Here is a 209,652-nt window from a genome sequence, read left to right as displayed (position 1 = left end):
ATTCTAAATCATTTTCCATAGGTCTGTATTTATAACAAGTGTGACTGTTTCTGAAGTTGCTATTATTTATGAAATTCACTTTAGGTTTGTAGTTTAACTCAGAACTATTACACAGTCTGCAAATAAATGGAGAAGGTAAGTGACAGGTAACCAAGTAATACCACATGACAAAATAGTATTAACTACATCTCATACTTAAAGACCTCTATGTAATGAAATAAACAAAATAAAGTAATCCAAAAAGCTCTATCTCCAAGTGACCTAAACCAGGTATGTCAGACAAACAAGCCTGGAAGACAAGAAACTACAGTATTTAATAATAAAATATTCTCAAAAAAATAAGTAACTTTAAAGTGTCATTGTAGGAATGCAATACAGAAAGATGGGCAACTGAAAGAGAGCCACACTGCAAATTTCAGTCAAACACTGTAGCTTCTAGGTATTTTGGGGTATTAATAGTCCCCATCTGAACTACGTTGAGTTGTACTTCTGCAGTTCAGAACAACCATCCGCATTCCACCCTTTCTTGGTTTGTTTTTTAAAAAACAGATGGGACTGTCTCATTCACAGGACAGAAGACACTACATTTCACTTTATTATACTCCCAGCCCATATGCCATAAAGATTGTGTTTCCTCCACTAAAAATACAATTAACCACACTGATTTTTAGCTGGTATTATACTAACAGACCATATGAAGGGGGGAAAAAAAAAAAACAAACCACACCACCACACCTCATCTTTGGCTTCCGAGTGTCACTGCTGTCCTGTCCTTTCCTATCTTAATTACCCTTCAGATTGTCTCACGGAATATTTCCAAATACTCACCTCCCCAATGCCTCTTTCCTACAACCTTTTCATTTACTGAACTGAAAAGCAAGGAAATAAAACTCTAACTGATGTGTCATAATTTTAATTTATGTAGTCACAGTAGAGGATAGAGGTATCATCTCCAAAACCAGTTTCAGGCCTTCCACATGTTCAAAATGGTACATTTGTCCCAGTTTAATCATCTTCTCTGCTGGAAAAAACCACCCTTTAAAAATGTGTATTTTTTTTAACCACTGTAATTATAAGGTAAATTGACACTTTGCACAATTTTGTCATACTACATGGCCCATAATCATATCGTACAAAGCCAATCTTAAACTAAAGGTTATATATTTGACCCTTGCCTCACAAATCAGTTGTTCCCCTTCCCCATATTAACACAGGGCAACAAGGGGGAGGATTGGGGAAGAAGTGTTTCTAACAAAGGAAAAGTGAAACCTGAAGCTTGGGGGTGGGGGGTGGGGTGTGTGGAGGGATTTGGATAGTGCTATTTGAAAGAAATTATGCATAGCATAGAAGCCTATGGAGTTGGCAGAGTAGCCTCAGGTAAACAAAAGCAAACCAATTCCTCTATAAGCAACAGGTTTAAAGCCTAGTTTCCTAAGGATTAGTCTCACATAACCCACAGGCACCTAGACAGGCCCTAACAACTTCCCCACCACCACCACATTTCCTAATGCACTATCTCAAGCCTTACCCTTGATCCTTTAACATAATCAGCTCCAGTTTGCTGCCTGTTTCCCAAGCTATTATGAGTTTTGTTTGCATCTGCCCACCCATTCCGAATGCCAGACAGACAGGCACTTATTCCTGTGCTGACTGAATGCAGCACATGCTCATTGACCTCACAGCAGGCTAAATGGGATCAGTGAGCCAGGCAACTATGTGATAGACTTTCCACCTTAGAGGACTGTACCTGGAGGGTACAGTGGTGGTGCACGCTGATGCGGGTTTTCCTTTTCTACCCGCTTCCTGACCATGATGAGAACTGTCAGAACTCTGTCCCTTAGTCAAGTATGGTTGAAATTGGCCACCATGCTGAGAAGAGACTTTTACATGGAACATAAAAGGTGGATTTTTTTATTTTAAATAAGTAGAAAATCACTTAGAAAAACCCTGCATGCAAAGGAAACCAAGATTACAAAATACAATATCTGCCAGTCAGGCTGCATCATAACAAAGCTGTCCACACAATGTTAATTTTGTAACCATTGCTGCATTACAATAGTATGTTTGAATACGTTTATACTTTTTCCCACTTTGTGGAGATACAGTAAGGGGCGGAATTAGTACCGAACTGCTATAAACTAGCATTTATCAACTGCAAAGTTCCAGAATTTGCAACATTTAAAATGTACTTTTGAAAACTGCATTCGACATGAGAACATCACCACTCCCATAACAATGAAAAGTTACAGCAACAGTTTTGGCCAGTTTATCATTTAAGACAAATATTGGAAAAATCCTAACATTAGAGTAACTAAATAATTTGCTTGCTATACTACCCTTCTGCTCAACATCAAAATAAGTAGTGAGCAGCAATATCAGAAAGTGATCAACAGCAGAGCTTTTCACAGCACCATAGCTGGATATGTGAAATGGCTGTCACCACACTGCAACAGTGAGTCACAGTTTTCACTGCATACCCTGTATATCCAATTACAAAAACTGAATTACATTAACTTGAACTTCCAGTCTGTTTCTCCTCTTCAATTTAATAAATGCCTCTGTGCTCAGAAATGCATTAAATGTGGAATTGAAAGTGTTTTATAAGACGCATAAAATACTGAAGCATGCATTTATGCCAACCTGAAGCCTGGACACACTCTTCCTACCTCTTCATGCCACGCATACTGTAAAATAAAAAGCAAACTAAAGATACTGATAAGAAGATTCATCATACCCAAAGAATGAAAAGGTCTAGACTAAACAGGATCTGCTGTCTTCAATGAGTCTGAGTTTTTCTGCAAATTCACCCAAGCCTGTATTTGATGATCATTCCATTACAGTGACTGACCTATAAACCCTCAAAATGGAAGGCAGCTCGATGAAGATGAGCAAGGGCAACATGCCCATGAAGCTCAGGATAATGCAGGGTGTGACTGACCACAGCTGTTGCAAAGAAGCTGACTTTATCTCAGCACAAAAGGGACCAGAGGGTGGCCTTTGTTTTAGATAAACAGCTATGTCAGTTGAGCAGGTCATCTGACTATATTACAGTTGAGTGAATCAACTAGTGGTGTAAATGTTTCTCCCAGAGTTCATTAAAAACAGTGAGTGTCTCCGAGTTAGCTAGACCAGCATGGGGGGGGGGGGGGGGAGGGGAGCGAGTACGCAGCTCAGCTCAAAGTACAAAAATTAAACAACTAAAAAAGGAATTTCAAAGAGAGCAGGAGGTTTGAGCCAGCTTCAACCCGCATATTCCGTCCTGGTGGCTGGGGACACCCAACATCGTGACAGTGAACATATTCTAGAGACCAGCAATGGGGATCACATCGGTATTGTGTTTGAACTGAATACTGCAACTGCTATATTTTGCTAAGTTTAACTTGCATTTGTATTGTGATTTCAGTATATTATGCATCACTCTGCTTAATCAGAAATCTTCCGTAACATCAACTACCTTCAAATAGTATATCTAATATTAAACATTACACCCTCCATGTGTGGAATATCTAACAGAACCTGGTCAGAGAGTACTGGACTTTGACAAGTGCCTAATAGGATACCTAAACCGGACTCCCTTCCACAGCAGAACCCAGGGATCATATATTCTTGTCTCAGCTTGGGTCAAACACTATCCCAAAAATATATTGTACAAACAGCATTTTAAAAGACAACCTTAATATTACATAAAAAACTTCCCATCCAGAACAGTACAAAAGCCTTGAGGAAGCATAGCCACACTACAATTTTATGAATGGCTCAAGAGTAATGATGACCAAGATCCTCTTTGTTCATACTCATGTCAGTACAAAATGTCATTTGTTTTGACCACAGATCCCCACAAAGAAGACAGAAGTGCCTTGCATAGATTAATCATCAACTATGAATGCAAAGCCACTACCAAAGACTTTGGGGACCAAAGCACTGTAAGAACCAAAAGACCACAACAATATGGCCAAAATAAATCCAACAATACTAAAAATACGGCAATGTTCAGATGTTGCCACTTTAATACATTCTCCAGGTACTTTTCCCGTGATCTTTATAAGGCATACAGTTATAAAATACCTTTTAGTCTGATTCTTGGTGGTTTTTTTTTTAGATGAATAGAATATGGATTATACTTCCCATAAGATCATAGAATCACAGAATGCTTTGGGTTGGAAGGGACCTTTAGAGGTCATCTAGCCCAACCCCCCTGCAGGGAGCAGGGACAGCTTTAACTAGACCAGGTTGCTCAGAGCCCCAGCCAACCTGACCTTGAATGTTGCCAGGGATGGGGCCTCCACTGCCTCTCTGGGCAACCTGTTCCAGTGCTTCACCACCCTCATTGTAAAAAAATTCTTCCTTACATCCAGTCTAAATCTACCCTCCTTTAGTTTAAAACCATTACCCCTTGTCCTGTCACAACAGGTCTTGCTAAAAAGATTGCCCCCATCCTTCCTATAGGCACCCTTTAAGAACTGAAAGGCCACAATAAGGTCTCCCCGCAGCCTTCTCTTCTCCAGGCTGAACAACCCCAACTCCCTCAGCCTGTCCTCATAGGAGAGGTGCTCCAGCCCTCGGATCATTTTTGTGGCCCTTCTCTGGACCCGCTCCAACAGGTCCATGTCCTCCTTGTGCTGGGGGCTCCAGAGCTGGCTGCAGTACTCCAGGTGAGGTCTCACCAGAGCAGAGGGGCAGAATCACTTCTTTAACCTTTCCTTTTCCTTTTCTAACCTTTCTTTAGCTTTCTTTAACCTTCCTTTTCTGGTTGACATACCTGTAGAAGCCCTTCTTGTTATTCTTTATATCCCTTGCCAAATTCAGTTCCAGACGCGCCTTGGCCTTCCTGACGCCATCCCTACGCAACGGGGCAGCTTCCCTACGCTCTTCCCAGGACACCTGTCCCTGCTTCCACTGCCTGTGCAGTTCCCTCTTACTCTTTAGTTTGACCAGCATGTCTCGACTCAGCCATGCTGGTCTCTTCCCTTCCTTGCCTGATTTCTTACACTTGGGGACTGAGAGCTCTTGCACTCTATGGAAGGTGTCCTTAAAGAGCTGCCAGCTCTGTTCCATTCCCCTGTCCCTGAGGGACTGTTTCCCAGGGGGTCCTTCTGACTAACTCCTTGAAGAGCTGGAAGTTTGCTTTTCTAAAATTTAGGGTCCTGACTACACTCCTCGCTTTTCCCATGTCCCTCAGGAGTGTGAACTCCACCAATGCGTGATCACTGCAGCCCAGGCTGCCTCCAGTCTTGACATCACCGATGAGCTCACTTGCATTGGTGACCATCAGGTCCAGTATTGCATCCCCTTGGGTAGGGGTGTCTATTACCTGGCTTAGGAAGTTATCCCCTATGCATTCCAGGAATCTCCTGGATTGCCTACAGCTCACTGTGTTGCTTTTCCAGCAAATGTCGGGGTAGTTGAAGACCCCCAGTAGGACGAGAGTCTGCAAGCGCGAAGCCTCCCAGAGCTGGAGGAAGAAGGCTTCGTCAGCAGATTCCCCTTGATCAGGCAGCCTGTAGTAGACACCAGCCACAAGGTTCCCTTTGTTGCCTCTGTCTCTGATTCTTACCCATAAGCTTTTGACCTGCTTGTGGCTTTTCTTCAGGGACAGCTCTTCACAGTGTATTGATTTCTTTACATAGAGGGCAACGCCTCCACCCCTCCTTCCTCGCCTGTCCCTTCTGAACAGCCTGTAGCCATCGATAGCCACATTCCAGTTGTGGGATTCATCCCACCAAGTTTCAGTTATGGCAATCAGGTTGTAGCTTTCTAGCAGCACAGCACCTTCCAACTCCTCCTATTTGTTCCCCATGCTGTGTGCATTTGTGTAGAGGCATTTCATCTGGGCTGTTGGCCGTCTCACCTTCTTAGTGGAACATCCCAAGTTTCCCTTGAGGTGATCACTACATAGATGTTGTGAGACTCACTTCGGTAATGTGTTGCACCTTGAGCAAGTGGGGATACAGGAAATTCAGCTGACCCAACCCCCAGCACAGATGCCTCGCACACCAAGTGTGCCTCTCACTGGTCTGTATCAAGTTGGCAGGTGGAAGTTCTGGACGTTCTGCTGTACAGCGGTGCTGCATGACCCTAGCTGCATACAAGCTGCCACACACCCAAGTTAACTGTTTGGAAGTGGTTCAAGGTGCCCCAGGGGCACACAGGCACCAAGGAAGGTTAAGTAAATGTTGTGTTTTAACCCCAGTCAGCAACTAAGTACCACACAGTGGCTTACTCACTCCCTGCTAGTGGGATGGGGGAGAGAATTGGAAGAATAAAATTGAGAGAACTCGTGGGTTGAGATAAAGACAGTTTAATAGGTAAAGCAAAAGCCGTGCACGCAAGCAAAGCAAAACAAGGAATTAATTCACTACTTCCCAGCAGCAGGCAGGTGTTCAGCTGTCTCCAGGAAAGCATGGCTCCATCACGTGTAACGGTTACTTGGGAAGACAAAGCACCATCACTCTGAATGTTCCCCCACTTCCTTCTCCTTCCCTTGGCTTTACATGCCGAGTATGACATCATATGGTATGCAATATCCCTTTGGTCGGTTTGGGTCAGCTGTCCCAGCTGTGTCCCCTCCCAACTTCTTGTGCACCCCCAGCCTACTCACTGGTGGGGTAGGGTGAGAAGCAGAAAAGGCCTTGACTCTGTGTAAGCACTACTCAGCAGTAACAAAAACATCTCTGCATTATCAACACTGTTTTCAGCACAAATCCAAAACGTAGCCCCATACTAGCTGCTATGAAGAAAATTAACTCTATCCCAGCCAAAATCAGCACAGTGAGGAAGACAAAGTGCCCTGGCACATAGGCACTCCAGCCTCCACCTCATGCCACCTGCCATCAGGGTAAGAGCTGATCACACAGTTCTTTCCTGCAGTTTGGTGCACATGCACCTCAATATGCCTAGAAGACCTATGTACATAAGGACTGTGTTAGCAAAGGAACATATTACCCAATACTAAAGAAAAAAAATCACTTTTTTGCCAGGCTGCATGTTGTCTGTTCTACAACAGGAAAGATTCAGGAAGCAGCACAAAGCTGCACTGTGATAACAAGAGTCATTACAGGCAATGGAGTGGGAAAAAAATTCAAGGTAGTCTGAGCAGACCACCATTTCTTAAAGAGAAATGCATGGCCTCCTTCTCTTGCCCCAGAAGCCACTGTTCTTTATTAATTACTTCCCATTAGAACCTCTCAAAGTCCATAGGAACTATGTACAGATAGGTAAAGCTAGAAACATGTTTAAAGATGGGAAAAAAGCTTATTGTCTAAAAGGCAAAAGCAGAGATAACTGCTAAAAAACCAAACCAAAACACCTACAAAACACATTAAAAAAAAATACAAAACGCACACCTCACACCAACAAAAAACACAACACAAGAACCCCACAATTAAGCAGAAAGTCAGCAAGGACTAGGCGACAGGACAAAGAATATTGACCCAACTTGAAAGAAGATTTTCTGAAGTCAAACCAAATTGCACCTTCCAAACTATATTCTTCAGTTTTACACTTAACCCACCAAAACAGAAAAAACCCAACTAGCTTACTGCACTGTAAGAATAAAGACAGTACGTATACAGCATTTTAAAAAAAAAAAAAATTAAAGCCACCTAAAAATATGCTTTAATTCAGTTTTCAGTAAGCATGATATATTAAGAGGTAATACAAAATAGCAAAACCAGTAAAAATAGAAAATTCCACAATAGAGATGAAATAAAAGCTCAAGCAACTTAATATAACCCCATCCTCCTGCAGGAAATTTATCATTGAAGATAATCAAATCCCAGACCTAAATTTTCACACGCTATGGAATCTTCAGGCAGATGCATAAATCTTGGCAAAGGATTTCATAAGCTGCCACTAATGAAGACTGAGATAAGAGACACTAGTAGAAGATATGCATGGGGTAGAGAGGTGACAAAAACAGGGGCAGAGGAGCATAATATTAGAGTAGGAAGAGATTACTAACAGTTGTTAAATATGCAACACCACTATAAATGTTAGAATGACAAAACATTCGGAAGTACAGGAAATCAACATAATACAGGACAAATAAAACTATCTGATGGACAGAAGAATGAAAAATGGAAGTCAATCATTAAAGGATCATCTGGGTTGATCCCTGTAAAATTCGTGCTATGAATTTCAGCATATCAGTTGGAAATGACTGCCACCAATGTTGCAAGCATGAAGTAGCCACAAGAGATCAAAAAGTTTGCGTTATGGACAAATACCACCTCTAAAACATTCAACAAGAGACCTTGATCCTGTACTTTATGTAGTTCTGGTCACCTGGCTTCCAAAAGATTTTTGAATGAAATATATGCAGAGAAGGGCTTCCAGGTTCACTAAAGACTCCATTGCAAAACTGGAAACCAGGAGACCTCAGCTTGCTTATGCTAACAAACTGAAGTCTGCATGAGGATACACTTGCCATGTTTAAATATTAGGAGGACAAACCAGGAGTATGAATAAAATGTAAATTTATGCTCAAAATCAGAATACAGCAATTGGGTTCTTGAACAGTTCCCAGAAACCAGTATTAAAAGCATAAAACCATAGCTGCTTAAGTTGGTACTAGACTCCTTCCTGAAAGAAATCGTGTCATATGGCACCTACATTAGCAGTATAGCTAACCCAGTAACACAGCCTCCTTTTTTCATTGATTAGTCCTGCTGCAAACTCAAAGCACTTCTATATTCATGCAACTCAACCACTCAAAGTTATGTCACACATCTACTCTTCCCCTAAGCATCTGTTGCACAACAATCACAGTAGTATCAGCTGTTTAAGCTCCAAGACAGATGAAATTAGAATCCACAGAATAGCAACACATAGAACAAAAAACCATTTTATTAGGTTTGGCAATTAAGTTTTAAATACCAAAAAAAGCTTCACTTAAATCTGGTCCTTAATTTAGATTCTCTTCTCTTACCCTAGAAAAGGCTTTACCTGGACAAACAACTAAGTGAAATTATTATTCTTAAGACAACACTACCCACAGAGCACTTTCACTATCACGTGTGCACTCACATTGTGGACAACAAAATCACCTTATTACTGCTTTTACGCACCTCATTCTCTGACTTTGGGTGCACGGAGGGAGAGAGAAAAGAGACAGAGGTAACATTAAGGTAATACATGGTAAGGCTCTGTCTCATTCCCGTCTTACTCAGTTTCCAGCTACCAAGATCCCTTCTTCATGGTGGTCCAGTACCCTGCGCTCCCCTCTTTAATCTCAAGAACTGGCACAACTCGTAGTTTCCATTTCCTCAGATGAGATAAAGAAAAAAACCCTCAAAAATCCAGAATATCCTTCTCCAGGGCACAAGCTACTTGTTTACCAAATCCCATTAGAGAAATCAAACTATTAGCTCAGTTTGTAATCAACTTGCAACAACAATAAAGAAGTTCAGCTTAAAATGGAATTTTTTCAAATTAGTTACACACAAATAGGAAGATCCTTACCGCTCCGACTTCCACCATTCAAAAGTCAGCCATACTCAGTGGACTGACTCATAGCCAAGAGTAACTGGTAGATACGGTAGCACAAGGCAACGAATTAGCACGAGCACTGGTACACAGCTGCAAGCAGTAGCAGATTCTGGCCTTCACACAATGCAAGCATGAATCAAGCAGAAGGAAAGAATCATTGCAGGCAACAAATGCAGAAAGCAAAAAATGTGAACATGTGTACATGCTATTTAAGTTTAGCCTGGGGTTGTAAGAGGTTTGCCGCCTTCTAACAAAAGGTCTCTCCAGCAGGGTTTGAGCATTAAAAGACAAAATGTAGGTTCGCTAAGTAAATAACTGCACAAGAACTGAAGAAGTTTCTGCTCACAAACTGCTTACAAATTATCAGGTTCCCAGAGCTGCTTTCTTCAGCGATCACCTACAAGCCTCTATTCTGTTTTGTAGTTCTTTAGAAAGGACATTGCACAGAAGAATGTTTTATTATCTGGCTATTATTTTACAATTGCTGTCAGAACAGACTGAACATCTGAAGTTATGATGTATGGTTTGTTTTTCCCTCCATACACCAAAAGTGTAAGCATTAGGGAATCAAATTATTTTAGCACAGAAAGTACATCGGGTATAATAAGGTTTTGCCCTCCTTAGTCTCCCTCTCCAGAATTCAAGCCTACCAACAGTTTAGCCTGTTTGAGCAACATTTCTTCAAATATCTGAAGAAGAAATACAGGCTTGCTCAGTCAGGAACGAGAAGAGGATCCCTCCTCACGTCAAATACACAAAACAGGAGAAATCATAACCTAGAGACATTTCTGAAAGACAGGAACTACTGATATTTATTTCTATGAATAAGAAGTAAAAAGAGGGCAAAGAAAATAGATAGGCATGATTTAAACTAGAAACAGATACTTTTAATTAATTAGGCAGTTATGTAAGATGATAACCTTTCCACAGTTGGCTTTTCCAAGACCCTCACCACATGGCCATGTAGCTATTAGTTTTGTCTGCAAACAAGAGAAGTATTAAATTATTAATGTCATGTTGATTAACTGATGCTCAGCTTGCAAAATATTTTTGTTATGGGTTAGATGTGCAGGCACAGCATCAGTAGAGCTAACAAAGGAAGAATACATCTGTGGACAACATTCTGAACAGAGAAGTCATACTTAAGAGCATGCAACATTGGAGCACTGAATGCTGCTAGCATGAACTTCAGGATCCAAATATTCTTTTCAGAGGTACTAAGATCCACAGTTTTGCTTTGTTTCTGGATAATGCAAACAACATGTGAATAGAGAAGAATTACTATTACAGACTGCACATCAGCAAAAATATCACAACACGCTCACTGTGAAAAGTCTCTAGAAGCTGCCTTTTATATTCTTAGTTTTAAATGATTTAATTTTTTTTATTTTAAATAAGGCAACACTAAAAATTCCAGCAGAAGACAAACTTGAAGAAAATAATAACAATCTACAAACAGACCTATGCGGGTGGCATACCTTCTCAGAACAGAAAAAGTACTTCACAGGAAAGAGATTTGGGAAAAATATTTAAATAAAATTTTATGTGCAACTGCACACTTGCAAGTTCTGAAACAGAGATGACAACTGACAGCATGAGCTTTATTACTGTCAATAGGCTACAGGAACTCTGTCACCAACAATCACCGCAACTCATGCTCCTAAAGCATATATAAGAAAAAACAGTGATGAAAACTGACACTGAGGATCTAGACCAAATATTCTGTGTAAACCTACACATTACATGGGGATGTAAAGAAAACTCATGAAATATCCAAGTAGCTCATTGAATAATCTTCTGTAAGCATTAAGTGCTTGAGTCAAAATTGTGAACAGCCAAATCAAAACCAAGATGATCAAAACATCCTACGATAGATTTTTAGCAAGCAAGAGATGACAAAGTACCAACTGTTGCTGAGTAACAGACTCCAAATCCACAGAAGTAAAGACCCAGTATATACACCTGCCTTAACTGCACACTTTCTTTGTACAGTAAGACAAAGAAAGATTTACATTTAGGGAAAAGAAGGCAAAACTCCTCTCACATTGAATGCCTGACTTTCTCATTCAGGAAGAAGAAAATACTGTTGAGAGAACATTTTACCATATTTTTTGTAAAGCCATTAATAGACAATGAGGATCTATCTTGTTCAAGACACACAATGCGTTAGTCTTTTAAGATTCAGCTTTCAGAGATGAGTACGGTCTTTGTCAATAACACCTGTGATCACAACATTTCAATGATGTTCTCTATAATTATTCTTTTTTTAACATCATGCATCAATATGGAAGTTTGCACCGTTGCTATAGAAATGGTGCTAACGGGAGAAAAAAATTAACAGCATATGAATTGCCTATATTTGGTATGATGACTATTATGTAGAATTACAATAGACATTTAGGAAAGAGAGATGAATTTTCTGCCTTTGCCACTATCCCCTGCATTCGTTTATGAAAGTGAGTCAAGCTCAAGAGTACCCAACTTCTACAAGCAAACAATACACAAACCAGTTATTTATCCATCCAAGCATCCACAACTTTCCCACATTCTAACTCCCTTTGGAAGAACCTCAGGAAATCAGGCAACTAATGAGAGAGCAGGTAAAGACCCAAATACCAATAGTTTAATATTAAATATTTTTCTCCACCCAAGATCAGTCAGTAACTGCTGACCACCAAAGCATCTGCCTAATAAAAGGCGCTACAGAAACTGAGCAAATCCAAGTTAATTCACACAAATCCAGGACTTCAAACAAACCAAATGCATGTTGGAACCTTCTTTTAAATGTTCAAGAACAACCAGATAAATCCACGGAGGATTTTTCAGCTGGCCCAACCAGATATCAATGACCTACTCAAAGTGTCTGGGGACCAAACATATGTTCGCTTCAGCTGAAATAATTTAGAGTGAACATTTTCATGAAGGAGAATGATATATTTTTAAGATGGTATGACTTTTTTACTGTTATCAAAACAAAAACTTACAGTAGATTGCAGGGAAATCTTGTCTCTTTAGATACTCAAGGCAGACAGGAATTTATTTTAAGGCCTGAAATTCTGGTATACCCACCTTACATCTTGTGCACAAACAACAACAGTTGAATCACCAGAAAAACCTAAAAGCAATTTCAGGTAAATGTACAGTATAAATGAGAGCCCTGCTGGAGCTCTTTCTAAGCCATCTATCTACATTATTGATGAGAGGATCTGCTCTAAAGAAGGAATGACATAATAAATATCTACAGAGTTTGTAGAACTTGTATAACTAGTGTAGAATACAACATTTCCAGAAGACATCAAAAAGACACTAAGATGTAGCACAAGCATTAATTTGAAGAGCGTAGCTGGCAAAGCACGAGAAACAACTGTGCAAAAACATTTGTATACCTCTAATGGTAGTAAAGGCAAGCCTCAAATTCTTGCTACAAAACAGGGAAAAAGATAAACTGCAGGGGAAAGATTAATCATAAAGTTCTTTACAGAATACTGACAACTTTAAACTAACCAGAGACCAAGGAAATAAAATAATTTCTCAAATTACTTCCTAAAGAGGTAGAAGCATGCTATTTTGTTTGTGAGCCATGCTTCAAATGAGGAATGCAAAAATCATTAACCACTAAAGAGGTGCATACATCCTTTTGCTCTACACTAGATTTAGTGGCAATATGATCAACAAGCCAGGAAAAGAGAACACAAACCTGGACACAGTTGACTGGCATTGAAGTAAATGCACAAGATGCACATACACACAATGCTGATTGGCCTGCATGGTTTGACAGGCACAGAAAGGCGGTAGACACTTAAGCCAAGCGAGAACAGTTAAACCTGTTAAGCATTTTCTTCCAGATCTCACAGAAAGCGTGGGGAATCCTGCAATTTTTATATGCCTCTAAGAGCACGGCAGCTGCTGAAAGAATAACAGCATTTGCTGGTCTTTTCAAAATTTAGGAGTCAACTCCAGCTCATTTAGCACCCCACCCCCACCCCCAATACAGTCTGTCAAGCAGGATTTTTAAGATTATTCCAGCACTATAAACTCAGCACAGAAGTTCACAAGTGATACCCTATCCCAATTCTACTTGGATATTTGGGATAGTCAGTGGATGACTGGACAATTATTACTCAAACATATCCTTATCTTATGGAATGCAGCTGTGTCCATTTCTGCCAAATCAACAGATGCATGCATTAAAAATTGATTCAAGTGCAGAGATGTGCAAGCTGAAAACTTGGGTCCAAGAGCAATGACAGAGAGATAGCCTGTGCACAATATAGTTTCAGTAAAGATTTGGAGGAGAATGGTGTTTTGAATGTAAATCTACTGTTTTACAGCAGATAATGCTATTTCTTCTTAAGGAAATCATGCTGTTTCACAGTTCATTTAACTAAAAAGAAAATTACATTCATCTTTGTGTTAATCTTGTAACTGATAAAAAGTAAATCTAGAATGCTATAATGCAAGAAAGTCCACACCATGAGTTGGCAGGGTATCACAATTAGGAATACAAAAACCATTATTATGTGACCATTCAGTGATCTTAACTGTATCTTTAAAAAGCTCACAGACTGGCACCTTCCAAGAAAATCCACTATAAACTGCTACTTCAGATAGTACTAACAGCTGAAATCTCTAATCTTAGCACACTGATGAGAAAATGCTTTGCTGTCCTTTCTAGGATCACCAAAGCCATCACAGTGCTAGAACAAAGGAGTACTGCAAATCTTGGGGAAATGACAATTGGAACAAAAGCAAAGATCCTCAGATCCTAAAACACCTACCAGGTAAGCTTTTCTGTTCCCTGGCAACTTCTGGCAGAAAACCTTGCAGGAGTTCTGTCCTAAATTTTCCACAAGAGTCTTTTTTTCCCCTGCCTTCTACAGAGAGGGGATCTTCTGGCCCAGACTGATCAATAGCACTGGCTTACTCTTAAGCAACAGAGAGTAGCCATTCTGGACAAACCAACGAAAGCCAATTCTTCACCCCATCTAAATGAAAATACAACACTTCTTTGAGACCCTGCCATGCCCTCTATTGCTGCCTTAAGAGTTTTAGTTAAAAAAAAAAAAAAAAATTCAGCCACCCAAATAAATACACAGCTTGGCCAAGACAAGCATTTTTGCGGTCACACAAGATTCACCTTGAACAGGAGATAAAACATGAAAAAAAGGCCATGACTAATACAGAGAACGGAAAGGGTCTGAGGAACAGTTTTTAAATATACCGAACCAGTAGCCTAAGTTACAATTTGGACAAGGATTTGATACTGCTTCATCATTATTGACATTAAACCATCCTTGTCCTGGAGGTACAAGGACATCTGTCAAAATAAGAAATCTAAGTGGACGCTGCACACCAAACAGGGAGTAGCCTTGCTTGAAGCAACAAAAAAGCCTCAGTGAAGAGAAAGATGTGCTGGGAAACAAACTGAGCTGGGAGGGCTGGACAGGGAACCCAGTTTTCAGCAGGATATTTTGTTGCCCTGCAGAGGGATATCACAGCCCATAGGCTGCCAGTTGGAGAACCCTGTTGTGCAGAACCACGTGCTTTTAAATTCTGCACCATTTAAGCATTTTTAACACCCAATTATTGTGAGTTTAAGACAAATTACCTTATCACTGCAATATTGCTGCAAGGAGCGAATTTGATTCCTGGTTCAGAAATTATGTAAATTTGCAATTCCAGAAGGTATTCTTTGATGACACACAAGATAGATTAAAATACTTTACATTGCAGTATTTTCAAACAGTTCTACTAATAAACTGTCCTTGCCATGCCCTGAGCAACAGCATGGACTAGGTGACCCCCAGGCGTCCCCCCTAAAGTATTCTGATTCTACAGTGTAAAGAAAACACAAAGGGCATTAACAATCTAATTAAAACAGTATTTTAAGTTCAGAGAGAAAGAAGTATATCCAAATATACTGATCAAGCAGAATCAAATCACACAATCTACTTAATTTCTTGCTCTCTTGATGATGTGAATGTTATGTAAATTTTTTGATTGCAAAAAGAGTAGATAAACATTATAAAAAAGCTTGAGATCTGTTTGAGCACATTTGAATCTCCCCTAATTTCGTTCTAGGAAGATCTGGTAAAATTTGGCTTCAAGCCTCCAACAAAAACATTCTACTTCATAATAAATACAAAGAAGATCCTGCAGAATAGTCACAGAAAGCTATTTTTAAGTACATCACTTCAAGCAATCAACTTGTGGCATGGGTCTAGGAAAAGCAACATTGTGATGGATACTCAGCCCAGACGAAGATGTTATTCATGTGGCCTCTCTCCTCCAACATTAATGAGCACCAAAAGCAGATCACAGTCCATTTTGTCCTTCCTGAAAAAACCATCAGAGAAAGGCAAGACTGCCAAACATGCACATACAGGTTCAGAGGTGAGAAAGCCCGTGGACCCCAGAATGAGAAATGAAGTGTACTGGTGATGGAAGGCCATAATCCAGGAACAGGAAAGAAGAGCTGCCACCTCTCATGTTGCAAGATAGAGTCCAATGAGCAAGTAACAGCAAATCAGCTGGGTATCAAGGAGGGGCAGAAGCAAAGAGAGAGAATGCACAGGCCCCATCCACACCCACTCGTCCTAGTCCTGCTATATCTTTGACAAAAGGTTTCATTGTGTTTTGATACTTGGTGATACTGCAACGCTTCTTGGTGTCACCACCATGAGAGATTTAACTGATACCACCCATGAGAATTTGGGAAATCTGAACTACAAGTAAAGTGGTGAAAGAAAGAAATAAATGGATAAAATTTTCTACAGTTAAAAAAATACATTTTAACTACATAAATTCAGATGTTCCAGTGTTGTCTCAAAGCCAAGATCATCCATATTAGTGAATAATTAAAAAAAAAAAACCAAAAAATACCAAACAAAAAAAACCCAAAAAACCCACACACAGCACACAAAACCCACAAATTAGTAATTCATTTCCCCACTGTATACTATCAGGGACTTGCCTTTTACCCACTAAAAGAATGGCCGAAAAAGCCAATCCCTTGGCTGCACTTTGAAAGTACTTTAATTTTTTAGCTAGTTTCATTTTCAGCTTGTGGAGTTGGGGAGGTCCATTTTGGTCATGAATGTTATTTAAACATAAAGGAGAGAGTCAGCCACATCATAAATATGAGTATTGGTAGCTTACTGTTGAAATATCACTGAAGTCACTAGCCACAACGTGGTTAGTGTGGTTTTGGCAGGTGGTATACTTTTGAAACAGTTCTATCACTTAAAAGCTAAGGGATTTTAATAAGCTACACAAACTTATCTTCCACTACCTCCAAGACAACAGAGACAAACAACCTCAACAAAACCAAACGTAGCTATCAATTTAAATGTAATATTCATATAGTGATCTACAGGATCTTTCCAATCTAAGAATCTAGTTTTTTCACAAACAACAGAGTAGGGTTTTCCAGCTGAGTTGCATGTGGCTAATAAACACCATAAATCTAACAAAGCTATCAAACAGCAGGCAGTGGGGCTGCTCTACCACAAAGACTGTGGCATAAGCCAGCTCCCTCCCTGAGGAATGAAGGAAACTCAACATCAATTCCCTCTGGGACCCAACTGCATGCTCAACCTAGCCCCATCCCCAAAAGAGAACACAGTTTACAAATGGCATCTCCAGCCTAGGTAAGACAACTTTTTTCCTCTTCCAAGATGTGTTTTCTTATTTTGAGGATTGTTATGTTAAAAAAAGTCAGCCTCCTCTGCTTTAGAGAGGATGCCAATTATGAATTCCAAAAGATTGCAATTTTCTTCCTGTAAGCAAAGCACTTTAACCAACGTTAGGAGAATCATCAATACATAAAAAGACACAAAGAAATACTGATCAGCTAGTCTAATGATAAGATCACAGAAACACACCCTACTGCCCTAGGGAAAAGAAGATGCCCAATTCCACTAATGACCTGGAATGTAATAGGGAAAGATGACACCAGAGAAAGAGACCAGCAACAAAAACTTCAGTTGCTAAAGCCCATCACTTCTCCTCATCTTCCCTCCCTCACTCTGACAAGTAAAATCAAGAAGATATCCATGACATCCAGTGCCAGTCCACAGAGAAATCCGATTCCTAAAAGCAACACAAACTCCAGCACATCCCAAGACAGCAAGGAAAGTCTGTCTTTTTTCCTGTTTCCTGGACAGATCTCATTTCTGTCCATGTCCTTTAGCTCCATTACTGCCTGATTCTGTTTTACACTTAAGAATATCACTTCATAGAGAGAGGGGAAGAAAAAGTATGTAAAACCATGGATTTTTTCTAATTCATGAAAATAAGAGCTAGCTTTTTTAAAAAATAGGTACAGCAGTAATAATTACTTAAACCCCTCAACTTTTCTACATTATACCTTTGTTCACAAATAAACGAGGGATTTAACAAAAGTTTTGTGGGCGCAATAGCTTAGCAAGACATCTTTCATGTTAGCTACTTGCATTATTTATCAAACAAGCTTCCCTTTTTAGCAGTATCAACATAGGCTAACTAGATTTCCATGTCCATCTAACTTAGCACAACATAAAAACACCACACATCTGAATTATCATATTACTATACAGATCTGCACAACAGATTTCACATTTTCTTAGCTATCCTTTATCAAAAGCTTTTTGGCCTCAGCAATACCCTTTCAATTAATGTCTTTATTGTCTTACAAAATTCAGATCAAGAATTATTCCTCAACAAAACAATGCCAGCCTCAAATCATTAGCATATATACCTTTGTTACTGTAAGTCTAAATTTGTTTAAGAATTCATACCCATTTTGCATATGTTCACTTTGGACTTACACAAGCACATGCTCTAAGTGTACGACTCTGCTTCCACACCCGTGGACATTTCAGTTTTCTCCCATAAGCTAATCAAATTGAATGGGGAAGGCACACAATTTCACAGGACAAAACAACCAAAGATCTTTTGGTAAGTCGACACCCTGGCATAACATCACCTTAAATACTTTAAAACTTTCACTGCACATACAAAAAATAACTTGGGATCATGTAACAACAAATATGCAGATACTTCTTTCCCCTCTCCTAGTCATATGGCATTCATTACCAAAAAGAGAAGAAACTAAAGCAGTTCTGATTGCTGGTCTCTAACAGAATATTCAGACATATCTCTTTAATAAACTGAAGTCCCTGAATTCTAGCTTATACACAGATTTGTATGAATACTTCTTTTAAGAGAAGTTAAACTACCTTATGTGAAACATGAACTAGGTCCTAATGAAGAAGCCTTTCCACCACTGAGAGAGCTTCAGAAGAGTCAAGACTGACTTTTCAGAAGTATTAAACACAAGTCACAGCATGAAATAGTTTGAGTTCAGTCATCACACAGACCCTATCCACATTAAAAAAAACTGTCAGCAAGTTACTTAAGTACAAGGGCAAGCCATTACATGCAGACACTGAGGAAGCACTATCTGCAAGCAGGTCCTAAAGCACACTATCTGCTTACGAAAAGCTGCCATTCTTCAAAGGTAAAAAAGTACTGTACCTCAAAAGCAGTTTTTCCACTTCTTTAATATCACTTTAATAGGCCTTCAACTTTATAAAACATTGTACATCTGGCACCCACCTCAAGTGAAAACAGTATCAATCTTGCCTTTTTGTTTGATCTCTTGACTACAATTAGGTTAACATCATTTTCCTCTCCAAATTCCTTTAAAAGTATTCTGGGTGGACACTTTGAACACTTGAATAGGTATTGCCAGTATAGCTAAACAACTTCCACCAATAAAATAACTTTCTGCCAGCATAGCTACACAAGGGCTTTTATGCAGTATAAAAAAAAACCCCAAAGAATCACTGTTCCATACTGCAACTAGATTTGGTACTACTACATTTGGTACATTTGTAATGAAGACCTTGTCCAACGTAATACAATACATACTTGTTTAAAGTACCATTAAAAATTATCTATTACCATGACTGGAAATGCCATACACTAGAGAAAGTTATTGTCCACTAGTAAGGAGAAAAGCACTTCTAGCAAGGCATATCACTAAGAATGCCAAAATCTATTATCAAAGAGTTATCTGGCAAAATCTGTTCAAAATAAATCCAAAATAGGCCCAGACTGGGAGGGGGAAAAAGGAAGAAAAAAAAAAAGAAAAAGATTAGAAGAAATTATGTATCATTGACAGGGCAATCAACCAGCATAGGGTGGCTAGCCAAGCACTTTTCAAACAGGAAGTAGCAAAAACATTTCTACTACAGATGGACATTTGTTATTATCATATAAATAAAGCGGAAAACAGTTTCGTTAGAAACTGCACACCTGACACCCTCCATGCATGACATATTAAAAAGTAATAATAATAAAGCCTTATACCCAAGTAATGTTTATCCTCATCCTACCTTAAGGCAGACCTGCAAGGCCCAGGTTTTATCTGCCCTAACAAATATCTCAAGTTTCAGGCTGCTCATTGTCCACCACATTCATGGTTCCCAGAAGCACAGAGTTATCGTGTAGCTAAGAAGAAATCTTTCTAAGCCTTCAGTAATTCCGCACTCTGAGCTCCACAAGATACCTGAAGATCACATCAACTGCATGGAAGGACTGAACTCAATAGATTCCACTCTTCTTAATTATTCCTTTCCAAAATGCCTGTTGGTATATTTCCATAAAAGTTTGATCAATAAGAATATCACAATTATTTAAAGGTACTTACCAGACAAGCCTGACAACTAATGCCCAAACAAATTAGTCAGTCTAAGAATACGTGACTATTATTCTAAAAATAAATGCTGCTGGCAGAGTGGTCCGGACTTGCTAGCAACAGCAGCACAGTTCAGGTGCCCTTTAACAACACAAAGTTAATTATGTGACAGAGTAGGAGAGGAAATACAAAGATTATGAGTCATCCACTTAACCATATACTTTATCAATACACCTCATGATATTAGAGTTACTAATTAGTGACAGCACAAAACAGTGATGCAGTAAGAGGAGAGAGAGAGTAGTCCAAATCTTTGGGCCATTTTTTCTTTTATTGATTCAGCACGTCAAACAATTTTTGTGCATTTTGCAATTCCAGATGTACACCTAAGAAACTGTGCAATGCTACCAGCATTCTAACACATCCCACAAGTAAGTTGATTGCAGATGCTTTTGGAATCCCCAAATACAGGCTTCTAGATTAGTGTTTGCTGGCTGTACTACCAAGTTTCCAGTAACGCCATCATCATTCCCAACTCACTCCACCAGTCTACTGTAAAAGATACGATGACTGTTAGGTTTCGCTCTGTGCAAAAGGAATTTTCAGAAATGTCACAAGGATCCTACAACGCCTCAAATATTTCTGCGTGAAATCCGAAACTATGAAGTTTTTCCAAGTTCCCAGACTTGCGAACACAGCTAGGGATTCAAGATAGAGTTGAGCTTGTGCTCTAATACCAGAAATCAGCACTCCACAAGCTCAGCTATAACCAAAGGAACAACTGATCCACTTAATTGATTTCAGTTGGTTTATGGGAACTCCAATTTTGTACTTGCCACACATCACCACCACTAATTGCTTTCTTCCATTCCTTTCTCTGCAATGACATCAGCGCAAGATTTTGTATGGCTGAGAAATAAACAGTTTGGGGGAAACTATCAAAATGAAAAAATAAGGCAAGGGGAGGGAAAAAGAAAGCTTAATTTCTTAACTGCCTAAGTTCCCTGATGCAGTTCACTCTACTACTATTTCTGCCAAAACAGTGCGAGAAGTGAGCAGTCAATAAATAAGCTGCCCCACTGCCTGTGAGGTCACAACCTAATTCAATTACAAACCAATTCAAATTAGTTACAACTGTGGAGGACCCCAATATTATCAAGCAAGTAACAGAACAGCAATGAGAAGATCAAACTAACAACTCGGCAGTAAAACAAGTGGACTAGAAACACAAGCTTTTAAAGAGTTTATAAGTTTGAGTTTTACATGCAACTAACAAGTCACAAGTCCACCTGTGCTTACATGCCTCTTCAGGTACAAATTCAGACATGAAGCTTACAAAGAAAAACTTTGTAAATTGACACTTTCAGCTTTTCATTGAAGGGTTCTGCCTGCTTATATATTAATCTGAAACGGTCGTATCACAGCCGAAAAGGTGCTTTGTACTAGTCCTGTTTATTCACTTATTGGTCCAACTCCAGTCACTCTCGTGACATTATATCACTTACTCTAAATCCAAATGAAAATATAATACCATAATTTAGACAATTATCCCAAACCCTGGGCACCTTAATAACGTGATAAAAGCAATTGAATTTACAAACTGCATTAAGATCACTTTTTCAGGATCTCTGCCAGTTTTATCTAGCCACCATTACCTAAAATATACACCTTCAACTTTTTTTAAAAGATCAATATTCTTCCCCAGCACGATCAATCTGAGCCTATCTCAATGAGGAGAGCAAATTCCATCATCTCAGAGCTGTCCTTTAATGAATAATGAGGGAGGCACAAATCAAACAGCTTTTAATGCCACACTACAACAATGGTCAGAGTTCATAGGCAGTCCTAGGTCACTTCAGACTTAATTGATTGCTGCCAATACCACAGCTCCATTAGCAGAAAAAGAAGTAACACATACATATCCCAAAGCATCAGTGCTACTGACTCCCATTGAGACAGCTCTAAAGCCAGCAAAACCTTCTGCACCACGTTTTGCCTCCAAATCACTTTAAAATGGAGTTACAGCATGAGAGCCAGCATATCTCAAACTTCTCCTCTGCAAGCCCCATTCTGCATTTCTTCTCTGCCTGTCTGAGCACTTCAGCCCTCAGACAGCCTACGGACATACAGTACAAGCAGTATGAGCGAAAAGATTCACAAGCTCCAAGAAATTACTAAATCAGGCCGTCCACTTTTTGGCAGAGGACCCCATAGCAAGCTTAACGATCAGCCTCCCTCTCTGCGATTTCTGCTTGTCCCCAGGCATGCTGTTATTTCTTCTTTAACTGACCCAGGCTCTCCCCAAAATTATATTTCATTACTTACACTAGGAACTGCTATAACAATCTAAAACCAGTGGGAAGAGGGGCAGAGGCAACTTCCAGCCAAGCTCTAGTCAGCTCTGATCAGGTTAGGAGGTCTCAATCTTCTAGTCAAAGATGTAGAAAACTGATTTTACTGCTTCAGTATGATGGCTAACAACAACTAATAAACTAGAGTCACCAGAGGGCACTAACACTTCTACCTAATGGCAAATGCACTCCTTCAATTAGGAAGGCTGATAATTACATCCACATCATCATGTATATTTTATCTGGACTGAACTTCAGCCAGGTTGTTCTAACCCATGTTCAAATCTCAGCTACATGCTGATGAGGCATTGAGCTACATTAACTGTTGCAGTCACACTTGCAATACATAGTAAGTCTCCCCAGATAGACCAGACAAAATAGGGCAGGCACATGCTTTTCCCATTTCACTTACAATCTATAGCTTATATTGCCTTTGAAACATATTCGCATGTACACATATAAATGAAATTCTGAAGCAGGCAGGGACAATAGGTCACAAGTCCGACACCTCAAAGAAACAGAATAACTAACTATTCTTGAGAGTTTCTGCCAAGATGAATCCTACTGTAGGGGACTGCAAGCAATATATGCCTCCAAGAGAAAAAAAGGGGGTGGGGGCTTCAATTTAACCATCAAGCAGCAACAGATGCATTGCTCTCTCACACTTGGCATCAAATCAACTGCCACGTTACATGCTTAATCTTTAACAAAGGAGGTTGCTCTTTACCACTGAAAAATAAGCAGGTTTTAAAACCACAAATATGATGCACACGATGGACTGACAAGAGCATTTCTTGATATTCTGACCAAGCAGTTCTTGAGCCTCTTGGCACCACGCAGAGAGGTGCACTGCAGCACACCCAGAGATCTTCTTGGGCAGGAAAACTTGACTTGTTGATGCACCCAATACAGTCACAAATAAGGGCAAAGCTTCTGGGACCTGCAAGGTACACTGCTTCTTTTTTTCCCCAGTATTACTGCCCTGCAGTTCTACCTAAACTGTCATTCTTGTAGTTGGGACTATAAGACAACACAGGCAGGGGAAGGAAAAAGGAATCCTATCCTTACTTACAGAAAGACACACAGTAAGCATGGAGGTTGTCACTTCTCTGCACTGAAGTTACACCCATGAAAAAAGTTACACTGACAATAAAGCTGAGATAGCAAGAATTCCAAGGGCGTTCTCAAGGCATCTCCATGGGTTCAAGGAAGACACCACTTATGCCATATGACAGTCTACAACCCATCTGGAAGCCCATAGTGAGTTTTGAAAAGACCAGCTGTGAGTGTACTCAAGAGTGGCACACCTCAGAGCAGTGAGCCCAAGAAAGTAAACATTAACCTTTTATGCATGTCAGGAATGTTGTATTTTAAAATAATTAGTACTGGCCCACTAGATTTCACAGTATTTTGTCTTTTTTATACTATAAGATTCAGTGAACCGGTCAGTTTTTCTAGACAAACTCTCCCATAAACTGAAACAGACAGGAAACAGGCTCCCTCTTCCTCAGCCAGCAAGCAGGTTCAATGACCATCATTTACACCATGATAACTTTTGAAAGTCACAGCAGGAAGCTCCAATGTTCAGAACATACCTTGCTGCTGAATACGTCCTCCCCTTCTGTGACTTGGGGCCACTCACTCCTTTTTCCCCCCCTACCTTCTCTGCTTTACACAGCTCCTCCTGACTGCACAGAGCTGCTGCCACCAGCTTAGCCCAGTGACTGGACTGCCACTGCAGCAGCAAGAGTTGCAAGAGCTCTGTCTGACACCCCACAACTGCCTTGCTCCAGCTCTGATTTCAGATGTCCCCTTTTTGCTCGACAGAATACTGGGTGATACCAGCTTGCCCACAAGAAGGATTCCAACGCCATTTTCCCTGGGGTCCTAAAGCCTTTAAGGATCTTTGTAAAGGAAAAAGAGTTGCAGTCACACATCTGCATGTTCTAACGGACTAAGCATACAGAGCCTCTACTCAAAAACACCCAACTAAGACTCTCTTGCTTCAGCAGTCTTTTAAGGTGATTAGTTCATAAATAGACAAAACATGAAGCCCACAAAGCTTCTGTTCATGCAATAAATACTATGCACGAATATTAAAAGATGATTTCTACTGCAGCAGTTCCAGGTATTTAAGTGTAAAGGTTATTAACAGAAATGTTTTCTCATTATTTTGAAAATGCACTTTTAAGTATCTTTTCTAACAAGGGCTGTAAAACAACACTCAAATCAGAAATATACCATGCCTTTACAGCACTTAAATCAGAAATATACCATGTCTTCGATGTCTTATACTTCAACAAAATGCAATCAATTACACTCCCCACCCTAAAGGAAGTTTTCAGCTCAGCTTTATTGAATGAAAGGAGGAGCCCAAATGACTCAGCTCCAAGCAAATACAAAGGAAAAGATTAAACTCTAATCTCAATTAAAAAAAAAAAAATAGGGAAGAAGCTGTTTAAGATGGAGGTGTGTCCTTACCAATTCAAATCTTTTAATATTCAAAGACACGTCAAGCAGAACATTAGCACACTAAGACTTCATTAGCTTTCTGAAGCCTTAAATACATTTATTACAAACTCAGCCAATTTTAAAATCAAAGTTCACACAAGTAACTAGAGAGCCCTATATTTTCATTCTTGTCCACTGGTACTGAGCAGCATCAAGATCAATAAAATATCTAAACATTGGGATTTTCAATCTACACAGTCATGAACAAGTCACAAGTGTGGAAGGGAAAAGATCTCTCCAAAAATTCTGCACAAAGGCAGGTTTCAGAGGAAAAAAACCCAAACCAACCTGACAGTAAACAGGACACCTTATGAAGAGGGTTCTTTTCCCCTACATTAGTCTGAGGAATCAAATATTTCTCATCAAAAACCACCCAAAATAAATTACAAGGTAGAATATTTCACAAGCGGGCTAACAGACTCCAAGTGACTGCTGTACATCTTCCACATATATTTGCAAATGACTGCTCGCCCCCCATCTCAGCCAGGCCACACTAGCATTTCAGTGCAGAACACATCTCCAGCCTTGTTAGGAAGAATATTTAATTTCAGACTAGCAGGAGTGCTTCTTTACATGCAGTCCAAACTCTAAATAAGAGCTGTCACCAGAGGGCACTCTTTCAATTCAAGTGACCTAGCTTAGCAAACTTCTGAGCAACACTGCAGACAAGCCACATGCAGGGATGTGCAGAGGCTGTACAAAGCAGTAATAGTTCTGCTTCTGCAAGAGATTTCCCTTAAAAAAAACCCAAACAACAAAACAAAAGCACCAAACATAAATGAAATTTAATTACTTATTCCAGAAATGTGAAATATTTTTTAGAGTAACCAGAGGCACTGCTAGTAAAGATCACAAGCAATTATCAACTTCCATACTATGCTATACTGTGGTACTTGACAGTACCAATTCACTCAAGTAGTTCCGGCACCTGTGTGAATCGTCTCAATTCACAGAAGCAGTGCCCACGCCAGTACAGCTCATGTAGAGGTACCTATGGAAGTCCTCTGGCTACAGGTACTAAACCTTAAAATAATACATGAAAAAAATGCATCTATGTTGTCAAGAGAAAGCTCTGGGAAACAGTATTTTCTGCTCCTCACTGTTCTGTATTTGATGTTGTTTTAAGAGGGTCAAAAAATAAACCATTTGCATGAAGATAATACAAAAGTATCAGACGTGGCAGTATTCAACCTTTGGTCCATGTATTATTTCTAATGGCCTGCTGAGACCTAATAAAGATTAAAAAACACCTGGTGAGTTGAAGTTCATTAAACAAAAATGTGCACAACCACTAAAAAACACAATAGGTCTATATATCAAAAAAGGTCAAACACCACTGTCTGATGTGAATAGAAAGTTAAGCTCATTTTGCTTAGAAACAAAACACCACCACAATACTGCTAGAATCAAGTCAGCTCCAGAGGCAAGCAGTGATAAGAAAAAAAAGAAAATAATCATTGCACATCCTATGACATTTTCCAGTCTTGAGAGAAACTCAAAAACCGTAGGCCTACAAAACATCTGATTGCCTGCTTATCCACCTATCCCATTGGAAAAGAAATAAGCTTCCATCTCTTCTAGCTCTCTGTGATAGCAAAACCCCTTAGTTTAGCATAGGAGTGGAAGCAGGTGGGGGAAGAATAAGACCTGTGCAAAGGCACCTTTTGTCAGCATAGGGATCTCTCAAATAGATAAACATATCCATAGAATTTCACCAGGCCAGTAACTACTACTTAAACACACAGGGACAAGTTACTTCAAACTATTACCTATCACCACCACCACTCATCTTGGTTTAAAATATATCTATATAATTGCTTTTCCAGCATCTGCTGCCAGGGAAGAAATATGCCAAACACTCCTGATGTCAAATAAACAGCATCTATTTGTCTGCCCTCTAAAGCAGATCCCTGTCTACTGCAAGGCAACGCACTCTTGGTGAACGTACCCTGTTTTAGGTAAAAGAAACCCTCTGTCGGCTTGGTACCTTGAATGCAACCCCCCCCCCCCCCCCCCCCCCCCGCCTGTGTGCCTTGACCCTGCCCGGGGTCGTGCTGCCCTACACCTCATGTCACTGTGGCCTGGCCCCACTCAAGGTGACGGTGCCCCAGCCGCCCCGGGGGAGGGCTGACCGGAGAGCGGTATCTCACAGCTACAGCCACCGCGCCTCCCCCCTCCGCCCCGGCCTCCCTCGGGCCCCACCGCGGCGCCGAGCCCGGTGACCCACGCGGGAAGACGGCTCTGCCCATCCCCACACACACACAAACCACTCCCTCGCCCGCTCTGCGGCTACTCCGCCCCCGGGGCCTCTCTAGACAGCAAAGCGGGGGGGACAGCTTCCCCCCCACCCAGGCCACTACCTGCTCTCCGGCCCCTCACGCAGGTAGCGGGGTGGTGGTGGGGAATGAATGCCTGGAGGCGCGCTCCGGCCTCGCTCCACAGCCACGCATCCCTCCATCTTGCAGCAGGGCCCGGGGGCCCGCCGGGCAGCGCCGTCGCCCTACGAACACACACACACACACACGCAGACAGACAGACAGGCAGGCAGGCACGCACCCCGCGCACACTGGCGGGGGAGAGGGCGCTGCCGAGCCGCCGGCCCGGCCCCGCTGCCGGCCCGCGGGGAAGAGCGCCCCGCTTGCCGCCGCCGCCGCCGCCCCCCGCGGCGCCCGTGCGAGGATGCGGGCGACAGGTGGGCGGCGGAGCGCGCGGCTCCATGAGGAGCTGGCCCGCCGTGGGGTGACGGCTGGGGGCTGGGACCCTCCCCGGATCTGGGAGGGGACGGCGCAAGCCTCCAATCCCCGGCCGGCAGCCCTTCAGGGCCCGGCGTGCGAGCCAGGGTCAAGCCTCCTTTCTCTCCTCCTCCGAGGAGCCGGACAATAAGCCCCACCGCGGCTCCCCGCGGAGGCGGGCGCCGGCCGCGCCGCTCCCTCCTCCTCTTCCTCCTTCTCCTCCCCCGCGACAGCCCTGCTCACCTGCGACAGGGGGGGATGGCTGGGCGGGGGCGGGCGAGGACGGGGAAGCCGCTCCGGCTGCTGGAGGGGCTGGCGGGCGCCCCTCCGCCCGCGGTGGCTCGGCGCCGCTCACCGCCTCCGGGCTGCGCTGGTGCGGGGGAGCCGGCGGCAGCGCCGCCGCCGCCACAGGCGCGCACGCTCGCTGGCTCACACGCGTACATACAGGCACACACACACGCGTGGGGGGGCCCGGGGGGGGGGGCGGGAGGGGGGGGGGGGGCGCCCGCCACCACCCGCGCATGCGCCCCGAGCCGCCTCGGCCGCCGCCTCCCGCGCAGCGCGCGCCGGGGCTGGGCGCAGCCTGCGCACGCGCCGCCTGACGGGGTGTGCTGGGCCGGGCGCGCGCCTCCCCCCTTCACCCGCCGCCGCGCAACGGCGCCCCGCGGGCCAACGGCCGCCGAGGCGCGCGCGCGCGCCCGCGCGGGTTGCTGTAGCGACGAGGGGGCGCGCGGGGGGCGGCCTCGCTCTGGGGAGCGCCGCGCCCCTCCCCTCCGCCCGGCGCCGGGGGGCGGCCGCGGGCTCTGCCCCCTGAGGGGGCCGCGGGGGCGGGCCTGGCCGCGCCGCCTCACCGGGCCCCGCCGCCGCTTTCCCCTGCCGCCGGCTGTCCCGAGCGCTGGCTGCGGGCGGCACCCACGCAGCCCCGCCGCCGGTGGAGACCACGGGGGACGGGAGGCGCGGAAAGACCGACAGCTCTCCGGGAGGCGCCGCTCCCCTTCTTAGGAAAGACGGCGGGGGCAAGGAAAGGCACCGGCTCGAAAGCCGAGCGTTACATTGCTAAGAAATCCATTCATTTCGAAGGAACGCAGTGCAAGGACTTTCTAGATTTTTCTCTGCTCCCAACAGTCGTTGGGAGATGATTAGTTTAGAAAAGGAAAGCAGGGCCTTCAAGGTGTTTGCATCATTTCAGGAGTGAAAGCTCTCGGAAAACCACCAGATTTTGCAAGAATTGCCCTAAAGTCGTAAGAGTTGGCAATGCTGCTGTCATGGAGACAGGACTTGGCATCGCCCGCTTTTCCATTTTACACCCCCGCCAGGGAGGCTCCAGCCCGAGTGAGTTATTACAATAATTAATAGCTAGCATTTATACATGTTCGGAATGCTTCACAAACAATACCTAATCTCATTAACTTGTGAATTGACTTCTTGTCATCCTGTCATGGAATTTAGTTACTGCTTCCTTCACATCCTTGGGAGATGGAGTCAGTAATTTGTTCGTATATTGGATAACCCATTGCTGTCATCCAATATGCATAATGCCTGATTTTTAATAGCGTTGCAGACTGATGAGAATATAAGTACCAGGATCCAGAGCATGCTTGAGAGGCCCAGATTAAACAAGTACAGCAGGCTGGAAAGATCGTACCAGCTTTTAAAACCGTGGCAGGAAAATAAGGCAGGAAGGTTTCAGAAATTAGGCACAAGTTCAACAGTAAAGCAGAAAGGCATTACCTTTAGGTACAGTGCCATTTTCCCAATTTTAATAAAGCTTTGTGCCTAGAAAGAGAACATTCTTTCCTCTTGTTTTTTAGCACGGTAATCCAGCACGGTGTCAAAGTAATTCTGAACCAGGATAAATGAAAGGAAAGTAAAGTGCCAAATGCTGTCCTTCTGCAAGGTTTTCAGCAGGTGGGTCAGTGAATAGAAAAAATGTTTCACCAGTTTTGGGACCACAATAACTTTTAACACAGAAATAAGAAAAAATTATAGGAAGAAAAGAAAATTTAAAAAAACAAAGGAAGTAAAGACACCTCAGAAAGGGGAAGCAAAGGTAAATTTTTTGTAAGCTAGTCTCCTTCACTAAAGCAGGACACAAACTACTGTGTCTCATAAAACAAGCTTCTCCACATTAGTTACGTGGTGGATATGGGAGTTAGGTGACAAATTTTGAAAGACATTTTACTATTCTCTCATTAAATGCTTCCAGAAAAACCACATAGTGTGTTGTGCAGAAGAAGCAGTGTCATGGACCAAAAACTAAGAGAGATGAAACGGGAGAATGCATGGTCATTCATAATCATGGTGAAAAGGCAAGAGTCAGGTGTTTTTAAGATTTTGTGATAGGACACGTGTGGTAAACACCCTTAAAAATAATCTAGAAAAAGGGCTGTACAGAAGGAGATGACATTTGTAGAAGACACAAAATTACTCACAATTGCAGGGCAGATGTTGAAGATAGTCAGAGTGACCCAACTATGTAGGAAGACAATATAGTGACAAATTCAGTATTGATAAATAGTCATCAATACAACGCAGTACATACGGGAGGAAAGAAAGCCTATTATACATTGCAGAGAGGTCTAAAACAAAGGTTTAAGGAATATGCAGGCATCCTAGGCAATAGTTCAGTAGAAATCTATCCTCAGTATATGAACACAGTCATGCATGCATGCAACATGTCAAGATATGAAATGGAGAAAACCAGAGATGTTGGATGTCTTGCTATGATTTCATCTCAAAACCAGTTTTAAAGAATGAGTGGGAAGGAGAATGTACGTTAGACAGTGAAATTGAAATGCCCAATTCCACTTCAGTGCTGAAATGCCACAGTTTTACACTAGAGCACCATGTTTAGTTGCTTTTCCCCTGTGATTCCAAAATATTTTCCGAGATGCCACCTTCCAATATTCAGCTACCCGCTCTATACACATAGCTGATGTTCCTTATTATTTTATAGGTACAGATTTTCTCCATTATACTAAGTATTGCATTTAAAATTCATTATTAGTTGAATATTGCAGCTGTGCTGTTAAATATTCAAATCACAGGAAGCATCAAAAAGAGAGGAAATGACTAGATGAAAATACGTGGCAAAATAGTTGGTTATAATGAAGAAAGCTGCTGTCAAAAGTAACAGGAAACCGCTGTCAGTTGTGACTGGCAGACTGCGAGGGAATGGGTGCAGAGGGCCAAACCTGAACAAACTTGATTACATGAATCATTCCAAATGAACGTGGCTGAAAATTTTACAGCCCACAGGACATCATCACACTTGCCATCATCACTTTCACCTGAGAGAATAAATTTAGAAATGGTATGTGTCTATCCATCCTGCAGATAAGCATTCTTCTGCATAAGTAATTACTATGGATCTCTGAAGTTGTTTTTCAGATGTACTAGTCCCAAATTTTATTAGCAAGGATTATTTATATAATTCACTGCCCAACAAAGAAGCTACACTTCTCTGCAAGAGCGTAACCAGCTTCACCGTACATCGAAACCACTCAGACTACGTAGGATATAACATTTCCTTTTGAAAGCAACAGCTTGCGTCTTCAGCGTTACCTACCGAGAGGATGGAAATTTATCCATATTCCTAGTTTCACAGATCAAAAACATTTTTCCATTAGGCAACATAAAATGTGTATGCTTCCATACACAAATGCAATATGTTTGCAGGAACAGCTGTAATCTGAAGCACTTGCTATTGTAAAATCTAAGTATATAAAAATGCCAGCAGAGTACAGTCACTGTTTATTATACTTTCATTAACAGAAGATAGCTTAAGCATTGTAGATTAAAAAAATTTTAATGCAAGTTACTTTAATGTCATCAGCTTTGCTTGTGTAGATTACAATACAAATTACTCAAAAAAATTTAAGGGAAAAAAAGAGAAACGGTGTTTGATCATGACTGATCATATCATGCTGCATACAAAGCTCTGGGATTAAAACTATACATTAATGTAAAATCAAATTAATTTTGTTGCCTTTCAGCCAAGCTTCCTGAATACTGCAGAAAAGACACTTCTTAATCTTGTTTTGGTAACTAATGATTTGAAAGAGTATAGCTTACATTTTGGCACCTAGTTAGCACTTCATTAATTACAAATTACTTGGCACTATGCAAAGTTCTTCTAACATTGCCTGAATCTAGAAACAGTTATTATCATAAAAAGTCATTAGTTAAAATCAGTTTGATATGAGATGTCCCAACCAGATAACTGCTAAAGTGTATAATTCCCTAAGGAATGAGAATATAATAGACAATATTTTATTTATATAACCTACAAGTGCTATTCTCTATTCTTACTCTTTGACTAAGTCATTCCATGAATCTTGCTGCACTTAATTCACACAGTACATCAGGGTGAAGACACTAAAGAAATGTAAAATATTGCTAAATTTACTTGTCAATTTATGAGAATAAAATTCTATAATTCTTTGTTGAAACTGTATAATCATATCTCAAGACTGCATCACAATGCCAAAACACAGTTGCAGTACCTGCCACCTTAATTTTGTTATTTCCTGATATATTCCTGTTATTTCCTATTTACATTGTGCAATTAATATCCAAGTTCTAGTAAGGTAAGTAGTTTGTGACATTTACACCCACATATTCCTACTTTTTTGATCTGTGATTCTCTCTGGTATCCTTGCCTCTATTATAGGTAAAATAGGAGTCAGAACCAGATGAATATAACATTGCTGTAACTATCACCGTCTTCCTCTTTCCTTTTGGAGGAGGTTTATGCTTAATATGTGATACACACATATTTATCTTTTACCCTTTAATAAGGAGGACAAGCTTTCTGCTGCAGTCATAACAAAATGGAATTTTCAGTTGGTTCAGTTAAACTTGAAACTAAGCATAAAAAATAGTCTAATGGATAAAAATGTCTGTATCAGAAAAATCTGGTTCAAGGAGACACAAGACACCCTACATGTTTAGAGTTTACAGTTGAAGGAAGAAAACATTTCCAAGAATGCTGTACCGAAGAGTGGATGTGTGCTTCACAGCTGCTCTAATTCAATACATTCAACTGATGTGCTAATATTTGCTCCTAAAGGTATTGTGATTAATGCTAGAACACCTCCTTAGGTATACACGTCTACTTTGTTTCTCAGTTCCAACAATAATGAAGTGAGGAGTTGGAATTACAACAACATAATAGCAGTCTGAACTGGTTTTGGGTTTTTCTTGATATTTTTAAGATTGCAACTGTTTAAAGAGTGCATTCAAGCCATCCATGTAAATATATATATAGAGAGAGATGTAAATAAAGTGTCTGTATACATACAGACACACACTTTAAGAGGACTTCCTCTTTACATCTGCAAAGCGTTGTTTTCCCAAGGTCAGCAAAGGTTCTTCCATATGTCTTGGCAGCGAGGAAGCTGCACACAAGTAACATGTAATTTCCTCACTGTCTCTCATGCAACATACGGATTTTTCCACAGGAGGAGAATACTGTTCTTTGCCGTGTTGCCTTCCTACGCTCCGGATGTACGAAAGGCAGAAACATGCTTTATGTTTGAGCCCTAAGAGGAGCCGTTTGCGACAGGGACAGTGCTGATAGTACCGGGGAGGGACCTAGAGGCAAAGAACAGAATGGCATCACAGAGGCTCCACACAGATGTCCTCCTTTTTCTGCTTTCCTAGTAGCCCTGTACATCACAGGAGACAGTACGTCATCAGAGACAGTACTTGTAAACTGCTTAATAGAAAGCAAACACCATTTTTTATGTTGTATAAATATCTATCTACACATTTTCCATAAAGAATGGAGATGCTGGGATGCCTACATGATTTATGCACAGTATGGAAGTAGCACAAACGCGATGATTTACAACAGGTTTTAATGACCATCTGAAGGGGAAGGATCCCAAATATGGACAACAGCAACTGTTAATTGAAACTAGTAATATTTCCTCTATGTAAACAAAGTAATGATCACGTCTGCCACAAGACTTCGAGAGATTTATCTTCCAGGCTCCCTAATATGGTTACATCTGTCCCCTCTTTAAATCCTATGTTCTTGCCATCTGCTCCAACACACTTTTTTCAACCGCAAGCAGTGATTAAACAGCGATTTGGAGAAGAAAAAAAGTCTTTTTTAATTTTTGAGCAAAATGTTTAACAACTGGAGAAAAGTTAAAAACCAAAACCACACCCCCGCTTGGCTCTCCATTGTTTCTGTGATATGAAATGTTACTAGTGAGATGCTCAACTTAAGTTTCCAGGAATCCTTACATTTGACCATACAACAAGGCACATTGCACCCACAGATGCAATGTAGCTTCATTATAGAGTGTAATAAATTGGGAGCAGATTAAGTTAATATCATTCAGTTAATCAGTCAAATTGTCATTAAAGAGGTAATGTTATATGGGCAAATCAGGAAGCCTTCTGCTTTCAAAAGAAGGAATCTTCCTAGAATTCTTGAGCTGCGCCATGGGAAGCTTAGCCAGTTACGCTCCTTTGAGATGTGCTGTGTACTTACTCTCCATGTCCGGACATGGAGGAGGGGAAGGACAGAGCCGTAGCTCGCTCTCTTCTCTGTATGAGGCGAACCAAAGAAGAGCAATTTGGCAGGTCCTGTGCTCCTGCCTTCTGGGCAAGACTACAGCCTGCCTGGTCCTCATGTGGGTCACATAAATTAGGGAAGCTCTTTACTCTGCATCCATCATCCACTGTGGTCACAGAATGGTCAGTCACAATCCATCCCTTAGTGCTTATAAGGAGCCTTGAAATCCTTGGAAGGTATTAGAGATGTACTGAGCATTTTGTTACTTATTAGGGTAGAGGTACAATGCAGTGATAATACTGTCATAAACGTACTAAACATTTACCTCATCCCTTCTCTAGGAGTTTCCTCAAAGTCTTTTTTTTTCTTTTTTTTTCTTTTTTTTTCTTTTTTTTCTTTTTTTTCCTTTTTTCTTTTTTCTTTTTTTTCCTTTTTTTTCCTTTTTTAAGACTGTATCTTCGTCCTATATAGAAGAAATTACGGATTTCACCTCATCATTCCCCTGAGCTTCATAGGAAGTAACTGGACTCGGTACCTATGCTTTTTAGCCTTTGCTCTTTCAGCTGGTTTACTATGCTTTTGCTATCCCCTGCCATTATAATTGCTACTGCTTGCAAAGATGGGAAAACAGAAAATCTTTTGCACTATTTGTAAAACACCGTGAAATATTTTCAGAAATAATGCACAACAAAGCAAATCTATGATGTCCTTTTTTATATACAACTAATAATCCTTGTCTAAAAATATGAATATAATGTCTACTATTATAAATAGGTGCAGCTCTATTGAAGGCCTTGCCAGCTGTTACTGAAGAGCTTTGCTATGAAGGATGTGGACAGCCAGCCAGTTCAGCTTTAGATTTAATAAATACCATTGCTTAAATTACTAAAATAGATAGTATTATAGCCACTGTTTTCAGAATCATTTCCATAAATGTCTTGGGAATACTTTTGGGATAAGCAGAGCTGCAAGCCATCATCTGTTCTGTAAGTCTTATCTGCTGGTAATCTCTTTGGTATCATGCTACTGCATGTAAAGTGGCTTGTCGGGAGCTGGAGTTAGATGGAATAAGTACTCTGATGTTAGGCTCCATACCTGCTTAAACAAAAATTAGGAAGCCAAGTTAGAACATAGTTTTAGTTACTCATTTTCAAGTGAACGAAAAAGGTAGAGCTAATGTCTGAGGTACTCCATGTTTTCCAGGTACTGCATTTTTTTCTGTGTATCTCAAGCATTATCAGGATGATTGAGTTCAGTTGTAGAGACAGGACAGCTAGAAAATGCTGAATGTTAGGACTTGGCAGACACCATTCAAGATCATTTACATTAAAAGAAAAAGACAAAACAACATTTAGAAAAACATCTACATAAGGTTTCAATATTCTCTACTAGAACTGAGAAACCCATGTATGACATTAATGCAGGTTTCTAGATCCAAATTGTCTCTTAACCTGTGAAACAGTTTTCATACCAATATAAATATTATGGGGAATGTAGAGACTTTTCAAAATTTCATTTTAAACAGAAAAGATATCACGACATTTTCACAGCCCTATAATATCCATGCTGAAAAATCACTTTAGTTTACATCAGAATGCTGCTAAATGAAAACAGGGAAAAAAAAAACCACCGCAAAAATATTTTTACAGTAAATAAGAAGTCAGTCTGTATGGAGGCAAAGCCTGTTTCTTGAGAAAAATCATCTGACATGGAGCACTTGGACTGGAAGGTCTAGTGTTTATAACTCTGTCTCAGCTGGAGACGTCTGTTGAGCTTCTGAAATTTTGAAGAGATTTTTCCTGTATACTCTGGAAAGGCTTCAAAGTACACTCAGGAAGCAAATTCAGAAAACACAATGAGTGTATTTTAGCCAGCGTTCACCTAAACTTTTACTGCAGTCTGATTCATTCTGTGGCCAAAACTGACATCTATTAGCTAATTTTCATTTGCATATCATCCTTTCCCACTGATATGCTTGGGCAGTTCTCATTTAAAGACTGAAATCTGAGTCTTACAAATCTAAACCAGATAAATACCTAAGAGGATGAAATCTCTTTCCAGAGTTTTCTTTTTCAAAAGAGGAGCCATGTATCACGAGGACAAGGAAACCTATCCATGATACTATTCTATAAAAAGAGCTTCTGACTGTTAGGATGAATTTTGTGGTTAATACTTGCTATAAACATGTAGTGGTAAATTCTAAAAAGGTAAAAACATTAGAAGTAAACATTCAACATTGCTAAAATCTAAAAGTTTGTCGCTTTACCATGTCCTCTCCAGCTATTGCTATATGCCACATAATAGCAGAAAACCCACATACCTGAGACTTAGAGGAGTATTACACCTTGAAAAATTACACATTCATTATAAATTATCCTTTGAGAGTTGCATGAGAGAATACTTTGCCACTGATTATTCTGACATAATGTAGAATTGCAGTATTTTATCCCATGCTACAGTTTATGGCATTGCTTTTGTCAACACACTATCTGAACACTTCTCAGCACATTATGAACAGCAACTAAAATTGGACAGATTTATTGTCTTGTTCTCTCCCTGGAGGAGAATTCTAAATAAGCTACATTGTTTTGCTATACTGTGCTTTAGATATATCTACAGATACTTTTAGTTTTCACCAGAGAAGATAAAACTGAAGAGGTACATGTTGAACTTGAGTCAGAAATTAGAGAATTTCCCAAGGGTCTTTAATTCTTTCAGGGATCCTTTCTAAGGTCTCACCCTGGCTGCCTCTGTCCCCTGCATAGATGAAATGTACCTATATAGCAGAAAGGTCCTTTGTGTCTATGAGTGTGGTAAATTTTGCTTCCAGGACTGAGGTTCTCATATAGAACTACTGAGCTTAGATCACTGAGTAACCTCAGCTAAGGACTAACACTTTGAATGTGATGTAATACTCTGCAGAAAGGCAATGCAGAGAAAGTTTGATGTGTTCCTCATTGCTTACTTTGCCCATGTCACATCTTTTTTTTTGTTTTTTTTAAATGGTTGGCATTTAAGAGCCACTATTCATTACAATGTTGCTTGTCATAAGTAACAGTCCCCATTATCTCAGCCTGATAATTTATAAGATAAGGTTCAAATCTCCCTTTCAGGAAGAAGGCTGCCAGAATTGAATGCATGTTATACTTGGGATTCCCAAATAGTTAAACATGTATGATAATTTGTGAACCCTGGATAGCATGTAGATACCAATTAGCCAATGGGGATAGAAATAGCTAGGTAAAGAGATGAGGTTTGGGACTGTCCATGCAAGTCAAGGCGTGATGTTAAGGACAAAAAGAGATACCAGAAAACAGCGCAAGAGCCAATACAGGGATACTACTTTGGTGCGTGTTTTGTGTAACAATAGGGGAGTAAAGACAAAGGAACAGGAGATGCCTTCGCCTGCATGGAAACTACTACAGTTGCTCACACCAGGACAATCATGACTTCTGCATACTATTCAAGCAAACTGAATTTGGGAACCTCTGTCTAAGTCAACAGCAGCTCAGGTGGGTTTTATGGAGATAAGAGAAATGTGGCGAAATGCAGAATTGGTGGCAGGAGCGGAGTTTAGAAGATGGACTTAAAAATCAAGCAATTTGCTCAATTATGGGCATATTCCAATGAAAGTGGCACTATATAACTAAACAAAGCATATGGGAAACACAGAAAATATGATAGTATTTTCAGCTTTAGATCCTTAGCTTAAACACTATTTTGCATTTTGGCTTCTGGCTTAAAAAATATATATATAAAAAAAGAAAAGAGGATTAGGAGGAACCTAAAAGAACCACAAGAGAAGACTGTAAAAGAAGAGAAACTAAAAATAGCATGTTTAAGTGCTTTGATCTACAGACGACAATTAGAGACAAATTTCTTACCTGCATTGTCATCATCATCATCCAGTGAAACCAGTAGTCCAATGCACTCGTAGGTACATAAATTTATAGACAGTGTCAGTTTCTACTCCAAAGATCAAAAAGCGCAGAATGTTTTCAACAGCATACAATATTACAGATCTCCTGTAGCAGCGTAGTGGGCTTGCTGAGGGAAGAGGGGGCACCAAGGCCTTCAGGCAGCATTTACTCCCCAGCCTGGCACACCATTGCAGTTCCCTCAGCCAGATCCGTGTTCTCCAGGCTCCAGCTTTGCTCTGCTCTCTGCGGGTAAGCACGGGAGCACAGCTCCTGGCACAACCTCTGCTTCGGTGGCAGCTTCCCAGCTTGACGGAGGCTGAGACCGGCAGCTGGGTGAAGGCTTCTGTCCCGCGTCTTGGGAAGAGAGGGGCCAGGCAGTGCAAGTCCTAAGGAAACCTCTCTACATCATTACACGGCAGGGAAGCTTAGCAGAAGCTGGGAAGCAAATGAAACACATCTTACACCCTGTCACATACTATAAGAAAGAGAAAACACCTCGTCAAATGAAGAGACAATAGAAGTTTGCATTAACTCTCTTTAGATGCATATTAATGCAATATACCACTTGGCTCTGGAACTCTGTGCTAGAGAACAAACAGTTCAGCAAATGAAACAAAAAGCTTAGAAGATTTTTTTAAGGATTAGACATGTACATGTGTAATAAGAACACGCTGACAGGGAGAAGAACTGCAAGCATTAGTGTCAGCGATGCTTCACAGCATAAACTGATCAGTGACTAGAGAAATTTCTCTCCTTTATATATTTTGCATAAAGTTCAGGTACATTATGCCTTCTGCTGTAGCATTTAATATAGGCTACTGTTGGAGGTAAAGAAGATCCTGAAGACCAACCGTCCTTGGTTCTATTTTTTGGGGTTTTTTTATTATCAGTTATTTATAACATATTATTAAAAAGCCAGACTGTACCAATTTTGTTTTGAGGCAGAGGGAACAAGCATGTGCATATGTGAAATTTATGTCATTGTGTACTTGGAGAAAGAACATTAAGAAAGGATCTTAAGCAAAAGGTCTTCTGTTTCTCCCTTGTATCCTCTAATCCCATTTGAGTTAAGTGCTTATGGTTTGGATTCATACAGGTAGGAAACATCTTTCAAGGCTTCTCCATTTCAATTTAATCAATTTCTTCTGTTGGTTTCTTTCTATTAAGTAACTGGAGACAGGTATTTAAACCAATTACTGCACAATGAGCCATGAGAAAAGGCAGCAGGTTGGATGGATGCTTATAAGGCAGGAGGTTTGAAGTATACTGACAAGATATTACCCAGTTTACAGCTCTTATCTGTCAAAAGCAGCAGAAGAGAATGAGGGCAATTAGACTTACTAGCTGGTCTACTGACCTGTAAGAATAAAGGGAATAAAAATGCCAGTGTGCAATATAGCAGGCAACACTTGCAAAACAATAACAGACTATGCATAATAGCTCAAGAAACATCCTTAGGGGAAAAAAAAAAAATTAACTTTATATTTCTGGTTTTATTAGGAAAAATCTAAAGGGAGACAACCACCAGCAGCTGTGTGGAATAGAGCTAGCTTTTCAGGAAAATACAGAGGGCCAGATCTTGCCTCCTACTTCTTCACATGTTTTCTGCTCTTCAGGCCCATGGAAATACGCCAGGAAAAATAAATCGGCCGAGGACCGTGTTATCTCTTCTGCATAGTTCCCATGTAGTGTCTCAGAGAAAGACCATACAGCTAGGGAGCTGGCTGGAAAAGCCGCCTGCCTGGGGAAAACTGTCCTTGACTCCCACAGATCCCAGAGGATATGCCAGATTTCAGTGGGACATCTCTTTCTTGTTGATCTGAGACAATCTGAAGAATTCTGTCGCTGAGATTTCCTTCTATAGATGAAAAGCAGAGGCTGATTTGGGTGTCAGGGTTTTTACACACTGTGGAAGTTCTGGGCAGAAAGATGAATGCTGATATGATGACAGCTTTCTTAAACTGAGAAGTACTGATGGATCACTGATTGAATGCTAGGTCATTAAGTCTGCAGCTGCCTCAGAAATACTGTAGAAGAGGATTTGATCTTGGAAAAAGGAAATGGGCACAGTATAAAGTCCTGGATTGCTCCCACACAACTCCCTCCCCTACCACTTACCTCTCTTCTGCCTTTCATTTTAGGAGTTTCCAGGCTCTTGGTACCCAGGGAGGAGGACCGATGTCTTTAAAAGTAGCTGATCCCCCACTTTAATATATTATGAACATAAAGCTATGATCCAGCCTGCTGATTTACAGAAGAAACATCAAACAAACAACCTTCTTTTCAGTTTCCCATTAAGCAATGCACATCCTTCTCCTTCTTGTCCAGTGGAGAATTCCACAAATTAGGAAAAAAACATTCTGGAGTTTGCATTGATAAATTACTTAAAGTGCCTCTCCAGTTGGGGTCTGCGAGGCATGTGGAAGGGTCATAGCCTTTGTGTCCTCAGCCCCTTGGGTCCTTGGGGGAATTCTGCGTCACTTCCATTAAGTGTCATTGGAGTCCTCTCCCCTCCTCCATCATTTCCTGCTCCCTTTGCTGTCTCTTTTCCGCTCCTGGAGCACGGCTCACTAAGAAACTGTTCTGCCGTTAGCTCCCTCCCATATGGCTATGCACTAATCCCCCCCCACACACACACACATTCATGCAAAGAGAGGAGAAACTATAGATGTGGAAGAAATGCTCCACTGAGCAGCAGTGTCTGCTATCCAGATTATGTCTGGCAATTAAAAGGTGCAAAAGAATCGTGGTAAACAGCATTACCACTTTCCTCCCCATTCCTTGCAACATCTGCAGAGCACCCAAGTATCCTGAATTTGCAAAGAAAGATTTTTTTTGCAGAGTCTTAGAATTGGGAGACAGCTTGCCCACTTACAATCTCAAGGTATTTTCCACAGGTTTTTTTAATTATTATTTTTGCTCCCTTGTCTATTCCATTTGGTCAAAAGAAAAATCAACCCTGGAATTTACTGAAGAGTGAGGGAAGTTAGGAAAAAATTCGTCAAAATTGAGTCAGATTTGGGATAAGGATATCCTGGCATTACAGACACTGTCACGTCTCATTGCTAATACGTGTCTTGATGCTATCTCACTTGCTAATAGTGTGTTACGTCAGGTTCCTCACTTGGGAAATACCGAGCTGCCCTTCTGTGTCATCTGGCCCAATGAGCTCACCTAATGATGCCAATATGAAAAGCAATATAATGGTTTATCTAGGTAGCAGATTTACTATTCTATGGAAGTCACAACGTATTTACACAAGATTTTATGTTAAGTAGAAACTCAGCATCAGTGTAGCATGAGCATCAGGCTCCTTGAAATGTAGCATTTTAAAACTTATTTCCCAAAACTGGTTAGTGATTCCTTGTGAAAGAAAGCCATATTATTTCAACTAGGAAAAAACCCCAAGCATATAAATAAAAACCTTTTGCTTTACCCACAGAGCAGCAGCTTGGTAGTGTGATTTAGTGATTAAATGAGGTTAAGTAACATTTAGAGTCAGGAGCTCCTGGGTAGGAAATCTGAGGTGCCAGACTCATCAGTGACAGACAGTAAGTCACACAGGGGATTTTGGGCCTCCAATGAGTGTCAGATGCTATTGATTATCATCTTGCAGGTCATGGCTTCCCCCTCCCAGGGCATTCAGTTCTGCAGAACTTCTGTTGTAATATGGTAGAATAGGAGGAACAAAACTGAGGATCAGAATCCTGTAGTATTAAAAACCTTTAAGAACACGTAAGAAAACCTTGACTTGAACTCAGTAAATAACAGCCAGATCTCAGAGGTCACAAGAATGCCAATTTTGCAGGTGAAGGTCTTTGAAAAACCCACTGTGCGGTTTTCAACACAGCTGTGTTAGGGCCTTTTATTGCCAGAATACAAGCATCTCGGTGAGATTCGTAACTGTGACAAACAGCTAATGCTTTTTTACTTTCAAGAGTTTTGAACCACAGACTTTAATGTATTACATTACAGAGGTGACTTTAGTAAAAAGTGTACTAAGTGAAATAGAGGTCTTCTCTCAACTGCCTCTTTCACTAAACATGAAAACCAGAAATATACTCTAAGCTTGTGGATGTTATGTATGTATACAAGTTGGAATTGTCTCAGTGCATGCACGTTTTTAATTGACTACACATTTCTATACAACTGTATGGTAAACAGACAAAAATACAGAACCTTTTGAAAATGCAAGTCTTAATGCAGACCATACCTAGGGGTAGTATTGCATACAAAAAATGGGAAACAAAATCTCCAGTTAAATGGGTCTGATGGGGGAAAAAAAAGCATCACAGAGAGTTAAAAATGATAAATGATTAGGGAGGTAGAGTAGTCCTGACAGGCAGGAGGTGAGTCTGTTAAGAGTGTAAGAGCCTAGGGATCCCTGAAACCTCTCTGCTGTTCACCTCAGTCACAAACACAGTGGTTTTGCTGTTATGGCACAACTGGCTCCACATACATACTAGACAATTGAATAAGGAGGCAAACTGATTTACTTAATGCCCGCAAAGTTCTATACAGGACCCTCAGGTGTGATCAATAAGTTTTCATCAATAAAAAATTAAAACTCCTCCCAAAGAACACATGAAATCATTCTCAGTGAATTTTCTGCTAGTTTGTGCATTAAAAACAGTATCAGTAGTGATCGGGACATAAAGTATCTCTGACCAAGAGAAAAATCTTGTGCATCAGAGCAGCAGACTGTCTGAAATATGTTCCTCCACTGTAGCTAACATCCTGTATACTGCAATGAGACATGGAAAGCTAGATAGATTTTTAGGAAGCTAAAATCTAAAGAATCTCAATTAGAAGGAATCTTCCTCCGCATTTATTCATTTGGAATTACTCAAATAAGTGCATAAATTCTTATTTATTTTCTCAATAAGCTGTCTTTAATGCAATTGTTCTGATGAATGCCATGTGCACAAATAGATTTTCCATGGGAAAATTATGTTATTGATAATTGTAACTTTTGTATTAGTCAGTACAGTAAAAGAAGTTAGTCAGTGAAGGTGGTTTAATCTAACCCATTTCATTTCAGTTTGTAACAAGGCAAGAACGTGCACTTGGCTAGTTATCACATCTCAGCCAAGGTAACATTTTAAAAAAATACAGTAACAGTTTAAAAAAATACTAACAGGAGGACCCTTGTGAATATAACTCTGGAAATCAATACCCTAATTCTGTTAGAAAATGTACAAAAATACCTTCTGATCAAAAAATAAAGCCAAATTATATAAGAATTTTCATTTTTAAACAAAGAAGAAACTTGCTATGATGCTATTTTTATCAGTATGACCCTTCATTTGCCTCAGAAATGTTTCTGTAAGAACCAAAACACTGACAGAAGTGCACACCTTACAGCGTTTGATGTACTCGGCACCTTAGCACCTCTGTAAACTATCTTCTGCATCACTTTCCTGAAGCCTCCTTATCCTAGATTACGTTAAAAGCATTTGAAGGGATGTAGGAAACTCTTACAATAAGCGTGACTGTTATGCTTAACTACATACTAAATATAGTAGTACATGTTTTTTAGTCTTTGGAGTGTGCTGCATTTAATACTTCAGTTACCTGTTTTTTTATTGCGATACTTCTCGTTCTAGACAGAAACTAATGTTAATCGTTGCATCTTTCTCTCAGTACATTTTAAAAACATTCCTATAAATGGCAGTTGTACGGTACGTGTTGTGGCACTTCTAGAAGACACATGTGGACATACACATCACCATTTGCAGTTCACTCTGTAAACCATCACCAACATGTTATTTTTTATCAGCTTTATTTTCAGCTAGGGTTTTGGTGGTACAAATAAGGGAGGCAGACATTCTTGAACCACTGAAATAAAGGCTGAAGAATTATCCATAAAAATGTATAATCATTTGCCAAAAAATAAATTCAGACGGTACTTGGACTCTAAACAACAAAACTGGCTCACAGATCATTCATCATTGTGCTGACCTAATTAATTTTCCGATTCCATAAAAGTTGATAGTTTCCGAGCTTGTTAGTTAAAGAGGCCATCAGAGCTGGTACGTCTCAGATCTGACCCAGCAGCTGCATTTCGGCGGGCAGCCCATCGCGCTGCCCCTCCAGCCTCCCTCTCCTCTCTGCTCAGAGGAGCGGGCTGGGCACCGAGGAAGAATTTTCCGCCTCAGAACTCTCTGGCATGGCAGTGCCTTGCTGCTGAGCAAAAATCAGAGCACAGCAAAGCCCAGCGGCAGCTCAGCGTGCTGGTCTGGACACCCCGGGCTCATCACCCAGGACCTGCCATGCCGCCCAGTCTGTCCCCGCAGAGGGTGGATAGGCCTCTCGGCGATTATTTGGTTGACACAAAGAGTGTCCCAGACAGCAGATGGGACCCAAGGAGCAAATTACAGTTGTTGTAGCTGCAGTGGCCCCAGGGGACCTGCAGAATGCAACAGCGCTCCAGGCACGGCCTTTTCGCTGCCTGCCCTCCTCCGTGTCGGAGGAGAAACGAGGGTAATTCCCAGCTGTCTACGCAGCTGTACCCTTTCCAGGGCTCTCCTGACACCTGGGAATCCTTCTACAGCCTTCAGAGCCGCGTGGCTTCGTCCTGTAACGCTAAGAGGGTCTCAGGGCAGGGCTACCCCTGCTGAGCTCTACTTCCCACATCTCGTCTTTGCACGCCACTAGCTAGGCCTGGCGGAAGTGGAAATGGAAAACACCTACGCACGCTGGCAAAGAATCAAGGCTGGGGCGCCTGCGGTGGTCTGGACAGCAGCGGGGCCCTGCTTAGGCCTGGCACGGGAGCCACAGCCCAGGCCTGCGCTAAAGCGCTGTGGTAGCGTGTAAGAGATCCGAGAAAGCTCTGTTCCTGCGCACAAGCTAGTGCGTAAACGCCGAGCTTTGGAGGCGAGGCTGGGCTTAAATGCAGGCCCAGGCCTGTGCTTGGCAGAGCGTAAACCCAGCTGCGTGACTTCGGCGGGGCCAGGATGTGGCCATTACGACTACAAAGAAACAAACTGTAAAAATACCTGTCAATCTCTGGCTTCGTATTTTCGTGTTACCAAAAAGAAAGAGGCAGTACACGTCTCTGACAGCTTTTGTTTTGTGCAGCTGTAAAATTTTCCAAGATTTCCACAAAATGGTATCAGGAAAGTGGAATATGAATATCCTTAAGTCAGGCAACAGTAAGGACCCATACGCCTTGCAGTTTTACCAAGTAAGCTTGCATTTGAAGTCTAGTGCCCTTGCCTACTCCGATTGCTAACACCGCGAACAGTTCAAACTGGGAAGGAATTTCCTACTGGTTTTATCTTCCAATCTCTGAGTCGTCATCCAGGTTACTAGGCTTCGTCTAGCTCAGGTTTCAGAGACAGTTGACTAGTTGATAGTTTCAGCTGATAGTTGAAAGATTTCCCAGGATCCATTCAGTTCTTGAAGAATCCACAGAACTCGGACTACACCACGTTTAACTTAGAGGGAAGGATACAGAGTGGATTTTACACTATGTGGGTCACTCCTGTGACTTTTCCAGTTTGGCTTAACCCAGATTTCTCTATAATAAGCAAGAAATCATTGAAAAGTAAGTGCAATCACAAATAATAGTAACAAAAAGTTCCTTTATCTAATTACTCCTGTATTTTTAAATCAAAATAAAAGCTTGACAAAGTTCAGATTCAAATACCTGGAATATATAAAAACCAGAAAAATGTCAAAGCACCTCTAAACCTGATCCAGAAGTGGTCTTGCCTGGAGTTTTGTCCATGACCGCTTGGCTCAAAGTCATGACAGGTGGTGGATCTGATGGCTTCTGACAGGGGATAATCTCTAACTCTTAGAAGCACAAGGATTTGTTAATTGCATAAATCTTTTTTGAAAAATAAACTATAAATGTTTTAAACAAAAGTTAGATGAAACAAAGCAACGAAGCAGGAAATACAGAATTGTAGCACGGCAACATTAGGCCTTCAGATGATGTTTAATCTGTATAGTAATACAAGGGCTTTAACCCAGCTGTATCGTAGTAGTCCCTTTTTAACTCTGCTATGTAATCGCAATTACAAATAGCCATAGAAGATATACTGATGTTCAAGGAACAAACTGGATTTTTGATTCGCAAAAAAGGATGTCTGTTTGCCTATGTCTGTATTTGCTAGTTCTGCATCTGAGGCCATTTCTTCCAGGAGAGAAAAATAATTCCAGATAAAAGCTGCGTAACCCAAAAAAGTCTGTGTTTGTATGGAGGAATTATCAATTCACTAATGTGAAGTGAAATTAACAATTTGTCATTAATTATTTGCTGGATTTTTTACATTTTAAAGCGCATGAACAGAGCATGCTTGTTTATCCAACCTGAGGTAACTCCAGCAGTCACCTCCTCAATATAAGAGGTCTGAACTGCTGGCTGCATGCCCTTTATGTGACAGAGGGACGTCTGACACCAGAAAAATATCACAGGAGAGATGAAAGAGGAATTTGATAAGACAGATTATCTGGAAGTAATGAGACTTTAAGATGCATAATACCGCAGTACAATTTTCTCGTGTGTAGAAGCTATTGTGCAATTTTAAAAGCATACGTTTATGTTCCACATACAGTCATATCTTATAACTACTCACTTTTTCACCTTTCTTAATAAAAAGGTTGAAGTTGCCAGGGATGTTTAAAGTACCACGTACAATGCCACATTTCCTGTTGACTCAGATCCTGCCACACACAGGCATAAGGACAAACTGTTACTGCGACTGCAAGCTGGACACAGCAAAGAACAGAGCACATTTGGTGGCTGCAGGAATTCCATACAGAAGTATTTAATGAGAACTAAGAGAACTACAGCATTTCTGGTTAAAAACACACACCAGTGTATGAAGGCAGAATGTAACGGTAGCTAAACAGAGGGAAAAAGGTTTATTTGCAATAGAAGTACAAAAAATCCTAACACATGGAAAGGGATCAGCGCAAGGGTTCAGTGTCACGCCTGCCAAAAGCAAGCAATTTGCAGTAATGCATTGCACTCACTACAAATTGGAAAGGAATTTAAGACCAAAACAAATGCATAAACATACAGTCAGAAAATACTCTACTTACGGTAAACAGCATTTTTTCTTGCATATCCTAAAATGTTTACAAAGTAGAAGAGTAAAAAAATGCTTTATAACCATGTAAATAAATGAACAGGAATGAACTGAAATATAGCTATTGTAACTGTATGCAGAGTAATTATATCAAGGGTATAAAAACATTACCGGGGGGCCTACTTTAAAACAAAAGAAGCCCTAATACTCTTTCAAATGTGAGCATGTGGCAAGCCGCACTCCTAAGAGCAGATGTACCTCCACAGGATTTGTAACAGCAGAACAAGAAGTCCCATATGTGCTCAGGTTAAAAAGCACTCCCCAGATAAAAATGTTCAAACTGGTATGCAAACCTGCCTACAGAATAGGATGCAGAAGATAATCCTAAGGAATTTGATTAAGTGCTTAAGAGCCTATAATGCATTCAGGAAGTAATACACGACATTATTACAGGTTCCAGTGTATTTATGTATTATGTAAACCCTGTTGGCACAGAATTTTAACCTAAGGACTGAGGTTGACCAAATGCTAAAATGAGACTTTATTGAGACAATATTGATATTGGCTGGATGAATTAAGAGTTTGGTTCCTGTAATAAAATGTATACACAATGTTCATAGTTCCACTACAATAAAACCAGCCAGTACTGAATGCTCCTTCATGGGGCCAATTGAGAATACTGATATTTCAAGATATTTCAAGAGTCATTCTGGTACATCCTTCTTGACAGAGAAACTACAAAAGATGCACTCACAACTCCCTTTCTAGAAACTTAAAAAAGGCTTCTCAGAAACATAAATTGCATACAATAGTAATGAAATAACAGTATGTTAAAAAATAAATCAACCCTAAGATCTCTATCAATGTAAACACACATGTGTTGGGAACCATCTGTCAGGATTCCTGCCCACCAGCATCTACATAAAACTGAGGTTTCCATAATGCAGAAGAACACTTCCTACTGTTCATAAGAACTGAGGCTGTAAAGGCACGTATCAGCTGTAAAGAAATACAGGAGCTTCTAATGCCTTATACTTCCCTATAGTAAAATCCAAAAGCTGCAGGAAAAGATGGGTTTTTTTAGAAATATGGCTCAATACTATTATATCTTTCCGGAACACAAAGCGATGTGACAAACTCAAACATGAACTATAAAATTACTCAAGCTTATCAGAGCCTGGGAAAAGAACTCCTGATGCACTTACGGATTGTACTGTTTTAAGTGATGGGGTAGAGGGAAAACCCTCCATGATGTGCTTTTTTACCCCAGGAAAAATGTCCCCTCCCATATAAGGGAAAGATGATAGGAGCTGGCCTACCTTCTTAACTTGGTCTGTCTCCACACTCCGTTTGCATTTGAGATCTCTAGTTACAGTCATTGTGCCATCCTCTTCTTATTTAAAGAATAAAAACTTACTACACTGGTACCACTCCCAATACCAGCCTTTGTTTGGCTAAATATTCACCCTGCATGCACTTAAACACATACAAAATTCCATTGCTGGGATGCTTTGGGATGAAAAAACGTGACTTGTCAATCCCTGATGTCTGTAAAAACTAATGCAGCTGATCAGAGATGAGTCTACTATGTCCTGTAAGGTCCTCCCAACTACTTTTCCAAAGGGAGACATACTGCTCTTGTTGTATAGATGAACGCAGAGTGGGGAAGGCATGCGGCTTCTATTTTGGTAGTAAATGTTTGATAATGTGTGGTTTGACGGCTTATTTTTCAGACCACAACAGCTCTGCTCTCCACAAAGCTCAAAAGGAACAGTTGCAAAGGTCCTCGAGCTATCCAGGGAAAAAAAAAAAAAAAAAAAACACATAAGGCAGAGCAATTAATTGGCTGCTATATACATATTGTACTGCTATGTACTGGAAAGTAATCGAACAGTTTGATTGAAGAACACAGGGGTTTAATTTTCAAAGCCATCTTTCCTTGGCCTGAATTGTAATGATACATTTTTACAAATGGAAGTTTTGCTTTTTAACATTATTACTGTTGAGAGATGCAAAACATACACACCCTATGTCACCTTTTCAACTTGGCTTCAGATTTTAAATAGTATTCTTAAATATAAACAGTAAGACTGCTCCATTGAAAGCCATTCTGAAGACCCATGATCTACACTGTCAGCCTGAAGGGAGATGGGGGAATTAAAAACTGAGAGAAATATTCCACTAATAAAAGCTACAGCAGAATAGAGAGCACACAGAGTGCAGCTCTCCAACTCTTTTTAGAGCTGTATTTGTCATAGCCTATTCACTCATATATCAGCACTAACTTTCTGTAGTGCTAACACGCCCTTTGTGTCTCACAGAGCAGGAGCACGTGAGCATCTCTCACACACGTTTTCTTTTTCTTCAGTACTGAAAGCACAGAAAAATAAATTTTGAAAAACAGTGTTTTAGGATGCTGGCTCTGGAAAATTACTACCAGAAACTAAATAAATCCATGCCAGAACACAGCCCTGTGGAATTACAATACCTCTCAGCCAAGAGGAGAAAATAAAGATGACCCTTCAAATTGCTGCAGATAGACTGCCAGCACAGGTACTCGCAGACCAATTGACACTCCTGTGGAGTGTTTGTGGAAAGCATCAGTGATCTGTCAGGCCTAGAGCAATCATGTGTAATAAAGCTCGTCTATTATGGGTACCTACTCGTGTTGCACAGCTAGGCAGAGAAAGCATTTTCATCTTGCTAAAAATACTTCTTTCCCCCTCTAAAATGACGAAAGTATAACTTCACCTGACCTATTTTTTGTCCTTATTCATTCTGTGGAAATCTTGCAAAACTGACACCTAATTTCCAGGTGCTGTTGCTTAGCTTCCTAAATTTTTAACGAGTGTAATAATTATCCCTTTTCATCATCACATGGGACAGGGAATAGATGCAAAGATTACAATCATGTCACCACCCTCATATCCGAGCATGTTTACGATGTCAGAAGATCCCTCAATCAGTTTCAATCAATAAGCTGTATCACAACATGCGGTTTATGTCACGGTCTAATGATACATTATGCTCGTCTACTCTAATTATATCAGCAGAGACTGAGGGTAGAGCAGAAGAAGTACAGGGGAAATATGGACCAAAATCAGGGTTGTCTGACTTGTTTAGTGTATTCAAGAGTGGTGCCAAGTGGAGCCAGAAGCCGTCAGCGGTTGGGGTGCACTGGCATGGGTTTACAAAGAAGAGAAGAAATGAGAGGAGCACAGAGGAGGTGAGGCTAGTGATGGGGTGTGTCAGGGAACTAGTGAATAACAGGAAAACTTCAGGTGTCTTGAAAACATTCAGAATTATTTCAAGAGTGAAAACAAGGGATATTTGCATGCCACGGTAGCTTCACAGCTGTACCTGTACCAGCAAAGCTGTGTCAGCGGGGCTTCCTATTAGCAATGCGGCCAACAGGAAGAGCTTTTCTGCCAAATTAGGTGTCCCATCTCCTAAGGCCAATGACAGACATCCTTCTGGCTGAACTGACTGAAGATGTTCTGCTTCACAGTTGTCCATCAGCATCTGCCAGCTGGGAGTTACCGCCCCACAGCTGGGCCCACAAAAGAAATGCTGTGAGCATTCCCTCACGCTTCTGGCAAAGCTGGATGAGTTAGCACTAACCACTTTCATCAGCACTTTAAAACACTCCATGGACCTTGCCTGAAGCAGGCTAGGGCACAATCTCTTCTGCCCACACATAAAGGAGGGCTGCAGCTTCCAGGAGAAGAGCAATAACAAGCCGCAAGAGGAGAGCAGGGCCTTCCATGGTCACAGCTGTTTGCAATGTGAATGCCTCTTTGTGGCCTGAACAACATAAATCAAGGTAACAACAGCACGTGCTGGTCAACAGTGGTACATCTACACCTATAACTTTTTTTCTGGCACAGGTATGTCCGCAGACCTTCGTAGTACTAGAGCTTGAAGCCACAGCCCCTGCAGGATTCAGCTGTACCTGCTGAAAATGTTTCTGCTCTCAGAGCTGTGAGGCATGGAGACATTCAGCCACCGTAACTAAATCCAACAGAGATCATTAAAAGGAGCTCCAGACCACCGGGATTCACACCTCGGGAAGCTCAGCTCACTAGCGTTATAAGCTGCTTGTCTAGGTGGTGATCTGTGGCGTGCACAGAACAGAGACACAGCCCAACCGTGCCACCCGTGCTGTGCACCCTTCCAGGAGAGGGGCAGTGAAGATGGGTGGGGGCAGAAAGCTCTTAAATGACCATCGCAGCCAGTAGCCAGCCTTCAAGAGACTCGGCTCTGGTCTGAGCCAGCTGTGGGAAAACAGGCAGTTAGCAAAACACTGAGAAGAGAAATCAGAATGAGATTAAGGGGAGTCTGGTTGCAGGTGGAAAACAGGGAACTGGAGCCCAACTAAGCGGGACAGGACAAAGACCAAGTACGAGCACCAAGTGATATGGACAACTGCTTTCGCCCTCCTGCTGCCCTGCCCATCTGCTTGGAATTTGCTTTCAAAACAAGTCCCATCTTCCTTATGTCTGTCCCGACCCACGCTCCCACCTTGTCCTTTATGGATCCCGGGCTGTCACTTGAAGTCATTCAGAGCAGAAAAGCCGAACTGAGAAACAAAGAAAATGTTTAATACACACACATTCTTCACCCTGATAAGTTTCTTTCAGCTGTATTTTCCCTTCACTTATTCAGGTCAAAGTCTTCTAGCTGTTTTTTTACAGGCATTTAAAGACAACAATGATTTTATATGACTTGTCTGACTGCGTTACAGATTCATCGCAAGTCCTGGCTGTGTCTGACATTCAGGTCCAAACAACTGCATACTGTTGGAGAACCCCCACCCCCATGAAATACATTCACTGACCTCCCCTTCCAGAAGAATGAGGTCATCAGTATAATGAGCTCTCCGAATCGATCTGTAAACAGCCTGATCCACAATTTTTCTCTACGAAAGAGAAGTTAGGAAAGGAGCGGTTTGAACAAAAAGGGTTTCAGCTCCACCCAGTGGTAATGAAAAGATTTCCAAACCATTCCTCTGCCCCTGCTCTGGGTACCTAGAACCACGCAGGTACGCACCACTGTTTTGTTAAGCGGAGGCACTAGAGACTGGGCTGTTACAGGTCTGCACACTGTTGTTTCCTTGGTAGCCCGTGCCTTCAAAAGCTGGGGATTAATCGTTGCTCTGAGGTTATACGCATCAGCCATCACTATCCTTTTTGGTATTTGCAAGTTTTGAACATTTCTCTTCACTAACCATCTTCCAAATCACCAGCTGGCTGGGCATAGCACCGTGACCTCTTCTCTCTCTGCAGTGACTTTGGGAGCGATTAAGGCATAACACTTTTCCATCTCCTGTGCCTGCCTTCTAACCAATTTTCTTATTTCTCTGATGAGGCACCCCTTTCTAACATAACTCTTGAAGCTCCTTTTACAATTGGGGATGCTTTTAAGGAAGCTTTTTCTTGTCCAAGTTTTCCAGAACAGAACGGCTCGCTAAATGAATTTTACAGTTTGAATGACAGGGACCTGGCAAAACTCAAAGCCAGCTCCAGCTCTGTTGGTTGGCCAATAATTAAATAGTTCACATCTGACCTAATTAATGCTCAAATACACATCAGCAACTCTCAGGCTCTAAAGCATAAAGCTGTGACAAGTGAGGGTCAGGCAGATACCATCACTTCACCCACCTCCAAAAAAGCCCCTTAGTATCACCATCAGCTAGATGCATTATGCTTTTTGGGTAGCACTGAAACACCCCTTTGTGACCCTCTGGGGAGCTGCTTCTGGATTAGATGGACTCAAGTCTTGTGTATAACTGTAAAATGTTAGAAACCTTTATATTCTATTTCTCATCACTGTTCCTGGCCTTCCTACCTGCCCCAGGTGCTCTTTCTTAACTTTCTGGAAGGCGTGTCTCATTTTTACCTCTTTATTACCCCCATGTCAGTATTGTTATTGTGGTTACATTTACATTTCAAAGTGCTGAGCCTGTAGCATTTGTCTATGGGTTTTGAGATTATAATTACATGCAGTGCCTCATTTTCAGCTAAATAGTCCAAAACGTAAGCAAAGTCTGAAATATATTTTAAACCAATGTGTGCTGCATGTAAGCAACACCGTTCTTTTTTCCTGACTGAATAGCTTCCAAACCTATTCACTTCAAGCCTCCCTTGCACGCTTTCTCTCACCTACGTACAGAGGCCCGTATATATTTTCATTTTAATAACATTTTCCACCACAAAACCTGTATGATATCAAACTATATCACATTCATCAGCTAAGGTTTGAAAATGATACACGAACAACATGAAAAAAATTCAGCCAGCCTTTCTTCTCCCACACAAAATCTAACTTGTGAAACCAGTTTTTCACAACATTTTATAGCAACTCTTTAATTTTTCAGCTCATCTGTTACAAAATCAGATAAAGCCAGTTGTATATGCAATAACAATTTGTACAATGCACTATTATGGTTTTACTTCCAGGAGAAAGGGAAGTAGCCAATTCAGGCAGGCTCTAGTATACACTTACTAATGTCAGTCTGTGCAGTGGCAGGAAGGTGGAGAAAAGGTGGAGTGGGCAGGACAGGCGAACTGAGGCTTCCTGAGGGAACCTAAAAGAGAAGGTTGTGCTCCGGCTGCAGCCATGCCCCTGCATCATCACATTGCTTCTGCTACCAGGAACACCACAGGGAAGAGGGAGAACTACCTTGATTGGAATTCAGCAGTCATTTTAGCCTGAAAAGAACTCACAATTTGACCCCTTGCTAGCACAAATCTGTAATGCTAAGGGAGTTTGGGAACGTGGCACTTTGAAATAACACTCGATTGTCAAAGAAATCCATTTTCTTTGCCCAAGCAGCCCAACTTCTTCAGCTTTTACGCTTGCACTCCGAGGCCCTGCTATGCGACACCATGCTGTCCCCAGTGCCTTCCACCCTCGTGTAGCAGGGACACGTTGCTAGACAAGCTGCTTTCATTTCTAACAACTACATTCACGTGTGCGATAAAGCCAAGAGCGTTAGCTTAGGTGTACCTTTCCTAGGCAATTTGGTACATCTTCTTTTGACCCTCTGCCCCGGCTAAATCCAATAACCAGCTGCTTGGCAGTGACTCGCAACACCTGACCAAACTTGGGTAGCCGGGCAAGCAGTTGCTAGAATATTGCTTGGGGGAATCAACTGTGTGCCCTCTCACTGATCTCTCCCTTCTTCTGCATAATTGAGAGAGGCAGCATCCTTAACCCTAACCTTTCTCTGCAGATACAATGAGTTGCCCATCAATTTGGGGATAAAGAAAAACCAAGATCACTTTCTGCATGTTAATCAGATGCCTTGAGTGTACTGTGAGCAAAGCCAGCAGCATCTTTGATGAAATGTAACCCCGTTCTCCCTCAATCTGTGCCCATCTCCCTACCTTTTGAGTAGTGCTGTTGGTGGTTTAGGAGGTTCTTATCAATTTAGAGTATTTTTATAATGCAGGAATTTTATTTTTATGGAAGGATTTTTTTCTCCCATGTTGTGTAGGGAAAACAGAACCTGTAAGAGGTATGACAGGCAAATTTCTAAGAAAAAGGATCCTCTTTACAGCCAGAAGTTACTATTCCAGTCTTCCCTTTTCTATGTCATATAGCAAAGCCCTTAGATAAGTATTTCGGGTTTTGCCCTTCTGTTACTAGCACAAGCACCTTGTTTCTGGCCTTTGATTAAATCTTTGGCCAAATACAGCCTGACGACACAGCTCCAAATATTCTTTTAACACTCAGGAGAATTTTCATGAAGAAAAAGCCATTCAGAACCCCTCGCCTTCCAAAGATGACCAAAACCACAGTTCATATTTCACTTAAGTTCCATCAGATAGATTAAACCCTGGATAGAAACAAGCATCAAGCTGCCAAGCAGATTACTGCTAGACCACAACAAACAAACAAGAAAAAACAAAAACCTCCGGCTTTTACCAAAGTCGGCAGTAAAGCTGAGGGGCAGAAATGCTTTGATATTTTCATGAAACATTAACCTTCAAACGTAATTACTACAGGCACCCAGATTGCACCTGAAGGCTGCACTGTTGGGGAGAATTGCTGTAAAACTGGCCTGCAGGGCAAGAACGTGGCAGGTAAACAAAAGTAATGTCTGTGCAGAGATAATGGGATACAGGTCAGCCATAAAAAGCGTAGCTTTAGGGGATGGAAGTGCTGTTACTGACAGGAGAATTTTGCCACTTTCCACATACCAGCAAAGGTGACGGTGACTTGTTTGACATTTGCGTGAATGGTGATCTTTGAAAACAGCCACTACTGAAGCATAATAAGCTGGACAGGGGACCATGAAACCAATGCTGTCCCTGCCAAAGTCTTGTTGTAATGTTGAAACCATTTGAATATCTGAAAAACATAATTAAGCTAGATTTACTCTGAACAGTTAAACATCTACGTTCTAACCTTGAGATCTGAGATAAAAGGAGCAGATGTCTCAGTCTTTGCAAGATTTCCAGCCCTATTTTGTAGATCCACAAGTTAAGGAAGAGACAAGGGATAAGCATCCAAAATCTTATGTGGTTATATGCTCGCTATCTTCTGCCTGTATTATCTGGTGTCTGTAAAATACAGTGACTGAGATTGTGTGCTGTTTCTTCTGAAAATACAACATGAGGAGGACAAGACAGGACAATGGAGGCTAAAAATCAGCTTTGGGTGGCTCCGATTCCTGGACCACTGCATTACTCAGTGTGATACCCTTCATGATGCTGGTATACTTGTATATGTATCAGGTCGATATCCAGCCCAAAGTGATTTCTCCTTCAAGTGTCTGGTGTACAGAGTTCCATTTAAAGTCCCTGCATTTCACTACTCAACTTGACCTTTAAAATTACTCTATCAGCTCAAAAGTGTCCAGAAGGTGTATGCAAATATAAAAGATAGAACTGTTAAAGCTCACATTTCAGGGAATGCAAATATGAGAAAGGTGGAAGGGGGCCAGGTCTGTTTGGGGTGTGATTTGCAGAAGCTGATCTGGAAGATCCCAGTGTTGGCAGGCATAGGAGACGCGGTACAGAACAAGTTTTGAACTGCAGCAATTTCCACCAGAGCTGTTATTTGCCTTCCAACATTTCTCTACTTGGGATAAATTCTGGGATGTGCGTCAAAGATTAAGGGCCCTGGCCCATGCTACTTAAGAGCACGATCTATTTAAAAATCGGGTTCCTAACACTTAGCGAAAAATCACAACTTATGGTGCATCATCTCTTCCCCAGCTTCTCTTACTGCTTGATTGTTTTTAAATACAGGAAGGGAAGAAGCATTCATTTCACCAGTGCTGATGATTTCTAATCTGCTACAAGGAAAGACACAGCATGGTCCGAGCCGTCCCTCCCAACAGGCAGCAGTCCCACTATCCCATTTGGAATTTGCTGCTGTCTGCACAGTCATAGAATCGTTTAGGTTGGAAAAGACCTTTAAGATCATCCAGTCCAACCATTAACCTACGCTACCAAGTCCACACTAAACCAATCAAGGGTAGACTAGACTAAACCATGTCCCGAAGTGCCACATCTACCCGTTTTTTGAACACTTCCAGGGATGGTGACTCCACCACCTCTCTGGGCAGTCTGTTCCAATGCTTGACCACCCTTTCCGTAAAGAAATTTTTCCTAATATCCAACCTAAACCTCCCCTGGCGCAGCTTGAGCCCATTTCCTCTCGTCCTATCGCTAACTACGTGGGAGAAGAGACCAACACCCACCTCACTACAACCTCCTTTCAGGTAGTTCTTTACTGCCCCAAAGTGGAAACACGCCTGGAAGGCCAGGCCGTAACGCCGCTGCACTTCATATAGAGCAAGGAAAGCTGGGAGACACGAGAGCACCACCTCTGAAAATAAGCCTTGGGCCAGGCCACAGGGTCTGACACAGAGGGACTTTGGCTTGTAGCTAGGATGTCGGATGACACAAATGCAGCACTGGACAAATAAAAGTGTCAGGGAAATACTGACTTGCTGTGCAATCTTGAGCGGGTCACGTTGCCTCCTTGACTCAGTTTCTCCCACTGTAAAACAGAAGCAATGAGGCTAGCTAAAGCTCCTTCCCCAATTACCTGGTGAACACTTTGCTCTGGAAACAGGAAGACAATATGAGCACACAGAACTGCTTTTAGTGTTTGAGACATAACGCAACAAAAACAACTTTCTCCAATACTCCGTTGAACTAAACATAAAGGATTTCTGCTCACGACAGCCGAAGCTGTGTGTTCAAGGCTGCAAGGACAGTGTAGTAGCACTTTGGATTTGCCCACAGCATCTCAGGAATCTGCATGCTCTGATGACTATGACAAATTTGTGCTTTAAAACCACTAATGCTTCAGTCAGAGCTGAGCTCAGGGGATTTTATAGCATTATTCTTGTCTGCCTTCAACTCTGCAGGGAGCTCTTCTGGCTCCAGAGATCTGTGCTCGACCAGAGAGGCACCAGCAGGCAAGACTGCGACTCGGTAAGGTGCACGTCTTACCTCATTTCTTGCCTCCACAGTTTGCAGCATCCAATCATGAACAAAAGTTTTGCTTCTGTGTTGATTTTCTGTTCCTGGCAAACTGGGTGCCCCAGGAGGGAAGGAGCGAATATACCAAGTTCCCAAGTGGATGTCATTGCGCCGTAGCTTAGCATAAAGTAAAAGTAAGCCCCACGTAACCTCTGCTGGGAACATACTATTAAAATCCTCAGACACAGATAAACTTCCTTCATTCGGGATTGGATTTGACTGGCTTGCCTGGCACACATTTTGGACTGAGCTGCAAAGGCTAATCTTCACAGGATGCTGCCCTCTTTGAATAACACGCTGAAATGTGCAGATGACATTCCCAGGGCAATTAGCACCCTCCAGAATGTTGCCTGAGGTAGCACAAAAGCCAAGTCTCTTTTCAGCCCTGTTTCCAGTGAGCAAATAATCCAGCCCATGTGACTGCATAGGTCATTCTCCTCAGGATTTCTGTTGATTTGGAGCACATGGGAGAAATTAAAATACCTGATACAGGTAACACATGATTTCTGTCCCTGCAAAGGAGGTGCAAATTGCATAGCATTCCCATGGCTCCAGTATGGTTTGCATGGTTGCATGCAGAACAGCCTTGCTGTGCCTACTGTTTGGCTGGCTGATAGGCCAGGTAGGATTCCATCATGCATTTCTTCACAGTGAATCATTAGTTATAACACCCAAACCGTAACATTACAGTTGTCTTACTATATCTGCTTTCAATAGTTTCCTTCCTTTTCCCCCCACCTGAACCCCTGTTTTTATGCCAGCCCGTAAGGTCAGTTAGTTAATTTTGCAAGATATTCTAGTCCTCCCATGTTGGAAGATGGCTCCCAAATTTGCATCCTAAGCAGTTTTGTTAGCACAGTTGTCCTGTTCATCCTGAGGTCAAAAGAAACGCTAAACAAGATCTCGAAACTGCAGTTCATGTTTTAGCACAATTTTCTACCCTCCTTTTCAGACAGATTCTTACTCGCCTTCTGGTCTGGTAGTAATCTTCTGATCTCCATTTTAAGCAACAACTTCCCATGTGTTATCCAATATTTGTCCAAAGCTCAGGTAGCTAGACCTACTGCATATCCTTTGTGGTGAAAGCCCCCAACTTCCAAAGAAGAAATATTCCTGCCCCTCATTCACAGAAACAAGATTCCTTACTCATAGTCTCAATGTTTGATCTTAACCTGGTTGTTGGGTTGAAAATTTGTCATAGAAAAGTAGGTTACATGGTGAAGAACCTTCAGAAATATGGTGTGTGGAGGCTACAGACACAAACATTATCACCTCTTCTACCTCTCAATTCTTGAAAATTTTTCCTGAGTTCCAGAGCAATGGCCCTAAGGGCCCAGTAGACGAGGCAGGCTTTCTCAAAGAAAGAGGAAGAATTTGGATTTATCACTAGTCTATTAATGTGGATCCTTCACATTATTATCTCGGTTGCTCAGATCTGCACTGAACAGCAAACCCTAATGTTTTTTATTACAGCTGTGTGAGGGCGGGAGGGATGAAGTGGAGAAGGTCAGGCAAAGCAGTTGCCTGCACTGCAGTACACCAACACGTTTCTGCGTGGAAGGCGGCACCAGCCCCCTACCAAACCCGTAGGGACCAGCCGGGTTAGCTCAGTTGGTTAGAACATGGTGCTAATAACGCCAAGTTCACAGGTTCAATCCCTGCTTACTGCAGGGGGGTTGGGCTCGACGATCTCTCAAGGTCCCTTCCAACCAAAAGCATTCTATGATTCTATGATTACAGCGGGATCTAGGCATACGCCCTGGGAGGGCAGTGCAACTTCTGCAATATCAGCAAGAAAGGAGCGTACAAAGCAGCCAGGGTAAATGTGAGGCGTCCCTGGGACAAATTGTGTTACACTCGTGGGTCAGCTCTCCAGCCCAGCGAGTGTGCCTGGGAGGCGCTGGATCATCCAGGAGACCGTCTAAACAGAAATCTTCAAGCCCGCTCAAAATTCCTCCCTAGTGACATGAAGCAGAGATTAAAGATTCCTGCTGCTTTCCCTGCAGTGGTATGGCATTTTATTGCACTTGGATTCTGGGCTTTGTGATGGGGAAGATCTTCTGCAAGAATCACTTTCCCTCATCTCCCAACAGCAAGAAAATCTTTCTTCCTAATGTACCCGCTGTCTGCGCAGTTTTCCTTGGAGATCTGGTAACAAGTTTGTTTTTGCGCAGATGCACTGCTGGGAAGATCTTCCTCTTTAGATCTTTTCCCCTAACAGTTTCATACAGGTCCTGTTTGCATTTTTCCATTTGTCCTTATTCCTAGGTTATCATCTCCTCAAACATCACTAAGGAGCTGGGGAGTGGAAGTCAAGTGGGAAGAAAGGTGTGGGAAAAGGGAGGTCAACTCGAACATTGGGTATCTATTGACTCCTAAACAGCCCAAGTTCAGAGAGACTGGACGCCACAGCATTATGTGGTCATTGTTTGACAGCCCAAGAGCAATCCTTCAGCATGGTTCCTACTAGATGGATTTCCCCTACACAAAGGCCTGCTGCTGCTATGGGCTATTTTGCTCTCTGTAAGAACAAGGATTGAAACGTCCTTCAATTCTCAGCATGGTTTGTTCAACGCAGCCATGCTGATATGAGGAAAGCCTATTATTATTGCTGTGCGTGCACCCCTCATTTTAAGCTACTTATTTACAACATCAGTGCATTATTGCACAGCTATTAATCATTAGCTAATCTTTCCTAATAAATAGCACTTCTGTAAGAGAGAAATATTTCAGACCAGTCTGTGGGCGGGAAGGAGAGATGTGTTATTTAGCTAGCCAGCATCTGCTTTGTCCTCCTTTTAATGTTCCTAGTGCTTCAGTAGGACAGAAATTAGAGGGCAGCGCATGGGGGAAGTCTACGTGGACTTTGTCACAGCGACAGATCTCGATGTGGTCTCAGGATGGGAGTGAGTTAGCAGGGATGGCCTAAGGCTTTCAGGAAAGATGAGCATTTTACTGACAGCAATTTTAAGCATAGTGAATTGCAAATGCCATCCCTGAAGCAGTCTGCTGATAAGGCTTGCAGCCGTAGTAGCATCTGCACAAGTGTATTTGCCCAAGATATTCAACATACTTGTTTTTCATGCTGATAAGGGAGCAGTGCTTAAAGAAGCACTTGTGGCAACGAGTGTGTTCGTGTCATGCGTGCGCAGGATTCATTTATCAAATTCATGCCAAACTCACTCTAGTAGAGGCCCTTCCGATAGCTGTGGCCCTTATAAGTCAAAAAATGCAGCGGAACCTGGAGAAATGAGAAAAGAATGGCCGTACAGCCTGGTACCAGTGTGGTATGTACTCAGCCACTTACACATGTATTAAAGAGACTAAAACGAAATTAAGAACTTGCAAGTTACCTGCAGAGTCTTGACAATGAAAATGCCAATCCTCACATGGAGGAACTAGTTAGGTTGAAATAACAGCTCCAAGACTCCTGACTCACCAATTTTCTCCCTCCAACTGCTGGGGTGACCTTTCCCATGGGGAAGGCAGCCAGCTTGCCACAAACTGGGCTGGGGCCAGTTGAAAGTTAAGGAGATTCCACATTGCTGGACTCCTCCATGTTCATAATCAGCTGATGCAAGACCTTTAGGCTGCCATTCTGACGAGTCCACCAGAATGGGCTCTTTATGACGAAGTGCATCACATCTTTGAGCAAAGTCAACTGCAAATGTTGTACTGGAAGGTATAAAAACTTCATTGTCAGCATAAATTTTCCAACTAATTGCATCCTGATCCACACCACAATTGTGTTTGTGGTGTCAGCACCCAAAGTACTGATTTGCTGATGCCCCGAAGGCTACGGGACAATAAGCCCTCTTACCTTTATACCAAACAGTGTAACGAACACATCTGGAGCAAAAGCTGCTTTTATTGTTCAGGATCAGGGAGAGGCTAGGTTAGCATTTATTTCCCCAACCTGGAATAGCACGGATTGTTGGGGAGCATGAGCATGACATATACACCACAGGCCGGTCTGAGTTAGAATAAATCTGTATCAGCGTAGTCCAGCATCTTGGTGAACTGCAGGGGAAAGTGTGAATAGAGGGAAGCTGCACAGAGCAAAATCACCAAGGAAACGTCCAGACAAGTCTTAGTCTCCAGAACAGTGAGATTTAAAACAGCCAAATACTCAGATCCTCAGGATACTTAAATCCATCTGAAATCGGATGCCTGAGTGTTTTTGAACCAAGGACTACCCAAGCTCCTTGGTAGCAGAGATCTCAGTGGTCCTATGGGCACAGTCTCATTTCTGACCTTTCAAATTTTTGTCTTTGAAAACACGAGCTGCTACCTGGGGCAGGCAGACACCCTCAGTGCGAGGGGCCTGCCCGTAGCTGCTGGTGCAGGCAGCGTGAGGGTCCCCAGGCGATGGGGCACGCGTGTTCCCGCCAGCTCGTTTCTATTCTAGGCAGCCACAAACTGCTCTCGCGTCTTCACCCAGCCTCTTCACTCCTCCTCTCAGCATCCCTGTGACTGACTGCGGCTTCTTGCTGCAGCCGTGAGCAGCTGAAGAGCATGGCATCTGGGAGGGAGGTGCTGACTTCCACCCCTCTCTGCCAGTGCCGCTCATTCCCGACCCACAGCATTGCAGCCACTCCTCTCCGGGGCCGAGCAGGCAGAGATCAGCAGCTGTGCTAGCCACTGAGGCTGGGCAACTTGACACAAACATCTATGGAAGACAGGGCTGGGACTGGCAGCCGGCTTCTTTTAGGAATGGCTGTAATCTGCATTCAGGGTCCCAGCAGTTAGTGGCTAATGAGATAATTTTAGTAGTTTTGAATGACACTTGAAAAGCCACTATCAGCACTATAACTATAAATGGTTCTTTTTACCCAGGATTTCTGATCTGTGAGATAACTGACGCTTGCTCGTCATAGACTCCTCGGGTGCCGATACATTTTAGCACCTAACACAGGCATTCCAGCTAACGCTCGGCTTCCGTCCCTACCCAGAACAGGAAATGCTTTGCATACAGGTGGGAGCATTAATGCCTGTGATACTATGCTGACTCTCTAGAGGACAGTCATTATGGCAAAAAACCCAGTCTAGCCCTTCAGGAAAATTTCCTAGCAGCTGTTAGACCACCAACGCGTTGGCAGACGTCTCATAAAAACACGTCAGCTGTGATGGAACAGAGCATTCCTGTGCACGCAATAGTGAACTGCGAGAGGGACCCAGTATGCTGCCTCGTAGGTCCTTCCATCTTTCCCTTTTAGGCACACAGCTTATTCCAGCATCACAGTTTTCAAGTCAGCAGTTGGGGCAGACTAACGTGCTGTTTTAAGCTCCCTATTTTGCCAAAGCCACAATCTGGAATCTGCCCATAGGGGATGTATTTCTTTCAAGAAAAAAACAAAAAAGCCCATGACAAAAAAAAAAAAATGTTACTGAGGGAGTAGCAATCTCTCTGCCCTTCAGTCAACCCCAGAGGAGATGCGATGTATTTTATCAGCTTTTTTTAGTCTTATTGGTTGCTGTAGCAATGACTTTCTAAATGCACCCCTGAGGAGCACAGATCCTGGCACAGCAGGGAGCTACCGTTCACAGTTCCCCAATGATGGAGAAAAATCTGAAAGGCGGTGCTCCACTTAATCCCAATTATGAGAGTCTTGATGAGGTCTAAGTTCTTCAGCGATTCCTGATCCTAAAAAACATCCAACAATATAAAATAAAATTTTGCAGCGGCTTCTGGTACTAACAGGCAAAGGGAAGTCAGTCCTCCTCTTTCATTGCCTTCCCACCAGGGAAGTCCCGAGTCCTGAAAGAGTCCTTTGAAAGTGCTGAAGGAACTAGTGCACAGGGAGGTATCACTGGAGAGCAAAGCTTTGAACAGTGAAACACAGACTCTGTAACCGCACCTGAGGTAAAGGGAAAAAGGGACGCACATTCTAGGTACGAGCTGAAGGGCAAAGCCCTGTGCCCACAGGGGATGCACGCTCCCATGCATTTCAGCTACTTTGTGGAGGCCGAAGTAAATTCTCTGGCTGTGATGAGGACTGAAATCCACCCAGCACCTTTTCAAGGCCTTTAGAAAGTAGGTTTCTACTGGACATTCCTAGTTAGTGTCCCCGGTAAGGACAGTTCCTCCTTACAGAGACAATGCTGGCTCTGCAGAACAATTTTCTGCACAAAGTCAGGTGCTGAATGCGCACAGGGTGTCACAGTCGGGCTACCTGCCAGAGCGGGGGAGCGGTGCCTGCGGCTCTGTCAGGGAAGGCTTGCCCTCTAAGGAAGGGGAGAACAGCAGCCAGCAAATTTCTCTTCCCTCCTTGCAAATGCCAGGTCCCAGCTCAGGAGAGGCTGACCCAAATGCCCAGCCACGCTGCTCCTACACAGACCTTTTCATGGAGGCAAAACCAGCTTCTCCGGCTGGAAACTGCTTCTGCGGATGCTGCTCCCTGGGCGGGGAATAGTCAGTTGTTCTCCCCTGTCTTGCCCAGGGCTCATGGAAGCGTCGTAACCTTTAATGAGCTCCTGCCACCCCATTATCCACGCTGTGCTCTTGTAATGGGGTCTTGTTCAACCTCCTCTTTTGCCTATCTCCCGAACAGACGAACCTTTCCTTCTCCCTCAGCTGGGACAAAGAAGGGGTGTAAGACCAGAAGCAGCACTGCTGCTGAGCCTCCAGCCAGGGGTGCGCACAGGTGGTAGGCTGCAAGGCAACCATCTCCCAGGCAGGCATCTACCACAGCTTTACTGTGTTCAGCTTCCTTCCCCAACCAGTTTAGTTTGCACCTCTACAAATGCAAAGCCAACGCTTTTGCACAGACGGCCACCCCTGTGAGCCTTCTAGTGATTAACAGGTTACACACTGGCACCGCACGCACTCCCAGGAGGGACTGTCCCTGCAAGATACCACATGCTGTGTGGTACTCTGCATTTGTTTGATCATGCTCATTAGTATTATTTGCTTGTACATATACTGGGCCTGTGATTCTGAAAACGGGTTTTCTCTCATGTGACTCTGAAGACCAGGAGAATACAAAACAGTAGTTAACTTTGGGAGGCGAGATGTAGCTCCCATCAGTAGAACAGCCACTCCTACAGTAATAATTCAAAAATTGATAGTTGTAGGGTCCAGCATGGCACCTGCGTGTTGTCTGTCTGACTACGTGACTAAGTGAAGGGAGAGAAGTGACAAAGGATGGGGGTGAATAAATGCAGCCTCCAACTTAGCTGTAGCTCTTCCTCCTTCACTGCATGCCGGACTTCCTCCTGGCCAAGCACAGTAGGAACTGCTCTCAACATCTGTATCCTGCTGCAGATAGAAGCCTGGACAGCAGAAAAAAAGGGAGCGAGATGTCATCACCTCTGTGCAGACCACATTTCATTCCGCATTAGTTTCTGTCATCACTGTATCATCCTTCACTCCTGGTGTCAACTCTAGGTATTTGTGCCTCACAATCCCCCTCTCCCCAGCCGCAGCACGACTGCCCTCAGCGTCATGTTATCGTGTGAAAGCTGCAAGAACCTGGAGGGTGCGGGGAGCATCTATCCTGAGCACCCTGCTCCTGGCAGCTGCCCTGAAGTCTGCAGCATTGACAATAATTTCTCTGTTTCCAACAAGGCTGCTCAGCTACTGAGCTGGGCTAAGCGGGTCTACTGAAACGGGGGTTCAGGTCCACAGAACTCACATTTCCCATTCCATCAGCAGGATTACACGTTCCCACAGAGCTGAGTAAGGACAAGGTATTCGGAGAACCGACAGGTAGCCAGGTTTCATGCCTACAACCAAGATATTTGATCTACCTCTCACAGCAAAAAGCAGGAATTTAATACGTCTTCTGGAGACATGAGGATATTTAATCTGTGGGACCAGGAGAAAGGTGAAGGACAGCAACACGAGATGGGTACTAGTAAGAGCAAGGACTCTCTTCTCATGAGACCCGTATCTCAGCGTAAGCAAATTGGTATTCCACCTGCTAATGGATTTACGCAGCAGCTGCTGCTTACTTAAAGCAGCAGCACACATTCTCGCGCATAGGAAATCATTAAAGGTTTTACACTTGCATCCTCTGGGCAGGAGGAGCCTTGGAGGGGAGCTTTTCCAAAGGAATCTCCCAGCTGGAGTGGGTGAGCTGCAAGAGTGTTGAGGACAGGCTCCAGAGCCCTGTGTGTTTTGTCCAGAATGGCTAGAAATGGGAGAAGAATTTGCATGTTCACATACAGGGGTTTTACACACTGGAAGTAAGGAGCACATCCCAGGTAAAAAGTGGAATTTAACATCCTCAGCAGGATAGAGCACTGGAGTATCAGTTGCTTTGGGACAGTCACAGAAATGCCCAGGCTTTCCAAGGTTTTAATTGTATTATCCCAGCGCCACCCTGACTGGCATTTGTGCAATGCTCCTGCTCTGCCTCACTTTCCTCCCTCTGCTTCACTCAGCACACCCTCCGGCTGTCTCCTCCTTCCCCCCCGCCCTGCTTTCCCCTGCCCATCCCTCTCCTGTTTAGATTCCCCCCCGCCCCGCTTCCCAAAACCACGACAGCAAACACGATAATTGCTTTGCCTGCGCGGTCTACGCCCCATCCTACCCCTCTTCTCACCTGCCTCTGCCTGTTCACATCTGGGCGGCTGGGCCTGCCCCCTCCCTGGGCAGCGCTGAGCGTTGCTGCAGAGGAGCGGGTGACTGCTGGGCGAGCGCTGAGAACGGACGGGACACGGGTGTGGGAATTTACAGATCCACCTCCTTCAGAGACGCTGTTTGCGCTGCCCTCGTGCCCAGAAGCATCGGGCACCCGCTGTTTTGGGTTCTGTATGAACACGCAGGAAGACAACTCTTGGCATGAAAACCTAAGAGCCTAAGCAAGAACAAGGCAGAACACGCAGGGGACTTGAACAGAACAAAGTGTAGGGTCGGGGTGGAGGCACACGGTAGCAACTAAAAGCTTGCTGTGTGTATTTTGCAGGCTTCAAAGCTATGGAAAAAAAAACACCATGTGAAATGAAAATAAAAGGACTTTTAGCGAAACATCCCCTTGAGTACAGATCTCACATTCAGTAAGTTCGATATGAAAGGTTTTCCCACTCATTATATACAAGATCTCATACACATATGAAACATAAATACAAACTGCTTGGAATCCAGCGTTTTATGTGAACCTGTAAATAAATACTCCTCTGTACCTCCATGCCTCGAACGCAGCAGCTTTGGGCTGGTGCATGAGAACCTGTAAACTAGGAATTGACTGAACAAGAAAATTGGGCAGACCTCATTCACTGGTCGGGCATGAGAGGAATAAACACATTCATTAATACAAAGTAACTCTCTTCTCACCACTTAAGATGTTACTATTATCCAAAAAATCCCATGCCAAAAAGCAGCTCAGAGCAATTCTCCATGTCTCCACTGCTTGTCGCTCTCTCACTCCACAACACCAGATATTTCCGAGCAAGCGGACAGATTCAGAAAGCAGGAGAGGCTAGGGGCACGGGGAAGCAGAGCTCCGGGATGCAGCCCTGGGACCCGTGCTGGACACTCCAGCAAAACACCCGGCCACAGAAACAGGAGAAAGGAATTAATTCTGCTGCTGTGCTCCGCCACGGACCCCTTGGTGTACCCAGGTAGCTCCAGGTGTCAAATGGGAGCTACTCGGTCCCAAACATTAAGTTACACTGCCTGAGTCTCCCTCCACCCGCTGAAGTCACACAAAACACAAGTACAACCTGAGAGCAGAAAGAGCAGAATTTTACATCAGCATAGGTTTACTGAGTCCAAACTGTTTAAAGTTAAAGTTTATTTGTATTCTTTGTAGGAATATCAATAAAAGACCTCAAATGTATCTATATCTGTACATATTACAAGAACCTTCAAAAATTATTCACAGAACAAAAATAAATCTTCTTTAGAACAAACCCAGGCAATGAAATGCAGAAATGGATCTCGAAGACCAAACAGTCCAGTGCTACTAGCATAAAAATACGGCTTGAAAAACAAGTTTATTACTTTTTAAGGTGTACTTTGTCGAAATAAAAAATAAATTATTTAGAGCTATCATTGTAAAACAGTTCCGTGTAGTAACACTCTTATTAAGGCCCTTGAGACAGAAAATCTATTTTTACAGGTAGGATTCCTGGCAGGCATGATCTGTAATGACATGCTTGCTCTCATTGGAGTTAACTTACTGTGGAGAAGGACATACCTAAAGGCATCAGCCTAAATTTAACCCTTTTTACTCTGTCACACTCAGCTGGATACCTGTGGCTGACGAGCTAATTACTGATGTAAATACATTTAATGGTGCAACTCAGACAGGAATTGTTCTCCAGGAATGACACAGATATTTTTGCAGAACACAAACAGAATTCATACATACAGGGTGACCTTAGCAGATAAATATTGCTGACACATTCCATGGGCACAGCTGTAAAATTGACAGACTTCAATCACTGAGTTTACAGATGAAATTAAAAGCTGGTGGGTTTAAGCAAGCATTAAAACATGAAATTAATATATCATGTTAAAAAAAAAAAAAAAGCCTAAGCCAACCCAAAGCAATTGCAAGAACATAAAATAAAACCCATTTCTTGGACGACTTATTAGATGGGTACAGAATTTATTACTGGATACACCTCATATTCTCTAACTAGAAAATATAGACATCCCTTTCCACGCTCCTCTGGGCCCCCTGCTTACAGTTATCCCACTGGAGAGGAATGTTGTAAAATGTGTAGCTGTATGAACCTGTGCTTTTACGCATAGCTGCCCACTTCTAATACAACAGGGAAATAACAGTTGGTAATTCCTGGATGTGAAATCTGCCTATTTCCCTTAGAAAAAAGGTCTGAATCCTAGAGTTGCAAAGAATGGGCATTTACAGGATGCCACTCCTAGGCTGCGCTCCCTCTCTTCTCCGTTAGTGCCTACCCCATGTCATTTGGTCAGCTCTGTCCTTCACACACTCTGCAGACAGCACGCACAACGTGGCACAAGGCCACAGCGCTACACAACGCTGCTCCATTTCCCTGCCCCGCCATGCTGGCCGTGAGCTTCTACTGAGAACTCGGAAGCCCTGGTGGCTTTGTGGTTTGGGAAGAACCATCCTAAAACAGTATTGAGGAACGTGGCCAGTAAGGACTGAGATGCCAGGATGGGGCAACTTTTCTGTTTCAGTCTTAGGAACACGAGTACTACTCCTACAGCCTATTAAATTTTTCCTGTACTACTTCAGCTGTTTCCAAATGAGAACAGCAGTTGCTTGCAACAGCATTAGACACAGCCTGATGCATTTGCCGAAACAAAACCTATTGTCTATAATGCTGATTGTCAGACTTCGCGCTATTTACTACTTCTCTCATTGCTGCAGAAACCCGCTGGCTACTAGTCTTAAACCAAATGTGATCTGGCCCAGTTAGGGCTCTTGCTCCAAAATAGACAGACCTTTTGGCTGCCACGTGGTTTAGTGCCACTTGAATTTTATCAGACTGGACAAAATAGAAGCTGGCATTTTCACGTATTGTCGGCTTGAAGCAGCTTAAAATTTCTCTCGAAAGCTGCTTGGTAACAAACTAGGAGAGACAGCTGCCTGTAGAACTCGGGAGCATAACGTTTTGTTCTGCAGCTAATCAATTTTAGTCTTGCAGCACTGTGAGTCTGCAACCTTCACCCCTTTTTGGGTCAACAGGCAGCTTCTCTATAGCAGGAGTTGGAGGAGTACACTTTGCACTTTAGGGTAGAAATTGAAATAGAAGAGCAACAACCAGCCTAGCAACAACCTGTGAGGATGATACTGATGGGTCAGACACTTTCAGAATAGCAACTTTTCCTAGTCTGCAAGCTTAAGAAATACACAGGAGAAGGTACATTATCAGGATGATACATCACTAAAGACCTCACCAAAATGTATCAATCTTGGGGCAGGTATTACTTCCCCTCTCGAAATGCAGGCTGAAATGTTGCTCCTACTGCATTTCTTTGCTGAAACCAAAGGGGATGCCTTGGAGTCTTCAGCATTAGACCATACAGCTCAGCCAGTGATGTTTGATAGATTACCAGAAAGCTGGGGAGCTCTGGTGAGATGCATTTCCACATTAATGCTAGACTAAATGCTACCAGGATGACGTATCTGCTTCTGCCTTGTTCTAGTCAGTGTAGTCCTACGACCACTTGCTCTCCCATCTCAGTCACAGAACAGCCAGACTATTTGCACTCTGTAATAAGTGAGCAATGCACACGCCCATCTGAAAAGACTACTTTTGGGAACAAATCTCCCACGATGCAGCTGTGTAATTATAGTACATAGCAAAGGGGAGATGCAAATCACACAAAAATACTCAACAAAAAGGGGTTTGCAAAGGTTTCTTGTAAGAGAGAGCTACTCACAAGACAGATTAATACAAACTCGATAGACTGCCTACGGCTGTGATGCATGAAGGAGGAAGGAAAGAAGGAACTTAAAGGCACAGTTTGAGGAAGAAAGTATCAGAGGTCAGCAGTGACCCAGAGCTGGAAGACGGTTTGGAAAGTATCGAAAAGAAATCATTACTGAGTAAATGCAGAGCACAACCCCAGGTCTGTCAGACAGTCCTGACTTGGCTATGATACACCAAGAACAAGACAGGATGCTCCTCGGCCTGTAGTACACCAAGTCACATTTGAGCAGCCAGAGCAGCTTTGATTGAAAGAACTAAGCATTAAATATAAATCCCAACTTGCTGCAGACAAATCTCCTCTAGATGTAAATGAATGGCCAAGGCCTTGCTAAGAGATTCATACACATTTTTGCTATACGTCCTACAATGCAGGAGATGTGGTCTCTGTATTTATGCACAGTTAGTAATGTAACATACTTGTGTGATGGCGCTTAACTGAAGTATCATAATACAATAATCAAGCAGAACAGTCAACACACTGTGCTGCATTTGCCCATAGAGGTGGGAGCAATTAATTTCCAAAGAACAAACTTGACAACAGACACTGAATTTGGGTCCTCAGTATTGCCAATCCTTCATGTTCAAGGCAACATGGATCACTTTCAGCCAGTCAAGAAGTTGGCTTAGAAATGCCTGAAGTTTTAATGTAGTACAACTTTAGAGATTTAGAAACTAAGGCCAGAAAGGATAATCAGATCATCAGCTCTGACCTTCTCCATACCACGGGCTATACAATCTCAGCCAGGTACCCCCACAGCCACATCATTAACTTGTTCCTAGTTGCAGCCTGACCTGCTTGCTAAACACATCCCACACCGAGGCACCCTCTCAAGGCTGTCTTGTTTTGAATCAACTTTTCCAATTTCTAATTTCCGTAACTAGTTTGAATGGTTGATTGCACTCACTTTTATTAGTACACTTCTGTAATTCAAGATTTCAATTGCTGTTGCAATAGTTTTATTTACTTTGAGAGTTTGGGGGCTAGAAATGTATACCGAAAAGTGAGAGTGAAGCTTCCACACTATTACTTGACTCTAGAATCTGGGGCTTAAAAAAACCCCTCTCAGACTAAATATTGTGGCATTTGACGAAATGCGAATGGATAATACTGTGTCATTTACTGTTAATCTTTTACAGTTTGTGAATGTCATTATCTTCTACAAGAAGGTCACTTTGTAATTATATATGCATTCACATAGAGCCTGTAAGTATGCTTCTATGAAATGCAGCTGAAAGTAACTGGAGATGAAAGCTTAGCCAAAACTCCTTAAGAAAAAACTGGTGTGTACAGAACTTAAAAGAAAAAAAAAACCCAAAACCGTTAAGTATCCAGAGAAAAGCAAATTGCAGTGGAAATGGAAGATGTTTTAACACAAACATGCAGAAAGCATCTTTCATTGGAACTAGACTGGCTAAGCCAGTGGCTGAAATAGTGAAATTTAACAAGAGTTAAAACATAGAAATCCTCTAGGAAAAGGAAATTTTGCATACTGAAGTCTGCTTTGCTGGGCATGGGCACCCTTCAGTTAGCCCTTTCCTCAGAGCATTAACCTGACTGTTCCTGATAGAGTGCAGGAAATGAATTCAGGGTGCCACTGCATGGTGCGTAAAGTGGGGATAGAAATTAAAAAAAAAAAAGTATTTACAGGTCTTTAAATTCTCAAAACAGAAAATATAAAAAACAGCATCAGAACTGGGGTAAAGAAGAAAGAATCCTACCTTGAAAAACTGCAGATTCCCTCTGTCTGTTTGATGGGAAGCCTGACTGTGCGCAAATGCAAGGAAACAAGCCTGCTGCTCCAAGTTTTTACCTTGTTCAAAGAGACTGAAAATTTTTTGCCAGAGTCCTACCGAAAGTAGGTACAGGATCCAGCAAGAGCCAATTTTCCTGCTAAAATGTTTGCTATCGAGCTTGCATTCAGTTAAAGAACAGCTAGAGAAGAGGGGAATAAAACCAGCAGATGAGTTTTCTTACAGAATTAATTTCACTACTATTTCACTCCACTCATGTACTTGTATCAGTCAGCCTGATATATACAGCTGCTGTCTAATGCAACCCACTGCTCATCTCTCTCTCTCTCTCTCACCCACAACACACATGCACTCACTCTCCCCTCTTCCTCCTCCAAGGACTGCAGTGCTTTCAACAAGAGAAAAAAAATAATAATAAAAATAGCAATAATTAAAAAAAATCTACAGTATTCACTTCCTTTTGGTATATTACATCGGCATTTTCTGTACATGACCCAAGAGGTCCCTCTATTTACACAGTGATATGGAAGGACTTGTTCTTGGGAGCCGGGTTCTCCTGGCCTTGAGTGGGGAATTAAAGCCCACTTTTCAGAGTTCTTCTTTCTCTTTTCCACTTTATTAGCAGCATTATGTAAACCTGTAAGGGGAAGGGGGGGCTATTTTGAAGGTTTCATGAGTCTGCTCCCTCTCGCCCTTCTCCTGGGGAGATGGCCGGCAGCACCTGCCCCGTTAGCAGCTGCTGTTTTTGAATTCACCATTCTCCGTGATGGAAAGCTTGGTGGGATTGGTGGGGGAGATGCCATTGCGGACTTGCATGCTGTAGCGCTCCTTCACCTGCGTCAGGGCACTCATCAGCCGCGTGTTGGCAGAGTCCAGGGACACGATCCGCTTCTCCTGCAACAAACACCCCACAAAGTCAGAGCTCCTTCACAAATGAAAAGCCTTTGCCCCACAAGCCTGCTTTATGGGGAACTTCCAGGACCCGGGGCTGTGGCAGTGTCTTCAGATGATTTCTAGGCAGAGGCAGCTTGGCTAACATTCTCCGGTAAGATGGGATGTCTGCCTCTTTCTGTTTTCTTGGGGTAACATGGCCCCTGCGTGCCACGGGCTTTTCACAGACCGGTCTGGCCCTCCTGGCCTTTTTGCGTGATGGAAGGTGACAGTGAGTCAACGTTACATTGGTGCATCGATCCAGTCACAGTGGCTTTATCCAGACAGCCTCCAACTGAGGCAGATGGAAATGCAGTATTTTGCCATGGCGGGGGGGAGGAGGGGAAGGGTGTTGATGTTAGTAACAACAATAGCCAATTTAATTTTTTTTTTTTAAATATGTTAGAAAAACAGAAACAGGCAGCAGAAAACAAAAGTGGTGGAGGTTTCATCTGGCAGAGAAAAGTGCAAGTGGTACCTAACAGCCATTGTCTCTGTATCTTGGATGGAGTGTGCTCAGAATAAACTCATGGTATGCTTGAAATAAATAAAAAAAAGCAGATAATGGCAGCCTGCAGTCACCAGCAGGAGTGAGGGTGCAATAGCAACATAGAGAAGCAGCCAGAAGCTAAAACTAAGGGGTTATTTGAGGTGAAGGGGAAGAGGGCAGTGTGGGTGGAGGGGGGGAGATGCCATCGACAGAACACAAAGAACAAACACTGAACACACTGCTCCTAGACCCATTCCAGCTCAGAGGGGCTCCCGGGCTCCACCGAATCCAGGGTTCCCACATCCCAGTTTTGATTCTTCTGGCACAGAAAGTGCTAGCCTCCACTTTTAGCAGAAAGCTAAAGGATGTGCACTAAATTTATAAAAAATAAAAAACCCATCAACAAAACCCAGCCTACTAACAGCTAGATTATCTGCAGTGGGATAAAGCACTGGAGGGTCAAGCCAAAGAGTTGGTGGCACAATTAGAAATTACAATTTTGATCTTCCCTCAAAAAAAAAATAACAGTGCAGCCACACAAAGCAGCAACACAGATGGCAAAAGGTAAATATGCTCTCCACGCTACCAGCTGATTGGCTTTTTTTCTTTGAGAAGGAAAAATGCCTAATTTACTTGAATGAAAAAAGCTGCATGCAGGAACTCTTCCCAGTCCAGCCCATTGAGAAACAAAATGGAAGGAAAAATGATGCACAGAAGGCACAAACATTAAGGGATAGTTCAGACATACTACTCAGGAGACCTAAGTGCTACAATAGCCCCTTGAGATTTCGATCCCAGCACATCAGCTGTGTGGTACATCAGTAATCAAGTAATGTTTGCTTTTCTCAGTGGGCTTCCCCACAGGGGTAAGTGTTAGGGTGCAAAAACAAAGCAGAATTTAAGTACTGCTTGTATTACAGCCCTGAAGAGACTGAGCTCTGTATAGTAGAGCACATGGAGGAGGAGGCATGACAAATCAACAAACAGCAAGGCAGGCTATAGCCTGCCCTAGCACTTGCCCTGATCCAGTCAACCTAAGCAAGGAGAACAGACAACGGAGGCGTTAAAGGCCTTAGCCTTCCCTCCCATGCTGAAATAAATCCTGCAAAACACAACTGCCGTAGCAGAAATGTGTTCTTCAGCAAGTTAAAGCTCCTCCTCCTCGGACTAAATTTCACCTGGAATATATAATTTAAAATTAAAATTTCTTTCCAAAGAAAATAGCTTTCCAAAGAGTTAAAAATGAAAGGCTGGTTGTTTTCTGGCACTGATGAGGGCTCACTATGCCAGTTTGCAAAACAGCTGGAAATCTACACTTGGACAATCAATCTTAAAAGCATGAGTTCGGTGAGTAGAGGCATCTTCTCACTCAAAGGAAAATTCAATGTAACAAACATGTCTCTAACACACATGAATTGGGCACAGGGAGCGGGAGGAGCTGGAATGGGTAGGAGGTCAGTGCACTGGGCCAGGACTGGGTACTGCTCAGCTAGAGAACTGATTGGGTTTACTTGCCTGTTTGAATTATCTCATCCCCATTTATGACCTGTAATTTAACACAGCGGAGAAGTCACTTGCAATAGCAACTGGGCTAGTACTCTTTGCAGCTCCACTGCTCCAAGGAGAGAGTTTAGCCAGACCTAGCCCCTGCTCGGTCAGGGAGGCCCAGAGACAGCCTCTGGAACTACAGCGCACACAAGGTGCTGCCCAGAGCCAGGGCGAACAGCACGTATACTGACAACAAGGCTGTCCCCGTGCGTTGCTGCGGTATCGGGCGCTGCACCTGACCACAAAGCAAAAGAGCAAATCCTGAAAAGCATCTTGTGGTGATGTAACTAAGCACAAGAAGCCCAGGTTACTGCTGTTTCCTAGCAGCGATTTAACTCCTCAAACAGGTGTGATAAGCCAGGTTCCAACTCCACTCCATAAGTCTCACATAAAAAGAGACGAGCTTTTCTTTTCTAGCCACTGCTATATCCCTTTGCCAAATGAATCACAGACTAAGAAAAATCTTCCAAGCGCAACTTAAAGGGATTGCTACAGAACCCAGCAAACACTTGGGCTCCTCTGGTGCGTCTGTTCTGAATCTTTCATGAGTTTCCTCTTCTGCTCAGGTACCCATGAAAGGGCAATGACAATTAAGCTTCCCCCATGAACTGACAGACACTGAAGCAGTTAAGGTTTGCTGATGACCTTTGCCTGCCCAAGTAGCTAACAGCACATCAGAAGAAAAAAGTGTCAGATTAAAAGCGGAATCATTAATGCTACTGTTTTTTCAACAATTTCCACTGCAGGTGATAAATGATGCATCATTTGATCAGGTGTGATCAAGGACCACACTGTTCCAGCCCTGAGGGTTTGAAGCTTTCGCAAATCAGCAGCAGTCCCCTCTGCCAGCTGGTGACACTGAGGGATCAGACTGGTCCACTCTCTGCCTTGCTGGTCCATAACCTCACACCGAGGCTGAGACAGGCAACAAAGGGAAGGGCAAGTTTCTTATTCAGTTCACAATCTCTCAAATCCTCCCCTTCAAAATCACTTTTTATGAGTTTGCTCAGTGCCCCTTTCACCTTCTTGAGGCAGATGAAAAAGGCATCACCTCCTTCAAAAACCAGGCTGCTGTTTGGATGCACTGCCATTCTGTCAGTGTGTAACAGCAAGATGCCCTGACTGTGCCTATCCCCAAAAAATGTCCCAGCACATTCAACTTCTATGCCAGCTTCCACTTGCCATACTCCTTGATTAGATTGGAGGCTGCTGTACTGTTCCTCCACCACCAAGAAAATAAAAAAATACAGTGACTGACTACATTCCTGTTCATTCTCCAGCACTGCACTCTCCCCCTTTGCATTTTGAGTGCAAGTCCTCACGGAAAGAATTCATCTTGAGCTCCATCTAGAAAGGGTGACTACTCTGGTGTCTCCATGTAGAGCATCTTGCACAGTAACTAGGAACTATATATGGTGTAGGAAATCCAGTAGGATTTTCTTTCTGTTCTGCAAGGCTAGGTAACGGAAGTGCCATGTTATTGTGCACAAGCGATTTATTCAGACTAGATGGCACAGATCCAAAAATCTAGCTTTCATGAACAGTCTTTCTAAAGAACTGTGGGGAAAAGGGCAGAGGCAGCAGGAAAAACAGAACTTTTCATATTATCAAAAAGAAAACTGCTATAAATATGCTCCTAAGTGTTACCAGCCTTTTAACAATACAGCTTTTTTTCTACTTTATATTTTCCCTACAGTTCCATGTGAGCTCAAACATTTCTATTATTGCTGGCCATTCAACAGGAAAAAAAAAAAGCCAGGGTGTTCCCTTTTGTGCTTACTTACGCCTATATTCTAATACACCAGTACCATCTTTAACAATTCAGCTGAGGCTCCCCCTGCCCCCTTGCTTTGTGTAGGGAAACAACTTTTTGAAATAACCTGGGTTATTCCTGAAACAGGTCATCATCCTGAGATTATCTATTAAGGAAAGTTTACAGTTGGAACTACTGAAAAGCCCAGATGCAGGAAAGACGTCCTCCAAATGCAAATATCACAAACATAACATGGCAGGCAGATATCAAACCAATCTCAGGTTCTGCTGTACAAGCTTTGCTCTCTGGGATCAGCACAGACACAGAAGAAAAGCTGAAATGATCCCACACAATACACCCACATGCATTACCCACTGGGTTCCACAGCTAACTTGTGTTGACTGAGGCAAGCACTGCAGGTTTGTGGCAAACTGGGCATTTCTCCAGGACTGACGTGGACAGTCAGATGGGGTGAAATGCCACATATGACATTATACAGGGCAATGCTCCATTGCAAGCATTCTCTTTTCTTGACTCAAACGTTCAAAGCCATGCTTTTAGCTTGCATAGCTGAGATGCATGCACATGGCAATAAAACTATGCTGGTATGAGGCACAGCTCTTCCAGAGTTCCCAGGCCCACGCTTGGAACAATGTCTGCACAATTCACTGCTATTCCTCTACCCCCTTGGGATCTCACAAAGCAGAAAAGGTTTTGGAGAAGCAATCAGTCCTGTGATTTGTTGTCAAGCTGTCTCAAAGCCTAGTGTCAGAGAGTACAGTCTTTATTAATTAAAAAACCCCATTCTCTCCTAGAAGACAGTAAGTCACATGTGCGACACCATGGGCCAATACTGGCTTGGGAGCTAGATAACAATGCTGGGGCAGGAGGATAAGGGAAAATAATGGGTTCTTTGCACAGAACACTTGGTTCTTGGAGATCCTGAGCTCCTTACCTGTGCATCAATAATTTTCTGCTTTGCATCGATGACAGCTTGCATCTCTGCATGATCCTTCTTCAGCTCCTCTTCAACTGCCATGAGTCTGATGAGCAAAAAGAGGTACAAATCAGGACAGTTTAATACTATTCCAGAGCATTTCAGGCACTCTGGCCTGTTGGTTTGACTTCTCTGATTATCCTGGCTCTGCAAGAGAAGAATTCTGCTGCGCTCAGAAAAGCTTATCTACGCATCTGACACTCCCAATTGCCTAACCTTGTTATTCTCAAAATGGACATTGCCAAAAATGCAACTGCTCTGAAAAGCTACTGCCTCGAGTACAGATTCCAACCAAAGCAAAAAGACCAGTTACAAGTCCAACAGAGACCAGGGTTAAAAATTCCTTTTCCTCACTCTCCTGGCAATCTGAAGCAAGTTTCCACACCTGCACCCCCATTTCTTCATCTCTAAGGCAGGACGGTATCAGTCTGGAGATGTCAAGAAGCCCATGCAACTACCTTTTTTAGTGTCAAAGAGAACAGATGACACAGGGGAGCTGCTTGTCCTACACAGTCCCAGACTTTCCAAAGCCTCACCTGCTGATGATACTTTTCATCTGGCTGTCCTTCTCCTCCTGTTGCCTGCGCAGCCTCTCCTCACTGTCTTCCAGCCTAGACTTGTACTCCATCAGCAGCTTCTGCATTTGCTGCTCTTGCACCAGGAGCCGCCGCTCATACTCCTCCAGCCGGCGACTTGACACCTTCAGGCGCTCCTTCAGCTTTGCTATCTCTTGCTCATACTGTAGGTGGAAGGAAAGAAGGAAAGAATCAGATGCAAAGGAAAAAGGAAGAAATCAGTTCATTATAATTTTCTGCTGCTGTTCAGAGAAGGACATTGTTTTGTCATGAAAAAGAAATTGATAGAAGTAAAGGAAATGACAAGCAAACAACTACGGGCAACCACAGAAAAAAGCACGAAAGCTTCCATTGAGCATTAAGCTATTCCCACACTGTAGAATGTCATTCTGTAGCACAATTTAAGCAGTCAGAGGGCTCTGACATAGCTCCTCAGCCCTGACTAGTAACATCCACAGTTACTCCAGACTCGAGCAGCTCCCAGACAGAAGCTGCTAATAGTGCTCAACTGTAAAAATGTCCTGGGGTGACCAAACTTACAAAACGGACCAATAGAGCACCCAACTAACTCCTCCTTCAGGACCTAATCAAGGTATGAGACCACTTGTGAAGAAAGCAAATCATTCACTACAGAACAGAGCCTGTAATTATACTTGGCTGAGGTTTTGTTCTTCTACTTACTGTCTCTGTGGACAATCATTTCTGCAATAGTGCAATGAATCTCAACATATTTCACTTTGTTTTGGGTTCATTCACCTTTCCTAACAATCCTATGTTCCTGCTTCTTTGTCCACCAAATATTCTCCTCCCTGCTCCCTGCCTTCTCAGAATACCAAACCTCTTGCTAAACTTTATCACCATAGCAGCATATAGATGTAACTGTATTTGGAAAAATGGTATCTACTCCTGAAAATAAATATGCTTTAAAAAAAAAAGATCACGGACGTTTCTGTGTAGCCCAGAAACACTGTACTACCTAGATGACAGGCACTTGCCTCAGGTGAAGCCCAAGACAAAATTTGAATGCAACTACTGATGGAGATTGGATTGCATTTACAGAGCCTTGTACAATCACTTAGCATATCCTAACAGTCAGGTTAACAATTGTGATTTTTTTTTAAATGGAATTTAATGATCACTAAAAAGTTTTGCAAGCATTGAAAAATGGCAGTATGCTGTAGCTATAGTGTTGTCATAAAAAATAATGACTTGAGCAGGATCCAATACACTTAGGCAGTGTGACTCACGGTGTACGTAAGTGCCAAGTACCAGCCTGTAATGTACAAACTTCCAGCTATGTCAGTTTGCACCCGTTTGACATGCTACAGCCTGTATGTGGGTTAATCTATAGTATGGGATACTATACTACAGATATGTGTGACAGCACGTACAGCAGGAAGTTATGCCAAAACAACCTATGTTTGAAAGCATGACTGTCACAGCAGCGCCTGAAAGCTGTTCTGAACTTGGCTGTGGGGCGGACAGGACTCACTGTCAGCCCTCGAGTCGGCTGCACACAGAATAAAATCTACCTTCTCAGCATGCTTGACTTCATCTGGATTCTGCTCTGCGTCCTCCTCTACTTCTTCATACTGTCCATTATTGAGAACCCACGCAGCTGTCCTTTCCACTGGTGACATTGTTGCAGAGTCCACAGGCGACTGAACCTGGAGCAGAGATACCTGTAAGCATTCTTCAGAGAAACTACATACAAATCAGCTCTAAAATCCCATTTATTTGGACGACAAAAATGACCATGAATCTGTTGCTCTCAAAGGATCCCCAAAACCTCTCCTGCAGAGATACTTCATCTTTCTTTGACTTTGGGCCCACAGCATGTACTTGAGTCCCTCTAAAACCGATGTACTTGAGAAATTTTTCTTTCTCGCTAAGCGAGCTTCTCTTTGGAAAAGTTCTTGTTTCCAAATCCTATTCACTTCCACCTTTCCCCTTTGCCAGATTTTCAGTAAGGCTTTCTCAACCTGTGATTTCTCTCACAAAGAAAACAGAGCAATGAAGCTTTGCTTGCAGCCTGTTCAGGTAAGACAGATTGGTTTCTTTGGAGTATTGAGGAGCTTAACTTGGGAGCAGCTTTCTCAGCGAGGCTGCAGACAGACTTTGCAACGGAGGATGCGCCTGCACGGCTTGATACAAGACAGCACAGCAGTACTTAAAAGTGGCAAAGAGGTGTAACATTATCACTGTAGCGCCTGTCAGATTTAGATGGTCTACTGTAGCATATAAGCCCAGACAAGGCTGTGAAAGGAAGTCAGGGCCAGCAGTGCTCACTAGAACTGTAAAACGTCATCAGAGGCTATCCTCTTTAAGGGAATCTGAAAAGCAAGCCAAGAAAAGAAACAAGAAGCTCTCCCAACCGGCTGGGGAAAATATGGTTTGCTACAAATTCCAAGCAATTTTCATGGACAAAGACAAGTTTATAAGCACAGGAATTAGCATAATTACCCCTGAAAGAGCAACACTGTCTTAACTTTTTAAGAAATGCCGAAGATCAACTTCACCCCCGCCCCTAAACTGTAGCTTCTTTTTGTGCTCAAGCAGCTCTTCAGCTCACTGTCTCATTTCAGTATTGTCCCAAAGTGAAATGTGCTCAGTAGCAGGGGCATTTTGAAGTCTCAGTTTCAGCGGGGAGCTCTTTATGGTGGAGCAACAGCTTCTTTACATGAGTCAGGTGAGGGACCATGTCAACCTCCATTTCTCTTTCTCTTCTTCATGAGGACAGAGCTGGTGAGTGCTGCATACGTCCTACATGAGCTCTGGCCAGAGGATCTGCCTGCCGCGGCTCAGCTGTCCTGAGCAGCGATGAAGACTCCAGCACTGGAAGAAGCCTCAGCAAGGATGGGTATAAAGGCGAAGGAAAGGAGTAGGAATTAGGCAAAAATCCCTGGATTTAGGCAGAGGCCTTTTCGCTAGAAAGAAGTCTTCACAGTGGAAAGGTTAATAGCCCCTTTCAAGTGCAGTGTGAAAGCCTGGCAAAGCTCCTTAGTTAGATTTTTTTGATGGTATTTGCTGTGAGGCAGCCATGGCAAGGGAGACTACGAACTGTGTGCAGCTCTGCCACCAACAGGCTCTTCTCAGAGGTAAATACTCTGGCTCTAGGAATTGCTGGAGGAATTAGGAACAGCTATGGATGAGGAGTGACACCATTCATTGGAGTTACAGAGGACCAAGATAGCAGAAGGGTGATTATAACCTACATCACCAGCCTTGTAACAGACTCCTGATCAGCAGCAAACCTTGCCAAACAATCTTGCAAGCTGTAGGACAGAATATTTTAAGCAGCCAAACTCAGAAAGCCTACAAAGACCAAGTGGATGGCAAGCACTTCACATGCTAATGGGTTATGAGTTAAATTCTAATAAAGGGGAAAAAAGAAAAAGCCTGCTAGTGACGTGTATTAATTCCCCTTTTTGCCTCTCTTCCAGAGGAACACACTGACATTTCTGTTCCCACCTACCTACTAAATGGAAATGGAAGGCAAAAAGTGACCTCTCCCAGCAAACAAAGGGCCTAGCTCTGTATTCAGAAACAAATGGGACTTGTAGAGAACAAAGTCTAATAATTATAACGCCCACAAATCATGCCGAGAAAGAACATGCCGAGAAAGAACATGCCCAGCTTCTCTTTTCTCTTTTTAAATAAGAACAGAATTCCACAACACGATTTGCAATTAGAAGGACGCAATGGAATTTGCCTCAAAAAAATTTTGGCCACTCAATTTGGCACACTTCAAGACATTTCTCAGAGGTGTGGGGAAGGAAAGAACAAATTGATTTCTCTGAATAAAGTACAAGCAACTACTCTAATGAATCCAGCGAAAACAATTAGTATGGAAAGCAGAGTGGAAAAATAAGTAGATGCACGTCACCTACAAGAGGGGGGAAGGAGAGGGCCCTGAAGCCAGTCATAGTCGCAGGCATCTATGAAGCTGAATGTAAAAAGTAACTGGAGAAGAGGGAAGTCTGAGACATCACTTTGGTGCTAAACAAGCAAAGGTAACCGATTTACCTGGGGGCAGTCAGGTAATCAGCAATTTAAGATTAGAAGGGCCAAGGGTTTGCAAACAGCTAACTGAGTATTTCTTGTAAATACACACAGGGCAGAAGCCACCCGTGTAAGGTGTATGCCCAACAAAGACTGGAGACGAAACAGCTGTACTTTCTCCTCCTTATCCTAACACCTTCATAGTAAAGCCTTCTTTGCGTAATTGTGTAGGCACTTCCTGTAACAAGCCCTGAGGAAAGACAGCAACTCCCCAGGGATTTTGGCTAGGACACTGCACAGAACCATACAGTGAAACTCAGCAGATCATAGAATACAGGTTCACACTGGATGCCTGAGAACTGCAGCGGGAGTTCATCCTTCAAATTTATCCTTGCTACTGGCCTAAAAATTTCCTACCACCTCTGCACTAGGCTTAGTTGTATCCAATATACTTTACCTATCAACCCCTCTATGCCAAAACATAAAACACACACTCCAAAGGAGGACACAAACATATGCACTTCAAATAACATGCAATTACTTTTTTTGGTATTACTAACTTGGCATAATAGCCTTTGCTTTGTGATTCAGTGTTTCTGATCTTGTACTTTAATGAACTTGAGGTATCAAAGTAGTTTTGAAGCCTTGATTGCTCCTTGGTTCCCAGGCATCATCCAGATTTTCCTCCTTTTGACTGCAACATTCAGGAGTTTGCCAAGAAAGCTACACCAACAGGGATACCAGTAAAACCTTTGGCAGAGCAGGAACTCACGCTGGCAACTAAATTATTCTGCTAGCTTTACCGTACAAGCCAAAAGTCCTCCCCTTGCATAACCATGTCTTCACCAGCACTTTTGCCAACAGGGCTACATCAGCAAGGAGGACCATAACCTCCTGCTCCTTGCGGATGTAGCTTCACCAGCAGCTTGGTGCAGTCTCAGCCTCAGGGGCTGCAACCTTCTGGAGTGAAAGTCCTCGCTTGTGCCTGTGTGCAGAGCAGCATCCTTTCTAGAAGGTCTTGTGGAAAGCAGGAGCTTAAAAAATTTCCTTCAATACTAGGTAAGGTAAATCAAACATGACCATGTTTGCCCTCACAGTGACCACAGAAGAAAACACTTAACCCCAAGGAATAGCGCAGGTGTTGCCTTCCAGAGACTTACCCTGCGCAGCTGATAAGTCTGTATGCACCAATATAATATTTTGAAAAACCACCACCTTCCCTCTGACCTGCAGATCAAGACATTTTCTACCTTTGCTGTAGTGCCAAGCATTTGAATACTTATTGTCTCTTTAACATTAAACTAATTCAGGAAAAGATTTTCATACACAGCAAATCACAACAGGATTTTTTTTTTTTTTAAGGTAAAGGAATGTTGGCTTTTTGACAGGAAAAATCTTGATTTACGCCTATGAACAACTGATAAAGTGCATTAAGAGTTGGTACATATAAGCATTCCTTTCCAGAAAGTGTTTGCATTATTCATAGTTTGGGATGATTAATGAAAAAGCAGTAGTTATCTGGGGACCAGCGATAGATTGTTGCATCATGGTGAAATATAGATTTCTCCATGCTTAGGACAACTGTACTTCCTTATTATTTTGGCAGCAGTTTATTCTATATTTTATCTTTGTTTATTTCTCTGGTTTTAGGTAGCTATGCTTTTAAATTAGCACCACAGGGCAAATGCATTCTCACGTGGCAATCTTAACTGCAATGTGGAACAAAGCTGCTTCTATTTTTTTAATTCAGGGAAATTTTCAAGTTTTGTTTCTTTCAGCAGGCTTGCTTCTACATTAGTAAATATGAAACTTTTTTTTTTTTTAAATTTAGTAGAAAAGCATCCAAAAGTAATAGGTGAGCTAGGCTTGCCAAGCTTGTTAGGGTAACAAGCACGACTTTTCCTTACACTTGCTACTGGCCACTTGCTTAAGTGCCAGTACTCTTGATTCAACTCAATTCAACTCAAAGGTCAAAAAGCTTTGAAGGTCAATGCAGCAATCAGCTAAACATCAAAGCAGAAAGTGCCTGGAAAAAGGCTTTCCTTACCTGCTGCGTTTGTTGCCTCTGAATGGCCCTCACCTTCGGGACAGGGCTCTCTCTAGAGGACGAGGACTGCTGCCGGGACCGGCTCCCATTCTGAATGGGTTCAGTCACCATGGCCCCCGACACTCCCGACATGCTGCCCGTGCTTCGCAGGGAAGCGCTGTGCGGCAAGGACTGCGGTGCTTTGGCCCTGGCGCCCAGCCCGCCTTGGTCCATTTTGCGGATCTGCGCTTGGCTGCTGCTGTTCTGGCGGGGCAGCGCGATGGGGACGTGCTTGTCTGGGACTGTGTGGCGCCGGGAGAAGTCCTCGCTCTGAGTGCTGCGCTTGGTGAAGTCCTCCATGCTGCTGTTGCTGGGTCCGCTAAGTTTGAAGTCTTCGCTGTTGCTTCGGCTCCGGGAGCTGGCAGTGCTCAGGTTCTCCAGGCTGGAGTCCACAGAGGCCTTCGGCATCGGCGGGGTTGGGTTGTTGAGATGGTAAACCGGGTTCTGGAATGACAGAGGCTGGAGGCTGCCCTGTTGGTTCAAAGCCGGGTGCAGAGGCCTCCTCACCTGGGGAGCGCTCTGGGGTGTGCTCTGAGTTTCCCACAGCTGTTTGATGTTTGCCACCTGCGTGATAGAGAGCTGGCTGCCAGCCAAGCGCAAAGGCACATCGTGCATAATAGAAGCATGGTCACTGTGAGCCGTGTGAGGATCCTGGAGGTCCATGAGAGAGATGCTACGTCCATTGGGTAAGATGCTTTCCCTTTCATCCTTATCTGAGTAAGTCATGCTCTGGGTGGATGCCTGCTGAACCAACAGTAAGGTCTTGCCCCTAAAATATCCATCTACATTTTCCTGGGTTGGAGACTTCAGCTTATGTAAGTCACTGTGGGGTGAAAAGGAATGTGGTTAATTTTTAAGCAGCCTAGACCCAGAGAGATCTGTCCCAGAGAAGTCTTTCTACCTCATTTAACCTCCCCTCATACGAAAGCTTCAAGGAACTAGATTTCCTTTTATGAGCTCTTTGTGTTCAAGTCAGAACACACTCTTCCTTAATTACCACTTATCTTTGACAATTACGTTTGATTCAAGAAGTGCTTCATCTTTCTTTTTTTCCACAGGTGAAATGCAAACCATTCCCACCAAATCCTTCCCGCTTAGACTTAGACACTTCTGTCTCCAGCAAGACTTCAGAGCAGTTCAGATACCATTTAACCCTTCGCCAGCATCATGTATTGTGGGAGTCTGAAGATTCAACAGGAGTTGTGTGAAGGCTCCTGTAGATCTAGATGTAAGCTCAGCGGGCAGACGCTTCCACATGATAGAACTGGCCCTCATACCTGACAGCACAGAAACTACTCTGAGACCACAGTACCCAAGCTCTTTGTCTGCCATGTCACAGCTCTTTGCTTCAGATTAACAAGCTGTTACAGTGTGAGAAATGCTGCACTAAGCAGAGGAGGGACTATTTTTGCTATTCCACTGGTAACAAGTTCCACCTACAGCCCAGTTTTTCCATGAGCAGCAAGTAAGCTGCCCGGTCACCAGAAGGAAACATGATGTCTGACTATGCATCTGGTCACTCAGACTGGCAGTAAATTCCAGAACTGGTTTTTAGCAGCTGAAGTCATTGACTCCTAGAGGCATGTTTGAGTCCTGGGTAAGTCAAAAGCTTCGGGTCTCCAGTGCCACCTTGTGCACCCTCTTACTAGGACTGTGCATTCTCTGTGACAGAGGCCCAAGCTCCCTGCTCCTACAGCTGGCCTGGGCAGACAGTTCAGGTGATGAAGCACTTCACTCTTAACAGGCTGAACAACACCCTTACCCACATCTTCTCTTGAGCTCTGGCTGTTACGTACCCATCAGTGGGGTCCTCAAATATCTTCTGAAGCCCTGAGGAGAGACTGCCACTGACGTTTGGACTAGAGCTGTGCTCAGTGAAACGCCTCAGCTGCTGCTGTATTGGTGTAGGGTTGGTCATTGATTTGGTGATATCAGCAAGAATACGAGGAAGAGGTCCCAGTTTTGCCACGGTCGCCTGTAGGAAGGAATTTTCACCCTAATTGGACAACAAGCACCGCGACATCCGCCAGTTTTTTTGATAACGATGCACAGAGGCGGAGGGGTGGAGGTGGAAGGAAGGAGGGTGGGTGGTTGTGTGCGGGTGTGCCAGGACCGTAATGCAGTGTTACGGAGCAGCGTAACCACGGCGACGAGATGGATGGAGGAGACGAAACGGGGTGCAGCAGACATTGAGGAAAGAAAAGGAAATAGAAAAGAAATTAGGATTGACCCCCAAAAATAAAAATCATGCTCAATAAAACAAAACTATTGCCATTCCAATGCAAAACTATCATGCAAAGCAAACTAAGTCCAGGGTGGGTGAGGTCAAAGTGAAAACTACAGTATCTACTCATTAAAGGGCATTCAAAGACTACAGATTCAGCTAGTGGGGGGAACTTTCCAGGCAAAGGGTGTCATGTGGTAAAGGAAATGCATGCCAACAGACAAGGGGATGCGGCATTCAGGGGGATCATGAGAGAATCGCAAGAGTTGAGGGAGATGGGGAAAGGGAAGGTTTTCATTTTGTAAGCCTTTCGCTTTTGGCATCCTACACTGATGCCATCTTCGGTAGCACCCTGTTATCAAAAACTAAGGCGTTCTTCCCTACTTAACAGTGAAAAATAACTGCATGAAAACAGCAATGATCCCAACATTATCACATCAGCCTGGGATTAAATGTGTAGCTGCTTGTTCAATTATGTGCTAGCTCAGTGTTGGCCAGGCCTAGGATAAGAGCAGCTGACCTTCCAGCAAGGAAGGCTGCTCGTTCAGGCTCTTTATCTTTCTCCCCTCTTTGGGTCACTGCTGGTTATACCATCTACAGGGCATCTTCAGCCTCGTGGGACTGCAGGAAGAAGGTGAAAGTGCTGGAGCTTTAAAATAAAGTAAAACTCTGCTACAAAGATAATGTTCTTTGAAAAGATATCCTTATTTTTCCTGTAAGCAGGTATTCAGTCAGTTTGGCTCCAGAGAAAGGTCTCTTTACAGATGCTTTCGTGTAGCACTTCTTCTGTGTCTGTCAAAATCTCTGAAGTGACTTCTTTCATCATTTCCCAGTCACTACCTACAGTAAAGCAGTCTTGCAATGTAACTTCACCGCTTAATTCTCTTTTTAGTAAACGACTATACCAGCTTCCAAGGCCTGTTAGGATAGATCCATGTGTCTAACCTACAGAAAGGGCAAAGCAGATCTGCTTTGACAGTTTATCCAGGTCTGGCTCCTCCCTTTCCTCGCTGCGCAAGACATTTATGACCGATCATTGCATTCAGACAGCAGCTCACAGTAACTAACACCAAGTCCAAAGATCCATTTGCAGTTCTAAGGACTGGAGCTGGGTTTCTCTTGACCTAACACCTGACCAGCTGGAGGGAGATGGCAGTGTTCCCTGCACTGGTGGGTTTACCCCAATTTGCAGAAATAGAGGACCCAGTCTTTTCAGTGCTCACTTTGCCTGTTTTCCTGAGGCTGCTGAACCATCTTTATAGCTGACTTTTCTGCCTGCAACATTTTGAATGTACACTGTGTGCATGTATGAGGGAAATGGAAAAACAAGATCATAAACTGTTATCAAACTAAGATTAACATATATTGCCTTTTTGAGTCAAGGACATTTCAATTTACTCTGATGCAACAAGCTCAGTTTTTTGTTTTCTGTTTTAAATAATGTACTGTGAGAAAACAGATACCCAACAAATAACTATTTTGGCAAACCTTAATGCAATAAAAATATTAAGAGTGCATTGCAATTCACCTCACCTCTCCAGTTTCAAAAGAAAGAATAATATAAATGGAATATGGACAAAATAATGCACCTCTGAAAGTTGAAATATGGAACAGTTCCAAGCACTTGCAAAAAAAATAATGACTCATAGCTCAGCTTTTCTGGGTCTTATGAACTACCTTTGCTATCAAGGTTTTAATGATTTTTAGATCCTGCAAAGCCACATAGCTAAGGCAGAGCAAACTACTGCCTCTTCTCCTTCTATAGCTAAATGGAAGCAATGCTTATTGTTGGCAATGTCTATTGCAATCAGCAGAACAAAATCTGGACAACGCATATGACCCCAGCACAATACACGGCAGAAAGCATCTTGCTTTTGTTACAGGATAAAACTGAGAGTGGATCCAGGTTTTTACACGGCCCCCTCTTGTATACTAAAAACTAATCCAAGGACTACAGAAATGAGAACATCTCAGCAGGCTTTGGATGAGGTCTTTAATGAGAACAGTTCTGCTTAGCCAACATATTACTCCATCAGAGCTGGGCAGGGTAGGGCCTGGTGTGCAGCAAAGCACCTACATTAGCGTCAAAAAGGGCACTGCAACATTTTCATATTCTGTCCAAACACCCTCCCTTTTTTTCAGCTCACTTATGAGAAAGGACCAGCTGCTCAGGGAATTCCAGGTCTACTTTTAAGTGCTGCCCTCTCCACCATTTAACGCCAGTCCCTACTTAAGGCTCTGCAAAGTGTTTGCACTATTGCTGAAGCCCAACCACTTCACATGCCCTGTTTTAGGCCCTGATCTGAAATCACAGAAAGAACGATTCTAAAATACCACTATCAAACATTCCTCTCAAAAGCTGTTGAATAAGTTCTCCCCAAAGCAGGCTTCAGCTGCTCCCTTGATGTTTCGTAGTGTTTACTGTTGCTACGATACAATCGCCACATTCACCCTCCTGGGCCTCCAGCCTGCTTTACCTTATCAAGTTGGGACACAACCTCCCATAAGAGGGAATGCAAAACTGAGAGCTCTCTGCCCAGGTCGATGTAGCCCTCAAATCCAGGCATGTTTGAGATGGTATCTGGATTAGAGATCTCCAGGAGAAAACGCTTCATTCCTCCCCACTCATGTTCCAAAAAGTCATTCATGAAGGCCATATACTCTTCCTTATTACCAAACCTGCAAGAAAGGAGGAGGAGGGGGGGAAACCCAGTCAATAACCTCCACACAAAATAGAGTATAAGTGCTTACAGACAATTACTTAAATGCTTAACTTTAGACCTGCCTTTCTGAAGATTTGGGCTGGGAGAAAGAAAAAAGAAAATGGACAATTTAAGAGATTCACGGCTTTCTTGGACTTTAATTTAAATACTAGTAATTCACTGTTCATATTATGACCAAGAGCTCAACACATCTCTCCCCCCTCCCTCCCACAGACACTCTTTCTCCTCTCCCCATGCCCTCTGTATCATTCAGCTGGGAATTTTGGAGGAAGAAAGGAGGAAAATCATGATCCTTGGTGGGAACAGGCTTTTTTTCTTTTGAAATAGCATACACACTGACATGCTAATGCATGGCTCTTCTTGGTTTTATACTGTGTCCCCTCTACTGAATTCAACACAGCACAAATCTACATGAGAAAAGGAGATTTTATCTAACTCAGCGCTGAGTCTCAGCGTTCACATGTAAGTGAGAAGTTGCCTCCTTTTCTAAAACTGACTTCAATTTGACAGATAATCAGCTGCCTGCAAACATGACTACCAAGCAGGGCTCTCCTTGCTCCCTAGTAACCTGCAGTGACTTGAACCCCTAGAGGCACAGATTTCAGTTTTATTGCCACCACCTACTTAGCGAAGTTGGCAAGATTCTGAATGACTTTAGCAATAAGTGTGAGCGTGCGAGATGTCCGGTCATCAGGATACTCCTGCATGAGGCTAAAGAGGCTGGGGGACATGATAGCGGGGCACAGGAAGCGGAGGAAGAGGGAGGCACTGATCAGGCGTTCACTGATATCCTGCTTGCCCCTGCTCAGGCACTGCTGCTTCCAAGATGCAAATACCTCCTTCAGCTCACGAGGGAACACACTGAAAAACAATAAAGCAGGAAATAAAATTGCATGGGCAATGAGATGCAACAAGCTGAACTGGTGACCAATCACCTGAAATAATTATCTGCGAGAAATCACCATTGGCTCTTCCCCCCCCGCCTTTTTTTCTCTCTAGGCTAGAAAATGTCATTAGGCATCTATTCTTAGATCCCCCATTTAATCTGGTGATACTTAAGTAGTCTTTAAAGCATCCCTTGTTCATATATGTTGAGTGAAGCCATTTTCAGACACACTGATTTGCAAGCTAAGAACTACTTATCCACCACTACCCTGGAGCAAACAGGGTGTTAGAATGTTAAAAACAAACTGAACCAAGCTGAACTCATCTCCATAACTGAAATTTTTATTTTGCTTGTTAAGCTCTCTGAGTATTTCGCATGTGCTTCATCCTGAAGCAGAAAGGCCATTCTTCTTTCACTACTACTCAGAAACAGAGATTAATAGAAATCTCTCTGCCAACATTTCCTCCCTGTGATTTCCTGTTCAATTATAAAGATCTAAAGGGTCTGAAAGTTTTCTATACACATCAAAACTTTCAGCTTTTTATTCCAAGTTCAAGCTAAGCTGTTATCTTCTCACTTTATTCCCTCCTTATTCAGTCACAGCTCAGTATGTGTTCCCTTGGCAGAGTATTTCAGCAGATGCTCCTGTCAGGTATGGTGTGTGGGACTGGAACCCCTCAATTTGGGCACAAGTTCCACCTGCAATATGGTGTCACATGTAGGAAGGTAATGAGGAAAGGAAACAAAGGCAGTCTCAGAAGATAGATGGGTCTATGCTATTTCCCTGTATAACTGCTGTTTTCTCATCTTCAGAGAAGGAATGGGCATCCTCTAAGCAAATGACCTAATGGGGGAGAAGGGGAAGGGAGATGCCTCACCAGTAAGAATTGATAATCTTGCAGAAGGCCAGCTCACAACACATTTTCAGGTTGCTCTGATGATCTGTTAATTCACTGGATGAACATTTGCTGGGATCCACTTCACAGTTTTCATCTGACTCATACAAAGCCTTGATAAACTCCCCTGGACAAAGGGAAGAGGATGACAAACCAGGGTAGTTACATGAAAAGCCTCCTTGACACACCTTTAAATCCTGCTTATGCCTTTCCTTGGCAAGTGCCTCTTCTCTCCCTGGGTCTGCAGTACAGCCTCCAGACACCAGATGTTGGGGACACGACTCCTCCCAGCTCTTTCAGAACAGAGCACTTGCCATACTGGATCAGATGGCTGGTGCTCTGCTACTTCAGCCTCCTGTGCCCTCACTGCCCCCAAACACAGGTGCAATAACAGGATGGCTTTGCTTATAAACCCTGCAGACACTTCACTTCTAGCCTAAAGAACAGGATATGACTTTGTATTCAAATTGTATTATCAACTATAGAATTATCCACAGTCTTAGAAATGAAGCTGTGCTATATGTCTTCATAATTTCTCCAGGAAATGCACTTGACAATGCTATTTATTTTTATTATTTCTAAATTTACAATTGTTTTAAATTTTAAAAAGTGTCAATTTGCTCTTGAATAAGAGTAATATTCAAGTGCTGGCTAGAGACTTCTAATTTTCTCAACCTCTTATCAAGACCTTACAACATTTTTATAGCCTGCATCTTTCAAAATCCTTTGCATTTCTGTCATCCTTCTCTTACAACATCACAACAAAATTGGACACATACAAAACCAGATGAAGTTTCCTTTGACATATTGGAATGAACTACTTACTGTTTTTCCTCCTATATATGCTAGAACACCAAGTGATTTTTATACTGTTGTTATTCACTAGGAAAAACTCTTTACTCATTCATTTAATGATTCAATGTCTTTTAAGTTCATCTCCTCAGATCATCTTGCTGGCTCTGAGCTAACGCCACAAGGCTTGTTTGTGCAAAAGGGTTTTGTTTTTTTGTCTTTGTTTTCATAAAAAACCCTTAAACACCTCCCAACCCCTGCCCAAATCTCAAGTCAGCAGTGTTCTTGCAAGCAAAGCAACACATTTTCTTAAGGTTTTCTTTGGGGGGGGGGGGGGTGTCCAAAATATTTCTGCTGAGGGCACCTAGATCACTTACTTGCAAAACCCTTGGCATCGCTTCTGTTGAGCCAAATCTGTTTCAACTGTTGTTTACTGGATAATATTTTTCTCCTTAAACACATTTGAAACTTACTCTTTGTGGTTCAGAAGACCCTGCCTTAATCACATATCAAGATGCTCTTACAAACATATTAAATAGCTAACACCAAGTGTAATGTTGTTAATCGTTTCAAAGAACATGGCATCTGAGCAAAATGACATTTGAAACTTGACAAAGAATTAGATGGGTATATCGTCATGAGCAACCTTGCCCTAAGCTACAGACAAGCTGGATGACCTTAGGGGGTTTTCCATCTCTCATGTCTATGATTTACAATCTTATCACTCAGCACCAATGCTCTAAATGATGTATTAGAAGTCATTAATTTTAGAATATTTTTATGTAATTACTGCACATTAAGGGGCTTGCAGTCAAATGTAATATACTGGTCCCAGAGCTGATCATTCAGTCTGCTGAAAAGCATAGCACAAAGTAATACATTGCTCACTTCTCCATACCAGGCAAGAGCCTAGGGCTGTGAATTATGCTCAGCGGTTCCACCCATGAGAATAAGACTACCAGAATGGGCTCATTACACTGAAGAAATGGCCAAAATGCATATAATCACAGACCTGACTATGCTGACCCTTGGAGCACTGATTTAGCCAACTATCTCCTTGATGACTTGCCAGTGTCTGGGATTGCTGAGGACAAGCAAGACTGCTGGGAAAGCAAGCAGCTTGCTTTTTTTTTTTTCGGTGAAAGGATGTGGTGTGGGACTTGGCTTTGGCCTGATCTTGTTTCTCTTGTATCAATTTCCAAAGCTTTCTTCATCCAAGAAACAACAGGGGGATGGGTGGCTCATTGTGCAATCTTGGGTAAGAAAAATTGTGTGGAGTTGGTAAACCTAACTGTAGTGAGGCTGTGAGTTTCTTCAGAAGACAGCATGTACATTTTGGTCCTCTTTATTGCAATATTAGTTGCATGGACCGTAATTCCCAAGGCAGTGGCTTATGACTAGAGCAGAACCTTTTGGTGGAGAGGGGACAATAACACAGTTATCAGAATCCTGTATTACCCTGGCATGTAACTATGGACATTAAGACCCCCCAGGGGAATGGAGTAGGATGTGACAGGCTGGCCAGGCAGTTCTAATGAGGTGGTGAATAAAGAATACTTTGGATGAACACAGGGGGGAGGCTCCCTAGACAGTCTGCATCTTGATCTCCTTCCCTGTGCTGCTCAGTAGCCCTGCAGCCCCACTCCCTCCAGCCACATTTGTCTAAGGATTTTTGTTAGGGCAAGGTACCGATTTAAAAAGGTTAACACAAATGTTTATGAATTAATTGCTCCGTGGCAAAGGTAAGGGCTGAGCAAGTCCAAGGGTCACTCTGGAACGTGCCAGCATCACCAATAGTTGCAGCTGAAGCATCTGGAAATCAGTTTTCTTGTACTACCTGCATTCAACCCAAGTGCTAGGGTGCGTATATCGCACTTAACAATTGTTAACGCCATAGCTAACATTGGCTGTTAACTACAATGGCAAGTGAAAGAGACTGACTGGAGATGCGTCAGCAATATGCACTTGTGGATGAGAACTTGGGTTGTTAACCAGATACCCCTGAGGATATCTAACCCCCTAGGTGGTGGCACTTTGGTCTAAAGTGACTGCAGGAGCTTCTTTAACATAAAAGGAGATTAGTGAAATATATGCTTCACATTCATAACCCTTTCTGAAATCTCCACCTGACTGTACTGCACATGATACCAGATTCACTCCTGACACCACAATATAAGGTATTGGTCTCAATTTCCTCTGTTAAACTTTGTGTCAAAATCCCTTTTTAAAGCCTGTTTGTATATCAGATGGAACAATCACTGTTGCCCACAAATCAATTGCAGTATTATACCTCTTCATCACAACTAGAGACACAAAGGAAGGTTACCCAGAAAAACATAATGTGGTGATACAAACTTTAAGAGGGACTCGGCTATATCAAATCAAGTTTGCCTTTCCTTGGGTGATACTTGTGCAGGCATCAAAGAGCATCTTCCTCTGTGTGGAGGAAGGGCATCAAGAGTAAGACAGCATATATTATGCTATCTGAATACTAGACACCTGGGCTCAGCGCTGAGGCAGTTCCTTCCCATCCCACATTCCTAGGTGCATGAGGCTTCAGTCATGTTACAGACGGCTCAGGGTTAGCCCTTGCAATGCAAACAGGTGACAGACAAGCACTTTCTTACCTAGTGCATCGTGAAGGTACTTCTGCCCTACCAACTTTAGGTATTCCTCAATAGCTTTGGTAGCAAGTGTGTTCTCCCTGAAGATCAAGACATCATGCTCCCCACAACGATCTACCTCAGACATCACCAAATCCGTCAAGAAGTCCTGAAGAAAAAGGTCAAATGGCAAGAGGTTATTTTAACCAGACACAGACATGCCAGGCTAACTGCAGAAGTCAAGAAGGAAGGATAAACAGAGGAGCCAGAGGATGACTGAAACAACCGCCCAGCTTGGGACAAGGGGCACAGATGCTACATGTAGTGTGGGCCAAGGAAATAGCTAGGGCTCCTCTTGGATTTATTGTATTTATAAATGTTATAGATCACAAATTATAAAGGGAGAAGCAAAAGTCTCTAAAAGAAAACCTTTACAGCCAAACTTGTGTTTCAGTTTAGAACCTGAACAGAAACCCCCACCAGTTTGTTTATCAGTGGGTTTGCCTGCTGAAAGAAATGGTGGTATTGCATTCATCTTTTAATACTGAATATTACATAAAAACTTGGATTTAAAAATCCAAGATGGAAGTTAGGCACAAGTTCTTACAGCTTGGTGAAATTTAAATAAGAAGAATAGCTTATATCAATTAAATTCACAAACCAAAAGTGGTTCATGGTTTGGGAAAGAAGTTGACATACTTGCTGTGGGTCTGTATGGCTTAACTTGAACTGTATTAACTTGATGTGAGTCAAGGACACTCAACATTTCACAAGAAATGCTCAGTATTTTGCATGATTCAATTTCAACCACTGTAAAGTTCTCCAGGAGAGGAAGCATATTTCTCTCTTTTTTTTTTTTTTTTAAACTGTTCCAAAAAACCAAAACAAACCCCAGAAAAAACAACCCCAGACCCCCAAAACAAAACACCACCCTGCATTAGGGCTGAGTGATAACTGTGACTTGCTGGTTCTGCTGCAAACAGCAACATCCTCCAAACAGTTCAAAGAGTGCTGTAGTAAGGTTTCATAACCCTATTAACTACAGAAGCCATAATGCACTGCTAGCATATGGGTGTAAAATACGCAGAACAAATTATATGTGATAAATATAGATCAAAAATACATTTAGTACTCTTGGTTTTCAATCCATTATTGCTGTTTCTTTTCAGCAAAATCTTAGAGAATTATTTTCACCTGGCGCAAACTGGAAACATCCAGTTGCATCACCACCAATGTAGTGTAACATGGAAACATACCCTCTTTGGAGCTTTAGGTTATGGCAGCCTAAGCTGCTCAGTGCTTCCAGTAACCAGAGGTTCAAACATTCAGGCACTAGGAAGGCAAAGTTATAACACTAATTTATCTACCTGTTGCAGGTAGCACTGCAGGAATCCAGAGCCTGCTTTCCAGCAGGATTTCAACACAACCCTACAGGAGCTACCCCAGCTACCAGATTCTCTTCATCAGACAAACAACTTGGTAAGGAGCAAGTTCCTATCACACACTGTCACAGAGCACCAGCCTTTCAGAGATGTACATCAAGGGGAGAACAGGAGAGAGTGGCATGTGATTATGCAAACATAAAAAGACCTTTCTGGAGCAGTTAAATTAGGCTGTCCCTTCGATGTCGCTTATGGCCATCCCTCCACATCTCCAACCCTCTAACTTGTGTTTGGTCGTGCTTAACTTGCTCTAGCTGGCATTACTGGAAGAAGTTGGCTATAGCTTGGTACTACTCACACACCCACTTGGCAGGCAGCGTCCAGATAAATCAATGCTTGCTAATGCTTCTCAGAATTTCCCCGAGACCTACAGGATATTCTCTCACAATCTATTCGAAGAAACCAAGGCTCACCCCAACTGCTGCCTCACAGAGAACCATCAGCATGCACCCAGAAGTCCTAACAACATCCTTGGGGCAGGTGGAATCACCATTAACCAAGTATAGATTCCCCAAATGGCTGTTCAAACGCTGACCAAATCAATGTTAGCATTGATTAGCTGACTTAGCACTGAATCAACAACGGCACCCTGCTGCTCATTGTATCAGAGACTTATTTATAGAAGTAATTCTCCAGTTTACTAATCTCTTGCTTACTTATTTCTTATCCTGTATCATGATTTTTGAAATACAGAAAAGGTTCCTGAACACTCAAGCGCAGGCCCTAACTTTTCAGAATAACATGAAATTACATAGTCCTCCCACTTACACTTTGTACACAGCATCTTTAATCTTTGTATCAACCCTTAATCATTGTTGGTATCACGCCTATCGACATGCCTTCCTGGTAGATGCAATTGCCCAAGTCTTTTCAAATACTTTTAAGACCCTTTTCTCAGTCTTACTCCATCAGGCACCTTCTGCTGTTGCTTATGGTCATGCCAGCCCAGGCTCCCTACTTTCTAGCTGAAAAGAGATCACCTATGAGCAGCAAGAGGGAGTCATTTTGACAGGAGCTGACTCTTCTTACCTTAGCTCTCCCAGTGCTCTGAAGAATGTGCACCAAAGCACAAGCCATCTCTTCCTTATTCCTTACGCTGATCACAGGTTCCAGCACAGAGCACAGCATAGTGTAGTTGCTGGTAACAAACTCTGCAAATTCTTTGTACTGCTCCATGGGCAAGATGGTGATGGTCTGATAACGGGACTTTATCCGAATGGAAGGTCCACCCGATTTCCCTTTGTTGGGTGTGGGTGTGCTGACTGGGTACCATTTTTCCACAAACTGGCGACCGGTTACACTGGCCATGGGAATGTTGACCAGGCCTACGTAATTGTTCTTGTCCTTTTTCTTCTTTTTCTCCACATCCTTGTAGATGTGAACTGTGATGCTGTGAAGAGGTGGGAGACCGTAGAACTCAAAGTGCTCTCCCCAGAAAATGTTGTCCGCTTTTGTTTTGCTGGTAGTGCGGGCAAAGAGAGTGTCATCCAGGCACAGCTCACAGAAGTATTTCTTCTTGGGGGCCAGGTCCTTTGCCTCAATGATCCAGAGACGGAGCACATTTTCAGCTCGACGGCAGTTGTCCTGTGCAGAAGAAAGAGCTCAGCTTTGATTCAGAATCTCTGAAAATTGAACATTTTGTCTTCTAAAACAGCAGCAAAAGGCTGCCTTTTGTGTCCAAGGCAGGGACAGAATCAGAACGCAGAATCAGATTCTCGGATCCTCAGAATCAGAATCTCTAAAAAATCAGACATTTTCTAAAGTAAAGGCAAAAGGCTGTCTTTTGTATGTCAAAGGTGGGGACTAGAACTTTTTTCTTCTCAAAAAGCTGTATTTGAAATGGTTTAGAAAACAAGCATTCTGCACAGGAGCCCCTCAAAAGCTGCTAGACTTGCATGGTACACTGCATTGTTTACTTTTGTGAATAACTCCAAGAGCACTGTTAGCTTGTCCCTCGAAGGTGGTATGCCCACTACAGAGGTGACTTATCAGATATTTCCAGCTGATCAATAACTTGACCCCCATTCTCACTCCAACTCAAACTGCCTTTTTTTTTTTTTTTTTGGTCATCCCCCCTTCCCCAAACTGTGTCCCCACAGTAAAACATGAAACCTATGAAGCCATGTTCCATTCTTCTGAGGTGCACGGTATCACAAATCCAGTCTGAAACATCATAAGCAGGCACTGGGGCAGGGATCAGGAAGCATGCAGACATGCATTTATTCATTAAAGGTTTGACCTACTGCACTTGCTAGAATAGTACACAGCAGCTTTTGATACACTGATAAGCGGACTTCTCCCCAGACTAAATTAATTGCGCATGCATCTGTGGGATGCCCTGGTACACTGGACTAAAATCCAATCATACCACCTCCATTCCCCCGGTAATCTTATTTCCGCAGTTTCTATTACCTTATTTGGCTGCACTGTTCTGCGTAGGTTTTCCATCCACTTGTCCCTCTCTGCTGCAGAGGAACAGCTGAAGCATTTACTGCCACTGGAGTAGGTTACCTGGAACATATAAATGACAGGCTGAGTTCAGGCAAGCCTAGGAGACATGTAAGAGGCTGCAAAAAGCAAGGAAGAAGATAAGCAATGCTTGAGCAACAAAGTAAATATGAAAAAGGCAGGAAAACAATATGGGATCCTAGAAGGCAGAGAGGTTAAAAGGCCCACAAAATGTAGAGAGAAAAAAAAAAAGTCAGTTCAAATTAATATAAAACTAAAGAAATGTATGAGGAGCACCAGAGGCTCCTCTTAAAGACTTTTAAACAAGGCTTTAATCAACCAGTTGGTTTGTTTTTTTTTTTAAGACTTGTTAAATGATCCATAGCTATTAAATGCTTGCAGTTTTCCCCATTAAGTCCCAGAGGCAGATGATTTGGTTACTAACAGCATACAGACAGACAGAACTAACAATGTATTAATACAAGGCAAAACACACTGAAAATGCTGTTTTCGGTAAATACAAAATATTTCCAAGGGTTCACATATATAGCAGCAGTCTAAAATGAGCCAAAGGAGTTGTGCTCTAATCCGGCCCCGACACTGGATGCAATACACAACTCTGCTTTCACACAGGATGGAAACACCCTGGTTTCACTTTTATGTGGCCTGACAAGCTTCATTTACTCTTTCCATTCATTTGTGCACACAATTAAAAAGCAGTTCGAGGCAACAGCCTCAGAGCCAGTTTTTTCACTGAACTCCCCAAACCTAAGCAAGCTGGAAAGAGCTTCCAACCAGAAGAATGAGACTGAAGCAAACAGGAACAGTTCCTGGATACATCCCGAGGGAGAAGGGCCTGATATGCTGGTTTTCCGCCAGAGCAGTTTTCCAGGTGGTAAACAGATCTTTGTTCCAGTAGTTTAGACACATCTGACTAATCCTGCTGAAGACAGCCACCCGCCCCTGCCACGACAGATTACGATGGCCTTAAGACACATCCAAATTGTACACATGAATGTGCCTTTGGTCCTGCAAGGTAAGGACTGTGCTCACACAAACAGCCTGTGTCTGAAGCAAAGCTAGGAGCCGCGTGCTGCTGTGCTGCAGCCTGTGCTGAAACAGCAAGAGGATCTTTGCATCCCACTCCATGGTGCAACAGACACGTCCGCAGTTACTGAAGCTTCTCCTTTAGCAATCGGCAAACAGGCTGAGCTAATGGAAGGGGGCTCTGACTGGAAATCAAATTTCTCAGTTATGGTATATTTTCTAAATTTAATTTTAGGTATATTTGGAGAGGATGAATACACAGCTTATGAACAAGTGTGTTTCAACCATACATTTGCATGCAAACTACAAATGCTTAGATATTTATCAAATTAAAGAGATTTTTTCAATTAGAAGACGCAGTAATTGAAAAAGATTTCTCTCCATTGAGTGATTGATGCCATTAGCCTCAAGGACTTTAAAATTGCATGCTGGTTAGACAGCCCCCACCCAAACCTCAGGATAGCAGCGGCTGCTGATCTGTTCTCCAATTACAAAGTCACAGAACAGCAGCGTACTGCAACGGTTCAGACCGACTGACAGCATATAATCGGCTGCATGTTTGGAGAGCGTTCTTTACCTCAAAGCAGAAGTCTTGTCCAAGGATACTGCTGTGAAGTGGTTTGACAAAGACTTTTTCTTCTGACCCAAGATCCAGGGCCTCCACCGCGCTGCCTGGGCTCAGTAAAGACTCATGGGAACGGGACTCTTTCAGCTTTGGCAATCCACGTGACCTGTAGGAGAAGAATGGGGAAAGGAAACATTATTTTTCTCACAATTACCAAAAGAGTTGGCAAGACCCCAGAGAAGCTGCAACTTGTTGGTGTTTATTCAGAACAACTTCTACAATTAGTCTGTAATCCTTATGAAAACAACATGAGGCCAGCAATCCCAGACTCCTAAGGAAATATCCACCTACACAAGCCCACGAAGTCCATTCCCACTGACCTAGAAACTGTAGGTGCTGAGCCATCAGTGAAACAGCAGCAAAACAAGAAGTTCAGAACTTAACTGCTGAAATTTCAAGAAACCCCATAGATAGGTTTGGATATATTGCTGAAAATATTTACTACTATGTAGATTACTAGATAAATGTGTATTAACAGCAAAAAGCACACCAATCTCGAAATCACTAAACCAATGCAGAATGATAGCTACTTTCATTAGATCAGATGATCCCCTGCAATACACTTGGTTTTTCTTAACATACAAAGCCTTTACACTAAAGTCAAAGATGCACATTATTTCCCATTTCACAATGCTCAATTCAGTTACCTACATTTAAATTTTGCATTTTCTTCTTCAGCGGCTTCTTCCAGTTTTAACAGTTTCCAATTTTTTTTGATACCTCCATTCTGTCTTAACTTCCCCTCACTAACACATACTGCTTCTCTTTGTCATCTGACTGGCCTGTAAATCCCTGAGCTCTACCAGAGCTGGCGTCTCCCAAATTCACAGTACCTTTTTATCAAGGCAGTCTTCTCTTTGCCCCCATCAGTTCCTGAATACTTCTCAAAGACATATCCCTCCCTCCACTATGCTGTAGCTTTTTGCAACCAACAGCAACATTATAAAATGTGCTCTAACACTTTTCTGTGTTCTCCCAATTGGATTTAATGCAACATTTATGCGTAGTATGGAGCTCTGCTGTCAAACAGCACTGTAAAACATGCTCAATTTATAGGTGACAGTGGCTTCACCTGTGCTCCTTCTAACTCCAAACCAACACCTGGACTACAAGCTTCTGCAATAGTCATATGATACTTTGGCACAACTAGCATTTCTGCCTCAAAAGGTAAACACTACGTGCACATACATCTTATTTTTCCTCTAGCTGGAACTCAATCAAAACCGTCACAGATGACCAACAAGGAGGAAGTGCACAGAGTCCCAGCTTAGCAGAAAAGGAGCTGTTTACCTGGCAGCTCTACATTTTGTTAAGATATTGAAGCTTGTGCTGCTCCCTATGCCTGTTCAGTGATCCATGAAAGTGTGTCCGTAAATATGGCTGCACATCCAGCAAGTGTGACTGAGCACAAAGAACAGATGTGAAACTAGAAAGGCATCAGTTGTCTATACATTCCAGAGAAAAGCAATGCTCTGAAACTATGCTTTCTCACCTGTGTTTGTCCTCACAGTATTTCCTCTTGTATTCAATTCGCAGTATCAAGGCACAGTATCAAACAGAAAATGTTTAAAGAATGTATTTATGGAGGAGTGAAAAGCACATCTACCTCTAACAGCTCCCTTAATTTTGAAAAATAAGTAGTTTTTATATATTTCCCTCACATATACAAAAGAATCCTCATATTTTGTAACCTTAGCAAAATCAAATTCCTCCTACCCTTGAGCCATCCTACAGGGAAACAGAAAGGAAAAAAAAAAAACCCAAAACCCCACATTTGGAAAAGGCGCCTTCAGTACTTAAAGCTGCTTAACAAAAACTTGGGTATCACGAAGGATACGTGTAAAGCAACAAGCAGAGTTCATCTGACTGCTCTTTTGTACAAAATTAAATGCTGAAGGTATTCTAGTAGATTCATGTACGGTAAGATTTATTAAACAGTAAGGGAGAACTTTGTTCCCATTTAATATATTGAATGACCTAAGTGCAGGCAGGAAAAACCTTACACCAGAGGGATATTACAAAGACACTGATTTCAAATGCAAAACAGCAGTACTGGTACAAATGCGTTGGCTGCATTGTGCATGCTTTGTTATAACAGGTTACAGCAACAGCTGTACCAACGCAAACCTAAAACCTCAGCCACGTATAATTGAACACTTGCTGCAGTTAAGGTAGGGCAAGTCTAAAATAAACACACCACAATACACCACTTTAATATCATCTCTGCAAAATCCTCTCTAATTTCTCCTCTCAAGAAAGCACTGCTGAGGTCACTTGGCTTCTGTCCCTATCCCAAACTCTCAGCAATTCCAGTCCTAACAAAGTACTTTGGTACATGATGCAGGGGAGCTGGCTGAGAGCCTGCAGCCAACTCCCGCCTTAGCTCCTTGTCAGAGAAGGAAAGCATGGAGTGGTCACGAAGAGGGGGGAAACGGGGGGAAAGAAAAATAATTACCAAATAAAGGAGAAAGAAGAAAAAGAGATTTTTACAAGTCCCAGTTAAGCGGAGGCTGCACTTGGAGTAAGATAAATCAGGCACACCTACATGAAACAATTGTACAGCCACTTAGCAGTGCATCCCCAAATCATAGCGGTGCCACATGTCAACAGCCCTTCCTTTCAGACTTCGTTCTCTGGGCTACATCTCGGACAATAAATCCTGCCGGGAGAGGAAGAAAGGCACAGAAATCCAGGAGGAGTTCTTCCTCAAGCCTGAGGTTACAAATTTCAGACGAGCATCACGCCAGGCAGATACGCTGGGGCAAGAAGGAAAGTCACAGCTGCACGGGTAGCGCAATCTCTCTCTTCCTCGGCTGTGCTCCCACCCAGCCCCGCGGGTGACACGAAGAGGCTCCCGGGTGCGTGTTGCCATGGCGCGGCCTCCTGTAAGGAGATTAAGGGGGGCCGCGAGAGGCAGCAGGCGCGGGGAGGCCGCTCCGCAGACTTGGCAAAGGTGACCTTTCCAGAAAGAAAGAAGTCCCTCCTCCGTTCAAAAAACGGGTAGATGTGGCACTTGGGGACATGGTTTAGTCTAGTCTACCCTTGATTGGCTTAGAGTAGACTTGGTAGTGTAGGTTAATGGTTGGACTGGATGATCTTAAAGGTCTTTTCCAACCTAAACGATTCTATGATTCTATGATTCCTTTCCTACAACGAGTTTAACGAGACCTGGACAGTTAAAGACAGCCAGAGAGCGCGAGGCATCTTCCAGGAATGCCTCCAAACAGCCTTTGGGGCCAGGGTGAGGGCAGCGGCAGGTACACACAGCAACTGTACTCCATGCCTCCGCATCCCGTCCTGCACATTAAATCTTTTAGTAGCATCTATTCTGCTTCATTGCTCTTCTAACTAGTTAGCTTTGAACATTTTGCTTTGTTGCAGATCAGCTGGAGCATGGTTAGTTTTGTTGACTCAGGGTCCTGGGGCAGAGGAACGTCTATCTGTTCGAGCGATCCCTTTAAGTTACCATATTGAAAACAGCTCAATAAACTGATTAAGTGGCTTAGAATTGGCACTTTATCTTCCACAAACACCACAGCAATGTCGTAAAGTTGTTGGTTAGATGCAACCACACGCATTTACAAACACAAGTACATGCATTTGTAAGCACCATGGTATATATTTCATCTACTGATAGATCTGCAAAGCAAATCATTGACTCGTGCTTATATCAGCAGCATCCTAATCAATATAGGCAATAATTATACAGAAATAATAGTTCTCTGCTGCTTTAAAGCCTCATCGGATATTCTGAAGCTGTAAGTAACAATGAAAGAAAATTGCTTGCTGGCTTCCCTTTTGCATAGATGCCACTAATTTACTTCCCATTGTCCAGCAAAGGGGCTGGGGATTAGCAGGGTCTCTCCTGTATTAGGTAGGAAGCTACTGGTAAAATGAGTATTGCTTAGAGTCTCTGTTAAGAGAGAGGTAATCCCAGAGAAGCAGATTACTGTAAACAGGAAGATCGCACATGCAAAAGGTGGGGGAAGGGTTGTTTGTACAAATCTGTTTCTGTTAAACAGCTCCATTAACAACACAAATCCCGTTTTAAATAACAATTAACCTCCGAGGATCAACTTTTTTCCTGCTGCTTTTTCTATCTACTACTGCACACAACAAAAAGATTGCAAAGGAACGACATACAAGTTCAGAGCTAATAGTTACCAGCAGCACCAAACAATTCTTACATAGGTATTCTCCATCATTTCTTTCCAATAGGAAAAGCAGGTGCAGGAGCAGCATGTCGGGAAACATTTTAAACTTCTCACCTCTTTTCACATGCTTTGGAGTACTGGTCTTCAGAGCTGCACAACTTCCTTCTAAATCAGAGCCCAGCCAATGCCCCAAACCACTGACCTGGCAGCAGCATGCAACTGCTACTGAAAAAGATCTCTTCAACACCACCATCTTGCTGGCCCAACCCCAAGCTGACCCTCTCTCCTTGCACACCATAATTCAGTAATTTTCCACTACAGGAAGATCTCAGTTGTAAGCTGGGAACCAGAAACCTCTGGCTTTCAGTGGCTGCCCATGGCACACAGCAGCCTATTAGTCGACTTACATTATATTCTACTGTCTCTAAGGCATGTAGGATAAAGGGTTAAAATCCTAATTGCTCTGGTTATGAAGCTCTCCTGCTGATTTTGACCTATTTAAAAGCCAACCTACAAAGCACAAAAGACTTTCAATTACTGAGCTTACCAGGGAGAGCACTATATTGCTCGGAAAACAAGGCTGTGGACATCAATAGTCCAAAAGATAAAAAAATAAATGTATAGAAATGAACTACCAAGGAACAGAATCCTATTTCCTTTACCAACAAACCGGTGTGAAGGCAAAGAATTCTGAAAAAAGTTTTTTGTCCAGCTCAAGCACCCGGCTAAAGCCATGTCTCCACTGGTCTTACGCGAAACCGTATGTCTGCATGCTTCAAATAATTCCAGCACAATACCCGTGTGTTTAGAGACACTCCCCGAGATCAGAAAGTTGAATTCAATACTTAGCCACTCACAAATTCACAGGAGAGAGCTTGGACTGTAATGCAGTGAACTTTCTGCTCAGTGCTGCTATTCGAAATCCCAGCCCTGCTGAACTGGACCCTAATGTCGGCAACATCATCTGCAACACAGGTGCGCTCTACCAGTGCTGCAGCATCAGGTTTCCCCGTGCAAGTGTTCATTTTGTAGGCACCACACCCTGCTTCGTTTTCCAACTGCCAATTAGCAGAACTGTCCTATTACTTGGTCAACAATTCTACAAGTCAAACCAGTTTCATTATTAATATTTTTTTAAAATCAGAAACTTAGGGTAACTTACTTAGATGCAAGTTCTACTCAGCTGCAGTTAAACACTGGCTTTTTCTGAGCATATTGCTTTTATCTTCCATTGAGATTCTGGTCTTTTCTTGCAAGGCCCTACTCACAGCCTCATTGTTTGAATCCCAGATCAGCAAAGTCCTTCCCTGCCTGCCTGCTCTCCCTATGGTTCACAGCTTGTCTAACAGACACCTCATATGGTGCAGCTGAACAGGCTGCTGAATTTCAGTGGTAGCGTTCTCCTCACTCTACTGTAACCATGGTCTCTGCTATTAACGTTTCAAATTCTTTTGTTTTGCTGGACCAGAGATGCTTAACCAATTCAGTTTCATTTTACTGCTAAGAGATTTATAGGTGAATGCTATGTGGAGGAGCCTGGGGTTTGCAGAAAAGCATCAGCCATGAAGAAATGTGTTTGTTTATAAAGGGGTCAAGTGAGCCCGCAGACAGGACAGAGCAGTCTAGCACAAAGGTGAAGGTTCGTGACAATAGGCTTAATGTTGAGATCTTGTTCAGTTTTTACTGAAAAACAAAACAGTTGCATGAGGATCGAAAAAACTGGTTGAAAGAAGTATGTTCACCAGACCAGGAGTGAGATGTCTCTCCGGAAACAAACCACTCCTCCCCTTTCCCTGTACTCCAGTATGCAGATAGAAACAGATAGGCTGAATGAATACAAGCTCTGAGTGAGTCAAGCCTTAATAATGCATTGTGTAACACAGATTTTTATCCTTACGTCTAAATCAGGATAAAAATCGCCCACCTTTTTTTGAAAACCATGATTAAATTACAATAAACGAATACAAAAAACATGGCAAGATCTGCTTCTATTATTTATACGATCTGTGCTATTTTCATACTGCAAAGAAACCAGGAGGGAGGAGCAAGAACTTACCTAAAGTCGAAAAAGCTGTCATTTGAGCAGCGATACCGTTTCACCATGAACCCCAGAGCCATGGCTACCTGCTTCCCTGCAACCTGCCGGAGCCCATTCTGAGCAAGCACACAACGGATCCTGCGCTCATCTACGACTATCTGATAATGCCATAAAATGACTTTTAGTAAAGCAGGAGGATTCCCACGTGGCAGTAAATCCCAACAGGGCAAAACCCTCCCAGCTGTCTGCAGAGCTTTATTGCAGTTGCTGAGACCATATGCAGCCAGCCTCAACCATCTTCACTCCCTCATCATAAACATAACTGAGGCGAGAACTGTTGGTTGACTTGGAAATAGTCTCAAATTTCCGGCCGCAATCTGAAAATATTACTTTGGTCTCTCCTTTCAAATGTGATTTTCCTTAAGTCTTTTCTCATGCTTTTTTTACATGTTTTATATATTACTGACAGTGAGGAAATGTTAGAGACAAATGTGTGGGTTAAAGAGCTCAAAGAATGCAGTGGGAAACAAGCTAGAAAAGCTGTGAAAGATGATATGGTAACATGGTGCCAGATAGCCTCATGGTGAGAGCTGTTGATAACCTGGTGAGATGCTGTACTGGCCATACATCCAAAGAGCTTCATCCACATCTGGTGCGGGTCACAACCAAGCAGAGCCTAAGCGTTCTCACATTAGTGCCTTGTGAAGACAAACCATGAGTTTTCAAGTACAACAGACTGCCCAGCAAACAACCTGAACCTGGAGCAACAGAAGTGATACAGACTAAGAGGCTGTGGATTCAAACAGGACACCTGGATGCTGACCCATGGTGGGCTCTTTTCTGGAGGGGCACTGCAGCTCTCTCCTCTCCCCATCCACTAACACAGTCACACTGAAGCTAAGTTTAAAAGCCAGAAAAAGTAGGTTGGCCAATTGCTTTCTGCTGAAACAGAAAATTTGATTATGAAAAAATCTGCAACTTATCTCCATCACTCCTTCCTACAGCATTCCTGAATCCTTTCTATTTTAAATCAGCTCTGAACAGACCGCCTCCATCCTCTGTCACCACCTGGAATGGCATGCAGTATTACAGTAGCCCAAATCTTGATGTGCACCAGGATAACTAATCTTCCTTACTCCAGAATTTTGTAGGTATTTCTCTATGTTAAGAAACACCTCCTGTTTCTTAACAGGACCCAAACACCTCAAAAGCATGAGAAAAGCAACATGACAGCAGGCTCTTTTTCCTTCTAATCCTTGCAGGGTTTTAATTTATAAAGCTATACGATACTTTCTTTGAAGGCAGGGCTCTTGTATTTGTCAGAGCAAGAAAAGGTAGATACTATCAGTCAACCTGGCCCTGAAAACCTGTATAACACCATGACATCACCTAGCATCACCTGCTTAAAATGGGAAAGGGCTGACTCACCAGGATAGGACAGGAAAGTTCTTACCGCAACAGACTGAGACATACAGAAAGCAGGGAGAGCAGAAGGTGAGAGAATGGCAATTCCCTCTCATGAATTAAGAGTCAGCTGCTATGTGTTATCTTCTTTCATGCAGAAACAGTTGTCCCTGATTTGTCCCACTGGAAAAATCCTAAACAACAACGTAATTCTAAACACAAATCAATCTTTTTAGCCTCCTCATTCCTCCAGCCCATCTCCTCCCTGTATACTAATCTGTTCCTCATCTTCAGTGCTTCATTCCCACATGGTTTCCAAGTTGTTTTTCCTGCTATTCTACCCACCAATTGCATTTTTCAGGCACCCTTAGATACAGAGTGAAACATATGGGAGGGACGGGAGAAGTTATTGGCAAGTTTCACTTTATAGTGGAACTGAATTTCCTTTATGGTTTTATTTGTAAAATACCATTAGAAAAGTAATATCTTAACCATAAACTTTCAAAGTTGGTATATTCAGTTGGTGCACTGTCTGATTAGACCACAAAGAGAACTCCATTAAACCTTCACTCTTTCCAACAAAAGGTAACTACAAGGTTGAGTAGTGCTGTTAAGTTCTTTTTGGAAAGAAAACATATCAGCAATTTGTGACCCTCACCTGCAGCATGAGGCTTCAACCAGCTTGAGGTGAGGCTCATGCTTTTGAACAGCAATACTCATTTGTGCAAAGATTTATGTCCAAATAAACTTCAGCTCAGCTTGCTTTCCGCATAGCTTGGCTGCTCTCAAATGATCTCCCTTGCCTCCAAACTGTGCCCTCTGCTCAGTTCAGCACACATACCTCTGAAAGGAGGAAGATCACACGGACTGGTTATCAAAAATGCTTCTTTCCACTAGTAGGAAGCGACCGTATCAAGTCACAAAACCCCCGAAACACTGTCCCATCTCCTACCCTACACATGCAAGATGCATTGCTATAAGGGCTGGTGTAGCAGGCCAAAGGAGGAGGGTGGCCGAACTGAAAGTAAAGAGCAACCACTAGCTTGTCCCTGTCTAACATCCTGCACATCATAGGCTTGTCAGGGCTATGTCCCCCAAATGTCTATGTGGACTCTGCCACTGGAACTTCTCAGTTCATTTGCTCCCGGATCCTCCTTTTTAAATCCAGCTATGCTTAATACCATCACTGTGTGCACTGGATTTTACGCTTTGCAAGCAATCAGATAAAATCCACGTTTCATTCAGGTCTAGTTGACAATTCATGCCCACACTGGCAGGAAGTAGAGGGGGATCCAGTTTTAAAGAGAAGGTGGCTTTGCTGTGTATAATATCATATCTTAAACCAAAGATGTAGGGATTAATTATAGCTAAATTTCTTGGCTTTCCCAGAACGATAGCATTTCCCTTACACTGCAAAAGGAAGTATCATCAGTAGACATCACCAAGCTGAGTGGTGCGGTTGACACACCAGAAGGACGAGATGTCATCCAATGGGACCTGGACAAGCTGGAGAGGTGGGCCTGTGTGAACCTCATAAGGTTCAACAAGGCCAAGTGCAAGGTCCTGCACCTGGGACGGGGCAACCCCCAATATCAATACAGGCTGGGGGATGAAGGGATTGAGAGCAGCTCTGCAGAGAAGGACTTGGGGGTACTGATGGATGAAGAGATGGTCATGAGCCAACAGTGTGCACTTGCAGCCCAGAAAGCCAACCGTATCCTGGGCTGCATCAAAAGCAGCATGGCCAGCAGGTCGAGGGAGGTGATTCTGTCCCTCTACTCTGCTCTGGTGAGACCCCAACTGGAGTGCTGCGTCCAGCTCTGGAGCCCTCAGCACAAGAAGGACATGGACCTGCTGGAGCGGGTCCAGAGGAGGGGCACAAAAATGGTTCGAGGGCTGGAGCACCTCTCCTATGAGGACAGGCTGAGCAACTTGGGGTTGTTCAGCCTGGAGAAGAGAAGGCTGCGAGGAGACCTTATTGTGGCCTTTCAGTACTTAAAGGGGGCCTATAGGAAAGATGGGGACAGTCTTTTTAGCAAGGCCTGTTGTGACAGGACAAGGAATAATGGATTTAAACTAAAGAAGAATAGATTTAGACTAGACATAAGAAAGAAATGTTTTACAATGAGGGTGGTGAAGCACAGGAACAGATTGCCCAGAGAGGTAGTGGAGGCTCCATCCTTCGAAACATTCAAGGTCAGGTTGGATGGGGCTCTGAGCAACCTGGTCTAGTTAAAGCTGTCCCTGCTCCCTGCAGGGGGGTTGGGCTAGGTGACCTCTAAAAAGGTCCCTTCCAACCCAAAGCATTCTATGATTCTATGACATTTACCATGAGTACCAAAAGTTAAGGAAAGTCAAATACATTATTTATGGCAAAGAGATTTTTGCATTCCAAAACTTCAAGCAAAGCTGGTTACAAACAATGGTAAAAATAACAGGTACTTTATCACATGGTGGCATTATTTAACATGCTTATGCTGAGTTGCTTTTTATAGCCATGTTGCAGATCTCTGAAAATAGGGATTTATAACAAAACTTGACTCAAAACAGACTGGGTGGACATTACTGACTATAGGAGCAACATCATCCACATCGTTAGTCATATTTGGTATGCAGCAGTCTTTTCTGTAACTCCTGAAGTTAACAAGACCTCTAACATCTAAAGCCTTGCTATCTCCAAGATTTTATGATGCTGCTTTTTAGATGGAGAAGAGAGCACCATTGATTGAAGCAGCACAGCATGACAGATAAAACTAATGAATTCAACTCAGCTAAAGGAGAAGTGAAAATGCACTAAACAATGTAAAATCACAGAAGCCTGCCGTGGCCTTAAGTACAGGGCAACCTGTTTTTCATTCAGTCTAGTTCTCCTGCTGGGCTACTGTGGAATGTAACAGAGAGTAATGTTTAATGAAAACAACCAAGAGACTTTACAAATAGTTAGGAAAAACTCTGTGTATGAGCTTTTGCCTGCCTCATATACAATCCATTCCCAGCCTGAACTGCCAGCCAGAAACTAAACAAGCAAGAATATACCAAATGGAGCTCTAAGATAGTCAGAAGTTACTGAGTTTTCCAGTTTTCTGCAAAACAGACCGTCTGTTCATTGTAGTAACGCTGCAGTAACTATACAATTGACTGACATTAGCAAGGATTCTTAATGTGCCTGAACTGCACTGTACGTCTCTGTGCTTTGTGAGTGCTAGCTGAAGTCATCTGCTTGCACCAGCATAATCCTTCATATTGGCCACTGCACTGATCTGTGGATAAGAATTGCATGCATCAAGGCAAGTTTCTTTAGAGCTGATCAATCCAATGGTTTTGTATCATGAAATTTAAAGTCTGCAGCTCATTTGAAACAGATGCAGAAAAAGGTATTTGAGTCCATATGCTTATCCTGAACTTTTCATCAGCTGTTAAGAGCAGTGAAAGTCTTCAGTCCTGTGTCAGTGATACATTGTATACTAAGTCACTTGTAACATAGTAGAGTCAGCCCAAAAACCACCCATCTGCCAGTTTAACAATAAATGCCCTTCCTTGCTCTCATTCTGTGAGTGCATACGTATGCTGCATGTGGATTTTGTGAAGTGCCTCTGGGTGAGGAGAGATTGTTTTGGGAGATGCATTGAATCTTACCTGTCATCAGCATTGCGGAGAGATGGCAGACGGAAACTTGTGTTCCTGTCCAGCTTTGACTGACTCTTTGTCCTCTTGATGGACCCTTTCAGACGTTTACTGAAGAAGCCCTAAAACAAGAAGTGAAACAGGGAAACTGATGCCAGTAATAAAATCAATCAATGCACTGTCACTGAGTCCAAACTCAGCACTGATTCCCGCTGATGACGATTACAGAACGTGCCGTATTGGGATTCCTCTAAGCAGGAAGAAAGGCAGGGCTAGACTGTCCATGACAGTTCCAGTATGCGATAGCTTCAAATTGCAGTAATTAGCACTACTCACATTACAGGTGCACTTCAATGAATTCCAACTAATACAATAGACCCAAAACCCCACAATGATCATTTAATAAGGAGTAGTCTTAGATATCAGTATTTGTTCCTACCTCCCCTTTACACGCCATGAAAAATTTAGAAGATTTCAAATACTAGTGACTGTAGATATCAGTCCTGGTATTGCTTTGAAGCAAAACTCAACTCAAAACACTACCTGTGATCTAAAAATAGTCAGTCTTCAAGAAATCTGTCTTCTCAACTACAATTGTTCACCAAACAACTGCAGACCAAAGACACATTAGTTGGAGGGAGCCTCTGGGGATCATCTAGCCTGCCTCCTGCTCGATGTGGGTGTACTGCCAACGCTAGGTCAGCCTAACTCTGTCTAGCTAAGTCTTGAAAACCTCTGGTGATGGAGATTTTACCACCTCTCTGGGCAACTCAGTCCAGTGCTGCATTACCCTTCCAGTGAGAAAAATTTTCCTTGTGTTCAACAAAAACCTCCCAAGCAGCAGCCTGCAGCTGCTGCCTCATTATAGCATCTGCCACTATGGGGAAAAGTTTGGCTCAATCATCTTTGTAATTCCCCTCTCCATTGCAGTAGGCTGCCTTATATCGCCCCTTAGCCTTTTCTTTCCCAGATAAAGCAGCCCTCAGCCTCTCCTCATAGTTCTGTCCTTGTAGATATCATCAAGAGCTACTGCTGTATTACCAGTAGTGTAACATGAGTACATCTGACCACTGATATATAAAGGGGTATGTGCATCTGTACATGTGGGGCAATCACAGAAATATTTCAATACCTGCACGTTTGATTTTTCTCCCATAGCCCTTTAAATTACTTTGAGCATAATATATATTTTAAATAAACCATATTGTGTCAAAATATTTCCAGGGCTTGCAGACATACATGCACACACATTCTTTGGCATGATCAAAGCAAATACAGAGGTTCTTAAACCAATAGGATTAAGCACCATTTTACTTGCCGAATCTGTTCTGCTCCTTCATAGAACAGCTGCACAGAGCCACTGTACCCTGTGCACTGCTGTTGGGAGATTTACCAAAACATGTGAGTGAAACCACGTTTGTTAAGAATGTTATAGACTGGTTATAGGCTGGTAGAATTTGCTCAAAGTGAATGTTCTTTTGGTGTGGGTTGAACCAGCAGACCTACAGCCTTACTTTAGTACAGGTCTAGTGACAGTGATAGCCAGCTAGGGCCAGCCCTCTCTCCCATCATCCCAGTTTTGCTAGGATAGAAGTTGAGTACAGCTAATTTTGAACACATTTGCAAGGCAAGCCTCGACAAGCTGCATGTGGGACAGGTGACAAATGTTGCCCACAGCTGCCTCCTGTAATACAGAAATCAGCAAACTGGAGACAAACAAGGTCTCCTTTCCTATGCAGAACACCGACAAAGCAAGAGTGGTTTATTGGCTCCAGGTGACTCAGCCATCACAACAAAAAATGACTTTATCTGTAATCTTTTAGTCTGAAAAATCTCACATCTCTTTCACCTCTTCAGGAAGAAAATGAGGTTTATCTACAATTGGACAGGGTGCTGCATAATTGCATGTAGGCTCCCTTTCCCACAAAAGGTTGGACCAAGTGATCTTTTGAGGTCCCTTCCAACCTGGGCTGCTGTGTGATTCTACAGTATTCAAAGGAAAGGGCTATCACCCTCTTCTCATCAGTGGATGCCAGATTAATTGTTGGAAAAGAAGCTGCTTCCAAACAGAAAAGCCTGCATTTGGTCAGGTTCAAGACATACACTGCAAGCATCTCTAAACCAATTTTCCAGTCTCGTATTTGCCTTTATGTTCCCATACTTCCAGTGCTCCTTTTGAAACAAAATGTATCTTCTTCCTTTTAAATAAGCACACCTTCAACCCAACTCTGCCTTTCCTCATTCTGTTATTCTTGGTCCCTTTATGTTCAGTTGGTCCCTCTTCTTCCACACAATTCACTCCTGCATCCTAACCCTTCTCGAAACTGCACAATTCCCTTCTCCATACACACTGGTAGGTGGGTTCTCTCTCTCCTCACACTCGTTCTCACTCTGCTTCTTTTGATGACCAAGTGAGTCCTGCTCAGTTGTCAAGTGTAAAAAAAAAATCCCACCAAATCCACAGTTCCTTAGGCGCACACCCATGACATCTTCAGCAAATACAGCAAGATGGCCTGTCTCCACTCTTCCATTGAGATTTGGATGGTGCTATGTTACTAAAAGCTTACTCATACCTGATGCTGGCTGTAGGATCTTTCCAGCACATGCAGATCGTCCTCTCCCAAATACTTGTGTAGGAAACAACCTGCTCAGACACACCAGAGCCTGACACATGCCTGTCCACAGGCAGCACAGAGAAATTGGGATGCCCTGTGGGATGGTGCTGCAGGGGACAAAGGAAGAGGGAATCTGTTTTCTGCATCTGAAGGGAGTGCTACACTTCAGGCTGCCCTTCAATTTCTGAGGCTTGCCAGCCAGCAGGTTCCTCGGGGGTGAAAGCGGCTATATTCTCCTGAAATAGGAAATAAAGCAGAAAAGAAAAGGCCTGATATCTAGATACTACAAGAAAAGAAACCCCACAAATCTACATAGCATGCTGGGGGAAAAGGTACTGTCGAAAGTGTTTTTAGCTGTGTGTGCCACTCAAACGCTACCCATGTTCCTGCACTTTTCTTGGTCCTGGTATTGAATAAGTGCCTTTGAAAAAAAAAAACAAAAAAAAAACCAAAAACCAAACCCGTAATCAATATATGCTCTTGGGCTTCTCCTGGGGCTATTGCTGGAATTCAAGTAGAAGATGTACAGCACTTTCAAAGGCACTTTCATATATTCTGACCTCTCAGCATAAAAGGTAACAAACCCAGCTACAGGGATTCAGATCTGGTGGACCCTGGCTTCATTCCAGTACCTCTCAGGCTACTCAAATTGCAAACATGAAGTAACATGTTTTTCTCCCCTTAAGGGCAAATAAGACAAAGCTGACCCAATTCAGCAGGGATCCAAAAGTATTTGTATTGAATCATTCCAAATCCCACTCAGAGAGGGACCGTGAATATTCATTTTTGTGTGCATGAACAATTTTAAATTGGCATTGCTTTAACATTAGTGAAACATGTTCTTGGTTTGACTGAACATAATCTATCCCCTAATGAAATAAATATGCTATCTGGGGTTGAATAAGTCTATCCAGAGCTGACTATTAAAAAAAAAAAAAAAAAAGGGTAAGAACATACTTAAAGATAAATATTATTCAAACAAAGAGTGTACTTATTGGTCATCCTCAAAAGACTTGAAAACATTTGCAATACCTGCTCTCTGCACCTTGCTGGCAGTTCATACAGGACCAGTGCTTACAGATGGACAACCTGGGAGCAGCATGAAAAATTCACTCGTGCCAGAACTGTGCAGAGCTTTTAGACTTCCATTTGCCAAAGGAAATACTTTTAAATACTCAATGCAGATATTAAAAAGATGTAGTGATGAAAAATAAAATTCTATCTGCAACAATACCATCTAACTGAAAGGTCTTTTTCTTTTCCTTCTTTAGAGAAGAAATCCCTCCCAATGCTAATAACTGTAGCTTGTACCATTAAAAAGACACCCCCCCTTACTTAAATACTAGTCCCCTCCTTACTTAAACACTTATTTCAACACAAAATACACTGCTGTTTGGTTCTTACACCTAAATGTAATGAAGGGTCTGAGCTTTAAGAATCGTCATGGAACATTTTTAAAACCAGTGGGAATTTTAGTGCTTAAACAAACACCCTCAGACAAAACCCAAGCTGCCAGAAATTATGAGACTATGTTCTTAATGAAAAAAGTACAAAATATTTGGTAGGATAAATTAGCTAGGATGAAATTTGAAAAAATCAGTACTGTGTAAATGCAGTATTTTAGGAGGAGTCCAGTGAGAGGATAACTGTAGAAGAATTGTGCCTCAATCCTTCAAGAGACAGATTTGATGGTCCACACCTAATGGAACAAAGCTCAGTACAAATTCTCCTCAGAATCACAGGTTTAGGGGAACAGGGATGGAACAGAGAGACAGGGGCAGAGAGAGAGTACAAGCACACACTCAATCATGTGGAATACGTTCAGAGCAGGTTCATCATCTCAGCCAAAAGCATCGAACACTGGGGTAAGAAATCCCAATGATACAACATCTAAAAATAATTCAATTCCACTGAGAATTCTATTCATCTCATTTGGAAGTTAAGCAACTCATCTCTCTCATTCTGCCAAGAAGAAATCGCCACAGGAGAAGTGATAAATTCAGCAGGCTTTTGTAACTTCCCTCCATAGCTGCACAGGGAAGGTATAGAAACTCTGATCCCCAAGTATTTTAAACTCAGGGATGGCCACTGTTCAGGGCAGCTTTGGCTTCAGGAAATGCTCGCTCCATGCCAAAGATGACAACTGTCTGACCATCCTTAATGTCAGAAGAGCAGCACATGAACTGCCCAACAAATTTAAAGCCAGCCGAAGTATGGACTACTCAACTCTAACTATTGCTCCCTATAGACGCACTGATTCTCCACATTGGAGAGAACAGCCCATGCATAATAAATAATGATTGTCTCTGCTGTTTTGAAAGTGAAAGGTTAATTCAACCATGAACTAATAAAACTATATACAACTGTAATGTGAATTAGCCATCAATAAAATGCAACAGTATTGGTGGAAGTTTCAAAGCACAAAACCCAGGGTAAAATGGGTGACAATAAAGGTTCATCTTACATACAGTGCTGTGGTTTGCAGCACCGTTACCTACATTAGGTATTTCTGGGGACAAACACATTGCCTTTTGGAGGCTTGCAACGCATCTTGCACATCTATAATTCTCAATGAGGAGCACTAATGCATTATTAACAACAGCAGGTGGGTAACTTCATTTACAGAGCAATGAGACTTGTTCTCTGTGAGGGGAAGGATTGGATGGGTACAAAGATAACACTCAAGCGACTATGGACAGCAGCAGAACTGCCTCCCAGCTACTGTGCACTGTTAGTACACAAAGCATTTTATTTCTTAAGTTGCTCACAAGCAGCCATCAAGAAAAAAAGATTGTAGCCCATTGAAAATGCTCTCCTGTGCCAGTAATGTTGTAAAGCTGTGGGAAGCAAAGCAGCAGGGGAAGATAGCCAGGTCATAAAATGGAAAGATAAAACTAGCAGGATATTCCGGGGATTAGGAGCAAACATGGTGAAGTTTACTATCCCATGTAGAACCACAAAACCCCAATATAACTAGCAAGAGGCTGAAGAAGTTTGCTTATGAGCCCAGTAACACTCATTATTAAAATATTAGTAGTGACTACCTTTGAAAAGGCTCTCAGCCACTCACACAGTATAAAAGCAGATGAAGACAACTATACATACACCTTGGTGGCAATATAAAGAACAAGACAGTGACTTACAACAGTCAAATTCCACCATCTCATCCAAAAAGCCTGGCACTATGTCACTGAAGAGGTGGTTTGTGCACAGGCAGAGAACAGTAAAACACATGTTTGAATGTATAAACAAGGGATAAAGCACAATAAAAGTAAAGTGGTGTTATGTAAAGCTGCCATAGCTTTCACAGTAATGCACCACTCCCTTCTGATCTCCTCATCTCAGCAAGAAAACTAGAACAAAACTAAACTCCAGAAGTATAAACTGATTAAAGGCAGACAAGAGGGGGATTTACAAATGATATGTTTTAAAGACTGACTATTTATTTTAGAAACAAAAGCAAGAAGGGATTATAGATGTATAAAACAAATAGAATGGAAATTAACTAAGCTCCCCATGCACCCTATTACATAAGAAAACCAAGGGGCAATTTAATGTGAGAGGCAGCACATTTAACTGATTGTCAGGAGACCTTTTCTAATGCTATCTATAAATCAGCCCATAGAATTCTCTACCACAAGATATTATACAGACAATTTTTTTCAGCAAGATTAAAAAAGGATTATGTGTTTATATAAGGAAGAACAACATATGTAGCTGCATTAGTCAGGTTTAAAAATAACAAGAGTGAGCAATTATCATGCTTCAGGACACAAGCTGATCAACAGCAAGGATCAGGAAGATATTTTTCCCCTGATGGGACAGCACTGCAGATTTGGCCACATAACAATTTCAACTTTCCAATTAAAAACTGTCTACAGCCACAGGAGGGATGCAGAATAGGATGAACGAGTTTAAGAACAGTAATAAGAAAACCAAGGAAATGGAGAGGATACCACAACAGGAATATATTGATAATGCATCTATTAATAAAATGTATCGTAAGATTGCATGTACTCTGCGCGATATGCAGTCAAAAGTACTAAAGGAATCAAATTTCCAAGTCACTGGGAATCATACTAAAAAATTCATGAAGAAACAAGAGCTACCAGATAGCTGGGGAGAGCTGCATCAGCTTTTCAGATCCCAGTTCAGCAAGGTGTTTAGTATGGACGCGACTGGGAGCAGAGCCTGGCTGCAGAGCCTGGCTGCCTTCATGGGAGCTGTCCACAACAGGCACTAGCATAAGAGCATCCTTAAAACGCCGTATCCAGGAATTAAGGAATAGAGGTCAGAAGTCTCTCTACAGAACAACAAAACAACGGTGATAATAAATATTCTAAGAAACAGGTCACCTGAGTCTATCGGTGTGTTTAATCAAACAACAGTTTGTCAACACACTGGCTGCAGCTGGTGAAGTATGTGGAGAAGCGATGGCCTTGAGCCTACCTCGCTAGGATTCAAGTGGCTGCATTTTTGTCTTTCCCTCATGTCGGGAAGGAGGCAATAACTTTCACGACCCTGGCTCTTTAGTCCCCTGGCACACAGCCAGTAAGCACAGCCCAACACTTCAGAATGCCTTTAGATAATACAACATATATACTAATTAGAAAAATTAATGGAAATTAACTTTGTCAAAGCTAGTAACACAAACCTAAGAACTGGCTGCAGGAATATCTAAAAAGAGTAATTACGGCAAGTGATAAGGTATCAAGGTAGAAGAAAGGGTCCAATGGGATGTGGTGGGGATAGTGGCGTGACTGCTTCTGTTTAACATCTTTGTTAATGATCTGGAAGAAAAGTTAAGCAGCACATTAATTACACTGAGCTATATTAAATTAGGAGGTGAAGTGAGGGCCAGGGAGGACAGAGAAATAACACAAAGGGTTGTGAGCAATTAGAAACTGATAACACACATTCCTGTGAACTTTAGTACCAGAACTTGGGAGAATCAATTGAAGGGAATTAAAAACAAAAGAGCAAGAAAAGTGATAAAAGGGGCAGAAGGACTGATTTGCAGAGGATGCATTAATTAAACTCTGCATAACTTGACTAAGCCATGATTTGGAGATGAAGAATAGAATGAGTTGGTACACATTTAAATACTATTAAACTAAGGACGACTGGAATGTGACCAGTGTTTAAAGCTATATACATTCATAGTTCCCCTACATTAATTGCAGGGGAATTAGATAAAGTCAAGTTTACAGCAAACATGAGAAAAATGTTCCTGCTGTTGTGGTCTACCAGACGGTGGCACAGACTGGATATACCCATCATCTGACTCAATGCTAAAGTTTGATGTAACGAACAAATCTGCTTTGGCAGAAAAATATTGTGAAGGTTTCAGAGCCTATGAACAGTACTATCCCAGAATAAAGATAAGGATGAGAACGGGGTGAGCATCTGGGAGATAGCCAGTCACCCATTTATGCCTTCCAACACAAAATCTGTGGAATAATAGCCAGCATACGTAACCCATCACATCACAGGAAAATAATAAAAAATTAAAGAAGATTAAAGCAAATGTGTTATGGTAAGAAAAGAGTGGAAAGTGGAAGGAAAAATATTAATCTTACAATAGGGACGACAGATTTGAGCAGTTTTTCATGAAGCATGCCACGATGCCTCACATTAATGTAAATCAAGAATTCCATCTCTGCATTGGTGCTAATGCAGAATTAAAAATATGTACTTGTATGCCATCAGGTCACATGGCCAGAAAAGATTAGACTTGTCCTAACCTGGCAGCATGACGGTAGCGGAGCAGTGCTCTGGAGAAGCAACAATCTTGCTGACTGCATAAAAGATGAGGCTGGGCAGCCGTGAGATCTCATCAAGCTTTGACCTTCACTTAGGCTGGCTGCATTGTCTTCTGTTCCATTTAGCTGTACTCTTAAAGAGCAAAGAGGCAGACAGTATTTCTATAGATCCAATTATACTCTTGACTAGAAACAAACCAAGGAAGGCAATCTGTATCAGTCTTCCCATCATATTCACACAGGGATCCTACAAAAATAATTTTATTTACTTCATAGATTGTGTTTTGACCTTCCTATCTCATTTGCACTTGCTTCTTTGCCTCTTTCTCGTCTTTTATTTCTAATAGCCAGCAGACATGGATGAATCATATATTATTTGTAATAACAACTCACTAACAACCCTACCCCAAAGAAACAAAAATTGGAGAGTGCAATGTGAGTCTGAAGAGTGGTTTAGCAATTCCTCTCTACCCTGCCACTGCAGGAGGTTTGAAGATTTTGATCATCTCATATTTACCCCAGTCCCTCAATTCCAATGGCAGAGCAACGAGAGAATATGGTAGGTTGCCACAGTGCTACTGGGGCTCAACAGTGCAACAGTAGGGAACAGGATGCACTGAGACTGAGACTCTGCCAGGACATAGTGTGTGTGGGAAGGGAAAAGCTGGTTTCTCGCCCACCTATGCGTCACAATACCTACTTCTAGCCAGTTCCGTCTGCCTTCCTATTTGTTCAGTCAAATAATATTCATTATTAAAAATATGACTTTTCCTATATACGCATATCTATAAACAGCACACATCTGTCTATATGTGAGAAGACACACTTACACGCTTCCTCATCTCAATTTTCCTACCTTTCGTGTCCTTCCGTTCTCTCTCAATATTCCTCCCAGATATGCTTGGAAATTCTCAAATGGCAAGTAACACAACTGAACCTAGATGGAGACTAATGTTTTAACTGCAGGCAATAATATTTGGGGAAATGGGGAAGGAAAGGACAAGAATGGGGAAGAAAGGACAAGCACCAAGAGCTCTTACCTCTGTATGTATGGCTTGTGCTGTGCAATGTAAGCATCAGCAGAATCCACTTTGTCCCCCTTAGTGGGAGATAACCAGAACAAACACATTCTACATGCTGGTCCATGTAGCGGTTAATCCTGAGAAAAGGTATGTTTATAACTACTGAAATTCTACAATTTTCACACAATAGTAAATTTAAACATATGTCTTTTCCTCCAGTGCACATGCAGGAGGTAGGAAGGTAAGTCTCCTGAACTTTACACATCAGCCCCTTAAAAGAAATCCTTCATTGACCACTGCTACTGAAGAGACTACTTAATGTCTTGTCAAGGAAATGTTCGCTTAAAGGCCATTATGCTGTTATGAATCAAAATTCCAGATGCTAAAGAAATGCCAATTAGCAGTATTAATAAAACAGATGCTTTGTTCTGAGTGAGTACCACTGCCTGGTGTTTGAAAGAAAAAAAAAAACCTGCACAGAACATGCTGGAAGCCACTGCCCTATTGAGAAGACAGCTTTTAAATAGCTTTTCTGAGTGGCAAACTTAAAAAGCTGTAAAAGCAACTTATTATGAAAGTCTCAGCATAATTTTCCATCAGTATGGAAGAAGGTTAAGCTGTCCCCTGCCTTAAGCTGCTTTCTGTTAGAAATCCAAGCAGTGAGTAGAAGAGGTATGGCACAGAGTCAGGTCCACGGAAAGAATAACTGAGACAGCACTACACTGCAGCTGGCTGTAGCCCTCCAACCTGTACTGTTGGTGTCAAAGTTTGGAAAAACAAAAATGCAAGTTCTCTTATTATTAATCCCCTTTATATGTACAATAAATCCTGTCAAATAAAGATGACCTCACACACACACACAAATTTAAAGCTGTTATAGGCACCCCTTACATCCTTCATTTGAAGCTCTTCTCAGACCACTGATCTGAGACTTCTGAGAGGCGCCCAAGTCATCTTACCTACTTCTGAGAGCTGGGAAATTCTTAATATAAATCAAAGGAAGAAACATGATTCTTTCCCCATCTTATCACCCACCTATTAGATGTGTGCCAATCCACAAAGTTAACAGGGTATTTTATTTCAGTAGTTTTGGCTTCAGCTCATCTGTATTCTTAAGCAATCTGACTTCTAATTGCAGCTTGCTCTTTTAAACAGATCAGAAGTTGGCATGTTTTAAAACAGTGTGATCTCAGCCCCTACCTGCACCGCAACCTGCTAAGGAGTAACAGCATACAAATGGGTTATTCTGAGCAAAACCTACAAAGCCAAAAGCTTTGTCCCTATGAGAAAGACAGGAGGGTGCATTATGCTCCTGGGTGTACAGGTGGCCAGGCAGACAAAGAAGCATACTACCAGCTACACGTGGCACAAATAGCTTCTATTTTTTTTGCTGGTTTATGCCCAAGAAAGACAGCCATGTACTGCTTCCTGAGCTTATTTGCCAGAGTCCTAAAAGCCCAATACACTGCAGGGGAAATGAGAAACATTCTGCAAGGTTCTTGTTTTGAAAGGGAGCAGGAGCTAAGAAGTATTAGAGAACTTATTAGAGAAGAATTAGAGGAACATTAAAACATTACTTAAAAGAGAGGATCAACATTTTAAAAGTACAAAAATGAGGAACAAAGAAAAAAGGAGGCATATAAAATAAACAATACAGATAGTAATCAAATGCTTCTGATATGTAGCTTGCAGTTAGACAAAGACTATGACAACGCATGTATACATCTAAAGGCTAGGGCAATTACTTGTAGATGAAGACAAAAGATGACAGAGAATTTCTTATAAATGAAGAATAGCTAGGACTTTTCAAGGCTTTCCGAGTTCAGAAATCCACCTGGAACTGTGTGGACCATGGGCTCAGCATAAAAAACTCAGAACTTGACGTAACAGAATATTCTTGTGACACCTTCACAGGCAACTAGACCAAGACCCTTTTTCCCCCCCCAAGTACCACCCAGAAAACAGGTCATTGAAGTGACAGAGGATAGTTCATAGAATCACAGAACAGCTGAGGTAGGAAGGCACCTCTGGAGATTGTGTAGTCCAACCCCCCGGCTCAAAGCAGGTAAACTAGAGCACGATGCTTAGGACCATGGGTCCAGTCTGCTTTTGAATATATCTCCAAGAATGGAGACTCTACAACCTCTCCAGGCAACCTGTTCCAGTGTTTGATCACCCTCACAGTGAAAAAAGGTTTTTCTTACGTTCAAATGGATTTTCTTTCAATTTGTGTTCACTGCCTCTTGCCCAAAGAGCCTGGCTCCATTATCTTTATTCCCTTCCATCAGGTATTTATACACATTGCTAAGGCTTCCCTCTGAGCTTTCTCTTCTCAAGGCTAAGCACTATATTCAGCTTTAACTGCTACTTCAGATATTTTTTTTGAACTAGAGGAAAATGTGATTCATGGTCTTTCAATAGACATTAGAAGTTCAAGTTTTGTTCTGACAAGAAAGCCTTTACAAAAGAAATATTCTTCACAATAAGGATAGTCAAACATCAGAACAGGTTGTCCAGCAAGGCTACGCAATCTGCATCCTTGGATGTTTTCAACAGCTGACTGGAGAATGCCCTGAGCAACCTGATATAAGTTGGTCCAGCTTTGAAGAGGGGGATAGATCAGAGACTTCTGGAGGTCCCTTCCAACCTGTATTACTCTATGACTCAGAAAAGGGACCAAGTATGGGTACCCAGTATAGTTACTGCTTCCTCAGTCCCTTTTTCAACTCCAATGAATCACGAGTTTACAGGTTGCTTTAACCACCATATATTCTATATACTCTGACCAACCTTAATCCCTTTATAATTTAAACAGGTCTCATTAAATCCTTGGCTGTTATTTTATTTTTAAAATGATACAAGTTAGGATATAATCAAAAAACAAGTGCACACACATTTGGATGTAAAGTGAGCTAGGAAGTGTGCTTAAAAGGGATGAGTACTATCTAAAGCAAATCAAGAACATCAACACACTAATGTACAGAAATGGTACTCATGTCCATAGAGAATATACAAACCCCCCAATGTTCACTAGATAATTCTTCTCCTGTTTTTCCTCAGGTTTTAGTAGGCAGATTACTTGCCAAAAATAAAGAGAGGTATGAAAATATTTGCAATATTCAAGTTAGATATTTTAAAACACAAACAAATACTGTTAAAAAAATTACTGAGCACCTCATTTTAACTTGAAGCATTTGCCCTCAGTCTAATAATAGAAAGGCCTTTGTGCTCTTGGATACACTGACCAAAGACTGACACATGCAAGAAAATCTGGACTCTAGCTGAAAAAGTCTCATGCAGACTCGCAGCCAACCGAACTCACAACAAAACCTGAAGAGCTAAAGAGCAATTAGCACACCTGCAGAAATTTCATCAGCTTCTAGGTAAACTATCAAGTAATTTCAATTTTCTATGTACTTCACTGACATGAGGGAAAAATAACATACTATCACCAACCTAAAGGAACTTTTTTCCTAGTCAAAATTGAATATGTAATGCAATCCCTGGTGGTGACTTCAAAAGTATTTATATAGGTCGCTGCCCACATTAACACTGATGTTTCACGATTTGCAACTTTAGATTAATCCAATGAAAATAAGCAAGTTACGGATCTACCAGAAGTCTCATTGATAATACATGACAGTTGATAGCAATACCTCTTGATCAACTAGAAATATTAACTAAATAGTCATCTCCCCCCCCCCCGAGCTTAGTTATAGACTGTGAAATTTTAATCTCCTCCTCCTATTCAATGAGAAAAATTCCTCCTTTGCAGGAAAGGCACACTTACTGGCACTTTGAAAGGAGAAGTATTCGAAGCATCCATGGAGTTGGTTTTCTCAGAGGTGCTGGTCCCGGAGATGCTCCGTCTGCGAGGAGATCTCTCTGCTGGGACCTCTAAGGAAGAGAAGAAAAAGAAGGTGAATGGGTGCTGGGGGGTGGGGAATAGTCAGGTTTTATGCTCTACAGGACAGACGCTTCAGCAAAGTTTCAAGTGCATTACTAAACTGCTGAATTACACTCACTTATTTTTCTATATCTTATTTACTTACTAAATTACAATGGCACTTTCACTGACAGATTCAAGGTTGTGAATCTGACTTGATTGTAGGCAATAGGCAATTAAAATAAAAAAAATGCTGGTAAAGATCAATAACCAAACATATTTAGTATTCTATTACTGTTCATGAGATAGTATTCAGAGAACTTTAATTTTTTTATTTTATTTTATTTTTTTTTTACAAAAGCAATGCAGTAATTAACAGATAAGTAAAATCGAGACACAGGGAAGCTCAATTTTAGTCACAGCTGAACGCAATTTGACAAAGGTCCAAGTTTGGTCTTATATGATCACACTACTTGCTCAAACCATGCAACCAGCAGAAGACTCGTAACTGCCTGGGTAATATGACATATATATCTCTGCAGATAAAAAAAATAGGTCAACTTCTCCTCATTCTGGCAGTATGACCTTAGTAAGATATGACTTTGGCATCTTAAATCCATGCAGGCTGATCTGATGAGCACAAATATTAATAAAAGACGCACTTATATATTTTTCTAGTATAAATACTAGAATAATAGCATAATAAAGTATACACACTATCAAAAATCTCTACACAAACACACATATAATGTACATACATGCATTTTTATATACAGCTAGATACACATACGTATACATTCAGATACCTTTATCACAACTGCTGCCCATCTCCGGCTCAATTGCCAGACTTAAAGGAATCCAGCTTCACAAAACATCCCCCAACACGGGGAGGGAAAAAATCACTGCCTAGCAGAAAGTCCATTGTTATCTTCTGAATCTTAAAGAAATGGAGTAAGCCGTGACTCCAGACAGTGACATTTTGACTCCTGACGTTTTCCTTTCAAGAGACAGATGCAGCTTAAACTTCCATTTCTGGCCGCCTGGCCCTGGGGATCCGTGCTACTTCCACTTAAGAGAAAGCTGGGTCTCTCCGTTCCCCCTCCCTTCCCACAGCTTGCAGAGAGCAAGCGAGCGAGCGAGCGAAAAAGAAACACACAGGACTGCAGCTATTCAATCAATCGCTCCGACTGCACATCCTCATTAGTTACTTTCAGGCTATTAACAGACGCCCAACTGCCGGCTTCCCTCCGCTACAGAAAATTTCACTGTATATCCCGATTTACAGCAGCAAAAAAGGTTTACAGAGATAGACAGCCAGCTGGTGCCACGAGAGCAGTGTTTCCCTCAAAATAACCGAAGGAAAAAAATGAGAAAAGCCTTCTTCAGGGATAACATTATTTGTGATGTCTTTGCATGCTGGATTTTGATTTCATCAGAGTTTTAATATGTATCTCCCATGGATGCTTGAAGAACGACAAAATGGAGCATACTGAATGAGAGGCTAAGAAATCTGGACCCTGCAGTATTAGTGTCTCACACTGTAGATATTTATCTTTTAAAAAACGAAACTGCTAACATTCAGCCTCTCAGTCTGCTTGTAACCACTGATGGGGAAAGCACTGCTAAGAGGCAGAACAGCCTCCTAAACTGGGCAAACAAAGTCGAACACACAATGTAGCTACCACTGGGAAATGGGCAGGGCACAGCCGCTCGCCGCCAACCATGAGGACGATGCACAAGCCCTGGTCGCACCAACCGAGTAAATCACGGTCTGTCAAAGCTCGCAATAACTGCGACAGAGCAATACCACTTTCGGGGAGATTTCTCCCTCGGCTGCTGAGCAGCATCGGGCACTTTCTCTTACAGCTAAGGAGGCATCGCCTGCTCCAGTGCTGGAGGGTAAGTCCCTGTCAGGGCACCTTTAGAGAACAAAGCGCTTGGAGCAGGGCCAGGGCTAGACCAAGGTTCGTGAACAACGGCCGGCCCCACCACCTCAGGAGCCTTTGCAGGGGTTGCTAGCTTTACCTGAAGATGCGCTCTTTTATACCGCCAGCCTCCTCCCCCTGCCTCTACGAAGAGAAACTTATTTTCTGCAGCACCTGTAAGTACTGCTCTCCCAAAGAGAGCTGTATTACATAGGATTTAAATGATTGCTTCTGCTGTACTCACTGTAACTGTAATGAAAGCAAATGGGAGTGATATATTCACTCGGAATTGGGGACTAAAGCGGCACCTTTTATTTTACATCGAACAGTAATGTGTAACGTAATAGGTTTGGCTTTCTCCACTTCTTGCACACAGGAAATCGCATCAAAGCTGCTTCAGTAATTTAACAGTCTGTTAACTTTGCTGAGTCACAAATGAAAACAGAAGCCTGAATTCCCCACTATTTTCAACAACAGGTTCTGCGGGAGTGGCAGTTTAGGAAAAAGTTTAAGTTTAAACCATGTGGAGTTGAAAAGCTACAACAAGGAACATGCCTGGCTCTCCTCGCCTTCCCTCTTCCCCAGCAGTAATTCAAGTTATTTGCAAATAAAACAGTGAGATTCCATCAGTAAAATGAGTTTCTTCTGTTCTCAGACCATCACAGAAGTGTACTGAATGGGGAAGAGAAAATGAAACATTCACAAGGTGCCTGCAATGAACTAAAAATAAAACTACTTTTCTCTCTCCTTCCAAAAAAAAAGAGCAAATAAACAACATGCTCAGTCCCCAGGAAAAAGAAGACCTAGATATAGCAAAACTGTTGAGATATGTTAACTGGAAATCAAAAGCTAAAGCAGCTGGCTATGATGCCCGTAGAACAGTATTTTTGCTGAGTCGTGTTAAAAAAAAAAAAAAATCTATACTGTCACCACCGGGCAAAAAATTAGACAGTTCCCTTACCTGCTCCACAAGTAATGCTAGAGGCTACTCCTCCATAATCTTCACCTGCTGTAAAAATCAATGCACCTCTCATCAGCTTAGTATTAAATTACAACTGCTTTCTGCATTGCTCATTCTCAGAGACCAAGACTACAGATAAATCACATTGTTTCTATGGATAAACAATCTGAAACCGTTTTCATCCACTCTCAATCTCTGGGAAGAAAAGGGGGAGGGAGGGAGGAAGAAACCCCTTTTCAACCTTAAAAAAATAATCCATCAAACAAATGAGCTGTAAACATCCCTATGGGACACCTTTAATTTATCACCTCATAGATCTGTGATATGCATTAATATTTATGTAAAGAAATATTTATGCAAATAAATATTTACACACTACAAAGAAATAGTCAGTTACAAAGTAGCTGAGCCAATTACTCAGCAATGGCAGATGCCTCTGAAGAGAGAACTGCCCAAGGACACAATGAAGGTAGGTCTCCACATCATATTGCGCCACTCTACCCCCTATACCAAAGCTTGTTTTGTTGGCCAGAAGGCAGGTTTGTGTAAGACAGGTGCCACTTACTACTATGAGTAGTGGTGATGACTGACCTCCTTTGAAGGCAACCGTCTTAGCACCATAGCCTCAATGACCTCCAGTCAGGATGCGGCTCTCAGACTCGATCTGAATTTCCTATTGCTGCGTGCTCTGGCCACTTGAAATCCAAAACCTTGCTGCTGTGGGAATTTGTATTCTCCTGTGAAGAGGTTTTTCTTAGGGTGGGAGAAGTAGAGATGAAACAAACCTCCCAGCTTTGCAGGACAGGGCTTGTTACTCTATATCCATTTTTCTGAATTAGAAATGGATTGGAGAAGGGCAGGAAAAACAATCAGGAGCAAAGAAACATCCTCAGGGATTATAGTGAAAAGAATTAAATTACTGAACTTGCAAATAAGGTCACAGAAACAAAGATTACAGGGGTGTCCATGATTTTGCAAAGAACAATGTCATGAAACTACTGCATGGTCTCAGTGGAACTTGCGTCAAGACTGTGGCACCTTCCAGACTGGGCTTGTGTCCTCCCAGGACTGGCAAAAACATCTCCAGATCTGAGTTCCTGCTTATAAAGTCCAGGAGTATATATAAAGCAGTCCCAAAGACCTACCCGGAGATGCAAAAAAGGGGTAAGCACGCTGGCAAGCATAACTCTTGCCTGTCATTACTCAGGAGGGGCTGGTACTGGTCTCTGTCACAGCGAACAACAGATCAGACCACATACTCCACGCTGGCAGGTCTTACATTTCTATAATAAAGTTCTCAGCCTGGTCACGTTCTGCACACCAGCTTTTTATCAATTGTGACTTTTAGCAGTTCATAGTAACACATGGCTCAGCACTGACTATCTGCTGCAACGTCCTTTGCTCTGACATGCAAGAAAGATTTGGATTTGTGAAAGGCTACATTTACCATCCACTGGGGGGGGGGGGGAATCATACTACTGACAAAAAATTAGTATTTCTTTCCCAAGACACAGATTCTGTTGATTTAAAAAAAAAAAAAATCTATCCTCAAATTAATTCTTTTTTTTGATATCTTTGTGTTGTCTTTACTAGGAAGGGTGTAGACTGTTAGTGTATATTATCTACCAGTTAGGAAAAGAAAACAAAGATATAATCAGATTTCAGGAATTGGGACTTCCTTTTGTTTTGTCTGCACACATCCTGATATGATGGTACCTTGGTCTGTAACTAGAGGGGATAGAGAATATGATTCATAAAAAGAATCAATTCATTCTGCCTCTCAAGTCTAGTTAATTACAGGCATTTGAAAAAATACAAACCAGTTCAATATGAACAATTACCTATTCAGAACCAAGTGTTCCCAAAGACTGCCTCTCAGGTGCACTTGTATTAAAACGTCCCCAGCTGAAACAAAACAAAACCCCACCCAAATATTTTCAGCCCCTTTATATAGCTACCTTGGCACTCCCCATGAGAAAATGGTAAAGTGCTGCTGGTCAGAGCATTAGCTGAGCAATCAAACAATCCTGCAATTAGCCTCTTGTCTGAAGGAAGGATCAATAAGCTACACAAACTATACCCCTTTTTTTAAGCAAAATTTGTTGTTGTTTTAAATGTTGTAGCCCTCATGCAGCAATAGTGTCCACAGTGGACAAACAATCTAAGTATTTACCTTTTATCTATGCCATTTTAGAAATTCATCTGCCTGGACAGGTTATTATACATTTCAAATATGGTAATGCCTAGAGGCCTCTTACCAGGATGCAGCATGGCTAGACTAAGTACTGAACAGGCACCATTTCTGCCCCAAAGAGTTTACAGTCTTACCTTGAAACAAGGCACTATTAGAGTGTGATACACCCTACATGGGAGGCAGGAGGGAATGAGTACGTTAAGAAAATAAGACATGCAAATTAAGTAAGTTACCCTTTATGGGCCTCTGGGTAATTATTTATTTTTAAAAGAAACTTATACTAAAGAAATTATCCCCAGATAAGTAACCGAATCCTAGAGGGTGAAAATAAAAGGGTATCTTGAGGAAGGATTTGGAAAAAAAAAAAACTTGGTTACTGAAGATTTGTAAGAACAGGATAGACAAGTGTTTCTCTCAAAGAGGACAGACAGAAGAGACCCTAGTGGGGATGTGGCAATGGACTAAAAAGGACTAAAGGATTTCAAGGCCTCCTTTAGCACTATTTTCTACTCTGTCAAAAGGCCAATTAGTCTTATGGATTAACTACAAAAGAAATACAGAATAAAAACCTGCGGCAATTGACTTTTTGGTGACTTAGTATTTCTTTTACAAACATACTTAAAGAAATAATGGGCTCAAATCTAAGCTTGGATGAGTTGGAGCACTTACGGGTTTGCTGTTGGCAGCTAGTTTTTGAAGATGTTATTCATAGATGTAACCACCAGTTGAGTGGTTTACTACAGAGATTCAGCATTTCTTTCATGGACAACAGGAACTATAGAGCTTGTTTCTTTCTTTGCAAAGACAGTACACTAAAACTTTTAGCTTGCAGGGCAGGAAAACAAACCAAAACACAGATACTAGTTTTCTACCCTGCTACGTTTTTATTAACTATTTTAATTGTGAGTTGCTGATCACCTACCACAGCGCATAAATAATGAAGGTGCTTGTTTGACCCTGATGGTTTGGTCTCCTCCTACACGTGTATATTTAAAAAAACCCCAAACAATCCCCCCCAAACACAAACAGAAAAACAACCCCCCCAAGATACATGTATATGTCATTTTAAAAAATGTTTTACATGCATGAATGAATGTTCATCAAGTGGGAATATTCAGCTGGACTGCTAATTCAAGTACTTTCATTCCAAATAAACCACTGTGTTGAGCCTATTAAAAAGGGAGCATCTAATTCACTTTTAGAGCCCTTTAAAAATTAATAAGCATTTCAACAAGTACAAAAATTCAACATGCTCCCAGGCAGTTTATGATATATCAGTACAGCATATACACTCAGTAACATTATGGCATTCACAACTTTGTTAGAACAGAAGAGACTATTTTTGTCTCATTGTCTCTTTAGGGTTGTTTCAGAGTGTTCATGTGACAGCACTAACAAGAAAGAGATCTCGTTGGGTGCAGTCAGTATTTACTTATGGTTTCTTCTACCCTGGTTAAAATACATGCCAGCTGACTAAAATTAGAGACAGTAATAAAAAGCAGAAAGACAGAAAGCGTTAGGAGATATATAAGAAGGAACAAGAGGAAGAAGAAATGTCTGAACAGCATCTTTCAGATGAGTATTACATAATGAAATAGGAAGCCTCGTATAAAAATAAATAAAAATGTTAATGTTTTATCTTGGAGTAAGCATTATCTCTCATTCTGCTCACTTGGGGAGGATTCAGATTCAGGCCCAATTCACAGACTGTCATAAAAATTTAACTAAATGCCTATGTAAGAAGCTTAGGGTAAAAGTAAACTCTAAAACCCCAATCTGTTTTAAGTCCTGAAGTCCAAGTTCGTGTTCTGACTAAGATACATTATGCAAATTCTACAAGGTATAACTTAAAGGAGAAAACTGCAATCTGCAGTGATAGTATTTCCACATTTATCAAGACAACTAGACAGGGGGGAAAAAGCCGCAAGAAGATACATCAGAGAGAATGCAACCAAGTCACAGTATACTAAATTGCACAAAAGCTATGAAGCCTAGAAAGGGAAATACAAAGGAAACTGCAAAGCTCACTTGCTATAGAACTCCATCATCAAACAACTGCTAGATACCAATTACGATCAAAAACTCTCCCAGTCCATTAGCAGGGATTTTAAAAGAAGATACTGTGCTTTACTAGGGATTGAGTCAATCAGACAAGTCTTGCAAGATGATCCAGGTAAATATCAAAGATTTTTAATTTACAGACAGGTAATTCTGTTGGTGTTAGACACTTGCGTTGTGCTGGCATATGAAAAAAGTGTAATTGAATTAGTTCAGAAGTTCAGAAGGTGCATAGCAAGCAACCTAAATGACAGCTTAAGTCACTTAAAAGACATTTAAGTCATTCGTTCCTGAAGGACTTCACAGTCTGAAAGACAAGATCTGACATGCAAAGCAGATGAATACACAGAGGAGGCTGGAAGAAAGGGCAAGAATATCACAGGAGATGAAAATTTTTGGCTTTCAAGTACTGACTCTCACAATTTCTTTTTGCAGAATGTTCCGAGGAAACTGTACATGGCATTTAGCGAGTACAACAACAGCTGTTATTAGACTGATGCATTTGCTTTGAGGCGAAGGAACGAATCCTCCAGCTCTGCAAACGTGAGTCAGAAATGAAACAGATGCACGTCCCTAAACTGTTCAACATATCCTCTGCATGATGTGTGTGGCCATACAAATTTTGGAGTAGTTGCCCCTTTTTAACCTCCTCATACATCAATCGCTAAAGCCTCCTTTAATGGTTGACTCCACGCACAGCAATACAAATTGCCTGGACAACTGTGCCAACACAAAAGCAGACCCAAGGAGCTACTGCACATGACCTGGAGATGCTGATGTCCTTGTTAGTTCCTAATGATCTTGGACTGCCCCTGCTAATTCAAATTACCTTGTGTTTGCTGCAGAGAGATTGCACATAGACAATTAACGCAGATCAGCTGATGCATGGTAACCTGTTCCCGCAATATAATTTGTTTTGAGGCTTATGACTTGGACACACATTAGTATGATATCAATATTTATTATCCTCATTATTAAACAACAGCCTTGAGCCACGGCTTTCAAAACCAATCTTTTTACTCTCTGCGAAAGGGCTGTGAATCGAGGCATTCACTAAAACGCGATCCTTTGCTCTGTTATTGGGATATTCTCAGAAGTGACTGGCTCTTGGACTTGTCAAAGCTCAACAGCTCTTCCCCATTCCTCTCAATGGGCCAGAAGGCTGCTCTAACCTTCCATACCTCTTGCTCACTATGGCAGGATTTTGGCCCTGAGCAATAAGAATTATTGTTATGGACACACAAAAAGTCCCAATGTCCTGTAGACAGCTGAGGGATGTCAATGAACCTTAAATGTGGCCCCAGAGTTAAGACACCATTTGGGAATTGGTATGTCTTTAAGATCAAAGAAGAAAGATAATTTAAGTACTTGGAGGCAAAAAATGCTACCTTAAATAGCTCAGCTTTGTGACACATTTCAGACTCCGGGCCGAATAAATGCTTCCTGGTGTTTCTGGGGTGAGATTTAGGAGACATCTTGAGGATCTCTTGGTTCGGAACAAAATGTGAACACAGACATATGCGTAAGGGGGGGAAAAATGGCAGTCTCCTGAAGAGCAGCACCGGTGCCCAGCCCATGCATACTCTTATCCCTGTTCACATCTGGTGTGTTACTCCCAAAGAAGGGCGCAGCACATAGCAATGAAGTCTTAGCAAATTCAAATAGACTCCGTGGGAGTCCCTTATTTTCTTCCCACATTCTGTACTGTTCTGGACCTGCTAAATCAGAGAACTACTTACCATAGAGAGACCTGTGTAAACTCTAGCTACTGAAAAGAGCACAGCCACACCAGGTACCTGCCTGTGGTCTGGATGAAGGACAACAGAACTGGGGGAAAACCAGCATCTGGATTAGCTGTCACCTACTTGCCCGATACACAAAGATCCAGAATGGTGACTGCAGTATCTTGGGGGGGGGAAAAAGATATTATAGCAGATATTATAACAAATATTTTTTTAAATAGTCCATGGAGAGGAAAAGGAACACACATATCAAGCAGCCCATCTGAGCAACTCAGCACCTGGAAATTATCAAAATAGAAAGAAAACATATAGCATCCTAAGAACAACAGAAACCATTAAGGAGATGGAATGATTTGTGGAGATGGGATTAAAAGAACAAAACAAAATAACAACAGTTTGACAAAGCAACAGCTCAAAGGGAAAGATGAAAAACTAATCAGCTTCTACGTGTGAATTATGTTTAAAACATTTCCAGCCTCTTACTGGCATTTACGCTGGACTATAAATAAAAGAATAGTTTAAATTTTCTACCTGAATGCAGCTAAACTAATGTGTAAGTATCCAGAAACAGAGCACAGGATTGTTTGATTGTGCTTCACAGATTTAATTTCTAGGCTAGAGAAGTATCTGATCCCGTGGCTGAAATTTTTTTTCTAAACGCATCTAAACATTTCTCTTAAGAAGAAAAACTTTCAGCAGTCTCCTCTGATTTATCCTACTACCATCACAGAGTTGAAAAGTTAAGTTGTAGGCAAGCGAACAGAAATGAGTGGAAGTAGACTGAACACAGCAATCAGCTGGTCAAATGGCACAGAGAATTAAAACAGACCAGTAAGTAACATTGCTTAGTTCAGAAAGGATTTTTTGCATGGCACATGCCCATTTGTAACTTGACCTTTGCCCAATGTGTTTGCAACTATTTCAAACAGATTGTAACCAAGTTTAATTAAGCCTTGCATGCCACTTAAAAGCTTTTAAAAAGAAATAAGGTCAGGCAACTGAAGGACTGAAGAAATTACGCGCCAGTGAAAGTAGTAAAGGCTTCCCAGTAAGTGTTAAAAAAAAAAAAAAAAAAAAAACAACAGTTAGTACCCTACCGTACCAAGAAACGAGAGAAGGCTTTTCTCATCTTCTGTGCTGCTATCCAGCCATTCGGCCACATCACCAGGAGAAAGAAGACTCATTCTCCAGCCAGAAAACTTTTCCATACAGAAAACAATAAGTGAACGAAGCAGGGTAGGAAGGGTGGGGAGGAGCTGATGGTCTTGGGATTCCAGTACTCCAGTTATTGTCTACACTGACAACATGAGAGCGTGATCCTGCCCTGTTCTCTCAACCCTACATCTGACAGCCCATACTGACAAAGCAGGCATGGGTGGGAGCAGTAAGTGGGATCTGTACTTGTTGTCCCTTTGTGTCAGGTTTCAGTCCGAGCAGGAACAGAAAGAAGGCAAAAAAGGGCAGCAGGGGAAACCGAGGTTTTAAAATCCAAAAGAGGTAGCAGGTTATGATAGAATCAGTTTAAGTAAAAAGAAGAAATAGGTCTCAGTGCTGAAGAAGCTCAAATAAGTCAGCACAATAGCTCATCAGCTAAGTGTAATATATCCCTATAATTCCTTATAGTGTTGGCTTTGTTTGTAGGCTCAGGTATTATGCTTTATGCTAAAATTAAAAACAGCAAGCTTAGAAGCAATTTAAATACCCTCCCCATTACTGAAGAGCCTGCATTCCCCTGTTTACAAGCCCCTTCCTGCTCCAGCTATTATAACAGCATCCCAGCCTTTCTTACAATGAATTTGTTCATGCAATGGCAGGTTGATCAATCTGTGAATAGGAAGCTCCCACCCCTCCCTCTCCCCTCCTCCTGCATGGCGGCAGCATTGATCGGCAATAATGGAATCTGCTTCTGACTGCCAACAGCAGCATTAGAGAGAGGGGAACTGCTCCTCTTCATCAGCACGAAGCAGCAGTCACAGCCCCGCCAGGCTTCAGCCTTGACTGCAACAGGGCAAATGAGAAAGAGGTAAGGAGAGAGCAGAGTTCTTGGGGGTTCAAAGAAGTCATCAATGCTAACGGTCAGTTACTTATTAAAAAAAAAAAAAAAAAAAAAAAAAGACAAATGGGAAATAATTCTGCTCTCTCTAGACACCGAGCTTGCTCTGCACAGCTTTGCAATGAAGAGTTGTCATTGTGACTTTATGAAGGGTCACATTTAACTGTACAGGATTTATAGCATATGATTTATTCTACACAAAAGAGCATTTTACAGGTTTACACATGCACGAGCAGAGACGAATCCCAGTAAGTGAGGGACTCCTGGGCCCCACAAATCAAAATTGCCTTTGTCCTCAGGGGATGGAGCTGATGCTCTGATCAAACTGCATGCTTTAAAGAGACAGCCGCCTTTTGTTCACCATTTTCTGAACCTGTCTTTATTTTAAATAATTTATACAGTTGCCAATCCCTATTACAAACTAGGACACTTGCTGACCACTGATTAAAACCCAAGCCAAACCAGCAACAACAAAAGCCATTAGATCTGCAAAGCGAAGAATTAGATACCAACCAACAAATGAAGAAAAAAAGAGCTATCAAGTCCCAGCAGGGCAGAAAATTCCAATTACTAAGACAAACTGTAGCAAGTATTGTTTGTGCAGGACAGATATTTTCATAAAACACCTGCCAAGCAGGGCAGATGCTATACAGAATTCACAATTAATGAGGGAACACAGGACAGACAGTTCAGGAGTGGGATACCACAGCAGCAGGGAAAACTTAGCCGAGCAGTCCTCCTGTTCACATTGAAAAAGTACATGCCTCCACCCCCAATATGAACAGATAAAAAACCAGAAACATTTCCTACATAATATAAAATCCAATGATAGAAAGCCATCAGATGTATTTCCCATCTATGCACAAAATAGCTGATTTTTTTTGACAAAATGAGCTTTTCCAACAAATTTTACTGGTTGTGTGGATCACATTTTGTCCAACTTCTACAAGTAGAATCTTTTCTTTGAGTTAAGACTGTGCAAACTGATGACATAAGTCTACTTGCAACAAGAATGGAATTAAAGAACTTTTAGAGAAAGGATTAGATAGCTAATTTCTTCTATCTGGTTGGTCAATATGAAACAAAAATTTCACTTTGTTCCTTTTAGTTTTCTGTGAAACAGATACAGTGCCCAAAACCACCTGACCGTCCTTCCATTAAAAACTGGTTTAATTTGCAATATTAACTATCAACTTCATAAATAATAGGTTCTAGAGAAAACAAAGTTAAGAATATTGATTTCCCATGAATGCTTACCAATTTTGCATCCTTTCTAGGAGTACAGATTGTACATAGATCCTGTTTTCCTCCGTAGCTGCCTCATCTTGTATCATAATTTAGCTTTATTCATCCCTTTCAATGTATTATAATGACCATGAAAAAAGAGGAAGTATATTAAATATCAAATATGAAACTGGCTTATTGGAGTATTTTAAAATATGGGAACATTAAAAACTTTGTAAAAAAATGGAGGCAGAACTGGCAAAGACTTCAGTCAGGAAGATGGAACTAGGAACTGAAATGGCATTAAAGTTTTTCATATGCAGACCTCTATTGTGCATCAGCATTCCTGGGGCAACACACAGAGGGGAAAAAACTGGCATAAATACTTCCCTACTATTTATTTCCTTTTTGTATGGTTTAACAGGACACAATATCATGCAGGAAGCCTGTCTGCAATGGACTGTCATAAGGTGGAGATAGGCATCAGAACAAAAGCATGAACTGAAAAGTCCTTGTAAGAAAGTAAGTCACAAGCACACCCCCATTAGAAATCCAGGAAATTTAAAGTGATAGATAGGTGTAGAAGAACCACTGACATTTAGAAACACCAAATCCATCAAATTTAAAAGTAGAAATAGTGATTACAATCATCTAACCTGACTTGAAACACCTTTAGAACATCACCCGGCGACTCTCATCCATTCATTGCATTATTTCTAGTTGAACAAAGACATGTCTTCCAGAAAAAAAAAAGGATATCCAATTGCAAACCAACACTGCAAAGACATAAAAAGCCAGTCTGTTCCCCTGGTAAGCTGTTCCGACGGTTAACTCCACTCGTGCTTAGCAATTTGCTCCATAGTCCCAAGAATGAATTTATGGAGCCTCATCTCCCAACCACTGGGCACTAGTTGACATTTGTATGCTTTGATACTCTCCATTATCAAACTCTGGTATTAGAAATGACCTCCCTGTTTACATCCTTTGAATACCTAGTTTCAAACAATCACTTCAAAAATACCTTGAAACTCCTCTGTAGCATTGATTTTAATTTTTAGACCTTTTGCTGTGCAAGAAAACCAGAGACTAAACTTGCTCCACAACAGCAGGAAGGATGTAGTGCTGGGCTCCCAGTAAAGCTTGCCACAGGCAGAAGAAACGCTGTGAATAGCTTCTTAAATTTGTCTTTCTCCATCTTAAAGCAGGTCTTGTGCTCTAGAGCTTACCAAAAGCTTTCAAAAAGTCTTGTCCAAATTTTCCAGGGCAGCCAGTTTTTGAGATAAGCTGCAAATAAGCATGCGAGGACTATTCAAAACATGACTAACTTATTTTCATGCCGTGAGACCTATCTACACCAGAAAAAAGTTTGTTGAACCAATGCAAATACAGATACGAATTGCTCTATCGACCAGAGTGGAAGTATGCAAAATAAGAAAATACAGAAAGGTGGGAGAGATCAGCAAAGTAGTAATAAAAAACCTCAGAAACCAGGAGTAACAAGCAGCTAATCTGTGCCTTGAGAAACTGCTGTTTTCCAAAATTAGCACCAGTAGCTGTACAGAATAGCAGGTGAAAACACAAGGAAACTCCTTCAAATTGTTTGGGTTCATCTCCCTCACCCCTGAGTTCCAAAAGCAGACAAGTCACAAGGCTGAAAATGAAACCAAACCCTTATGTTTTGGAACCTCTTACATAAACAAATCATTTAAAACTTGTATACATCCCCAACTGGTAATTCTTTGCATCATCATCAGCGAATGAGCTTCTACTCCTTTCTGCAGTTGTCAGAAATGTCACCCTCCCACAGTTATGATTTTGAAACCTATGAAGCTAAGCAGCTTTGCCATCCTGTGGATTTAAAAATTAGCATTCTTGATAAGTGAAACTACACAGAAGCATGAGTGCTCAGATTTTTCTACAGGAATTTTAGTAAATGATAATTCATAATATATGCAAATAATAGAGCACAGATGCCTTCTGATGCAGATGCTTTGTAAGCACAAAGTCATGGTAGTATTATAAATCATAACATGTTAATGGTCTCTGCATGAGGCACTTACAAGAAGAGGAAAAATGGATCTTACTTGCACTAGGGACAGACTCTGACGGACTGATTGATGGATATTGCTATAGTCAGTAGATGATGTCTTCACAGCAATATACATCAGACATTGTACACCCAAGTCATTCTTATTAAAATGTTTTACAGTTAATTTAGGAGTGAATAAAGACAGGATATTTGCACACTTGAAAAACAAAATGCTCCCTTTGGAACAGGGGCACAGCAGGTAGGGAGAGGGCAAATTTTTTCACAAAAAGCAGGCAGGCAGAGATATATAACATAGCTTGCCGAGGCTGCAGCACTAGTTAATCCACCAGAAACAGTAAACATCTGCTTCTCCAATTCCTAGATCAATGTCATATGTACCAGCCAACACTACTCACCTCTACACTTGTCCATTAGGAAATAGGAAAAGTTATTTGAGTCATTTTGCCCCAGAAAAATGCCAAGCAGTAATAACTTTCCAATCCCATTCAATGCCACAGCACAGAACAAGCAAGCTAGCTTGAAAGTAAGTTTTCTAGACATCTAAAAATGTCAATTCTATATGCAAAAGGCTCTGTTTCCTGCACTAAATCATTTTAAAGGCCTATCTATAATGAAAGTAATTTTGCTTGGAGAAGCGGTATTACAATATAACAGCCTTCTAACCACTCTATAATCTAGTTCAAGAGCATCTGGATGGACAAGGCCAAGTAATTCATTGTGTATTACAGAATCACGGTGAAAGGATTCACAATTATTTTGTGACACGGATAACTTTTTGGCTTAAGCTACATAAGCAACAGCAGTGTGTAATACCATGACACAATCCTACAAACAAGCTATGAGCAGCTGAACAGAATAATTCTATTGCAATATAAATCAATAGCAGATTTATGTCAGACATAAGAAGATGTGGATAGCCCTGCTGGAGCATGGCAAAGTACACAGAAAGCCCTTTTTATCAGAAAAAAATTGATGGACGCTCAAGTCTCTCTTTACAGCAGTCCATTCTGTGTGGAAAGTGAAACCATGCTGATGAAGTACCAGCCCACACATACACATTATCTTCTAGTATTTTATCCTTTCAGATTATTTAATGAAGTGATTTTAGCACAGTCAGTGATCTTGAGCACTCACTCTCAACAGCTCTCATCCAGCTGAAGATGACAACCTCTACGTGCCACAGCTTTGATGCAATATTATCTTTTACAGGGTAATAGTTCCCCTTACTTTCCAGAGTGACCACCACTACCCTTCCAAACCCAGCTGAGATCAGAGATGTTAACCTAGTGGTTACTCAGGAGGGAGGCAGAGCACAGAATTTCCTAAATAACAATTGCTGGAGCAGTGAGGAATCCAGGGGCAGTGAAAGCTGTGCCTGCTGACAGCCTGTAAAGATAAATAGGGACAGAAAGGCTCAAAATGAAGGTGAGAAAAACAACAAACCTTGAAGTTCTCTAGTATATAATAATACAGGCAAGAGCTCACTTGTACAAGTGACATTTTAAATAATGGCAAGAAGCTATTTCCACACTTAGTTTTGACAGGGCATTGGAGACAAACAGGTCAGCAACTGAAATGAAAATTTAAACTAAACCCAAGGGGGCTAGCCTTTATAAAGCTCTTCCATGCCCACGGAGCCTCCCTAGCAAAAATCATCTGGCCTCTTGGCTGGCTTTTCATACTTTACCTTTATGGAAACCAAGCAGCAAGACCCTACTACAAATACTTAAAAAATGGCTACATACGTAAGTCTAGTCACAGGCCTTTCAGCCAAAATTCACCTAAGTCAGTTTATTTGGACACAAAGAACAAGACTTCACAGCACAGAAGTTGGCTTATACTTCCCTTGCAATATAAAGATACATCTAACTACCTATACGAATCTAATCAATGCTTCAAAATCTTTTCCATAAGAGCAAGCTATGTCTTAAGAGACCTCCCATTGTATCGTGTTTCCTTGGTGCATATGAACTATTTTGAGTATACACAATATCTTAGAATTATAGACATGCTTTTCAGGTTAAAGAAAAAAAGCTGTCAGAAGCCTATGAAGCTACTTGCTAAGGAGCTGAATTTTAAACTACTTTTAAAACACATCTTCACTTTTTCCATAATATTTTCCTCCTGAACATTCTAACACAACATAAACAAGGTGGCTTTTCTAAGAAGGATGTCTGCCCAAGTTCCCTCTCTAGATCCCAGTATTGTGTTTTCCTGGCAAAACTGATGCAAGACTGTAATGCTGTAGGGGCTGGAGATGAATCCTTCATGCTGCTGACTGCACCTGCCCACAAAATTAAGTTTTGCTGAGTCTAAGACTATACTTTTTTCCTCCAGGATGTATTAATAAAGAGATGCTTGAGGAGACCAGGAAGACTTGGAGTCAAACCATCAACTGAAGATCAACAGAGTGAGCGAGACATGTACCTGCACCCACACGACAGAGAATGTCCAGTATTGTATAAGGAAAGAAACTTGGCTCTATCTAGAAACCGAGGAGGTAAGCAGAGAAGGAACCATCATGCTGCTCATGTACAGCAAGAAAGATGCAGTCTTAAGTGATCTTTAAAAAACTACTGTAATTGAAGAGTAGGCAAATTACTGTGATTTTGGTTCTTGGGCATGTTAACCCTAAGTAAGCCAGTTCCAAAAATCAGAAGAACTAGCAACAGGCAAGTTTTACTGCTATAGGTCAAACTGTCCTGTTATTGTTGTGCACTCTCCCATGGAAAAACACTTTGCCAGTGTTACAAAACAGTGACCTAACCAGCAACACTAAGAGCTCTGACACAAACATTTCTGCTGGGGAGAACTGCTGGATTTTCAGAAATTCACTGATGAAGCAACCACAGGTTTTTTCCCCCCATTTCCACACCAACTTACTTTTTTTTTCACTCAGTCCAACTTCAGGTATCCTCAGCATAACCAAGGGATTTGGCTATTAGCAGTATGGTAGTTTGTAAGTATCTATTAATCAGAGAATTATAGAATTGTTTAGGTTGGAAAAGACCTTTAAGATCATCAAGTCCAACTGTTAACCTAACACTGCCAAGTCTACCACTGAACTATGTCCCTAAGTGCCACATCTACCCATCTTTTGAATACCTCCGGGGATGGGGACTCAACCACTTCCCTGGGCGGCCTGTTCCAGTGCTTGACAAGCCTTTCAGTGAAGAATTTTTTCCTAGTATCCAATCTAACCACCACCACCACCACCCCACCCCACCCCACCCCCCCCGCCACCAGCGCAACTTGAGTCCATTTCCTCTCGTCCTATCACTTGTTACTTGGGAGAAGAGATCCAACACCCACCTCACTACAACCTCCTTTCAGGTAGTTGTAGGCAGCGATAAGGTCTCCCCTCAGCCTCCTTTTCTCCAGGCTAAACAACCCCAGTTCCCTCAGCCGCTCCTCAGAAGACTGGTGCCCCAGACCCTTCATCAGCTTTATTGCCCTTCTCTGGGCACGCTCCAGCACCTCAATGTCTTTCTTGTATTGAGGGGCCCAAAACTGGACACAGTATTCCAGGTGTGGCCTCACCAGTGCTGAGTACAGGGGGACAATCACCTCCCTGCTCCTGCTGGCCACACTATTCCTGATACAAGCCAGGATGCTGTTGGCCTTCTTGGCCACCTGGCACACTGCTGGCTCATGTTCAGCTAGCTGGGCTATCAACCAACACCCCCAGGTTCTTTTCAGCCAGGCAGCTTTCCAGCCACTCTTCCCCAAGCCTGTAGCGTTGCATGGGGTTGTTGTGACCCAAGTGCAGGACCTGGCACTTGGCCTTGTAGAATCTCATGTAATTGGCCTTGGCCCGTCGATCCAGCCTGTCCAGATCCCTCTGTAGAGCCTTTCTACCCACAAGCATACCAACACCCCCGCCCAACTTGCTGTAGTCTGCAAACTTAATAAGGGTACACTCAATCCCCTTGTCGAGATCATTGATAAAGATATTAAACAGGACTGGCCCCAATAGTGAGCCCTGGGGAACACCACTTGTGACCAGCTGCCAACTGGATTTAACTCCATTCACCACAACTTTTTGGGTCTGGCCATCCAGCCAGTTTTTTACCCAGCTAAGCGTATGCCTGTCCAAGCCATAAGCAGGCAGTTTCTCCAGGAGAACAGTGTGGGAAATGGTGTCAAAGGCTTTACTGAAGTCCAGGTAGACATCATCCACAGCCTTTCCCTCATCTACTACGCGGGTCACCTTGTCACAGGAGAAGATCAGGTTAGTCAAGCAGGACCTGCCTTTCATGAACCCATGCTGACTGGGCCTGATCACCTGGCTGTCCTGTATGTGCCACGTGATGGCACACAAGATGATCTGCTCCATAGCCTTCCCCAGCACTGAGGTCAGACTGACAGGCCTGTAGTTCCCCAGATCCTCCTTCCAGCCCTTCTTGTAGATGGGCGTCACATTTGCTAACCTAATGACTACTCTAAAAACATTAAGCTAATTTAATTCCAAATTAGGGCCAAGACATTATTTACAGAGTCATCCACTCTGGAGTGCCTTTCCAAACTGTGAGCCATACGTCTCATATAAACAGACATCCTGTATGTTTATGAATACAACCAGCTATATATTTAACAAGCAGTATGTAAAGACTACCTAATTTCTGTTGCTGGCCATGACTTTTTTCCCAAGAATGTGTTCACAAAGAATACATGCTATATTCTTACCCCGTGACCAAAAACATGGGGTGTTCAAAAGAAAGAGTAGACTGAAAATGTCCTAAAAACATGGAGCTGTAAAAACAAAACAAACCCACACTTTCCCAGATTTGCCAAGCACAAAGATTGATATGGAAGCCCTTGCTCAGTAACACTGTGAAAGTGGCAGCTTGAAATGAATCGAGTCTCAAGCACTTCAATTTAAAAAAGGATTTCTGAGCTAGCATCTTTGCTAGAAACGTTATGTTAGTTCTGAAGTTATTTAGCATTAGAAATGTTACTTTAATGCTAAGACTGAAAGAAAAATTAAGAAGCCCCGAGAGGTGCGAAACCTTCAAGAATGGATGAAGAACATGAAAAAGATCAACATGCAGGGTCCGATCCCCCAACCCACTGAGCCCAGTGATATCACCTGCTTCACACATCTGAAGATCCAGCCCAGAAATCCAAGAGCTCTTCCATCTTTTAAAGTAGTATGAAAAGAGGAATGGGGAGTGATTTTTTTGAACTTTGATACTGTGAGGACTGAAATCACCAGTGTCTCACGTGATATCAGCACCACACTGGTTTTCTGAACAAGAATTTCCAAGAAATGCAAACTTCAAATACAGCTTAAACACGACCAAGACAAAAGTTAACAAGAAAGAACACTATTTTTGTAAAGCTACTGGAAGAAAAACAGTGTAGAGCTACTGGAAGGAAAATAGCAAAAAAACAAATACAAATATTAGCTGAAAAAAAAAAAAAAAAAAAGTACAGCTTCCTTCCTTCTATCCCCCAGACCTGCATCACCAAATAGTAGTCCTAGAAAAATCAACCTTTCCAAGCAAGGAAGCTTTGCTGGCTCTACTTCAAAGTCTCCCTGGTATTAAGAAGAAGAAAAAAAAGTAACTGCCCAGAAACCACACTGCAAGCAGGCAGTAAGCTGAAGCACCTGCTCCTCCCTGCCCTGTCTCTAGAGGCACAAGTCTTGCTTAAGCAGTTCAGGTACAGCGCCACTGCTATTTTACAGACGATCTTAAAGGCCCTTCAGATTTTATCTGTTCTAAATCATTATAAAGGAGCTTTACTAGAAAGACAGACAAGGAGAAGCACTTAACATTATGATGGATTTATCAGAAATTACATTGGAACACCATGGAAAAAGTATCTTTTAAATAATTCTTCCCAGTGCTTGTAATGTAACTGATAGGGACAGGTACAGTACAAAGGGTTGGCAATCTGACAGGTTATTACTATCCTCAAGGACTCAACTGCTCAATCCTTTGCACTTCAAGATGCTGATGTGCTATGAATTGTCAGAAAGAGAAAACAACCAGGCAGTTTTTTGGGGAAAAAGGACACCTTGCACTAAACCGTCCTCCAAGTTGCTATTGGGACAGCAAAGCACTTGCCCATGAATGCTGCAGTCAGGCAAGGAAAAGGAAAACAATTTGTCTTGCTCACCCTGCAGGCCACATAGTTAGCACAACTCATGTCTTCAGAAGTGCTGAATTTTGCCCAAATTCAGAAAAAAATGCAAGTGAAAATAATTCGTTAAGGCAGTTTTGTTGGAATGCTACCATCATTCATGTTGGTCTCTACTATACTTTTTGACCTGCTGTTTTCCCTTGGGCATAAACTCTCAACTGGAGCAGGGAAACAGCCAGGAATGATTTTTCTTATTCAGACTAAGTTATTTGGATGACATCTCCAACAAGCAAACAAGCAAAAGAATAACTTAGTGAGGGTTAAGGTTTGGGTGGTGGTTGGTTTGGGGTTTTTTTTTTTGCCTTCTATGACTAGACGTGATCACATAGATAATAGAGAACTACAATTTTGAGAAAAACAGTTTCAGATGAGAGAGAACTAAATGTCTTATCATTCAGTCTGCAACATTCTGGTACCATCAGAATGCTTAAGACCCACACAGATGGCTTCAAAGTATTTTGGGAAGCGATTCAACATGACCAATATATTATATTCTACTGACCATACGATTTCTTAAGCTGCTGGTCGGATCACATAGGAATTGCCACGCCATCACATCAACTTATTTACCCTCTTCCTACAAGGTTCAGTACAAGGCAACGGCTTTATGTAGCACTCCCACAATGAGTTCAACTTGCTTGTTTTCAGCACAAACTAAATACCACTGATTCTTGCAGAGCAAGGTTGAGGGTGCTGTGCCAATAGGGAGCTCTACTCCACCCTGAGGTCACTGCTTGCTCCCTTTATGTGTCAAGAAACCACAGCTTTGCCGACATCATCAGGTGGGAGTTGAACTCTCCTTGATTGGCACAGACAAAAAAAAAAAAAAAAAAAAAAAAGACTAATTCACAATAACCTGCACCTCTAACACCACATAATGAGACAGAAAACCACCAACAAAAAATTCTTAGTATCTAGTAGCCCAAAAGCATGCAGCTTTCACTTACCAGGTATGCAGCAGAAAAACAGAAGCATTCTGGAGCACGAGTGGTTATGACCAGCAATATGATTTCCTACCCCTGTCTATGAATCATGTGGTCTCCCTCCCTCTTACTACTCAGTTCCACCTGTGTTTATAGGAATACTGTGTTAATCTCTATGTAAGCATCAAAATAAGGCAACTGCCAAAGCCCAAGGCCTTTCCAAACACTAGAGATCAGTACAAATAAGGCAGTACATGGAGGGTTTTTTTAATCTGTTTCCAAATTAGGGACCAAATTTAGTGGTGAAGGAAGGAAACACAGCAAGGTAAAAGACTGTATAGTTTAGGGAATTTTTACAAGGACATACCAAGTCCTCCATCTTGTGGACTTAGGCTTAATTTCCGACTGATGCAATATCTTAAAGATTCTTCTTGGACACTCTGGCGAGAGTTCCCCCGGAGAACATAGCCGACATTTTAGAATGACCTTAGGACATACGAGGACAGGGCTTTAAGAGCATGAATGCTGTGAAAGCTGGCATTAGAATTACACTGTATTTTGCACATTTGGCATTTTTCCTGTAGCCATTACTCCTGGAATCAAACAAATGTGGAGACAATTACAGCCTCTATTCTAGAAAAAGGACCTGGCCTTCACAGTTTGAGTGCGACTGAGCTTGAAAATCTGACTGGAGCCTACCCCAAAAAGGATCAAAACAAGCAGGAAAATGAACGTAAAAAAAAAAATATTTTCAATCTCCTCTTTTCTAAGCCAGACTTGTATTTTGAATGCTTGTGGTTGGCGCCACTTTTGAAGGTTGCCCAGAGGTCTACTCTAAGCAAACACGTCAGCAGAGCTGTTTCACTTCTCTGGCAGACACTCACGCCACAACACTGCCCTCCTAAAGACCCTGCCGAGCATGCTGAAGGTGCAAGAGAAGGAAAATGCAACATTGTGTGCCATCGCAGCAGATCTACTGCCTGCCTAAGGAGCAGCACTGTTCAGGTATGGAAGCAAACTCTATACAGACTCACCATAGCTCTTCATAGCTGCCATCATCTGCTCAGATATCCAGCTATTACACAACTCCGCAACCCAATTTTTGCAAGTTATGTTTACCACGACAATTTCGGCACCATTTCCCATTAAATCCATAACATATATAGTTGAAGTCTGTTGACCATTTAACATGTGGAGACAATACTGTTGAAACTGTAAGCGCTGACTGTAGTTGCATCATTTGCTTGCCGACTTCTTGTGCAGATTTCCCTCTCCCTTAGTAGAAGCAGTCACCCATATATGTAGAAAATAAAATGGAAGGGGATCATTAGGTCTCCCTTCTGCCATTGGCCCAGTTTCAAATCCCACCATTATTAGCTCTACTAAAAAACATTTGTGCTGTCTGATGCCAATTAGGCAAGAAATCTAGATAAAAGGAAGTATTCCCTTTGTGGAGAATTAAAGCTTTGAAAAGGTACGTACCTCTACAGGCTGGAAAATGAATCTGCCTCTTGATGCCAACAAGCCATTTACAAATGCTGTCCATACCCTGTATTTTGCCGCATCACATAATTCCCTGACTTCCAGTATTACATAGCTGGTGCAATACTTACTTCCAGGTATCAGAAAACAGCAAGGAGCAGTTCAAGCCTCAGTATACCAGAATGCCCCTTCCTCCTGCTTATATACAAATGAAGCTGATTTGTTCCCATGAGCTTTAAAGAGCCATGACAGATCTTTCTGACAGAAGTCACCTCAAGTATTCATTACAATTACACCATTTTCCCCTCCCCACAGAGTTTAGAGAGAGAAAGAGGGAGAGCACCCAGAGAGTATCACATAAAGCTAGGCACAACATGAAGAATTTGCAGGAATGTAAGTTGCTGCTCACGTCTGCCTTCCAGAACTCCCCGGTATTGTATTTTTAATTCACTACCCTATTAAGATGTTAATTGTATGAAAGAGGCCCAAAAAGAGACAGGAAATTCTAAAGGGTACCTCCTGGTAACCACCCCAAAATCACCTAAATGAAACTCCGAAGGGACCAGGATTGTGTTGCCTTGAGCTTTTCTGATTAGTTTGCCAAAAGTTTGCTTGTTTTTGAAAGAAACACATGTTTGTCCTAAAAAAGCTAAGGCAGAAGGTTTTCATTTTCTGATCATGTAATTCAAAAGCAGCTGCAGAACAACCTCATTGGTTCAGGCTAACAAAAACAGTCTCTCCAAGTTAGCAAATTCGTATTCTCCCTGGTCTACAGATGAGGAGGAAAATGACTAAGAAGGACTTCATAATCAGTACCTATTAAAGGCTGTTTCCAAGGTAGAAAAAAATTTAACTCAGGAGTTTCCGTTCCCAGCTTCTTTAGACAGCACTTACTGCTTTTGTAGCTACTGAAAAATGTCTAACTATACCAAAAGGCATGAAATTTAAATGCTTTCCAGCTTGCTATCACTTAACAATACATTTTAAGACAAAAGCTGCTAGAAAAGCAAGAAGCATTACTAAGGCAGTAGTACCCTTTATACCGAAAAGAAAACAAATCCTCTTGTTTTTATGAGCAACCTGTAGGATTCCCTGAACTGCTTTGATTTACCGTCACTTGCTGGAGGACAGGAAGCAAGGTTGGCAATATCGTATGCTGAAAACATCACACAATGCCAGTCATAAGTAAACACTGAAAAATATTCCCACAGTGTGCCCTTGAAGAATGATGTCTGGCCTTATCCAGAAATCCAATGTCATAAAAATGTACCGACTTATGTTCAGTAAGTAAATGCTTTCAGGGAGAGGGAGGAAAGTAAACCTAATGATTTAAGTAGCAATAAACTATATTTTTAACTTTGAAAGCCATTACAAAAACTTGCTTCTCAACTTTGCATCCCATGATATTTGAATAATAACATGTAATTTCTGTACTAGTGAGCAGAAAAATACCAATAATCCACTTTTCCATTCATCACATTAAATCCATGTAAAGACCTCTTTAAAAACCTGTGTATGAAACTGAAATAATGAAGAAAAGAGTTGATATATACATGCAACATGGAAAAAAACCCTTAAACGTTCTACTTGCTTTAAGTCTAGTCACTTTAAATTTCCAGCAAAATACCTACATGCCTCCTACCCAACCCTGCCTCACTGGAAATATTGCAGCAATACAGTCCCCTGTTTGCATGGACCGTGTCAGGAGGGATCTCTCTCACCTGTGAACTGCATTCTGCGGTAATCCTAATACCTCTACCATGGTCCTGCCACCATGCCAACCAGAAAGTCAGCAGAGCCGCTGCACACTTCTCTCCTGCGCTCTGTTTTCTCTGCCTCAGACAGTTTGGAATGCAGAAAAGCCAGAGCTGAAGCCGAAGCCGAAGCCCAAGCCCGTCAAGCGCAAGCCTCTCTATTCAGCTCCTTGGCTCGAGTTGAACAATAGCCGCCCTTCGGTCGCTTGCCTTCCCTCTCAGCATATGGGATGCACGCTGTCCTCCCTGCAAACAGCGACATAATCTACCCGGGATGGGTAGACACTTCATTTTTCCTGTCCCAAGGGAGGGTGGTGGAGCTGAGAGACAGCGCAAGCACTCAGGGTGGGGTGGAAGGGGGTGTGGGCAGGAGGAGACTCCGGTTAAGCAAAAACATGTCCGATGCTGAGAAAATTCAGGGATTTCAAGCAGCTGACTCCAAGTCTAAAATCGGCTACAGGGAAACTTAAGAGGCTGATATCACTGCATGCACTGTCCAGACTACAAGAAGCCAGTCAAGATGAAAACACGGTTTTGTCAGTTGAACAAGGAACTACGTCTGAATGTGTCTGACAAAACTGCACTTTATTTGAAGATGTTTCCCCACTTCAAATATTTCTACAGCTTAGGAAATACACAGTACCAAAAAAGCCCTGGAGAGTCACTGAAACAAACAATGAACTCTCCCCCCCGCCTTTGCTTCCTGCACTGCCCTGTTTTCTTTTCTTGAAATTCAATCTATGATCTATGGCTTTGAAAGTGAAATGGTGAAGTCTGATACCAAAAGCCTTTTCCTGAGCTCTGTTCTTTTTTATTTTAGAAATGCTGAGAGCTGAACTTCCAGGTACAGCATTGCTCTAAAATAAAAAGAGCTGCTCTTTAAGGCACAGAAGCAAAAACCTACACAGTTTGGTTACTGCTGCCATCATAATGTCCCTTATGCATTATAATGACCCTGCTGAGAAGAGCGTGTCAAGTTGGATCAGTTTAAAAGTCGAGGGTTTGACTCCCAGCAGATCCCACCTGCCAGTCGGGGACCAGAGCAGACCAGCACACACACAAGAGGAATGCAAAGTTGTTCAGCCTGTTGCTAAACAGGCTAAAATTGCTCACAAAGAGCTAAGAGGCTGCATGCTCTCTCCTACCTTCTGCAGTCCTTGAGAGAGTGTGTGTGTGTGGGGTGTTTGTTGAACATACCTATTTTACTCTAATTTTGCCACTTGTTTGCAACACAATATTCTCCTCCGATTCAGCCCTTTTTTCCTCTAATGCTACCCATCATCTTTTTTTCTCGCTGGATTACTTAAGACGAGCTTCTGTACATTCTCTCAGGCAACAACCTCGCACACCCTCACAGTGTTTCCCTGGAAGAAACAGTAGCTTTGGTCACCCTACCCCCTGCCAAGGCTCACGTGAGAAGTGTGCGTGAAAAGCACAGCATAGCCCTTGGGAAAGAAACTTGTTGAATGCATGCTTCAACAATACTGACTGCAAAATAAATAACAGAAAATTATAATTGCTCTCTTGCTCTCTAAAGCCAATCACTAAACTACACCCAGGGATCTTGCACCAAGATTAGCACTGGAACAGAGCGGCAGCTCAAAAAACAGACACCCCCCAAAAAAACTCCTGTCACTAACAGCAGTATAACAAAATAAACAGTCCCTCTAAAAGACAAATTGGTTTGACCTGCTGTTTAGAAATGCCTAATTACCGGAAACAGTAGGGCAAAACGCTCTCATGATCTCAGTTGAGCCAGATTCTGCAAAAAAGCAGTAACAGCTTATAAGCGATTGCAATCTCTTCTCTCTCACCACCCTTGCTCCGCAAAACCCCCAAATATGATGGTAATTATATAGAACACTTCATTCCAGAGCACTGTACCAACTACATTTGCAGCACCACAGAAAAGCATCTCTCTCGAGGGTGGAGCAACATCAGACAATTCACATACACCACAGGGCATGATAGAAAAGATGGAAAAAGTAAGGACTGGGACATTAAAGTTAGTCTGCATGTCTCTTCAAAGAGTTCTAGTGCTTTTATGGGCAAATTCTGGCTTTTTTTCTTGCCTTTTTTTTTTTTTTTTGTAAGTTTGTCTGATTACATTTCTGGTTTTTGTTTCTGTGTTTTGCTTTTTCATTTCACATAATTTAGGAATCCTCTGTTTTTAAATCAGGTTCAAACACAAGGGTTAAAACTTCAGATCCAGCTCTGCAATAAGGCCATCATCTGCCTGTTTCTTCTAAAGAAGCCATTTGTAGTGACTTGGGAAGATTCAGTCCTGGTATCTATTTTTGACAACCCTAAAACTCGCTGTACAAACCTCAAAATACGATTTCTGAAATGCTGAAGGAGCTGCCTGACTCGAGCAAATACACCTGCTGAAGACTTAGGAAGAGACAGTGAATTAGGAAGGTATTAAAAAAAAAAAAACCCCAACAACCAACAAAACATGGCGGGGGGTATTTGAGGGGTGGGGTGAGTGGGAAGGCAAACCATACAAGTACTTTGAAGTATTCTAGAAATCTGCGCAGTTTCAGGAATTTGAAATGCAGTTTGTGAAGTCTAAGAATAAAAGTTGTTTCCAAAAGACTGTGACACTGAGTAAAGATTATCAGAAAAAACCCTAATAATATTACCTGTGCCTCACCATGTGACTTTTGTTCAAATAACCAATCTTCTGACAAATGTAAGATTCTACTTGTCATAAAAACAGGCCTGCTGCATTGGAGGAACAGGAGGTTGCCACCCAATAGCTCAAGAAAAACGTCAGTGCAATGAGTTAACTAGTTCCTGGCTAGCTCTGCTGCCTCTGTTCAGACCAGGCATGTTTACAGCTTCTGTCTCTGGAGGCGGTTGCTGAAGAAACCTATTAGCAGAGCAGAAGCACTAAAGTGGAATAGATAAAAAGAAAATAACCAAGAATTGGATCTTTTTTTAAAAAAAAAAAAAATCTAAATTTTAAATGTAAATCCATTTCTTTTAGTATAAATCATTTACAACTAAAGGAGAGATGTTGACTTAAGGTCTATCTTCCTATGATCTATCTGAACTACTTAAAATTAGAAATACATATAGGAACACTCAGCTAGCAGAAGATTTTAAAAATGCCAAACTATGCAGGAAGAGAAGCTACTAGAAAAATGTTTTAATAAACATTCTCTTCATATATCCAGCATATTCCAGATTAATTAATCTAAAAAATACAGTTGTCTGTATTCAGCAAAGTTTCCATTACTTATGCAAAGGACTTGGAAATTCATTTAAAAAACTAAGAAGCATCACTAGGTTTTCTAACATCTTAGAGCATTGATAATGTGAATAAATTTATATTATTATAACAAGTGCTGAGCATAGCATCTTTATCAGGAAAAAGTACTGAATTCACCTCACACGCCTGTATTGATCATGTTACTACCAAAAGCACGAGGGAGAAGCGACACGACACGAGGACGGTATTTCAGCGCAGATCCTCTTTTTCCTGCAAATATCCAGACTGATGGCAGCATGGGGGAAAGCGTCGCTTTCCCTACGTGCCCACGCATCCAGAAATGCCACACCGAGTCCCGGCTGCCTCTGAGGTACCCGTGCGGGATGCTGGCAGCAGGGCACTGGCAGCCAGAAGCTCTCTGTGAGGAGAGGTCCAGCTGGTTCCAAGAGGCAGATGAGGGGTCAGGAATGAAGGTGTGAAGTAGGCAAAATGGTTGGGGAAGGTGGTGTTTTAAGTTTTGTTCCTCCAAACTTATTTGAATTGGCAATAAATTAAATTAATTTTCCTCAAGTCAAGCCTGGTTTGCCCGTGGTGGTGATTGGTAAGTGGTTTCCCTGTTGTTCTCTCGACCCACAAGCTTATTCATCTTATTTTCTCCCCCGTCCTGTTGAGGAGGGGGTTAAGAGCAGCTGGGTGGGCAGCCAGCAGCCAGTCAAGGTCAACCCACCACCACATCCTTTACCAGGAGCAGGAATAAAACATCTCTTCCAAAATTCAGAGTATCTAAAATAAAAAAAAAAACAAAACAAAAACAAAAAACCAAACCCATTCGTTAAATCCTTCCTGTTTGCTCCTGGGTGGAATGGTCAACACCTTACCCTCACTGTCAACACAAGACCAGAGCACTAATCCAATGATGATCAAAAGCAACCAGCCCCTTGAGGCTCCATTAGGGTTTCCCAGCCTTTAGACCAGCAATCCCCAACATCACCTGCAGCCACAGGGTAATGAAGTTGAATGCAAATGAAACGAATGAATGCAAAAGCAAAGCATTCATTATTTGCATGACAGTGGTATTTTTGGGTCAGCAAGGTTGGTGCTCTAGACTTTCCTGCTACCGTTTTAGCCCATACACGTCACGTAACAGTAGGAAAAAGACATTGGCGAGGAACAAGTAAGATGACGGGAGTTTTCAATGGTCAGATTCTCACCTAAGCTACATCCAACTTACTGAAAAAAAAGATAGCTAGTCAAGGAAATATTTGCAGTTCCATCTGAGATAAAAAAAAAAAAAAAAAAGGCAGAAACCCCCTTCAATTCTTCACTGGGTAATGCACAAGATAAAGCAGTCTCAAATATGCATCAAGAATTATTAGCTTGTAGCCAAAAGCACTTTACTGGACACCGAGTTGAATCTTAATGGACACTAATCACTGCTAGAACGTATAGTCCTCTCCATCTCCAAGGCTCCTTTTGGGAATCGGGCATTTGCTTGCGACACAGAGGTGCCTGTTAGAAGAGTTTCTGATGAACTCCAGCAGAGTTCAATAGCCTACTTTTCCTCTGTGGCTTTATTATTTTTCTTCTAAGTAAATTATCTCTCTGCTGTGCCGCCGAAACATTTTTGTCTGTTTTGCAGATAAAAATCACAGTTATAATTCTTTCCTCCCCTTGTGCTATGAAAGAGTGATTACTTACAAAAGGGGTAGCAGGTTAGCAAAGTGTCCAGTACATGCTTGAATGAGTCTAATTTAATACCTAAGCCACCTCATATATTATAAGCGTTTTTATTTATGCGTCGATAAAAAGTAGTTCACCCACAGGAGGTGTGTCACTGCCCCAGTGAAGTGTAAATATCACAAGATGGCACAGGAAATACTGAAAACTCCACTTCTTTTACTTATTTTTTTAAAAACTCCACTTGTCTACTTCCCAGAGGTATCGTGGAGATTAATTAGCTCATGTTCATAGACTATTTTGAAGTTGTAAGAATATTACTGCCTGATGGAAAACAAATCTCCTGAGGTCTTGCATGGAAAAACTGAATATATAACTGACAATGGATTTCTTGCCCCATTATAGTTTTCTTAGCAAGTTCTGCCATCCTCAACCAGAACTAATTACAAGGAGGAAAATCCCCCAAAACTCTGGATCCTAGGGCAGCAATGACAAAAAGTTCTTCAGCACTTTTTATGCAGACGTATGAAAGCCTTTCACTGAATACCTTCAGAGGCATTTCAGCACGGGCAGCTCAGATGCACAGATGGAAACCTGCCGAAGGCCACAACAACAATCCATAATGACAAAACAAAAATACAAGGATTCACAGGTTTTCAGCACTCTAGAGATAAGATACAGGGCAGCTCACAGATTATTATAGTAAAATACAAGCCAACCCTGCCTGTCCATATTTGCTTGTTATGAGAACATCCAACATACCATGACATAGAGAATGTATGCTGAGGAAAGGGGGAGGTATGAGAGAAGAAAAGACTGGTTCACACCTCTTAGAAATAACACAAAAACAAGGCGGGGGGAGCAGAAGTGACAGTCCCAAGCTTCATTAAAATTAAAAAATGTGATGGTTTTACTACTCAGCATACTGCACTTATTTAAAACAAATCCATTTCTTTAAAGTTCCTGGAAGCATGACTTGAATGGTCCCCCAGAAAGACTCCACGTTTTTCCCACTGTCTGTACAGGCTTGTCCATCAAATATCCCATGTGTATTTTCCTTGTTGTGAAGTTTGGACTATAAAAAGACTACAGAAACACATGAATGCTACAGAAGTAGGTGAACTTGTAACACATTGTATGCATAGCTAGCATGAGATAGGGAACTTAAGGCTGTGCCTAGGACAGAAAAATGTGCAACCCTAATGAAATAGTTTTCAAAAGTGAGGCATGAGCCCTAACTGCAATGCACAAAGACATACCAGAAGTAGTTCAAGTAACAGTAGCTGTAAGAATGTGAGAGCACAGACTTCAGCGGTGGCAGAAGTGGGTAGTAACACAAGCTCTTCTGAAAATCTTGCACAGCCCTTGTTTAACTCTGCTGCCTTGGCTCCACTCTTACTGTAAGTGCACTGGCTAGATCAAAGCTAACACAGAGAGCAGCTTCATATTACACCCAAGCCACTATAACTCCAGGCTGCTACTAGGGGTGAGCAGAGAAGTGGAAACAATTTGGCTCTCCTACTGTCCTTAAGCAACACACTCCCACCATCTCCTTTGTGCTGGAGCCACCACATGGCTGCAGGGTTATTTGGAACATCTACCAGATCAGATTCAAAGCTAACACATCAACACAACATGTATGTGAACATGATTTCGCTGCGAGAAGTCGAATCGATTCACCTGGCAAACAGGTGATAGAACTAGCACCAAGGAATGTGATAAAGCAGGGAGACAAGAGAGTGCACACCCCTGCGCAGTGGAGAGAACTTTGTATATTTAATTTCATACAAAATTCAAACTAGTTGCACTTAATTCAATTGCATAAATACTTGCATTGTTGAGTATCAATTTATGCTAAAGCAATAAACTGATCAGCAACTAATTCCATAACTAATACCAAAATCTGAACCAGATTTAATTATATCAACATTTTAAAATTTAGTTCAACAGTTCAAATTAACTCTAGACAAGACTTAGGATAAGGAAACTCAGGCTGTAGGAAGGAAGGTTAGTTTTCCATTAAGTGTTAGGCTGGTTGTTACTGAAGGAAAAAAGGCTTGGGTGTGTGTAATTTTTGCCACAAGATCAAACAACTATACAAGAGAACCTACAAAATTTAGCAATCCACAGTAAATTCATGCATGAGTTAAGGTAGATTTCTCTAAAGAATTTCATAAATAACTTCATTGTTGTTGTTGAGAAAACTAACAAGAATAATAGCTTCCTTCATAATAAACTGAGGTTTGGTTAGAACACAGTCAAAAAATCTGCCCCAGATGGTCCAAGAGCTACCAGTTCTTAGCAATTACCACATTGCACAACATGCTTTACTTATAAAGTGTTCTTTATGCTCACATAACAAAATTTTAAAATCTCTAAAGTGATTTTTTGTTTGTGCTGGAAGTAGTGGACAGGGATGTAATAATACTTTTCCAAGGGGGAAAAAACCCTAATGGATTATGTGTCAATACTAGAAAGTTAAGATTATGTGTTCATAACCCTGTTAATCTCTGCTCTAAAAAGGTTTAAGATCTGAACAGATAAAATTTGCTTCATGACGAAACTTGGCTTTCAGCACAGATGATCTGTGTCCAAGGGAATAAAGTTTCAGCAGCATTCAGAACAAAACAAAATCCTTTGGCTTCGCTTGCGTTATAGAAGAAGAAAAAGATAGCAGCTTGGCAATTTTCTGTATACAAAAAACTCCAATTGCCCAGGGGGAATGTCACTGAGATCCAGCCATCCTGTTTGTTACATCTAGTCTCCCTGGAGGCACTTTTAATTTCAAGCAGAGTTGTCTAAATTCTTCATCCTTCCAAGGCAAGCAAATTGCACTGTACATAGTCCAAATTTCAGATTACTTCAGGGCTTTTCTCAAAGTTTCCTAACCTCCTCTGTGGATGCAGAAGATAGCAGGACACTTTTCACACAGTAGGTGTTTCCCTGTGTAGCCTGTTGGTTCTTAACAATGCCCAAAAGCAGCTGTATTTCATAGGAGATTTTTAAAAGTGCAACTCACAGTTTGCCTGTATTTGCATTTTGGGATAGAACACGATGGGCTAACAATGTCATCTAAAGACAGTTGTTAAAGTTTTAGCATTTCAATTGATCTTCGTGTTGCTACAATCCCTACTTATCACACCCAACAGTCACAGCACTAAGAGTCACTGACCCAATGCACTAGACAGTGAAGCAGGCAAAGCGTCAAGTCTTTGGCAAACCCTCTTTTGTGCTATTACATGAGCCAAAGGCTTCAGATCTCAGCTCACAAAAGGCTCCCACGCATGGGTTCTTGCAACACTGTCAGGTCAGGGCTGAAGTGCAGTGAAGAACAGAGCCGTGCAGCTAAATGTGCACAGCACCCACCTGCAGCCTACAGAAACACAGCCAGTTCTTCGGCCACCACGGAGCAGCGTCCAACCACACAAGTGCAGAATGGTGCTTTCTGCACTGATCTCATTCGAGTATCACCTTTCAGCTGTTGGGGACCTTTAAATTGAGATTTTTGGTACAAAGCACCTACAGGTCAAAAAGAAAAAAAAAAAAACCAAAAAACCCCAAACATCCCCAAACCACCCATTGGGGGTTGCTAAATTAAATGACAAAGGCAATGGACAGTAAAGCATCTGATCCCTTTAGACTCCTGGGTCTGCAGACAGGAGGATGTGAATCTCACTCACATGTATATTGTACATGTATATACAAACACGCTCGTGCAAGCCCAAATTGGGCAAACCCAAAGAGCTGCAAATGAGTCAAGTCAGCACATATGAATCCATCTTCCTGCCAGAGATACTGCTATACAACACACCCCTCAATTTGAGGGCTAAACCCAGCACTATTTTGCATCTCTGACATGCGTAATAGTTGACTGGAAAGGGTATTTTGCACATAGCAACATGGTGAAAAAGCAGACAGTGCTACTGGGAAAATTATTTCATCAAGACACATCATAAATCTCTACAGCTGAGATACAGGGAGCTGTAAACTGCATTTTTTCATCCTCACTTTCTAACAGATATTCTTTGTAGGCAAAGTTGAGCAGTGGAAGGTGAAGGGACAGCCCTCTTTCCAGCACATAGTTTTGTTAGAAGTTACAGGAAGCCCATTATTTCAAATTCCTGCATCTTTCCTAAATAAATCTTTACTGAATATGTAAAGATTGGTGCATTGCAGATTCTTTCATTGACCAGGTCACAAACAATCTCTCCTCTTCCAAAACAGACTGCCTCCCTCCCCCCCTCAAAGTAGTAACCCTTTTCAGGTATTCATCCTAAACCTTAGTGCACAAGGATTGTAATTATGTGGTAAGCACAGAGTAAATCTATTAATTCTTTCATCACAAAGTACTCGTTCCAACTGGAATATACAGAAAGCAAGGCTCAGCTTTGATTGTTTTAGTTGCAAACAACCTTGTCTTAGAAACAGCAGTTATTGAAATAACCCTAGAAATCTTTTTAGCTAATGTCTGTTCTCTCCTGCCAAGTTTTTACCTGAAGGAAGAGCATGGGCTGTGTATTTTCTTGGTGCAATCATCCCCACGTAGGAGGGCTCAGTAGCGGCTTGCAGGAATTGTTCTAAGAGGTACATACCAGGCAGCAATGAAACCAGACATCACTTAACTAATCTTCTGTTGCTCACTCCATCTCCAAGCCTCTGGACATAACCTTTTAAAACAGTACAGAGGCAGGATTTCTGCACAGCTAACTGGTCACCTGATTGCAATGCAGTATGGATCTGGCACCAAAACAGATTGGTGCTTCATTTTTCTCACCTCGTCCCTTGTTTGCATGACCAGAGAGTTTTCTGAATTCAGTGGAATTTTTACTGAAAAAATGAGCTTGAAGGAATGCAAAGATAGTGATCACTAAGATGAAAATGTATCAACTGTGCGACTAAGCCAGAGGATCAGGAAGTTAAAAGTAATGTTTGAAGCTCAAAATTCCATCTTTACCAAATTTCAAAATTGGGCATGTAGTTCACACCAGTACAGAAGGTATATTTTACTTAATAGTGCTTAAGTATGCTAAGTATACTCCTGAGGTTATTTAGAGATCTAAGAATCAATTTTAGCAGCCTCAGTCTTTCTGCAAAAGGTAGCAATAGCTGCAGTTGCTTTGAAACTCAGTCCTCTCACTTATGTGCTTAACTTGAAGAAATTCAGGTTTGAAAAAATCCATCTTGGGTGATTTACCACCAGGCTAGAATTCCAGATTAGGTGCCCACTATGTAACAGTTGTGTGATCAGGAAAGTAAGGGTGCCCAGTTTCCTACCTATTTGCATTTTAGTGCTGATCTCCCAACTGGAGCACACATTGCAATACTGTTTTCATCAGAAATCGTCCAGTCTCCTTCCCATATGATCACTAGGCCATGTATTTTTATGAAAGTTGTAGGAAGTTAGTACCTCTGAGACCTTTATCTCTCTCTCAAATTCAGTATTTGTTGGCCGGGAGACATAATTGTTGGAGAAAGGGGGGGACACAGATACAGCATCAGCTTTACTTCATTCAAAAAACCAGGCTGAAGACAATCAGAGAAGTCGCTGCACGAGACAAGTTACAGTTGCTTTATGACAACAGGCAGATACACACGTCAGGAAAATAAAGTCAAAAAGGGTTAGAAAGTAGAACAGAGAACCAATGAAACACTGGTTGTAAGGAACCCCTGGAGGTTATCTAGTCCTATTTTAGACCCAGAGCAGGGCCTTGCCAACACCCGATAAAGTCAGCTGTGGCTTTATCCAGCTGAGCCATGAATGCCTTGAAGAATGAAGTTTCTACAACCTTGCTGGGCAACCTGTTTTAGTGCTGCACTACCCTCCTGGTGCCAAACTTTCTCTTAATCTCTCAATCTGAATCTCCCAAAGTGCAACTTGTGGCCATTCCCCCTTGTTTTATCATCTACCCCTGTTGAGAAGGGTTTGGCTCCATTACTGCTAACTGTCTTTCAAGTAGCCATAGACTACCAGATAAACCCGTTAGCCTCTTTTTTTGCCAGCATAAGCAAGCCCAGCTCCCTCAGCCTCTTTTCATGAGTCACATACTCCTGAACAAAATGACCTTGGCAGATCTCTGCTAGACCATCTCAAGATTCTTCACCTCCTTCTTGAACTGGTGAGCCCAACAGTTGACCCAGTATTCCCAGTATGTCAGCAGTGCTGAGTACAGGGCATCAGCATGACTGTTCTTCCATTGCCATGTTAGTGGTCACAAAGGCAATCTTTAGAGATGCTCAGAGAACGGCAACTTATCAGGGCATGGGAGATTCCTTCCAAGGAGGAAGGGTAGATAATAACAGTAGTTTGCGTGGGTGCAACTGTACCAAAGGATGGGGAGAAGAGCTGCAGAGCCGAGATGGGAGTCAGCATCTGAGTAACAGCTATTAATGCTCTACAGAGAAGGCTAAGGCACTAAGAGCCAGTTGGTTCTCTGATGAAGTGAAGATGACTCCAGCACAAAAGTTTGGAAGATGAGCTAGAGAGTTATGCAAGGGTGAATAGACATTGACATACAGCAGACACTGTATATACCAAGCTGACTGTGTAGAAGCTCCTAAAAGGTGTAAGGCTTGCTTACCCAGGTTGTCCTCAATCTTGGTGGCTATTCTCTCTCCAGCCAAGAAACTGGAGTATATAGGGGGATGGGGGTGTAGAAAAAACCAAAGAAGAAAAAAAGGCAAAAAAGCTGCTTTAACTGCATGGTTCCAGACAACAAAGGTAGTTTAAGGAGTCCCTGCCTCCTCTCCTCTCACTTTTGGCTGCTTGCTTGTATTGCAGAACCGTTCTACCAGAGCTCCTCATCTACATGCCATGTTAATATTGTTTAGAACAACTAGATCAGTGAAGGCAAAAACCAGCAAGCACACTAGCATTTAGTGTGGACAGAGGCTACAAACTATGTTTTCCCATTGATTAGACCAAGTGACTGGATACAAAACAAAATTTCTCAATGCTAGTGACTCAAGGTGAGCACAAAACAAAAATTTGCAAAGAGCATCTCCACCTCTGACCTGCTTTCAGCAATCTTTTTTCAAGAGCCTTCATATTCAGCAGTCATAGATGTGACAGAAAAAACAGGGTTAACTTGTTTCAACAAGCGAAACAGTCTTCATTTTCTGCTCAGATGACTTCATCTCCAAATATAAAAAGAAAATCTATTTGCATCAACACTAGCCTTTCTAAGCATCAGAGAATCTCAAAAAACTCTCTCCCTGATGATGTTCTTTTCTAATAATTTAAAAATAAATTTAAAAAAAACCCCAAACCCAAACCATTTCCTCACTTTCAATCCCTCCTGATATTTTCACATAGGCAGGCAAAAAATCTCTTATTAATGCCACAAAGATACACCCAGATGCCAGAATCAAAACTTTCGCTACATATTCTCCTTAACAACTCTCATTTAGTGTGAGCAGGTGGTGAGAAGGAAGCAGAGTAAGAGAGGAGGATTATTTTGGGAAAGGAAGCAAGAACTGTTACTAGTCTGTCAAACAGTATGAATGGTGGAAATCTGAATCATGCTTTTGCTGTATGAATGGTTAATTCCAATATGCCATTATAAACAATGATCCTTTACAAAGGGTGTAATCTCCCTAACAGGAAAAAATACACCTGTTAGAAAAAGAGCAGGATCTGAAGCAGAAATGGAGGCAAGTACAAGAGATGGACCAGCTTGAGCTTTCTTTGTCTTACCTCTTTCTATAACCATTTTGGTGCTGGTCTCCAGGGCCTATATCACACTTCATAACAGAATTAGCCCATTGAAAGTAATGCTTGAAAGAAGAAGGAAGGAGGCTATCAAGCTAGAGTTAGGGAGAAATTACAGCTACGTTTTTAGCTTCCCTGAATGGAAGCACCTCTGAATAAGCGCTGCCAAGATGAAACCCTAGCAAGTAAATGACATATTTAGAGTGTGCCTATTCACTCACAGAGAGGTATTACTACAACGATACAGATTACGTACCAAGGAAATCTTAAGGCATATATTTAACGGACAGCTTGCTGACACAGCTTTGTGCAGTGTGTACCTTCCAGATAGGAATTAAGAATTTCAACATTAGAAACAACTTCTCCACTGTCTGCAAGCAGAGGTCAAGCTCCTAAGATAGCAGTAGATGGTGAGTGTCTTCTGGAGTTACAGTTTTTAAATTATCTTATTAGTTTTCACTGTTTAAACAAGTCATTTTCTATCTTGTGTTTTATCTTTGTGTCTGCCCCTCCAGCTCTCGTTCGAAGGTGACTACAGTGGTTTCTGCCTGCACAGAAGGGATGGCTCAGCTGCTCTTCTAGCAGCTGCTGAACCACCGCAAAATACAGCTTACTGTACTGAAGTATGTGGAAATTGGTGTCTATCTTAGTACATGGGACTGTAAACCACGGTGGTTCAGCAGCTGCCTCATGAACAGCTGAGCCAACCCTGCAGCAAGGGTAAAAATGAAAGAGACGGCAAGAATGACTACAACAGCCCTTGGGTAAAGCACACTTGACTTAATGTTGACCTTTGGTGAGTTATACATCTCTTGCTTCAACTTCTCAGCTGTAACGTGGGTAGTTTCTCTCCCACACACTTCCTAGGAACGGTGCTACAAGGATGTGTGCACAATGCCATAAAGAATGCCACAAAAATTTGCAGAATGGGTACTACTGCTGATTATGCAGAGCCCCTGAAGAACACGCACTGTTCCAGTTGCTCCATTAACAAAAATATTGACCTCATACAACACTCTTGACATTTCATACAAGGTATAACTGTAGTGCTACAGATGAAAGAGAGTTCCATCACCTGATTCCCCCCCTCCCCCTTTTAAAAAAAAAAAAAAAAATCCATAAACCACAAGAGCAGTATGGCAACCATAGTTAGGGAAAAAAGCAAATGCCATTGCTATGCCTTAATCTCTGCACTAGAGCCAGCCCTAAGGAGCTCATCTGCAAGTTGTAATTTCAGATATCATCATAAGATGCAATGCCTGCTGTTGCCACGTTATGCACATGATTCCCTAAGACAAGCTAGATATTCTTATCAGCTCTGCATAGCAATTTCTCTACTAGATATTTTAGCTGCCTCTGCTGTGCTTTTCAGCTTTTGGTGTCCATTCCAAAGCTATTTTAGTCTAGTTGTTATCTGTACTGCTGGTGATACATTCTGGCTGCCACCATTCATTTCTTTCTCTTTATAAAGATGTTGAATGGTTTCCTTCGCTGGTTTGTCCTCTGGCTCAACATCTTGACACAAAGCTATTCCCAATGCTCTCTATCAACCCACTTTTTTCCATTAGCAGGAATTCTGTAATCATGATAAGAGACATTTCTAACCAGGATGTGAAAACAAGGGAACTACCTAGGGTGCTGCAATCAGAGATTATATATAACCTTTCCTCCCACTTACCCTCATCTTTCCTCACAGTATGGGCATTGCTCAATTTTTCTCCAGCTCATGCCTTTCTTCTTCCCCCCCCCACTGCATGCCCACTTCCTTTAGCTACACACTTTGCGACATCTATATTCACTACAGTTGCAGCTCTCATACGGAGATGACCATGTGGATATGAGCTTCTCTTGTACTTTTAATATATTCTTGTCAGGCATACGTCAAAAAGCACACTACAAGATGCCACATTCATGTAAAACTGTAGCAAAATATATAGTAATGCATATGCCCATATACCCAAATAACATAGCCATCTATTCTGTGTGGCAATTAAAAAACAAAACAAAACAAAACAAAACCCCAAACCCCAAAACACTCACCCCCCCCGCCCAAATGAAGATGAAGAAGGTTACAAGGTTTACAATGTAAATTAAAAGACACAACACTGGGATTTCTAGCTATTCAGACACTCAGTGAAGTCTAGAAATTCTTCTACACGTTTTCTGCACATGGTATAGAAAAAGAAGGCATTTAAATCCTAGATTTTAGAGGTCTATCTAGCTTACAAAGCTGCAAATAGTATTCATTGCCTAGCTTAGACTGGCTGAAATATGATTCTTCATTCATCTCACTAGCCACACACCTGGAGTAAGTACCTTGCCTATAACACTCTGTAAACATGTTTAATACCGGTTTTAGTTCTGAACAAGAATGAATATTTCTTCATCTGGCAAAACAAGATGGTCATTTAGAGCTGCATTTGAAATGCCACAAACAAATCCAATAGGGTTTCTGTTTTTGTCACTCAACCCCAAGTATTTTGCAGTCTCCCCTCCTAAATTGGCAACCTGCCCTGTTTCTTGTTCAGACTTCTAATCCAGGAATCAAACAAATCCAAAAAAAGAACCCTATCTGCCTTCCTCAAATAAGGAGGAGTTAAGTAGTGCTATTGACAAGTACAAATAAATAACTAATACAGTTGCAAGGTGTTAACTAAGTATCTAGAAGAGTAGGGTTTTAATGACTTGTGTGCAATATACTCACAGAATAAAAGTCTTTGGCATAAAAAACAGCTGAGCCCATGAAATGAAAAATACCTTACATGCTCTTCACCTTTGATAACAATGTTATCAAGGCTACTTTACTTTTTAGAGATGCATGTTACTTTTTTCCTCATAGCTCACTCTCTCCTAGGACTGGTATTTTTTACAGCCGAACTAAGAAGGAATTGCTCCTAGATCCTATCAGCCTATGCCAAGGAAACCTTCTTGCACAGGTTTGGAATAGAAAGAAGAGTTCACTTGTGTGTGCTTGCTCCCCCCCTTCACTCTTCCTTTCTTCTGGAAAGAGCTGGAGCGATGCTCTTTATGCAACCATGGGTGGGGTGGAATAAAGAGGGGGAACTGGGCCAAATCTGGACTAGGGAAACTACCGCAACAGAGCTTTTGTCTGTCATTTTTAATACCTGCCCTTTCTTTTGCTTTCCCTAGATTTCAACATGTATAATTATAGCCAACAGCAGCAGGCAGTTGGCTGGTTCTTTTAGGAACTGCACCCTGAACAGGCATGAGGTAAGTCATAGAAAAACCTGTTATCCAGTACTTGTTATGAAAATATGAAGCAAAGGAAATCCCAGAGAGACTCACAGTGAGGTAAAACATAACCACGTAACAGTTCTAAAAACCAGCGGGAACCACTTAGAGCTATCTACAAAAGCTGCAGCTCTCAGTCGTAAATCCCGGGGCTGTCTGGTAATCTTACAAACGCAGCTACAAACCTTCCCCTGCGCAGCAACAGCCCAGCTTCTCCGGTACCCCATAACCCCCTCACTGATGTTTGGATAAATCCTGGTGTTTGGAAGTAATTTTGCTGGCAGGCATTTACAAACAACGCCGCAGTCGCATGACCTCCACCACCACCCAGCTGTGATGCCACCACCTCAGCAGGCTCCTTTGCAAGGATGCTGCCCGGGACCAGTGCCCTCTGATACAGCTTGCTGCTATAAATTAAAATCAATTTGTTGCTGCCAAGGTTTTGACTTACCTAGTTTGGCGGCCCCCTCTGGCGGGTACTCGGGGAATTGGCCCTCGGAAGGGACGCTCACCGTCCGGCGCAGGCAGCGCCCTTTGGTAGCATCCGCCTGCGGCTCCGGGACCCCATCGATAGGCACCTGCATAAAAAGGATGCCGACAGCTGTTAATTTGCCACTGGGCCACGCTGCTAATATGCCATCTTGATAAGAACTTGATTTTCTACTCATCTGGTAATAACTTTCAGATGCAGTTCAGCATGCCCAGCCTTACCATGAAATTCCTGAGGTTCACCGGGAAAGCACTGCAGCGGTGAGGAGTGTTAGTGCACACAGACGGGTGTGCAGCCCGGAGAGGGCTACATGCAGGTGTGCAGCAAAACCTGCGCTCCAGAGGTATCAAGTCACAACACAGCTGATCCATCTGACTAACAAGGCAGTCCTGCCTTTCGAAACTGGTTCTCCAATGCCGGACCCATTGCCACCCAGCCTTGCCTGCTTCCACGCTGGGAGAGTCAGGTAGAGGCTGCTGATCAGATGGCTACATGCGAAACTTTGAGATTACAAAAGCATTTTTGCACTCTCAGCACGTATTCAGTGACCAGCTACAGCATGTCAGAGGAAAACAGACATTTGGCTCGTTGCATTGGGCATGTGGAGAAAGGGGATACCTTCTATGATTACATCAAACTCATCCTAAAAGTGGGACCTCAGAAGGCTCTAAGAAAGGCTTGGGGTCCTCACTATTTCATAGTCATAAAATCTTGCACACTAATTCTCTTTAAAAGTACTGAATGTATAAAGATCTTGTTTCTCTCCTAAAATTTTGGCAGAACTTGAGCCCTCAGGGTTTGCTTCCCCCAACCTTGCCTTTAAACACCTGCCTGGACGACTACATTTTGCTAGAGAGGTACTTATGCTGGAAAAAAAAGTGGTAAATTGTGCTACCTATCACTACAGCTGCAGGGCATTTAGACAACAGCCAAGAGCTCTAAAAGAGCCTAAGTGACACAGTCTCTTTGTCCAGCATGTCTGGGAACAAGAAACGAGCCTGATGTACTCCTAATCCAATCCCCCAAAAAAACGTACAAAGGAATTTGGAGGATAAGGAAGAGAACCCAACTACTTTATGAATTTATACGTGCACCTTTGTGCATCCTGGTTTTGCTTACATGATCAGCACAGGTTAATTCAAGCATCAGTTACTTTGCAGATAGAAAGGCAGACAGACAAAAACTTCAGACAGCTACCTGCTCACCAGAGGTGCAATCCAGATTGCCCCGGGCCGCAGAAGACATCCTTCCAGTAGGAGGAAGACATTGCTTCCCGCAGGAGGAAGACACCCTTCGCTTTACCCTTCAGAACAATATGTATATTCTTCAGAAGAGGTTCAAAAGACAAAAGACAGCAAAGATCCTTCAAGCCGGTGAAAGGCTGGTCACCAAAGATGGAGACTGAACAGGAAAAACGCATCTCTGGAACCAAGCTAAACAGGGTCTTGGCCCATGGTAACCATTGTTTCCTCAATAGAGTCACTACCAAGGGGTAGGGATATGGGGCCAGTACTGCCTTATACAGTATTTCTGGGCCCCAAAGGACTGGCACAGAGGGGGGGCTAGAGGTGGAATGTGATGGGTGATTGACAAATCCAGATGGTGCTTCTACGTCCCAACAGGAAGACACCCCAGTTGGGGAACTGGGAATTCCTTGAGCCCACTGGCTGGTCCAAGTCACTTGTCCAAGGAAGCCATGCCCTGCTTCCTGCTGGCCTGCCTGATAATAATGGTTATGACCATGGTTTTGTAGGTCTTCGCATGCTCAGATATTAAGTTTAGCTCAGTACTGGTGAATTACTGGGTTTGCTATCATTTCGACCTGGATAATTGTGCTACTGAGTTACTGCATTTCTTGTTGTAACAACCGGGATAATCGTACTCCTAATCTGTGTTTGTTACCACAATGTTATTTAGAGATAAACTGTTTATCCCTAAAGCTGTTGGTCTGATGTCTGTTACCATATCTGGAACCTGTAACTTGGGGCTGCCTTAAGCCCTTATATGCAACAGTTGGAAGAAACCCTGGGGATGAGGCAGAGATGCAGCACCCAGGCATTGGAGGCAGGCACAACCCCTCAGTGCCCAAAACATCTCAGCGCAATTTTGATGAGGACATTGGCTTCAACAGTACAACTGCGATACATGCAATACGGCAATTTATTTTCATGTAGCTATGTAAAAGACAGCTTGCAGCTAAAGGAGTAGAAGCCCCGTCATACTTCCTGTGCTGCTTATCCTTTCATGTCTTCAATCATCTCTGAAAACCGAGTATTAATAGCAAACAAAAAGATATTATTCATTTGTACTGAAGGTTCTAAAAGATGTACAAGATACTGTACTATTTTAGAAACAGGCTACACTACAATAGCTCTCACAAACTAGTTCTGGCACTTCCTGACTTTTAAGCACTTAGCATTCTCTTAAGGTTATTTTTTAATGCTATTTATTACTACGCTGGTCTATTTGTCTCCTTCAAACAGTGCTCATTTTTCAAAACAAGTTTCCCAAATCCCTAGTGGATATTCTGTTAAGGCTACTTTCTTTGCTGGTAGATTTTTACAGCAGCTCCTTTGCTGAACAATCTCTGTGTGAGAGCACACTAGGAAGTTAAACAGAGACTAATTTTGCTAGTTTATGCCACATTCATTCAATCAAGATCACATATTAGATTTTCAGTTTTCATCTGGAGGCTCCATTTAGTCTTATTCCCTTCTAAATGCTCTTCTGCTCCAGCACTTCTTCTGCCTCTCCCGATTTCCTTCAGAGCATTTTTTGGTGGGATGATGCAAGCCGTATTGCCAGAACAGCTATTACCAGTCACACCACACACCTGCTTCAGCACACCTTAAAAGCATCAAGCTACCACCCTGTGCTCCTCCTTTTTCAGTGAACTTGTTGCACCTACACCTAGCTGCTAGCTCTACACCAATACAGCTCCTGCGGTGTAGATTTCTCCACTATTAGATTTTTTTAACTGAGAAATTAATATAGTCCCTTTTCTTTCAAGCATACCTCTTCAGTATCTGTGTGTGCCTTTGCACATAGGATGACAGAAACACTCTTTTAATCCACTGACATGAAAAAAAGCACTACTACCACCCTGATAACAGTGTATACAAGAACGGCGACGATAGCCAAGGGGATGCTATGGATGTACTGACGTGCTGTCGAGGGTGAGGAGGAGGACAGTGATTGAGGCCACACTGTCCTTTGTGTCCTTGGGAAAAGCAAACAGGCTGCAGCACACCGGAGTCGGTGTCAAAACCAAATCTACTTCTGCATACCAGAGATAGGATTTATCTTCAAAGAGGAACTGAGCCATTAAGAGGAAGACTGTCTGAGAGCTCAGGTCCTAATTCTGGGTCACTTAGCCTTTTGTACTTACATTTGCCCAGACTACGAAAACATGGTTAGGCTGCACACTAAAAAAGGTTCATTGGTGTAGCTATGTTCATCTAGTGCACTACAGTCCACACCAGCAAAAAGCCTGCTTTTGTTAGCATATTTATAGTGGCTTGAGAAAAACCCGATACTGTTTATTTCACTCAATAATTCTATAAACTGTATAAGGAACAACATTTTAATGCTACATAGCTGGATCTACACCAGAGAATAGACAGACACCTCACAATTTCACAGACAAGACTGAAGTAGCAAAGTAGCTAAAAAAGATCCCGTCTTAAGTCTTAAGACTTGAAAGTGCTGTTATTTTAAGTAACCTCCAAAACAACAGTCTCAGTCTATATTGACAAAAAAAGAACTAACTTGAAGACTGTGGGACCAGTATTTATTGCTTAGCATAAGATCAGCCTGCTCTTAAGAATACAGCTTCATGAACATGCAAAATGAGCTCGGTCAGCAGCTCTGCATCTCTTGGGGCTGGACATGTTTTTAAACAGGTATATAAACTGCTCTGTGGTAGGTCAAATGGATTCACAGATAGGGTGGCACCAAAACAAGCAAGTGCACAGCTAAATATTGTGTAAACACCAAGCCAGGCATCCACAGTCTTCCCAACCCTCCTCCAGCCCCTGCCATTCCAGCAAGCAGCTCAGCAAAGGATCAAAGAGAATGACGAAGTCTTGCAGAGTCAGGACTGGAATGGCAATTCAGGCTTTCAGCTCTTTTTCTTTTTTCCCCCCATCCAGCTTTGTTATCCTGTTCTTTGCCCTGCTGAGACTTCACCAACCTGGGAATCGTCCGACCCTGAGATGACATGCTGAAGCTGCTGGTTCAGGGCTGGACTCTGAGCAGTGTAAGCCTGGGACAAGATGGTATGTAGGGACAGTCCAAATGCTGATAGTTTTGGCAATCTTGACAATTTTGATCATAGGCCATGTTTCACTGGCAGATTTCACAATTTTAAAAGGACGGGTTCAGAGCTCGGACTCTTAAACTCTTGAAAAGCATGACAGCTCACCTGCCACATGCTTTTTAAGTATAAAAAGTCTGTATCTGGGATTTCTAGTAGTTTGATGATGAACAGATTTCAGATCAAGAGCTTTACAAGCATTTAATGCCTCTTAAAGGCAAACTGAGCTAGGATCTTTAAAAATAAAAGCAGAAAAAAAAGTTTCTTCAATGCAGATAGATTTTTCAAGATTGGAAAGACTGATTCAAGACAAAAACTTGAGAACTTGCAACCTCTTCTGAACCAATAGTCAGAAAGTTTGGAATCATGTTAACAAAACATTTAAATAATTCATTTTAATTCTTACCTTCCTCCAGAAAGTTAGAAGCTGGCTAAAATTTTGACATAGAAATCCACTTTAAAAATGTTGACAACAAACATTTCTTTGGGCTTCTGAAAAAGAAATAATTAAATTCATTTGGGAATTGAAGCAAACCTTTTCGGACGAGTGGGTTCAGCTTTGACAAACTCCGGCTAACAGGTAAAACTTATTTGCTGCACAATGCCACTGTGACAAGTCTTTTGAGAATGGCAGAGGACATTTCTGAAGAACCTCTCCTGGGGCCCCATGCATCAGTGTTTGCTCTTGCTGTTTTCACTTGGGAGCATCGCTCCACTACTGGTGTCAGTCACAGGAGATGGAACAGTAGGAAAATAAATTAGAGACGTCCTGCTGATGGCCTCTGTCACCAGCACCAATGAGTAGTAGATCTTGTTCACAGTGAATGTAGGTCTTTGCTATCCTTTACCCTTGATTAAAAACACCTCTAAATCCCAGAAGAAAGATGAGGGTTTGGGTGCAGGGAGGAAAAATGAAGAGTCTGACACAGTGAAAAGTGTTCTTCATCTTCATTTCCAACTGAACATAAAATTAAAAGATTCTGCGGGACAGCAGCCAAGTTACAAAGACTAACTAAAAAGCAGCCCAAAACTAGATGCAACCATTTGTCACATCCGTTATGAAAGTGTTGTGCAACGGATTATCTATCTGAAACTGCTCTTCATAAATACTAACTCATTCCCTTTCCCTGTCTAAAAGGTACTGATTTTGCAGACACTTTTACTGTGCCCTCACAGCTTTTGCCCTATAGAACAGGTTTCACAAATGATGAAAAAATCTACACCTTCCTGATAGTGGGAAACTGTCTTGCTTATAGAAAAAAAATACCTGATTTGTAAGTGAATGAATCTAGACCTGTTCTCCTAGTCTTGGAAGATGCTGCTAGATATTACCACACCATGATATGTTGTAGTAATTGCACATGTCCTGTCACTCATGACTCCGTATTTGCTAAGTCATCTCTCATGTCCCTACAGGGATTGATGTTTTTTCTACTTACTTTTTGGGCATCAATTAATAATCTTCATTAATAATCTTCATTCTTCATTTTATAAAGTTGACATGGTGTCAAGTAATTAATATTTTTCTACACTGCACAAGGTGATACTGTCAGACTATTTTTCTCTACATAATTACAGATATTTTTGGGTCAAGTTGTACCTTGAAATTTGTCTGATTTCCAACCTGCTCTTGTGCTTGCACAGCAGAAAATCTCTCTTGCACATATTCTATCCAAACTGCCTTGACAGTAAATCCATAGTGGTGGGATGTTACAAGAAAAGAGTTTTCTTACTACTCTGTTTATGTCTGTACTGTTCCCTCAGTCTTAAAAACCTGTGTGATTCATAATGCTGTATTTTAACAGCATTAACTGAAAGAAGCCAAACTTAGCATTATACCCGAAACAATTAAGACATCTTTCATTTACCTGTTTGCATTTTGTCTATGTTTTCCTACTGTTTGGCTTTGACATACATATATGCATAATGGTTTTACAAAGTATTATAAACATCAAACATTTCTGTTCCCTCTCGATTTCACACGGGCTAATCTTCTTGGATTTTTATTCCATGAAGTAACAAGGGAGATGCTTCAGACTTCCAATTTTCAAATTACACCAGCCTTACGATGATGCAAGTGCTCTGTTTTGACTGCAAGGGCACTCTGCTGTTAACATCTCTTCCTTCTTCCCCCACACCCATCCCCTTACTGATGGGTATCGTTCTGTCCCTCACATTGTTTCCAAGATCAGAGGACTTCAGCAGTCCAGAGAAATTCTGACCTACCTACTCTATCAGCAATTTCCATGTTCAGAGCAGGAACCTCTCCATCTTCAGCTTCCTGTTGCCTATCTCACATCATTTTGGGTTAACAAAAAACCTTCTCCAGCATCACCTTTCCAATAATTTTACTCTAAACAGAATCTTCAATTTTCTTCTTTAAGTAACCTCCCTCTTCCTCATTCACCTGGTCTTTTGCTTATGCTCCCTGTACCTGTGGTCCCACCCATGGGCTTTTTTTGATTCCCCTCCTACATACTTTTCAATAATTATGCTCTTCCCAAGCATCTCTCCCCACTGCTGCCTTAGGCCTTTTTTCACTCTTACTTCTAGATCACATTTCATAGAGCCTCTTTCAACTCCGAATGACTTGCCAAGTAAAATTTAACCGAGTCACCTCCCCTTCCCTTTCTCAAGAAAGCTACAAGGGATACTTCTATTTCAGAAAAATTAGAAGGTGGTGCAAATCTAGAGTGTCAGCTCTGTGCCTCTCTCAATTAGCAGTTCTACTCCTACATGTTTTGCGTTTCTTAAAGGGCTCATATGTACACTGCCGTGTGTACAGACTCAGAAGCTAGATTAAAACAACCTTTTGTTTTCCTACAGGGTACTGATGACTCTGCAAGGAGTTCCCTTTTTCCTTTCACTTACAGGAGTCCCAAATTACTTTGAAATCAGAATGGCAAATCTGACTCCAGCTCCTAGCTTCTGAAACAAATCGCGTTACCAGCATGTAGAGTCACACCTGCACCAAAGGCATGTCTGCTTGGCCCATCTGCATGCAGCATTTCCCAAAACAAGTTATTTCTCATTATGATAGTGAGAGCAGGCTCCTTTAAGGGCACGCTGCAAAATTCTACTCTACTGCTCAATTTTTGGGGTAACTGCCATACTTAAAACCCAGGCTCTGTATAGCCTGATACTGAATTTCTCCAGCTTCTGACAAAAACCAGTGTATTTAAACATAGTATATAATGACCTAACACACATGTGATAGATCAGGCTTGCCATATTTACTCCTCAGGATCTAAGCAAAAGACTCATCTTACTCCCAGCAAAATGCTTTTAACTGTATGTGGTAGGAGAAATTAAGAACCCGTAAGTGCATGATTACCACCTTCAGATAATTATTTGTGATATGAGCCAGTGTTGTTTTCAATTACATTTCTTTAATGAGATGCATCCTTTTAGCCCAGCTGTGCTGGTACAGTACAGTTTCAGGAATAATTCTCACATGTCCTTAATTTTCTTCAGTATATATTTTAATTCCTTAGGTGACAGTCCTGTCAGACTAGAAAAAGAATTACATAGTAAACAAACATCATGATACAGGCCTTCCATTTTCCCTGCATTTGATCACCTCTCCTACACATTAGCATTGATGTTGTTCCCTTCTAATAACTCAAGTCCTTCTCTAAACCATTTCCTCCTACTCTCCCTCTGCAAGGAAATATTTCAGACCTTGTAAATAAACCTGATCATAGCTGAAGATGAATAATATTTAGTGCTACATCAGAAACAGGTCTTACACGCTCAGCCTGTACACAGCCATACACAGAAGCGTCAAAAAAAAATCAAGACAAAAAGCAAAAATTCAGGTCATCTCCAAATGTAGGAAACCATGGTATTAGACTCACATTCATGGGCATTTATATGCAAGAAAATCTATTTCAGTAATCTGAAAACATTCCTACTTCATAGCTCCTCCTGAAATATTTATTTTTAAACACAGTAAATCTACAGCAGAGTAATTAAACACACAAACAAACCCAGGAGCATTATCAAATGCTTCTAAAGCTCATGTATTCATGACAGTCTGTAGACATCAAATATCACAAGAAAAAACGTATCATGGTGTAGTCTAAAAGAGACTTATCAGCATTTGTTTGTTCAATGTTTCAATCAACTAAAACATGCCTATTCTTTAACCATATTGACATTACCTTCATGGCAAGGCACAATGCCAAGTACTACATGCTATATACACACACACCACATACACAGAGTAATTTTATAATTAAAGCAAAGATGGTTGCAATAGCTTTGAGTATCCGTGCCAAAGGGCACCCAACCTTCCTTGCTGCATTTAGCAAGGGAGAGGGCAAACCTTTGCCTCAACCAATTCACCTCGTGACTGCAGCAAGGATGACTATACAGTGTGAAGGTTGCACACACCTTCTCTGCCCAGCACTCCAATACAGACACAAACCAACCCCCTTTTCCCCTACCTTTACTGCACTTTTCCCTACCTTTATGTCTGCACTGACATGAGGAGGTCGGTTTACATAGCTGTGGTGGCTTTAAGTACCATTAAAAGCAGCAATAACATAGGAAGATGTAGTGGCAGACTTAAAATGCAGGCTGTAAAACTCCAGCAGGGAGTTTTCGATGCACACAGTTTGCTGTCACCTCTTCCGTGCAACCAGAATCTGGGCCAGCTGGATTATAACTGTGTGCACCATGCTATCCATACACAGAATAGGTTAGCTCCCTTTTTCCCCCCCTTTCACATATTTCACCAAACTCGTGAACAAAATAAATGGAAGATGAAAAAAGCCGCCTTCCTGTTTTACCGAAGTAAATCCTGAGACGTCAACCTGAGTTTCTCTCACCTCTTTCTCCCTGTTGAGCAGCACCAGCTGGCTGTCCGTCAGGATGCAGTATTTCCTCTCCCATGTTGTTGTTTCAGTGTAGGGGGACTGGCCACAGGACAGTCTGTGCGTTGGTGGTCCTTTCACATCTGCAAAGAGAAAAACATGATGCCAGAATCATTAGCATGTGTCATTAACAACCTTTGCTTTTGTGGTTCTGCAGCTAGATGTGAACCAAAACTGCAGTGCCTGTTTCAGCATATTAAAAGACAAAATACTAATCCTGGGAGGCACCCGTGTGGAACGCTACGTAAGGTACACTATGAATACTTACTTATCTATAGCATGTCTTACAAAAATGGCAATACCAGAGATGAATATAAATGTCTTTGTCAAAGACTGAAATATAATCAAAAGAAAAGACCAAGAGCTCTCATGCAAACATCATCTTCCCTCCACCCTGTTCTCAAAAATGTGGTTAAATGTGTAGGGCCCTGAATGTACCCTAAATCTTAATAAACTAGATTATTTGACACTAAGGATAGAGACATAGGAAGGAAGATAGGGATCAAGGAAGTCAGGCTTGAAGAAGGGAGAGAAAAAGTCAAAGGAATGGGCATTTAATTCAGAAGGGATTACTAGCATCTTTTGGTAGGGAAGCTATTTTGATTAAGTTTTGACAAATAGGAGTCTTCAAGTATTTTCATTTAGCTACAGCCACTGTAGTGACAAAAACTCAAACAAACAAACAAAAAAACCCAACCAAGAAAAAAACTCCAAAGAAAACAAATTCCAACTTGTTTGGCTCCCAATGCTGATCTATTAAAATTGATTTTAAAATCAATTTCCCTTAAGTCCCTCAGGCTTGAGCTACACACCACATTGTGCCTCTCACTACTAAGAAGTTTTCTCCAAGACTGGGAAAGGAAAGAACATGAACAAGCACAGCAGACAGACAGACTTCACTGCCAAGTAGCCAAGCCCAAAAGCAGAGAAAGCCATTGAGCAGCAAGGTATGCTGTCAGTGCTATGAGAAGACTGGGTGCAAAGAAGGTTGCCCTAGGAATTCAAGTGTGCAGTCAACTTATAAAAATCTCTTTACAGGAGACAGAAATGCTATATGAATAATAGAAAAAGGGATGTATGCAACAGAGCCATGGGTAGTACCATTTATACAAACTTAGAAAACAGTTTCAAGTCACCTCTTTCTAAAGTTTTGAGATTCAGCTCTGGTTGCTTTGTAACATTAAGTTTCAGTTTTATCTTGCACTCTAGCTTTATGCAACTTTACACTTGCACTGACCTAAAATTCAGTCATTCTCAATGTATACACTGTAGACTCCTGAAGTCCCTGAACTACCTCTAAGGGGTCTAAACCAGACACTGCAAAAATCACAATATTGTCAGGGGCTTGCTGCGTAGCAGTCCAGGACCTCCTCCAACTATTTCAGGAGTCTATTACACAAAATAAGTGTTCAAAACCAAAGTGTTTTGTAACGTTAGCTTCCTTTTAGTACACGTAATAACCCAGTGCTTGCACAGAGCTAAGCACAGAAGCTTCTTGCAGCTTCCACCCAGCTTCACCACTAGAGGCCAGCGAATCCTCAAACACCCAGCACCTTCCCAGCTGCCGGGAAGAGCCTAAGTCCAAACACAAGCATTAAAAGTTGAGTAATGAACCCCTCCAACTGACTTCACTCCTTGCAGGCGCCATGTATGCCAAATCATAGAATCATAGAATCATAGAATGCTTTGGGTTGGAAGGGACCTTGAAAGATCATCCCACCTAATGATTAAAAAAGCTGCAACACCTTCATGCTCCTTTCCTGCATATAAGAGCAACTTTGCCTCTGCATTGAAAGGAATGTGTCAACTTCTAAAGCCAGAAAATTAACTTGAAAGGCAGCTTTCAGTACCTAGTTCAACCTCACGTTGCATTAGGATTTTTGTGATCATTCAGAAGAATGCTTGAAACAAGCAATCTGATGCTTTTAAGCAAGAAAAAGAAGAGGACTGCATGGCTCCTACTGCTCTGAATAATAAAGAAATGCACTTTTGCTCCCTTAATTTCAGATGAGAAAGAAGCTGAGATTCAGAATCAGGCTCCACAATGTTACCCCTCCTAACAAAGCCTGGTTTCCAATAGTGACAAGCAACACTGTGTATCTCAAAATTGCCCCAAACTCTACTTAGGCATAAGCATAATTAAGGGAAATCACTACAACTTCTGTGAAGCAAAAGTGTGTTTGTGCAAACTCCTGGAGTTCAACAGACTCTCACAAGTTACGTATTTGTCCATCTTACAGACATTAACCCTTCGGGTAGATTTTTGGCACAACTTCAATTCACATTTATCATGGTGTACAACCAAAAGCCTAACCGGATTCAAAATAAAACCACTGTTGCTCCTGCTTAGACCTTAGTTTCCCAAACAGCAGCACATGAACGCTACTGGCACTTAAGCAAGAAAAACCTATGAGCAACAGGCTGACAGAGGCAAGACAAGCGAGGACGATGAAGCCACAGGCCCCTTGAGTGAGTGTGCAACAGAAACATGAAGACCAGAGCTATGGGGATCTCGTCTCTTGGGTAATGAAAGCACATGATACATCACCCAGGGGAAAAAAGGATGAAGGCATGCCCTGTCCTGCTCACGTGGGCTAGCAGCAAGAGAGTGCCTCCAGCTGCTATGTCGAGTGATAACCAAGTAAACTATGTTTTGAAGTGCTGGTAGACTATCTCATGGCAAAATAAAACTGTTCTGGACTATTAGCTCCAATGCAGAATCTACAGTCACGACTTGCCCAGCTCCAAAAGATTTTCACGTTATAATTTCTACTAACTACAGGCCTTGGCAGGATACCATCCAACTGATCTATAGGCTGCACAAAGGAATTAAAGAACAGAACGACTTCTTCCACTGCAATAACAACTCCAGGACTTAACTGAGTCATCAGGCACTGCGGGCCAGCTATGGCTCTGCTGCCAAGTGGGTTGGCTATGTCAGAACAGCTTTCCACAGGCTGCTGGCAAAGTAACATGCCATCTCTGTGTCTGGAGCTGTCAGTCACCACTAGAGAACACCACAGCATTAATATTTTGTGTTTGTGTCGACATCCTTTTGAACACGTTGGGACACAGCCCCACTACCCCTGCAGGCTGACCAAGCACTCTCTTCAACAAAGAGGAGCGGTTGCAAGCTGGTTTTCCGATGTATCAGAACCCGTAACTTCAGTCCTCTCTCTCCCTGAGGCTGATGCTGCAAGCCCATCTCACAAACTACACGTATGATGAATACACATTACAAGAAAACTCGCTGCAACAAAAATTGCAGTGTAGCCTTGGTGCATTTGTCCCACCTATTTAAATTATTTCTCAGCTAGCCCTCCTGCGTGGTTGACCTTTTCGGAGCCTCTCACAACAGCTGTAACTTCAAAACTTACTCTGAAGTATGTTACCAGTTTAGACTGAAGACTCTCTGGGACTTTACACAATATCACATATACACTCGGTCAATTCACAAACCCTGTTCTGCTTTCCGGTACTCTTCATCTTCAGTTTTCATTTTACGTTCTTGGCTCCAACTTTTCACGTGAATGTAATAAAACCCACTGACCTCTTCCACTAATGCCCCATAAAACTAATTTACCACCACTGTTTGAATCGCTATGGAAGTGAATGGCAAAAAGTCCATGTATAACTAGGATCACTTACACTTTTGGGAAAGACCAGAAGTCAGGGCTGTCCTTTCTCACTTTGGGGCTAGTATCTATCAGTTCATACTGGAAGGCTTGTGCTTTGGAGGGTAACTCACTGACGAATGCAATTTTGGTCAGGAGTTGGAGGAGAGATCAGGGAGGTGCATCTGAAAGCTCTGAGTTTGCAGATGTTACATGTGGGATGTGCTCATGCAGCCACATACCTAAATATGTAACTTCTGGTGACAGAAGATTTCTTTCTGTGGTCTGATGCAATCCTTTCCATTCTGCATCATTACAATGAGGCATTCAAGCAAGCAGATCAGTTAGTCTACACACAGGATTAAAGGTCATGCCTTATGTGCCTTCAAATGCTAATATCAGTTAAGTAACAGCTTGGAAAAAATCCCCTTCTTGGTACATCCTCCCCTGCTGAACCAAGAGCAGCATCGCTGCCCGCCTGCCACATCTGACAGAGCTGAAGATTTGAAGCTGCATTGTTTTTCCTTGGGGCTCTGCAATGCCATTAGGCATGTTATAAATATCCACAAAGCTCCCTTTCTCTTAGCCAAATGACAACTTGTACCTTATTATTCTTTAACTACAGAGCTTATTTTAAAAAAAAGTGGGGGGGGGGTGGGGACGGGGGACAGACAGACACGACACAGTTATGCCATAACTGCATCACAACAACAAGAAAGAAGTGTTGACTGGTGCAGGGCAAGGGAACAAGGAAAGAAGCAGCCAGTGCCAAGTTGATCCCCACAGAAAGGGTAAGACATTTTATGAAAACTGACAGCAGTTTAGTAGTATTTAGGGAGTAGTACTAGTGCTATCAGATGGGAACATTTCTGAATGTTCCATTGTAAGTATGCAACAATTCTTTTTTTTAAATTCCAAGTGCATTCACAAGTGGAGAATACTTTCCAAAAAGCAAGCAATGGGCAGAATCAGAAAATTATTTCCAAGAGATGACCAGTGTTCCAGTGTCATCTAGTCCCCAACAGCTCTTCTACAAACAGAAGGGCATCTCCTCTCCTTTTCCAAACTAGTGAAAAGTACAGAACTAGCAGAAATCAGGCCAACAAAACTACATTAAAAGTAAATTCATGCCTTCAGTTTCTTTGCCAAAAAGTACTCTCTACCTACCATCAATAAAAATGCAAAATTAAACCTCCATCCCAGTGATGACAAGAGCACCCCTGGCATGTGTCAAAGCTCCTTTTTTGAACCACACTCTTCCTATGGTGAAATCAAGGGCTTACTGAAGTACTTACTGAAGTACTTGCCAAATTTTCATCAACTTTATTAGGGTTGGTATTCTGTTCCTAGTATTTCCAATAAGGAGCTGCCAAGCAGCTGAGTAACTAATGTAATGGCCAAGTTTGTATGCAGGGAGGATATTTTTTTTTTTTTTTTCCCCCTGAAGAGAGATTAGTAGGAGCCCTAACACCTTTTGACAGCAGGTCTACTTGCCCCATGTCAGTGTTTCCATGGTGTTCTATGTACTTACCATAGAGACAGGGCCCCGAGAACTTGAGGTAAGCACTGTCGTCTGAGAGCTTGTCAGTACCCCAACCTACCCAGCTGTGCATGAGTACTCAGTCCAGTTCGAATAATCATCAGTTTGAACCTTTATTGAGCCACTGAACAGAAGCTGAAATTTCAAGCCTTACTATTGACATGAAGCTTCAAAGACAAACGACAATTAAAAGCCCTTCACTAAACTTGCACCGTCTCTAAAAGCTGATGAAACTCATGATTCAAGGGAAAGATATGGCAGAAAGGGAAATACACTGTGTCTCAACACGTTTCGTTCCCCTAAACCTGCATCTTGTAATAAGGCAGGATTTCTGCAAAAGAAGTCACTAATGGGAGTGAAAATAAACAGCAATAGCACAGTTATGCGACATACAGCTGTGTGTATCTGCAACTATTTCAGACAGCTGTGTGACACTCAGAGGAAGATCTGCAGGATCTAGATTTAAGACAGAGAATTCACGTGCTGCTGCCCTGAGAGCAGGCACAGGCATTGGAGCAACCCCAGCTCAGCTAAAAGAGGGACAATCGCTCAACAGCTACACAGAGCAGATGACAACAGAGGTCCGTTACTGAGGGTCTGCTAGGAAAAACACAATCAAGACAACTTCCACTTTCTCTTACGGTGATATATATAGCTTTTGTTTACATTTCTTGTTTCTCAAACCAACTCACAGCCACACGCAACTGTTTCTGATCCAAGCAGGACTGCAGAAAGGCACTACCAGAAACAACTGCTGAAAGAAAACCTATCATGATGCACAAATTTACTTCGGAGAAGGAGGGGACACTCAAAGTCCAAGTTTGTATGGACAACCACCAGAATGTCCCGACACAGAACATACAACGCTCATGACTAATTGTATAATAGAATAAGGAATATTTAGCACACACTGCGTGTGGTAACTCTGAGACTCAAATGCTACAGAGAAAACGTGATGCTCTTAGGGTTGATTAATTCTTCTCTGAATCACGGCACACTTCAAGATACGACCAGTACACATTACAGAAATAAAACCATTAATCCTGCCATTTTATTTCAAATCACAACATGGGCAATGACTGTAGGTTTTTAGGAAGCTTCCTGTAGCTACTGTGAGATACAGCACGGCTCACTTGCCCTTCTAAATCACTGTGTGGCATGGCTCCATTTCAGTTAAGAGGTACCTACATTTTCATGGTCAGCAACAGATCTCTCTGGTGAAGTAGGTATTATTTTAAGTGTAGAAAGCATGAGCAGATCCTTTGGGATGAAAGGCATGCTTTTTATGTAGGATGTTATTACAGAGGTAAGTATCTAGCGTGAATTCTTTCTGTTATATTTAATAGCTGCACTCAACAAACTTCATCACACATGCAACCACTAGCTCTCAATTCAGCTGAATCCAGTTGCTCTCCTCCAGCAGCTGCATGCACTGATAACCAAATTCTTGTACGGAAACCTAATATCGTGGGTAGAAGGTAAAGAAAGCTTAGTCAAACCATCAGATTTCAGTGATCTCAAAAGCTCTCACACCAACTGGTTACAGCCAAAATGCTACCTGGAAAATCCATTTTGCACAGAATGAAGCCATAAAAGGTTTAAGTAGGTGAAAACGGTATTTTAGAAGCTGGCAGAAGCCATGACCAGTGCCATGTCTTTCTCAGACTCCAATGCATTTGGCACTGCAACACAAATTCTTCACAAGATCTTTAATTTTTCTAGTATAGGCCAATCTAACCTATTAACTTTCCACTACTCTTTTATTGAGTGGCAGTGATCAGGCACAGTCTAAAAACTGGTTTTCCATTATCCCAGTGGAGAACCTCATAAGCCATAGATTCACATAAAACTGTTCAGTCAGGTGCAGTTTTCATGCCGTGTACCCTCACAGAAATATCACTGTGGCAATTTTTACGCTTACTGTGTGTGCTTCCATTTCCCTGCCCTCAGTATGCCAACTCTGGGTGAAAGAATCTCTTAAAATTTAGAGACGAGAAGTCTGAAGGTATGTGCTGCTCACTGATTATGGATAAGGTTTTGAGGTTTTTTTCCCCTCCTCTGAATGAGGACTGAGCATGCCTACTGCATAAGGGCACAGCTTTTTCCTACCAGTTACTGGAAAGCTTTGATGAGATCTGTGATGGGGTGGGAGAAGAGTCAACTTTCTGCTCAAATTTCTCACATGCAGCAGTCTCACCTCACACGGAAAGCAAGACTAACCTTTAAAGTTGGAAGAGTGGGCATCAACATTTTGTCCACTAGGCCAGTACTACCAGCCAGATTCTTGCATTTCCTACAGATTTTCTGCATAAAAAGTGTAAGGAACAATTTTTATGTGGGAAGGGCTAAGCCATCGAAGGAATGAATACCTAATAGCCAGCCAGGGGCTGTCTCCTTTGCAATGAACAGGAGACAAAATACAGAATGCTACTGTTCAACGGACCTGGCATCTCCCAGAAGGATGAGCTCTTGCTGCCTCTCCTCTCCGTTGCTGACATCATTCCCACCCCTTCATTCCTTCCCTACCAGAGATTTGACTTGTTTGTACAAGAGACGGCCGGCAGCGAGCAAGGTACAGCAGGCTCCCTCCCCCAGCTGAGCTCCCAGACAGCTCTGCCAATTTAACTTGGTCCTGAGTCAGTACATCTGCCCTATACTTGCAACGTCACCACTTCGCCTATCAAAAGCTTAGTAGTTTTCACACCAAGGCTGAGACTAGAGTAGAGATCAGCCAAGATTTCCTCTCTCATTTCCCCATAACACATGCAATTCAAAGCCCAAACCTTTTGCAAGACCTGTGCTAACACATTTACCACCCTCAGCCCCCAATATTTGCTAAAAGGGCTCAGTGTTCCCTGGTACCCAAGTGCTCTGCGGAAGCTCGAGAGCACAAATTCAGTTAGGCCACAACCATGCAAGCAGTTTCACCGAGATTTTCTTTTCAAAAGGGAAAATCATGGAGTCGTTCCAAAAAAGAAACCACAAGTCTTAAAATCTTACGAGTAGTTTAGCGAGCAGATGCTGAGTGTGCCAACAGTCTCAAGCTTTCTTGCAAAGTCCTAAAACCCGAGAGCTAAGGAGCTAGCAGCAGAAGGAAAAATTAAGCATGAAGCTAAAACTGGCCTGGCAGGGTAATTCTGATTAGAAAGCAGAAAGTTGCACCAGCTTGCTGTCACCGTGCAGCTTCTTTGAGCAAAAGGTGTGGGAGCTCTTAATAGCAGTTTAAAGCTGCCAATTAGCTTGAACACTGCTGAGCTCCTCTAAGCTTCTTACGTGCTGCATAGCCAATTGCTAAACTTACAAAGGGTAATTGATCCTTGTTTCCCCCGGCTGCGCCTCTCTCTCCATCCCTGTTCTCATGGTCTGTACCCAGCCAGGTTCATGAGAGACAGCGTGAAAGATGTGTCTATCAGGAGACATCAGCACCTTCTTGAATGGATCGGTGCCAGCGACCTCAAATCATGCAATCATCTGCGCACTTCGTAGCTCAACAAGTGGAACCAGAAAACACAACCCAATCAAGGTGGGGACCTTACAAAACATGCAGGTGCGCTTCATGCTCAGCCCAGCCTCCCATGCGCGCCTGCAAACAAGCAGCTCATTGTGCAGCCTTGTAAATCTCATGACATCACCAGAACAGAAGCTGCTATCTGTGTAAAAACCAATTTGGTTCCCAGGATACCTAGGATTTCAAAGAACCCGCAGTTGCTCAAAGCCATCGCTGTGACCCTTCCTACAATACGAAGCAGGTTTTCCTTCCTTCTTATTCAGTTCTCGTTCCCTGCCCAGGACCACTCATCTTTCCTCCTGAATATTAAGTACATTTTTCTCTCACAGTTAAATTCCCATTTGGCCTACAAAACACTTTGGAATCTCAAAACAGAAATGGTTATTACAAACCTGTAGAGAGGATTATAAAAGATTACATGCCCCTGCTACAGAGCTGCCAGGTTCTGAGAAGATTCTCAAGTGACACTTCTCCCCAAAGCAAGGAGAGGCTTTCGTGAGAGGTTTAGGAAGCAGAAAATGGAGAATAGCAGAAAAGTTAATTATTCGTGGGAAAGAAAAAAAAAAAAATCCGCAGTTTTCCCCTCTAATTTATGCATGATCCTTTTCTTACCCAGCTCTACACCCTTCCCCCTGTTCTTTTCTCTGTAATGCTTGCTCTCATCGACCCCTAATCTCCATCTTATAGCCTCTTCAGCACCGAGCATCCAGACTGGGCTGTTCCCTCTCGATTCTTTATTCTTTGCAGCAGTGCAGGAAGAAGACTAGAGGAAAAGCATCCTGAGCTTAAAAAGGGCCTTGGCCCAAGGCAGCTGTGAAAAAAACCAAGCCAAAACAATTTAAAAGCAAATGCTGCTCAGTTCCTGCACATTTTTTGGGTGCACAAAAAAAAAAATGTACTACTGTAGTTGTGGTCAGACTAAGCTGAACTAAAGCTAAGCATACATGGACCGCAAGTAGTGCACGTAGCTTGGCAAAAGCACCATTACCAAAGGTTCTGCCCCCACAGACAGCTTTACCCCTACCCTCGCCAACAAGGCATCAACCAGCTGACATTCATCTGTCACAGACCCGTTCCAAGAGAGCAAGACCCTTTTTGCTGCCTTCTGCCAGGTAAAGGGAGGGAGGCATGGGAAGAAAAAAGGTAGAGAAGCATTTCCGTGGAGACAAGGACTAACCACAGGAACAGACAAGGTGCTGAGACAGTGACCACAAGTTCAAGATGAACAACTGAAAACCAAACACACCATCTTTCAGGCTTTCACGTGGAGTTTGAATTACACCATGCAGGCTGTTTCTTTTAGAAGCTTTCATCTTTGGCTTTCCTTCAAGAAAAATGATATATTCATTGTCACTGATCTGAACAATCTCAGCCCATAAACTTAATTTCTCAGAGCAATGGCAGGATTGCTGAATTCCCATCCCCTTAAACCTGTCTCCACAGAAACACAGCCTCTGTGGTTTGAAAAACAACCCTAGCCATGTGTGATGGTTTTCATGATGAGAGAGAAGAATAAAGGAAAAATAAAGAATAAAATAAATCACAATGCCCTCAAAGTGATGTTCTCACATACCTAGGAGTTTTAAACACTCTGTCACCCTGCCATTACTGCACAGCCTGTTGCTGCTGTACTCTTTCAGCTATTTTCAACCTGAACATTTCGTGAAGCCTGAGTACACACGAGTGATTAGGGGCTTCTTTTGGGTTGGTTTTTTTGCCTCAACAGACTTTTGGGAAAAGAGAATATGGGAGTTCTGACCACCGCTGATGTCTCAGACAGATGAGTTTATTTCCCCTGCTGAAGGGAGTTCACAGGACACTAAAATCTACTACAACGACATGCATTTTTTTTGCATATTATCCAGGTCATTCAGGCATATAGGCTAAACTTAGCTTTCTTATTTTAACCACTTAAAACAAATGACTTAGTAAGGAACCACCTTGAGGGATTCAAATATAATGTAAAAGAAGACCTCCAGTACTCCCCATGCTATTTAAAAAGACCCACTCTGCTTCCTTCTGGCATCTTCAAAATGTTTTCAGAGAAACCTGGAACCAGCTATTACACACCAGTTAGCTGATTTGACCTACTTAAAAACAAAACCCCATACAAATGCACCAGAACAGTCCTCATTCCATTTTTCTCGCTGACATCTGAACAGTCTTCACGCATTTCAGTAATACAATGTTAATACACAGAGGACTGGACTTTTTTCATCCTTTAAAGATAGTTCAGACACAAAACTTTAGAGGAAGGGGACCAGATTTTACATAAATGCAACAGGGATTCCAAGACATATTTCGATTTATGCAAAGAGACGTCTTACTGCAAATAATCTGAATCCCACATTTAATCCAGTACAGGGAAGTAACAACCTGTAATGCCTCTTTTATCAGCTCTACTCTTTAACCTTTAGTTAAAGGTTATATGAGGTTAGTTTCCCTTTGTAATTTAACCCAGGTATTGTACCTGTGTTTAGGGAGGGAAAGCTGGCTTTGGGAGAAAAATCCACTTTGGTTAAGCATAAGGAGGTCACCACCAATTTGGTCAAGGCAGGACACTGAGTTGCTGGCTCAGATCAAGGCTCAGGAGCCTTCTGACTCAGAGTGCTTTGGTCTCCTTATTACCACATGATGTCAATATTTGTAAATCAAAGCTCCATTTTGTTCCCAAATTTCAGAATATAGCAGATTATTTGGAACAGGTTGCCCAGAGAGGTAGTGGAGGCCCCATCCCTGGAAACATTCAAGATCAGGTTGGATGGAGCTCTGAGCAACCTGATCTAGTTAAGGATGTCCCTGCCCCCTGCAGTGAGGTTGGGCTAGGGGATCTCTAAAGGTCCCTTCCAACCCAAAGCATTCTATGATTCTTCTTGACGACTCTATATATATGACGTTGAGGGAAACTAACTGTGAAAGAAGGAGGCAACATGGGAAGAAACAACAGTGCCAGAGCAGAGAAACTGCAAGTGCGGAGGTAACAGTGTCAGGGGAAATCCATTCTTGTAGGCCAGCTCAGTTTGGACATCTTAGCCATGCTGAGATCAAGGCTCCTGAGATACCACCAAAACAGGTGGAACAGGTTTACTATGCTTTTGGCAAAGCTAAATAAGCATGATTAATGTACACTTTGATGATGGGCTAGCTAATTAAAAGGATCTGTAGCTGGGGTGCAGTATTACAGGTATTCTTCAACTGGGTTTTCCCTCTACTTAATACATTTCCTTCTCTCTCCAGTAGGCTAGGCTGTGAAGAATAAAGGCAACCCCACAACCTCACCCCAAACACCCTCCACCCTAGAGTCCACGCCAACTTAGTTTTTCCTCCTCACTCCTGCTATGTTCCCCAAAACCTGCAAAATATAAATGTGAGGACCAAACCTTTCATTATTCACTACATTGGTTTTTTATCTGATTTATCTGATGCTTAATGTTAATGCCACAAATCCCTTAGGCACAAACATGCACTTGTTCCCAAATGGTTTTCCTGCCATATGTTTTGCAAACTGACATCATGAAGCCCTCACAGCAAATCCAAACCCCTTTCTATCAGAAGGGTAAAGCCACAGGTGCTCATCTCCAAAATCCTAGAAGGAGAACAAATGAACCCAATAAGGATAAATAACCAGCAGAGAGAAAATGTCTTTCCTACAGCAATGCTAAACAGAAATTTATAGGTCACAACCTTGCAGAAACAGGCCTGATAACATCTAATTAGTAGTCCCGCTGTGCAACTGCATTTTGTAACAGTAAACCCAACCAGACCAGGAGGAAAGGGAGAGGGGAATCTTTTATACAAATACAATAATTTTCATCCAGTTTGAAGAGATTTGCTTTATGTTACTGTTTTGTGGGGTTCCTCCCCAGTAGGAATAATCAACCCACAAAAGTGATATTATGAGTTATTACTGAAATTAATTTCACTCCTGTTGGGAAACAATTTACAGGGGCAGCATGGATTTTTATTAATTAATTTATTTTTAAATGGAAATACTAAGAATTCTGTTTGCTGCCAGAAGCTGGGTGGAGAAGGTAAGGAAAGTTCACGTACCCAAGAGACTATTAACTAGAACCAACTTGGACAATACATTTGAGAAGCATTTCCTTCCAGCTACTGTAGATAGCTGTCCTTAACATGCCTTTACTTAAGCAGCCAATTTTCCACCACTGAGTACAATGAGATTTCAAAACACACACGAAATCAGAGTATAAACATACACAAACATCCACTTAGTGATATAACAAAAGAAAATACAGGGCAAAAACTTGAGCTTCTCTATTTTCTGCCCATTATAAAATGTCTCAGCATTTTAAACATCCTCTGCTCGACCGCCTCCCCTCCCACCCCCCTCCCCTTTTTTTTTTTTAAGTGACAGTATTATCACACGAAACCCTGCTTAGCTGTCTTCACAATGGTGTTTTTGAACAAAAATTATTTCTGGGGGTTGAGGGATAAATTCCACCCAATACTATCGCACAGAGAATCAATTTTCAGATGAAACAAGCAGCAGCCGATAAAGCCTGAATGAGGCTGCAGCAGCAGAGACGGCAGGAGGGAGCGGTGAATCAGGCAGAGCTAGTCCACACTAAAGTACAAAGCAAGAACGTTTAAAACACGTATGAAGATCTTGTCACAGACAGCAGAAATGACAAGCAGGTGAGAGGCACCACCAAAGAATGAAAGATTAAGGAACAACTCCCTTTTATTCAAGAGATATACTTTGTTAAAGGCAGACCATGCCACTTCCACACGATTAGAGCAGGATGGTACCCCTGCCCCCCAGCCCCTGACGGATGTCAAACTTATTTTTGTAAATCTCTGGCGATAAAAACCATGCATGGCATCTTGTTCATTTCCTCCTTACTACATAGTTTGCCAAAAACTTCAAGCTCTGCTTTTTTTGCCACATCTACAGACCAGTACTATTTGTTTTGCGCTCAGTGACTAATGATGATCGTGCACATCCCTTCTCTTCATAAAAGCCTCTTTTACAACAGGATGAGAACTGACAATGATATCTTGGTACCTGGGACCAGTTTTGCTAGCCCTGAAGCAATCAGACATGATGATGGAAAAAAAAAAAAAAGAGAGAAAAAAAAAATCTATTTTTTTCTTTCCCAAACTCTCATGTGATTAAAATCCATTAAAATGCAAACAGGCTTGAATTTTATTTTATCCATCAGTGACCACACTTCACTGTCCCTGGGCTATGACTGTCTCTTTGTGAATTCTCTGCACATAAGAGGAGTCAAGCTCTAGGTTTAAGAGCAATCAATCTAGAAAACCTTGCTAAATATATATGCGTGTATATATTTTATAATGATCTACATTTTTCACGTTGATTTACATTGGTCATTGAAACATACATTCAGCTTCATGTTTGCTCATCTCTGAATAAACAAATCGAAGGCTGTTGGGTATCCAAAGACAAATGAGACATTACAGATGTAGACAAAACCTATCATCACTCTGAAAGCATTTACCTTTGAAATTATATAGCCATGCAGAAGTTATTTAGAGTGGAGATTGCTATATGTGTTTTCAATTCTGCCTGGGCCTGTTGGGGGCAGGGAGAGAGTCTCATGAGGCTTTTTTCCCCTCCACATACTTGATGATTCAGAAACATATGACTCAGTAAGGATGCTTTTCTTCCCCTTGCATTCTGTGGTTTCCATTTCTCAGGATAGGTCTCCTTAGGTTATATGTCTAAGTTTATATATAACACACCTACCTGGAGTTTCGCTATTAAAATAAATGCATCTACATCCATTTGAACACGTGATTCCCCATCAAGCACAACCATGTAAATCAAACACAGTCAGTGCACCAGCTGGGTTCATACTGCACAGGAGTATTTCTTTCTCATCTGCAGACCTTGTCCCCTTTTGCCTCAGCAGAAAAAAAAAAAAAAATTGTTTCAGGGACATACAAGAGTTAGAAATTATAGTTTCCACAGTAACAGTAGGAAGGTGTCAGAAGCCTGGGCACACATGCTGCACAGCACAGCTAGGCTGTTGTAGAGCTAGCACCCACCAAATGCAAGATGCTACGCGCACAATAAATTGTTTTGGTTGCTGCACAAACACAAATTTCTCAATTAGTACCTTTGAGCCATTCATGTCTTTTGTTAAAGTAACTCAAAACTCCTGCTCTACACATATAATTCCCCCCAGACAAACCCAATGGCATTTTACAATTATATTTAAGGGCCTTCAAGTTCTGTTTATAGACATGTAGCATTCACAGAAAGCTCAGAAGAAAGTCCACAGTGAAGAAGGAAAAAGGTATTTCCTGGAAAGAATTTCTCTCCTTTTGCAGCTATTAGAGTATATCTAAGCAGGAGCTAACAACCCGTCATTATAACGAGCTCCTCAGGCAGGTTTTGTGGCAACCTGCATTGAGCTCCCTGCTGCTGCGGTGGCGGATAAGTCAGCTAAAAACTACCTTGTTAGCACAGCTAAAATAGTGGCTGCAGCAGTCACCTTTCTGTATGAGGAGGGGGAAAAAGTCATTAGCATTGCTGTATCGGATATGGGTAGACCTAAGAGCTAGCCCAGCCTGGAAGGAGCATGGGGCAGTGCCGGAGCAGAGATGCCTGGTTATCGGCAGTGCAGGGCTGCCCATCTCTGCTCCCCTCAGCTGCCCAACCCTGACTTGTGCTTACTGGCACCTAACAAGCATGCAGGAAGGCACCAGCCTGATTTTGGACACCTCTAAGATTTGTCTCTGCAGGACCAAGATAAAGAAAATTTGCATCATCTTTTACTGACACACGTTGGTTTGCTCTTTCCTTATTAATTATACACACCGCTATCCCACTGACTTTTCTAAGTACCAGGGTGACTAGCTCTGCCATTTCCTTGAGACTATGTATTAACAGTAAAAGATATGGAAACCTCTTAATGCCTAACCCCATAAAGTCTCAAGGGCCTCACCTCCCACCCTAATCCACACTGGCAGAGTATTCAACACGTTCGTAGGCATCCCATGCTTTCTACAAGTCTTCTGGATTAGAAGGCTTTTACTGACACAGGTCATCTCTGGCACTGAGACATGGTAAATAAGAGTCAAATCTTCATGTGACAGTGACACGTGCAAGTGGGGGTGGAAGTCATGGTCACAAACCATGAAAACCAACGTCGAGACAAACGATTCAGCTCCATCACAGCAGACTCGGAATGATTATCCCTTCGTCTCCCATTCCTTTTCAAAGCTTCATCCAATTTTCTCTAAGAATAAGTCTCAGTATCATTTAGTACTACCTCAATAAAGGAAAACTGTCATTTCAAGACATCGGTGGCTTGAAACAGGGCTGACAGGAAATCTACCACTAACCACACTGCAGCCAGAAGCTTACCCTTGCTAGGCACCACACACTTGGCAACCCCATCCTGAAAACACTAGCATCTTAGTATATTAAGCACGCAAGTCTTCATTGCTTAATAAAGCTCGCAGAGGAACTGGTTACTAAGGCTATTTATACAGGACACAGCCAATATACTTGATCAGTAATGTAAAAAAAGCATTGCTTGAGTGGAGATGACTGTAGGCAACTGGGAGCTATTCAGATCTGTGGATTTACCTTCTTCCCCTCACATGCAGTTTATTCAGTGGCACTACCTGGAGAGGTGTTGCTGGCAAAGCCTCTTCTCATGTACAAGTGCAGCCAGAGCTAGTAGGAGTTATAAGGTAGATGGAGAAAAACTGCAAGAATTTAAAGTTTGTCAGATTTTTCTGTAGTAATTTATCAAAACCACTTGCCAAAGCATCTGTGTCACTAAATGACTGTTAGAGGAAAATTGCTCTTAAAAGTGACTACATTAAAAGGGCTTTTATTTTTTCTGTGAAAATGCATTGTAAACCCATAGATCTAAGTAGGAGAAAATATACAGCAACTTAGCTGGGAACAAGTGAGATGCAGCTAGAAATAAGACCGTATCATCACAGAAGCATGCAATAATCTCTGAAGATTTTAAGGTTTTACTCGGGAGTATTTCGAGTATGGGATGGAGGAAAACGCTCCTGTTCTTATAAAACACGCAAAACCAGCTAAAGTCAGACATAAAATGAATAAGCAGGTCTGTTACAACTTGTCATTGGACTTGGCAGTGTACTTTCTTGCATTTCACTTTTTAGAAAGAGGGATTTGTCTGTGACAAGGGGAGATGGAAGATGACAATCAAGAGAGCTTTGCAAAATAAGCAATTCTCCAGAACTAGCATTCAAACCTCATACAAAGACAAGAAACTATTAAACTAACACGTAACTCTGATCCCCTAGGTCTCAAACCTATAGACAGCATCAACAGCAATGTGTGGTGATAGCTGCCAGAAATACATGCATCTGAGCTGGAAAAATGTGTTTGCTCACTACCTGTTCTCACACGCCACTGTCAATAATCTGGCTCCTCTCTGCATCAGTTTTCAGACAAGTGGTTTTTGAGAAGGATGCTCCTATACCAAATGCACACATTAAAATGACCAGCATATTCCCCATAAAGAATAAAGACAGACTGCCTGCTCTCTAAAACATAAGCTTCTTTGAGAAACTAGCTATTTCGGTAATTTTTGTTCATCTTCTCTGTACAAAATATTTTTTAACTTCACTTGAACAAGTGGTCCTGCAACTTGTAAAAAGCTCTTTCGCCCACAGAAGACCAGATGTCTAGCTTCAGCTTGCCTCATAGTAAGAACAAAACCACGCAGGGGACAGTTGGTTTCAATGCTAACATGTCAAGAGTTTCATGCATTAGCCTGTTGTTTACATCAACAGCTTCCTTTAAACAAGTGATGTTTTACAAGATTATGAAGTATTTATTTCAGAAGAGTCTAAAGAGTCTCTTAGATAACTACCTCAAAGGAAGTATCACTACAGAAAGCATAAGGCTAAACAATAATACAAGTTAATTAGTTAAAGCAAGCGATCGAGTAACTTTATAGCAGAGCAATGGTATAAATAAGGACACTGAGATAATCTTGTACATGTTTGTTTACTTCTAAAATGCCATTGCTTTGATTCCTAAATCACATACTGTAAGCATTACAAATCTACACCATTCATTATTTGGAAAAAAACCAAAGACCTAAAACCCAAATACTTTCCTTTGGGTTTGTTATTTTAAGGCAAAAAGGGTCAACGTGCCTAGGAAGCGCTCGTTGTGTAAGCATGCAGGCAATTTTCATCTCGCGCCAAGTTCCATTATGGGCAGCATTTGTGGAAATGCAAACCAGGGAGCTTTGCCTGAAGAAAATTCTACCACGGTAGAACTTACGCTTTCGCTACAGGCTCTAAATGTACACATCTACAAGAGTTAAGGTTCCCATTTCCAGTGTCAAACAAGCTTAGCAGGGACTGAGTCTTCCAGGATAGCTGAACCACTGGGTACAGTTCCCCTTTCTGTACGCTCCAACAGCTGCGGTTTAGGTCTATCTTCAAGAAGAATACAGAATTTTGAGAAAAGTCTAACACAGTTTCTTTTGTACTTCCTAACCCTGGGCTCACTTACCCTTCAAGGGAAACAGCAAGGACTAGCTGGCCTCCCTGGGCTGCGGGGTAGGTGCTGACATGCTGCAGACACCCCCTAGACCATGAGCATCTGCCGCTGCCTTCCCGGGAATCCTGCCTCCTGCCCCATTGGATCTCACAGCTGAAGTTTCTCTTTCTGGACACTCAACAGTCAAAACGCAAAGCTTTGCCAAAAACTCCAAATCCAACTGCTCCAGACACAGCTCCTCCTCTGGAAAGCACAGACTGTTTTTCCTTCTCCAGCCACTTCCTTTTGGCCCTGTCTGGCCTCTTATCAAAGGAAAAGTTTCTCCCAGCAAACCCCCAAATCTTTACTTCACCAGGAGCCCTATCTCCTAATCCCCACAGTTTCACTCTTTGGCTGCTTCTAAGAAAGCTGCATCTCTTCAAACCCCTACCACCCTGCAAAGAAAATACAGGAAATGAGACGTCTCTAGGACACAATTACCCTCTCCTTAGATAATTCCCATGCAATAATTTCTCATGATCAAGGTAATCACAGATAATATTCTTGCAAGCACCAGCTGTCAGCCTCCTCTGCACAAGCAGCATAAAGTATAACATCCCAACAGTCCCACAGATGCGGACCACAAAAACAACAAAAAGCAACCTGGAATGCAAGACTCTGCCATTCACTTGCCATGATTTCATGAGTCAGAAAATAGCTCTTACAAATATAAATGTCCTCATTCATCCCACTGAATGCTGGTTTTTTGATTCAGACAAAATGGTCTGGGGATTAAAGAAATGAAAATCAACAGTCAACGCTGAAATGACCACAACTACCTGCTTAGAGACACCATTCTTTAAGTGTAATTAACACCAGATAAGCATAATTTTATTAGCTTCAGATATTATGGCTAATTATTTTATGTTGTGTTCATAAATATTCAGCTGAATAGTATTAGCCTATTGCCCACATTAAACATCACGATGCTTGGGATGAACCAGGCACAGCTCACCAACAAAAGGAAATACTTTGAGGGGCAGGGTGGTGGGGGGGGTGTTTAATTGATACTCAAAGCTGTCAAATGCCAGAAACACTCCCCTGTACATCCCCATCCCACTGTAATTTTCAACATACCATGTAACACAGTATTTACTACCACAAAGCCACACTACAGTTTAAAAAAGACAGACCAATGCTGGGCTGCAACATGTTGTTTTCATAGTTATAAGTCTACAAAAAAACTACAGCCATTTTAATGCAGCATGGGGATTAGGTATAAGGCAGCTATCTTGAATATGTTCTGACAATTGAAGGTGAATGAGTTTTAACATTAAGACTACACCTTGCAACGAAAAATAGGGGATCGTAGCAGAAGGCATATAAACTGACATTTGCACAGCACTTAAACAAAAACATGAATTACAGAATAAGCTCAATTGTGTAAAAAGTTCCCTAATAAAAACCCCACCAAAAATAAACTACTTAACAGCAAAAGAGATTTGGGGGTGGAGGAACATGAGTCAGTAGAAGGACTTCTAAAATGAGAAAGTGGTTTTAAAAACATGAAAATAGACAAGCTGCTCTAATGAGTAATAAATACTAAATTCCCATCTCAGGAAAAAACAGTTTTATATTTTGGAAATCGCTGACACAAACTGAATGTGGAACTGCCTTAGCTTTTATTTGAATTATAAATGTGAAAATACAAATCTCTAAATAAGTTTATATGGAAAGATATAAGAAATAGAATTTACTTAATCTAGACTGTAAAGATATTAAAAAGAGCATAGACTTTTAATAACTTCAGTGAATTATAAAAAACCCAAAATCAGTTCCAGAAAAGCAAGGATATAAAATATTCTTTCTCACTCTAGGCACAAAAAACTCTATAAAATTAATTAAAGCATGAAATCAAAATTAAAAGACTGAAGAAACATATCTTTATCCAGGTGAAGAAAGAGAATGAAATAATTCTGAAAAAGTGTCTTTATAAAAATTGTAACAAGAGTGACTGTGAAAGCTAAATGCACACTAAATAAAAGAAATCAGTGTTTACGCTCTCCCTCCCCCAAAGCAAAAGAGAGATATCCAGGGAAGATATAGGTAATTGATTCTACCGAAGAATTATTTTGTCATCAATGTACAATTAAACTTGCACTGCCCTGAGATCCAGATAAGAAGGAACAGTGAAATAAACGTTATCCGAGAACTCTCTCACAAACCCATTCTCAAGTGTTAAAGGCTCACTGGTAATATTCAGAAATAATAAAAAAAGGTGCAGCAGCTCACCTGCAACCCTTCGATCCAAGGCTTTGTCTGCATAAGTTCTTCCTTATCTTGCTCCTACCAAAATCATGGTATGTTCACAATCAACCAGTTTATCAGAATGACACGTATCCTTCCTCAAGCCAATACATCTACTAGAAATTAAAATGTTCTTAGATTTCTTAAGTTATAAATAGTAACTTAATACTGAGTGCAAATCCTTTTACTTTCAGGCTTTCATGAGCTAATTTAAATGCTGGTTCAGAATGCCTGACTCTAGAACTTGTTAGAAATCAGCACATGTGCACCAAAAGGACTTCATTCACACAAAAAACCTGGCCTAGTCTTCTCCTGGGAAGACCCAGCACCCGTCCACTCCACCTGTCCTCTTCCTCCTAAAACCAGCGCTGTAGTGGGTTGCAGAAAGCATGCCACATGTGTCAGGGAGCCTCTGCATCTTGCCAAAACTCTGGGCAGAGCCAAAGGAGGCAACTCTCCTGACGTTCAGCATCCTTTCATCGCCAAAGAGGATGAGTGAGTCCATCCAGTAGGGATTTCCACAGCCAAGAACCGATGAAGCAGTGTCTGAACATGCCTCCTAGACTGAGAGACCAACTGGAAAATATTTATCCAGATCTTTTTTTTTTTCTTTTTAAAATCCCACTTCCCTCTTCAAGCTGCCAGAAAAACAACCGATCCTCTTTTGGGAGGTAACCATTTCTTGAAGAAGGGAACTACTCTTCCCTAGGCTTACAAAGATCAGTAGCAAACTCCACGAATCACTACACAAACCCATGCAGATGACCCAGCCTCTGTGATTCTGGTGCAGAGATGAGGCAAAACACAAGAGGCCAGGCGAGCGCTGGAAGGAAGAGAATCTTTTAAAAAGTTGATAATCTGCAAGTATTTCAGAGGAAAGTGGAAATACTTTTAATCAAGTGAGCTGGTGGAAGTAAAGGGCTTGGCTCCTTGCACAGAAGAGCCATGGAAAGCATGCCTCCAGGTTCTCTCAGTTGAACTCCAAAGCATGCCTCTCCCACCGTGTATTTAACAACACAGAAAAGGTCTTCCTGGGTTTGGGTCATAGTGACAAGAATTTCTGTCCAAACAGATGTCTCCCGGGAGACTTTCGATCAGGCTCTTCCAAGTTAAACTGTTTGCCTATGTTGGAGAAACCCCATGTCTCACACAATCTCTTGGCTAGTAAAGTGTCTGGGCAGACCACAGACTTCAGTTGCCTAAGGATTCCCAAATTCTGCCTCTCTTGGTTGGAAAACACAATCCACTCTCTGAAAATTTGATCACTTCTGAGCATCTAAACTGCAGCTGAGAACATGACTAGTCACATTTACCTTACTTCTTTGGTCTTCAAGTTACCTCCCACACACCTGAGATCTAAACCCCAGGAGCTCATAAGCTTTGCCACTGTTTTATCAGGTCTCAGCCTACAGTACTGAGTGGGGCAGGAGACTCTACCCAGCAGCTCCAGCTAACCCTGGCAAAAGCAGCTCTTCTTTTAGGGAAAGTAAAACCAGTGACAAGCTATTAGTTGTCCTATGGCTATATATGCCACACAGCAGCATGTCTTACAGGGTGAACTAGTTCTCTTAAACCCAAGCTGTTGTCTGCTTGAAGAACAGAGGCTGAACCTCTGAGAAGGCAAAGGCTGAAAAGAAACTCCACGGAGGTGTCCATCCTACCAAAAGCTCTGTGATCCTGTGCCAGCAGCCCAAGCAGGACCTGGCTGTTTCAGGAGATTTTGTGGGCGACTGCATCAACCTGGTTTCCCCAAATACCTTCCCAGCTACAACTTCCTCCCTCAAGAGAGTTTGACTTTTAATCTAGAGTCCCATTGTTTTTCTCTCAGTTCTTGAACTGTGATGCTTTTTGCAAAACTAGTTTTGGCAGGCTCAGACAGAGGTTTATCCAATCCCAAAGAGCCAAAAGGCTCTTATCATTGTCCCATAACTGACATGAAGTATTTACCAAGTGGTGGTTTCTCACAAATAATCCTTTTCCTCTGTTTACTTTTCATGCTACTAAAAGCAAAGCATCCCAATAACCTAGTCAAGTTACAATACTTACAAATTATGAGAACCATTAGGTATTAAAGTGCACCAGAACAGAGGAAAAAAAAGGAATTGCAGCATGCTCTGCCCTTCATATACTGCGAGATTTTGATCCAAAACTCTTGTATCACATAGAATACCTTCCCAATATAGCTTGCTGACGTATATTGGTGTGCAGAAGAGACCAACAGAAAAACTGTCCCAAGCAGTTTGCAATAGTAATTCAGTCTCCCAGGAGGTGTCAACAACAGTGGGAGCTTGCAGTAGAAATCTTTGTTTCTGATGTGAATGACTAGAGAGGAGAGAAAAAAACCAAACCAACCAACCCCTTAACAAGAAGCCTTCAACAGGGGAAAGAAAAAAAAAAAAAAGTAGTTCTATTACTTCTTCTTTCGCCCCCCATATTCCATGCAATTTAACAAGCATCATCAAGCCAAACTCCAATCGAGGAAGGTCTTGGTAATCGGTGACTGTACATAACTAGGTTTGAACAGATATAGTCCTTCTTAGTTATTTCTTCTTTTTGAACATTTATGTGACTGCTTCCAGTAGCAAACATAAGCCTGTAAGGGACGTTCCACTGTGACTGAAAGACTGAATACCCCTGTAGACAGAGTATATTCTTCTTTCACTACTACTACTAAGCTGAGGTTTTTTTGAATACTGATGACTTGTCCAGCAGTCTCAACTGGATCCAGATGTTATCAGGCTTTTAATACAATAATCTGGAGGACTCCGAAAAACGCTGAGGTTTTAGGGAGAAGGAAGGTTTATTTTTGCTTTTATTACAAATTTAAACTTTGGGGTTTGTTTTGTTTTGTTCTCCCAAAGCCTCATCAGTTACTTGGTTCAGGCTGGGTAGCCCACTAGAAAGTTACTGGAGAGACCGAGAGAACAGAAGGCAAATTTCTTCCCCCCTTTTTTTTTCTGCTTTATGAATGTTGTTATCAGCAGGGCAAATTTAAATGAAAACTCGGACTGGCACGTTGCTGACCTCAATCCCAGCTGGCTAAACCTCTGCAACACTGCTGTCCTTGGCATGTATCAGTGAGCAGACATCATTTTAGCTGGTTGATCACAAAACTGTGAACCTGGTATGAGGAACTAGATCCGTTCCACTGTCTTGAACACTGCTTAAAAGACAGCTTAATTTCTCTCTCTCCCTAGTATTTCATTTACAGTAGCAGGCTTGATATCTCAATCAGGGCACTACAACACTGCAGAGGCTACCATGCTTGCACAACTGCATATACCACACACACAGGGTGCATTTGAGAGAGAAACACTACTGCTTCCACCAGATGATGCTTGTTTTAAAGGGACCTCCAAGTTTTTAAGCGCACACCAAAACATCTCACGCCACTTCCTTATCAGGAAAGGCCCTTTTTCAGTTGCTTTTTTTAAAGTAAGATAGAATATCAGAGAGTTGCCAATGTCATGATAATAAAACTAAGTTAAAAAACAGTTTAAACAACTATTATGTCCCAAAGAATGTCTCACTACATTCACCTGTTACACAACCAAGTAGAACAAGACAAAAATGAGTTCATTACCTGTACTCAAATCAATTTGATTATCGTCTGTCTTCCCTTCATTTACTGACTCACTGTCAGGCTCCCCTTTTCGACTCATTATCTTTGAAAAGCCACTTGAGAGAGATGAGAAAATGCCACGGATGAAATAGCCCCGCTGTTCAGAGTCCACTGAACGGACGGCTTGCAGAAATGGCTTTGCATTCCTGTTTCCAGTGTGTGGCACAGGTTCAGACAGGGAGCGGTTGAAGGGCACCCGAAATGGTCTAGTCCTTTCCTGGAAAAGCGTCTCTGGTGGGTCTTCATGGACATTATCAGCACTGGTAGAATCAACACTTGCAGAACTTTTGGCAAGACTTGGATCATTCCGTTCCCCTTTCAGGCTCCACAAGCCCTCTCTTTTGCTTGTCCTCCAGGGAAGCCGAGGATGTGTCTGCCACCTGTACACACCAAGAGGCTTCTCTGGGTCAGAACTCATTTGTTTATTCATCTTCTTGCGTTTCATTTGGTGGTACCAATGATAGTCCTTCAAGGCAGCAGTGCCAGCATCTTGTTCTGACAATGATCTTCTGAAGGTCCTGGGAGAGAGACTGTAGTGCTTTTTGAAAGCATTCATTTTCCACCCCTTGAATTTCAGCTCTTAACTTACACTCCTTGATGCTTAATAGTCATATAGCTGTAGTTCCTCACTCACCATTTTAAAGCCCTGGTGTAAACTGCAAGACAGCAGAGGTTCTTCCTGAAGATCTTGAGCATCAATCTGAGAACCAGGTATTTCTACTTCTCAGCAAGAAGAACATACCCTCACCTATAGCAAGCTGACTTCTAACAGCACATGGAGCCTTGCTAAGCTTGCTGCTGCTTCCTGCGCTGTCACATTTCTGCACCAAGCTTTCAGGAAATGACTAAAAGAGCTCAGCCATGAAAACCCACAGTGGTGCTCTGCGCCAATCACACTTCACTTTTTTCAGTCTACATTAAAGATTTGGTTAAAAAAAAAAAAAAAAAAGGCGAAAGCACTCTAGAGTCCCAGCAAAGTCTCAGAAAAGCATTAAAAATTGCAATACTCAACTGAGAGTCATGCACATTATGTTCTTCAGTTAGGTAGTAAAGTACATCAAACAGAGTAATATATAACGTAAAGACGATTCCTAGAGTTTATATTTACCACAGCTACGTTGTATCACTTAATACCTCAGAGGCGCCTTTTAGAGAGAGGTAAAATTGGCAGATTCATCAGAATTGAGCGCTGGAAGCCCCAGAGGAAGGGAAAGGGAAGGAATGGAGTAAGGAGATGAAACACTGCAACTTAATGTAGTGAGAGTGTAAATACACTGAAGGGAAATAAGTAAAGGGGAGGAGAAAATGGACAGAGGGTGGGTGGGACTTCACCAAACATAGACCAAAGCAAAGGGAAGGTTTTGAGGAATGATCCTCTGGCAAACAGAACAGGACAGCAGGCAGATTTTCCTTTCTCTACACCCCCCCCCCCCCTCTTTTTTTTTAAAAAAAAACCCCAACAGAATCAGGTTTTATTTTTATAAATCTAGTTGGAATAAGCAAGATGGAAAAAATAGTCCTATCTGTTTAACCAAGGAAAAAAAACCCCTTGCCTTCTCTACAATTTAAGAAACAGCTGACTATTTTAAAATCTCATAAAGAAAATATCCGCTGGTGAACTCAGACCATGCTTGCCAAGCTTTAGACCAGAACACTTAAATCTCAAGTCTACTCAAATCCCTGAAAATAGGGGGTTTATAATGGAAATGCTGACAGACCCTTGGCAATCAAGTGACAATGAAAACTACTTCTCTGGTTAAATAAAATGATAATCTGGTCTGGCAGACCAGTAAAGCTTAACTGACCCACTATGGGATCTCGCTTTTAAGCTAGGCTGCATTCGTCAGCCAAAGTACATTCCTGACAGTTACAGATGCAAAATCTTCCTTACTTAAGTGTATATATGGAAAAGGGTATCACTGCTCCCTAGAAGAGGGATGGAGTTACCCAAAGATCTCCATCATGCAGAGAAATAATTTCCTTATTCAGTAGCAAGTTACATTCTTCAATTAGAAGCAACAGAAGCGACTATCTAAAGTTGCCACGTTCAAGAAGTTACAAATAACCTCAGATGCAAGAACAGCTCAGACACTGCAATGCAAATTCTGCATCAAAAATAACGATGCTGACTCGTGCTTTGTAGGAAGTCATGCTGCTCAGAGCACGGGTCTTAAATGACAAAATATATCTAAACAAGAACTCTGCTACAATTTCCATCCAGAGCAATGATCTCCTCAACGAGGCACAAGGCGGGAGGAGCAGTGAATACATGCAGAGATGCGAGTACTCCAATTGTGAAAATTACAGAATTCAACAGGAAGAAGTTAGCTGGCTCGTCTTCTGTTTCTTGATTGCAGGGTTTGCTGCTCACCCTTTGGTGCAGCCTACCTGGTCGCATGGATTTGCATGGGTTGAGTTCTTGTAAGTAATTCCTGACTCGACCCTTGTCCACTGCTGGTAGTTTTTTTCCTTCTTAGTCGCTTTCACCAAGCACAGAGGCCTGAGAGTCCTTGTTTCTGAAGGCTGAGGCAAACACAGCATTGAGGACCCCAACTTTAACTGGGTCTGCTGTTATTAGATCACCCACCCCTTTCAGCAACAGGTCCCATTTTCCTTGTCAAGCCTTCTACGACTAATGTGGCAGTAGTGCTTTGAACAAATGCTTTGAATTAGCCAGTCTGGTAAAGTAGGCTTCATGGAACCTCAGAAGTAAGTATAAATAAATACGACAGCCAATGATGTGGTTCACTCTAATGGCACAAGCCATAATCGGCAGAGAAAACTGAGAATGTGAGGTAGGTTTCTGGTCAGGTCTGCGAGCCTTGCTTGTACAAGTTTCCGCTAGCACATCTACATCTACTTTTGGTTTGGGAGCACAGAAGGGCAGGAGAGGACACAAGACGGAGGCAGACAGTGCAGTAGCTGAAGTCCTCCTGGGATTTGCTTGCTGTAGATTTCTAGCATGCTTTCTAACTCCTGTTGAAACATAACGACTAAGCTGAGCACTCATACAAACCATGTTTTGAAACAGCATTTTGAAAGCACTTGTCTGCCATATCAGAGGACTCGGTAGGACCAACAGGAATGACTCAATTCAGGTAATATGACACCAGCTGTGTCAATGTTATTCTGAAGCAGGGATTTAGCACAACAGCACTTTGGACAGAATAAAACTTTAGGCAAGACACTGGTCTTTACATGAGGACAGAGATGATCACCAGGACTGCTCTCATCCCAGCTCTCTTTTCCACCACCATCCTGTGGACACCTGACTGTATGGAAAGATCATTTCATCTCCTTCCCATGACAGCTTGCGTTACATCGATCCCTGACTTCCACAGACCACCCACCCATTTCAGCAAGGGAACACACAGAAAGATTAACCATGTATCAAGTTACAGCATGAAGCAATGTGCAAAACCAGTTATGGGTTAACTTCTACTTAAAAATATTTCTATTGGTGTGGCCAGGGGTTGGACCACAGTTCTGTACAGAACTAATAATACAGAAAAACACAAGCTTCAATAAACACTCAACATGAAGCCCAGGAACATCAAAGTCACAGTTTAGTTTAAGTTTGAATGAAGTTAAGAAGGGTCTTTACTTTTGACTTCTGATTTCACTTTTGATTTCATGTTACCACTGCTCAGACAAATGCATTTCGTGATCAAAGAAAACAGTTATCCAGCTGCCTTCACTTAGCTGAGATTTCAAAGTGTACTCTACAGAGGGTAAAATGGTCTTTCTCAAAGTGCTTCTAAAAAGGCATACAAGACTTACATGTTTATTGACATAAAATCACTGATACACAAGTTTGCTTAGTCTACAAATAAGACAATTTTTTTTAAATTGCTAGCTCAAAAATTTTAGCCTGGGCTTTGAGTCAAACTGGACTCTCTTCCTTACACACATCATCAGTAGCAAAGATGATGCCCAAACAAACACAAACCCTTCATCTATACTAATCCAACGCCACTGTGTTAAAACCAGTCTCACCTGGCTCCAGCATTTCTTGTGTACATACAATATGCAAGAAAGTAATTCATATAGCAGAACTTTCTCCTTCATCCATAGTCCAGTTACTCATGCGAAAACTCAAGTCCTTTCAGAGCAGAAGTTTATCTTGGGGAGGGAGCATTTACATGGTCTTACTATCACAAAGAAAATGGCTTACAGTAGTGACTGCTAACATATTGGTTATGCAAGATCCCTAGCTGTACATAGCCACCCACTCAGCTGTCAGCAGGTAAAATAATTTCAGTGGAAGAAAGGAGCTTGTCAAATAACTTGAGAAAATCTGGAATATTTTCACTCATACCTCCTGTTTTTAATACCTACTGCATAAAAACGTGATCCTCAGCTAGCAAATGTTCCTCAGAAGTAGGGTTTTTTTGTAATGTTTGCAGTTCATTGTGCCAAATCATTCATTTAGCTTTTTCAGAAAATTACTATTTTCTTCCTTACAATCCAGTCATTTAATCATCTGATTTGACATGTTTAACAGCATATATTTCACTGCTCCTAGATATTAAGTAATTTATGCACAAAATGCAGATTTGCTATGTTGGAATATAACTGTATTTCAGCTTTAGGATTATATTGGGAAAACAGTCTTTCTTAACTTTATAACAACATTTCACAGAAAACGTACACAAGCAGCATTACATTTTCACCAAGCATATGAAGATAATTCTTTGGCAACGGCCTCCTGCGTGGGCAGTCTGCTCTCTACCATTCCGCTTTCCAAAAAAAAAAAAAAAACCAAAAAAACAACCCACCAAAACCTACCCAGTTCTGCTGCATGAAGCTTCAGAAATTCCTCGGAGTATCTGTTGTTTAATAAATAGTACCAGCCAATTAAAAAAAAAGAAAAAAAAAAAAAAAGGCCACGAAAAACCAAATGCATCATTGCCAAGTAGCTGGAGGGAGAACCTCCCCTGTCTGTGATGATAAAAATTAATGTTTAATGCTCGCTTGCTCTCTGAAAGCTGTCTAGTGCTTGAGTAAAGGCACAACAATGTGTTAAATTTTAGTTCATCTTTAGGATAGCGTATATTGAGAAAAAGATGAATTGAAACCTCCCATGACTGAACTACTCCATTTCAGATTAGTTTTGGACCAAACACAAACTTACCAGCTTCTCATTTTTTAAAACATTTGCCAAGACATGGAGGGGGAGGGGGGAAAGAGAAGAGAGTTAAAAACCAAACCAAAACAAAAAAAACCCCACATACAACCCCCTAAACCCATGATAAACCCCAAACATTTATTTACCACGCTTGGGTTTTCAATCAAGTCCTCTCTTCTGAATCATAAAGACAGCAGATTAAGAAAACACCACTTCTAAGAAGATCCCAGATTAAGTCCCCAATTACCAGTCATCAAATGAATTCTTTAACATGTAGAAAAGTAAATCAAATTGCACCCTGCATCTTCCCCGAACCAGAAGGGATGCAGTCAGGCAAGGATCCTCCATCTTGCAGTCTGGCTCCCCTTACCTCCTTTCCCCTTCAAAATCAGTCCAACGCTCACCACACTGGAACAATTCATGGAGGAGTAATCAATATATAAAGAGAAGCCATCACAAAAGTCTTCTAATTGACCCAACTTGACATGCAGCTAAATAGCACAGAAGATGAAAGATTTTTCCTTCCCTTTAAATTAGAGACTTTTCAAAATATTAAGTTTTGTTTATGCAAGGCTAAGTAATTAATGACCTAACATCCCCTTCCCATCTCCTATCACCAAGATGCATCTGTTTCCCCCTGCAACATTTCCTGCAGGTGGATATCACTTCTCCTCAGCTCAGCGCAGATCAGTGCACCTGACTTACTTCACCACTTAATATTTCGTGCATGAAGTTATGCAGAGGACAAATAAAATAGCACCTTAAAAATTGTTGCATTTGGGATTAGAGTGACTGGAAGAGCAAGGCTTGCCGGAGTTTGGAATTGGCATGGCTGGAACACAGATAACTTACTGAGCCCAAATGAGAGTTCCTGAGAGCAAAACTGCCCCATGTTTATCTGACAAGCTTTGAGGTGGCAATACTTATCACTGACCACACAGAAAGCTCACCTGTCCCAGATAAATCATAAAGGTATGCTATTTTCACTATCACTATGCTGAGAACGAAATGCATCTATGAAGAAGCTAAATGGTGATACCAGCACATTTAAATGCTGTATTTTCCTGATCTGAAATTTCTGTGCCAAGGCATGCTGTAACTGTTGCACCATCATCACCCTGTGTTTCCAAGCCCTTTACTTTTCACTATAGCCAAAGCTGCAGTGATGCAGACTGACTCAGCTCTGCATTGGCACTGGTCTAATTTCTGAAGGCAGGTACTGGAAAACTCTTTTTGAGATTTCTCCCCTCTAATTCCATAGCAAAACTTCTCCTACAATTTCTCTGCTGATACAAACTCCACACTTGAAAGCCTCCTGGCTTAATTTTTCCATGCTGTTCCCGTGATCTGCATGAGAAGCTGCTACAGCCCTGTCAACTGACCAGAGCAGAGAGTGATAATATAAATTTATGAGATGCTGGGTTTTGGATGGATGCCAGGAAAAGTTAGCAAGAAAAATCCCATTTCAATATATCATGAATAAACCTGTAGAACAGTGATGCCAGATTTTAATTTCACTAGCCATCTTCTGTTGTTGTTGTTGACGACAACAAAACACAGCTCACGCCAAGTTTCAAGGGCCATAAAAACGTACATTTAGAAGCTAGCCAAGTGCGCGCAGCGGTTAAGTGAGCCCACACACAGCTGCAAGCAACGCCACCCCCAGCCAGCCAAGTATTTTAACAACATGCACTGGTGCAAATAAACAAATGCATAACCTGAAGGTAAACACTCTGGCAACTACTATGTTGCACGGAAAGTCATAACAGTAAAAAGACCCATTTGTAGTGAGTGGCAGCACTTGCCTGAGAAATTTATAGAGATTTAGTGGTTTCTGTAAGGCAGGCAAGCCCTCAGCCCTGACCTGCGACACAACTGTTCCCACAGGTCTGGCTCCTCCGTGGACTTACCACCGTGATGAGCTGCGAAGCCACTGACACGTACAGGGGGCTCAAGCTGGGAGGAAACCCTCTGGAGCAACAGGCCACCAACTTGAGCCCCTGAAGAAAGACATGGGCAGTGACCTACTTCACTGACGCTTTTGCAAGACCGCCCTTCAACTATATAAATAAAAAAGTGTTTATCCCCACTCTGAAATGTCATACTCCAGCTACTGATTTAGGTTTTTAATAACATTGTTTTTCAGCAGGCACAATTACCTTTCCGTCTCCCCACTCCTCTTCCACTTGAAGTGTTTTGGATTGGGGGGAGGAGGGGGGCAGGAAGCATTATTCCTGCAACCTTAAAGCAGGGTTTTACCAGCAGAACACAAGTGTTGCTATATGTGATCCTTGCATACATCAAACCAACTGCAGCTTAAACATTACTAAGAGAGGAAAAATAGTCATAGTATATAGGCATGTTGATGGATAAACATCTCAAAAGTGGTCTTGGTAACTATGCCTAAATAGCAGGTGTATATATTCAAACTTTCCACCCTTTATTTTTATGTAACTGTAAAGGACCACACCCTCAGTGCAGACTGTTGCAAAAATAAGACCTATCAACTCCAGTGTCCACCAAAGACATTAGCAATTGGGTTTATAATTTCATTCTATTATTTTTTTAAATTAATTGCTCTGATTAATTTTTTTAATTAATTGCTCTAACTCTGTTGGCCTTATTTTGTCCTGCTCTTCCCTATGTCAGAGTGAATAAACTGAATTATTTCAGCAAATCCTTCATACGATACTAGCTTTGTAAATATATTTTAAAGCGTAGCTTCTCAAACACTGGAAATCCTGCAGTAAAGCCAACTAGCAGCAAAAGTTAACCACCAACTAATTGAAAATACTCTCCAATATCATTGTGTATCAGTGTAGTATTACAGTGTAAATAAGAAGCAAACTTAAGCAACATCTATAATTATAATTCCTCCATTCACCATATAAACACCACAAATCTTTAATAGAAATACTCTACCTCCTGTCATGGCTCCTACCCTGCATCGGTGTTAAGTAGCAAGACGTTGTGGTAGCTCGGGTGGAAAGATGGGTAGCAGCAGGACATTAGCAGAAACGTTTTTCCAGTGCCCTGTGCCAAGCACTTACCCGTTCTGGAGTCTGGTTTACTGCTAGAAAATGCCAACAGGCAGACTTGGGGGTTTTCATGGCCAAACTAGCAAGACTTAAAAAGTCCAGTCCGTAACAAGAAAGTGAACAGTTAGCTCACGCAAAGCAAAACGTACTTCTGCTGTATGTAAAAATTAAGATGTTTGACACCTACAGAATCTGTGCATGAACTGAAGGAACACGACCAAACAAACTTAATTTTTTAAATCACCAAAGGCAAACTTAGATTCTGGTTAGTTTTACATCCAGTGTGCACAGGGGTTCATGACAGCTTTTAGATCCAGCAGTGCTTCTGCCTGGTAGACCAGACTACAAACAGCAATGCCCTGAGAACGTGCACACATGGCAGCATTAAAGCATTAGCTGCGGAGACAGGCAGTGGGAGCTAGGTACACAACCAACCAGGAGGAAGAATTCACAAATCCAGAATTATTTTAGGCTCTGAATTTAGACAGTGAAATTCCTTGTGCTATATGAGAACTAGCCTAACACCCACCTCGTAGACCCTCCAGAATGTTGTATTAATATTAGCAAATTAAAATGCAACAACTGACAATAAATCAGTGACATGTAGGAGTTTAATATTAAACCTTCATCTAAATGGAGAAATAGATCATGGGGAGGAAAGATGAAACGTGCCAGTATCTCAAAATGCCAGAAGTTTGGAATGAAAACATTTAATACCAGCTTGGAAAGAAGGTCTGTGTAAAATTCCAGTTACTGTAGCACTAACTAACTAACACGCTGCATGGAGAAAGAAATAAAAGAAACAATCAAAAGGGAAGGAAAAAAGAGCAGTTATTAAATTTAAATGACCTTCTAACCAGACGAGTTCTTTCTCCACAGGTTGTCTGTTGGGAACGGTCTTGAATCAGTGCAAAAGCCAGAAGACAGGGACAGTGATGAAGTGCTGAAATGAAGACGTACCTTCTGCCAGGCAGCCCAAGCCAGCTGCGAACCCGGCGCCAGGGCTGGAGGAGATTTCACAACTGGCAACGGCGTGCAGGGCCAAAAGATGAAGCAAGGTGACCTGCGGCCACCGAAATAGCACAAGACTGGGGGAAAGAAAGGAGCACGCCCTGTTTGACTAAATCTAAGTCTGTGTTTGTAATTCAAAGAATGATTAAAGACGTCCAGTAAAGGACACTGCTTGTGATAACACCGTGTGATCTGAGAGATGAACCTGTACATCTTAACGCTGAGGCTGAACTGAGAGTTTAAATGAGACTCCTTAGGAGTTAATACTAAAATATGTCTGATGGTAACACGTACAAAAGAGGCTGTCCCAAAAGAAGAAAGATCTAGAATAATTTCAGCCTTTGAAGAGAGAGGAAGGAGAGAGGGAAGGAACAGAATTTCCCTTTCAGAGACTGTGTAGGGAACGAATTCTGACACATGCACACACCTTCTCACTACACAGCTAACAACAGAACTGGACATGAAAAAGGATTTGAGCAAAGCACGAGTCATTACAATCCAAGCAGAGTCCCCAGGCATTAAAACTGTCCTTCTGAGGACTGCTGTGTGTCAGCTGGGCAGGGAGGCCAAAGCCCAGTCCTCAAACAACTGCACTCAACAGCGAGCCATGATCATGACACAAGCACTTCATTTCTTCTGTGCCTTTTTCGTTCATTAGTACTGTACCAGAGACGACTACTCTTTCAAGTTCTAAAATGCCTTTGGTTTTGTTTCATTAGGTGTGAACGCCAGATTACCAGAAGACAAAACTGCCTCTTTCTGAGGTCAATCCTCTCCAAATTGAGTGTGTGAAATCCCATTTGTAAGCCTGCGCAAGCAGCACTTCCAGCAGGCAGCCACTGTTCACCACGCTCTTTAAAAGAATATTCTCACTTATTTCCATTGCAAAAATGGAAATTTTAACAAAAAAGTTTAACAGGACTCGGAAAAAAAGAAAAGGAAAAAACAAACCCCCATGCTGCACGCTCCTGCTTACAGCAAAATCCACTCCAGCTGATATTTCTTAAATGCCTTTTTTTAAAACCCTCAGACAGTTTTGTGCAAACCTCTTTAAGGTGCTACTATGACAGCCATCACACCTACAAAGAAATTAGCTTTCAGAAAGAAGCCACTAATTATCCACAAAACAAATTACTGCCAGCCTTGTGAACTGACCTGCCAATACCCAGCTGTGACCCAGGTCATGGGAGGCAGCAGCTTCAGTAAAGATACTTTTGTCCCACTCTCTCGATGTGCAACTATTGTCAAAACGTTACTTGATTAAAACATTCCTCCTCAAACGACTCCGTGAGCATATTTCAAGGCCTTCATGTTTACTCACTTCATCAGTAAAAGGGAAAACGAGCTGTTATGGGCTATTTTTACCTTGACCACACTAGCACTGTCAGTAAAACCATGCTCCATCCTCACCGAGCGGTGCAGAACTGCTGTGAACAATAAAGCCTGACTTTGAAATTCTATCTTGAAGTTTCAAATCAACCTGCCAACAAGTCCAGAAGTATTTGCTCTAAATGTAAAACACAAAGCCACGTTGGGTTTTATAAATACATAAGCAACCACCGAAGCTAGACTAAATTAATGAACATGTGCATTCAAATTCCAATAGACAGGACTGCGCTCGTATGGCTTCACTTAGTAACTTATTATAATCTATGCCTTATAAAAAGATTTTTACACATATGAAACATTCATATACCAGTGAGACATAAAATCAGGATGTAATCAAATCTCCGCAGTTTTACATACAAATCCCTCAGGACTTCAAGCTGCAAAACCAAATGTGAATAATTGCATCTATTTTCTAATAAAGACCACGTGCCTCAGGACTTGTGTACGCAAGTTTTCAGGAGGTCTGCATAATATTTTTGGAGGTATTTCTACTTCAAATAAGCAACCCAGTTAAGCAGAGATAAACAT

General features: G+C 42.0%; 1 protein-coding gene across 1 annotated transcript; it reads right to left on the bottom strand.

Moving 5' to 3' along the window:
* Positions 1-72,628: 72,628 nt before the first annotated feature.
* Positions 72,629-199,114, bottom strand: RASAL2 (RAS protein activator like 2). Its single transcript, XM_075711150.1, has 19 exons — positions 198,520-199,114; positions 174,451-174,578; positions 165,265-165,391; positions 124,354-124,460; positions 111,177-111,286; positions 99,897-100,050; positions 98,237-98,335; positions 96,854-97,408; positions 94,407-94,551; positions 90,970-91,114; positions 89,830-90,066; positions 88,960-89,161; positions 86,055-86,254; positions 84,220-85,081; positions 79,703-79,837; positions 78,132-78,334; positions 77,554-77,641; positions 74,813-74,843; positions 72,629-72,771 (listed from the first exon to the last, which is right to left on the bottom strand). The coding sequence occupies exons 1-19, from the start codon at positions 199,112-199,114 to the stop codon at positions 72,629-72,631; spliced, it is 4,266 nt and encodes a 1,421-aa protein (XP_075567265.1).
* Positions 199,115-209,652: the final 10,538 nt, after the last annotated feature.

The sequence above is a fragment of the Pelecanus crispus genome, chromosome 5 (genome assembly GCF_030463565.1).
Source record: "Pelecanus crispus isolate bPelCri1 chromosome 5, bPelCri1.pri, whole genome shotgun sequence".
Lineage (NCBI taxonomy): Eukaryota > Metazoa > Chordata > Aves > Pelecaniformes > Pelecanidae > Pelecanus > Pelecanus crispus.
The sequence above is the reverse complement of the archived record's forward strand: the minus strand, read 5'-3'. Positions and strand labels throughout refer to the sequence as shown.

Coding starts and splice junctions, on each gene's coding strand:
- RASAL2 (XM_075711150.1), bottom strand. CDS start 199,114: ATGAATGCTTTCAAAAAGCACTACAGTCTCTCTCCCAGGACCTTCAGA. Junction 91,115..94,406: donor GTACCTTCACGATGCACTAG/GTAAGAAAGTGC, acceptor CCCTTTGTCCAG/GGGAGTTTATCAAGGCTTTG. Junction 86,255..88,959: donor TTGTGTCCCAACTTGATAAG/GTAAAGCAGGCT, acceptor TTGTCCAATTAG/GGTGAAAATTCCTTCCTACA.